Below are 251,029 nucleotides of genomic sequence, written 5' to 3'. Positions count from 1 at the left end.
TTCGATGATAATCGAAGAATTCCCATTTATATAGTCACTCACCACGAAATCTCGGGAACCATAAGACTTAGAAACGTGAAACTTGGTAGGAATATTACTTTTGCTATGTAGAGGTCAGCTATGAATAGATTTTAAGAAATTCATTCCCCAAAGGGGATTGCGGGGGCGTTAACAATGAACAATTCCCGTTTTTAAACTATAGCTCCTATAGACTTCAAATTTGGTAGGAATCTTCTGTAAGAGGTGTAGAAATAGGCTATGAACGAATTTAACGATAGCTCACCCCACAGGGGGTTGCGGGGGGGTATTAACAATTAATATTTTTAATTTTCCAGCTAAAGCTCCTACAAGCTCCAAATTTTGTAGGAATTTTCTATAAGTGATGTAAAAATGATTTATGAACAAATTTTACGATATCCCACCCCAAAGAAGATTGCGGGGGCGTTAACAATGAAAATTTTCAATTTCCAAGCGATAGCTCCTATAGACTCCAAATTGAGTGAGAGTATTCTATATGTAATATAAAAATGATCTTCGAGCGGATTTTACAATGAATCACCTCCAATAAGGTTCGCGGGGGTGGGTGTTAACAATAAAAAATTTCAATTTCGAAATATAGCTTCTAAAAATTCTAAATGTGGTAGGAATCTTTTATTATTCACATAAAGAACATCTCAAAATGGATTTCAATAAAGTCTACTTCCGACAGGAATTGCGGGGGTGGGTGTTAAAATCTAAATTTTTTATTTCTAACCTGTAACTTCTACAGACTCCAAATTTGGTGGGGATCTTCGTGTATGTAGGGATATTCGTGTATTTCCTTACAACAATCGTCTTTTTGGCAGCGGAGAAAAAGTCATTGAGAGGTTTCAAAAACTTAACTTTACATGTAGCTATCCAATCAACGGACTAAGAATTTTACATTCATTTTACTTTTGCAGACTACATAACCGACGAATTCTTTTATTGCGGGATCGCGGAAATGTAACAGATTAAAATGAATGCATTTTCCAAGCACATGAGATGTGGAAAAGAAATTTAGTTACTTATTCCAATAGAATTCATAAAAAACATGCACAATTAATTTTCTATAAAAAATTGATGTCACGGAGAAAATTTTAGTTAACAGAAAATTCTAACCTCGAAATTCGAACCTAGACAGATTTCAACTTCACATATGAGACTTGCAATGACTTTAACTTAAACTTTCAATGCTCATTTCAAATTTTTTTCTTCATGTCAATTATTATTATTTTTGGAAGAAAGGCACGGAAATGTTATAATGATTGCACATTGAAAGTTACAATGAATATTAGTGAGAAAAATCACCTGGATGAAAGATACAGGCTAAATCGATGGAATTTGGAATTTGAGTAAGTCTAAACAATATCGATTCTTACAGTTCTATCCGCGGGGCCTATTTATGTTCATACAAAAATAAAAAAAGGAGAATAATAAAAATATGAAAAAAATAAATAAAAATGAAACATAAAATGTAATTTATTTCCTTTTTCAATTCGCCCAGCGAAGCGGGCTGGAAACGTCTAGTTCTATTATAAATGAAATAAAATACACCCTATTTCAATTCTGATTAAAATAGATAACTTGTTATGGGAAAAAAAACTAACCTTGAATAGAAGAAGTATTTGTTAAAACTTCCTTGCTGGGATGCCAACAGATCCGCATTACAAGCTGAAAATAAATTTATTATTTTATTGGAAAGTTTAAATATAAGAACCAATACTATAAAAATATTATAACTGCAATAATAACATTGAGTTTTTTTTTTATTCCACTACAAGTTAGCCCTTGACCTCACCTGATAGTAAGCGATGATGTCTAAGATGGTAGCGGGCTCACCTGTTAGGGAGTCATATCGGTTTCTACGCCACGGACAAAGCCATGAAAGAAGTATGATAGTAGATGAAGTTAGTACAGAATGTAAAACAGAACAAGAATTATCTTAATACGCGTAGATACAAAAAATTGTTCACATAGTTTTTGAATCGGTCATACATTGTTTTGTCTTTATTGTCAGGTAGGTGATAACTATGTATTTTATATCTTCTTCTTAGTCTTGCACTGTTGGCGGAGTGGTCGTGTCTGCTGTGATGAATTTAATGGCGTTACAGATTTAATTTCACTTATGGTCCCTACTGTACGACTTATATCTTGAGCCCATATTTCGGCTCTGTCATATCCGGTGATGGCTGATGGTATTTTTTTTTTTTTTACTACGACAATACACACATCGCCCACTAGCCCCAAAGTAAGCGTAGCTTGTGTTATGGGTACTTAGATGACTGATGAATATTTTTTTGATTTATATACATAAATACTTATATAAATATAAACACCCAGACACTGAAAAACGTTTATGTTCATCACACAAAATTTTTCCAGTATTGGGAATCGAACCCATGGCCTTGGACTCAGAAAGCAGGGTCGCTGCCCACTGCGCCAATCAGCCGTCAAAAATAAATTAGTTGGTAATTGTGAATAGCGGTGATAGCGCAGCGGTTAGAGTTTCTGCCTCCCTTTCGAGACGACTGAGTTCGCTACCCGGCACGCTACTCTAACTTTTCGGAGTGTGTTTTCATTTAAAGCAATTAAAATATAACTTGCTTTAACGGTGAAGGAAAACATCGTGAGCAAACCTGCCTGTCTGAGTGTTCTCCATAATGTTCTCAAAGGTGTGAACGAGTGAAGTCTACCAATTCATACTTAGTCAGTGTGGTGGACCATTGTCCATTGCCTAAACCATTTTCGTTTCGAGAGGATTCCTGATCTCTATAGTGGGATCCATTACCGGAATGGGTTGGTAACGATGATGATGGCTGTCAAACCATGCGTTTTGAATGAACGTGACTGGGTAACATATTGTTGGAAAAGTCACTATGTTAAAAGCTAGTTTCAGAAAGTCAACAACAAATTCAGTTAGTTCTTCTATTATAACCATTATGGTAGCAATATTTGAGAGCAATATAACGTATTTTAAAAAGCACTGTCGTTTACTGTACAAATTGCTGATAACTTTTCATTATTGCTGTTCCTACTTTCATTGACCAGAGAGATCGGCGCCTTAGTTTTTACAATCTTGAACCCCTAGCTTAAGGGCCTACATTCATTTAAAAATAATAATAACAAAAGCTTTATAAACATGACATATTTGAATTGACTCGTTGCTTAATTTCTAGTAGTAGTGGATTTTTGTGACAGATCACGTACGGGGAAGTACTAATCGCCATTTTTATTTCTGCTGCATTGTTGTGTTCCAGTCTGAAGGGCGTGGTTGCCGGTGTAATTATAGACACATGAGGCTTAATATTTACGCCTTGAATTGATGGACACAGGTCGGTATGTTTCAGGATGTGCTCCTTGCATGTTTGTGAAGTGTTGCTCAGTATATAGACAATGGTTTTCCACATACCATCAGGTAGACCATCTACTTAGCCCGTCAATTATTACTATAGTAAAACAAATATTGACATTCAAGCATCATAGACGAGGTGGCAATATTGCAAACGCGCATTTATGTGAGGAAATAATAATTTTGGGTGTATATTGGTATTAATAAAATACTTTCATAATTAAAATAAATATAATTACAATGAAAAAGAAATATGATTAGTTACTCCCCAACTAACTCCCTACTTTAAATTAACAAAAGCGAATTCTGCTTCAAGCCAAAACATGAACGTGTACATAAGACGAGTTTACAAAAAGTTTATAAAAAGTTTTACCTACTGGGATCCAAATTAAGTCAAAGTTCGGCTAAGTAGTACCAGTAAAATGATTTAAAAAAATATTATTTTTTTACCTTTCAGTTTTTAAATACTACATTATGAAAACTTGAGACACGTGATCATAACATGGACCAATAGTATAAAGATACTATCTTTAAACACAAAGTAACCTATTTAATTTTATAACTCGTTTTATAAGTTGGCGGTGTATTTAGATCAGCTTTCAACCTATCGGTTTGTAAATAATAACCACTTATGTCCATTTTCTATATTTAATCTATCTTTAATCTATAGATTTATTACTAACTATGAAAAATATCCATACAATTTATAACAAAGATCTAACACAAGGTATCTTTGCATCAAAATTCAAAATTCATTTATTTGAAGTAGGCTCACTTTATAAGCACTTTTGAAACGTCAAGTATGTCTGTTTGTAGTTTCTCTATCATCACCCCAACACAATGTCATGAACATTGGCTGTGAATCAAATATAATTCAAATTATTTATTGAATTATTATACTATACGTTAATAAAGATGTTGTAGCACATTTGTTCAATTTAATAAAAAATCTGGCACATATCATGGATACCAAAAGTTTGATTGTTTACACACCTCGTAAAATTACTGTAACACAAAACTTATAAGGGTGGGCCCTTAACGCTTATTAATATAAAAGCTTCTATCTTATTCTTACCTAATGCACAGGCCGCGACCATAAAAATAAAACTCAACATTTTCTATTCACTGTTGTGTTGAAGCCAGTCGTAAATCTGGTGTTGATTAGAAATATGCGTATATTTATGTAGTTGCTTAATTGCGATAAATGTGATAGATATAATAGATTAAATTAATGCGACATCAAAAGGAATAATCCTTTTGCCGGCTGATCAGATTGATTTAATTGGTATGTTGATTAGATAAGACGTTTTGGTGAAATTTCAAGTGTTTAGTTAGTGAGCTGTTATTGCTGCAATGGAGTCCATACTGACTCAAGAAACTTGCCTTGCCATTCAGATTCTCGCATAGCGGGTTCCGTATCTACCAAGAAACGTAAAAAGAAAGAAAATTATTTTACAAACCGCATAAATTTTTGTAAATAAGCAGTTATCGCGGATTAATAAAGCGGAGTATTGTTTTGTTATTTCTTCTTTATATTTTTAGCTATTATATTTATACTAAATAAACTTTTTTAAAGCATTTTTATGAAACCATGAAAGCCTACAGATTTTTCGCTAAATAAATTTAAGAAAGAGGTGGCAATATCGTAAACGCGTATCAATTAAGTTTATGATTATAACTGGATTATACATCATAGTAACTACCTACCTATCAACAATGTCTAAGTGTGACATTTGCAAAAAATCGATTACTAAATCTCTTCCTGGATTAGAGTGCAGCAAGTGTGAAAAAATTGTGCATCTCAACACCAGATGTAGTGGTTTAAGCAATAAACAGATCACCGCACTTAAAGCAGCCTCCAGCTTAGAGTGGACCTGCCTGGAATGCCAACGGGAATCACCGCGGCGTAACTCATCCATCATCATCCCGGAAGAAGACGATGAAGAAGAAGAAACGCCTGTTCAAATTAACGCAAAGAACCTGTTGAGCAACATAAGCAGAGAGGTTGAAAAGGCAATCAGAAGTGAGATGCGTGAACTTAATGAGTCTTTGCAGTTTCATAGCGCAAAATTAGACGAGGTAGTGGGGTGTATTGATGCGTTTAAACAAACCATTAAAAACCTCGAGAAGAAAAATGTGGAATTAACGAATAAAAATAATAACCTTGAAACACGTGTTGGAGCCCTCGAGCAACAACTACAGGAATTGGAGCAAGAAAAGCTTATTGATTGTGTAGAAATAGCAAATGTCCCCTATCAGAGTATGGATGCGGATATCAAATTAGTAGAAAAGGTGGCATTAAAGCTACAACAGTCAATAGAAGGAATAAAAAGCTTACGTAGACTACAAGGGAGGAAAGATCAACCTCCTAATATTAAAGTGGAGCTACAGGACGAAAATACTCAAGTAAAATGGATAATGGCTGCTAAAAACATTAAAACTACGGTAGCGGATATTTGCCCCTCAGAGAAAAATAATAAGGATATAGTTTATATCAATGAAGCAATGACGAAAAATAACAAAAAAATATTGTGGATGGCAAAGCAAGAGTTGAAAACCAATCAGAGATTCAAGTACGTATGGTTCAAAAAAGGTTTCGTTAAGGCACGCAAAGATGACGACTCAAAAACATATACGTTAAAAACGATGGCAGATTTAAATGGCCTTATCAACATTAAAAATAAAGGACCCAATTCTTAAGTTACTCTTACATCACTCTTAAACAAGTTAAATAGCTACGCTTCAATATGGACAGTGCACTTAATAATATTTATGAATTATCAGACTGTTTAAACATTAACGAATTTCTTGGTAGTATTCCGAATATGAATGTAAGCTTAGTGTGTATACATTTTAACATCAGATCCATTATAAAAAACTTTAACTCGCTTGAACAGTGTATACTTACTTCAAAGAAGTGTATCGATGTTATTATTATCACAGAGGCTAATATCTCTGATAATATAAGTTGCCTATATCATATGAATGGTTACCAAATGTTCACAGCTTTAAGAAAGTCAAGAAGTGGTGGTGGCATTATCATCTACGTAAGTAACAAACATAAATGCACCATAACAAATGTAACATCTAAAAGCTTTGAAAACATATTACTTACTATAACCACTACATCTAACTACACTGCGAACATTTGTGCTGTATACCGTCCTCCTAATTTAAGTAAAAAGCTTTTTATTGACGATCTTCTTTCTACTATTGAAAAATGTACAAAAACCACAGATTTTTTCTTACTAGGCGATATCAACATTAATTTGAGTATAGACAACACTGTAAAACATAAATATAACAATATGTTGCATAGTATGGGTCTTGTGTGCGGAATCACTGCACATACACGGATAGAAATAACTAACGGCAAAGTATGCAAATCATGTATAGACCACATCTATGCACGATCCCGCACACAAGATCTATACACTGCGGCGATCGGTACGACACTGGCGGACCACCGGGCTGTAATACTTGCTTGCCTCGGTCCTCATTCACAGGGTGTTGTAAAATATAAAACTTGTATAGATAACCAAAAGCTATTTACTTCTTTAGAACAAATAGATTGGGGTCCTACTACTGGCATGAGATGCCCAATAACCATTTACAACTACCTACACACCAAACTTTCGGAATGTTATGAAAAATCTGAATTTAAAGTTAAAATAAAAACTAACATCGCACGAAATCAAAATAACTGGATAAATAAAAAAATTGTTAGAGCTTGTGAGTATAGAGATGATTTGTTCTTAAAATGGATAAAAAACACAAATGATTTTATAGTAAAACTAAAATACAACAAAGCTCGAAATTACGCCAATATGTTAATTCAAAATACGAAAAATAAAACCACAAAATCAGATATTATCACTAATAAACATAACTCTAAAAATCTTTGGTGTATATTGAATAGACTGACGGGTAAAATTAAGTCTTCAATAGACGAAGTACTACAAAACTCTTTTGGCAGTCTTGCCATTACTAATAAAGATATTGCAAATAAATTCGCTAATACTTTCAGTAATAGTGTCAATAATATTATGCCCAAATGCTCGACACCATTGCTCGATCAATCCACTTATAAGTCTCCAGCGAATGTTTCCATGCGGTTCAAACCAGCAGATCCTAAATCGGTAGAAAAAATTGTTAATTCTTTAAATAGTAACAAAGCTCCAGGAGTAGACAGGATAAGAGCTGTTGATATAAAAATGCTTTGTGGAAAAATTAAATCGGTTCTGTCTAATCTAATAAATTTAAGTGTAGTTACAGGTAAATACCCCGCCACTCTAAAAACTGGTATTGTAAGACCAATCTATAAAAAAGGCAGTCGCGCGGACTGTGACAACTACAGACCTATAACTATTTTACCAACGGTCAATAAGATAATTGAGAAATACATAAGTAACCAAGTACATGCGTTTTATGACAGCCACGATATTTTGACTAACAATCAATACGGTTTCCAACCCCATAAAAATACTTCCCAACTGCTTTCAGCGTTCACAGAGAGCGTCTATAAACATATAGACAGTAAAAAACATATTTCGGTTGTCTTTATTGATTACAGCAAGGCCTTTGACACGCTCAAACATGAAAAACTACTGCAAAATCTGGAGGACAGTGGAATCAGAGGTAAGCTACTCAATTGGTGTAAAAATTATCTCCTAGATAGGTCATACCGAGTGAGAGTTGATGATGCTGACAGTTTCCCAGTTCACGTTACGGAAGGCACGGCTCAAGGCTCCGTACTGGGACCTTTGCATTTCCTCACTTACGTCAATAGCCTTTCTAACACCATCAAAAAGTGTGAGATTTATCAGTTTGCCGACGACACATGCCTTGTTGCTGCAGGGAATAATGTAGAAGATGCACTTTCGCAACTGCAAGCTGATTTTGACTCACTGGCAAAGTGGTCTCACGACGTTGGATTAGTGCTTAATGCCAATAAAAGTAAATTAATATACATCAGCTCCAGTCATAACAGAAGCAAGTCAAAGCCAAAACTGATAGCACATTCTCACCATTGCCTTCATGTTAAAACCGCTATTGATCCAATGACTTGTACCTGTGGCGCCATTGAGCAAGTAGCCAAGCACACCTACCTTGGGCTAGTCATAGATGATCGACTCAATTGGAAATACCATGTTAATCATGTATGTGATAGGCTTAGAGGAATTTTAGCTAAATTCTCTCTAATTAAATACAAAATGCCTTATAAAACACTTTTATTACTATACAAATCACTAGCCGAATCTATCATCTCTTATGGGTTGTCAAGCTACGGTAGAACTTATAAAACTCACCTTGATCAAATATTCACACTACAACTGCGAATTTTAAAAGAAATAACTCCAAATAAAATAAAAATAACCTTCAAAGAAGATGTCCGTAAAATATTTGCTTTCTGTAAAATTATTCCTATACATGAAAAAACAGAACTGACATTGCTAGTTGACGAATATTTTAATGAAAATCTAAGAAAAGCACAAATTCCATATTCAGCCCGTAGGCTTGATAATCCTAAACTCTGTCTACCAAAATATAATAACTTGTACGGGAAAAGAAGGTTAAACTACATTGTGCCTTACCTAATTAATCAGCTACCTAAGTCACTCAAAGATACCATAACACATAAAAACATAAAATTTAAATTAAAACATTACTATCAACAAATTACAATTTCAAAGTACAATAACAGTTAATTCCTAAAAATATGCGACAACTGAACATCCTGTATTGCGTTGCTCGATGGACGTTCGTGGCACTAACTTACCGCATTTTTAAACTACCTGCTTTGTTATCCACTTAAGGTTTTTTGTAAATAGCAATAGTTTAAATAGTTATAGTTAATACTAACTAATAAAGTTATAGGATATAGGTTTAAATAAGATTGTTAGTTAATATTAAAATATATTTATAGTACCTACCTGCCTACCTACTACCAATTTTAAACTTCCGATGTATCTACCTAATTATATTGAGGGAACTTTATTTCTATGGAATATCTTGATTGCTGTAGTAAGTAGGTGGGTGTTAATTAATTTCTTTAGATGTTACCTTTTGTCGACGGCACGGTGGTGTACGGTAAAATTCGTAAGAATTTATGATTACACCATAATAGTTTTAAGTCTACTTGTGAATTTTGGTTAATAAATTATTATTATTATTATTATTATTATTATACATATATTACTATTACCATAAGCGTTTTATAATTTGCAGTAGTTTCCTACAGGCAACTCCCAGCAACCAATTCAAACTAGGCAACCTCATGACATAAAATATCATATTATCGTTGCGCTTAGTTAATATATTAGCATATTAGCAATGATGCCAATTCTGTATTATTAACAAAAATGTCGAGTCCCAATATTATATCCTTTTCCAGGGATGACAAAGACAGTATTACTTTTAGTAGAGCAAACGCCATTCTTATTTTGCTGTCAAACAACATTGCTATGTTTCCGTCGAAGGCATGGATGCCAGCATCTACGCCTAAGGTTGATGGAAACTGGGCAGCACTTTACAGGACGTGTTAAATGTGTACGGGAGCTATGATGAAAGCAGGTGATCGTGTTCGGGGACCGAGGTCCGAACATTCATCTTTGGAAGTTGTATATATAGTAAATTTTTGTGCACACTTCGCTAGCGCGATGCAGGATTTTTGTGGCGCCATCTAGTTCGGTAATGTGGAGACCGCTACACCTGCATGCCCTTAGAAGTGGTAGTTACCGACCAATTACGCTTTTACCGCATATTGCGAAGCTGTTTGAGCGGCTATTGCTGCGAAGACTCACCCCCCACTTGCAACTGCGAGATGAGCAGTTTGGTTTTCGCAGCAACCACTCCACGTCGCTACAGCTAGCAAGAGGACTCCACTTTATCGCCAGTGAGAAGAACAGAGGACACTGTACCGTCGGGGTTTTTCTAGATATCGAGAAGGCCTTCGATCGAGTGTGGCATACCGGCCTCCTGGCGAAGCTCCTCCAAACAACCTTGCCACTCGCAATCGTGCGAATAGTGGCATCATTCCTGGAAGGTAGAACCTTCTATGTTTCCGTAGAGGGCGCTGAATCCCAGCCGCGTCCAATACGTGCCGGAGTACCGCAAGGCAGCTGCCTGTCACCGTGTTTGTACGCGGTGTATACAAATGACATCCCTACTCTCGCCGGACACCTGCGCGAGGGGGAGGAAGACGTACTGTTGTCGCTCTATGCGGATGACAGTGCATATTTTGCGTCATCATTTCACCAACTCGTCGCTATCAACCGAATGCAACGTCTGCTGAACCTGCTTCCAGAATGGCTGAACAGGTGGAGGATGGCTGTCAACGTGGGTAAGACGGCCGCCATTGTGTTCGGCGTGCGGAAGCCACTGCGTCTACTCCAACTCCGAGGCCAGGACATAGCGTGGCAGACCTCAGTTCGCTACCTAGGGTGCCACATGGACGCGACATTGAGCATGGTGAGTATGGTCAATCATGCAGTGAACCATGCACAGGCAGCCGCGTCGATGTTGCACCAAGTCCTAAGTTCCAGACTTCCAATAAGGACCAAACTGAGGATCTACGGAGCATATATCCGCTCACGCCTCACGTACGCAGCCCCAGCCTGGTTTGCCCTCTGCTCGGCCCACCAAAAAGACCGGCTACAGGTTCAGCAGAACAAGTGCCTGCGCCTGATTGTAGGAGCTCCAAGGTACGTCAGAAATGACGTCATCCATCGAGACACCAGGACGCCTACCGTGGAGGTTTTCGTCCGCACAATCGCACGCCGCATGTTCCCTCACGCAGACTACGGGCCGTGCGAACACCTCCACGGAATAGCCCCAGCGCTGGACAGACCTATAACAGGGCGTCCACTACCTCGAGAGCTCCTCCAATCACCCCCGCCAGCGCGACAACGCGGAGGCACAAATGGTGACATCGATGACTCAAGGCCCATCGGAATTAACAACATCCTCGCGCGCGCCCACGACGACTACGCTGACAGTGACGCCGACATTTCACGGACAAGACAAACCAACAGGCCCAAAGCCAATGATGGCGGGCCCTAGCCCCTAGACAGGAGCTAAAACATCAATTACCAGGGCAGCATAGCTGCCCTGCGAATAAGACCCGGGTAAGGAGGCGTTGCCTCGAGGCCCGTACCCCCGACCGGCCTATTGGCCGCTTGGAGATGACCCACACGCGCCTTAGAAGTGTTGCTCTGTTTATATCCTATCCTAGGACATATGCTTGGTCCGTCAATTATTATTACTAGCTGACCCGTGCAACTTCGTCTGCACCAAATCGGTTATAACCGGAAAACACAAATAAAATGACATTTTCTAAAATTGAATCCTAGCTAGATCGATTTATCGCCCCCGAAACCCCCATACTAAATTTCATGAAAATCGTTGGAGCCTATTCCGAGATTCCAATTATATATATATACAAGAATTGTTCGTTTAAAGATGTAAGATAAAAAATGTTTGGTGCCTGCACCTACAGGTGTTTTACAACAGAATCGGCCATAATCCGCGATTTTTACTTTGTTGACATTGTTGAAATTCTTCAATAGTATGGACTTTTACCTAATTTTACTTATTACTTATCACCCTCAACGCAGAGAAAAACATATTTCAAAGTTAACATAAGCTCCTTCGCTACTATCTATGGAGATCGTTCAAAATACCTATTTCGATCTAAATTGTTTGGAACTAATTTTGTGAGCTACCTAACTTTGAACTTGAGGAATTTGTTACAAACTTGTGGTGTAATAATAATTAATTAAAAGATCCTTACGAATCAATATTTTCTTGCTTTTATGATGTTGTCTTTTTGGATTTTGAAGTTGGGTTGTGCATATCGTAAATTGTACAACAAGTGCGTAAAATCAGCAATTTCATATGATTTATCTACTGTGCTTTTCTATTTTTTGTAATTTTTTTGTATGGGTTTTTGATTTGGTATCAAAATTCCATGGTTTGATTTAAAGATCATAAATTTGGTTGCCGGGTCTGCTAGTTTTATATGTATTTTCACAAAATGGTGTACCTACTTGGTGGTTGTGGTGAAACCTTTTTACATACATATGTACATATATAGACCGTTAAACATATTCAGACCCTTCCATAATCAGATAAAAAGGGTAGTTACGGATTTTTTTTAAAGTGGTTTGCCTACACCTTCTCTCGCCGCATATATTGTTGGTAGATATAGCCAAATAAACGTTGAGGTAAAGCTGAATATAATGTGCATTAATACGTTAAAATAAGACCACCGCAGTTCTCATAAAACCTTCTTAAGTTACCCAGGACTCCAGCGAAACGATGTTTATTTTTTAGTACTAAAGTTATATTTTACAAAGAAGACAGACGTCTATATTGTTGATTTAATATTATTTTACTGACAATTTGTGGCAGATGTAAACGAGAAACAAGCAAAAGCTCGGTCAAAGCGTTGAACCATAGAGAATTAACTGGAGCATAATGCGGCTATTAGAAACATTCTTATACCAGAAGTTATGTGTAATTTCACCCAAATTGCATTAGAAAGAGGTTGATATATATTTTTTTGACATATTGAATCCTTGAAGTCTAAGAAGATTTAACAAATGAAGTATCGCAACTAAAATTCATTAAAATTCCTTTCATCTCCTTCGTTGATAGATTTCCGTAAACGAGGTTTATGCTGGTAACTTTTGATAAAGATGCGCTCCACAATATAGGTTTTCTGCCAGATGAAATACTTTTTAGGACTTAATGATTGAAATACAATAATGAAATATATTCATTATTATATATTACTAATTAATATACTTCTTTAATGTCGAATAAAAAAAAGATGGGAGACACAAATCGGTAAGCTGACATGAAAACGTACACTTAGTAATATCTTTATGCATACCATTCGGCGTTCGAGAGAAGTGGCCATGAGGCCTTTTCAAAGCTTGATATTTCTCGCTCTGTCTGATCTGCCACACCTTTAAATGTCTTTGTTAATAATGCATGTCAACAGTCAGCTCATTATTGAGGATATTGAAACAGCATTAAATATTAAAAGCATTTATGAATATTTATGATGAAAACCTATTAACTTTTTGACTCTGGATATTTGATGAATGGATTTTGAAATTAGTAGGTTGGACGTTTGCAATATGGACAAGTACCATAAGGTGTAATTTTGTGAAAAATACCGATCTTGTGTGAATTTAAAGAAGATTTTACAAAACATGTGTTATTTTTATGAAAAAATCGCCATTAAATGTTTAAGTAGGTATACAATATGTTGGTGTTATACAGTTTCGCTTTTGGACTATGCCGCAGACACTGTAGACATCGGTGCACCCATTACTCCCCACGCGCATAGTCCGAAGGTAATTCAGTTCCAACACGACCGAAAGTGTTATTTTTTTTGCAGAACTGACAGCTTCACGTGCTCCATCAGGCCCGCTTAATAGATATATTAATAATTTAACTGTTTACCTATTTATTTTCAACTAGCTGACCCGGCGAACTTTGTTCCGCCTTAATGTCAATAAATAAGCAGATTTTTTTTTTATTGGAAAAAATACAAAAAAAATTAAATTTCTACATCAATCATTCATAATTATTTCTGTATTTTAGTACATAGGTTGCTCTTCATTTAAGTACCTTGTGATACACGACATTTTTTGTTTTATTATCAGGCGCAAAAACAAACAACGCAGATGGTCTTCCGACCCGTGAACATGCCACGTATAATTGACCATGGGAAAAACATGAATGTTCTAGATTTAAACCACAAACTTTTAAGGATTGGCCTTGTGATTTGTTGATGGTCATGGCAAATGCAAGACGTATCGGAAATTGAAGTCTTTTAAATTCAAACGGCATATCGGTTGGGATCATCGGTATCCTCGGAATGAGAACTTGCTCACCTTTGAATTTTCCTATCATTATCGTAGCGTAAATTACATTGTTCATCAATTTTCTAACCACCAAACGCGTACCGTTGCACAGTTTTGGTTGGTTTATGTTTCGAAGCATGATTACTACGGAGCCAACCTTTAGGCGTAAATTGTGCGGTGGTAAGCCAGGCACGTCCAAAGAGTTTAAAAATTCAATTGGATAGTTGGTGGCTTCATCTTCATTTGTGACGCAGTCAATAGATTTGAATGAATGCATTGTTCCAATGATCTTATTTTGAATTATGTTGTTTAGGTCATCTACATCTTTATTCTTAGCCGCTAAAATTGCTCGCTCACTCATCCATTCATAATTTTTGTAGTTAGAAATAATTTCTGGAAATACATTGTTGATAAGTTCGTCTTTTGATGAGACAAAATTACAGAAATTATTTGGAAATGATATTAATCCGCTCGATTCATCGACAGGTACTTGACCATTACCGATAGTCAGCAATTGCTCCGAGAAATCTTCAGCAGATGTATCATTAAGCAATGCAACTCTCATGTTTGTTGTCAGTTGCAGTTTCTTCACATGGCGCCATAGATTTGACGATTTGAGGCAAGCGTTTATTTCGTCGGCAGCCGTAGATCTTGGAATTACTGGCAGTATTTGGCGGAAATCACCAGAAAGTAAAATCATTGCTCCTCCAAAACATCTCGAGTCATTGCGTAAATCTTTTAATGTTCGGTTAAGTGCTTCTAATGCACGTTTATGCGCCATTGTGCATTCGTCCCAGATGATGATTTTCGATACCGCTAAAACTTTGGCCATTGCTGAGTGTTTTGCAATATTACACGTTGGTTCTTCAATAGTTTGAAGATTTAACGGTAATTTGAATGCTGAATGAGCCGTACGGCATCCTTCTAACAATGTGGCTGCTATTCCAGAAGAAGCAACTGCAACCGCTATGTTAGATCTCGCCCGAACAGTTGCTAAAACTAATGACATGAGGAATGTCTTGCCAGTTCCACCAGGGGCATCTAGGAAATATAAACCACCATTTTCATCATCGATTGCCTTCATTAAAGTATCATAAACTTTCTTTTGTTGGTAATTCAACAGGGGTACATTCGTTTGAACTACTAAATCTAATTCCTGGTGATCATATTCACGTTCCCGTTCCAATTCTCGATTAAATGCGTCATTCATTTCACGATATGGTGCTGGCATTCCTAACCTGATTAATAAATTACCGCACATGAGGTAACACATATCTTCGATCAAGAGTAAAGCACGATTATGTATCTCCTCATTCATCTCAATATCGTGATTTCTGGAACTGACACGAATTTGATGTAAAATATCTTCTGACATATTATCCTTGTATTTGTGCCACAGGTTACATGGGTTTGATGGAAAACATGTCGAAATTATGATAGCGAATAATGTGCGTATCTGACTTGGAGATGCACAGATAATGGCTTCAGCGATTGTCGTATCCCAATGACTATCGTTTTCTAATAACTTCAATTCTTCACATGCAGCACGATATGTTGGGAATATTACACCATTAACAGTTCGTAGTGACTCAAATGACGTTGGCCCACGCACATTTACCAGCAACAACCGCAAATAGAAACATTCATTATTCTTTGGATGAACTGTATACATACGACCAAGAGCATCAGTAGAACGCACATCTGGATACCCAGGAACCGCATCGCCTTGCTTCCGTCTTTGAAAATTCTTCGATGAAGCATTCCAAGTATAATAACGTGGCATCTCCGAGTAAAGCAAAGTTCGTGCAAACTGATCGCTTTGGCAGATTGCAAAAAAACTGGTCAATGTAGTTGCTGGAGGTGTTTCAGCACGTTGCGTAGCATTCGAAGCCGTGAAATATACTCGTTGACCATTCTCCAGATGCACCGCCAAATGCGTAACAGTAGGATGACGTTCGTGAATGGGAAATGCGAATATACGCCAAATCGCTTCATTACAGTTCACATAACGACCAACTTGATAGCGTGAAATTTCATCGTTGGTATTCGAGGATTGCAATCCAAAAACCGCCATATCACTGCCTTTCGTGACATATTTGCAAATATATTTTATGGACTTAACTGAATTGCAGTATTCAACGTTGCAATGTGTCTTGAACGATTTAGAAATAAGTGGCGAATATGGAACAATCCAACTGTTGTCGACAACGAAATCCATTCTTTTCACTTTCGTTGTGACAGTTCGACCGTTGTCATCTGGTGATCGACGCCGATACAGCGGATAACCATCATTGCCAGTGACAGTCTCCGCCGTTAATTTCCGTGGATATCGTTTAGAGCACTTTCCATCGACCATGCAAGGTGATTGGGGATTGATGGCACCACACGGTCCATGAATCATATTAGTAGTAACAACATCATGTAGGTCTGGATCGACTTCATAATCAGGAATCTCAGCACATATGATATCATCTATTTGGTCAGGCTGAATTCTTTCCACTAACCAAATAAGAATGTGTGCGTGCGGCAGGCCTCGCTTTTGCCATTCGATTGAATACATCCAGCATCGAGTATCTCCAAAGACGCGTTGTTTAACAATAAAGTTCATCAGGGACCGAATTTTTTGCCTGAATATACGTGCTGTGATGTCGTGTCTATCACTTGATGTTTGTCCGGGAAGCAGCAATTGAGTAATTTCTATCCATTTTGGATTACAGGTAAAAGTAATAAAGAGATCGGGCCGACCGTAATGACGAACATATGTCATTGCATCTTGTGCATATTCATGCATATGACGTGGACTACCAATGTATGTCGCCGGCAGAATAGTTAATCGACCAATATTAGCTGCATTTCCTTCAGTATTAACTGCATCACGTAAATGGATGTACTCCTCAGAACGCAGTTTGGCTTGGTTCAACCTAATGAATGTTAAACGTTCCGTTTCTATTTTTACATACATGTCAACGCAATACTGCTGAAACAATCGACGAAACCGCAGCAAATAGTTGTCAGCATTTTGACGAATCATCAAACGATATGCGTAATAATTCATTGAGCTAACTTTCTTTGTAGTTTCTTCACCTGAAATTAAAAATTTGATAATTAACCATTTCAAAGGCAAATTTTAAAGGCAAACAATACAGACATTAACCATTTTTTTAATAAGCATTATTTTAAATCAGTGTCTTTCACAAATAAATGAAATAAATTATGATACTGATACTCACCATTCAATGGATTTTTCATTTTAATATTAAAATAATATCCATCTTCTCCTTGCCAAAACATCAGCGGGTATTGCAATGTGTCATATGATCGATGAGTTTCAGATATTTGTTGCAGTTGCCCAGTATCGCGACGTGTAAGCACAATATCGCGTTTTTCCAATTGTTCACCAACAATCAGGATGGCAACTTCGTCTACTGTTGGAGCATTAAATGTCCTTTCGTGTGTTCCAGATGGTCGTTTATCTGCTTTGATAACAACTTTATAGTCATCACTTGGCATGCGCTCTAAAGCACTCTTAAAAAACCTGACCAACGCATGATGTTCATGAAGCAGACACTGCAAGTCTTGAAGAATTGCTCGCTTCATTCCTGCATTGATCTCTAGGCGTCGATCAAGTTGTTCTTCCATGTTGCCCATGAAATATATTTGTAAAAATTTATTCTGTGTATCTTCGAAAGGTAGTAATGATCCAATTCGATGATGAATCTGTCCTTGTATCTACAAAATAAAAACCAGACAGTATTAACTGGGTTATAAACACTTTTTTCGGTGTGAGAGTAGAGTTCAGAATTAGCAAATATACTACATAGGTACCAATAGATAAAGTAAGTTATTCTTTAACTACATTCTATATAAGTACAAAAATAAATACCTTAAATGTCGGATTAAATCCCCGTTCTTCGATAATATCTGCCCCAAATGACGTCATCTGGAAACAACCATTGTATTTTTGAGTATTTGCAAGAAAGTGGCGTGATTCTTGTGTTTCGCCACAAAGCAATGAATACAATGGCTCAGGTGGCGGAGTCAACAATGGCAATTTCACTTTACCATTAAGGCAGCATAATCCAGGCGTTTCTCCGGAAAACTTTAATGCACCACAATTCTCGCAAACTACGTCCATTTGCCCAATGCAAACGCTAGGATGCAAGCTGTAATCATTGCTGCAATCGTATTGAAACGCTGCTCGATTCAAATCAGCACTTGATAAATATCTTGTTCTGCGTCGCAAATTATCTATTTGTTGACCTCTGTTGTTCGCTCGACGATTCTGCATTGCCAACCGAGCTGTTTCACGGGCTGCTTCACTTTGCTCTCGTGATTGAGAAGCACGAAGTCGAGCCATACTATCGCGGCGCTGTTCACGTGCAATTTCTTGTTCTTCTTCAGTCCTTTCATTTGCAGTATTTCGTATTCTTCTTGCATCACGGCTTTGTCGGGAAAGATTCGATCGTCTTGGTCGCGGCATTATTAATTAAACTTCACTTCACCTAAAAACTTAAATTTTTAACCATACCGAGTTTTATAGTTCACTTCACTGTTTATACGAATGGGCAATTGGGCAATAATGTTAATTATTTATTTAATAGAAATAGTTATATTATTGATTTCTTACAAATATCAAATAGTCATCCATACGTCATTACATAGCTGTCATTATACGTCAATTTTGTTATTCCAAGTCTGATTCTTTTTTGTTATACCACGTTTTATAGTGACTGACGTTACATGTCAAGTCACACGGGAATGATGTCGAACGGGATAAAAAGTATCCTATGTCCTTCTCCTGGCTCTAAACTACCTCCCTGCCAATTTTCAGCTAAATCGGTTCAGCCGTTCTTGAGTTATAAGTGAAGTAACTAACACGACTTTCTTTTATATATATAGATATATTATGTATATTTTCTATTTATATATATTATAAACTTTAGTAGGATAGCGATGAGGCCACGAAAAGATGCAAATAAACATACCATACAATATCACTTTATTAATTTACTTTATAAACTATGACAATATGAACTTATCGTTTTACAACCTCGCAATTCACTTCATAACTCTCTCAAAGAACGATCCAACCCGCCAAGACAAAATCCAATTTCCCGCCAAAACTCCTAGCGTCCAGGTAGAATCCAAGCAATTTGATTGGTTCCCGCCGTTATGCGTCTACCGGCGTTAACCAATCGGAGAATGACAACCGATCGTCTCGTTCAAAAATAAGATTAAATTAAAAAAATAACAAAGAAGTGGAAATTATAATGCTATTTAAATTTAAATCCTAACAATCGACCGTCCTGACAACGTGTGCGCCCTCGCACATGTCGCCAGGAGGCATCCTAACAATCGGAACTTGGCCAGTTGTTTCAATCTTGACATAATTTTAACAATTGAGTACCAAAATATGTTATAAACATCCATTATCATCTTACTATATATTTACATATACATTGGAGTTTAATATAACTAACAAAACAACCACAACCATCAATATTTTAGTAAATAATATAGGTAAAGATTATTTTCTAGACCTATTATACCTTTATAATTATATAAATATAATATTATTCATACTACTTCATAAACATTATATAAATCGACTTGATAAGAAAAACAACGATCGATAAATGTTTTTCATCATAAATGTATTCATTATATTTGGGATCCGAACGATCAATTAATCGAATAACCCATTACGACTCATCCCCTGAACGATCGATTTATCAGGGGAAACCCTACAGACATGCCAACAAGACGATCGATTTACTTGTGGCAGTCAGTGGGCATCATACTCTCTCTCTCTATTTAAGTTCCAGGACACGATCCGATCGATTCTCGTGCCTGGCTCTAGTGTTTTTGCTGTATCAGGGCACGATCCGATCGATTCTCGTCCCTGATTCCAGCTACATCAAGACACGATCCGATCGATTCTCGTGTCTAATCTGCAACAATAGAAAAATGGTTGTCTGTAGTTTTATGCATCAAGCGCTTATAAAACACACAAAACAAAACTTGAACATAAAACATTGTAAACTAAAACCAAATAGAACCAACTTTTATCCAATTTTTTTTTTTTTTTTTTTTTGCTATATTTTAATCAATCCTCATTATAAGTTACTACTGGTAACCGATCCATTCACCTCAAGGCATAAGCAATATGTATCCATAGCATTATACACGATTGAGTTATCTTAATAAGTTAACCCTTTTGCATAAAGTCGTTTGTTCTTTCATCATCATTTCATCAGCGCCTTTGGAAACAGCATTGAGACAGTACCTCTGATGGTGTCCTACCGGCCGGCGCGGGCGGTCGTTATCTGGATGGTGTTATTCAGTCCCCACTGAATATTTCCAGAATGTTAATCCTAATAATTTGCCAATTCTTTCCACCATATTTCGCCGTCATTGCCTCTAAGGAGTCGAGAATGGTAAGATTGTACCCCTGTACCTACTTTGCCATTCAACCTAGAACTTCCTACTGCGATAAGGGTATGCTTTGTGCCCCTATTCAAGCAAAATAGAGTTAATGTGTGAGAAGTGAAATGGTTACCTTCGTCACTCATAATACTGCCTTAGAGCTCTTATCCCATTTAAGAGGTTGGTATTGCTATCGGGCTTAGTAAAACAAAACTTTGTGCAACCCTCTACAAAAACGAGCATGTGCTAATTGACTTTACGAAGGGTACATGAATGGTAAGAAATGGCATATCTGCTTTAGCAATAGGGTAGGGAAGACCTTCATACCGCTTTGAACGCTTTTAACACATGCTTATTTCTTTTATCTGACTTAAGGTAACGAAACAACTTATTATCTTTTATTAATAAGTTATCTTTTAAGCCCTGTTAAGGTCCTACAAAGCTCTGTAGTCTGTACAAAGCTGCAGTGTATGCAGCCAATCCTCACTATTAATTAACCTAACCGAAACAATCTGACCCTAAGATTATATTTATCATTCACTGAAAGACAGCCGGTGCTAGTCAAATGGTATCATGATTGTATTGACCATATGAAAGACAAACGAAGTTAGGTGTATACTAAGCACTGAAGTAGGGACTTGGTAGTAGACCCTGAAGTCAAATCGAGTGAAAACAAACAAGCTTAGCCTATGAGTCGAGCTATCACATCGTCTAGGATGGGCATAGAATAGTTCCCTTTAACTCTAATTAATTTTAGCAATATAATCATAGTGGTATTCGACGCACATTCTCAATAAGCTATCCTTTTAACGTAGACTCAATCATACTAGAATACTCTACAAGCTATTCCAGCATTAAAACATTTATTTTACCTTGACACGTACTTCTTCTCTCTCACGGTGTGACAACCTATCTTATTTACATGTTCTTAAGTATTCTTAGTTTGTTAGTTATAGTTCTTAGTTATGTACGATTGAGTAGATATTAGTTTAATATATATATATTTTTTTATTATATCATTCTTACTTGTGCAATTTTGTTTATGTATTTGTATTTAGCTAATTGAATGTAGGTTTATAATAACTTTACACCACCACCAGATTTTTTTTTTTTCTTTATTGCTTTTATAAGTGAATATAAACAGACAAATATTGAGAAAAAGAAAATTTTCTAAAATCGAAAAGGTGACGCAGATGTATTCAGTAGATATATCGAGGTTTGCCTACATTTTCAACTATAAAGTTAGTTTTATGTTTGTTGGAAGCTTTTTGTTGCACTTAGTCAAACTCGATTTATACAAAAATTTATTTTGGTATAATATTTATTTCAAAAGTTGGTTAAAATAGCTTATATCTTGTGTAGTGTCGTTGAAGTCTCTCTTTATTAAAAAACAAAATACTATTGGCTAAGTAATCACGGAATCAAAGAAACTATTAAGTCTACGAAACTTGGAAAGGAAGCCGCCAGAACCAGTGGCGGTACTACCATACAAGCCGAAAAGATATTAATATTTTTAAATAACACTCGTAATATTTTAAAATCTCTTTTTGTTTTTTTTTTTAAACTAATTAAAACATTATTAAAAAAAAAAAGTTCTGTCTTGGACGTCCGTGTGTCTGTATGTGCGGATCCCGTATCTTGTGGTCACGATAACTAGCGAAATACTTCACTTATCGAGTTGGTTTTTTTTTTTTCATAGGCTTTAGTATTTGAGGAATAAAAGCCTATTACTGTTTACGGTATAATTAGATGTAGTTTAATTATTATTTTCAAATAATCTCAATTTTATTGTAATGAATAAGATTATGAGGCGTGGACTTTTGGATTTTCCAACTATTGTATTCTACTTCCGTCTTTGTATTTCTATTGTTCCTAGATAAATAAACCTTTAAGGTCGATAGAAGAGAGTACATTGGCTGTTTAACTCAATATCAACTCTATATCCATCGTGGTCGCGTTAGTATAACCTAGATCTTTACGTCTACAAATAAAGTTAAAAAAAATACTTCAAATTATTGTACAAAAATCTCAATGACCACTAGTAAATAAAAAAATTAATAAATAAATAACAAATTATTACTAAAAGGTGTGAAGCGCCTTTTACCTACCTACTTTTATATAATTTTTCCTTTATGCACACTAAAGACACTCACATTACATTTGACTTTACATTTGATTATAGATTTTAGTTTTTCATGTTTATTAGTGTCATACTTTTTGATTTTGTTTATGATTTACCTCTTAGATGATTTTGTATTTCATGATGTCCTTCAGGGGTTAATAAAGCTTATGTTAATGTAAAAATATCTTTCGTTTGTTTATATATTATATTCTATGTTATTGTCCTTTTTTTTTTGATTATTTTGTTATTGTTTAGTCGTGAGGATTCAGTGACGACGAAGACAACGGGGCTGGCTGAAAACCAGTGCTGCGCTTTTTAGTATGCAGTTATACTGAGCCAGCTCCTTTGTCACACACTTTTTTTTTTTTTTTTTTGTTCTTTAACAAATTTATGTAACATTTTTCTTCTTTCTTTCTTTAATTGAAGACGCAAAAGAATGTTTGTAACGATCGAGCAACTCTTACATTCTCTGCTTATCTATTTCTGGTATTTATAACTGACAGGCTTCTATTTTAAATCAAAATTATCTTAAATAACCATAATCATAAGTGGTTTGATGTTTTTACTTCAACGTCTACTCGTTTTGCCCTGCACAAAAATGAACTACCTGAAATCCAGCAAGGTTCGCAACAAGGGAACTGTTATACTGACATGTCAACTTTCAGAGCGATAGAGACCACCACAAATGAAATATTGCATGGTCGGCTTACCCTCAAGACTTTTTCTTACGATGCCGTTTCCCTTAAAATTATGTTCAAGTCTTGCCTTACCGATACTGCGCCATGGATCTCTACCACTCATGCCGTACTAATTCCAATCAAAGATTCTTGTATCAAAAGTGACATCTTCCTGCCGATATCCATGAACTGGAGCTTAGTTGCAACTTTAGAAACGATAATATGGGGCTGTTTCGGGTATGGCTGATCTTTGAGGATAGATATAGATCTTTTAGCAAATTGCCAAATATAACTTTACATAGAACACGAGCGTATACTCCATTAACACTAATTCTATAATCATTTTACATTGCCGAATCCCCGTAATAAAGACGGTATATACTCGTAGTCATGAGCCACACCTAACTCCTTAACTAAGGATTCCTTCACCAGCCTAATCTCACTGCCGAAAACGACAAATGTTTGACGTGACGTGCCGTTTATTTGCCCATTTTTCATTAATTTTCAAATAAAAAGAGAGAGGGAATTCTTTTCCTGAGACAAATAGTTTTGGTACGAGTTCTTGCTGCTTATCAAAAATTGCAATAACTAATCAGGAACGAAATACTAGAGCACCGGATTTTAAACTCCTTTCACTGATATCATGAATAACTGCACGCCTATCAACTATATCGCTTTTCATAAAATTAAATTTCTATAGGTATTATACCTGCTCTTCCTTTTAAGTATATCCCTTAAAGCCTGGCCCTAATTTTGCTCGCAAGGAAAAACATTTACTAATTTCTCTTGCCATTTCGGTCCGGTAACAAAACTGAATTTAGGTCTTCCTACCATATTTTGTCAAGGCCTTGGAGTTTCTTTATAGCAAAATGAGTGACAGTTTTATTTATTTTTTTCCAACCGTATACATAAGCAAAATCATTGTTTTCTTTTTAGCCAAACATCTATCCTTTGGTTTGGTGGAGGGAGTCGAAATTGAAACTATATTTGGGTTCAACTGTTTGGAAAGAACTTCAGTACCTACACGGTTGAGACGTCAAACTGTCCTTAAGACATTTCAAAACATTTCTTAGAATCGGAAAGACGACGTGACCTTTTATCATATCTCGCGACGCCACGACGCGCCGCCCGGCAGCATGCACTGCGCCGGCCCCAGCCTCTGCCCGCCGCGCCGCCCAGCAGGATGCACTGCGCCGTCTCTGCCCGCCGCGCCGCCCGCTGATCTCAGGACACGTGGTCGCTGCGTTGACTGCGACTTGAATGTTGCCGCGGAGTAGCCCGGTGCGAAGTCATAGCTGGCGCGGTGTAGCGGCTGCGACTTCTATTGTTGCTCTCGCAGTTGCAGTAACAGCCTCTCCTAAATCTTCACCCGCTCACGGCTTGGCTCTAGCTCCCGACTCAGGACCCGAGAAGATCTGCGTGCACATAGCCAGCTACGGCTCCGCTCCCTCAGTCGGCTCCGGCTTCGATATTCCACGGGTAGGGTCAGATACAAGAAAACAAAGTTTAAGTTTGAATTTTTTTTTTTTAAATAAACTTAACAAGGGGTGTAGACATCTGCGCGTAACAAATAAATACAAATGAAAAATAAAGAATTCGATTCCATTGTTTTTGTTTTTTTTTTGTAAAATTTAGAAACATGTCACAAATTCTCAAATCACCGTTACGTAGAAAGTGACTGTTAATATTAAATTTTTATCATATTTGCGATAGCCTGAATGCCATAATAAGTTAAACCTACGTTTGGTACATTTGAAAATAATGTCTATCGGAAAAATAATATCAGATCCAGAGCTCGGTAATTTATGGGATCTTATTTTTATATAACCTACAATATGAGTATGTAAATATACTGTTACAAATGAAATTAAAACTCACTGAAAAAATATTGCAAAATAGGCACTGAGTCCGTGCACACTCAATTAGGTTAACAACATAAATATTAATCGTACATGTTATTATGACATAACCATAATGATTGTTAGTAACATTTCGCGTAGCTAAATATTATTATAAATTAATTAAACAGCTAATAAAATTATATAATTGGGCGTGTACTTACGCGTTGAAAAGGTAACGCTGTCTTGTCACTTCTGAATTATTATAAACTTTAGTAGGATAGCGATGAGGCCACGAAAAGATGCAAATAAACATACCATACAATATCACTTTATTAATTTACTTTATAAACTATGACAATATGAACTTATCGTTTTACAACCTCGCAATTCACTTCATAACTCTCTCAAAGAACGATCCAACCCGCCAAGACAAAATCCAATTTCCCGCCAAAACTCCTAGCGTCCAGGTAGAATCCAAGCAATTTGATTGGTTCCCGCCGTTATGCGTCTACCGGCGTTAACCAATCGGAGAATGACAACCGATCGTCTCGTTCAAAAATAAGATTAAATTAAAAAAATAACAAAGAAGTGGAAATTATAATGCTATTTAAATTTAAATCCTAACATATATCATGTAGGTATATTTTATATATTACGTATATTTATTTAAATTATATATGTATTTGTATCTTTACATTTTGGTATTTATGTATATCTATCAACACTCTTGGCACTATCCCGTTCTCTTGCTGTCAGTCCTATCTACAAAGGTTGCCTGTAAGAGATTGCTTGTAGCAATAAGGCCGCCTTTGCATGTCTACATTGTGTACTGTATACTCCTTACTGTTTCTTTTCCTGTATGTTATACATGCAATAAAGTGTTTCTTCTTCTACTTCTTCTAAAACACTATTCGAGCTGCTAGAGTCTGCTGTTCGAGTTCGCCTGTAGTAATACCGCCATGCTTATTTCTGAGGCCAAGCAGCATGCTTGTGTTCAAAAGGGCATGATCCTACGCATCTGGTTGTTTGTTTGAAAACTTTATTGCACACCTTGTGTACAAAGTAAACACATATACAGGAGAAACTTATATACAGGATAGAAAATAGGGCGTGCAAAGGCGGTCTTATCGTCTTATTGATATTTTGATTTAATAAACATATATATTGAAGGCCGACTGGCGCAGTAGGCAGCGACCTTGCTTTCTGTGTCCAAGGCCGTGGGTTCGAATCCCACAACTGGAAGATGTTTGTGTAATGAACATGAATGTTTTTCAGTGTCTGGGTGTTTATTTGTATATTATAAGTATTTATGTATATTATCCATAAAAAATATTCAACAGTACTTAACAGTAGTACTTATAACACAAGCTACGCTTACTTCGGGGTTAGTTGGCGATGTGTTGTTATTGTTGTAGTATATTTATCAATTAATTAATTAATTAATTTATATATATATATCTTAATATATATAAATCTCCTGTCACGATGTTTGACCGCGATGGACTCCTAAACTACTTAAGCGATTTTAAATTAAATTGGCACACCGTGAGCAGTCTGGTCCAACTTAAGAGATAGGAAAGCTTAGATCTTTAATTATAGTCGCACTTTTATTTTATTGCAAATTATTTGTCTATAATTAATTGACAGTCACATGTTATATATACTACTATACTCATTTAAGGCTTAGCGATTCTGAATACTTTCAAAACAAAATCAAACGCAGACGAAGTCGCGGGCAACAGCTAGTATATATATATATAATTGTCTTTTTTGTATATACATAAAAAAATATTTTTATTATGACGGACATAGGGCGGTTATATTAGACATGTACCGCTAATCGGTTTCCACGCAGCAACGTACCGGAACTCACTGATTGATTCTTTTTTATAGTTATAATTTAAGGAGCAAGCAGGCGGCCCACCTTATGTTAAGTGCAGAACCTTCGTCTCAAAACAGAGCAACACCTTGTGGGGCATGTAACGAACGTCTTGCAAAGTGCCGCCCCTGATCCATTACCGAAGCGTAGGTGTTAAGCCTCGTGTGTCTGTAATTGCCAGAGCGACTACGCACGTCAGGCCTAAAGACACCAATACTGTTTGATGTCAAAAATAAGCATGGCTGGAGTACTTCCCCGGACAATTTTGTCACGTCGAGATAGTTAAGAAAAATATAACGTCGAGATAGTTAAGCAATGTTTTGTCACACCTTTGAAATGTCAGAATTTGTGTGATTGTTCAAACGTTATGTCATGTTAATTAGTTAGGCCGCTTCCCCTTATTAGAAATATTTATAGAAAAGTCCTATTATTGTATAAAGGATTACGTAAACGATAAAAAAAGCTTGGGTGTGAACAATTGCTCTAACCAGGTTGCTTCTTAAATATTTTCTAATGACTATGTGAGATTGTGATAACAAAAAGAACATCCGGCTAAGTTTATTGTGGGCTTCATCTTAGACCAGGGCGCGTTTGGAACCCTCGTAGTTTTAAGTTTACGATTGTAGTTATCGCCATCACTACTCACTGCTATGTACACATTTTGTATATAATCAACGCTATTAAAGTGCCATCTATGTGCTTATTTGAATAAAGAAATATTTAACTTTGACTTTGACTTTATTAAAAACAGCGCATTTCAAATATCAGAACGTGGAACAACACTGCGCCCAATGCTACACCACGTTCATTAATAATTTGAAGGCGATAAAAAAAGTTTAAATTGTTAAAATTATATTTAAACAATACATAAATGAGGTAGAGAATTAGGTCACCGGTTTATGGTGTGACGCATAGACCAAGAAATTTGGCAGGACGCTGCCATAATTCGTCCAAGTCGTGTAACTTATGAGGGGCACTCACTTACTGACCCAAAATTACTTGGCACAGGATATCGGGAGACGCACAGCGTCTGTTATATTACCTATAGTATGCACCGCAGCACCACCCAACTAATAATAAGTTTTGAACTCAATTATAAGTCGCTTAAGTACTGTGGCGCAATGGATATTCCATGACAACCTTTTCTTGTAAGCTTCCAAAGGCTCAAGCCTTTTTACACGTATTATATACACGATGTAACAAATTTGTTAGTGTAGATGCTATAAGTTAGAGCATTCTTTTATGTATTGTAATTGTGTATAATGTTTATAAATAATGTTGTATACTAACAATAATATTAATCTTAAGAAAAATTTATAATTATTGTAGTAGAATAAATGGCTTTTTTTATTTTAATTTTATTTTATTTATATACATGACATATACGTAGTCGTCTTGTAGCGATAACTAAATGTTAACTCAATTTTTAAGCCGCAAAAGCAAAATTCATTTATTAGAAAAATATGCTGTCATATAAATTGTTTACGTACAATAGCATATGTGTTTTGTACATCAGTATAGGTACATTTAACTGAATAAGCAGTGATGCATAAATTGTACATAGTGTTCACGGGTCGTTTATACTGCTAAATAGCGTACCTACACATCTAAATACGTTTATCGAATACTCAATCACTTGTCACGTATAACGAATAAACTTCAACCTATTCGGTTTGCAATAGTAGTTTCAGGATATGGTAATTCTGGATATACGATTTTTACACGAATTCCAGTGTATCGTGTGTAAACTTTATGCAAGAAAAAGCTGTCATAAACATATATATATGCTGGGCCAGTGCCGTGCATACAGAATATGCTCAGTATATTACTAAGCGGTCAGATGATAGAAAATGTAAGAAAACTCCAGTACGAGTTACAAAGAACTTAAGGGTAGGCATAGTGCGAGTTATAAAAATTCTATCCTAAAGTTTTTAAAATTTAAGGGTACAATTTTTCCCATACATTATATACTTAATGTATGGGAACCCCCTTTTTGTTGGATAACTTGGTGGAAAAGCTTTATTGCTATCTCCGACCCTTGGGCAGAACGAAGGATATGTGGGACTCGCCCCTCTAAAGGCGGTATACCCAAACTAAAAACCACCACGGCATGTCCCTCTAGTCGGCTTTGTTAGACGCCCGGGGAACCCGTTGTATACCTCCCGGACCAACCATCCCAACCGATTGTTGGGGCTCCGCGTTAACGACGAGGGGATCAGGACAGCTTGACCGCCCTCAGACCGTATAGAGGCTTGTGTAGTAACGGGTAGCTAGCCCAATAGAGTTCCGCCACCTCCCAAGAGAAGCTGGTGAGCGGCAAATGGCCGCCGTCTTCTTCCCACTCGTCAATGTATAGGTACCCTGTGAATACCCATTGTGCTGGGCCCAGATCTCCCATTGAAAGATGGTTTAAGAGCATCTTTTTTCGTAGTACCAACATTGCATCCGTGAAAGCAGTGGTCGCTAGTAGCGGGTTGGCGGGCTGCAACGATCATTGAAACGTGATGTTGATATTAACCGGAGCATATGTCGTACCTGTGTACTGACGAACATTGACAAAAATACCAATATCGTACAGATGCTTCACCCAACCAGTGAAGTCTCTATCAGTATATTTCAACCGAGACATTTTAATCCGTAACCAAATTTAAATCAAAGAAACTCAATTTTAAGCAAAACAAGGCGTAAGTAAGCAGTAGAAAAATCTGCCCCATTATTTAAGCCGCCTGTCAGATTTATTGTCGAGCACGCTATTTATAATAAACTTGGAGTTTAATTTGCTCTTTAGGGAGGTCAAGAGAGCGCATGCGTGTCAAAGGTTGAGCCGCCACCGCTGTTTGAAAAACGGTAGTTACACAGACGCATTCACAGTCGGGAGCCGTATGAGTAACAGGACCGGTTCTGGAAAAGTTTCGGGAGCGTAATTCTTTGGAATATTTCTAAAATCGCGGTTGTGTTTATTGATGGTCGTCTGTGAACGTGCACAAAAATGAAGTGGACGGCGCTCTTTATCAGTTTGTTTTCTTTGGGTAAGTTTTTTTTTTATTAAGCTTATCATAAAAATAATTAATAACTACGTTTACACACACATTTAAAGTCAATAAAATGTTTCTTTTAGCGCCTGTAAGCGGCTTTTTTTTGCGTAATTGAGAAGGTGATTCGAACATAAGTTATCTCAATGCTAAAACTACTTACCACAGATTCATTTATTCCAGGGTAAATTTTACCTTTATATTTTTTTTAATTGTTCTATCATTTGTTATAAATAGATTTATTACGAGCTAAATTTATTTGGTATTATCTATTCCTTAAAATCAAGATTCAAATAATTATTTCACTAGACTTTTTTTTTAATTTATCTTATTGTGTCCTTTAGGGCTCATTTTGTCAAAAATTAGAAACCTTATCCACCTTATCCCTTATCTTGATTCTTCTCGAAGGGTTGTTTGAAGGAGATTGTTTAAAGCGATACACGGCCCGCCGTTGTATATTTTTTTTAGGAATATCATATTTTATGTTTTATTTTTAAATTAAATTTATAAGGTTAGCAATTTACATCTTTGTAACTATGTAAGTTATGAAACTCTGTTCTTTATATAGGTAGATATTATTTATGTCTTATCAAAATATATCGGATGGTTATAAACTTTCCATATTTACGATATCAACTACCGTTGTGCAATCTCATTTGCTATTTACTTAGGCGTATCAATATTATCGATGTCTTTAACTTATATATTGTCATAATATAATGGAAAACCTTGATTTAAACGGAAAATTAATAAACGTACCCAGTACTTATTAAGTATTTGGGGTGCACCAAAACATTTAAAAAACTGCCTTTAGCACCCCTGTTGATCTAAACTGGAATTATGAACCTGCTCTGAGGTGTATAGTATCCGCATGAAAGTCGATACAGTGGTTTATAGTGAAAACGGCCAAACATACACAAAAACTTACCTACTACCTCTTATGTACTACTACTGTCTAATATACCACTACATACGCCTCTTTCAATGGAGACGACGTATATACGTTGCTGATGTTAATATAATATATTATGAGCCCCAAGGTTTGAGATTATCTTATCAATAGTTTTGTAAAAAGCAAGACCATAGATTATAATATAACGTTAGATAACACGTACATCCTTATTGTATAGATTTAAAAAAAAAACAGTAAGTCACGCCAATTAACTTCTAATAATGTTAATAAAGCGTTGAAGCGTTTAAAGCCCCGTTGGTAGGAGATCGACTTTCGTTTCGGGAGGCCGAGGTCGAATCCCAGCTCGCACATGTATCTTTTCTTAGTTATGTGCGTTTTAAGTAATTAAATATCACTTGTTTCAACGGCGAAGGAAAACATCGCGAGGAAACCTGCATGCCTGAGAGTTCTCTATGATGTTCTCAAAGTTGTGTGGAGTCCACCAATCCGCACTAGGCCAGCGTGGCGTTAAATTCTTTTTATAGTGGGAGGAGACCCACGCCCTGCAGTGGGCCGCCAATGGGTTGATCTGATGATGATGATGATTTATGTTAATAAATTTAATTTTAGTAAGTCTAAATCAAAACAATTCATGTAAAGCCCAGCATTTAAATGAGTATTACCTTCGAAAGCCAATATATAGACATAATTTATCTTAAGACTGATACTGATAGGTACAAAGGACACAATTATAAGTCAGTTTTCTTACCGTATCTCGCAATAAGCTAGCCGTGCTAAATCAATAGAACTTACTAGTTTCTAATTACTCGTATTGTACCGTAACGCTATATCACTTGTCGTACGTCAATAGGGTGGTAACTAGGCACACAGAACCGGACAAGACAAGTAATTATAAATTTACAAATTGCACCTACAGAAGATCGAATCCGGTACCTTCCTCTTAGACGAACAGAAAGCTTACCACTGTGCTAGCTCGACACTCTCAGGAGCTCACAGGACAATTTAGGTGCGATGCTTTATTATTTTTTTATAAATTATTAATTTAATATCGTCATAAATAGTTATTTTTTTATTTAGTTATTGGGTCTACCAGCGACTTTACATAAATAAAATAATTTTCCTTATCATATACACATTACACAGAGTATGCAAAACCATTTAGAGAAAAAACTACATGCTAATTTTGGTTTATGAACTAGTAATTTCTTAAGTGAATCAATAAAAAAGAAAATAAAGAACAACAACAAAAGCCGAAACAGAAACAAACGGTAAAAACTGAATTATGATCATAAAAGAAAGTTATTATTAAAATTAAATATTAAAAATTTGTTAAAAAAATATAAAAAATTCAGTTATTACGAACTGTTTTAAAAAATATTGACTGCGGTTTTCGTTCAACAAAACATCCAATGCAAAATAAAACGAGTGGAGTTTTTACATTGCCCACCTAATTGGCAGGTCAGTCGGTATGTCAATTATAGTTCATTCAACTAATGAGGTTACGCACCAATAAAATATCTCGTGTGTGACGCAGCTGCTGTTTTAATGTTACAAATTACTATAGGGTCACAGGAACTCAACTACGGATAAAAAATCGCGCATGATATGAAGTCATTGCTATACTAAGGTGGCCTTCGTGCCTTTAAAAAACATGCTTTGTCAAGGGTCCGGTCTGGTCTTGTGGAAGGTAACTGCCTCGTTGGTTTATTCGTTAGCAGGATTATATATAGATTATGAAATTCGTTGCTGACCACGGAACAGTCCTGAGCCTGTTTTGTTGATATAAAAATACACATTTTGTCGATAGAAAAACACAATACTTAACATAGGCATTGGGTTTTCCTATCCCAAAATTTTTTCATGCCTTCTCGGAGTTAGGAAATTTACGTTGTTCACTACCGTACTTCGGAAAGCATGTTACGCTTTCAGTCCCGGCTATTTAAACAAACATGTCCGCTGCTACCGCCAACGCATTAGAGTAGAGTGGTGGACTTAAACTCAATAACCTTTTCTGCTATAAACCAGGAGACGCAGGAAAGGTAATAGACTTATAATGATGACGATGATAATGATTGATATTACTGGCGAGTACACATTTGTTAATGACAAGGTTGCTTACAGCAAGATAGAAAAATGAATGTTAAATGAATGTAAAATGTAAATTGTGGATGTTGGAAAAGAGAAACTGCTGAGTTTCTTGCCGGCTTCTTCTCGGTAGAATCTGCCTTCCGAACCGGTGGTAGAGTCAATACAAACAGACAGACTTGACGTTTCAAAAGTGCTTATATTAGGCCTACTTGAAATAAATGAATTTTGAATTTTGAATTTTTGAGTAGATATCACTTAGGGTGAAGGGCATAGAAGTGTAGTAGAAGAGCTTTTTGTGACAGCTCGTCCGGGGAAATACAACCAAACCTAACAACCATGCTTATTTCTGTCGTGTGTTCCGGTCTGAAGGGCGTGGGTGCCGGTGCTATTACAGGTGCGTGAGGCTTAACACCTACGCCTCAGGTTTATGGAGACACGGCGGTCAGGACATGTTTCAAAACGTCCTGCACGTGTTCCTTACATGCCCTGCTCAGTGTTGGTCTGTTCAGAGGCGACGGTTTTCGACTTAGCATCAGGTGGGCCATCTGCTTGGTCTAGTTAGATGAGATCATCGCCGATCGATTTCTTACTAGATATTTAGAGATCCTTGCAAGTTCTTATTTACGAGGTCATGGGTACCACTCAATCAGATAAACTTTTTCTGTTCGAGTGGTCGGGTCTAATTACCAATCTACTGGCAAAGAAGTAGTACAAGAAGAAGTTGCGCAAAGAGGTTAAGCGTTACGGCAGTACCGCGTAGCAACCGATTAGGTTTAAAATAGAGCCACACCCCTACAAGATTTGCCCCCTACCAGGTAATATTTCAATAAAATGCTGTGGCATGCTTGAACTACTAGAAAAAATTACTGGGTTTTGTGTTTACTGATGGTTATTTGTCGAGTGGTTAAAAATATTGTATGTTTGTACTTACTATGTGTGTCCTTACTAAAAATGAGATATTCCGTCATATTTCTTGTTTGTTAAGCACAAACATATTGGCTTTTTCACTAGAAAACTAACGAAAATAGATTTCGTGAGGGAATTCTTATTTTTCATGGACCCTTTTCGTTAACTGACAGCACATCTAACATAATATAGATCGAATAAGATCACAGTCAAGCACTCAGTCGTCAATATAAGATGGTTTCGCAGGTAATAATTCAACAAGGTGGATACCTTGTTGTTGTAGAAATAAGACAGGATTGTCTTATTTCTAATGTAGGTCAACGGGAATTATTCTATAGGTTTTTTCAAATAATCAGTAAGAACAGGAGTTTTAGTTTGAGTAATATATAGTAATATGTTGATCGAAGGAGATCACAGTCAAGCACTCACTTGTCAGTTTAAGACGCTTGCGTGGGTAATAATTCAACAAGGTATTGGTGCCTTATTTGAAATTTAGGTCAACAGGAGGTATTTTATACGCTTTATAAATAATCAGTAAACAAGACGTAAAAATACAAGTGAAAATATGTTTTTATTTATTGCGTTTAACTGCAAATTTGAAATAGCAATTAGAAATCATTGGCTTTATTATTCATTAAGTTTAGTCGTTGCTTTAGGTATATATTTATTTATACTCTTTATTTGCACACAAGTTAAAAAAAAAACATACATAGAAGCAGTATACAAAAGGCGGCTTTATCGCTTGGTAGCGATCTCTGCCAGGCAACTTTAGGATAAGGAAAACAAGTCTCATCAGAAATCATGTCTTTTATCTCTTATTTGCCTTAAGAACCGGTGGTAGAGTCACTACAAACAGACTTGACGTTTCATAAGTGCTTATTAATTAAGCCTACTTGAAATAAATGAATTTTGAATTTGAATATTTGAACCACAAAAGTCCAGCCTTTTTATCTTATTCTAATATCCACACATTTAAGTGCTTTTATTGAAATAATAAGAGGAATAATGAAGCGTTGTCAAATAAATAAGGCGTCACAAAAATGCATTTTACACGTAGCTACTGCACAGCATTGAAGTCTATAGCATAGACTTCATTGCTATATAAAATCAAGGCCCCAGCTGACGGGTCCTCTGAAACCAGACACGAGACGAGAATGTCGTTGAGGAAGGCAAGCAAGCTTGACACGTTTTGACATAATAGTGTCTGCATAAAACAATTTTACTGGTTACTGTACTACAAAGCATCTCATCTTATAGTAATATTTTGTTAAGTGGATAAATAATAAAACTGTAGAATAACTATAGCTTTAAACGTGCAGTTAACAGGGTTTAGACCATGTTAGCTATATAGCTGGAAGTTGACATTTAGTAAAAAAAACCTTCTTTTTAAGTTAAATAAAAAAAAAATTGGGTAGGCAGTGCTTTTGTGCATTTATTTGCACATAACTTTATACGTGACAAATATTTCACGGCGCGAAGATACCTCTTGGAGGTTAAACTAATTCGTATTACATCAAGAAGTAAAGGTTTGTTTGAAAAAAACATCGTCTTCTAAATATGGGTCATGTTTTTAAACAACCAATGAAAATGTTCTGAAACAAAATCTTACTTACTTTCAATCTCGATGGCCGGGCTCAGTGAGCAGCGACCCTGCTTTCTGAGTCCAAGGCTGTGGGTTCGATTCTGACAACAGGAAAATGTTTGTGTGATGTTTGTGAGTGTTGTTCAGTGGCTGGGTGTTTATCTGTATACTTTAAGCATAAATATGTATATTATTAGTATTATTATTATATCTAAGTACATGCATGGGTTGTGTGCGTTTCAAACAATTAAATATCACTTGCTTTAATGGTAAAGAATAAATTGTGAAGAAACCTGCATACCTTTGTATTTTCCATCTTACAGACCATTCTATTCTTCTTAAAATTCTGGGAAGAGACCTTTGATGATAGATACATAGACATTGGTAAGCAAATATTAGGCAGTTTGTGACTTGAGCGAGAAAATTTATGGAGAAAATGTCGTCGTAATGTCGAACACCGTAGGAAAACAAATTCGTCATCGACGTAAAGTTGTAAATAAAACGAACTACGACTTCGTCCTTATTTCACCTTTATAAACCTATCATTGTGCTGTTACGGGTTTACGTGAAATTAAACACTGAGACACTTTATCTATAAAACATTTAATTTCAGAGACATTACAAACTAACTACAGCTGATCACTACATGCTAAAACTAAACCTACGTTATGCATTACTAAAAGCCTAATTAGTTTGGATGCCTGGAGAGTGTTTGATGAAGGATCGGAACTCTGCCAAAAACCAGTTCACTTCCGCTAGCTGATCTCAGGGTTATAGTGATTTTATGGTGCCGGGGTTAAAGAGGGCATTTCTTCAGGCTACGACAACAGAAAGAATATATTAAGTATAATTTGTGCAGCTTACCCCTTTTTGGAACACTAACCCCTCTCACATTATTATCGATCGCCCATTGCAAATCTATTATAACAAAGATTTCTTGATAAAATCGAAATAGCTTCATACTACGTAATTATGTCCACAAAATATCGTTCGTTCTGTCCCATTAGACAGCTGACCGCTAAATGGGTGTGACCTAACATCGTCTCCGCGATATTGGGAAACTAATTATAAAACATAAAACGTAGAAAAAAGACATCTTTTAAACTAGGATTCGAACTCGGATGCGACGTTATGCGTCCGGACGCTCGACTACTGGGCTGTCGGCTATCGCAACTATTGGCGTAAAAATAAGAAACTTAACAATTACTTATTCATTGTAAAGTCAACATCTGAGGATGCTCCGGTTTCGGAGCGAAACGTGCGTAGAGGGTACATTGCCGAGGATCTGTTAGGTGTGGAGTGAAGAAATTATTGAAATACGAATTGAAGAAAATATAAATACACACACCGTACAGATTCGCGATGATTCCGATATCGCGGAGTATAGCAAATCAAGCTTAATTTTCATAAAATAAGAAACCAGTATAAGTAGGCTAATACATAATAGTGCATTGCAAACTGGATTTTTTTTTCTAGATGGTTCGAATCGATTTACCACTGATAGAAAACACCACCTAATGTAATTACCTGCAAAGTCGTTACCACCCCTTGAAACGAACAGTTAGGTATGAACTGCGATAAAACTATTCAAAGCATTCCATCAGTAACTATTTTGCGAACAGTTTAATTCTAATTCCAATTACTTCTAATGCCTTATCTTTTTTGCCTTGCAGTCACATACTTTAGCCTTACGAATAAAAGTGGCTTAATTATTGAATATTTATGCAGAATAGTAGATAGAAGCGGGGTTTCTTTGCGGAATTTCGTGATATACAATGAACTTTATGTTTTATTTGCTAAACTATTTGAAGACTAATATGTAACGATCTTTAAACTATATATTAAATATTATGTAACATGATTATTATTATTCCATACAGAAAAAATTATGACATTTTTAATTTAAACCTTTCGATTCATATTTTGATGATTTTTTAAATTTGCTAGTAATTGTATAAATCAATTTGTGTAAATTAAGATTTGATGTCATAGATTTTGACTAAACATGAATAATACAATGTTTTATGCAATTAAAAAATTGAACTCCTCACCAAAGATCTGTTTGGTGTTGAGAAATAATTAATTGCACCGTAAATATTCTCCTACTTTTCGCGGAGTTAAGATTCATTTTCATTGTATATTTTATCAGAGTTTTACCAGACTCCGACATTAGAAAGGTGCTGCCAGCGGTAGTAACTATTCCAACGTTATGCCACATTTATATGTAAAATCTTATGATACGAATCTAAATAAGTTCTGTTTTGTGGTTCTTTTCTTCCTAAATGAGATTTCCTCAGCCTAATGATCCACTTTTGAAAGCCTCCTTATCTTCAGGACAATCGGTTTATATGGCATAAAGCAATCATGCTGCTGTTATTTGGGTTGGTGGGTTTATGATTACTATCAAAAATTAGTGACTTTAGCAGAGTCTGGAGATTTAACGTGCTCTAAGAGGAATGTGGTAAGACAATGCCAAATTCCAAACTCCAAGGCCGTATGAATGAATGAATGAATGTATACACTTTTATTGTATACCACATAAACATATAGAAAAATTATAAATATAAATTTAACAAAAAGTATACAATGGCGGCCTTATCAAGATATAAGGCCGCCATAGAGCAACCAAAGGCTATAAACAGCTCAGGAAGAGTCATACTAACATTTTTTAACAAATGCAGCGATTTACTGTTCTTGGCGCGACCTGGGAATCGCACTCAAGACCTCGTTAAGCGTGGTGGCAAACTAAGCAATAGAGCACCGAAACGATATTTCATATGTTAAGTGAAACCTAGCCATTCTGTAATACTTTGTTATAAATGGGTCGTTGCCCTGGGCTTGGCCACCACTCCCTCTTTACGACTGGCGGTAAGCTATTACTTATGGCATAGGACTGTAGGTGCCTAGCTACTCCTAGCTATCGCACAAGGTACTCGCTAAATTGTCGTACGTTTTATAATAGGTCTCATTCATTCACCGACCTCTCCCAAAATACATTCATGCGAGTATATAGGAGAGGAAAGAAGTTATTTTATAAATTTTACAGAAAAATATTTTTAGAATGTAGTTGCATATTAAGAACTTATCGTATCATGAGGTGACACTGTTGCTGTTTAACCATTATACGAGACTTAGCATCAAGTTACTGTAAATACTTTCAATAGTCAAAACATGATTTCTATTTTCAGATATAAAATTAACGATGTTAAGATAGGTAGGTATCTACCTATTATAACATAGAGCTTTTATCAAAACTACTTCCCAATAAACTTCGAACGTCCATAACCTATAAATTCGAACAATTTTATAAATTAATATTATTTCCTTGTGTATAATATTTTGTTTAATTAGGCTAATTTAATAATTAACTTTGTATGTTTATTAAAATACCCCATTTCTAAACTGGTATAAATAATTAAAAACATAAAAAAGTTGAATCCACATGTTGGAAATTGGAATTGCTATCAAGCTTAATGAAATATGAAAAATTACATTCCATTACGTACATAGATACGCCGCGTGCCATTGTAGTACTTTATATTCATAAATTTACTATAATGAACGCGTTGAAATGGCCTTGTTGTAAAAAAAAGTACGTTAACCTACTGTCTTTGACGACTACTGCATCGTATGTCTTGTGGTCACTTCCGTGTGGCTAAAAATGATGAGATACTATCGCTAACATGACGTGATTATAATGTTGAAGCCCGTTGAACCGTATTGGAGCATTGCAGTGAGTAAATGCTCTAAGATCCTCTCTCCCATGTCAGAGATTATACGAATAAATATAAATATACCACGACAATAAAAACATCGCCATCTAGCCCTAAAGTAAGCGTAGCTTGTGTTATGGGTACTAAGATAGCTGTTGAATATTTTTATGAATATGATACACATAAATACTCATATGCAGATAAACACCCGGACACTGAAAAACGTTCATGTTCATCACACAAATATTTTCCAATTGTAGGAATCGAATACAGACACTAATACAAACAATTAATGTGTAAACAGATGTGGCCATCTGTAGTATATTCATTGCTGGAGGATAATGAACTTACTTTTTTTAAACGACAACGCTAGGTATCAGCAAGGTTATTAAATTAAAACTCAATTCTTACAACAGGAAAGGTGTTTAGGGTAATCTAATCAAACAATCGTATAAAAGAAACATTGAGATTATTTTATATTATCTAGTTTATATAAGAATAATAAAATTACTTAGTAATTACTCATTTGTAATAGAAATAAGTCTTATCATTGTTTTTTTTCATAATAATGATTTAAGTGTGCCATACATTGGACGAGGTCACCAATAAGAACTGGGAAAATAATTCTATTATTCATATATTGCATTCGTTACAAATAAATTTAATAAATATTCAAAAAACCATATAACGAAGAAATTTAATTTTAATTGCAAAATAAAACTGACAATATTTTGAGATTTATATGATTTCCTGTAACAAGTATAAAACCCTAATTGAATATCAGAAATTAACATATAATCGTAATCGGTGGCCATTAATTCCTGCCTTGAAGTTGACGGGAGTTTAATTTTTTCACAGCTTCAAGGGATTGCAGACTTGCTTATTTGGTATTAATTTGAACTTAATTCGCCACCGTTTCCTGAGAAAAGAGGTCTTAAGGGACAGAAAGTCAGACAACCTATAAGTGTTACCATAGTTTTTACATTATTAAGAAACCCTAAGAAGGATTATTAAGGTAGGTATGTTCCAGGAGCAACTTGTATTATTAATAAATATAAATAGCCTAATAACCACTCGATAATCAACAAGTTTAGCTTTCTAAACAAATGTTGATTCTCGCATGACAACTGCAACTGTGATTGCTTTCGTATCAGAATATCTGAACTCGCATCTATGAATGTATCTCATCATCAAGCATGGCGATAGTATTTTCCAGAACTAGACCAAAAAATCTCTACTACTACAATTTATTTGTTATTTATTTAATTAATAAAGTGATGCCATCCTACGAAAAAATTTGTTATTAATTTCATTAATGCACCAGTGAAGCCATCACACTAAAAATACCGATGTTGTTAACCGATAAGATCGAAGCGGTTACTATGAGGGGTAGCGAAAAAAAACGGATGTACTAAAATAAATAAGTTCGGGATAATAAACAGAAAATTTATGAATATTATCCCAATATAGCAGTTATTCCAGATAGTCCAATAAAAACCACTGAAATACAAGCCTGTAAAAAGCTGGACTTCAAATTCATACGCACGCGATATATGAGGATATTGGCCATAATTCCTGGCGGGAGCGATGCTCACGCGGCGGTCTCCTCTCAAATTGAATTCATTTCAATAGCGGCGGCTCTAATTGGTGACGTAGTGACGTAGATTGAACGCTCTGGGTCAGTTTAGAGACTACGACACGATAATAGGTCATTCATGTGATTAGTGCAAAGCCAATATAGGGGCGAGTGTGTATAAATACATTGACTACCGACTAGACTGTATTAAAAGATAATTTATACCGAATTTCTGTGCAACAAAGTGTAGCTTTTTGTGATATAGCGTGTCGGTGAAGTTCTACCGCTCACGGGCGATGCGGGGGGGCAGGGGAGGTCAGTTGCCCCCCATTTTGGAATCTTGCAAAAAATGTATAAATTCTCTTAAAAAATTTATGGCGGCCAAGATACTGTCAAAAAAAATAAAGTTTTGGCTGCAGTATCGATTATACAGGGGCCTCTTAAAATGTTTCACAAAACCTCTCTAAAAAAATCTCACTTGCTCCCCCGACCAGAAGCTAGGTGAATCCCTGCCATGCTTATTACTGCCAGAAATAAACATTGTTGCAATGCTGTGTTGCGGTCTAAAGAGCGTGGTTGCCGGTGTAATATCAGGCGCTTAGCTGATGGACACCGGTTGCGGGATATGTTACTTGCAAGCCCTCCAAAGTTTTTCACTGTTTCTAGGCGATGATTTTCCACTTAACATCAGGTGGACCATCAGTTTGGTCCGTCAATTATTAAAAATAAAAGAAGTGGATTTTGGACGTTTTAAATCAGAGCTGCATTAGTTTATTACGAATTGCATCGTTCTTGAAAAAATTGTTACAGCCGTTTATGCCACATATTATGCCACTTGTGAGGGAATCAAAACCTATGAGGTGAGTATCATAAAATATGGCAAGAAGCAAGCATCTCTGTAGATAAAGAACAGTCTGTCTGTATGTCGTGTTTTTGTAATGCCATATGAATGGACACAGTTTTTTGCTAATGTCAGAGAAGTTGTTAATTCATCAACAGCCTTTAAAAGTCCACTGCTGGAATAAACGTCCAAAAGGGAGGGTTGGCTCCCACCCGTCTAACCACCAGGCTGGATAGAGGGGTTGTTGATTACAGTAGATGGTCACTTAACCGCCCGGTTTTCTACCTCTTCCAGCTATTACGCTACATGTGGCCAGTGACTGTCTACGACTCGTATGATTCAGTCAGCGTCCAGGACCCCAAAATCATTAGGTTATATATATCCATCCAAACTTTTTTTATCCACGTTTCTGATATGTGCCGCTAGGATTTGGAACCCGGCATCTGTGTTTCCTGCCACGTATAACTTGGGTACCTTCAAGAGTGAATAGGCATTTTTGAGCAAATTTTGCTCTAACCTAGGTCTTATCATTGCCTTTTAACTGGCAGAATTGTGGTCAAGCGTTGGCCTATCGATATAAACTACCATTTATATTATAAATGCGAAAGTGTCTGTTTGTTTCTTACTTATTTTTGTCTCGATCACTGCACCGATTTTGTTGAAATTTACCTTGCAACGTTAAGAACTCAGAATAATTTTCATATGGGAACATTTCCCACAACACATTTCCACGGGGTATAAAAAAGAAGCCTACGTGGACAACTAAGTCGTAAAAGTCGATGAAAGGTCGAAGTTTCGAAAAATCGAACTCAAGAAACCTACCTTATAGATCACAGCGATGACCAATGCGCCAGAGAGGTGACTAAATATTGTATTATTTGTCACAGAATAAAGAACATACAGAAATCGTATACAATACTAATATTGAAGGATCATAAACCATTCCACTTAAGTAGTGTTTCTAGAACAGGCGGTTAGTCTCTCCATTCCATTTAGTAGTCATAGTAATTATTTTACCTCTAATGATCTAAAAGTTTACCATAAAGTGGGGAAAATGGGAAAGGTTTGTGACCTAGTAACATTCCGCGGGTGTGAAGTTAAATGCACACGGGGCGTTACGGGCTGTTTTTGGGCACAATGCACTGCATGAAATCATGGCTGAATGAGGGTTCTGTATATTCTTAATTCTGTATTATTTGTAAAGAAATAGAAGAAAGGTGTATTAAATTATGTCTTGTCGTGTCGGATGGGCGTTCTATTATTCGCCCCGTGTCGTGGCCGTCTACAGCACAAATGCAGACCCAAGCTATTGTCTCGGCAAAATGAAATTTTAAATGCATATTCCTGAAATGCAATCGGTTTTCTAGTTTGCATAGAAACAAAATAATTTATCTATTTTAAATTTGTTATCTGTACGCTGTTTCTAGCTAAAACTAGCAGCTCTCTAAATATCATTTATCGCTGCTATACATATAAAGATTTTTTATCTTTTCGACCTTAATAATATTAAAAAAAATTATGAACCTAAATTATATTTAACAGAAAGTAATTTTTGTACCTAATCCTAAGATTATTGATGAATATCGTACCGATCATTAATCAGATAAAATATGGCAATGAAATTGTATTTTATATTTTATTGTTAGTTTTTGGTGCTATGATAGTCTAACGGTCGTTGGTCTTTAATAATGATGCTATGATATACGTTTGAGAAACTGGAATGATAATCTTTGGGGTGGCTGGTGAAACATTAAAACCAGAGTTACTTTAAGGTACTCTTTTCGTATTTTAGAATGTAACTGTTATCCAGTATTTAAGGTACTTGATTTTTAGAAATCCTACTGACTGTCTTTGATGCGATGCTTCTGTGTCTGAGTGCAATATGTGACTTCAAAGTTAACAAGTATGTAGAAGTTCTAGGGAAGTTTTGAGTTTCTGACCCCACATACATTTTTTGCCTTGCATAAAGAGAGTCAGGGTTCAGTAAGGTTGTGTTGTATGCCGAGCGCAGATAAGAGTCCAAAACTTTTTACTGGGTTCAAAACTTTTAGAGGAGATTCTTTTTTCGTTATTTTGAACGGATGTGTAATGGCTGGTAGTGTCTACTTACCATCCACTGGCTCACTACAACACAGTTAGGAGTGCAGGCGCACGTCCTATCCATACCAAGTCCGACACAAGACTCCTCGATTGACAGTATGTGTATCTATTTAATAGATATAAACATTACAGGTTGGCTTCCTAAAATGCTTTAGACTCAATTTATACTTATTAATTATAATTTTACAATCCCAATGCAGATTTTGTGTATATTTATTATTATAGTTACTTTGAGCGATGTGGTTACGGACAGTGTATAGATAACCTATCCCTAGAATTATCTGCATAAGTTTTGTATCGGCGACTGCTATCTAACCTCGCCCGTTGAATTTATAATCTTATCCTATGATAATATCAACTAACCTCCAGTTATAGAAGTTCTTGCGATTACTGTTTCCTTGGTCTAACTTAAAGATAAGGATCTAATGAAGACACTTTTAATATTAAGGACGGAACTAAATAAGTGTACCTAATTAGTAAGAGCTTTTTCCGTATAAACGCAATTTCCATTCTCTTCCCGCTGGTATTGTACAAGCTGACTAAGAGATGTTCCCTTCACGGAACGAACTTGATGGATCGGAGAACGGACAGCAGCGTCCTGTGTGCTACTACTACCATGTACTGCAATCACCTATACCTTTGCCCACCGTGATGATTATGGGCAACCCCTCCTGTTGGGAGAGCATTAATTCCAGCAGTGGACTGTTAGTAGACTTTTGATTGATTTATACGCAACTGATAAAGCTGTGAAAGCTCTAGTACTACCAAAAACATTGTGATATATTTATTGATGCGCCAGTACAGTGCGGTCCCGGGATTTGAACCCAGGATCTCGTGATCCGGAATTGTACATGCTATCCACTAGACCAACGAGGTAAAGGGTCCTCCCCCTCCATAGTCGTTCACACTTCACAGAGTGGTCGTGGTTGACGATGATACATTTTCTTTGGCTACAGCAGCCCCCGCGATTCGCCTCCGCTTGTTACGGTCTTCAGCGTTTCGTGAACATTGGACTGTGGAGGTTTGTGTTGCAGCTTTGTCTGTCTGTACAACGCGTGGGTGAGCGCGTAACCGTTTGCCTTCCACTTTCCCATGGACAACGAGTCGTTCCATGGAGGGTTTATTCCTAGCAATGTCCAAAAGGATTCGTATCTGCACAGTCGAAGATAATCTCTCTAAACTAAAAAGTAGCTATAAACTAATCTTATTAGAGTTTAGAAACTTCTATACAGCAGGTAAACCACAAAAATTTCAAGTACAGACTCAGACTCGCAATGCATGTGCGCAAGATAGAAACCTTATTTAGCAGTGGAGTAGCAACTAGTCGAACTGAAAAACGAGTCAGGTTAACAAGCTCGTTTAACAACGTGGAAAACTAAATAAAAGTTAGTGTTAACCCGTACGTATTTTTATATATTTATTTTGAGTTACATTTGACATTTCGGTTTTATTTATAGAATTAGGTAAACGACTGCCCAAAAAAAGTAGTGTAATTTCCATTCAAGTGAAAATGTTGATGTGTATGCCTATGCGTATGGCTGTGCTTAATTATTAAACCTCTGAAAATAATAATAATATAGTTTAACTTTTAATATATAATATATAATTTTTATTTAAGTTTACACTGTATGTTATAGTATTGAAAAAAATATTAGTTTATTTTTAGATTTATTAATTATATAATGTATAATGTATTTGTGTAAATTAGTAAAACTAATATATAAATTAGTATGTAGTTATTTTTTTTTCCTAACTCTAAGGTTGCTTGTAGGGCTAGCACAGCCAGGAGTCAAAAATAACAATCCCCTGCTAGGGGTTTTAATTAACGTGTCCACCTACTAAACACGGGAACACGGGAGAATAGGAGAAGTTTATACCCGTTTATAATATTTGGATATTATTTCCACTTGTACGCCAGTGCTCTGTGCTGTAAAGCTGTGGGAGAAGATAATTTTTTATCCTTTCCTCGGGGAGATAAGTGTCTCCTGCCCATGCTAGACGTGCTGGCAGAGATTGATATTACGCGAGAAGACCTATTGTATCCTACTTCTTTTTTCAGCTTTCTATGTTTTGTTTCTTGTATATATACTTATAAATCTATTTTTCTGGGTTTAAAGGTAGCCTATGTGCTATTCCAGTTTATTATCTGTATCCGTGTTAAATTACATCCAGCTCTGTTCAGCCGTTCTGGTGTGATTGAGTAACAAAAATCCATCAATCCTTTGCATTTATAAAATTAGTATAGATACATTTAAAAATGTCCCAAATGTCATGAACAACGTTACAGTGGTTTAACCGAATATCCCTACTAATATTATAAATATGAATGTAAGTTTGTTTGTTACGCTTTCACGCAAAAACTACTCAACCGATCATCACGAACATATATTCCTGAAGGTATAAGAAGTAATATAGGATGCTTTTTATCCCGAAAAGCTCAGTTCTGTCGGGAGAGGGGACGAAAGTGTTTGACGATTTTACACCAGGCTTAGCTATCCTAAATACATAAAGTGCTGCTACATTTATGAGGCACATGTCTTGCGAAAAACAAAAACAAAAGCGGACAAAGTCGCGGGCAACAGCTAGTAGGTTATAAAAAAGCATACCCTTTGGCATTGATTATTTTACACGTGGTGAAAATGTGGACATAACCGAAGAGCCTATTTTAAATTTAGCTGGTTTAAAAACGAAATAAAATAACCTAGGTTTGTTTGTTAAACTCGCTTAAAACTGGAGATCTAATGATAGGGTATCAATTGGTGCGTATTACTCTAATTATCGTAGGAAGCTAAACAAGTGGACGGCTTAGACCGAGCGCTCAAATTACCTCCACGTCACAGACTGATGTCGGCGTCAATAGCTCTACTGCCAGTACAAGGACAGTAAATTGCATGATCAGAAGCCAATTATGGGTAACTGTATAACATCCCTTGTTTACGTAGGTGTACCCGCAAAACCAATATTATATTTAGCAGTAGGTAGTAGTACTTCTATAATGTCAAATCATAGTCAAAATATTATTTAGATTGCACTTATTTTGCCATATTTTTATCATGTTTATAACTATTTGCATAATATCGGGGAGATATAACCTAGTGGTTGATGTTTCAACTTCCCTTACGCGGGGGCTTAGTTCGATCACGGGCATAACTTTTTGTTTTCGGTATGTGCGATTTTAATAGAAGTTAATAAACATCACTTGCTTCAACGATAAACGAAAACAGAGAGCGGAATCCTGCGTATGGTTCTCCTTAATATTTTTAAAGGTGTGTGAATTCTACCAATCCGCACTTGGCCAGCTTCGTGGGCTTAAACCTTTTTCATTTTGACAGGAGACCCGTGCCCAGCGGGCTGCTGATGGGTCGATGAAAATGATGAAATAATTAATGAAATACACTTCATTGTACACCAAATTTAAAAAACAAGCATTAGATAAAAAAATAATTAAAATAAAGGAGACAAGGTACAAAAGGCGGCCTTATCGCTTAAATGCGATCTCTACCAGGCAACCTACGATAATGATAGCTGACAATTTCTAATTTTACCTAAACTTGGAGGAAATATCAATTTAATAATGCATATAAGAATTCCGCAGGTTACGAAATTTTTTTATATGCATTTTAAATTTTAAAAAAAATATTTTTTACAACATTAGTCCTAGAAAGACTTTCTCAATTAGCTACTTGACACTGGCAAAGTACAGTGTGGGGTTTTGGCACTACGAAAATCTATAAATTACACATCCATGAACAAGATCCACCTATCTCTTAATAGTATTTCGTAAGTATGAAGATATAATCCGATCTCTTTGGTTGAACCATTTGAAGCTGGTTGGATAAAATATCATTAAAGGAATACGTAAGAAATAAAAAGTAATAAAATGTTTCAAATTTATTTCTGTATCTAACGATGAAAAAGAATCTCTGAAAAAATGTCTACTATTTGTAAATAAAATACAAAGAAACTTCTTCCCCAAACTTAAAAAGTACAAGGATGTCGTGGTATAATCAATCGATTGCTTCAAATTCAAATTCAAATTCAAATTCATTTATTTCAAGTAGGCCTACTTTATAAGCACTTTTGAAACGTCAAGTATGTATGTTTGTGTGACTCTACCACCGGTTCGGAAAGCAGATTCTACCGAGAAGAGCCGGCAAGAAACTCAGTAGTTGCTCTTTTCCAACATCAACATTTACAATCATTTTGCTATCTTGCGGGAGATGAGAGCGAGGCTGGCTGCTTCCATTCTACCTTGCCATTGAGGAATTCATCAAATGTATAGTAACCTCGCTGTACTAGTATGCATTGGTAGGTCAAGAATTTCCTTCGAATTCGGTGGTTCGAAATAAGATTATTGTAAAAAGCAAAAGTCGTATTCTTTATAGAGATGTACGGTTGTACACCTTGCTTCTCCACTATTCCGCACTGGGCCAGCGTGGTGGACTACGGCCTTAATCCCTTCTCACTGTGTGAGGAGACTCTTGCCCTCTAGTGGGCATGTAATGGGTTCATATGATAATCAGTTCATTGACAATTTTAGCGAGGGAAATTTTTAACGAAAGAATTCTCGTTTTCGAAATTGTAGCATAGTGGCGTTCAGAAGTGTAGATCAAGTTTTAAGGCAGAAGTTTTGGTTTTTTTTTTATTTGCAATTGCAGCGCGGCTAACATACGATTCGGTTTTTTACGCGTTTGCTTCCACTCGTAGATGTTTTAAAGTTATTTCCTTTAACTATTTTTTGCCTTTTAGATACTTGCTCAGCCTACTTAGGATAACGAGCGCAAGCCTGCTATATAAAACACCTGGTATATATAATATGATGAATATGATGTCATAAAAATACTATGACTTGCTTTCATACTAGCAAATACAGGACATTTTTTAAGCTCACCTAAATGCTTATGTGGTATACTCGTACATAAATAAATGGCATTACGCTTTCACAATAAAAGGTTTTATTATTTGTCAATTTTGTGTAGGTAAATTATTTTTTGGATGCTTATAATTGCGACAGAGTTTTTACTACTGTAACTACCACAGCACCATGTTTATTGTATAAATTTTGTACGTTTACCAGTATTCTAAGTAAATACAAAAATAAACTGGAAAACAAAATTAAACCTAAAATGTCGATTCTATTGTAGCGAATAACTATAGTTTAAATTTTTTTATGGCTTTAAAATATTAAAAGATTTTAGAATTTTGAAAAGTATATGTAATGAACTCATAGTACCGATCCCGAGAAAATTCTCCGAGGGAACCGAAAATGAGATTATACCACAGTAACCACTCAACGCCAACTCCACGTCTAACTTGACCGATTTTTCTATCTCTAATTTTATCCATTGAAAAATCCTTTCTCAAATTCTATCTAACGTGAAATCATTGCTAGTTACCTACTCTCGTTCCTATTTAATTATTTTCATCTCGTACAAGCATGCACTGGGGAATGCGAATACGTTTGTATTCCCGAGATATCTCTTACTTACCTATTGCTACGCCTGTCTGAAACAACGGTGAAAAAGTACTTTTGTACAATTTACACCCGGGTATCGGAGAACAAATTAAATGTGAAATAAGTCAAAAGCAACATGCGTTCGGTGATTTATTAGGCAAGTGAGACGAAAATCGTAGAGTGAGAACGATATTACTCATAATTTCCTTTAGGTTGTGGATACAATAACGAAATGTTGTTTTGTTCAAAAACCTTACTTATAAAAAAAATTAAATTGATACCTTCGAAATCCATCACATGTTTTAGTGATCATTATTATCATTGGCGCAGAATAAGTATGAAACTATTTAGAAAAAGTTGGAAATTCATTACAATAAAATTGAGATTATTTGTTTATAATAATTAAACTACATCTAATTATACCGTGAAAGTAATAGGCTTCTATTCCTCAAAATACAGAAGCCTATAAAAAAAAACAACTCAATAAGTGAAGTATTTCGCTCGTTATCGTGACCAAAACGTACGGGATCCAAACATACAGACACACGTACGTCCAAGACAAAACTTGTTTAAACAATTTTGTAATTAGTTTAAATAATAAAAAGAGATTTAAAAATATCATGAGTGTTAAAAATAGTGTTTTTATCAACATTTGTCTATTTATATTCACTTATAAATATATTATAAAGAATAAAAAAAGTGAAATTTTAAGATGAAGAATCACTCGGTGTGCGTCAACTGACAGTAATACCCACCTCAACGCTTCGGTTATGCAGCGTGCAATAATTATTTTCGTATGAAATTAATTATTTCATAATAATGTTGTAGTAGCACATGTTCCGATGGGATGGGTGAAGGGCATGGTGGCCGGTGTAATTTCTTTCATCTACGCCTCAAGTTAATGGATAAATGATGTGCTCCTCAGATGCCCTGCGAAGTGTTTCTGTGTTTATAGGCGATTGTTTTCTACTTGCTATTAGGAAATGTATCTAATGTTCCGTCAATTGACGGCCGATTGGCGCAGTTTGCGCCGAGTACAAGGCCGTGGGTTCGATTCCCACTACTGGAAAACGTTTGTGTGATGAGCATGAATGTTTCTCATTGTCTGGGTGTTTATATGTATATTATAAGTGTTTATGTATATTATTCATAAAAATATTCATCAGTCACCTTAGTACCCATAAAACAAGCTACGGTTACTTTTGGGCTAGATGGCGAGGTGTGTTTTGTCCTAGTATATTTATTTTTTATTAATTTATTTATTTATTTCTATAAAATAAAATTAAAATAATGTTCTTATTATGCTAAACACATTCATGTTTAATAACCTAGTAGGATCTAATAACAACCTATTAATCATTCACGTAAACTGTTTGATTTCCCATGAGATCAGGCAGTGTTCCTGCGGGAGCCTTCATACAACGGATATATTTATTATATTTGATTAGATTTTTAGTCGATGGCGCAGTGCTTGTAACAGTGACACAGTGCCATGATAGATCTACTAAAATAGGCTCTCCACGTATGTTTCGATTCATCACCAGTGCATCCTCAGGATATGATGAATTTACAATACATAAATGCTTATCCGTGTTTGTGGGTTGTATTGCATGATTTATAAAGATTTTAAAGTTATAAATGGCACCGTGCAGTTTTGCCTTTCCGCGTGCAGGATTACGGCAGATTGAGCCACATGTTTGCTGTTTAAAACGTTGTATTGTATAGTTTCTTTACAAAAGCTCTCCGTGCCAGGTGTACTTGGCTTTATTTTAACATCTTAATTTAATCTCTTTATTTATTACACTGCGATTAATCCGTGCAACGTTGAGCCGTTTGCGGGATAAATGCGAGCTGTCTGCACAGAACGCTATGATTCAGATTTCAAGGCATTACCTTTCTCCAAACTGCAAAAGGGGAAAATATTAATGCCCGCTTTCATTAAACTTAGGAAACCCTTAAACTGGATGCCTAATGATTAAGGTATGCGTAGAAACTAAACGTTTCACCAACTCTGAGATGATGTCCAACGACTTTAGGCCATCTAAAGTTACAGCACAATTTCGGTGGTGAGTAATATTTAGGGAACTGTAAAACGGCCCCTGACAGATGAAAAAAAGGAAAAAATCGTTTTTTTTATTAACCGTAACCACACACGAAATATGATTATAAAATATAAACAATAAAAACACCTTGTGGCAATAATCACAGACAAGTTATCATTTAGCTTATACGAGTTGCCTGATAAAAATCGATTGGTGAAAGATAAATTTTTGCACAGGAATCTACTTTGATTAGGCGTTTCTTACTTAGGCATTGCCTTGTTCATCGTTAGTCGAAACGGGCATAATTGTTGTAACGCAACGGGCTCAATAATCTTAGATGATTCTGTAGACCTTTCTGGTGCAGTTATGATCACTGTGATCTCAAAAGAGGAAGTTCAATCCGCCACAAGGGATGTTCGGGGATTTATAATTTCTGTTTCTCTAATCGACGTTTTACGGCCGATTGGCGCAGTGGGCAGCGACCCTGCTTTCTGAGCCCAAGGCCGTGGGTTCGATTCCCACTACTGGATAATGTTTGTGTGATGAGCATGAATGTCTTCCAGTGTCTGAGTGTTTATATGTATATTGTAAGTTTTTATGTATATTATTCATAAAAATATTCATCAGTCGTCTTAGTACCCATAACACAAGCTACGCTTACTTTGGGGCTAGGTGGCCATGTATTGTCGTAGTATAAAAAAAAAATTTGCAAGGTGATTAAGTATCTTGCGACAGGCGTAAATCTTGCTATCACTGTTGTCAAACGTCACTTTTCCATACAATAAATAAACAAAAGTGACGATCCCCCTGCCGGTCTGGTAGGCATTAACTATGGTCGTTTACAACCAAACTAACAAAGACGTGCTGACCAGTAATTCAGTGTTCCGCTATGATGGCTCGTTGAAACTGATTAGGACTAAAGGTTTAATATAACTGCCACACCCTTAACAGGATAGCCCGTTACACACTTGCACTGCATACTTTCGAATACGAAGATATCTGGAATCAGAGACCAAATAATAAAAATTTTGAAAATAAGGCTGAGCTGCTCATTCAACCATCATTGTATGCAGTGCATTGTGTCCAAAAACAGTGAAAACGCCCCGCGCATGTCTCTGCTTACCCGCGGGTATGAAATGTTGCTAGCTAAAACTTTTAAATTTTCCCTATTTTTAACCGACTTCAGAAAGTAGGTTATCAATTCGTCGGAATCTTTTTTTTCAAGTATGTTACCCGATTACTCGAAGACGTGACCGATTTGAAAAAATTTTTTTATTCCATTCCAAGTGGTCCCATTTAAATTTTATCGAAATCGGTCGAGCTGTTAAAAAAAATTGACAATAGCGTAACCCAAACTTTTTGTTTGCTTTTTAGTTCCTGGGCGTATGTTTAAGTCGGTTTTTTTTATTTAAAAATAGTTTATACTTTTATATGGTAAACGTATAGAACATTAGAGGTAAAATAATTACTATAAATAAATAAATAAATAAATATACTACGACAATAAACACATCGCCATCTAGCCCCAAAGTAAGTGTAGCTTAGGTACTAAGATAGCTGTTGAATATTTTTATGAATAAAATACAATACTTACAGATAAACACCCAGACACTGAAAAACAATCATGTTCATCACACAACCATTTTCCAGTTGTGGGAATGGAACCCACGGCCTAGGACTCAGAAAACAGGTGGGTCACTACCCACTGCGCCAGTCGGTCGTCAAATTACTGTCAACTGCTGAATGGAATGAAGTAACAAACCGCCTGTTCGAGAAATACTTCTAAAGTGGAATGGATTTTGATGCTTCAATATTAGTCGTGTACTCGGTTTCTGTATGTTCTTTATTTTGCAACAGTATCATCATATCAAACCATTACCAGCCCACTATGTATCTCCTTTCCCAGTGAGAAGGGGTTAAGGTCTAGTCAACCATGCTTGACTCCACACACCTTTGAGAACATTATGAAATTCTCTCAGGCATGCAGGTTTCCTCACGATGTTTTCCTTCACCGTTGAAGTAAGTGATATTTTAATTGCTTAAAACGCACATAACTTAGAAAAGTAAGAGTTGCAGCAGTTGACAGTGATTATTTTGTCTCTAAACTTTTACCATAAAATAGGGAAAATGGAAAAGTTTGTGAGCTAGCCAGACTTCACACCCGCGGTTGCTTGTTAACTAGGCCGCTTATTCGGGACAAATTTTAGTAATTGATTACTGATTAGTTCGATTCAAAGTAAACAACTGGTTAAATCGATTGTCTTATCAATTTTATCAGTAGTATTATTGTCTTTGAATTGACGTAATCACAACAACTAATCAAAACAGTTGATAATGGATTACATTACGTACGTATGAACTGTTTCCTATGGAATGAAAATATTTATATATTTGTCGCAACAAACTGGTTGGACAGTGCAGAAATCTATTTTAAGTCAATTTAACGCTGCATCTATCTTTTGCATAAGTGGGGTTGGAAACCATCTGCTACATGTGACTGTGGCGAAGATGATCACACGATGGAGCATATAATCCAGCAATGCCCCATCTTTTCATACCAGGGATTGCCCAATGACCTTTTTGATCTCCCTGCTCGGACTGTCACATGGTTGGAGAATCTGGACATTGACTTGTAACCTATTATTTTGTAGATAATGTCAATTATTTAAACCGTTTATTCGTAGAAAATGCCATACGACTAAATAAAGTCAATTGAACAAAGCCAAATCCGTAATTATTCCTTTTCGATCATCCAACCCTCGTAAGTCTATAGGTTAGGTTAGGTAGTTTTTTGAGTCTACATAAGGTCCGAGGTTTGATTTCAGATCTGGGTTTGATCAGGGATCGTTGTTGTTCTTTTCTGTAAAGGAATAGGGAGTATAAAGGGACCTCACAAGAGGAACTTTTAGTTTACTGATGAAAAAAGTATCTGAACAGTTGTTTGTCTGAAACGTGTATATTACCAAGAGTTTTATCTATGAATGTTGCTATACGTGACGCCAGCAGTCGCTCGGCGATAATAATAAAAACATTCCACGTTGTAAATATGTGATTTATATTTTCATTCTGCAGTAAAAGTATGATATATTTTGGTGTCTGGTGTAAACGATGTCATATTGATTATAGTATCGATAGTTAATATTTTGGTGCAGTTAACATACGGAGATTTCGATAAATGAAACCTCTGTATTAGTCTACTTGATTTATTAATCAGAAAAGGGAAAATTATATTATGAATGAATCACTATTAATTAACAGAGAAAAAGACGACCAATAACGGATTTATTGGGTCGAATGAAACGAGAAGTTGTGGTAGGAACTTACAGGAAAGTATTAGAGAGGGACATAGATACAAAGAATAGAACAGCATGCCATACTGTTACTAAAGCGGTGACAGCACTTCGACTTCAACGTCGGGGGGCCGAGTTCCAATCCCCAGCACGCAGTACGCACCTCTCACTTTTCTAAGTTATGTGCGTTTTAAGCAATTAAAATATAACATACTTCAACTGCGAAGTTAAACATCGTGAGGAAACCTGCATGCCTGAGAGCTCTCCATAATGTTTTCAAAGGTGTGTGGAGTCAAGCATGGTTACTACGGCCTTAAACCCTTCTCATTGTGATAGGAGACCTGTGCCCTGTAGTAGGCCGGTAATGGGTTGATATGATGATACTACTACTAGTGATTCTTCTTCCCTAATTTAAAAACTAAGGTCAGATGAGCTTCGTTCTTAAATTAACGAAGATCAGTAGATAAAACCAATTATCCATTCCAGCATTCAAAGTTTATAACAGCCTTTTTTTATGTTTCTATCGTGCCATAGAACTATCCCATAAAATATGGGTGTGTAACCTTAACGCGCGAATGAAGTAAAACTTTTATTATTATCTATTTATTGATGAAAGAGTAAAAGGTTGTAAATGTTATGTTTTTTTTTCAAAAAACATTAAAGCTGTTGAATTTTTAGTTACTTTGCTATCCACAATTGATCCGTTTGAAAATAATTGGAAATACATAATCCTAATTGATTATGATATTTGCCACTAGCTGGCGTATAAGTTTAGAAGCGTGGAGTATATGTCATATACTTACGACCCATCCAAATTATTCTGAGGTAAGCGTTACTTCCGTCAGAAAAAAATCTGAGTTACTCCCTAGTCACGCCTAAAGAAGTTTTACTTCATTAAGTACCCTTTGTCCATTGTCCACATATTATACCTATGCTAAAAATCATGTCAGCTCGCTATAATACCATAGCAACAAACCCCTTTCGCATTTATGATATTTAGTAGAAATTTTCAGTATCATTGAGTATTTTATTCCATTGATTCATACTTAGTTTCTACTACCAGTAGGTATCTTTCACTATAAAGGTTTTGCACTTCAATAGACGTTAAAAATGTTCTATCTCTGAGTAAAATCGTCTTGCTTTGTGCACAAGGTTGACATCTCCAGAGCTCGACTACTCTATAGGAATTAAATTTTATAGATAGACTTGGAAATAGGTTGGGAATAGCAATCTAACCAAAGTAGACCTTAAGTTTGCTTAACTTTATTTTAAAATGTTTTCTTTATACTAACAAAAAGCAAGTATAAGTCAGAATCGCACACCGAGTGTTTGTATCTAGGATGCAAACGTAAAGATTTTAGTTAAAATAAAATGTGTGAAAGTTAACTATGATTTATCTGTAATCATAGTTATATATATATACTAGATGGCGTTCTTTCTAGACCATATATAACGTAGTTTACTTCCAGACGCCCTAATAAGTAAACGTGAAAAATCTCTAACTTGACCCTCTGAAAGGTGAACAAAACAAGTGAAGTATGACAAATCACACTTCACTTGTTTTCTGTTTATATACACTGAATAACTATTTGGTTTTTTTTGTGGTTATTAATTTCCTTTAGTAGTTACTGAGATATGGCACAAGGATGACGTAGCGCCGTTTTGGTAACAGAGCATTCCGAAAGGATATTAATCCATATAGATATAATTATATTAATAACAGTAAAAGATTTGGTTGACCACAACAGCTATTGCAGCAAAATACAAACAATTAAAAAAAAAAACTTAAACCATTAAATGTACGTCATTGTGGGTCACCTCCTCAGCAGCTCTGTGTTGCAGCACCACGGCAGGAGGTTGTAAAGGAATACTGAAATACTGATTTTCATTAGAGACCCAATACACAAAGTGACTATATTGCGCTTCCGAATTGTACCCTAAATTATTGTTGATAGTGCATATCTGCACGTTGCAGCCTACAATATTCCACTCAATCGATAATAATTATTGTTCGTGTGATGACCGTAAACCCACGGTCCGTCAGAGTGTTTAGAATTAATGTACCGACTGTTATGAATTTAACAATAAATATTTAAATGACAATTACTTTCAATACAGTGAATGGCTTTTAGTTGACTTGAGACCGCTTGAGATCGATATGAATTCATCTTTTCGACAATATTTTCTCTTAAATTATGGAATTATTTCTGTTTCAATGTTTATTATAATTTGATAGAAGACAAGTACAGTTTTCCAAAGATAAAGGCGATAAGAGCGTCTTGGCGATTTTACTTTAACTTTGTCAAATGTTAACTTATTTCTCTAATGGATAGGTTATTTCGTTTTGCCGAAATTTCGTGTTGAACTGATGAATATAATTGGAGATAGAATATAATAAATAATAAACAGAATTAGATTGCAGCTAACCTGAAAGCTGAAGCTGAAGGCTTAACGATACTGAATAAATAATGATAGAAATTTTCTTGGTATATGAGTCGTATGCTAAATGTTACTTTTGCATACGGATCATAAAAGAATGCGATTTGTATTATTTCTTTAACAATCACTATTATTTGTTGTACTGACTTAGCTCTACGTTGCTTGCCTCCCAACCCAGACCAAAGATAATTTCGTAAACACATAAATTCAAATTCAAAATTCATTTATTTCAAGTAGGCCTAATATAAGCACTTTTGAAACGTCAAGTCTGTCTGTTTGTAGTGATTCTACCACCAGTTCGGAAGGCAGATTCTACCGAGAAGAAGCCGGCAAGAAACTCAGCAGTTGCTCTTTTCCAACATCAACAATTTACATTTTGCATTTTAACATTCATTTTTCTATCTTGTGAGAGCTGAAAGCGGAGCCGGATGCTTCCAAGCAACCTTGTCATTAAAAAATTCATCAATTGTATAGTAACCTCGCTGTAATAAATGTGTTTTAACAAATTCTTTAAACTTGTGCATTGGCAGGTCCAAAATCACCTTAGGAATCATATTATTCATATTATACATAAGCCTGAATGCTCCTCAAAATGCACTAATATGTGTAGGTAGGTACTTACGGCTTACGTACTTCCTCGTGCGGCTGAGTACCGGGAATCGGGTGAAAACTAATATCGAAGTAAACACATGTCACCATATTATTTGTCATAGCGCGTATGAATTCGCACAAGTTAGTATCGAAACCATAAAGTTAAATACTTTCGCCTCTTCATGTTATATCTTTCTAGTATGAGAAGTTAACTTATCTAAGTTAGTATATGTATATACTGAGCACAGAAAGGAGTAGGTATTCATAGTGCATATAAATAAATTGTGGCATTGAGCGTGTTTGACTACAGAACAAGAAGACTTGGATTCGGTCCCTGTGTCGGGCCAAAATTCAAATTCAAAATCCAAAATTCTTCATTGTGAATTTTGGTGCTTTGTAAACAGATGATTAACGAAACACTAATAAGCACAGCCAATTCCGCCCTACAGAATGCAATATTATAGAAAAAAAAATCATTACATTCATTTAACATATAAAAAGTCAAAATATTAAAGATCAATAAATGATATTTATAATAATTGTTATTGTAGTGTTTATGCGGGTAGTCCGATACGAGCCGTTGACGAGTATAACCGTGTGCAAATATTATACGCCCGAATCACAGAAGTACTGCATAGTTTTATTGAAGCAATCCTTGTCCACTACAGTTATCATTAATATAATAGTACCAGTAATAATTCATATAATTCTTTTCGTCTAATAGAACTTATCTATGAGATAATCATTTTCAGAATAGTAAGAAATATCCAGTAAAATTTCTTAAGCTTTAATATAAATTTAAAAAAAATGGAAGTCTCCATAATATCATTTGGTAAATGGTTTTATAATAGTGGTCCCGTACAAAAAAAAAATTAGATAAAAGAGCAATTCTACAACGTGGGCGGCGTAACTTAAGCATGCCGCCTTAGTACAAGTTTGAAGATTGTAAATTATGTGCTCTCGACTCCCGTGCCATTGATAAAATTTTATTAATAAGTTACTAAATAATGATTAAATAAATAAACTACGAAAATACACACATCGCTTGTGTGGTGCGTATTTTTATGTGGTGTATAATAAAAGTGTATTCATTCATCGCTAATTAGCCCCAAAGTAAGCGTATAGCTTATGTTATGGGTACTAGGATAACTGATGAATATTTTTATAAATAATATAGTAAATACTTATAAAATACAGATAAAAACGAGACACTAAAAACCATTCATGTTCATCACACAGACATTTTCCGGTTTTGAAAATCGAATCAAAAAGCAGGGTCGCTGCCCACTGCACCAATAGGCTGTCAAAATCAATAGCCAATAACAGTTCACTGCTAGACTAAAGGCCTCTCCTAATGAAGGTTTGCCCGTAATCATCACGCTGGGCAGACGGGTTGATGATCGCAGTCAATGGTAGTAGTCGCACTGAGAATGCTACTGCCCGTTCTCTGTTGTCTATTAATAAGTAATATGAGATAATAAGAGCAACGTGGAAGGTCTTAGTCCCGCTCTCATATTACTAAAGAAGCCAGCGACTAGTTTTGGGTTTTTTTTTATAATAATATTTGACGGTCAAGCATATGGACCACTTGATGGTAAGTCGAAAACTTACCTATAATATACACTTAATCGTCGCCTATAAACAGAGCAACTCTTTGCATGGAATGTAAGTTCCACGACTCAAAAAGTACTGCCCTGACCACCAACGTGAGGCGTAAATAAACCGGCAATCACGTCCTTAAGACCGGATAGTAGCAATGCTGCTTTGCTTCAGAAAAAAGCATGGCGGTAGTAGATACTTTCCCGGACAAGCTTTGTAAAAAATGTCTACTTTAAATACGTTGAGAGTGAAATATTGAAACAGACTATAACTACATTTCCATATTGATTCGTATCTTTAATACAAAGGCAAACTTTAAAAAAATCCTAATAAGAAATTCGGGTCACTTTTCCCTGCTAATTGAAAAGACGAACTTACGTAAAGGAATCTAAAAGTCATTCTATAAAAAAACTTCTTCGCAAAAGTAATTAATCCCGGACCAACTTTGTACTTTACTAGAGCTTATATTTTTCAGAACGAAGTCTCTTTTTATACAGTTGTCATCTAGTTGATTCGTCGTATAGGTATACCAGAGCATGAATTAATAAACTTTTTTTACTAAGAAATATATTTATCTTTTCAACAGTCGGGTTCTCAGATTTGAAATTTAATTTCATAATTCATAATTAATTAAAATACTTATAAGTCACTGGGTTTAGAAATATTAGAAATAGCCCGTCATTTTGACGTCAGGATGGCTGTGATGTTTACTATACAAACATACATTTATACAAAGTTTAGTACAAAAACGTACATTTAGTGTACATTTGTTCTGTATAGTTTGGATCTATTTGGAAATCTAAGGTTCTGACCGATACGTTTAATTTCACACTATTATTTAAAATGTATATTAGTTTGATGTCTCTCGGAACTACACCGAAATTAAATGATTGCTTTGACTCTATTCCTAGATTTTTGAATCACATTTGGATCAATGCTTTAGATTATTGCTGCGCATGAAAGATTTGTAAAGGTTAATTTATAATCTGATTTTGTTTAACTAAAAAGAAAAATGAAAACGGCTTACTGTCTATGAAGTCAAATCACAGCTCTAAGCGTTAGCTTCGGTATATTACCGTGCCAGAAGGATAGCCAACGGCAAAATTGCTGCTGAAATTGGGGCAGCAACACAATTTCGCCAATTTATAGGTATTAACTTCATGAACTATGTACATGTAGTCAGAACCTGCATAATATTGTTCATCTTTTGCCTTACTGCTACATACCAATGAAAAACCTTTTTTAGCCACTTCTCGGAACAATCCGCTGAGTTTTCAAATGCAAAAAACAGAGTCCAGTTTCCCTGCCATATACATAACTTAACTTTCTTCAAGGCTTACAACGTCAAAGTAAATATGCATCTTGTAACAAAAATATATCAACTTAAATCACTTCGTTATGAAGCTCCAATGCCTAATTAATGTTGCATAGCAAAGCTGATCATGCTATATCTCAATATTACACTTGTTTTGCTTAAATTGAATTCAAAATGATAAAAAATAAACTTTTATTGGTAGTAAAAAGTCACCTTTAAAGTTTATTTCAGTTCATTTCGGAACAAAATAAACTTTATTGATACTACTGTAAATAGGAACTGGGCTGCTAAATGAAGGTCCGCCTTTGTTGTTTTTACTAAAGCCAATGACCGTGTTCGTGGTGTGAATTCGATAACACCGAAATCGATTAAATTTCATTTAATTACCCTACATACGTCCGTATTTAATTCAGCGCGATCGTCTAAAATTCGTTGCGGTATATTTTATATTTGAAATAAAACCAGCAATTTGGTCAAAAAATTGTTGTGTTATAAAACAAAAGAAGACCTTTGCGCATTACCAAAGTGTTGGAAACTTGGAAGCGGGCAGCCCAGCACCAATAGACCCTGAGCTATGGAGGAAGGCACTGAGGCTTAAAGAACGCCGGGTAAGAAGGATTTCCTGTGAGAAACAGCTTCGGCTGGGGTCTCAGCTTTCATACCCATATATTCATTAACCTCCCTATTATATGGAAGACTTTCTGTTATTTTATCGTAACCATAACTCTTCGCGTAGTTAAAGTCGCAGGATATGATAACAGCGCCCAAATGGCAGACATGACATTACCGTCAATGATTGGCGGTAACATTTGGTGCGTCCATCTGTTGTGAACGACTTTGTTTTACTTGCAGAAGCTATATGTGAAAGAATATATAAGCAATAAGCGGCACTTCAATAAGGATATTTTACGCCTTATCTATTATCTTTATAGTGTGATCACCAAAGTTGATTTAATACGTGGTAATAGGTAAAACAAACTTTTTATTTAATAAAACTTAACTCCACTAAAAATAAAAGAAGAAAGTATAAATAAGATAGTTCGCCATTTTTGTTCAAAAACATATTAATATATACTTATCTAATAACTTCAATCAAATCAGTTTAATATTTAATAAAATTTGCGATTTTAAATAGACTACACGATCTTTACTTTATGTTATGTCGTTAAGTGATTAAGATATTGATGTTGTAACACAGGATTGGTACTACCATATGTTGGCAAGAGGTTATTTAGAGCTACTCAATAATGCTTGTTCGGTCTACCATTATTAATTATATAGACAACATAATACATTATACAAGCTGGATAGCTTACTAGTTGCTGTATATCGTGTTATATAACTTGCAGCACATGGAAATAGACCTATTTTAATACTTGTATCGTAAAATGGCTCTTATGTCATCGTTGTCAAAACTTTAAAGTAAAATATTACGACTTCAGTGTTCCTGGCAGTAAGAGTTAGCTCCAGTGTTTCAGGTGACCTTTATGTACAAATGTTTTATTGAAAGTCCTTTGTGTTCGTGATATCGTTAAAAGTATAAATGAGACGTTGCTTTTTCTCGTTTTCTGCAGGTACGAAATAGACAATACCAGTAATTGAAACTTCACCGGCTTTAATAATAAGTCATAAAAATCAATACACGGTATATACTGTATATAGTATAGAAAGAAATGTTCTCAAGTGCGTGAGAAGTTCACCATTATTTATAACCACCAAGGTGATAAATATTAATGAGCGGTTGACGTATGCCTAGGAATCTCTGTTGTACACCAAAGACAAAGCAATAAAAAACACATTAAAATAAAGAAAAAAATGGTACAATATGTGGCCTTATCGCTTAAAGCGCTCTCTACCAGGCAACCTAAAAAAGTACATGAATTAAGGTAGCTGGGTTAGGGTGTACACAAAATAATACTTTATTTAAGTATTATTTTATAGAAATATACAAAAATAGATAAAACACAATAACTTTAATAAAATATACTTACTTCGTTTCTTCGACTTTCTGTCCTAAAGAGATGGAGCTAGGATTCTTCTACAGGAAATAAGATTATTGGGTACGTTGGTATATAGCAAGCCGTCAATGACCTGAATGGTCTATTCTTGCAGGCCTTGCACTAAGTGTGCACAGCCTGTGGCGTGGAGCATCTGTTTGCTATACAGTTGAAACCGGAAGCATTTGCGACTCGAATCTCGTGTTCTCCCAGTGTGTGGACACTTTATAGTCTCAAGACTCACAGTATAGTTAAATGTAGATCTATATGTTCGACGGCCGAGTGGCGCAGTGGGCAGCGGCCTGCTTTCTGAGTCCAAGGTCGTGGGTTCGATTCCCACAACTGGAAAATGTTTGTGTGATGAACATGAATGTTTTTCAATATCTGGGTGTTTATCTGTATATTATAAGTATTTATGTGTATTATATTAATAAAAAATATTCATCAGCTATGGCAATGTATGTATTGTCGTAGTTTATTTATTTTATTATTATTATATGTAATATATATTGCACCACATAATGTGAAGCGGTTATAGCCTAGTTGGTAGAACGCCGATTTCACTTTGGGGAGGCCGAGTTCGAATCCCTGCGCGCTCCTCTAACTTTTCTAAGTTATGTGCGTATTAATCAATTAAAATATCACTCGCTTCAATGGTGAAGGAAAACATTGTATGGAAACCTGCGTGCTCTCTTGTGTGGAGAGTTCTCCATAATGTTCTCAAAGTTGCATGGAGTCTACCAATCCCACTGGGCCAGCGTGGTAGACTACGGCCTTCACCCCTTCTCATTGTGGGAGGAGATTCGTGCCTAGTAGTGGGCCGGTAATGGTTGGGTAGATCATGACTGTGGTTAAATGACTATTGGGCTAGTGGCTAGATCTATGGCTTTGTAATTTCACAACTTTAAGCCTTCGGTTGGCTGAAAGAAACCGCTGTAAAGCCAGTTGTACCTTCTCTCTAATATTATTATGTATGATTACTATTTTTGATATTTTTCTCTGCGATGTACAACAAAAGTGTGTCCATTCATTTGTAATGAGAAATTAGTATGTACATCGCTAAGGTGTCTTCATTTTTAAACTTAAAAAATGAAGTCGATATTTTTGACTCTACTCTCATGTCTTGCGGATGGAAAACGCTATGCGGCTAGTGCTTATTAATTATATCTTCCTAAACTGAGTGAGTCTATTCTGTATTTCCATCATAGTCTTTTTTTTTTTTTTTTTTTTTTTTATTAACGAGTCTACCCAAAGACAGTAGATATATTTAAAAATAGTCAAAATTATTTTGAGCGGTGATAGCCGAGTGATTGGGGCATCGGTTTCCCTTACAGGGGGACTAAGTTTGACCCCGGAATGCATCTCAGATTTTTGAAGTTAAGTTAAACGCAGTGTTGATAGAGACTTAGTTAGTAGGACAGACTGTCCTACTGTGACTGTGACTGTGAATAAAGTGTGTAGCATGGAGCCACTGGACACAAAATACCTATGTAATAGACGTCCATCGGTTGATATGATGATGGCGATGATAAATCGCCAGCTTGCATTAGACCAGGTAAAGTCCGTTATTATATTCCAAAACAAGTCAGCCTTGGACTGTAATCTCATCTACTGGTTAATGAACATGCGGTGTAATAGGGCAACCTGTTGGGTATACGGCAGTAGGTATAAATCTTTAAATTAGACTTAAAAGAAATGTTCATAAATTAGTGTCATCTGCGAAAGGTAGGTACAGAAGTCATTTGAAGGATTGAGTATACGCTTTTATGTTTCTATGATTGCTTAGGTAATTTTGAACCTATCCAACTCGGATGGGCAGCGTTCGGGAAACTCCGTGCCATATTTTCGTCAGAAATCCCTCAGTGCCTGAAGACGAAAGTCTTCGAACAGTGCGTGTTGCCAGTGATGACCTATGGCTCTGAAACATGGTCGTTAACTATGGGCCTCATAAGAAGGCTTAGAGTCACTCAGCGGGCGATGGAGAGAGCTATGCTCGGAGTATCTCTACGCGATCGAATCAGAAATGTGGAGATTCGTAGAAGAACCAAAGTTCCGACATAGCTCAACGAGTCGCGAAGCTTAAGTGGCAATGGGCCGGGCACATAGTTCGGAGAAAGGATGGACGTTGGGGTCCCAAGGTGCTGGAATGGCAGCCCCGTACAGGTAAGCGCAGCGTTGGTCGACCCCCAACGAGGTGGACAGACGACATTAAGCGCGTCGCAGGTAGCCGTTGGATCCAAGCGGCTCAGAATCGTGGAACTTGGAACTCCCTACAAAAGACCTATGTCCAGCAGTGGACGTCTATCGGTTGATGTGATGATGATGATGATGAATGCATTAGTTTAAAGAATATGTTAAAACACATTTATAACAGCGAGGTTAGAAGCTACTTGGAATCATCCGGCTCCGCTTTCATCTCTCACAAGATATTTTATTTCCTAAGTGCCTACAATATGAGTACCTTCAAATCAAGAGTGAATAGGCTTCTAGGCAAGCGCGCTCCACCTCAGGCTGCATCATCGCTTACCATCAGGTGTGATTGCAGTCAAGCGCTCGTCTATAAACATAAAAAAAATAGTGCAACGGGTACATACAACGATAATAAATATTTCGACCCAGTTTCATGGATCGTGGTCACGACGGGACTCAAAGAAATTTTAAGACATGTTGATTAACCGCGAAAATCTTAGTTTAAAATCTCACAAGATAGAAAAACGAATGATAAAATGTTAAATGAAAATTGTTGATGTTAGAAAAGAAAAACTGCTGTGTTTCTTGCCAGGTTCTTCTCGGTATAACCTGCTTTCGAAACTGGTGGTAGAGTCTCTACAAACAGGAAGACTAGCCGTGTCAAAAGTGTTTATATTAATTAGGCTTACTTGAAATAAATTAATTCTGAATTTGAATTTGAATTTTACGCAACATCGTACCGCAACGCCAAATAGTTTGGCGGCACGTCTTTATTATTACCAACCTGCCGAAGCCCCCCACCAGACCAGAGAAAATTCAGAAATTATAAATGCCCCCGCCAATGTTCAAACCCGAGACCTCCAACTTAACACCGAACCTAAGGCCCTGAGCGATGAGTTACTTAGGGATGTCGTCAAAATTAAACGGCTTTTCCCCTTGTTTTTCATGAAATGTTATTAAAGCGACAAAAATTTTATCAAAAACCGTTATATTTTTGAGCTAACATTGCAGGGTTTAATGTCGACTTACCGCGAACGTCCATATCAAATAGATATTATCAATATTATGATTGAACGGCCACCAGCATATGGCGCGGAATTGCGGTCACTCCCAACTGCAATAATCCTTCTCTTGTCAACTGTTAGTAATTATAATGTTAGATAAGGTCTAATTGTGTTATCATAGACGTATGACATTCCTAAAATACTAGCATATATATTGCTTACATTCTATTATTGAGTTACGTATTAATACACTCACATCAGCAATACGTCTCTTTGAACATATACATTTATATATATATATGTAATAATAATAATAACATTTTTTGCAAAATACACGGCAATGAGGTTTTACATATTGGTTTAGGGTACAGACTATTGCCAGTAATTTGGCTTCAATGTTACACAATAGTTACATACGCCCAATAAAAATTATATTATTGTCAAAAAAATAACAAGGCAGTAAGCCTAGTGAATAGGGCTTTCGGGAGGCCGAGTTCCAACCCCAGCATGCACTTCTTAACATTTCTAAATTATCTGTGTTTCAAAAAACTTAAAATTCTATATATCACCTGCTTCAACGGTAAAGGAAACATCCTGACGAGACCTGCATGCTTGAAAGTTCTCAAAGGCGTGTGAAGTACACCAATGTGCACTTGGCCAATGATGTTAACTACGGCCTAAACCTAATTAAATTAAATCAAATCAAATCAAAAATACTTTATTGCACACAAGAAAAAAAAAATTAAAAAATCTTATTTTTTATATTGAAAATTAGTGTATTGTCATCGGTCCTCGATATGTCTACAAAGTTTGAATCAAATTTGATCGTTCAAAGTAGGACAAAATTGCGCCCAAAGAAGTCGGTTACAAACATACAAACATACATACAAGTGAAGCTAATAAAAAGCGTGTAAAAAAGAGAACAAAGGTACAAGTCAATTAAAATTGTGTAACAAATGCGGCCTTATCACTTATAGTGATTTCTTCCAGGCAACCATTATTAGGAATTGGCTCACATATGAATCCTTATAGCGGTGCACAAAACTCTAAGAATATACATACATTACATAAATAATTACAAAAACAGTACATATATAAAATAAAATACTATATGGTAAAATAAATAATACTAGAACTATATATAATAATGTTAACGGTACAGAAAGTAAATGTGGAATATAATAATCATACTTACAGTGCTAAATAATAATTCTTTAGACGACTCTTAAAAGTATGATGATTATATTCCACATTTACTTTCTGTACCGTTTACATTATTATAGTAGTTTCATTTAATGAGAAGAAAAAGAAAATTGGGCTAAAGATATAACAGAGTGGTATCCTAGAGACGGTAAGAGAAGAAGGGGAAGACCATTCCGAAGGTGGGAAGATGACTTGAGAGCGACAGCAGGACCTCTGTGGACAAGAAAAACCCATGATCGCGAAGCATGGAAAAACCTGGGGGAGGCCTATGCAAAGCAAAACAATCAAGCGTAACCGGTGTCTCAATAAGTAAATAATCAGTAAGGTAAGATTGTTAAAAAGGCTATAAATAAAATAAAATAAAATAAATATAGTTTTAGTATTATTTATTTCACCATATAGTATTTTAACTACCCAAAATTTTAATAAAAAAAAAAACATCACAAGAAACTTCGAATATACCTATTTTATTACCATGACTGCAATCTCACCTGGTGGTGAGTGCTGATGCAGTCTGAGATAGTAGCGGGCTAAGCTGTTGGGAAGTATGGCATGGTTATATTTAACTGATACCCCTAATCCGTTTCTTCACAACATCTTACCGGAACGCTACGATGAACATCGGATATAGCGAAATTATTAATAAAAAAACAGAAACAGACCAAGTCGCTGGGAACGGCTAGTCGAAGTATTAAAAAATAAGCTATGCTTGAATTTTTTCGCGGCCTACAACTAGCTGCCAACTCTTTTCATATGATGCGGCGTAGATCGCCTAATGGCCACTTTAATGGCCAGGGTTCCATGAGTTCAGGTTATCAAATCATAATTTAATGTTATTACGGTCGTAAAATAGACCCCTTCGCATATTATCACGTATAATAATCGCTATTGCTTGCCTTTCTTATTAGCAAATTGAACAAACATGTTAATACCACCATAAAATACGCTATTAAGGGCTTCGCTGCGCTATCGATGGCTATTGATTTTGGGAAATTAATTTAGCAGACCTGGTAATTTTGTGTATGAAAGTTTTATTAATTTTTGTTTTTATTAAGGCCTTTATTTCCGGTTAACTATAAGCAAGTGTAATTTAAAAAAAAACTGATTGAAAATTAAACTTTAGTCATCTAAAACTTTATATGTCACAGATTAGCATTTTAATAAATGTGCTGATAATTCTTATTTAATTAATAAAAAGTTAAAATGATATTTGACTCGCTGTTGCCTGCGACTTCGTCTGCGTTTGATTTTGTTTTTTGAAGTGACATTCAAGGTGTAGTTCTAAAAAATTTAATGTATTCAGTATCGCTAAACCTATGAGGGGTATACTGCTATGGGGGCTATGAGGGGTTTGCTGCTGTCCGTTGAGGAGTTCTGTCCTCTATCTCCAACCACATTCATCAGATCTACACAAAGTTTGGGCAAATTTAAACACATATTAGAACCTCTATAGTATAAAAATAATTATTTAAATCGGTTATTATTTGTCGGAGCTATGGTGTAAAATCGTCAAACACTTTCATCCCCTCTCCCAAAGAAACCAAGCTTAATGTTGAGATAAAAAGTATTCTTTATTACTTTTAACACTTCCAAGAATATGTGTAAACAGTTTCATAAGGATCGGATCAGTAGTTTTTGCGTGAAAGCGTAACAAACAAACTTACATTGTAATTTATAATATTAGTAGGGATAGGGGTAGGGATTAACACAATGTGATGACCAATAAATACCTGCTTATGATATTGTGCCGGTGGGTATGATGATATAAACACCCGTGAATTTTCTATACACTTGAAATCTATAGTCTTGAATTAGACTAGTACGTTCCAAAAATATGTTAGGGTGCCTCAGTCTTTATCAGAAACTTAATTTACTATACGTACAGCATGGAAGGCTGTAGTAAAAATCTCTACGAAGGAACTTGAATCCGGACACGACTTTCAGTAATGAAGTAAACAACGAAGAAGAAGAAGAATTTACTATACTTATAGCTATTATCACTTGTGATAAAAAAGTGTATGTCAACTCCGACGCACGACTTGAGTTTACTTCTTAAGAACGATTGTCGAAACATACGCAAAAAGAGTTTATTTAACTGAATAAAGATTATTACCATATGAAAGGGTAAATTAAAAATCATGTGCAATTTATTCACAAACGGCGGTAATGTAACTTCTGAAAAGTAGCCTACGAGAGATTGAGGTGGATGTAGAGTATCAGAACTATTAGGATAAATGTAATGTTTAATATTTAGTTTCCATGGTAACTAGAATAGGAAAAAAAAAAGTATAATGTTTTCTATCTCACTCTGTCGCATTATGTGTTCGTTTCTTTACCCAGATAATATTCGGTTTCCTTGGTAACTTAAATAGAACAACGTCGCATAGCGAAAATGTAACGAGCTCATTCATCAGTAGATTTTACTCCTTACATTTTTCTCATACCGGGCGCCTTATATATTAAAATCGATTCGAGTAAACTTCAATAGTTGTTAAAGCCCACCAAACCCGCACTGTAGCAGCGTAGTGGGTCTATGCTCTAAATCCGTCTCTCCTATGAAAGACGAGGCCTGTGCCCAGCAGTGAGACGTTGTTAGGCTGCGGAGGATGATAATAAGGCTAAGTTTATTTATTGTTCCAAATTTCAATTTGTCAATAGCATTTGTGGAACTCAAAAAAAGAATCAATAAACTGATGGTAAACCTTTTCACATGAATTAGTAAAAAACTAAATCGATTAATTTAGAAAAAACATCGCCTTATAAATTAAGTATCGAATTCATTAGTTTATACTTTTAGAATTCGATTGAAAAATAGAAACAAGGAAGTATAAAATGGTCAACTTGTCAAACTCAGATTTGAGAAAACTGCAACATTCAGTTAGATAGCGGAAAATACAAGGAAGATAACTAAAACGAGTTTGTATTTGTATTCACTGCAATGACTTTATTTGCACACAAAGTACAAAGTAACGTGTGACTTGGTCTAGTTTCTGTCATATAACTGTCCAGTATATGTTTTAAAGTAAAAATTGTATGTCCGCCACAAAATTTCATGAAAATTCATTTTTGTTTGTAAAGCGGGGGCTTTGTTCGGTATAAAAACGCACGACTGTTAAAACTTTGTTCGTAGAAATGTACGCTAAATATAATAACTACATTATAAAAGTTGAATGGGTTTTGTTACGTGAGTGTACCGAAATACAGGAATACATAAACTTATTAATTAAATATATTATTTTGCTCTGCGATTAAATATGGGGGGGCTAATTTGATATTCCTAAGACTGGCTAAGGTGTCACTTAATTTACTGTATTAGTTAACTATACCTATTTGTATTTCTATTAAGCCTAATGGACTCCAGACTCCTTTTTGAGGGGACCCAGTTAAATCACCGGCACTAACCTCTCAATTTACGCAGTTATATGCGTACTAAGCAATTTAATATTATTTGCTTTAAAGGTGAATAAAAATATAGTAAGGTAACCTTAGGCATGCTTTTGAGTCCTCTTAAAGGCTTGTAAAGTCTACTGCGTTAAACCATTCTTATTCTGAGAGACTAGTTCTTCAGAGGACCTGTTATAGGTATTTGATTATCGATAATGGAGATTACTATGAAGTCTCACGGGGCAGCCGTGTAGGTTCAATCACTCCTGTAAGATCATATTATAATGTTATGTACGTAGAAACGGATTTACAAATACACTCAAGCCATAGCAAACAAAACAAATTGGAAAACGTAATCCTGACTTTCTTTAATTCCTAATATTTATCTGTGTAAATAATGCCGTTCGCGTATTCTTAAAAAGTCGAACGAAATTATAATTGGTAATTTTGTAAAATGAGAAGTGCCATTGCGGATTACTTTCAATGGAGTGCGTTGTTAAGGTAACACGACATTCACCCGATCATCCAGTTGGAAATAAATCAAAACCGATTACAAAAAAGGTAGTTAAACCCACTACAAAATTTAAAAAAAAAAAAAAATTGGATCATATCTTGTTCCAATTATATTATTGTAAAATGTAACTTTGAATACTAGATCGACAATATATTAAAATGGTTGCTCCTAGACGATGCTAAAATTGCAAAAAACCTGAAAAAAATGGATATATTAATTCAAGCATCAGTGGTACGCAAACCCTGGCTTAATTGGCAAAGCACTCAGACCGCAATTGCCAGAGAGATGCGAATTAAAGTCCTGCCGGTTCCGAAATTCTTTGTATGCGTTTTAACGTATATACTTGACATTTCCTTCGAGTTTAGGTATAGTTTTATATTTAAAAGTATAAAAAATTGTGTAGCTTTTTCCCCTTTTGTGCATCTAATTTAATTGTAGTATGAAGCTTCTATAGGAGTATGACTGTTATAAACAGAGTGCATCAAATCTAACTGATAGGTATTTATTAGGGCGAACATTAATTCGACGTCTCTATAGTTACACAGTATCTTGCAACAACGTTCTTTGAGAGATTCAATGTACCATGATAGAACTCGAAGCTCGAGATTGGTCTATCTATTTACTAGGTACGTGGCAACAGCTGCTACCAACTTTGGACTTCTTGTATTTCATCTCAATAATTTTGATTATTTGAAGTTTAAGTTACAACTGTAACCTCTATAAAATACCTCGTTGATTTTATTACTACGGAATACAAGGTCCTTTCTGAGTTAAATTAAAACCCAATAGGATTTGGGTTTATCTTTAAAAATACACTATAACTAATAACACACAAATAAAATTATAAAAAATTACATCATTTCTTATCAAAATTGATCTACTTTATACGTGTCTTCGAGTAAAGACACTTAAAAAGTAGATCAAAAGTGTAATGTTTCCTTCTAGATAACGGAACAGTTGCTATAAGATTGATATGAAAAGCACATTATATTAAGTTTGGTATCCGTGATACGCAAATCGTAGCGAGGCTTAGTTAGCAAATCACTCAGGCCAAGATTGCCAGAGAGATGCAGATTCAAATCCTGCCGGTTTGTAAATCTTAATACCTATACATCTCAAATTTACATAATTTTACTAATTTATTAATATACTCGTGATTGTTTACGAAATATACATAAAACATCATTAAATAGTCTGGAGTCGTTTCCGAGATACACGACATATATTTACATGTCTGGACAAGTTTTTTTTTGTATGTCTCGTCGCCCGTTGTTTTCAAGTGAATGTAATGCAATTTTTGAGGTAAACTTTGTCATAAATTTATAAATATGACTTTCTTAATTCTTAAATAAATAAATAAAATAAAAAGCCTTTTATTTCTTGCATTCCATAGTACAATTTCATTTACAGTGTGCATATAGAATAGATTAGAAATAAATAAATTAAAATTAATGTGATTATGATTAGCAAATAATTACAATGTAATAATAATATATTCAAATCCATTTTATTTTTGTAGTTTCATTTAAAAATGTATAAGTAAATTCATTAGTTGTCGATTTAAGTTAGTGTTATAATTTGCATAACATCTTCACAGTAATCAATTTAATCAATTTAATGTTTTTTTAGCAAGAACCCTCTCCATGAAAGGTAAAGGCCTCCTCCAGAGAAGACCAGTACCATTCTCTGCCGCTCGTAACCAATGAGGACCTGCTACTTTTATGATATCGTCTACCCAGCGTGCATTTGGTCTTCCTCTCTTTCTCTGTCCTAGTGGGCCTGTCCATTGTGTTGTCTTTCTTGTCATCTTAATTCTTAACATGAACTAAAACGAACATTATCTGTATAAAAAATTGTCATAAAGCATCGTTTAGCTTTAAACACAAGTTACTGAGTGGAATATAAGTGAAAAATATGCCTCAAGATTTTTCATGACGCCCGGCGTAGTATTTCTATTCAACCCCTACATTGTTCAAAAACTTTTTATTAAATAAAGATAATTTATCAAAACGTAGGCTAAGTACGTCGCGAACTTTGAAGCTGCGGAAACCTCTTACTGCTAAAAGTTTATATTACAATTTAACATACCTCTATAAAGGTTCAAAGTTATCCAATAAGATTAGTTTAACCTCCCCCTTGTTGGTTTTATGTTATTAGTTTTAGTGCATGAAAATTTGGTTACTGCTGGGAACTAAGTGCAATAATAAATTGTTAATTTTCCTGAAGTAGTTTTCTAGCTATTTTGATTATACTATAGTGTTAAGCAGTAAAAAAATAGATGTCTCTATTTTGTAGAATATTAAAATAAGTAACAAATTCTTTTTTTTCATAGATATCAGAAGGTTTTAATTTATTTTTGTTTGCTACCTCAGAACTCCGTAATTTGTAATAATATAAAACTTTTTTCTTATTTGAGAAGGCGCTTCAAAATTTTCTTTAGACCTGTTTAATATTTTGATAGTTAAAACTACCCAGAACGTTGCCAATAATACGTCTCTTAGATTTGAGTACCGCATTCCAGATGGCATCGATCCTGTGACGTCACGGCGCCTTTACGACGCGCCTCGCCGTCGCCAACGCACCCTGAGGGATGAGCGACCCCAATCCAGATTCTTTTATTGCGCATAATATTTGGCGCAGTCTACAATCGAGTTGTTTGTCCTAGAATAGACGATATAATTTGTTGAGGCGCATTATCCGCCTTTTATTTGGCAAGGTAATACTTTTTTATTGAAGTCTAAATCGTTTGTGCTACAATTTATATTCATACAATTCACACAGCCTAGCAGACTCGAATTCAATGTATGCCTTACATTTCGTATACTAACGATATATAAAGTTACTAGCGGACCCCAGCGCCATATGTCGGGCTGATTTGTGAATCTAAACCATCCAGGGTGCCACAAACGCATACCAAAATAATTCATTGAAATCGGTCCAGTCGTTTAGGAGGAATTCAGTGACATACACACGCACACAAGAAATATATATATAAGGATATCTTTAAATTGTTTATTTGCAATAAACGTGAAATTACAGATGTATCAAAAAGCATTTTATATAGAATAATGTTTTAGCCCATATAAAGTCATGCAGATTTTAACATCAAAACAAAAATAATAAAAATAATGAAATATAAAATATTTAGAACTCTATTTACTTGAATGAATACATTACGCTTGCGAAAGCCCAAATGTGGATTTTTATCACAAGAAAAAAGTCCACTGAATAATAATTATCAAACCATTGCTAGCCCACAACTGGGCATTTGTCTTCTCTTAAAATGAGAATCGTTTAAGCCGTATTCCACTCTGCTGTCTTAGTGCGGATTTGTAGACGTCACATACCTTTCAGAACGTCATGGAAAACAATCAGATATGCAGCTACCCTCAAGTGTCCCTTCAGCGTTTAATCGGGTTATTTTATTAGTATTTCAAGTAAATTCAAAATGCACATAACTCCGAAAAGTTACAGGCACATGCCGGTTATTGTACTTCAGGGAGGCCGAAGTTTGTTCACCAGGCTATCGTTGTTTTTTAGTCTTTCTTTTCTATTGCAAAAACTTGACTATGGTAACTCTTTCTAGCCTGACTTGTTTGAAGATCATCTCAACAAGCTTTAACATCTTCAGTACTTGGTCTTCCGATGACGTCAGATTTAGCATGGAGAGCCAAATATAGAGTTGGCTTAAAATGGCTCCCAATCAAAATTGACATTTGCTTTCTTACCCACCTCTTTTCCGTTCCGTATGTCGCAGGATAAAAAAGAGAGAAAAACCTAGGAAGATTACTGTGGAGTGAATACAAGAAAAGTAAGACAGTTTTTGTGATCGTTTGAGTTAGTTAGTTGTAGATATTAAATACGTAGTCATTACCCAATATAACGTATGTGCACAAGAAAATTTATGTTCTGAACATAACTTTTTATTTTGGCTAAAAATTAAGAAAGGTGTAATTTTTTTTGGTAATAAATATCAATTTTCTCACAGCCAAACGGATTACCTAAATCAAAAAAGTGCATCATCTCTATACCATGTACATATTTATATGTGATGTACGGCCTTGTATTTCTTTTTCATCCCATTACGAGTTAGCCCTCGACTATAAATATCACCTTCTGGTAAGTGATGTTCCAGTGTAAGATGGTAACGGGCTAACCTGTAAAGGGTATGGTAGTTATATTAAACCCGTACCCCTAACCCAGACATCGTACCAGAACGCTAAATTGCTCAGCGGCACGTCTTTGTTGGTAAGATGGTAGCTAGCCATGGCGGAAGGCTCTCACCTGACCATCGTCGTGCTAAATTTCACTCCTATCGGCTCAATGGTTGCTCCGCATCTATATCTATTGGTATAGGGATAGGCTACATTTTTCTGCAGGAACATTTTTGAACTCTTCGAGAAAAGAAAATAATCTCGCCTCGCCGATGAAGTCGCGAACTTCACCTTTTATATTTCCATAAGAAAAAAGCGGAACTTCATCTCGAAGCTTTAAGTTAAAACGTTATTAAAGTATCTGAAAAAAAAAATTACGCTCAGTAAATTTATTTACAGCGAGTCTCTAAACGACCGTCAAATATTTTCATTGTGAATTCTTTCGGTACTTCGCTGTGTCCTCTTAGTTCTGGAATTTCGAAATCTCCCCTCTCATTAGCATTTAGCCTCCGTAGAAAGCTATTGGCCACATTCCACGTTTCCAATTTACGCGGCTCGACGTTCATTAACTTTGGGCTATAATTACTTGTAATTGATAGTAATTAATTATTATCTATCTATAACACCTTGTTAGTTTAGTGTTATTGTTGCATGTTGGTTTTTGACCAAACCAACCTGGGTTTGAACCCAGATCGGGCCGAAAATTGTAAGGTATCGAGCTCTTTTGTAAAAAAAAAATAGTAATACTCCGTTAGGAATTTGTCGTTGTTCAACCGCCTGTGTCTTGGAGAGCACGTCCGTTAAGCCATGAACTCTAGTTACTATCACTACCGTCTGCTAAGCCGCATTGAAGTAGCGTGTTGGGCGAATGCTCTAATTCCCACTCTATAATTAGAGAGAAAGCCTGTGCACAGCTGAGTGGTATTCAAAGTCAAAGTCAAAGTCAAAAATATCTTTATTCAAGTAGGCCCACAGCACTTTTGATGCGTACATAAGAACCACACGGTAGTGAGATGATGGCGATAACCACATTCGTAAACTTAAAACTAAAGCTACGAGGGTTCCAAACGCGTCCTGGTCTAAGAAGAAGCCCACAACAAACTTCGCCGGGTGTTTTTTTTTTTGTTATCACCATCTCACAATGTCATTTTAAATTATTAGAAGAGCAACCTGGTTAGAGCAATAATTTACAACCAATTTTTTTTATTGATGAACTGAGGATGGCGCTGCTGAAGCTTCCCACCAGACTAGAATAGAACAAATTCAGAAATTATAAATTCCCAAATTCCCTCTGCTGAGAATCGAACCCGTGACTTAAAAGACCAAAGGGTTTACAACTGCGCCAGCGAGGTCAACCAAACCTGTTATCTGACCATACGCCACGCTGTAGAAACAATTTTAATATATACCTACCACCCGGTATATCAGTCGTACAATTGTGAAACAACCTTCCAAATTGTGCTCCCTCATAAATACGATTAGGGTTTTTTCGTGGGGCCGATAAACAAATTCTTGTGACAAACCGGTGATGCCTTTGCGGTTCCTATGGCGATACAGATGGTGGTAGCGGTTATTCATTAGCGTCCTGGCACACTTCTGAATAAAATAAATTCTGACGAAGTGTGCCAGATCAAATCATGTAGCACCAAACTTGCGAGAAGCCATTTCTATAACACTATTCCGAATATTGTATAATAAAATAAATTATTTCCTAAAAATATGCCCAATGAATCTCAGAAATTGTAAATATTATACTACAAAGTTGCTTATGACACTTTTCTATACTGACATGGTAAACACTATCACTTCAAATTGTCGGACACAAGGTTTAAAGATTTTGCTTGCACAAAACACTCACGCAAGCCCACGTACGAAAACACACACGCTCACGTACATACACACGCACGCCCATTAGTTACTTGTTTTTTTTTGTCATTTAATTCCTGTGTTACGGCGTTAACAGCCGTACACACCGTGATTGTAAAATAAAATCACCACAGTGATTGTAAAATAATACAGTTTTAACGTTCCTTTGATTATAAGAATCCATTGATACCGAGACAAAAAAAGACAGTTATCATTATTTTATTATTATTTATCGGGTAACCTGCTCACTCGTTTGCAATGTAGACAAAAAAAACGGCGAGAAATAAAAACAACGACAAAAGTCACACGTGATGCACTATATGAAAAGGCTCTTGTTCATGAATATAGAAAAATAGTAGCTAAATATTATCCTACAGTTTGTTATTTTGTAATTAAATAATTTGGCTTATGTTGATAAATAAAGGGAGGAAGGAAAATAAATTACACGAAAAGCAATTTGGGTAAAGTTTAAAATAGTATTCAAAGGAACTTTTGCTTTTTGTCCACAATTGTAAAGCTGTATTGAAAATTGTTTCTCAAGAAGGATTTAATTAATTCGCCGGAAGAATTAACAGATTTAAAAAAAAATATTGTAAATTTTTAAAAGTTAGTTAACGTTTTATTATTATTTTAAACTTAGTTATTCTAGTAGATTTCTTCTTTGGATTCTTAGGTTTTGTTACAAGTGATTAAAAAGCTTTGCGGTATGTTATGCTTATTAAATTTGTAGCACGTGTAATTGTAGAAGTAGGACCTACCTACCTTGAAATCAACGACACACAATTTCCATGTACATGAACAAAGTGTTGAATTTTTAAAAAATGGTTAATTTACTCTACTATAGGATGGATATTGCTAACCTAAAAGGGATTAAAATATCGTGGGTTGCTATACAATCAAAATGATATACTTAATAAATAAAGAAAAGTATAATTTATAACAAATGTGAATATGGTATAGATTACCTACTATGGTTTGAAGCTCACCTGCCCAATTTTGTTTGCCCAGTAAAAAATAGTTTGGCTGTATGGGGTTAATGTCTTTGCATACCTGATTTTTTTTTATATTTGTACCTACTATTTATTTGCGAGGTTAATTTTGCAACTTTTGTGTTTATCGATTTTTAAATTAAAATGCCTCCGTCAGATAGCGAAATTGAAAATACTCCCACTGACATACCGGGGCGAACAAATATAGTCAAATAACCTGTCCAGACGTTTATAATAAGAAAAATGCTACGAAGATTTTATAAATTCCATTATTTTTTATAGCTTTAGCCCACGGCTTCATTCGCGTAAATGTAGATCTTGGTAAGCAATACGGGTTGTCCATTTTTGAACGTTATTTTTAACCGCTATACCAGTCGTGAAATTGTGAATCAACCTTCCAAATAGTGTTCCCTTAAAACTACGATTTGGGCTTTTTCATGGGGCGGAGAAACAAATTCCTGTTACAAACCCACGGCCACGGCTTAATGCGCGTGAATGTAGTAGATTTTAATAATCAATTCAGGTTTTCCATTTTATAAAGTTATTTTAACCTCGGTAACAATACTTTTTTAAGATAATGGTCATTTTTGCCCGTGTGCCAAATTGAATATAGATGGTCTCCTCTTTTATCGATATATATATAATGGGCAAAGGTGACTGATTGACTAACTGATCTATCAACGCACAGCTCTAGCCACTTGACGGATCGGGCTGAAATTTTACACACGGTTAGTTATTACAACGCAGGCATCCGCCAAGAAAGGATTTTTGAATATTCCAACCCTAAGAGGGTTACGTGGGGGATAAAAACTTGTTATCTATATATATATATAATAGGCAAAGGTGACTGATTGATTGACTGATCTGTCAACGCACAGCCTTAGCCACTTGACGGATCGGGCTGAAATCTTACACTCGGATAGTTATTACATCGTAGGCATCCGCTAAGAGGGTTAAATGGGGGATGAAAGCTTGTTAACTATAAGAGAGGACGAAAATGTAGCTTACAACCTCCACGTTGTTCAAAGACGCATTAACGGGTTTCATCAATATTATCCCATTACCAGCTCACTACAGGGTATGGATCTCGTCTCAGAACGAGAAGTGCAGTAGTCCACAATGTAGACTTCACAAGTCTATGGAGGAATCACAGATTTTCACCACAATGTTCTCCTTCGACATTAAAGCAAGCGATATTTTGTTTCTTGAAACGCACATAGCTCTTTAGAGTTAAAAAGTTAGAGGTGGCCTTGGGATCGAATTCGTTCTTCCTTCATGTGAAGCCGAAGTCCTTACAACTAGCCTAAGGGGTATTTTAATCCACTTAAATTAAAAATAAATGGCCATAAATACGATTGCAATCCATTAAAAGATTAGTTTATATATATATAACAACTGAATCTAATTTGCCTAGTAGTAAAAGTGAAGCGGTCTAGCAAAATGACGTAAGTAAAACTTTACAATGTGTTTGGATATCCATTAGTGCGAAGGTGAATCGTCGAAGTTATTTGCACCACACAACCTTGAATTCAGGGATTATTTTCCCGTTCTACTGACCTACAGATTTCACTGTGACGTCACAAGGCGCCAGGGAGTCGCGTCGCATAGTCGCCAACTTTTCCTACCCTGTTTTATCTCTTAAAACTTGCGTCGAATGGGGTTGAAATACAGTCATATACAAAGCTGAGGTATGGTTTTTCGCGTTACGTAAAACTCTATTGTATCTGCAGTGAAAATGATTTTTTTTGGTCGCCGTCCGACTGAATCACATTTTGACTCATTCGTTTTTTAGAACGAAAATATCTTTGTGTTTAAAGATAATGATATGGCAACTTTAACTGAGTTTATAAATTACCATCTAAAATATTGATGGATACAAGATATTGTGGAGAGGAAGACAGTACGGTAGGTATAATATGCTCTATAATCTACAAAATTCAAAATTCAAAACTTACTGAATACATTAAGTGATGCTACATTTATTTATGAGGAATTTAGTTCTAGGACTGAATAAAAAATGTTACATTTTTTTTATTCAGTCTTTCTTTAGCATACGAATCAACTAACAATGCGATTTCGATTCTTTCTATAACGATTACTATTCTTTGTTAGTGGCAGAAGCTGAGACTGATGGATACCAAATTAACTTTCAAACACATCATGGGCATCAATCCATTTACAGACTTGGGTCAACGTTGCTTACGCGACGCTATCCACTAATATGTAGTGATGCTGTTAAGATACACATTAATGCATTCATTTCTATAGCAAATTCAAAGTTTTCAAATAAGGCAAAACGGGAGTAGGTCCGCGGGACCGGCATTTGCGATTGGCAATGATTACGTGATTGAAGGTTTCAAATAGTCAGTGATTAAACGTCCAAGAGCAAGACAGACATTATATTGACAAACACCTCTGTTTCCTTAAAATATGTTGAAATACTATCTGTAATTAATATCGTAGGTTTGTATATTCCAGTACTATAAAAAGCTTTACGTTTGATTTATTGAGGTAGTTGTTTGAGTATGAAGCAGTATGCTGCTTCCGGTTATTTACGCGGGCGAAGCCGCAGGGCACAACTAGTAAACAATAAGTTAGTTACAAAATGACATGAAATCTAACCCAAAAACCCAACGTGACAATAAAACTCATGCTACTTGCCGTATGAATGTTTTTGCGGGAGATCATATTTCCATATGCCTCCTCTGCAGTCTATTGACGTCCCACCGCTTGGTCCAGGCCTCGTCTCTCACAGGAGACACGGTTTTAGACACACCACGCTGCTCCAATTCGGGTAGTTAGGCTCGAGTTTATAGTCTATCGGTAACCTTTCTCAATTAATCTATTGTAACTTATAAGTGAAGTTATTTCAACAGTGATAAGTGGTTCCCCATGAGATTAATGTGCTCAGTCATGCTTTATATGTCATGTATAATAGAAATGAAATGGTTTTAATTAGGTCAAGTACAGCTTAAACCAGCCACCCTGATATCACGTGGTCACAAACAATTTACAAATAGGACAGCTTGTTTGTCCGATTTCTATTCGTAGGTTGTGTAAGGCACGTCTTGCCAAGGTAAGTTCAACATGGCGTAATCTAGCTCAGTTAGGTTAGATTGAGTTTTTAAAGTGTTGTTGCATTTAAAATCAAATTACATCACGGCTTGCAATAAAACATATTTAATTTTATTTGTAACTCCCCAAGAGCCGGTAGCACTAAAAAGAGATAATAAGTTTCCTATGGCCGTGTCCCGGAAGCAAATTTGTTACATTAAAAACCTGTTTTTTTTCAAAAGCCAAACCTTGCATTCTAAAGATCGACATAAATCCAAATTCAGGATGCAAGCTATGTACTAAATTACTGAATACTATGGCTACGATTCGATATTATTGTACAAGAAACGATAACTTTACTTGATTTTACGTTTGTGTACATAAATAAAACCTATCCGTGTACACTCATATTTTAAAATCTTGATTACTATATTATCAAAAAAAAACGAGTCATTGGCAAACCTATTATGTAAAAATATGTATCTACTATATACCAGGAGTGTTTTCTTTGCAAAATAAGGTTTTTTTCTACCCTACTGAAGTATAAACGGCGGGAGGGGTTACAATAATTTTTTAACGATCCTATAGACATAACGCTTGTTTTTCAAATAAAAATAAACGCTACAGAATGGTGTTTTGGGGTATACTCAAGAGTTTTAAATACAATTTAATACGCTGATGAATGAGAGAAAATGAAAACAAAAACAACTGTTGATTTGAATGCCTTTTCTATTTACATAATTTATTAATGACTTTGATTCTTGTCCTCCAATGTTTTAATCTTGGCAAAAATAATTTACAGATGATGCTGAGGCGGATTTGCCTCAACTTGACACACTGAAAACGAAATCTTTAAACAGCGGGATCAAAAGTAGCTTGCCGTTCGTGGATTGATCAACCTACGTATTGCAATATTCATGAGAGTAACTGCAACAACCTGAACTAACAAACATTGAGTCCAGACATATTTATGGTATCTAATGAGTTTAAAAATAGTAAGTTAAATTTTAAAAACAACAGTAAATATATCCAACAGTAACAAGACGTTTCTTATCTGTTTTGTTAATAATAACATTAAATTGTAAACTCATCTCTATAAAATTTAATGAGCCATCGATTCCCTTAAGGGAGATTATCTCAACAAGCTTTTACGAGCAAATAACAATCCGCTTACTGTTTACGCATCCTTAATTTACCAGGTTACATTTAAATTTTCCATGACAATTAATTATAATTTTGTTACTCCGCGTCCCTTTTTGCTAAGAATGAAAATCGTCTGTAATAAGATTAGTAGGACAATAATTTATTTCTTTACAAAATTACTTTAGTTACTGAGAATCTGATAAACATAACATTTCTATTGTTACCATAATCGGCCAGATAACGTAATGTACCTATTTTGAGGTGTAAGTATTATGTGGTATAAAAGTAAGGTATGTCCTGATAAAATGCTATATGCAACATTGTGTTAATTACCTTGATGTAGTGTATTAACATGAATAGTTTATATCATCCTTACTTTAACCGTTTGACGTCCACAGGGCATAGATCATAGATCTTTTGTAGGGAGTTCCAGTGACTCGTCCTGACTCGTTCCAGTTGGGGGCTGAACACCGCTGCGTTTACCTGTCCGGGGTCACCATTCCAGCACCTTCGGGCCCTTAGGGCACTTAGCTCGAATAACAGATGTATGTTACATCTGTTATTCGAGCTAAGTGCCCTACCCATTACCACTTCAACGTGTGATTCGTGTCATGCCGTTGTTGACAGTAACTTTACTTCTTCTACGAATCTCTTAATTTCTGATTAGTGCACAGAGAGATACTCCTAACATAGCTCACATCTCTATCTCTTTCTATAACATCTCTTCCATAATTGAAAATATCATAAATGTACAAACATAAACGCTGAATAATGGAAAATAACATAAACGTACATATTTGAATATTGTTACCTACGAGTACATAGGCAAGTATTTCTCGTGATTCGTCAAAACATGGCAGCACTGATACATATGATGTCATATTGAAATTCAAATTGGTCGTTGCTTTGAAAAGATCATTGTCACATCGTCGGCGACAATTATTATTATCTTGCAAAACTTTTTAACTGACTACACTTTTTATCTTTGAACTTATTTTTGTATGGTAGTCGTTTGAATATATAAATGAATATAAATTCAAACACATAACAATGATTTTATTTGTTGTTACTAGAACAGAAGAAATCGCTTAAAGATTTATTACCATACTTGTTTCTGCTTCACGCGAGAATCTACTTGATTTTAGAAAGTTACACTTATTTTTTTCTAAGCATTCTTTAGTGCTTATAGTTGTAACACTGTTTCTAAATTCACTTATTTGAACAAGCATTTTGCGCGATATATTTAAAATCAATCGGTCGATTCTATAATGTATCTGAAGTCGAAGAAGCTGAAGAAGAATTTTGTTACTTTTTCATTCAGTTTAATATTACCTATTCTGTGCAACCCTAGCTGTGGGACGAAATAAACTATATTTAGAAATAAGTTTTTATCATTTGATTTTCTACACCGCCCATTCCTATCTATAGACGACTCACATACAATAGGTAGGATTCGCATTACAACATTCACAGCCTAGGTTTTTGTTTAACCCGCTTTTCTGATAAGCCCATGTATAAAAGATAAAACGTATAAGTCTAGTTAAGTTAATATGTTACTACAAGTACACGCCTTGGTAATTACGTGCTAGTAATGGAAGTATTCTCAAAGGTGCCATCAACGAAACTTGCGAAAAGGTTAAAGAACTTTTACTTGAATATTTCACTGGGAACTTTGTATAAATGGGGCACCATTTATATTTTATTTTTCATCCTAGTCCGTAACTTCGCTTGCGGACAGTTCACGCTTCTGACAAATTAGATTTTGGATTTAATGTTTCAATATTTCTGCCGTTCTTGTTGATAATTGTTCCAACTAATCATAATTAATTTTGAAGAAAATGTTTGATTTCTATTTATTGTTAACGTTTATAAGGGGGTAATAGATCAACTATTTAATGATTTAACTACTGCCTTGTACAAACTTTACCATAAATTATATTGAAATGTCTGGTAAAATAAAATAGGTATACTTAGAAAACATTCATGAGAAATATCAATATCTGCAGAATTCATTTGTATCTAATTTGTTAGGCGGAAATAGCTTCAATCATTTGTTTTAGTCACGCAACATGAAAAAGTTAATTTATTTGATAAACTCAGTCGATGGTGTGTGATTGACTTTTCCCTTGACTTTTTAATATTTTTGTATTTTGTTACCCTTATGGTTGACTGCTCATGCTTTTGTTAAATTAAATATTGGTTACATCAATTCTCACAACTTTTTATTCATACAATCCAAAAATGAAGTTCAAATATTTGATAGTGCCATCAGATATGATAGAGCACGACAATTAAGTAATTATCAATTGCTCTAATTTTTTTTCCTATGAGACAGAAGGCTGGTGCCCAAAGGTTGGGAAATCTATGAAGATGAAATACTATAAAATTAAATATAATGAAGTTTCAAACTTTACAACATTCCACTAGCTGTCGATGGTCGATAGCTTAGGTTAGTTAAGTTAGGCTTAAAAGGTTTTACTGGCTTTAAAGAATTATTAATTAGTTATGTATTTTAAAACCTATTTTAAGTAATGAGATATTTGGTCGTAGTTTTTTAAGTGACTTTTCAGATTAAAAATAAAATCTTTAAAACTGATAAGGCCTAGACCGTCAATTTCGAATGAACTTAATGCGAAAAGGAACTTCTCAGAAAGAGACCGAAATGATATCATGCGAATGTGCCAGGAGACTGACTTAAATATCAAATCAAAATTGAATGGCAACCTTCTAAATTCCACTAGCTAAATTATTCCAAAGGAAGGTAGACGTCAGACAGGCGGTTCGTCAAAACAATATTCCAAAACTAAAACGAGTCTTCAAGTTTGAAGAAGATATTTTGAACCAACCAAAGAAAGTGGAGGTTCAGAATATAATTTATATAAGAGGCGATAGACGATATAAAATGAGTAATTGGAAGCTGTTAGAAACAAGCGTCTCAGTACCGTGGATTTTCAAACTCCCTCCAAAAGACCTGTGTCCAGCAGGTGACGTCAATAGGTTGAAGTGATGACGATGATGATGTCGAGGCTATAGTTTATACCCATTTGAAAATAGGTACTTCAGGAAGTTTCGCAACTTATTTTGAATAAGGTTAAGCCCCATTTACGTGTACTTTATTTTCCCTTGCGTCCCGCGAACGTCGCCTGCAGACAGTTCGCTTTTCAGAAAAATTTAATTAAAATGTAAATGTCAACTAATTGCTGTATAAATGAAAGCACCAAAATTAAGTTGAAGTTTCAACTTTTAACGAAAATGTTTAACGTTAAGAGCTTCAAAATAGTCAAGATTGGTAATTTGTATTTGATTGATAATATTTATTTATTTAATTTTATTTATTTATTTCCAACTTACGACTAGTTTACAGGAATTTCCTCATGCACTAGCGTAGATACTGATGCCTACCTACACACTAAACTTTATCAGAGTAGCAAATGCACCACAAAGCAACCTTTGTAAAAAATATGTATTAGTATGTATATAATTATTAAGGATTTTAAAATATATTTACTAATATTCTATTCCTAGGTGTATTATCACAGCGACTGTGTGATTGTCACAACGACTGTGCCTTTCCGTCTGTTAAAAACTCAATGAAAAAAAATATAGATTATTACATACAGTTGACATAAAGTTGTATTAAGTGATTGAAACTTATTTTAGTCTCGCAAGCAAAATAGAAGTATCTTGTTTTTACACCCATAGGCTTGGTTATGAAACAAACTTAGAATTTACGGTTTGTCACATTGTTTAGGACAATTTTGTTTGTATCCTACTACAATAACTACTGTAACCTATATGCTACTACTTTGTTTTCCCGTTGATTTATTAAAATACTAGCTGCACCCCGTGCTGTTATCCGCGGTAAATAAGTTGTTTGGTCGGTTTTTCGTTTCGCTTCATATTTAAAAAAATAAGAATGTTCATGTATTAAGTACATATGTCTACCCTCGGGGATTCGATGTTCCGGAACCAAAATTAGTCCATGTTACTATATGTCCGTTCGATCAATTCTATGTGAAAAATTACGTCGATTGGTTGCTCAGTTAGAGCGTGAATGACGGACAAATAAACAAACACACTTTCTCATTTATAACATGCTGGGATCAGAAGTAGTTTTTTTTATCCTATCAACGTTTACTACAGATGAAAGCATATGTGGATATTTTAAAACCTAAAGGCAAAGAGATACAATAATTCTACGTTTTATTTTTAAAGCACGAAACGAAGCCTGAAAGTTTATAAGGCGTAACACATATCAAATAATGTATTTCGCTCTATAAACTTCGGAAAACCGTGAGGGAAGTAGCTAATAAAATTGTGCGATAGCCAGGGGCGTGCTGGTTCGACTCCCGTTGCGACCATCCTCACGTTTATCAAGAAACACACGCGGAACCGTCAAGTGACGTAAAATAAGAAAAACACTATAGCCATAGTACACTAGTGATGCAATAGATGAATAGTGATGGTTTTGAGGGTAGATTTTTAATAATTCTATAAATTCTGACTATTTATCTCGAGGGGGTTCGACTCCCGGACAAAAAACTGCCAGGTATTTAATTTTTGTACAACTAGGAGTAATCATTAATTTGTAGAAACTCGTAGGTACCTACTAAACTACGATGAGAATTTCCATGGCTTTTCATAAACTGCGAAAAATGCAAGGCCAAAAAACAAAATCCATTTAGTGAAGAATTAAATTTATTAATTAGAATATGGAATATCCACTCAATAGCTGTTGAGCGATCCAAATTCTGCGGAGATAAATTTGTTTGTGAGATATTTGCGTGATTGCGAATGTCATTTCCATACAATTTGATTTTTCCACTCACGTTTCCGCCGTAAATTATTGATATGGTCGACAGGTTTGCGCGATACCGTAAGTTTATTCCCAAATTTGATCTAACGGTACTTAAACTTGTTGATTAAACTCTTAAGTTTTAAGCCTCCGATGCAAAAAAGGGATATTGTAAGTGTACCGTATGTCTGATTTTCCATGCAGCTTTTTTAATTTAAAGTTGACATAAACGAGACGGTTCTTAACTATAATCTATCTGTTCAGGAAGATCATCAGCTCATTGTCAACAGATCCCATTGATTTGCTTGATGCTGCTTCGGTAAGATTTCCAGGATAGTATTACCAAGATATGATTATATCCATAGCTTGAGCTGACGTCGCAGTAGCAAGTAGTCTGCGGGATACGCAACCCCTCAGCAAATTTCAGCAAATATAGAGTTTTAGTGAAGCAGTGATAAATTTGACGTTTTAAAGTCCCTGAAACGAGAGCCAGCGGTCTTCTTAAAAACCAATGTACATTGTGTTTATTTTCGATGCTTAAGCTTTGCCATATGCACGCACGAAAAGTGTAGAAATCTGCTATAATAACTTCAGAGACTGCTTTTCTCAACTGGGTACGATGAAATACCATTTTGTGATTTGTAAATTATTTCATCTCATAAAATATATGAATGTAGGTACTTCCCGAATATACCACGCTCTACCCATTTGGTCTACCTATCGTAAAGTTTGCGATGTTTAATGTGAATAATGAAAGTAGGTTATGAGGGTGCAGGGTGCAGGGGTGCCTTATCTTTGACCAAGTTTGTTGTTGAGCACGTCATATAACTCTTATCAAAATATGTAAATTGTTAAAAAGCATTCCTACTATGAGTTATATTAATGTGTATGTATGTAATAATAATCAGACTAAAATACGAGTGAGTGTAAGAAAATGACAATAAGAGAATTTATGGAGAATTTATTTTCGTTGTAAAATGTATGAGAAATCATGGGCCTCGTAAGAAAGCTCAGACACAGTAAAAAGAGCTATGCTCGTAATATCTATCTAGAAGATCCGTAGTAGGACCAGAGTAACACTTGTTAACATTGTTCAATAACTCGTGAAGTTCAAGTGACAATTGGCAGAGTAAATAGCTCGGAAACTGATGCTGGAGTCCCAAGGTGCTGGAATAGCAACGCAACGGTAAACACAGCATAGGTAGACCCCTAGCTAGGAGGACAGCCGATATCAAACGAATTGCAGTGAGCCTCTGTCCGCAAGCGGTGGAATTTGAAATTCCTACGAAAGATCGAGGTCCATTAGAGTAGGTACCTACGATTGGTTGACATGATGAGTAACCGTAGTGCGGAAATTTCTTTTATTTTTGGATACCTGAATTGATATAGGAATTTGATAACTGACGCACAGACGGCACAGAGTGTCTTTGTATTGTTATTTTACGTCTATAACCCACATTCGAGGTATCTACTTATTAAGCATGTTAAAATTTAAACTCGTTTTAAAATGATGTAATTATTGTTTCCAGGTAAGCGTCTTTTTTATTACGTGTCGACTTAACGAGGAAATTTACAACCGCGCAAAGTGCTTCCGATTGCTCGGTAAGTTTTAAAATGAAACATAAATTACTGCTTAATTGCAAGACAAAAGAGTTATACTAGTTGGTTAGGATTTATTTATACTGTTTCTTTGTATTACTCAAACCTTAAATTCACGAACGAAATAATACCAAAACTATGTAGAAGTGGAAAAGAAATTGTATTGCTTGGTTGATATATTTTTCAGGCGATCAATATTACAAAATAAGTAATAATACAGTTTTTATAAAATCATAATCATATATTAAAAAAAATATTCGAAAACTTAGGCAGAGAAAACAATTTTAAACAATTAAAGTTATCTGCTCGAAATGTTAACTCGATATATTTTGGAGAGTGTTCAGGAATTGAATCTAGTTACATCTTCACTATTTACTTCGGAAACTTTATTTTCTTTTGGTCACACAAAGTCGCATTTGTAAGTTATCCCATTATAGTGAAAAATTTACCTACTAAAATCAATATTCATTATATTTTTTATAAAAATTTCCCAATAAAATACAATTCTTTTTATATAAAACTTCACGTAAGTAGATTCAGAACGAAGGAAAATTCATAACAGAAATCAAGATAAATCCGTAGCCCGCTTAAATGTCTCGTTTTATATTATCGAAGTTTTTCTTACTGATCTAGCTAGGAAACTCGGTAAAGCAAGGAATCTGCCATTAATAGCCGGTATTGCTTAACTGCCTCGTGTTGCATTAACGATCTTCTAATGGAAGCCTGACTATCTATTGCTACATTAGCGATGCTCGTGTACCTACTATGCGCTAACATGTAGCTAGCCAAAATTCTTGACTGTAGTCTTTAACCCTAGTACGAGAATCAATTCTTTTCAAGAATTTAAGTACCATATATACGAATGTTTTTCAGTGTCTGGGTATTTATCTGTATATAATAAGTATTTATGTATATTATATTCATATCATCATCATCATCATTTATCTTAGTACGCATAACACAAGCTACGCTTACTTTGGGGTCAGACGGCGATGTGTGTTTTGTCGTAGTATATTTATTTTATTTATTTATTTATATCGTGGATTAAAATAGCGACCATTATTTTATTTAGTGCAAAGTTTGGAGAATGGTATTGGAATGGTGGGTCTATGAGAGAGGAAGGAAGCCTATACAAAAAGTCCTACTGAGTGACAAATCATCAACACGAATAATGAAGTAAAGAATAAAATAATGTTTTAGGCTAAGTAGCGTAAGTTCGTAGATTTGCTCGTTGATAAATTTAATTTATGTATCTGAATAAAATTGACTGCATACAAAAAATATGAAATTTGCAGCTTATTAACAAACTGAACAAGTTCACTGTGAAAAGGTGCCTCGGCAAACGGGTGGACTGAAAGATATCAAAATGAACATATAAATAATGATTCTAATTTTCCATTAAGAGTTAGGTAGGGGTGTTAGTAGGTAACCTAAAAAAAATTACTGGTCCGTGTTTCCCTACAGAAAAACTATCAGTGCAATTTCGTACTAAAGTTACCTACTGATGGAAATTTAATTACGGAAACAGTTTTCGAAATATCCTCGTCTCTAGAATAAAATAGTGCCGTTTTAGGTAGGTCCTTATAAGAAACAACTTGGCTTTTAAATCCACAAAAAATAACAGACATAATTGATATCGGATCTTGACGACTTATAAGTTCTACAATTTACAAGTTGTATATTAAACTCCACGTAGGGCTGCCTGGACGCAGACATTTTAATTTGTAACTTTTTTTATATTGCATATTAATATTTAATGTAAGTTTTTTTTTATTTAGTTTAGTTTTTAATCTATTTATGTTATAGTGTATTGCGTAGTGATGGGTCATAGATACCAAATAAATAAATAAGGATTTGATTACTAAGACACACAATTAAACTTAGCTTAACTTAGATCCCATTATCAACATCATGTCTCTATCTTCTCATCATTCAATACTTCATATTATACTGCATATACACACAATTAAACTTAGCTTAATTTATGTTGTAGTGTGTATCGTTTTTAATATATATGTAAAATATATTAAAAACAACGCACAAGATATATGTAAAACAAAGTCTCCCGCCGCGTCTGTCTGTCTGTCTGTCTGGGAGCAAAAAAAAAATTGAACAATTACCGAACGGATTTTCATACGGTTTTCACTAATTAATGACTTATGCGGAATTTTTTAGTGTATATCTCATTATGGAATTCTGAAAATTGGCTGAAATATAACGATGTTTGTTAGAGAGGTCATGCGGACTTGGAGCTTTACTGAAATATGTTGACATTCTATCATAATATTAATCCTTATTCAAATAAATATTTTTTGTGGCGCTGCAGGTTCAAGGTTTTTAAGATATTAAAACCGGTAATAACCGAATTGGTGAAGACTAAGTAGCCTGGGTCAGCTAGTTAAGAAATATGTGCTCTTGCGCGCGACTTTTTCTTTTTTGTTTAAATTCCGGAACTTTAAAATTTCCCAGGATTAATAGTATCCTGTACCGTTTCCAGACTGCAAGCTATATCAGTTAGCATTCAGTGGATGTCGAGCTTTTAGTGACAGAACTCATCCGGGGAAGTACCTACTTCCACCATCCTTATTTCTGCCACTACTTTTGAAAGTGTGAGGTCCGACAATTATTTGAAGAAAAATATAATATAACAAATAAGCAAAATTCTATCATCACGTTCAGTAAAGCTTTTATTATTAACCCGAAAATAGCCATGATTTCATAGAACATATTTTATATTTCGTTAACTCTAATAGTTTGATATTTTGCCCTACTGTGATATTGACTCATCCTAAAATCACACTGTTGTTATATTTGATTATACCTAAATAGATACCATACACCAAACTCTAACTTCTGAAACTAAATTCATAAAACAAATATAACAATGTTAATAGATACAATAAATAATTTTAGTTAGTATCTATTAAATGTAGGTTTATGCTTAACGGGTTAAACTAAAACTTTGTTTCACATTCTATTCCTTAATTTCTATAACAAAACGCGCGTTGTTAGAAAACTATCTCTATGCTTACGTATAGTTAAAATTAAACTCATAATGTGTCCAAACTTAGTTTTAAATTCCCGTAAACAATTTATATGAATTAGAAATAGAACATTACTTTATAATTCAGGACCAAATAGGGGCCTAATTGTACAGGGCGTTACATTTTTCTTCTAAATAAAATTATGAGTATACAAACAGAATTAAGACTTAAAAGTTATATGGCACAGACCATAACTGTCAAAAACTGGCACGCACAATTGATAAAAGATCAGTGAAAGGTGCCATTTACAGCATTTCGCTATTAAGATTCGATATTATACTTAATATTATTCTATTTAATTAACCTCAATATTAGGACGACAAAGTATGCGTGAAACACGACATGGTAACATCTAAATATAAGTGTTTACTTATACGGATTACGTATTCACCTTATGGTAGGAAATTCTAGAGCTATCTCTAGAGAAAAAGCATTATAGTTCGTTTGTATGAATGGATCTAACAGTTCAATTGTAAAATCTTTACGTTAAATAGCCTTTTTATTGAAGACAGGTTGTAGACTCATTTATGACTTAAGGCTGCGAACACTAGTTAGCGTATGTGAAACCGCGGAGTCACAGCTAGAACAAAATAAAGATGAAAATGTTAGTAAACTTGTTTAATACAACTCTCTCGCTAAAGTGGTACAGTGGCACAGTGGTTTGAAGCTAATAATTTGGTTCTTAACGGAAAAAAAACCAAGTGTATAAAATTCACTTTACCTAATGTTAAACACGTGAAAACCACTGTACTACTTAATAATGAGGAACTGAAACTGGAGGATACGACAGTTTTTCTTGGAATAACGTTAGATTCTAAACTTCAATGGGGCCCTCATGTAAATAATTTATCGAACAGGCTTAGTTCTGCTGCCTATGCGGTAAAGAAGATACGCCATATGACCGACGTAGAAACTGCGAGACTGGTATATTTTAGTTACTTTCACAGCATTATGTCATATGGAATTTTACTTTGGGGTAATGCTGCTGATATTAGCACTATTTTCGTGCAGCAGAAGAGGGCTGTTCGTTCTATCTACAAAATGGGTCCGAGAGAGTCATTGAGAGATAAATTTAAAGATTTTAAAATAATGACAGTGTATAGTCAGTACATATTTGAAAATTTAATGTACGTTCATAAAAACATTTCTAAATTTAAGAAAAAATGTGACTGCAATAATTTAAACATTAGAAGTAAGAATAAACTTACAGTGCAATATACTAGGTTACATAAAATTCATAATTCGTTTAAAGGAAATTGCATACAATTCTACAATAAACTACCAATTGTCATCTTGGAGATGTCTCTTAAAAGTTCAAAGTTTGTATTAAACGTAAGCTTATAGAAAAGTCCTATTATAGTATAAAGGACTACGTAAACGATAAAAAAGCTTGGGTGTAAATTATTGCTCTAACCAGGTTGCTCTTCTAATAATTTAAAATGACATTGTGAGATGGTGATAACAAAAAAAAAAAACACCCGGCTAAGTTTGTTGTGGGCTTCTTCTTAGACCAGGACGCGTTTGGAACCCTCGTAGCTTTAGTTTTAAGTTTACGAATGTGGTTATCGCCATCATCTCACTACCGTGTGGTTCTTATGTATGCATCAAAAGTGCCACCTGTGGGCCTACTTGAATAAAGATATTTTTGACTTTGACTTTGACTTTAATAAATCCGTAGCTCAAATCCCTTGCTAGTCTCCCCACGCCCCGCTTTGCTTTCAATTGTTTGCATACAAATTAAAATCCGTCCTTTTTGCAACTATGTAAAGCATTCCAACATAAGCCGGCGCGCGGGTGAATGGCTTTAGTAAAAAATCTTCTTTAAAATATTTTTCATACTGATTTAACTCGACTGAGTGTACTGGGTCGTCTTTACTTCCTTATAATTTTATAATGAGGAAATGTTCAAACTCATCATCATCATCATCACTTCAACCGATTGAAGTCCACTGCTGAACATAGGTCTTTTGTAGGGAGTTCCAAAATCCACGGTCCTGGGCCGTTTGCTTCTAGCGGCTCCCAGCGACTTGTTTGATACCGTCTGCTCACCTCGTTGGGGCCGACCAACGCTGCGTTTACCGTTTGGTATTCCAGTACCTTGGAATACTAACGGTTCTCCGAGCTGTGTGCTCCGCCCATTTTCTCTTCACCTTGCGACTCGCTGAGCTATGTGGGTAACTCCGGTTCTTCTACGGATCTCCTCATTCCTGATTTGATCACGTAGAAATACTCCCAACTTATGAGGCCCATAGTAAGCGACCACGGATTTCGGATCCGTAAGTCATCACTGGCAATATGCCAATGATGACAGCATGAAATTTTCGAAGATTTTGTCAAAGTCTTCAAATTTTGTCATAGTCTTCAATATTTAATATTAATTTGAGCATTCCAAAATGCTAGTCAAAAATATTATAAAAATCCTTTTCGGGTAAAAGGATTTTTATAATATTTTTGACTAGCATGAAGAGGAAATTTCGCTTTTCACTTATTTCAAAGAAACCTTGTATTTTTCCATTATAAAATTCACTATATATACTTATAATTAAATTGTAACAGATGTAACTACACAATGAAGATATTTTATATATTTTTAATGGAGGGCACTGAACGTGACGGAATCGATACTGAATCCAAAACTGTAATTTTTTTAACAAGCAAACACAAATCATGGATAAAAAACACGTATGGGAATTAACAGTGAGTTTTCTGGGGATTACAATAACGTATTAAACGTTTGCATTAGTAAGAATACTAGAGATACTATAGAACTAGCTATAATAAAATCGCATTATGCAAAAAAGTTATCTAGATCTCATCAAACTCTATTGTTCTATGCCATTCTTGTAATGCGGTCGTGTATCGAATGCATCGCATAATTTCCCGACCGTTGCATTGGTCGCATTTGCATCAAGCGGGGAATTAATTCATACGCGCTTTGACTGCCGTCATTCCAGTCAGACTGGGCTTTCGTTGATACAATGGGGCTTAATTATTTGAATTTTGCGTTTTCAGCGTTGATGTGTTCTGAAAAATGTGGCTTAGATATTTTAAAAATGTTTGTTGATTTTATAGCAATTATAATATTACTAAAAGGTTTTCGAAAAAAATATCCTTTTGTATTCCAGGCTCCAAAATACTTTACTATTTTTCATCATATTTTTCGTCATTTTAACATGAGAGTAGTAGAGTAACTAATCATCAATAGCCTATAACAGTTCAGTTCTGGACTGAAAGCCTCTCCCAACTGGAAGGTTTTCCCACAATCATCACGCTGCAGGAGGTAGTAGTAGCACAGAGAAAGCTGCTGCCCGTTCTCCGTTAGAATAAATAATAAACTATAACAATTAAGTATCTAGAGATGGTTCTCGAATAACGTACATTTTTAAATGTATATGTGTTTTATTATTTCTAAACTTCGGGGTTAGCAGCAAACTCGAACTCGAACGGAGCCCGCTGTTTCCGTAACTGTAGCCAAATCCAGAATTAGTGGGAAGTAAGGGCATTTAAGCTTTATTCTCTTATCCACCACCAACATTTCTATGAATAATTTAAACCATGTTCAGTATACAAATTGGTGATTCCAGGCGTTATACTTTGCAAAATTCCACTATATACAATGAAAATTAAACTTCACTTGCTATACTCAGAGAAAAGCAATATAATCTGTACGATGTCATTTTAAATTTCTTCAATCTTTACACTCAGCGTCAACAATGTATAGCAATTAATTTTCATTGATTCCTCGTGGTGCTTATCCAAATTCACTGCTTGCTTATCCGAATAGACTTACATCGAGCTAAGAAAATGGTCTCAGAGATAGATTGATCGATAATTGAAAACCGATTCTTAACTGGAGCTCTGGCTCTCAGCTAGTGTAGAAGGGTTAGCACGCAATTGGTGGACTGTCATAAGAACTTTCTCAGTTACTCGAAGGGAAGGAAGGCGAAAGGAAAGATTGTCCTTTGAGAGGCTTCAGGCACTAACCGTACTAGTAGTACATCATGCGGACGACAGATAATTAATTCGGGTGAAGTGATACACTGGAAGTATTAAAAAAATATGTAAATGAGTGTCAAGATTTATTTTTTTCTAGCTATATTATAAAACAGCTGATACAGAAAAAAAACTTTCAAATCAAAGGGTGATTAGCTTTTCGATTCTGTTTTAATTTTTGCATGGTCAAGGATAGCTTTGAAGGTTCGAATTATTGCCACGGTGCAATCTGGGTAAACCTAAAAATTGCAAACGCTAGTCAGCAGTAGAAACAGTTATTATTTATCAGATAACGATTGATCTGCTAATCTGAATGACAAAAGAGTAGAAGAAATGATCAGACTGATCTTCTGAGAACCTCTGACCATTACTTTTATATTTTATCTTCCATATTCCTCTAGTCGAATTTACTTAAAAGGTAATTCTATGATATATGCTCGTTTATTGCCAGCAAGTTCATCAAAATCGAGTTCATGGAGCAACCGTGAAGCTTACCTCCATTTTAGAGATAAAACGCCCAAGGTTGAAACGCTGGGCATTGAAATGTGTTGTGACTTTGACATAATTTTGTCCCATTCGAAATATCTCCCACTCTCCTTTCCTAGTCAGCCCAACGGTTAATTATTTTATCGTCGTGTTTTGTATGATATTTCTTTCATTACCATCATCATCATCAACCCGTTACTGGCCCACTACAGGGTAAAGGTTTCCTCTCAGAATGAGAAGGGCATCATCCATTTTAAGAGGAAGAACAAAGAAAGGTTATTACAAAAATGTTTCTACAATATTCAAGAATTTCTTACTTTAATCTAATCGATTGTATATTTTAATAGTTGATGATACAAAATAATAAATATACACTAATATCATGTTATATAAAATTAAATAATCGCCTTATTTCAATTGTTTTTTATTACATGTCACAGTAATTTTTACTATAATTTAATGACTCAAAAATGGGCTTAGCAATTATTTAATATTATAATAGATTTATTATCTTGACGATCTTTAATAGTAACTTATTATTCTAAAATCTGATATATATTTCTACTAACAATAATTAGAATCCTGAAATCGTTTAGTTATAATAATTTAAGGGTTAAACTGTTTCTTATTGCTACGCCCTGACAGGGCCTCATGACGATGTAAAGGCATGTATGCAAGTAAATAAAAATTCTGCATAGACGAGTGAAGCAGAGTGCGAACTAATAAGTCTAATGTCAATAAGTTAGTTCGGTAAGATAGAGGCCCCTGGGCTAGAGTCTAATTTTTCTTAGGAACGTTCTTCTGCAAATATTATATAGAAATAATAATCACAAGACATTAAACTGAGTTTACCATCAAGCTTCTTATAAAAATATGAAATGAAAATATCTCAAGAGCGTGAACCAAAGATCCAAGAAATTACGAGGACTTTCGCCTTTGTCGGTCTCGTCTAAAGGAAAACATATATCTTCTTGCAAGCTCATTACTCGGTGCAAGCTAAGTATTTAACGGCAAACTTATTTGGTTTCTTTAATAAGTATGATAGACTCTCTCTATAGGATTCATTCTATAATTAAGGAAAATACTCTTTATTACATCTGCATTTTCTTGAAAATATACCGATATGTGCGAAATAGACGCACTGAGAGAGCGTTCGTAGGAGAGCGAGCGATCGACCGTGTAAATAGTAGGTAATTATTTCACAAAATAATTACCTACTATTTATACGCTCAAATAGATTCAAAAACGCCGAAGGCATATCTCGGTTTGTTGCTGTTTTTTTTAATTATTCTAGGGAAATGGTTTATATATAAGACAACTCCAATCAACACTATTTATTTTCGATTTCGTTCGTTTTGAAAACTTCGAAGAGCAGTTGTGGTTTTACTATTTCACAAGATGATTAAGGCACTAAATATAAGTCAAAGTCAAACTTAAATATTTCATTATTTTAGATAGGCAATTTTAATGTGTAAATTACATGTAAAATATGACATAGATGTGAGTTATTGGCGATAACTAAATTCGTCAATTTTAAACGAAAGCTACGAGGTCTCCAAACGCGCCTTCGTCTAAAAAGAAGCCCTCGAGAAACTTAGCCGGTTGGGTTTTTTTGTTATTACCATCTCACATTGTCATTTAAAACTATCTATATATATACTTACTTGTTTGTTATAAAAAATAAACATAGGGACTTGTTTTGAATAACGTTAGTAAATTAGTTTGTAAAATGTTATTGCCAAAAAACGGTGCTACTCGTATTTGGAGACGTCAATAATCATTAATCATTAAAATGTGTTGTACTATATTTAACGACATTGGGGTCCATCTTATAGGTTTTGATTGCAGCTTGAAAAAATGCTTGCTTACAAAGCATTTTTTCATACTAATGACGCATACTAAATTTCACATATTATTTTGTTTAACTACAAGCTTTATTTCGCGTTTGGTTTAATTATTCTGTAATTTTGTGTCTGTGTGTAGAACATAAATAAATCAAAGGTAAAGAAAACTTGGTACTTTCAACCGGTAGAAATAGAGCTTCGACACTTGGTAGGTTTGACAAACGGAAGGTCGGTGATTCACAAATCTTGAAGATATCAGTGTGCTTTTGATAGGTATATATATACAAAATAATTATTGTTAGGGTCTTAATTACAAGATTTTATAAGTTAAAAGAGTGTGATTTGCATAAGTTTAAAGAATGTGTTAAACACATTTATTACAGCGAGGTTATTATACAATTGATGAGTTTCTTAATGACAAGGTTGCTTGGAAGCATCCGGCTCCGCTTTCATCTCTCACAAGATAGGAAAATGAATGGTAAAATGTAAATTTTTGATGTTGGAAAAGAGCAACTGCTGAGTTTCTTGCCGGCTTCTTCTCGGTAGAATCTGCCTTCCGAACCGGTGGTAGAGTCACTACACACGGACAGACTTGACGTTTCAAAAGTGCTTGTATTAGGCCTACTTGAAATAAATGAATTATGAATTTTGAATTTTGAAGAACAACATATACATATGCATTGCCTTTCACAGCGAACCAGAACTGTCGCTTGGTATTTCAATTATTGAATAGGTAAATTGTAGTACAGTCTGTACTGTATTCCCTAGCACGTTTTAGTAGTAGGTTATATTGAATATCACAGTGGCACGGTTCACTGCTTTGGAATAGGTATAGCATATCAGAATATTCACACTGAACAAGATTTTAACGTACTCAATTTAGTTTGTTAACTTTTAAATGCATACTTGTTAAGACAATTTTGTATTTATGAAAGCATACCATGCTGTTAGAAATAAAAGAAGTCACGATGTGCATATAAAAGTCCTTGCAGACCATGTATAAAAATATTTAACTTTTTTTTATACTTGATAGACTCCCGCTCGACAACTATCATGCCTGATGTAAAGCAATGATGAGGTCTAAGTTGGGGCGCGCTTGCCTAGAAAATGCCGATTCAGTCTTGCCTTGAAAGCATTCAAGTTGTATGAATCAGGAAACACCGTGGTCCTGCCTACTAATAATTATGTTAATTTATTTGTATCAAAGATATTTTTACAAGCTTCTATTTAGATTCACCTGTCTGTAATCAAAGCTTGCAAGTTAAAATTGACCCACTTCCCAGTTCCCGATTGAGCTAAAATTTTGCATGCATAATATTATGCATAGCGTTTAACAATGCAATATTACTACGACATGGAGTAGGTACATCTGATGAAATAGATAGAGCTAGAATTTGGCCAAGAGAAGTCATGATTTTGACTTTGATTTGTCTTGACAATGTCAATTTCTAAGTGGCCAGCTCACTACACGCGAGCACGTGTCTTAACACAGAATAAGTAGGGCTGAAGGCACTAGTCAACCACGCTAGCCAAATACGGATTGAAGTGCTCACAGGCCTTTGAGAATATTATGGAGGACACTCAGGATGGTTTCCTTGCGTTGTTGTCCACCATTAAGTAAGCCTACATATGTACGAAGAAGCACTTAAGAATACATTCATAAGTCAGAAGAGTTACACTGAATATAGCAAAATAAACAGAGATACATTTCTTTTCAGTCGGGTCTGGGTAATTTTTCTATGGAACGTGATTATTATTATCCGTTGTTTATAATTTCGAACTAAGTTCAGGCTCGGATTAAATATCAATCAACTGAAACAACAAACTGATAGATCCGTTTAGAATTCATGGATAATAGGCGAATTTCTCAGTTGAAGCGATTGAATGCATCAGCACGTTCAGACAGTAATGCCGAATATCGCAGGCACACAGCCGCGGAAAACCATTCGCATATGCTATTCGACAAGCTAGCTCGGCCCCGGTTTCATACAGCTCTATACCTACGTAGTTGAAGAAATATTTTTCACTTCTTCTACTCTTAAACTACTTGTTTATGCTAGGTGAAAATAATTTACGCTCTTGTGCATAAAAGTGCTTATAGGTGTAGAACTAGTGTAGAACTGTGGCAAAAGAAAAAAGTTTGTGCGTGTAACATTTACGCGCGATTAAAGTAAGATTAAACTTTTATTGTTAATTTATTGATGAAAGAGTAAAATGTTTCTGGTACTCCGCCATTTTATTTAATATTCATAATTTCATTTTATATTCTATATAATATTTTTTTTTATCACTCTCACATTTTATAAACATTTTCATTTGTTAAATAGATTAATTGAGAGTAGAAAATTGAAGGTTAGATCAGTACATGTCAACCTACCTTGTTACCTTGTCATTGAGTATTATAGAATGTCGCAATCTGGCGTATAAGTCAAGAAGCGTGGAGTATATTCATATACTTACGACCAATTTAAATTATTATTAAAACTACACAGACGTCTATCGTAAGCGTTACTTACGTCAGAAAAAAATCTGAGTTACTCCCTAGTCGCGCCTAAAGAAGTTTTACGTCAAAAGTATTTTATGGAATTTCTCTACTGACATTCTATAATTAAAAAAAAAAAAAACAAATTTCTTTCGTCGCTTCTTTAAGTTTCTTGAATAAGGTGAATAATGTATTTGGTTAAAATACTACTGAAAAATATAATAAACTCAATAACTTTCTCTTGCGATTAAATGTCGATAAAATAATTTAAAAATATACTTACATCTGATTCTATTTTTTTAATTATATATTTTTCTTTATTTTCATTCTAAGGATACTTAAATAAGATTGGAGTGGTTTTAAAAGTTATCTCTATGAGTACTCCGAGACTTCGAGTATCACCATCTTCAGACTCTCAGTCTAATGCCCTTCTGATGAACCCACGCCTTTTCTTCATATGGGAAGGTGATCCAGACCATTCTACGTGTTGTACTAATAGTTATATTTTGTAAGTTCCATTGACCCTCTATCGTCTGGCTTGTTTCATTGTGACTTATAGTTAGAGAATATCGGCCCATATTCCATACAGTAAACCTTTTATCTTCATTAGAATCTGGAGCCCAAGAACGTGCCATTGCTCGTATTTCATATGAGAGTCTGCTTTAGACCATACCCCTTCCACACTGTTCATATGCAGGTTGATGGGCTTTGAGAATTATTATAACAAGTTAGAGATATTATCGGGGACCGTTGGCTTAACGTGCTCTCTGAGGCAAGGTGATTGACCGCTTAAATTTCATAACTCCTGACTGGTACTGAGAAAACGAAATACATACTATAAAAGGTAAATTACAATTTTTGGCTCGATCCGGAATCCGAACTAACAACCTTGTGATTTGTAGTTAAACATTCTAGCTACTAGATCAGCAAACTTTTTATACTATTTTGTAATTATGTTCCAATGTGTTAATATGACGGCCGAGTGGTACAGTGGGCAGCGACCCTGCTTTCTGAGTCCAAGGTCGTGGGTTCGATTCCCACACCGGAAAATGTTTGTGTGATGAACATGAATGTTTTTCAGTGGCTGGGTGTTTGTCTGTACATTATAAGTATTTATGTGTATTATAGCGATCATAAAAAAATATTCATCAGCTATCTTAGTACCCATAACACAAGCTACGCTTACTTTGGGGCTAGAAGGCGATGTGTGTATTGTCGTAGTATATTATATTATTATTATTAATATATGTCAATTAAGTTAATATGTTGGCTTGGTTGTTATTATATTCCGATACCATTATATTCTGATGCATTAGTTTAAAGAAATATTAAGAAAGACGTTCTCTTCACACTTCATCTAAAAATAGTAAGCAAAATGTTTGGTTACTTACATCTAAATATTCTTAACACAGTTTTGATGTAACTGTCATCAAGAGCGCTTCAGATTGAGCTGGGTCCTGTCATCACGCAAGCGACTCGTTTCCAATTCGATTGGGGAAATGAATTAGTAAACGAAATCCCAGAATTGCGATATTAAATATGTCAAAGTTAATTATTCTTTAAATTACTTTCTGTTATCAGCAAATGTTGATTTTGCCGAAGGCATAGCTAACTTAAATGTTGCCTAATTGTTTTTTTTGTACTAAATAGCGGAAATTATTAGTTTTCGAATTATATTTTATATTTCATTCAACATGTCAATTGGGTTTTAGGCCTGTTTTCTATTTATTTAAGGAAAAACTGAATGTTAAACGCAAAATCTAAATCTTTTTTATAAATTTTGATGATTTATAAAAATACTTTTTTCATCGCGGATATCCTCCCACAATGAGAAGGCTTTAGTCGACTACGTTAGCCCATTGCGGATTAATGGACTTTACATAGTTTAGAGACCCTGGTGGGGAACTGACAGGCATTCAAGCATGCAGGTATTCGACGATCTTCCTGGCGCAACGGTGGGAGCTGTGAATTGAAGCAGCAGGTCCCGGGTATAAATGAAAATTTTTGAATTTTATCTGGTCTGGTCTGATGGGAGGTTATGGCCGTGGCTTCTTACCACCTACCGATAATGACGTGCCGCTAAGCGATTTAGTTTTCCGGTGCCATGTCGCGTAGAAACCGATTAGGAGTATGACTACCATACTCCCTAACAGGTTAACCCGCTACCATCTTAGACTGCATCATCACTTACCACCAGGTGCGATTGCAGTCAAGAGTTAACTTATAGTGGAATTAACAAAAAAAATGCAGGTTTCCTCAAAATGTTTTCCTTCGCCGTTAATGATTTTTTATACTCACCAATTTATACATTTTACGATTTCTATAATATTCATCATTTCGTAGTATCAAATTGAGTTAGGTTGCGAAATTGGAAAAAAAGACGAACTTTCAACTAATATGTACCTAAACGAATATTTATTTATAATATTAATTGGCTTTGGGAAGGTTTTAATAAAATATGGCCCGATCACGGCATCGGTTTAGGCAAATATTGATGTGATTTGGCTGCCCGAAAATTTAACCGAATACTCTGTTGATCATTGGTGTTGACATCACTGTCACTTACAGAACTCTCCTATTATTTAGTTTATCAAATAATGTTAATATGGATCAGATATATGAATACCTATAGTTATATATATATTATTATTCCCCATTATTATTATTTAGTTATTATGCTTAGTATAAGTTTTGGCTAGCTGTAAGTATACTAAGGATATTCATAAATAAATAAATAAATATATAAATATATAAGCATTCCAAAGAGTATACTTTCGAAAACATAGAGATTTTCGTCACTCCGTAAATTTATATACTTATTGGCTTTGACTTACAAGAATAAAGCTCTATTTCTACCTTTAAAATAAAAAAAGATTTTAACATCCAAGTTACATATTAATTTAACTTTAAAACTACTACGACAGTTATTTTTAATGTCTTGAAATCTGAATTTAAATAGGAGGTCCCGGGTTTGATTCCCGGGAGGGGAAATTTTGGAATTCATAATATTTGAATTTTCTCTGGTCTGCTGTGGTGGAAGGCTTTTTCCGTGGCTATTTATCACCCTACCGACAAAGACGTGCCGCTAGGCTATGTAGTTTTTCGGTGCCATGTCGCGTTGAAACCGATTAGGGGTATGTCTATTGACTACAATACTCCCTAACAGGTTAGCCCGCTACCATCTTAGACTGCATCATCATTAACCACCAGGTAAGATTGCAGTCAAGGGCTAACTTGTTGTGGAATAAAAAAAAATGAAATTATCCATATCCCTACTGACATTATAAATGTCAATGCAAGTTTGTTTGTTACGCTTTCATGCAAAAACTACTTAACCGATCCTTATAAAACTTTGTACACATATTCTTGGAAGTGTTAGAAGTAATATAGAATACTTTTTATCCCGACATTGTGCTCGGTTCCTTTGGGAGAGGGGATGAAAGTGTTTGACGATTTTACACCATAACTCCGACAAATTATAACCGATTTAAATAATTATTTTTGTACTAAAGAGGTTATAATATGTGTTTAATTTTGCCCAAACTGTGTGAAATAGAGGACAGAACTCGTCAGCGGACAGCAGTAAACCTCTCATTTAAGGCTTGGCTATACTGAATACTTTAATTTTTTTTAGATCTACTGCTAAATTTAATGCCACATCAGAAAACAAAATCAAACGCAGACGAAGTCGCGGGCGACAGCTAGTATATAATATAATAAAAATCTGCTGCTGCTAGCATAAGATAATGATTAGGTACCTATTACTATAACATTATTTGTGATTGGCTCATGTCCCTCCGGAGGTTCACATAAGCAATTTTACACCGTCACACCTGTCACAACTCACAAGAACATTCGTGACAGCGGAAATTTAATTAAAACTTGTTTTCGGAAACCGTATGTGTGCACGACAACCCTCTTAATCAATCATGAAATTTAATTAACTTTGAATGTATGGTTCTTTTATCGGTTCACTAAAGTTCAATTCGGGTCTTCGGTAAACGGGCAGTGTACGTAAGAGATCTTACACTGTCTACGCTTGAAGGGCCGTTCCATAAAACAAAGCTTCACAAGCATGCGTTCACTGTTTAAGCTACTGAACTGGGGAATGCACTCCCAATAAGCATACGACAGTCAAGGTCATTAGACATAATATTCAAACGTGCTGTTAAAGCCGATAATCTAGAGCAATAAAGACGACATTTGGTGATTTATAGAAGAGATCGCTACCAAGCGATAAGGCCGAATTTTGTATCCTACTTTTTGAGTCACCTCTTGTACTGTTTATTTGAATCGAAGTTAACTTTCGTAAGATGCTAGAAACCCCGTATCATCATCAATAGCATATTATAACAATCCACTGCTTTACTAAAGCCTCTCCCGATGATTTTCCCATCATCACATCTCTTGGCAGACGAGTTGCTGAACACAGGTACTTAGTAGTGGCACAGAAGACGCTGCTGCCCGTTCTCTGCTATATTCCCTTAGTCCTCTTGTACGACACCCGCGGGAAGAGAAGGGCTAAATAACTATGTTATGATCTGCCGTCACCACGTCATGGCCACCTCTTAAAGGTCTTCACAGCATCACCCGGGGATGGAGACGAGCGCGAAGTGTGTTAGAAGTGGAGCCCAAGGGCTTGTTGATATAGATATAAGGGATGTAACGATATGATATGAGCAAGTCACGTCTAAAATTTTAAGCGTATGATCATCAACAGACTTTAACAATCTAATGCTGGACTAAAAGCCTCTCCAAACGCGAAGGTTTGACCAGAATCACCACGCTGGGCAAACGGGTTGGTGATCGCAGTAGATGTATGCGATGTAGTAGTAGCACAGAAGACGCTTCTGCCCGTCATCCGTTATATTTATTCCCTTTGCCACCTCATACTAAATAAGCGTGTACAACGTGTATAAAAAAAAAATACTTCAAAGGCCGTATATACATTATTTACCTTCTCTGAGACTTATCTGTGAAACCAAAAGGCTAAAAGTTTTTGAGTAAACGACTGTCATTTTCGATTGACTTTTACTGAAAGAAATCAGATACAGCAACATCACATGCAAAATTAAAATCAAGTGACTCCTGTCACTTTGTGAGTTTAGCGTCGCGTAGCGTAGATAGGTACTATTCGCGTGTCGATCTTTTATCATCAATAGGGTTGTCAAAAGTAAACACTTAGAATGTTTAGAATTAGTTTGTTAGTTTGAAAAAATACATATGCTTCTTTTGATTTAATATTTTTAGAGAGTGATTCCTTGTGAAATATACTTATGTCTGTTCTAAAGTATTTCTTAAAGCGGTTATACGTTGAATATACCTACTTGTAATTGGTAGAGTAGTTGTACAGACTCATTATCCTAATTGGCTCCCATAATGCATCGCCGGTAAGAAGAAGTTCCGTCAAGCAACTTAGCTTTCAATGGTCGCCTTTGCCAGAAAGTTGATAATTAGAGCCGAACGGAGGCTGTCTCCTGAAGAAGCGCATAGAACTATTTTTTAATATGATCACTGTAATGAATCGATTAGCAAAATAATATCCGCAAAATAATATTATAACATATTGCAAGGATTTCTTATCCAAACTTCTGGGTTTAAATTTTATGCTTATGTCTATACCAGCTTTTTGACAACGATCTGAACTGAGGTATTATAAGCATTTACATTTTTTTAGGTTTAATCCCCGTGAGAGGCAATTTGGGAATTCATAGTTTCTGAAATTTCTATGGTATTGTCTGGCTTCGGTAGTGGCTAGTTACCACGCTACCGACAAAGACGTGCCGCTAAACGATTATGCGTTCCGGTGCGATGTCGCGTAGAAACCTTTTAGAGGTATTAGTTTCAAACAAGGTGTCAATTAAAACCGAATATATTACATCACATGCTTCAGAGGTAAATTATTCACTGTCTCTAAGAATCATCTGTGTAACCGAAACATTACTACTTTTTGAGTAAACCATACCAACCATAGTTTTTACTGAAATAAATCTAAACAGCACTAGTCACTTTATAACGGTCGGACTTCTTTCTTCAATAGGATTGTCATAAGTATACAATTAGAAAGTAATGCATTAGTTTGTATGGTAAAATAAATATGCTTGTCTTGATTTAATATTTTTACATGGCGATTCCTTATTAAATAATCTAATTGTGTAAACGCGTTGTATAACTGCCGTACCCGTAACAGTTTGCCCGCTTCCATCCTTAACTACACCAATTACAACTTACCAGGTGAGATTGCAGGTTGCTCAACCTATAGAAATAAAGAAACGCTAATAGAATAGTATTTTAACTACCTTGATGGGTTCAAAAGTTCACAGAAAAGTTTCATTTCGTTGTTTCTCTGTTAACGAATTTCGTGAATAACTTTTTTTTTATCAGTTGCCGCGTCGTTATCAAAAAAGTTCACCCTGACTGTGCCACTCTGTTTGAAATAAAAGTTCTGTAAAATCTATTTTCATGAACGGTTTTCAACAGATTAACCGACCCCATTCAGGTTCGTTTCTAACGTTAGAAAAAATTACAAAAAACGCTATATTCCCGTTTGCATGATTATTTACGTTTAAGCTGGACCCAAGCGGCACAGGATTGTGGTATTTGGATCATCCTACAGAAAAACGAGTCCAACAGTGGACGTCCATATGATGATGAAAATTTTTAATTTCAAAGTTTAAAATTTCAAATTTTTAAGTATATGTAAGACGTATCTGATCTTTTTGATCTCTTGAAACAAATCGTTGAAAAAAGAACCTCATAATTTGAAATGAATAAAATAATACACACACTAACGTAAAAATTAAAGATAATTAATAAATTTAGTCCCGTGGGAGGCTTGTGTCGTGGCTAGTTACCACCCAGCCGAGGAAGATGTCCCTCTAAGCGAATTAGCGTTCCGGTACGATTAGGGGTATGGATTTGATATAAATATACTACGACAATACACACATCGCCAAAGTAAGCGTAACTTGTGTTATGGTTACTAAGCAGTCATCTTATAAATTATATTTTTAATTTTTGAATATTGGTATGTATACTATATTAATTCTAATACCTCCAAGAATATGTATAAGAAGTTTCATGAAGATCGGTTCAGTAGTTTTCGCGTGAAACCGTAACAAACAAACTTACATTCATATTTATAATATTAGTAGGGACTAGGGATATCATCCCTTAGGAAAATTCAAGTAGGTCTGTTTTTTATTCAAATTTTACCGGGAAAAACGTATAAGTTTAAGTTTTGCAGTAGAAGAGATTTTTGTGACAGAGTTCGCCCGGGTAATAGAATGGAATAGAAAGTCTTTATTGCACATACAAATAGAAAGCTAGGTTAACAAAACAAACGATAATACTTAATATACGCGCAAAGGCGGCCTTATTGCTTGAAGCGATATACTCCAGACCTTTGGTTGAAAAAACATGTTACATGAAACTGGATAGTGCAAAATGTTTTTTTTAAAATTATATACATTACACAGTATGTACTACCACTATGATTATTCCTGCCGCGAAACAGCAGTTTCGCAATGCCTTTCGGTCTGAAGGGCCTGGTTACCGATGTTATTATAGGCACAAGAGACTTTAGCTCTTCGCCTCAGGTTGATGGACACAGGGCAGGATGTCTGTGATGACTTACCATCAGGTGGGCAATCTGCGAGATCCATCAGTTATAAAAAAAAAAAAAAAAATTTTTAAGTTTTTCTGTATGCAATTCTATAACCTTAGGCAATCTGCGAGGTCCATCAATTATTAGTTATTAAAAAAAAAAAAGAAGTTGATGTAGTTTTTCTGTGTGCAATTCTTTCACCTTAAGAAAATGTCTTTAGGTCTTTGCATACCTACATCCCCGTGTAAGTTGAGCGCCTTTGTGTAGAACTTCTTCGCTTGGGCGTAGAGTTTATAATAGTTTTAAATCATTTGAAGTGCTTCATCCGATTACGGGAATATCGCACGACGCACGTGCAGTGCACTTTGGCGTAAAATGTGTTACGTTGTTATCTTCCCATTATCGCTTGACGCAAGTTCTTACGTCAGCTGTTTTTGAGAAGATAGTGCATAATATGTATCCATAATCCAGCTTCATGGAAATTCAGCCAGGGATTAATGGTATAAAGCCGCCGCATTTTTAGCGGCTGAAAAATGTGCCGGATTGCAAACTTTTTACCTCGATATTACGTGAGAATGTAATATTTTATACTTCAGGATTATTTTATAAACTGACGACCAGAAAAAGGGCTTACGGTTATAATATTTTTGGTGACGTTATGTATTTTTAATTCCTTAGGCGAAACCATTCGAACATAGACAAGAGCATAGGTAACAACGCTTCAAATTTTTAATAGAATAATACACAGCAACAATTGACAAACAATGATACGCTTGCCTATTCGCTCTACTAGGTGCAATGTCAAAGACAAATATTTCTTTAAGGCATGACAAATAGCCACTAACTTAAAGAAAAAGAAGAAAATAGGCAAATAGAGAACAATTTTGAAGCGTAGCCGTTTCACATTAATTAATAAATAAATATACATGATAGTTAGACGATGGCCATAACTGCATTCTTAAAGATTTTAAACTAAGATTTTCGTAGTTAATCAACAGTTCTTGAGTATAGTTCAACGGGTACATACCGCGATAATATTTTTTGGATTTGTCGATATATCGACCCAGTTGCATGATCGTGGCCACGACGGGATTCTTAAACTAAAAGCTAAACATGTGATCCGATCCATTCGTTGTAGATAATTTAGCGTTTAATGAAGGGAATTTTGCGCAGCCTTGATTTTAGATATATCTGATCCAGGAGAATATATTATTATAATTTATGTAAACGCGTGTGATAAATAGGACTTAATAGAGCGTGTAAACATCGCGAAAGCTAGGGTTGAAATATATTATCATCAATAAATATAAAATAAATATTTCTTGCTACCCACGGCGGACACGTGGAAGAGTAATAAATAAATACAATTAATATACTACGACAGTACACACATCGCCATCTAGCCCTAGTAAAGTCTCTATTAGATAAGATTCCCAACGTAGAGATCAGAAACCGAACTGGAATCACTGACATCGTTCAAAGAGCAGCGGCCCTGAAATGGAACTGGGCGGGTCACATATGTCGAAGGGAGGACGGGCGGTGGAGCCGAGTGATTCTGGATTGGCAACCGCGTACTGGACACAGAAGCATTGGCCGACCACCAGCTCGATGGAGAGATGATATTGTAAAGGCAGTAGGGAAGAACTGGATGCAGCTAACCAGCAATAAACCGAGATGGCGTGCAAATGAAGAGGCCTTAGTCCAGCAGTGGACTGAGATAGGCTGATGATGATGAAACAACCAGTTACTGAAAAATATTAATGTTCATCACGCAATGATTTTTCTTGTTGTGGGTATCGAACCCTTGGCCTCAGAAAGCAGGGTCGCTGCCCACTGCGCCAATCAGCCGTCAAAAACTCGTTTGTTTTAATATTTAGCACCAGATAAGTAGATCAACTGCAGTCCTAAGAGCTGATTTTTTACAAATGCATAACTTTGAAATCAAAATAGTAATGCGGCACGCACCTCTAACTTTTTAGAGTTTCGTGCGTTTTTAATATATACAATTAAATATCACTTGCTTGAAAGGTGAACGAAAACATCGCAAGCAAACCTGCACGCTTGAGAGCTCTCCGTGATGTTCTCAAAGGCGTGTGAAGCCCACCAATCCGCTTTTGTCCAGTGTGGTGGACTACGACCTAAACTCTTCTCATTCTCGTCAACAAACTGCTTCGTACGGGCCGTTTGGATATCAACAAAGTACAGCTGCAGGTTATGAAGAATATTACGTTACCAACCTTAAGTGCGCGCTTTGTAAACAACGTGTCAATGAAATCCGAAATAATACATCAGAGGTACATTATTTACTGTCTCTGAAACTTAATTGTGAAACCAAAACGCTAACAGTTTTTGAGTAAACCATTGCCATAGTTATTACTGAAAGAAATCAGATACAGCCCTAACATCACATGGAAAAGTAAAATCAAATGACTCCAGACACTTTATTAGGTACGTGTCGCGCAGCGTTGGTACTATGCACGTGTCGATCTTTTATCTTTAATAGGGTTGTCATAAGTAAGCACTTAGAATGTTTTGAATTAGCTTGCATGGACAATTAAATTTGCTTCTTTTGATTTAAAATTTTTACAGGGTGTTTCCTTATGAAATGTTCTTATACACTCTTCAACAGTATTTCGTAATTCCGCTACGCGTTGTGTACAAACATGCTATTTAGGTAAAGAGTCAACATTTTCTTTTTCCATCGTGGCCCATTAAAAATTGAAATGAAGTGTAAGCAACAGGCAAGCTAACAATATTACAAAATCCACAAAGGCGTCGTGTGTGAGGCACTTGTATTCCAAGCACGTTCTATACTTCTAGTTGCTTTAAAATTAAGTGTAAAATACATTTTGCGAGACCCCTCGGATAATGTGCTTCGTTTTACCGCAATGTTGTTTAGTACCTCGCCAATATGGAGACACTTTTATCATTTTTATCATATTTTTATCGATTACATTGTTTTTTTTATTCCACTACTAGCTAGCCCACCTGATAGAAAATGATGATTCTGATCTCAGATGGTAATGGCCTAGCCTGTTAGAGTTATGTCAGTTCTATTAAACCACAAATCGGTTTCTACGCGACATCGTACCGCAACATCATATTATTGACATAGTATCGCTTCGCGACAAGTCTTTGTCGGTAGGGTGATAACTAACCACGGCCGAAGCCTTTCACTAGACATATTTGCTAATATCAACTTAGAATAAGGAGTTTCAGAAAGAGGACTTTTGCAAGTATTTTCTATATTACCTTCCGCAGGAAACAGGAAAGCACATTCTATCTCCTTCTTGCACTTTTCCAGTGGCGTGCATAGAGGGTATGCGCAGGGTATGCAGATGATATAAAATGAAGGAAATCACCAGTACAAGTTATCACAACTTTAGGGCTTTTTATAACTCTTACAATGCCTATTCTTATGTTTTTCATAACCCGTACTGGAGATTTTTTAAACGCTATTGCACCTACACTAAGTGAGCTCGTTTTCAAATCTTTTTTGGAAATTCGCAAAACAAATAACTGCTAGTACTGAATTCTAATCACTTTTTTATGCGAAAAACTTTTGTGGTTCATTTCGGAGATTTTTAATTTAATTAAATATTACAACTAAGTAGTTAGTATCCTTCAGATAGTAGTATTTTTTTATGTATTTACAATTTCTTATGTATTTCACAGTTTACAAATTAAAGGGAACATTATAATTTAAGCTTTAGCAGATTCTCAATTCACGAGGAACAATAACCGCCCTAACGACTGAGGCAGATGGCGGCAGTTCCGACTGCGGTGCATAATGTGCTTTTTTCCCAATTCTTACTATTATTCCCGTCAAGCTGGTTACAGAATCATTGTGTACTTACTTTAACGATTATGTCGACTAAACACTGTTAATATTAATACATAATTTAAAGTAATGTCCAGCTAATTTCTTGTTTACTATTTTTACCCTTGTAAAATATTAAGTGCCTTTTTCAAAATATTATGTCATTTTGAGCCTATTAATGCCCCACTGTTGATGGAGCACAGTGATTTTTTCTTATAAATGCGAGGCATTTAGAGTTTGAGCCCTTCAAGCTGGACTAATGCAGGTTGGTAGGTTTAAACGACTATTAGTACCTCATCTAACTGAAAATAACAAAGACCAACGGCTTAGCGTGGTTTCCAAGGTGAAGGGATAGTGTCAATTTGCAGACTCCGGTTTAAACCGGAACACATTTAATTATTAGTTTTCTAAGTGCGAAAATTTTGATAAGAAATACGTAATCTTTTTTTTTATTCCATTACAAGTTAGCCCTTCACTGCAATTACACCTGGTGGTAAGTCGTAAGATGATGCAGTCTAGGATGGTAGCGGGCTAACCCGTTAGGGTTCTAATCTTGTATTGTAAACACACTTCTTAAAAACTTCGACAGACTATCGGCGGTTACCCAATGGTATATCAGAATTCACCATCGAAAATAACAAACGCTTGCTTTCAAAACTTAATGCAAATTACTTATGTTAGTAAGTACAGTGATATGCATTACTGCTATACAGCCTTATTTGCAACGTAAACTTATCAATTCCTTCAAGCATTTAGCAAGCGTAAAATTGAATACACCTCAACGTGCTATCATAACACTAATTGAGTTACAATTATCTTCTACGCATTCTTGCAAGTTTACTACTGGTAAACTGAAGAACTGAGAAATAAGTGAGTAAATATCAAAAGGCTTCCTATTTAAAGCTACCCAGTTATCTTTGAAGAATATATACTTCAAGATACAACCTATGACTACACAAAGCAGTATAAGTATACGTCAGCATTTTTTTACATCCTTGTTAGTTGTTTGGGATTTCATGTCAAGCAAATGTTGAAAGAGTCTCCAAACGTGAAGAGAGAACATCAAACGAGTCACAGCGCTGAATATACGAGTAAATAGCACATAACATATCAGGTAGGAATTCTGTCAAAAGATCTATTGTAGACAACTATTGGGTGGGATATATCTCAAAAGTTAATAAAGCTTGAAGATGTTCGGTTGTATACAATTAAATCCACCAAACTGACTAGCGTGGTGGACTACGGCCTTAATACATTCTCGTTGTGGATGAAGACCCGTGCCCAGTAGAGGGCGGGTAATGGCTTGATATGATGATGATACAATTGAATTACTTTTCCAAAAACTGTTCGTTAAAATAAAAAAATAAACGCTCACTATCAAAACCAGGACTCACATATGAACCATTAGCTAAACTAATATGCATCGTTATTATCTTAATCCTACAACTGCCACAATCCCGTTCGCTAAATAAACCCATCAAATGCTTCCGGCATGCAGTTAAGTTAGCAAGCGTAAAATTGAATACACCTCAGCGTGCGATCATTACACTAATCGAGTTACAAGCGTCTGCCACGTACTCGTAGCTAGTTTACCAGTAAGAAAGGATATTATAGTATTAAGAACAAAGGCTTCCTATTTCATGCTAACCAGTTTTCTTAGAAGAATATCTAGTTTATGTTAGTGTTCTAAGAAACAGAAAAAACCTCAGCGGTGCAGCCCCAAAGTTCCTTACATCTGGGTCAGAAAGTAAAGTTGTAGATGCGGAAGTTGTGCCTTAAAAGAAGTTACCCACCTTAACTTACTTTTATTATAATAATAATAATCTTATTGCAGGCATTAAGGCTCACATTTTTTTGTTAGTTAAAATATCTAAGATATCTTAATACTATGTTTCGTTAAAATACGTTCATCCATTTAAGATTTACAAAACAAGACTAAAAAACTGTACACAGCTTTGGTTTTTTATTTTGTTACTAGTGAGCCTTTCTCGCCTGCTGTTAAGTGATGACGCAGTTTAAGATGATAGCAAGCTAGTCTGTTAGTAGTATGGCAGTTATATTTAAACCGTACCCCTAGTCGGTTACTAGGCAGCATCGTACCGGCACGCAAATCACTTGACGGCATGTGTTTCTCGGTAAGATGGTAACTAGCCACGGCCGAAGCCTTCCAACGGACCAGATAATAGAAAACTTTGAAATTTTAAATTCAAATTTCCCCTTGAGATTATCAAACCCGAAACCTACTTATAAGGCTGCAACACTCACCAGGGAGATCGCCAAAAGAGCGTGAAGCGTGATCGAAGGAAAAACAAACAATGACACTCTCGCAATATTAAAGGAGGGTTTTTTGTAGCTGTTAAATCGTTTTTTGTTAAAATGAAACTCGTGACATGTTTCGTATAATATGGAAAAGTAAAAATATTGAATTTATGATTCCATAGGAAAAATTGAGCACGAAGGCCCGTTATTAAATCAGGACCGAGCAGGTGTGTCGCCGATATTATACTCTTCGAGAATATTTAAAATATAATACTTTAACTTATCAGAAGCGCGTCTTATACAAAATCGAGTTGATATTTTGCTTTTACTTGAAATTGGTAGAGTAATGTTTTTAACATTAGTTATATACGTTCTTTTAATTTTTTTTTAAATCTGCTATGTTAGTTTGTGTGCATTCTTTACTTCTCTGGTACAATGGTGAGTTCCGTTTCCTAGATTATAAATCTATAATTACTAAATTTTTAAAGGTTGGTCAGGCTTCGGTCGTTACTGACGACGAAGACGTACAGCTAAGTACCTAAGTGACTCACATAAAGAATTTCTCGTTCATATAGAAATGTTTGATATGCGAATATTTAAGGCAAAGATGCCTGTGTATCGGTATTCAAAAATATTTACTACCCGAAGTGAACTCTTGGTCTATTCAATTTATGTCATCGCTCATTTATCTACCATTAAACTTGCTTGTTTTTAGTACTATAATCTGGAATTCACTTCCTGTTTCCGTTTTCCTCGCTTTCTTAACTATAGTTATTCGAATATATATATTCGGATCGGGATTGATTTTCTTATAAGCTTAATAAGAACAAATGACAACACAATCATTTCGAAGGGGGCAAAGTTTTTTATATATATCTAATTATAATTTTTGAAGTCAAAGAACTTTATTTATTCTTTAAAATAATTGTTTTACCCTAAAATAAACTATTTAAAACTAAATAAAATCTAAAACGTCTTCGAAATCACCGCAGCGACGTACAGTTCCTAAGATGCTGGCAGCATCGCCCCTTTGGATGGCCAAACTAATTCGTTGGCCAAATTAATTCTTATTATAATTAAATTTGGAGTTGTATGATTATTTTCTAAATGTTATTAAGTTGTGGTTGTATATTTTTTTTTAAATTAAGTTTTAATAGAATTTTCTTACTTCAGATTGACTGGCAGAATTTTTAGGGAAAAAAGTCACTAATATTTGCTGCCATTGAGTCATGAATAATTTAATGAATTGTTAATTTTCATTATTGCCTAGTTTTAAATATTACTCGAAATATGAAGTTTTGATGAACTTAGGAGGTTCTTACCTAGTTTTAAATAATGCTCAGAATATGAAGGTTTGATGCACTCAGGAGCTTCTATCGCAGATCGAAATAATACAGACAATTTTAATTAACTCTAGCTGCTCGTTGCAATATAGAGCATAGGTTTCTTCGGTCGAATGGGTTGAATGTTTACATGTTTTTTTTAAAGCTTGTTGATTTGTAACTTTCACTGTTTAAAGGCCTTTTCTTGGTACTATGTTTTAGAAATATTTATGAAAATGAAACGAACAAAATTATAAATTTTATTTTATTTCATTTTATAATTCCCCTTAATCAATAAAATTATTTAATATGCTGTAAGTGGTCAGTAGATTACAGCATACAAGCTTCTAAAACTTTATTCATTAAAATTCTTTAAAGGTAACCAAAAATAACACTGTTAGTTTACAACCTTATGAAAAGAAACTTATCCCGCAGGTACCAGATATTCTGCTCTGATATTATCATAAGTACATATTTTGGTGTAGTATCCTTAACAGGTGTGTAGCTACAAACGCTACCTAACGTTAAAAGTAGGGAGATAAAATCGGAAAACCCTTAAAACACCTCAGGAAAATTGCCTTACTAGCCATTATTCTGCAGTCTATTGTTTGTTATTATTATGAAGAGCTCTCAAAGCTCAAACGTTCAAAGCACTTAAAATATACCTTATTTCTAAAATTCACTTTTATCTTAATGAATTTAGATACATAAAAAATCCAGTGACATTGGTCGAATGGTATGGAGGCTACCTGTCCTACCTAACCTAATTTTTATTGTCTTAAATGCTATAAATCCCATAAGGCCAATACAGTTTATTTTTAGATATCCTCTAAGATTTGGTAGAGGTTATCTAATAAATCTAGTGATATGTTTATTACGTCTAAGCAGATTAAATAAGAAGGCTGTTTACCCAGTTTATTGTCAATGAGTAGTCAAAGATCGTAATTTGCTAAATTCTACTGCCCAAACTATCAATCTAAATATATTCATTAGGTATATTTTTCATAAGTCATTATTTCGTGGAAAATTTCACCGAATCCTTGTAAAAATATATTTTGCTTTATGAATTTATAGTGAAAAACGTGTTGTCTATAAATATTTTACCCGGAAAAATAGGAATAGATAACTACTGTAGGTGGCTACAAAAATGTATTAATAAATTAATTCTTATATATATTCTACTGCAAATTCGATGCTTTGTTTGTTTAAAATGCACTCTTGTTTTTGCGAGCGCATTCAAAAGGAGGGCGTGAAGTCAGATCTGGGGTTTAGCACATAAATCTACGAGGCAAAAACCTCGGCAGAGGAAATATGAAAGCAAACCGCAGACCACTACGTTCTAGATGAACTGAAAAATAGTACAAAACAGCCAGCCAGCTGATTTTATTAATTTACGTGCAGCGTCTGTTTAAAATTCCAACATATATTTCATGCACTAAATTAGTTACACTTACATTGCTTTATATTCAAGCAGTAAGTTTTATATTTTATTTTGTAAACATATTAAATGACTGAATTCTGTAGGGTCACTTTGCTGTATGAGTAACAACGTGTAGGTACAACCATATAAATATCATAATAATCGGACCCTCTCAAAAAGCGGTAGAACATTAATTTCGCTATTTTACTCTTTGTTTAATCTCCTTTTACACTAGCTAGGAAACTTTACTGCAGTATCGCTCTCAGCTTGGCTGATGGCTCAATGTTCGTGTCTACGTACATTTTGTCTCAGGTTTTTCCGAGTGAATGTCGTCAATTGCGCTTGGCTTGACTTAAAATCATCCAAAGCAAATAAATGTATATTAATTCCATCTTCTTCAGCTTTTATTCAATAGAACGCTCGTGTAGATGGCAAAACTTATAGATTCAAAGTCCATATGCCCCTACGAATGGTACTTTTTGAAAGCCAATTTATGATGTGGGTGCTTGTACATCGCAATAGCGGACATAAATATCCATACTCCTTATAGAATCAGTCCATATACTCCTACAAATGGGACTTTTTTGAAAGTCCTAAATTATCGCAAATTTATGATGTGGGTGTTTGTACATCGCAGACACAAATATCCATGCCTCTTATATAATCTATGATAATACCTGTAATCGAGTAATAGAGTAACTTCCATGAAAGCGTGATTGAATTTGTAATTAATTACCTCACATCCCTCGCATTAATATTAGGTACAGTATGTCAGTAGATGCCATTCTGAATTTCTGACATTTGAAGTGAATCAATCAATAATTTACGTAATGATTCATGAACCAATAGTTACTTTAATTAGCGACATTGTTTTTAAGTTCTTCTACAAGTTAGCCCTTGACTGGTATCTCACGCCAGTCTAAGATGGTAGCGGGCTGACAAGTTAGGGTATGTTATAGCAATTGTATAAAACCCATCTCCCCCAATTAGGTCCTACATGACGTCGAACGTCCTAGAATAATGTAATAAACGGCTCAGAAACTATTTGTAATGTGACGTAAATTATTTAAGGTACTAATTAAAATACCAATGTAGTAATCTAAATAATTATTATTTAGATTACTACATTGAACTAAACAAAATAACTAATTAAAGCATAATTTACTATTTCTACATCAATTATTAAAGCTGTTATTAAATAATTAACAGATTTTAATTGAAGTTTAATAAAGCCTACTGTTTCTTATATTAAATAACTACGAGTCTGTAAAATTTTTCCACATTATCGCTTACTAAATACTTAATCATTCGGATGTCAAGATGTATAGCATAGCATAACTAGGGGTGGAAATATCACATAATCCTGAAACATATCATAATAATGAACTTGTCGATTTAGGGTGAAAAAACAAAATTGGGTTGTACTGTCACATTACGCATTCTTGCGATTTCACGTCATTCTTTTTGTACGTTATTTGTTCTGATCCACTCAAAGACATATGAATTTTAGAGTCATAGAGCCTTACGCCAGTGAAGCCAAAACTTAATTATGAGGAAACAGAAATGAACAAGATCGCATGACGCAACGCAAGAATTTGCAATTTGTGATTATACGTCGCTACGCAAATGTAACGCCATTTCTAATACTCTGAATTTAAAACAGTTTTGACAGATTTATATTTTTTACGTAAATAGTTTGTGTAGTTCGTAATAGTTCCATTATTGTAATAGTAATACATTAATTACGCGTATCAATTCGCAGTTTCATATTTCGACTCGTAATGGAGTGCATTTTCATACAAAACCAAATTTTATGAGACAAAAAAGACAAAACAAATTTGTGAGACTTGTGACAGAATGGATCTCGATTTCCTAGCAAATCTATTCGCCAGATGAATAATATACTAAGTATTTTAAATTCTCACGCTAAACTTTAAATGATTGTGTAGAGGTAGGGGATTACGGACATGGAATGCATCAACATTACGTCTTCTTAAACGTTTGGGTCGTAACTACTATGGCAATAACTTTAAGCCACGATCGGGTTGTGTTTATAAAAAACGGACTATTCCAAAAATAAAATGCTCTTTTGACGATAAATGAAAATGCATATGCAACGCTAGGCAGCTGTACTACTTCAATACTTTCAATGGTTGAATAACCACGCGAAATCGACTTTGGCTACGTTTAGATGGGAACACATTCAGGTCAGCAAGAGACTATGTTACAAAGTATACTTTGCAGTAACGTGAAAAAATGTTCATACAAAGAGAGAAGTACCTGAAAATTACAGGGTATGCGACGAAATAACTACAACAAAGGGTGACGGCCCAAAAATGCATGTGGCGAGGAACCAAAGCTTGTACGAGTGTGTGTGTGCATGGAATTAAAAAATATATCCATCTTTGATTGCTCAAAGAGGTACACTATAGTAGTTAAGCAATAGATTTTCTGTCTGTGATAAGCATAGGTTTACAGATACAGAAATACGTTCCTTAGAAACATAAGCTATATATATATATGTTTTATTTTTTTATTTGTGTATATTTTGTTTATGTATTCGTATGTATTTATTTGATTGTAGGTTTATAATACAAGTGGTGTACAAATAAAGAGTTTAAATAAAATAAAAAGAGCTGTTCGCTGTTTATGAAGCGTTTGAACAATAAACGTTTTTCCTATTCTTTAATTTATTTCCTTCTAAAAACCTTATTTCCTTCTGTTTCAAGGCTAGTCAGAGAGATGGTCCTTGCCAATGGTATTAATTAGTAATTTATTATATCCGGGGATTTATTGTAGTTAAACAGAAAGCTTTGTAGCTTTACTGATAAAAATAAAGGTGAACATAACATAAGCTGTTTTTACATTTGAAGTCAAATGGGTCAGGGATAACTGTCCTATTTAGAAAATTAAAGTCCTTAATAATATTCCAAATGAACAACCACGCATACGCATGCACACATTAGTTAGGTTTTCTTAGATCCTACTTATACATCAATATATTATTATATTATATATTATATTATAAATGTGAAAGTGTGGATGTTTGTTACTCAATCACGTAAAAATGGCAGAACGGATATGAACAAAATTTGGCAAACATGTAGCCTTTGACGTGGAAAAAAACATAGGCTACCTTTTATTCCAATTCTTTGAGTATTTTCTGAAGGAAAATTGAAAATTGTTTACAGCTAGGCCGCTGGCAGACAGCTTTGAAATTTGGTATACATGCCACCTATGCTACGGAAAAGGACTTGTACTTTCTATACCGATCTCTAAAATAGTTCCCGTAGTAGGATTAAAAATTGTTAACGAGCGAAGCTTCAGACCCAATTATGTAGTCTACGCAGACGAAGTCGCGGGCAGAAGCTAATTACTTTATATGTTTTTTGAAATAAACTTAACACTTGAATTTAGTGCCATTTCTTAAAAACGAGTTTAGTTATAATTTATCTTTTTGGAATTCTTGTCCATGAGATACTAGAATACCATCGATAATTCTTTATTTTTTTATAATAATAATTGTGAGCAAACACTGCCTCGCAAAACAGAAAAAGACTCCGAAGTCGACCAAAACGTCGGTGGCGCAACGAACTCGACGCTCATTTAAAATACTGGCCACAAATAACTACAGACTGCGATCAGTGGAATAACCAAAGGGTGGCCTTTGCCCTCATATTAACCTGAGGCGTAGGTATTAAACCTTACGTGCCTGTTATGACCGGTACATAGCAATGTTGCTAGGCGGCAGACATAAGAATGGCGTTTGACTCTCCAGATGAGCTCTACCACGAAAAGCTACGACTAGATACTATATAATAAAAAGGAAATTGACTATTTCCAATTAACTTTTAAAGTGCCTCTTATAATTTCACGTCCTACAGCCGTCCCATTTTGACTTTTAAATTAATTATTTTCAAGGGTTGATTAAAATACTTTCAATAAAGCTATAACGAAATACCAGTTTATTGAACTGTTAGTAACAATAATTATTCGTTGCTATTTATGAGATTGCTAAATTGCTTAAAAGCGTTCAATTTATTACTCTGACTACGAGAAAATTCTTTTCTTTTAAGGCTTTTCATTTATTAACAGGTGTCTGTGACATTTATATCCACTACATAATATTTTACACATCATGCATGCCTTCGCCTTTGTCCAATGCTAGGCAAGTGTGAGGGATGGTTAACTTCACATGTCTTTAAGGAAATTATGGTGAACTCCCATGCATGCAGATATTTGTCTATATAGCCAGTGATATTTCAATATGGTAAACACACGTAACTCTGAAAAGTGAGAGGCGTGGGCCGGGATTCAAACTTGGTAGGTTCAAGTCTTAAACACTAGACTATCACCGCTTCCGTACCTAAAGACTATTTTCTTTATTTATTTAAACAACTTTATTGCATAATAAAGGAAACACACAGGAACACTTACATTAACATAAATTATATCCAAAAGGCGGCCTTATCACTAAAAGTGATCTCTTCCAGGCTACCATAACTATTGGAATAAGGCAATGAGAGACTGGAAATCGCAATTCTATATAAAAAAATATATACACAAATAATTAAATAAAATAATAAATGTAATAATACTCGTATATATAAATATTTATATAAATATAATATATGTGCGTCGAATGTCATCAGGGAGTTCATTCCACAGCGTTGCCGCTTTCCTGTTAAGGACTCCTAATAACTGCGAGAGTTACACTTTACCGTTCTTTATTAGGTTTATTTACTAACAACTGTGATAACAAACACTAACATGAGTTAAATACAGGAAAGTGCCATTATACAACGGGTAACTGAATAACGAAATAATATTGAAGGGTACATAAGTATATTTCATAAGAAATCGGCCTGTAAAGATATCAAATCAAAAGAAGCATGGTTATTTTTCCAAACAAACGAATTCAAAGCATTCTAAGTGTTCCCTTATGACAACCCTATTGACAATAAAATATCGAAACGTGCATAGTACCTATGCTACACGACGACATGATTTTAATTTTGTATTTTATGTTAGGATTCCTTTCATAATGTTCAATTTAGTCAAATAAAGCCATTAGCTAGAAACTTAATTGAAAATTAGTAAGTTTAGTTTAAAATTTACTTAGTTTGAATTTAGATCCGCAGCGTTATGTCTTAAGTTATTGCCCGCACAAACAGACGATCGTCAAATAAAACTGCAGTTTATAGCCCAGTTTTCGCAAGCTCAATTTTATTTTCAGCACCGAAACACCATAAATATTCTTTTGTCTGCTACCAAAGTGGTAAGAACGCTATTTCTGAAATTGACGGTGCATGGATTGTGAATGGTCACTCCCACCTGTTATGTGAATTATTTTGCAAAAGCTTCAGTTAAGACAAAAATTTAAACATTTTAGAGTTTCTGCACTCGAATTTTACATCACTTATATAAATTAAGTTACAATTTTAAGCATCAAAACAATATTCTGAAACCTTGGACAATAACTTAAACATAAGGGAATACTTAATTTTTTTTTTAGTTAAATATTGGCTTTCTGGACCAGTTATTTCACGTTTCCAATTACATCTTCTGATGATTCTTCTTCTCCTTCTTTTTGTTTCTTTGAATAATAACGAACAAAAACGATACTATCTAACTTCTAAGCTGTATTTAAATTAATCAGGAGTAGTTTCTTGTACAATAATTTGGGAATCGAAACTTGCTAGTAATTTCTGTTATTTTGCTCATATGCAAAACCCGTTTAATAATCTACGAAAAATCTATTCAATAAGTTAATCCTTATTTAAAAACACAATATCAGCGTAGCGAGCTTATGAGGGATCATGTTGCTGCATAAATGTTACCGCGATCATAATCCTGAAGGACGTTAATATGAAACGTGAGATCGCGCTCCGGGATTGAGATAAAGTACTACTTACGTTTTACTCAAAAGTATTATGCCTACAATCCATTATTCTTTAAAACCGTTTGATGAAGGCGGAAAGGAGCATTTTTATTAGCTCAAGTGGAAAGTTAGTTCAATATGTGTGCAATAGCTTGGTTTATTCCCTTGAAACGCTAGATTTTACTATCCAATTGAATGCTTTAGGAGTTAATTAGGATGCCAAAATCAGAGTAGGATTTGCTGTCAGGTTAAATTCTAGCATACTGTGAAATGATAACTTTTTGGTACATTGCGAACAACTTGCAAAGCTTTGCGACAGGACGGTGTTAAAATGTATCCACGTTATCTTGGAGATCCTACTTCGGTCTGTCAAATTTCATCATCATCATCATGTCAACCAATTACCGGCCCACTACAAGGCTCGGGTCTCCTTCCACAATGAGAAAGGGGTTATAAGGTGTTAATGCCGAATACCACCACGCCAACCCGCACTGGGCTAGCCAGTGCGGATTGGCGTGGTATTCGGCATGTGGACTCCACACACTAGAACTCAGAGGCTTGCAGGTTTCCTCACGATGGTTTTCTTGATCGTTGAAGCAAGTCATTTTTAATTGCTTAAGAAAAATATATCCATCTTTAATTCATTCTCATTGTTCGATAGGAAGAAGAACTTTATAATACCTTTCTCCATTCCATTACCTTTATTACGGAAAATCCTTATGGCAATACTGGTTTCGTTTAAAAGAATTTCAATTGGCTTTGTTTGTGAAGATTATTTTGTAAAACGTAAAGATGGGGCTTAATCACCGTCTTTATACTTAAGACCATCGTAAATGAGCCATTAATGATCCTATAAACACGTTTTATTTAAAAAAAAATGACACAGTTAATCTGTCTAATATATACTGTTCATTGGGAAAAAATAGAAACAAAAAAATATCAAGAACAATGTTTTATCAATGTATGAGCCATGGGACTTTGTACTTTGTACTTTGTCCAGAGAAATGAAGGAGTTTTAAACTAAATATTTTCTTTAAATGACTTTGGTTTGTGGTACAAAAATTCAGTTTGGTGCTAACATGTCATTGATTTAACTATGACAGACTTGACTGACTTCGACAAAAATGTCAAATTTTGTGTAAAATGAAAAAAAAGTAGTTTAAGGTAAATTGCCGGATGAAGGCCTCGTAGATTTTGGAACGAAAGTACACAGCCGACATCGATACAAGATAATTGACATTAAAGTGACTAGCTGTTTGTTTACGAAAAAATAAACATACGATGCTAGCGACGCCACATAGAAAATCGATCATATTATGATGAAACTAATTTTTTGTACTACTACAGTATTCGTTAATAATTTGATGTATAAGAATCGAGTATCGGGAATTGAGAATCGGGCGGCGGCATTAAAGCAATCTCTTTTTGCGGTCGTTTCATGCAGCAGAAAAATACATACATGATATAAAAAAAAATTAAAGAGCGTGGCTATCAGAGTATCTCTTAAAAACAAAAAATAAACAAAAAGAATAACAAATATTAACTAATGAACAAAAGTTAATTCGATAAGAATAATTTGTACCTAATAATTTAATATTTTACAGAAATTTTGGAAATGATCCATTATTGTTAACCGCCGAAGCAAAAACGAAGGGGTGGTATCCTTAATGTTTTTTGAAATCCGACTAGAACTGCTTCACGACCTTGAAAATCAGATATATTTTTTAAGTATGAATATTTTCCCATTATTAAGATAAGTGTACAGATTACATATCGGGATGTTAACACTAATGTATTTTTTATCTATAGCAAACCCCAAACCCTCGCAGTAGGAGAGGCTGTTAGTCCAGCAGTGGACTGTTATAGGCTATTTATGAACTGATAAATGCTTTAAAAGCCCACTTTTTAGGGGTTTCGTGCTAAGTTTTCCCCTTCATCAAAAACTATACTATTAAGCTCTGCAAATGAAAATTATAAATTGGTTTAACATACGACTGCAACGTTGCTCTAATAATCCCACCTAACCTAGTGCTGCGCTAACGTACACACAACTGTCAAATTGATTGATTGCACACCGGCCTTTGTGGGATGTACCATGTGTACCTATTACAAATGCAGGTCCGAATTCGCAGCTGGAATTTTGACAGGAATGCAATTGTTAAGAGTTACGGCTTTTATTGGAGTTATTCCCGATTTGATTGGACCGTTTAACAACGAGTACCACTGGTTTTAAAACGGGTTTTGATGCTCAAAGGTGTAACTACCTAAACAAAAGCGGTATCCTAGCAGAGCCTAGAGCTTTTTAACCCCTGAAGCAAAAACTGACGTGTAAGTATGTGTCTGAATATGTGTGTGTGTTTGAGTGTGTATGTTTTCGCGTGTGTGTGTTTGTGCGTGCGTGTATGTGTGTGTGTGTGTGAATGTGTGTTTGTGTGTGAACGGTTTTCGGTTTTGTTGGCCGCCGCCACAAAATGGCGGAATACATTGGGCTGGCTGAGGGAGAGTAGTAGAATACTATAAACTAACAAGTAACAATTTCAACTATAAACTAACAATTTCAAAACCAAAATGGCCGCCACGACAGTATGGTGAAATATATTTTTATTTCCCAACTCTCTCAGTATGGATATCAAATGAAAGGGCGTCGCTAGTAGAATACTGTGCACGATATTGAAAGTCAGGGGATAACTAATTAATTCAAAAATTGTATTTATAAATTAATATTATAAGTATTACAGTAAATAGCGTTGAAGTTTTCACTAAACTCTTAAATCGGATGATTTGCGTGATTTGGGTATAACTAATTAATTCAAAAATTGTATTTATAAATTAATATTATAAGTATTACAGTAAATAGCGTTGAAGTTTTCACTAAACTCTTAAATCGGATGATTTGCGTGATTTGGGTGGCGTAGAAAAATGAATATGACAATGTAAACACAATACCATACCTTATGGCAAAAATCATAGACAAGCTAGGTTATACGAGTTAAAACCGATTGGTGAAATGTAAATGTATGCCTAGGAATTCTTCGATTATTCGTTACTAACTTAGGCATTGCCTTGTTCATCGTTGGTGTAAACGGGTTTACATTGAAAGCCAATAAGTTCACGAACACTAGCATGTTGAATCCTTGCTGTGAGGGCTATCTTTGTAACTTAGGAACAGTAATTAAAGAGCTATAGACAAAAACATCGCATAAATACCCTTGAATAAACAGTAATTTGAAGCAATTTAATTTAAATTTGATAGCAACTCATTTTATATGCAAATTGAAAATAAATATTATATTTGTTGTTAACTACCTGGAGCTTGTTAGTGTTCAAAATGATTTATGATTAAGTAATAATTACAAAATACTAAATGATTGAACCGGGGTAATTAAAAGTAGAAGTTTGGCTAAAGCTGAGAGTAAATTATCTGTAGGTACTAATAATATTATTATTGCGCTGATTTTATGTTTATGTTTGTTATCCAAGTTCGGCTCAAAGACTTTCCCTATATTCATAAATAGAGATGGACATAGAATATTTTTTATTCCAGAATAGCACCAAGGTAACATTCCCAGGGGATTAAAAAAGCATTTTTAACCAATGCACGACTGCACAGCAAAGCTGATTCTGGCGAAATTTTTGATTTACAGAAAGCTTGGAGCCTGTAGACGGACATAGGATACTTTTATCTACTTCTAAACAAACAAACTCTATCAGAGTTTTTTTCGAGATACATCCGTATGATTTTTAAAAAACTAAAATTCAGTCGCTAGCAACAGCTCGGAAATGCTTTTTGACTTTTGTGGGATTTGTATGAATAAGTAGTCCGCAGCTTTGGTTTTTTGGGTGGCTTCGGCCCTCGCTAGTTACAACCCTACCGACAAAGATGTTAAGCGTTATAGCGTTCCGGTACGGTGTTGTGCAGAAAAAGATCTGCGGTACTGGTTTTATGTAACTGCCATACCCCTTAAAGGTTAGCCCGTTACCATCTCAGACTGCATCGTGACTTACAATTGTGAGATTGCAGTCCAGGGTTAGCCTGTAATGGAATCAATAAAAAATAAAAAAGTAGGTGACAAATAAATAAATATACTACGACAATACATATATCGCGATATATTCCGAAAGTCACCGTACATTGTACTATGGGTACTAAGATAGCAGATATATATTTTTATATAAAACGAATTCTTATATACAAATAAAAACCCACACACTTACAAATTTATAAGCCTATTTCACGCTATTTATGGTTAATATAATTTTCAGAAATAATATTTGTATTGGCGAACTTCATAGATACCCTGGAAACTCTAGTTTGCAGTGGCGTGCACTTCATACATGCACTGCCTATCCTAAAATTGATATATAACTCGTATAGGAGGATGTTTTCGTATAGGTACGTTTTATGCAATTGTTCTGTTGTATGCATACCCTGGTAAGAAACCTAGTGTACGCCACTGCTAGTTTGCCATATTTAGGTGATGCACAATTTTTTTTTTTATATTTTTAAAATAGTGTATATATAACTAGATATAATCAGAATTAAAATAAAGATCATAAAATATAAATAAATGGTAACGTTAATTGAGGAGCCGACCATTCCTCTCCTCTTTTATAGTTCATTGCTATTCCAGAGTAAAACTCACACTAAGTTTTGCGGCTAAGGTGGATAATGTTTTTAAAACAAGTAAAAGTTACTTTTCCCACTAGACCTATTCTCGAATTTTCCAATGGCACAAGTGGGAATATTCTGGAAAGTTTTTATAACAAGGGTAAAATGAATATCCTTACCACATCCTTAGAGTGAAACGGGTTAAATCTACTAAATGCTGAAGAAGTTTGCTTAGTTGAAATGATCATTACGATATTTGTTTTTTTTAAATTACATTTCTAAGTAAGGTACAATGCCGTTTAAGCTGTTAGCGGGCTAACTTGTTAGGAGTTTGGCAGTTATTTTAGACCCATGTATTAAAACCTAACCTAATCAGTGTCTAAACGATTGCCACACATTTTTATCTTTAGGTTGGTAACTGGCAAAGGCTGAAGCCTCCAACCAGACAAAATGTATACGTTAATTGTTTGCGTAAAATTCAACAATTATCGTATACTTATCTTTTCTGATTGACTTGTCGAAATTGTCACTGGCTGATTTAAAGGCCCTTGATGATGCTGATATATTTTTACTGCCGCTTCGTTTGTTAAGTAGCATATTCCACTCGTTATCACGATGCCCTGAGTTGGATTATCGGGTCAGGCCAAAAATTGTAAGATGATGGTTTTTATCGAGAAATTCTCAGTATGAGCCCGGAATTATGCAGCGTTAAGCGAAACCTTCTCTGCCCGCGGGTGTGCAAGAGAATAAAACAGAGCTCGGGTAGCAGCGTTCTCTGTGCGACTAATACCAACCCGTCTGCCCAAAGTGGTTATCATGGGCAAACCCTCATGTTGGGAGAGGCCTTTAGACTAGCAGTGGACTATTATAGTCCATATTATGAAGCTATATTCCCCCTGTACCACGAAGAGGACGTTCAGCCTTAGATGCCGATAATCTTCACTGGAATTTAAAACAAACGAACTATTATGAAAATTAAGCTTAATTTGCTATACTCCGCGAACAGCAGCAGAATCTGTATGGTGTAATTTATAATTACTTCAATCCGTATACTCCAAGCCAAACAGATCCTCGGCAATGTACCCTCTACGCACGTTTCGCTCCGAAACCGGAGCATCCTCAGGAGATGTTGACTTAACAATGAATAATTGTCAACAATTATTTGTTGTAAAGTACAACAACAAGAGGGTACATTACCGAGGATCTGTTTGGCTTGGAGTATACGGATTGAAGTAATTATAAATTACAGATTCTGCTGCTATTCGCGGAGTATAGCAAATTAAGCTTAATTTTCATAATATATTATGGATTTCCGAAAAGTAACGCCTGCTTCTATCCAAAAACAAAAGAACATTTCAAAATGATATAGCCTGGACCCAGCGTGTGACATTAATGAGGAGAGATATATTATTATCACAGAGATCTGTGAGGTGCATATTTTAATGGGCGGACAAGCGTAGTATACATAATCGCGAAAATTAGTTTCATTACACCGTTCATTAGACAAACGCTTGCTTGAATACCTAACATGAAGTTAGATGTAATTGAGTGTGCTGGGCTATAAACTTTAGCTATCCAAAAGACTTACACGCTATTAGACCTTAACCTCATATCTTTAAACAGCATATTAACTTGGCTGTTGATTCTTTGGGAGCTGTATTATAACAATGTAAAGTTTTGCAGGTATAAAGTATTTGTATTTGGAAACTGTTAATATTGAGGTATTTAAGTGCTTACCAGCAAAATGTATGCACATATACTGAAAATTAAAAAATTGCAATGTAATTAGGTCTCGTCAGAGCAAGTGGCTAGTCAAGCACCAGTATAGTGAGATCTGGTAGCATTTTATTTTTGCCTTTTTTATCTGTAACTATCACACGATTACAGATAAAAAAAGACAAAATAAACCACTACCATGTAAAAAAATTATAAATATGCATGAAAATTACTTATTTCAATAAACATGTATTCGAGATGTGTCTCAATGATCAATCATTAAGCACTCTGAAATAAAGATAACTAATTTATAAAATTTCTTGTGAAGTTACGAAAACACCCGGCTGGCGTTGTGCGTTTTTTAACCGACTTACAAAAAAGGAGGAGAATCTCAATTCATTTAAAAAGTTCCAGTATTTTTTTGTAGTTCCAGTTTTACTTGACACCGACTTAAAAATGTTGTAGAAAATATTTATTTCATCAGATCAGGACACTTTTCATCATCATCATCATATCAACCCATTAACGGCTCACTACAGGGCACGGGTCTCCTTCCATAATAGAAAGGGTTTAGGCCATAGTCCACCACGCTGGCCCAATTGGTGGACTTCACACGGCTTTGAGAATATTATGGAGAATTCTCAGGCATGCAGATTTTCTCACGATGTTTTCCTTCACCGTTGATGCAAGTGATATTTTAATTGCTTAAAACGCACATAACTTAGTAAAGTTTAGTAACGTTGGAGCGTGGCGGGATTCGAACCCGACCCCGCAAACGTGAAGCCGAAGTCCTAACCAATAAGCTATAGCGTAGCTATAGCATAGCAATAGCATAGTTATGCTATAGCGTAGCTATAGCATGGCTATAGCATAGTTATAAAAGTACAAAATTTGACGTTATATTTGTCTTGTATACGTTTATAACTACCCACTTTCCACGCCTTTTGTGCCTTGTGACCTTTGTTAAATCATCAAAAATTTGTTCTCATCCCAAGGCAAAGTTCATAAATAGAACGCTTTAAAAATTAGTAAATATAAGAACTTCATTAAATAAATGTATCAAGAGAAAAAAAAGTTCCAAACAAAAAAGTTGAATCAAATAAAAATGTCGTAAAATGAAATGAAATGTTTAAAAACGCGGCCACGGCTTGTTAGCGAGTGTGAGGTGTCTTTTCTGTAGTTGTTTCATCTCGTAGCAGAAATAACAAGCTGCTTGTTGCTAGCGCAAGTTTTGACCTGGAAAATGCCTTTACAGAAATGTAATAAAGTCCCACTCGACAGTTAATGATGTTTCCGGGATCGTGAAGGACGAAGCAAGTCACCAAATAATCTCCATTTCTGGCTACTTCTGGAAACGAGTAATGCGAATTAATGCTTAACACGTGATAGTTTATTACCGGCTCTCCACGTTGGCCAACATTGTGACAAATTATCGTAGATATGGAATGAGGTATGTTTTGGTATGATGGCCCAAATGTTGGCGTAAGATCCATTTTGTGTCGGTTTTTTAAAATAGATGCTGCGGCAGAGTTATGGTCGCCGCGTCAAAACGTTGGACGCGCGTTTAGCAAAATTCAAATAAAAAATAAAAAAATGTTTTACCTTATGAAGAACCTTATTTACAGGCACTTATGAAGCCTTCATACATTTAACATGTTAACACTTATGTTAGTGATGGTGGTAACAGCATTCGATAACTTAAAACTAAAGCTAGGAGGGTTCCAAACGCTCCCTGGTCTAACTTAGCCAGGTTTTTTTTTGTTATCACCATCTCACAGTTAAGTTAATGTTTAGCTATGAAGTTAGAACAATTCATACCCAAGCTTATGTATCATTCATGTAATCCTTAATATTATAATAGGATTTTTATAAGCTTACATTTTATATAAACTTTGAACTTATCATCGAGAGACATCTTAAGGATTTCATCTGGTAATTTGTTATAAAATGATATATGTACCTTAAATGAATTTAGCTTTCTACGTAAAATTGCACGCACCCAGTAAAATTGCACGCACCTGATTTAAATATATTCATGCTTCGTAACTAGTGTCTAAAAAATGTCAGTAACAATTACCAATGAAGAAACTTTATTACGAAAGTTATTATATTTAAATTCTTTCGTCCATTTGCCTGGACCGAAGCAAACTTAACGACCTTCTAACGTACGGACGCCATCACGAACTTTTGGCTAATATCTTTACCACAACATTCACATCAATGTGAAGAGCCGGCCGGCATAATGAACGTAAACACAAAGTTTGTGACATGCTCAAAAAAAAGTGAGAATATTTTGATAAAATCTCCATCCAAATAAATTGGGGTTTTCTTGATGGAGGATGGAATATTTCGTTTATGAAAGGGTAACAAGTTTTTCAGTTTTTCCACTTAAAACAGTTTCCGATAGAAAATGTCGGAAAATTTTAATTGGTAGATGCGTTTTTCAAATTTTCTTTTTAAAATAATAGAAATAATTACCTATATCAATTTGTGTTAGAGTGGAGAAAAGAAATGCGGTCAAAGTCCAATGAGCATAACTTTTTAAAGGACTTTTAATACTTGCCTATTGGTACCATTTTTCTTTGGGTACTGTTCTGAACAAAAATTTTTGAGATAAAATAAAGGCTTGTATTTAGACGATTAAGCTTTTTGTGACAACGCTCATCCGGGGAAGTTCTGGGAAGAAGCATTGCAGCTGTGATCCGATCCAACCAATTCTTTGAAATGAATAAAGTAAATATGGTTCATATTTTTTAGGTGATCATTTATTTATTTTGGGAATCACATTTTTATTTTGTCACTTGATGCGTTTTATCGTGGGACACTTAAAATAGTCTCAATCAGGTAGGTGTATTGTTTTAGAAAGCGTTTAAATTTTTGCAGAAAACTATTGAGTTTTAGATAGGGATAAGTAGCATAAACTTCGCGATGTCCCAGGTGCGTGGCCTCCATGACTTAGTTTTAGTTTTATGACCATCTACAAACGCCTACCTCCAATTTAAGGGTATTTGCACACGATGTACTATTTTCTATGCGATGATGACGTGCGTTTCACTGTTTACTAATTCCGTAGGGTTTCGGAGATAAAATGGTTGCATTTGTCAAAATTAAAAAAAATCAACTAATTTAATTAGGTATACCTAAGCACTTCGAATAAGTAAACCATAAATGATGTGTGTTATAATGACGACCACCGATTCCGAATTTGGATTCAGTCAAGATAAAGAGGAGAAGGCAGTCAGTAGTTGATCTTCACCAACATCAAAATATATCAATAATTATTATACCTTTTGTGAGATGAAAGCAGAACCGACTGCTACCAAGCGACCGTTTAATTAAGAATTTCATTAACTCTCGTTTAGAAGCGTCTTCCGAGTGCTGTAAGTATGACGTGTGTATAGGTTGTTTAACACGGTGTACCTACATTAGGTATATGCTTAGTACGAAACACTAAAAGTTCGACAGCCATAAATTGCCGACAGCAAGGCCGTACCGCCACCCTGTTTAGTGTTTCGACGCGGCGCTAATTAGGGCTGAAAGGAACTTTGCAGTCGCAGTACCTCTTTCAAGTTAGTTCGTTCTATATTGACTAGAATATCGAATACCATTAAATTGTAGTCAAGTACTAAAATTTACAGTAATTAGAAACTTAGTCTGTTTGTTTGTTACCTTTTCATGATTAAACTTCTAAACAGGTTTAAAAAAAAATGGCAGAGAGATAGACTGCATTCTGGAAATATGTTTTTTTTTCATTACTTTACTTGAACCTGGTAAAATAGTTAGTTTTCCCGCGATTCAAAAAAATAATCGCAGAAGAAACTGTTTTAGTCTATTTTCGAGAATTATTATTAATTGTTATTTATGTATTATTAGTAAACCAACCGTATTTGGTTTCCCCTCATCGATATAAAATCGTAAACATAGACCAACGGTTTAATATGCCATTAAACCGTTGGTCTAATTGTTATAATGTTCAAATACAAAAATTTTAGGTATTGTGTTACTCTTTTAAAGAATCTTCAGTAGGTACCAGCCAGCCTGGTTATAGGAAATTAGCGGTGTCAATCCCCGTGCCTCGGCCAACACGTTTAAGGCTTTGATCGCGGTTATTATCTTCAACATGTGATAATATTCGTCAAAGGCTTCCCACCCGCTTAAGTACAGCATGGTGGGTCTAAAACCATCTCTCCTATGAGACAGCAGCAATGACTTTTTCTCCGCTGCCAAAAAGACGATTGTTGTAAGGAAATACACGAATATCCCTACATACACGAAGATCCCCACCAAATTTGGAGTCTGTAGAAGTTACAGGTTAGAAATAAAAATTTTAGATTTTAACACCCACCCCCGCAATTCCTGTCGGAAGTAGACTTTATTGAAATCCATTTTGAGATGTTCTTTATGTGAATAATAAAAGATTCCTACCATATTTAGAATTTTTAGAAGCTATATTTCGAAATTGAAATTTTTTATTGTTAACACCCACCCCCGCAAAACTTATTGGAGGTGATTCATTGTAAAATCCGCTCGAAGATCATTTTTATATTACATATAGAACACTCTCACTAAATTTGGAGTCTATAGGAGCTATCGCTTGGAAATTGAAAATTTTCATTGTTAACGCCCCCGCAATCTTCTTTGGGGTAGGATATCGTAAAATTTGTTCATAAATCATTTTTACATCACTTATAGAAAATTCCTACAAAATTTGGAGCTTGTAGGAGCTTTAGCTGGAAAATTAAAAATACTAATTGTTAATACCCACCCCCGCAACCCCCTGTGGGGTGAGCTATCGTAAAATTCGTTCATAGCCTATTTCTACACCTCTTACAGAAGATTCCTACCAAATTTGAAGTCTATAGGAGCTATAGTTTAAAAACGGGAATTGTTCATTGTTAACGCCCCCGCAATCCCCTTTGGGGAATGAATTTCTTAAAATCTATTCATAGCTGACCTCTACATAGCAAAAGTAATATTCCTACCAAGTTTCACGTTTCTAAGTCTTATGGTTCCCGAGATTTCGTGGTGAGTGACTATATAGATGGGAATTCTTCGATTATCATCGAAATTTTTAACTTTTTATCGGGCGTTTTTTAAATTTTCTTACATACAAAACTTTCTCCTGACAATTCTGAAGATAAAAAAAAAGCCCAATTGGTCCAGCCGTTCTCCACTACCGTAGGTAGATTCTTAGCTGAATGTAAAAAACCATAATCCGTTTAATACACTCTGTTGAAATCCATGAAAACAAAAGAATCAAGAGAAAATGCTTATCTTTTGTTTTTATTAGCGGGATAAATGTTCATAAAAGTAAAACAGCAATAAAAAAAATGAAGGAATGTTGGAATTCAAAAAATAGATAGCCATAAACCATCTAGGAAAAATTTCGCATCGAATGGTGGTAGTATCATGTCGATACGATCAGTGGTTTAGGCGTGATTGAGCCTCAAACGAAGACCATTTTCATTATATATATATAGATAACTGATAAATGTGAAAGTGTGGATCTTTGTTACTCAATCACGTTAAAACGGCAGAACGGATATGAATAAAATTTGGCATACATGTAGCCTTTGACGTGGAAAAAAACATAGGCTACCTTTTATTCCAATTCTTTGAGTATTTTCTGAAGGAAAATTGAAAATTGTTTACAGCTAGGCCGCTGGCAGACAGCTTTGAAATTTGGTATACATGCCACCTATGAAAAGAAAATGAAAAGGACTTTTACTTTCTATACCGATCTCTAAAATAGTTCCCGTAGTAGGATTAAAAATTGTTAACGAGCGAAGCTTCAGACCCAATTATGTAATCCACGCAGACGAAGTCGCGGGCAGAAGCTAATTACTTTATATGTTTTTTGAAATAAACTTAACACTTGAATTTAGTGCCATTTCTTAAAAACGAGTTTAGTTATAATTTATCATTTTGGAATTCTTGTCCATGAGATACTAGAATACCATCGATAATGCTTTATTTTTTTATAATAATAATTGTGAGCAAACACTGCCTCGCAAAACAGAAAAAGACTCCGAAGTCGACCAAAACGTCGGTGGCGCAACGAACTCGACGCTCATTTAAAATACTGGCCACAAATAACTACAGACTGCGATCAGTGGAATAACCAAAGGGTGGCCTTTGCCCTCATATTAACCTGAGGCGTAGGTATTAAACCTTACGTGCCTGTTATGACCGGGACATAGCAATGTTGCTAGGCGGCAGACATAAGAATGGCGTTTGACTCTCCAGATGAGCTCTACCACTAAAAGCTACGACTAGATACTATATAATAAAAAGGAAATTGACTATTTCCAATTAACTTTTAAAGTGCCTCTTATAATTTCACGTCCTACAGCAGTCCCGTTTTGACTTTTAAATTAATTATTTTCAAGGGTTGATTAAAATACTTTCAATAAAGCTATAACGAAATACCAGTTTATTGAACTGTTAGTAACAATAATTATTCGTCGCTATTTATAAGATTGCTGAATAACTTAAAAGCGTTCAATTTATTACTCTGACAACGAGAAAATTCTTTTCTTTTAAGGCTTTTCATTTATTAACAGGTGTCTGTGACGTTTATATCCACTACATAATATTTTTCACATCATTCATTATCATTATTAACCAACTATCGACAAGGGTAAAGGTAAAGGGCAAGGGTATCCTCTTAGAATGAGAAGGGTATAGGCCTTCGCCTTTGTCCAACGCTAGGCAAGTGTGAAGTGAAGGATGGTTAACTTCACATGTCTTTAAGGGCATTATGGTGAACTCCCATGCATGCAGATATTTGTCTATATAGCCAGTGATATTTCAATATGGTAAACACACGTAACTCTAAAAAGTGAGAGTTGTGGGCCGGGATTCAAACTTGGTAGGTTAAAGACTTAAACACTAGACTATCCCCGCTTCCGTACCTAAAGACTATTTTCTTTATTTATTTTATTTATTTAAACAACTTTATTGCATAATAAAGGAAACACACACAGGAACACTTATCACTAAAAGTGATCTCTTCCAGGCTACCCTAACTATTGGAATAAGGCAATGAGAGACGGGAAATCGCAATTCTATATAAAAAAAAATATACACAAATAATTAAATAAAATAATAAATGTAATAATATAATACTCGTATATATAAATATTTATATAAATATAATATATGTGCATAAATACACATTCATATACATATAATATTAACATGTTTATAGTGACAAACAGGGCCTCCTTACACGACTTTAAAAAATCGCAGAGCGTCGAATATCATCAGGGAGTTCATTCCACAGCGTTGCCGCTTTCCTGTTAAGGACTCCTAATAACTGCGAGAGTTACACTTTACCGTTCTTTATTAGGTTTATTTACTAACAACTGTGATAACAAACACTAACATGAGTTAAATACAGGAAAGTGCCATTATACAACGGGTAACTGAATAACGAAATAATATTGAAGGGTGCATAAGTATATTTCATAAGAAATCGGCCTGTAAAGATATCAAATCAAAAGAAGCATGGTTATTTTTCCAAACAAACGAATTCAAAGCATTCTAAGTGTTCCCTTATGACAACCCTATTGACAATAAAATATCGAAACGTGCATAGTACCTATGCTACACGACGACATGATTTTAATTTTGTATTTTATGTTAGGGTTCCTTTCATAATGTTCAATTTAGTCAAATAAAGCCATTAGCTAGAAACTTAATTGAAAATTAGTAAGTTTAGTTTAAAATTTACTTAGTATGAATTTAGATCCGCAGCTTTATGTCTTAAGTTATTGCCCGCACAAACAGACGATCGTCAAATAAAACTGCAGTTTATAGCCCAGTTTTCGCAAGCTCAATTTTATTTTCAGCACCGAAACACCATAAATATTCTTTTGTCTGCTACCAAAGTGGTAAGAACGCTATTTCTGAAATTGACGGTGCATGGATTGTGAATGGTCACTCCCACCCGTTATGTGAATTATTTTGCAAAAGCTTCAGTTAAGACAAAAATTTAAACATTTTAGAGTTTCTGCACTCGAATTTTACATCACTTATATAAATTAAGTTACAATTTTAAGCATCAAAACAATATTCTGAAACCTTGGACAATAACTTAAACATAAGGGAATACTTAAATTTTTTTTTGTAGTTAAATATTGGCTTTCTGGACCAGTTATTTCACGTTTCCAATTACATCTTCTGATGATTCTTCTTCTCCTTCTTTTTGTTTCTTTGAATAATAACGAACAAAAACGATACTATCTAACTTCTAAGCTGTATTTAAATTAATCAGGAGTAGTTTCTTGTACAATAATTTGGGAATCGAAACTTGCTAGTAATTTCTGTTATTTTGCTCATATGCAAAACCCGTTAAATAATCTACGAAAAATCTATTCAATAAGTTAATCCTTATTTAAAAACACAATATCAGCGTAGCGAGCTTATGAGGGATCATGTTGCTGCATAAATGTTACCGCGATCTTAATCCTGAAGGACGTTAATATGAAACGTGAGATCGCGCTCCGGGATTGAGATAAAGTACTACTTACGTTTTACTCAAAAGTATTATGCCTACAATCCATCATCCTTTAAAACCGTTTGATGAAGGCGGAAAGGAGCATTTTTATTAGCTCAAGTGGAAAGTTAGTTCAATATGTGTGCAATAGCTTGGTTTATTCCCTTGAAACGCTAGATTTTACTATCCAATTGAATGCTTTAGGAGTTAATTAGGATGCCAAAATCAGAGTAGGATTTGCTGTCAGGTTAAATTCTAGCATACTGTGAATTGATAACTTTTTGGTACATTGCGAACAACTTGCAAAGCTTTGCGACAGGACGGTGTTAAAATGTATCCAGGTTATCTTGGAGATCCTACTTCGGTCTGTCAAATTTCATCATCATCATCATGTCAACCAATTACCGGCCCACTACAAGGCTCGGGTCTCCTTCCACAATGAGAAAGGGGTTATAAGGTGTTAATGCCGAATACCACCACGCCAACCCGCACTGGGCTAGCCAGTGCGGAATGGCGTGGTATTCGGCATGTGGACTCCACACACTAGAACTCAGAGGCTTGCAGGTTTCCTCACGATGGTTTTCTTGATCGTTGAAGCAAGTCATTTTTAATTGCTTAAGAAAAATATATCCATCTTTAATTCATTCTCATTGTTCGATAGGAAGAAGAACTTTATAATACCTTTCTCCATTCCATTACCTTTATTACGGAAAATCCTTATGGCAATACTGGTTTCGTTTAAAAGAATTTCAATTGGCTTCGTTTGTGAAGATTATTTTGTGAAACGTAAAGATGGGGCTTAATCACCGTCTTTATACTTAAGACCATCGTAAATGAGCCATTAATGATCCTATAAACACGTTTTATTTAAAAAAAAAATGACACAGTTAATCTGTCTAATATATACTGTTCATTGGGAAAAAATAGAAACAAAAAAATATCAAGAAAGTAGATGTTTTATCAATGTATGAGCCATGGGACTTTGTGCTTTGTACTTTGTCCAGAGAAATGAAGGAGTTTTAAACTAAATATTTTCTTTAAATGACTTTGGTTTGTGGTACAAAAATTCAGTTTGGTGCTAACATGTCATTGATTTAACTATGACAGACATTTGACTTCGACAAAAATGTCAAATTTTGTGTAAAATGAAAAAAAAGTAGTTTAAGGTAAATTGCCGGATGAAGGCCTCGTAGATTTTGGAACGAAAGTACACAGCCGACATCGATACAAGATAATTGACATTAAAGTGACTAGCTGTTTGTTTACGAAAAAAAAACATACGATGCTAGCGACGCCACATAGAAAATCGATCATATTATGATGAAACTAATTTTTTGTACTACTACAGTATTCGTTAATAATTTGATGTATAAGAATCGAGTATCGGGAATTGAGAATCGGGCGGCGGCATTAAAGCAATCTCTTATTGCGGTCGTTTCATGCAGCAGAAAAATACATACATGATATAAAAAAAAATTAAAGAGCGTGGCTATCAGAGTATCTCTTAAAAACAAAAAATAAACAAAAAGAATAACAAATATTAACTAATGAACAAAAGTTAATTCGATAAGAATAATTTGTACCTAATAATTTAATATTTTACAGAAATTTTGGAAATGATCCATTATTGTTAACCGCTGAAGCAAAAACGAAGGGGTGGTATCCTTAATGTTTTTTGAAATCCGACTAGAACTGCTTCACGACCTTGAAAATCAGATATATTTTTTAATTATGAATATTTTCCCATTATTAAGATAAGTGTACAGATTACATATCGGGATGTTAACACTAATGTATTTTTTATCTATAGCAAACCCCAAACCCTCGCAGTAGGAGAGGCTGTTAGTCCAGCAGTGGACTGTTATAGGCTATTTATGAACTGATAAATGCTTTAAAAGCCCACTTTTTAGGGGTTTCGTGCTAAGTTTTCCCCTTCATCAAAAACTATACTATTAAGCTCTGCAAATGAAAATTATAAATTGGTTTAACATACGACTGCAACGTTGCTCTAATAATCCCACCTAACCTAGTGCTGCGTTAACGTACACACAACTGTCAAATTGATTGATTGCACACCGGCCTTTGTGGGATGTACCATGTGTACCTATTACAAATGCAGGTCCGAATTCGCAGCTGGAATTTTGACAGGAATGCAATTGTTAAGAGTTACGGCTTTTATTGGAGTTATTCCCGATTTGATTGGACCGTTTAACAACGAGTACCACTGGTTTTAAAACGGGTTTTGATGCTCAAAGGTGTAACTACCTAAACAAAAGCGGTATCCTAGCAGAGCCTAGAGCTTTTTAACCCCTGAAGCAAAAACTGACGTGTAAGTATGTGTCTGAATATGTGTGTGTGTTTGAGTGTGTATGTTTTCGCGTGTGTGTGTTTGTGCGTGCGAACGGTTTTCGGTTTTGTTGGCCGCCGCCACAAAATGGCGGAATACATTGGGCTGGCTGAGGGAGAGTAGTAGAATACTATAAACTAACAAGTAACAATTTCAACTATAAACTAACAATTTCAAAACCAAAATGGCCGCCACGACAGTATGGTGAAATATATTTTTATTTCCCAACTCTCTCAGTATGGATATCAAATGAAAGGGCGTCGCTAGTAGAATACTGTGCACGATATTGAAAGTCAGGGGATAACTAATTAATTCAAAAATTGTATTTATAAATTAATATTATAAGTATTACAGTAAATAGCGTTGAAGTTTTCACTAAACTCTTAAATCGGATGATTTGCGTGATTTGGGTATAACTAATTAATTCAAAAATTGTATTTATAAATTAATATTATAAGTATTACAGTAAATAGCGTTGAAGTTTCCACTAAACTCTTAAATCGGATGAATTGCGTGATTTGGGTGGCGTAGAAAAATGAATATGACAATGTAAACACAATACCATACCAGACAAGCCATCATAGACAAGCTAGGTTATACGAGTTAAAACCGATTGGTGAAATGTAAATGTATGCCTAGGAATTCTTCGATTATTCGTTACTAACTTAGGCATTGCCTTGTTCATCGTTGGTGTAAACGGGTTTACATTGAAAGCCAATAAGTTCACGAACACTAGCATGTTGAATCCTTGCTGTGAGGGCTATCTTTGTAACTTAGGAACAGTAATTAAAGAGCTATAGACAAAAACATCGCATAAATACCCTTGAATAAACAGCAGCTAATTTGAAGCAATTTAATTTAAATTTGATAGCAACTCATTTTATATGCAAATTGAAAATAAATATTATATTTGTTGTTAACTACCTGGAGCTTGTTAGTGTTCAAAATGATTTATGATTAAGTAATAATTACAAAATACTAAATGATTGAACCGGGGTAATTAAAAGTAGAAGTTTGGCTAAAGCTGAGAGTAAATTATCTGTAGGTACTAATAATATTATTATTGCGCTGATTTTATGTTTATGTTTGTTATCCAAGTTCGGCTCAAAGACTTTCCCTATATTCATAAATAGAGATGGACATAGAATATTTTTTATTCCAGAATAGCACCAAGGTAACATTCCCAGGGGATTAAAAAAGCATTTTTAACCAATGCACGACTGCACAGCAAAGCTGATTCTGGCGAAATTTTTGATTTACAGAAAGCTTGGAGCCTGTAGACGGACATAGGATACTTTTATCTACTTCTAAACAAACAAACTCTATCAGAGTTTTTTTCGAGATACATCCGTATGATTTTTAAAAAACTAAAATTCAGTCGCTAGCAACAGCTCGGAAATGCTTTTTGACTTTTGTGGGATTTGTATGAATAAGTAGTCCGCAGCTTTGGTTTTTTGGGTGGCTTCGGCCCTCGCTAGTTACAACCCTACCGACAAAGATGTTAAGCGTTATAGCGTTCCGGTACGGTGTTGTGCAGAAAAAGATCTGGGGTACTGGTTTTATGTAACTGCCATACCCCTTAAAGGTTAGCCCGTTACCATCTCAGACTGCATCGTGACTTACAATTGTGAGATTGCAGTCCAGGGTTAGCCTGTAATGGAATCAATAAAAAATAAAAAAGTAGGTGACAAATAAATAAATATACTACGACAATACATATATCGCGATATATTCCGAAAGTCACCGTACATTGTACTACTAAGATAGCAGATATATATTTTTATATAAAACGAATTCTTATATACAAATAAAAACCCACACACTTACAAATTTATAAGCCTATTTCACGCTATTTATGGTTAATATAATTTTCAGAAATAATATTTGTATTGGCGAACTTCATAGATACCCTGGAAACTCTAGTTTGCAGTGGCGTGCACTTCATACATGCACTGCCTATCCTAAAATTGATATATAACTCGTATAGGAGGATGTTTTCGTATAGGTACGTTTTATGCAATTGTTCTGTTGTATGCATACCCTGGTAAGAAACCTAGTGTACGCCACTGCTAGTTTGCCATATTTAGGTGATGCACAATTTTTTTTTTTATATTTTTAAAATAGTGTATATATAACTAGATATAATCAGAATTAAAATAAAGATCATAAAATATAAATAAATGGTAACGTTAATTGACGAGCCGACCATTCCTCTCCTCTTTTATAGTTCATTGCTATTCCAGAGTAAAACTCACACTAAGTTTTGCGGCTAAGGTGGATAATGTTTTTAAAACAAGTAAAAGTTACTTTTCCCACTAGACCTATTCTCGAATTTTCCAATGGCACAAGTGGGAATATTCTGGAAAGTTTTTATAACAAGGGTAAAATGAATATCCTTACCACATCCTTAGAGTGAAACGGGTTAAATCTACTAAATGCTGAAGAAGTTTGCTTAGTTGAAATGATCATTACGATATTTGTTTTTTTTAAATTACATTTCTAAGTAAGGTACAATGCCGTTTAAGCTGTTAGCGGGCTAACTTGTTAGGAGTTTGGCAGTTATTTTAGACCCATGTATTAAAACCTAACCTAATCAGTGTCTAAAAGATTGCCACACATTTTTATCTTTAGGTTGGTAACTGGCAAAGGCTGAAGCCTCCAACCAGACAAAATGTATACGTTAATTGTTTGCATAAAATTCAACAATTATCGTATACTTATCTTTTCTGATTGACTTGTCGAAATTGTCACTGGCTGATTTAAAGGCCCTTGATGATGCTGATATATTTTTACTGCCGCTTCGTTTGTTAAGTAGCATATTCCACTCGTTATCACGATGCCCTGAGTTGGATTATCGGGTCAGGCCAAAAATTGTAAGATAATGGTTTTTATCGAGAAATTCTCAGTATGAGCCCGGAATTATGCAGCGTTAAGCGAAACCTTCTCTGCCCGCGGGTGTGCAAGAGAATAAAACAGAGCTCGGGTAGCAGCGTTCTCTGTGCGACTAATACCAACCCGTCTGCCCAAAGTGGTGATCATGGGCAAACCCTCACGTTGGGAGAGGCCTTTAGACTAGCAGTGGACTATTATAGTCCATATTATGAAGCTATATTCCCCCTGTACCACGGAGAGGACGTTCAGCCTTAGATGCCGATAATCTTCACTGGAATTTAAAACAAACGAACTATTATGAAAATTAAGCTTAATTTGCTATACTCCGCGAACAGCAGCAGAATCTGTATGGTGTAATTTATAATTACTTCAATCCGTATACTCCAAGCCAAACAGATCCTCGGCAATGTACCCTCTACGCACGTTTCGCTCCGAAACCGGAGCATCCTCAGGAGATGTTGACTTAACAATGAATAATTGTCAACAATTATTTGTTGTAAAGTACAACAACAAGAGGGTACATTGCCGAGGATCTGTTTGGCTTGGAGTATACGGATTGAAGTAATTATAAATTACAGATTCTGCTGCTATTCGCGGAGTATAGCAAATTAAGCTTAATTTTCATAATATATTATGGATTTCCGAAAAGTAACGCCTGCTTCTATCCAAAAACAAAAGAACATTTCAAAATGATATAGCCTGGACCCAGCGTGTGACATTAATGAGGAGAGATATATTATTATCACAGAGATCTGTGAGGTGCATATTTTAATGGGTGGACAAGCGTAGTATACATAATCGTGAAAATTAGTTTCATTACACCGTTCATTAGACAAACGCTTGCTTGAATACCTAACATGAAGTTAGATGTAATTGAGTGTGCTGGGCTATAAACTTTAGCTATCCAAAAGACTTACACGCTATTAGACCTTAACCTCATATCTTTAAACAGCATATTAACTTGGCTGTTGATTCTTTGGGAGCTGTATTATAACAATGTAAAGTTTTGCAGGTATAAAGTATTTGTATTTGGAAACTGTTAATATTGAGGTATTTAAGTGCTTACCAGCAAAATGTATGCACATATACTGAAAATTAAAAAATTGCAATGTAATTAGGTCTCGTCAGAGCAAGTGGCTAGTCAAGCACCAGTATAGTGAGATCTGGTAGCATTTTATTTTTGCCTTTTTTATCTGTAACTATCACACGATTACAGATAAAAAAAGACAAAATAAACCACTACCATGTAAAAAAATTATAAATATGCATGAAAATTACTTATTTCAATAAACATGTATTCGAGATGTGTCTCAATGATCAATCATTAAGCACTCTGAAATAAAGATAACTAATTTATAAAATTTCTTGTGAAGTTACGAAAACACCCGGCTGGCGTTGTGCGTTTTTTAACCGACTTACAAAAAAGGAGGAGAATCTCAATTCATTTAAAAAGTTCCAGTATTTTTTTGTAGTTCCAGTTTTACTTGACACCGACTTAAAAATGTTGTAGAAAATATTTATTTCATCAGATCAGGACACTTTTCATCATCATCATCATATCAACCCATTAACGGCTCACTACAGGGCACGGGTCTCCTTCCATAATAGAAAGGGTTTAGGCCATAGTCCACCACGCTGGCCCAATTGGTGGACTTCACACGGCTTTGAGAATATTATGGAGAATTCTCAGGCATGCAGATTTTCTCACGATGTTTTCCTTCACCGTTGATGCAAGTGATATTTTAATTGCTTAAAACGCACATAACTTAGTAAAGTTTAGTAACGTTGGAGCGTGGCGGGATTCGAACCCGACCCCGCAAACGTGAAGCCGAAGTCCTAACCAATAAGCTATCACATAGCTATAGCGTAGCTATAGCATAGCAATAGCATAGTTATGCTATAGCGTAGTTATAAAAGTACAAAATTTGACGTTATATTTGTCTTGTATACGTTTATAACTACCCACTTTTCACGCCTTTTGTGCCTTGTGACCTTTGTTAAATCATCAAAAATTTGTTCTCATCCCAAGGCAAAGTTCATAAATAGAACGCTTTAAAAATTAGTAAATATAAGAACTTCATTAAATAAATGTATCAAGAGAAAAAAAAGTTCCAAACAAAAAAGTTGAATCAAATAAAAATGTCGTAAAATGAAATGAAATGTTTAAAAACGCGGCCACGGCTTGTTAGCGAGTGTGAGGTGTCTTTTCTGTAGTTGTTTCATCTCGTAGCAGAAATAACAAGCTGCTTGTTGCTAGCGCAAGTTTTGACCTGGAAAATGCCTTTACAGAAATGTAATAAAGTCCCACTCGACAGTTAATGATGTTTCCGGGATCGTGAAGGACGAAGCAAGTCACCAAATAATCTCCATTTCTGGCTACTTCTGGAAACGAGTAATGCGAATTAATGCTTAACACGTGATAGTTTATTACCGGCTCTCCACGTTGGCCAACATTGTGACAAATTATCGTAGATATGGAATGAGGTATGTTTTGGTATGATGGCCCAAATGTTGGCGTAAGATCCATTTTGTGTCGGTTTTTTAAAATAGATGCTGCGGCAGAGTTATGGTCGCCGCGTCAAAACGTTGGACGCGCGTTTAGCAAAATTCAAATAAAAAATAAAAAAATGTTTTACCTTATGAAGAACCTTATTTACAGGCACTTATGAAGCCTTCATACATTTAACATGTTAACACTTATGTTAGTGATGGTGGTAACAGCATTCGATAACTTAAAACTAAAGCTAGGAGGGTTCCAAACGCTCCCTGGTCTAACTTAGCCAGGTTTTTTTTTGTTATCACCATCTCACAGTTAAGTTAATGTTTAGCTATGAAGTTAGAACAATTCATACCCAAGCTTATGTATCATTCATGTAATCCTTAATATTATAATAGGATTTTTATAAGCTTACATTTTATATAAACTTTGAACTTATCATCGAGAGACATCTTAAGGATTTCATCTGGTAATTTGTTATAAAATGATATATGTACCTTAAATGAATTTAGCTTTCTACGTAAAATTGCACGCACCCAGTAAAATTGCACGCACCTGATTTAAATATATTCATGCTTCGTAACTAGTGTCTAAAAAATGTCAGTAACAATTACCAATGAAGAAACTTTATTACGAAAGTTATTATATTTAAATTCTTTCGTCCATTTGCCTGGACCGAAGCAAACTTAACGACCTTCTAACGTACGGACGCCATCACGAACTTTTGGCTAATATCTTTACCACAACATTCACATCAATGTGAAGAGCCGGCCGGCATAATGAACGTAAACACAAAGTTTGTGACATGCTCAAAAAAAAGTGAGAATATTTTGATAAAATCTCCATCCAAATAAATTGGGGTTTTCTTGATGGAGGATGGAATATTTCGTTTATGAAAGGGTAACAAGTTTTTCAGTTTTTCCACTTAAAACAGTTTCCGATAGAAAATGTCGGAAAATTTTAATTGGTAGATGCGTTTTCAAATTTTCTTTTTAAAATAATAGAAATAATTACCTATATCAATTTGTGTTAGAGTGGAGAAAAGAAATGCGGTCAAAGTCCAATGAGCATAACTTTTTAAAGGACTTTTAATACTTGCCTATTGGTACCATTTTTCTTTAGGTACTGTTCTGAACAAAAATTTTTGAGATAAAATAAAGGCTTGTATTTAGACGACTAAGCTTTTTGTGACAACGCTCATCCGGGGAAGTTCTGGGAAGAAGCATTGCAGCTGTGTTCCGATCTTTTCTTACCCTTAAATAATGTTTCTTACAACCAATTCTTTGAAATGAATAAAGTAAATATGGTTCATATTTTTTAGGTGATCATTTATTTATTTTGGGAATCACATTTTTATTTTGTCACTTGATGCGTTTTATCGTGGGACACTTAAAATAGTCTCAATCAGGTAGGTGTATTGTTTTAGAAAGCGTTTAAATTTTTGCAGAAAACTATTGAGTTTTAGATAGGTGCGTGGCCTCCATGACTTAGTTTTAGTTTTATGACCATCTACAAACGCCTACCTCCAATTTAAGGGTCTTTGCACACGGTGTACTATTTTCTATGCGATGATGACGTGCGTTTCACTGTTTTCTAATTCCGTAGGGTTTCGAAAATAAAATTGTTGCATTTGTCAAAATTAAAAAAAATCAACTAATTTAATTAGGTATACCTAAGCACTTCGAAAAAGTAAACCATAAATGATGTGTGTTATAATGACGACCACCGATTCCGAATTTGGATTCAGTCAAGATTAAGAGGAGAAGGCAGTCAGTAGTTGATCTTCACAAACATCAAAATGTATTAATATTTATTATAAGTTTTGTGAGATGAAAGCAGAACCGACTGCTTCCAAGCGACCGTTTAATTAAGAATTTCATTAACTCTCGTTTAAAAGGCGTTAACGCGCGTCGTTGACGCGTCTTCCGAGCGCTGTAAGTATGACGTGTGTATAGGTTGTTTAACAGGGTGTACCTACATTAGGTATATGCTTAGTACGAAACACTAAAAGTTCGACAGCCATAAATTGCCGACAGCAAGGCCGTACCGCCACCCTGTTTAGTGTTTCGACGCGGCGCTAATTAGGGCTGAAAGGAACTTTGCAGTCGCAGTACCTCTTTCAAGTTAGTTCGTTCTATATTGACTAGAATATCGAATACCATTAAATTGTAGTCAAGTACTAAAATTTACAGAATTTACAGTAATTAGAAACTTAGTCTGTTTGTCTGTTACCTTTTCATGATTAAACTTCTAAACAGGTTTAAAAAAAATGGCAGAGAGATAGACTGCATTCTGGAAATATGTTTTTTTTTCATTACTTTACTTGAACCTGGTAAAATAGTTAGTTTTCCCGCGATTCAAAAAAACGATCGCAGAAGAAACTGTTTTAGTCTATTTTCGAGAATTATTATTAATTGTTATTTTTGTATTATTAGTAAACCAACCGAATTTGGTTTCTCCTCATCGATATAAAATCTTAAACATAGAATCAGGGTATGCCATTAAACCATTGGTCTAATGGTTATAATGTTCAAATAAAAAAATTTTAGTTATTGTGTTACTCTTTTAAAGAATCTTCATTAGGTACCAGCCAGCCTGGTGTTAGGAAATTAGCGTTGTCAATCCCCGTGCCTCGGCCAGCACGTTTAAGGCTTTGATCGCGGTTATTATCTTCAACATGTGATAATATTCGTGAAAGGCTTCCAACACGCATAAGTACAGCATGGTGGGTCTAAAACCGTCTCTCCTATGAGACGGGCTGAGATTGCATCAAATCGAAAAATCCTCCTTCTATAATAGTTATATAAAAAAACGTAGGGTAGACAGTGCTTTTGTGCATGTATGAAGTGCACGTCGCTGCCTGTGTCCAGCAGTGGGAAATTTATAGGCTGTGGATGATGCCCTCATTAATATCTTATAACTATGATATTCAGATTATTCTAACCAACAAAGCGAAGTTGATCCACAATACTGCTTTATTTTCATCAATTGCTTCATCATCATCATACATCGGCTTAGTTGTTGAGGACCGTAATAACAATAGCTCAAAACAAAGGCAATATTATCTATTCTCCTACTCCACATGCAAGTTCTCCGTAACTACATGTTCTAGATATGGGGATAACTAAATTACAGAAATTTGACTCTTATCACCGATATTTTAGAGCTTATTTTGGTGTAGAGCACGCAGTCTTTAATACTTACAATTAAATCTATCTAAATCTAAAGTATTCCGGTGGACGTTTGACTAATTAACGGAATCATATTACTAATTGGTCTGATTAAATTTAGTATGTCCAATTAGTTGTATAGTCTGTGTGCAGTAAACATACTTTATTATAAGGATTCGACTACTAAGTAACTTTTAAAAGGTTTCAGGAAGGGAAATAATGTATAACATATGAATATTATATATCTCACTTATTATCTTATTATGTTGTGACGGCCGTCTGGCGTAGTGGGCAGCGACCCTGCTTTCTGAGTCCATGGCCGTTGGTTCGATTCCCACATCTGGAACATGTTTGTGTGCGGAACATAAATGTTTTTCAGGGTCTGGGTGTTTATATATATATTATAAGTATTTATGTATATTATAAAAATATTCAACAGTCACCTGGGTAGTAACCCAAAACACCAACTGCGCTTACTTTACGGGTTACATGGCGATGTGTGCATTGTCGTAGTATAGTTATTTATATTTAATTCCCATATTGACAAACATTAACAAGAGTAGGTATGAATGTATGATAATATATACGTACCTACGTTTAACTATGTAAATGTTGCATCCTTGAGGAAAACTGAGAAGGAAAACAAATAAAATGGCCGCTTTAGTTGGAACGTGTCGAATTGATGTACGTGTGTAAGCACTACAAATTGTTTGGTAATATAATTATACCACTACTAAACGCAACACAAACACTTACAACATGAGAAAATAAGTTCATAAGATAAACTTCCTCTACGGGCTGCTTCTTTGACCTTTCTCACCTCTCTCAGCCATTCAATTAACATCCTGTTAAATTTTTTTGATACCAAAAACAATTGAATCTTTTCCATAATAATTAGCCACTCTTATAAGTATTATCTTCCTTATATACGACTTCATATTCTAACGCCTACAGCCCAAACGAGTTCATATATTCTAAAAAAAATATGATTTATTGTTAGATTACTGTTTCGAAAATAGCCTACCCAATATATTTTGATAAATGAGATGTCATTATATTTTTATCCCGGCCATAGAATCGACAATGAGTTAGTTACGTCATAAATAAATAACGAGGTAGACACCACTAGTGACATATAAAAACAACGGTAGGTACTAGAGATTACAGATTACTAGATTTAGATAATGCTACAGAGTGCTTATACTCGATTAAAAATTAGATGAAGTGTGATGATACCCGGTTACGAAATGCTTAGGTATTAAAAGTAATCCAAAAAGGTAATTATGGGAAATAATTTCAATTCCTGCTATTGCTTTAGGTAATTCTATTTTTCTTGTTTTGCTATCCCTGTATAAAGGCAAACAAAACTATTTCAATCAGTTTTTGCAAGATGAGCGTGACAGTGAATTTTTAACCGACTTTAAAAAGGAGGTTATCAATGTACGAGCATAAAACTCCATTATATTTATTTATTTATTTTTTCATCTTACGATTAGTTTCTTCTAATTACAAGAATTTACCTAATTCACTAGCTTAGATTCTGATGCACCTACATATGATGGATTTGTAAAATTATTTTTTTGTTCGAAAGGGCTTTATTCCAAAATAGTCCCATTTAAATTTCATTAGCTACGGATCACCCAGCATTAAAGCTTGATTTATACAACAATCTATTTACTTTATAGTTGGTTCCTTTGATTTTACATTTATTTACGAAGTCAGTTTTTTATGTTAGTTTTTTTTTCTCCAATAGATAGATAAAAGACAATCGTTAAGTACAATTTTATTCAGTTGATCCTTCACATAAAATGTATATGACAAAATCACTTGATATTAAGTGTATGTAAAAGTTTCACGTGGTCCAAATAAAGTTAAAATACGATCATTTAAATCGTGCTGAATCAACAGAATCGGTGAAAAGGATTACGAATAATGGCTTAAATCTGATACTACAGCAAGATATACTGCCATTAGATGCGTCCTGTTCCAACGGATAAACACTTGATAAGACTCAATGGCGGTACTCCATCACGGACAGCTTACATCAGCAGGGCTTATCGATATCCGTAAAATCTTCGAAAATTTAAAATGTTTAATAAAAAATATTTGAAATAAATATCAATTTTATTCATCAATCAAAGAGCACATATAAAACACAAATTTGATATCTTCAAAATAAGGTGGTTTCCTCTGATTTTATAATCAAAGTAAGTCTTTTTTTTATAATCTAGGAACTAGATAAACGTGTTTTCAATAAGTTCAGAGTTTAATCCTTTTATAAAAATGTTTTTTTAGTCCTTACATTGAATCAGGATGCGCAAATGTAAGAACTTTTATCCTGTAAAATTGTTGCCTCTGAATATTAGAGTATTCAGTATTGGATACTTATTGAAATACTTACCTCATAAATATTATTTAGATTGAAAAAAAACTATCTCTTCAAGTCTACGCCGTTTTAATAAGCAACGATGATCGTTGTGTGTCGAGTAGTATGGCAGTTATATTAAATCCGTACCCCTAATCGGTTTCTACACGACATGTCACATGGTACGGGAACGCTAAATCACGTAGCATAGTATTTGTAGGTAAGGTGGTAACTTGCCACGGCTGTAGCCGCCCACCAAACTGACACTGGCAGGGGCAATTTGGGAATTTATAATTTCTGAATTTTCGCTGGCAGGCCAGGAATCTAACCCGGGACCTTAAAACCACAGTGCGCCTAGGAGGTTGGTTGTAATTAAAACAGAACGACCACCATTGAAAACTGAACCGTACCTTGTCATACCGCCATTTTCGTATTAATACACTGAAAAATCTCAATTCATAAATCTGTATTCATAATTCAAAAATTTATTAAGGAGGGCTTTATGAGGACTTTTAAAACGTTAAGTATTTTTTTCTGTATTAATTCTTCTACAGTTATCCATCTAAATGTTGTTACATTAAGATTCATAAATGAAGACAGTTTGATGGCGAGTTAACGCTATTAAGCTAGAAATTACAATCTATTAGTAATTTCTAGCTTAAGAGAAAGAGAGCTTGAGAGAAGAACTATTACCTTAAGGAGTTCCTTTAGTTTATGTTTAAAAGCTTCTTCATTGAGCTTGCTCTCTTCTCTATGCTAGTCTATAGTCTTAAATATTTTGTTATTTGTTTTTAATTTACTGCATGTTAGCCCCTGACTACAATTTCATCTTATGGTAGATGAAACATGCATGCAGTTTAAGATGGTAGCGGGCTAACAACATTTTCGGTCTTACGCAATATTGTACCGCAACGCTAAATCGCTTGGCATCTTTGTGTGAGGTAATAGGACTCAAGTTCAAGATATCGTTCTCCCTTATAATAATTAGGTCACTAACCATAATAACAAACCACTCTTGGTATGCAAGGCAGATACTATCAAAAGAAAGCCGGCAAAAACTCAGCAATTGCTCGTGTCTAAAAATACCATAACAAAAACATATTGTGTGCCATGTATTCATGAAAACGTGTTTTGGTTTAAGCAGCACTTAAAAGCATTTTTAATGCAAAGGAAAACGCGCAGAGTGAAAATAGTGCTAAAAAATAATTCGTAATACGACACCAGCTTGTTAGCGAGTGGGAGTTGGCTTTTTATCCCCTGGCAGAGATATAAAAATTGAGTTACAATGTTTACTACAAAAGCGTAAAGCTACAGGTAAACATTTCACGACTTTAAAAAGTTATAAAGGTAAGATCTACAATTTTATAGCTTTTCATAGCACCATCTTGGTATCATTATAAAATTGAAGTATTAAGACCTGGGAACTTTTTAAAAGAGCGTAAGTTTTATAATAAGGTTTTATATTGTATAACATTGACCAACACTAACCACTTATATAATTTTATTCAACCTACTTGGTGGCTACGATTTATAAGATTCAATAGCATAAAGGTACAGCGATATGACTGAAATCCGAAAACGTCGTAGATTCAATATTATCTAAATGTTTAATTGCGGGGAAGTGTGGCTATTTAGATTCATATATTTAATGATTAAACGAACTTACCTGTACGTGAAGTTCTATCATAATTATACGAAGGATTCGTCCGAAAGGATTAGCAAATAATACTTGTAGTACCGCCTGTGGATCGCCAGTCACGCACTTTATTTGAGGGTATGAAAAATAAAAAATATTAAAAATGCACCCTCCACTTAGCGAGGTGGGAGATCTATACACTCTCATTATTCGCTTTTTAGTGCTCGCCACGACCGCACGTCGTGTCTTCCCACATTGTTAACGTGCATTAATTTGAAATTAGTATTTAAACATAATGCCTAAACGTAAAAGTGAAGACAATTACGAAAAAATATTCAAAAAGATTAAAAAGTAAAGGAAGTAATTGCGCCGGCGCCATCGAAGTCAATCTTCAAGTTCTTCAGAATCACTGGATATACAAGGTTAGCTATTAAAGATACACGTGTCTGGGTTTGCGTACTTCTCTTTGGAGCTTTACTGCCCGATATGTTAGTTTTGCGAACTGTACTTTGGTCTGTTTCTTAACTAATAAATAGACATAATATGCTGATCTATTACACGCTATTATTTCAATGTACGTATGAAGATATACATACAAATCTGGTTTATTTAATGCGTGATAAGTTTTTCAGTTGGTAAACGGTGATATTTACCAAATTGGGTTTGCGTACTTCTCTTTGGAGCTGTACTACCCGATATGTAATCTATCTTTGTCATGATTTAATATTATCTAAATGTTTGATTGCGGGGAAGTGTGGCTATTTAGATTCATATATTTAATATGATTTCATCATCACATCAATCCATTACCGGCTTACTTCAGGGCACGGAGCTCCTCCATAATGAGAAGGGGTACTGAAACGCTTAGCAAGTCTTCGTGGCATCGGCCTCGGCATATATCACCGAAATATAAAAAATTTTGACTACAATTCTTTCGCACACCGAATTAAAGTACAAAAACAAAACAATTACCTAATGTTAATCATTATTATTTTCTTTTGTTGCAGGTAAGCATATTTGTCTTTCAGTGCCATCTCCTATAGAAGGTAAACATCAAATAAGCCTTTGGATCCAACTGCACAGAATGCCGGTCGGGTACTTATTCAAAACCATTGGCCTGAATTCTTCAGCCAATAGGTTCTACTGGCTAGCCGATTCAGCCGGATTTTTTCCCCTAAATGATGAGAATATTTCTTTTTTCTTATAAAGTTGCCAAAGCCCTTATTTTAATGGTAATAAGGACTTCCAGATCATTGCCTAGCCTTCTACAGTATTCATGAATATTCATAAAAGCTGAACATTCTTCATACCTATATATTTCAATAGCGTCTATCTTCTTTACTTTGCCCTTCAATCAGCATTGAAAGAGTGCGGTGGGTCTTAGCTCAACAACTCTCTCTCCCAAGCAGAATAGGACAGACGAAGTCTGTGCCCAGCGGTGGGACGTTAGTTCGGTAATTAGGTTTTTTGTTTTCTAGTACTACAAGTTAGCCTTTTACTGCAATCCCATCTGCACGGCTAGCATGGGCAGGAGACAATTGCATCCCCGGGGGGAAGGATAAAAATTTATCTTCTCCCTCAGCTTTATCAACTCTCAGAGCACTGGTGCTTACGTGGAAATAAATTCCACATTATATATATGTAATATTAAACGGGGGTAAACTTCTCCTATTCCCTTTTCCCATGCTTCAGAAGGATGGCACGAGAATTATATCCCTTGTGAGGGGATTTAATCGGGGGATATAGTTTTTATCTCCTGCCTGTGCTGGTCGTAAGTGACGATGCAGTCTATGAAGATATCAAGCTCCGCTATAAGGGTATATATATAAATATATATATATATATATAGATATATATAGATAGTAGTGATCATCGTACCAAAGCGCTACATCACGTGACACCGCGTCTTGACTGTAGAATAATATGTAGCCACAGTCTACCAGACCAGAAAAACAGCAATGCGAAATAGTCCCTGCCAGGGAACTACCAAAACCTCCCATTAGTAAGACTACAGCGCTCAACATTCACTCACGCAAGGGGGGTCTTCAAAAAGATTTAATACTACAATTAACGTTACCCAGGAGTTTGCATGGGGTGTTATTTTACAAATGATTTGATAGTAAGTGCGTTAACCCCATAGCTACGAACCCCAACTATGGCAATGCTCGAACCCCTACATAATACCAGTTCTTCATCAAAGATAAACAGGCGGCCGTAGCCTTTACAAAATATGCTCGCAAATTTACTGGATACAGTATATTTAGTAAAAATTTTGTGATCACTTTTATATATTCGGAGGGTTCTTTAGACTGCAAATCTATTTATAATTATTTGAAGCTATACGTATACTTATTTAAGATGACGGTCTAGTAGACGAAAAGGTTTTTAAAAAAATGGTTACCGTCGAGCTGAGCCTGAACTCCACGTGTCTTCATCCGTAGAGTGCAATAAGGACAGCTCCAGCTCCGACCGATTTAATATATAGATATTTGGCGAGATCGACGTTTCGTACTACCCAGTTTTTAAGCGATTTCATAGAAAGAGAAGGCTGTAATGCAACACATATCACTCCATAACTATTCCAACGTTAAGCCACGTGTATTATATGAGGTTATTAAATTAATCCAGCCAGATAAGAACGCAGGACCTCTTCCATTTATATTTCTACACCGCTGTGCTGTTAAAAGTTAATCTGTTGCCTCTTCCCCAAATTTTCCAGCTGCACGAGTTTGGCCATCTTTCGGCATATTAATATTATGCCAATTACGACTCCCAATTATAATTTCAGAAAAGACACAACTTCAGCAACAAGGATTATAAGGCTTACAAAACTTAACTGGAGGCTACCATAATCTTTATTTTAGATTGTCTGTTTGTGTAATAAAATTACTTATATACGCTTTTGTGATAAACATTAATAAATATTTTTTCAGGTAAATGTGGTATTCAATTGAAATTTAAATGTGCTAAGAACAATTTAAAATCAAAATATTCAATTTGTCAGCAGATTCATTGGCAAAAATATCTAAAAAAAACGTATTGGTACTCGTAGATTGATTTTCGTTGGTTACAGCTTGCTGGTTTTTTTGAACCCTTTAGAGGATATTTTTCCAACTCCGAGTGTGGCAAAAATTATTTAGTTGCTAGAAATAAACGACCTAAATAAACTTCGCTCTATTTCAAATTACGCGTGCATAAAAGGGTTGGTATAGAGAAAAAAAGGTTATGCATTTCTAAATACTGTAGAAAATTATATTAAAGTACTTCTTTCTTCTCATCTCCACAAATCATTTTCATTAGGTCCTGTATATGAAATTTTCATTGACACAGGAAAAGGGTCAAAGATACGACCATTTGATATAAATTAAGCTAGTCTAACATGACATATTTATACGTTGTGTTCTTTACAACGTTCCCCAAGTTAAGTATAACTTGCTGCCCTTAAAACCATAAATAGCATTTAAACATTAGAAAGCCGGTTGCCGCCGGCGCAGTGGGCAGCGACCCTGTTTTCTGAGTCCAACGGTTGGGTGTGGGTTCGTTTCAACTAGAAAAATGTTTGTGTGATGAGCATGAATATTTTTCAGTGTCTGGGTATTTATCTGTATATTATAAGTATTTATGTGTTTCATATACTCGTAAATTTTCATCAGCTAACTTGGTACCCATAACAAAACCTATGCTTACTTTGGGGCTAGATGGTGATGTGTGTATTGTAATCGAAATGCTTTAGTGAGAGTTTATTTACAGTCTGTATACAACATTAAAAATAATATCCAGTATGTAAGGAAAACTAGTAATACAGGTTTCCTTGCAAGTATTGTACTGCGAATGCAAATAATTCAGTAGGCAACACAAATAGAGCAAGCTATGTTTACAGTCAACGTGAATAACAAAGTTCACTCATTAAATAGATAGTTGTACGTACGTTCACTAACTAACGCAATATCCCGAGTTGTTGGCATAAAAGTTGACGCATGGTTATGGTATTTAAAAAGATATCTTTTAAAATACTACGCGATAAGAAAGAACTTTACAGATCAATTAACTATTTCTCTGGATATCATCATCATCATCATATCAACCCATTACCAGCCCACTACAGTGAACTAGTCTCCTCCGGAACTGTGAAGAGATCAAGGCCGTAGTCCAGCTGGGCCAGTGCGGATTGGTGGACTCCACAACCCTTTGAGAAAATAATGCAGAACTGTCAGGAAGGCAGATTCCCTCAGGATGTTTTCCTTCACCGTTGAAGCAAATGACTAAAACTCAATTACTAAAAACGCACATAACTTAGAAAAGTTGGAGCTGCGTGCTGGGATTCGAACTCGGCCTCCCGAAGTTTAATTCGAGCTTACTCACTGCGTCTTTCAATTAACTTTTGTGATGGACAAAGTTTTTTTCTCTCACCTGATGGTATGTTTAAAACCATCGCCTGTAAACAGAGCAACACTTCGCATGGTATCCGAGGAACACGTCCCACAACGTGCCGCCCTGGGTCCAACAACCTGAGGCGTAGGTGTTAAGCCACATGTGGTTGCCATTCGTTGGTGGTGTTTACAGCTAACGACGCCCTTTAGATCGGAACAGCGCGGCTATCATGGGCAGAAGACAATTATATTTCCGGGAAAAGCATAAATAAATAAATAAATATACTACGACAATACACACTGACACACCGCCATCTAGCCCCAAAGTAAGCGTTGCTTGTGTTATGGGTACTAAGACAACTGATGAATATTTTTTTATGAATAATATACATAAATACTTAGAATATACATATAAACACCCAGACACTGACAAACATTCATGCTCATCACACAAACATTTTCCAGTTGTGGGAATCGAACCCACGGCCCTGGGCTCAGAAAGCAGGGTCGCTGCAAACTGCGCCAATCGGCCGTCAAATCGGATATTAATTTATCTTCTCCCACAGCTTTATCAACTCTCAGAGCACTGGCGCAAAGTCGAAATAATATCCAAATAATATATGTGTAATAAAAAACGGAGGTAAAGTTCCATGTTCCCGGGCTTTAGTAGATGGACACGTTAACTATATCACTTGTTAGGGTATATAATCGGGGGATATAATTTTTTATCTCCTTCTCGTCCTAGTTCGTGGACGTCATTTCTGGACGAGCTCTGTCACAACAAGCTTCACTACTCAAAAAGTCTAACATGCTAAACACTGGACAAACGAGGCAGTTCCAAATAAATCGCACACGCTTGTATCATATATTTCAGTTATTTGAATTTGCAAAAATCAAAATATATTTCTACACTTGAAATAAAGCATTGATACGTCGATATCACGCTTCAGTCACTAGTTTCAAAGTTCTGCCTTCAAAGCAAGCTGGAACGAGGTGCCGCCAATATTTTACTAGTATTGCCACTTTAGAATTCGACATAGAACATATATTGGACATCAAAAATGTTGCACTTGTGTTTCGATTATTTATTTCTAGAAGCAGTCGGGAATACATATTACAAGGAAATCCTACAAAGACAACATTATAATTACATATATTTGAATAATGTTGATAACCATATGATAAAGATTGAGTTTATTTTTATTATAAATTATAAAAGAATTCTTCATGAAACTTTCATAATTTTTTAAATATGAATTACATTTTTGTGAAACGAATGAAATAATTAAATGAGATTGAAATAATTGTAACTATTTGGCTGAATCTTAAGCTGTTTATTTAAAAGTTATGAATAAATACTGTCCACCCAAAAATAAATATTTTCTCCGATGAACTATGCCAAGAAAACTCGTTTCTACTAGATGTTTCTAGCTTATATTTATTTACCCATAACACGATATTACTAACGACCTAAATAAATATAAAAATAATTTATCATTTATTTTGATAACTGAATTGACCAAGCACTATAGATAGATAAACTAAATAATATGCTCGTATTGGTTAAACACTTTGCACCAATTTCGTGGCAAAAATATATGATGTCTTCAATGTATAAAATCTAATGTATAAAAATAAACTATTTAAAACTAAATAAAATCTAAAACGTCCTCGAAACCACCGCAGCGAGGCACAGTTCCTAAGATGCTGGCAGCAATGCCCCTTTGGATGGCCAAACTAATTCGTTGGACAAGGTAACTGCCCGCTCTAGGATCACCGGTAGACTCGATAACCCTTTTCGATAATTTATATTTTAAAGAAACAATATTACTATAAAAAAAAAAATCTATCAATATTACTATAAAAAAAAAATCTATCTAGAATCACCGGTAGACTCGATAACCCTTTTCGATAATTTATATTTTAAAGAAACAATATTACTATAAAAAAAAATCTAATGTGACATGAACATTATAGTGAAGCACTCCAATTACTTTGAATTTTATTGATATGTTCTAGTAAAATTGTCGTAAAAATGTAACTGTATATGCCTTCACTTACTGTAGCAATATAATTGCTTCCGACAGTTATTGCAGCTATAAAACTGGCAAACTTAATTGAAATTTAGTTCCTGAAACAAGAAAGCTGAAACTATGCTTAAGTTTTCCAAAATATTTGACTAAACTTTAATGGTAATTTGTGTTTTGTTTTTATCTGCTGTATCTTTGAACTATGTAAATTTGGATGTATTTTTTGTACTCGCAATAACTTTATCGGTTTTTTTGATAAGCGTAAGCAACCGTTATCCCGATTTTGCCGGTTATATGTTGGTTTGTTCGTAAATTAAGTTCAGCTTAACCTCTGCACTGATTTTGATAAAAATTGGCCCAGACGTAGCTTTAAACCCGAAAACGTACCCAGGAGCTGTTCCAGCGGGATTTAAAAAGAAACCCCTTAATCTATACACAGCTCAAACCAATTTTAGAGAACGTTGCGTAGAGGTTAATTAGTATCCTGGAGAAATATAAAGTTAATTTTTCAACGAGACTAAAAAGGTATTCGCAGGTTTTTTTTTTAAATCGAAATCTTAACTACAGAACCAAAAAACCCCGGGCAACAGATATTAAGTAATATACTAGGTTCATACCTAAATTTATCCGTTAATATTACATTTGTTAAACCATTCGCAAAGGTTCTCAGTCAAACGTTTTATTCAGACGGCAAAAAATAAAATTAAATAGTGCAAGCTTACAGTCTAGTCTTTGATGTGTCATTGCTTAAAGATATATTGCTTTCGGAACGGTCCAAGTCCCACAGGATCACATTCAATAGGCAGCACTTCATCACGAAGGATTACAACTGTACTTCGATTTCAATGAAACCGTAGACGGTATCCTCGTTTATAATACGAATGTCTAACACCGCGGCTGATTCTACTTTAGCTGGGACTAAAAATAAACTTTCCCAGACACTATTTATTTCTTCCATGTAAGGAAAAGAGGACAGCTCTTCTGTAGTACCTACGTTTTTCCTTTCACTTCTACTACACTAGTTTAGTTTATGTTCACATGCCAATAACACATGCACCATCATCACCACCTTCTCTATCATATGAACGCTAGACGTCAATCCTCTTTTGTTAGCAGTATTATATTCCAGGGTCTTGGAAGCTTTCGTCCGAGTGCGAGTCTGGCAACTGGCTTGATGCTATGCGCTACCAATAGACAATAGTAGCACCACCACGCCCGTATCTTCGGTAACTGTGCTTCCTCTATGAATCGTTCGTATAGAGATAATCTTAGTGAAGCTCTCACTGAGCCTTCTTATCAGGCCCATAAAGGACATTGGATAGAAGCAGGCTTTACTTACGGAAATCCATGATATATTATGAAAATAATTTAAGCTTAATTTGCGAAAAGCGCTCTTTTCGCGGAGTATATCCAATTAAGCTAAATTTTCATAATATACCATAATGAACAACGATACACACACATCTAAAGGTGTGTGTGTGTGTGTGGTTGCTCAAGCAACGGTAAGCGATCATGGTTTTAGCAAATCAATGTAGGAATGTTTCAGGCCAAATCCATACTAGAGAAATAAATACGAAAATGTGTAAGTTTATTGATAAAATAAGTGGTTACAGATAAACTTCAATAAAAGAATAATTGTTGACTTTAATAAGAGAAACATAGCTTGACAATGAAGGCTAGAAGAAGACTGACTGAATGATGGGCACAGAATATTTTTTTAGCCCAAATAAAAAGTTCTTACTGGATTTTCAAGAAACCGAAGCAAAGTAAACCATAACACTTCAAAAATATAATTTAAATCAAGGTACAAGCCGTATCAAACCATTTATACATCTTTACATTTATCAGTGCATTTAAAACATCGGTATGACTGTAGTGTGGATAATATAGTACTTAACTTATAATACTTACTTACTCGTATGTAGCCCGTATTCTCAAAAGTTCAAAGGGCAGACCGAGATCCGAATATGCAGTGAATAACGTTTCATTTCGTTTAAATACTATGGTATTCATTCAATGTATTCAGCCTAGTTCAATCACTTCAAATATTTGGAGGTGAACCCCGTTTGAGCTGTGGAAAAACCTTACTTCAAAAAGCTTAATACATTTAATGCTACCAACAATTTTTTTACCTTTGGATTTTATTCGTTATCGTATTAATATGAATGGTAAATCTCTATTAGAAGAAATGATGAATATTTGTTTAAATTTAATTAACACACATTTCATTACTTAAATTTAAATAAATATACTACGACAATACACACATCGCCATCTAGCCCTAAAGTAAGCGTAGCTGTTTATGGGTACTAAGAAAGCTGATGAATAATATTTTTATGAATATAATACACATAAATACTTATAATATACAGATGAATACTGAAAAACATTCATGTTCATCACAGAAACATTTTCCAGCTGTGGGAGTCGAACCCACGACCTTGAACTCAGAAAGCAGGGTCGCTGCCCACTGCGCCACTCGGCCGTCTAGCGGATATATACAGTAGGTATGCCAATATGTTTGACTGGGTAATTTGACTTAGTCCGACTAGAAGTTAAACTTTCCTGAATTATAAATTGTACCGTACTGATTTTCTGGTTTTCGCGGATATGCATAATATTAATTAATGTAGAGAATATTTAAAGACACTGGGTTATTAAGTAACTGCAATAACGAATTACTTTTGTAATTAGATACTTGATACAAATGAAATTCGTTCACAGTCATACCTATATTATATTTATTACAATTTAATTTTAACAACTGCCTCATAGCGGAATAGCCAAAAACATGAACGTTTTCCGAGTAAGGAGCATGCTTCGTTAAATTAATTTAATATTAATAATTCATCCACGTATTATTAAGTTCTTATATTCGTATATTGTTTTGTTATAAAATATTAAATATTGAAGCTAGATGTTGTTTCATTAAATATTTAGCCTACCTAAAACAAGAACTACATTTCTTGTTTTTTCTCAAAACTATATTTGGAACTACTATATAATAAAACTTGTGGAGTAAGCCTACTTGTAGAGTTAGTTACACCATTTATAACTCAAGAACGGCTGGACATTTTTTTATAATATCTAATTTTTTGGATTCCTCTTAGACCGGAATAGGATAATAAGTATTAAAATATAGCATTCGTAAAAAAAAAAATATCCGCGGTACGAAGTTCGCCGGGACAGCTAGTATACTATGAATTTTGTATTTTTACATATCGAATTAATTGGTCTTGCATTTAACATGTTTCATAAAGTATCCTTTATGTTAAATCCTTGGGTTCGATTCGCAGGAAACAATTTCAGTATGAGTCAGGAAATTGACGATGTCTACGTGTCTTGAGAACATGTTGAGCCATCAGTCCTGGTTATTATCATGTGTTCATAAAACCTCACTTTGACGCAGGGTATCACCTAATTTCTGATTTGGTCACGTAGATCATACAGGCAGTGGCGTGCATAGAGGGTATGCACAGGGTATGCTTATGATATAAAATGATCAAAATCTCCAGTACGAGTTATAAATACTTATGGGTAGGCTTTTTGTAACTGTAAAACAAGGTTAACAAAAAATAAAATAAAAACGATAATATACATATGCACAAAGGCGGTCTTATCGCTTGAAGCGATCTTCTCCAGACAACCTTTGAGAAAACGTGATAGTGCAATACTTAAATTATAAACATTACATATTAATACTACATATATATAGTAAAAACATATTTATTTATATATATGTATATAAAATATCAATATATAAACTTAAATACATATTACTATTTAAACATACGCATAAAATACATAGATATTTTGCTACATATTAGACAGGAAATAGTCTTTTAACCGCGATTTAAAGATGTTTAATGATTTGGACTGTCTTATATCCCTTGGTAGCTCATTCCAGAAGCTTAGCAGGCCGCCCAGGTCGCCAAGTGCTTCAGGTCTCACCACTTACTACTGGTGTTATTCAATTACCTAAATAACTTTTAAAGTTCTACCATATAATACAGATGTGATTGGAGCACAGCTAAAATTGTTAAAAATGTTTTGGATCCAATTGTTGTTGCGCATTGAAAGAGTTCGAAAACTCATGAATTACCTTTAAGTGCACTTTTCGAGAACAATTTAGCGCGATCGGCTGAAAATTCAATTTTTCCACGATACATTCGAAAACGCAACCAACCGTGATAAAATTAATTGCTGTACCTACACATAAACACTTTTACGAGCCGTCTGATATAATCGGATGTTAAAGATATCGGATAAACAATTTAAAATTATTCATCAATCTTCAATACATAAAGACATATTTGTATGACGAGTTAACGTGTGAATTTCTACTATGAAAAAAACACTTAGCGTCAAGCTGTTCAGCTAAAAGTTTAATGTGTCGTTGTTTTGTTGTTGTTGTATGTGTTTTTTTTTTGTGTGGGTTTAAGTAAAATTTCATCTTTCAAGCTAGTGAGAAGTACCCTGAGGTTCATTGCGGAACGAACAAAGTTTTTAGTACTGCAAGCCTTACACAGCTACTTCGTCAGGCCTTTTTCTACATTAAAAAACACTAGTAACCCTAATTTTTTACTTAGTGAAAAGGGTTTTTTCACTTTAATTTTCAGGCAATGTTTGCTGCTGGAGCCTCCACAATCGACATATCGAGCACCGAAGGAGATTTTTTCTCATATTGGAGTAAAAGCCATCGGTATGACTGTGAACCTTAGAAATATCTGTGACGCACTGCAAAAGCGCAGCAGCCTCGCTCGCAAAAACAAATAAGACACAAGCTGAACACGCAAACTAAAAGTCAACATCGAACAAAGCGTAGCCATCGGGAAATTTTCGGTCATTTAGCAGAACATACATACGTCAGTGAACTAAAAAAAATTTGGCGCGAATACAAAATGCTGCATAGTTTTTAAAGTGATAACTTCTTAGGGGATGGTAAACCGCTTCGTTACGTAACGCGTTACGGCGCCAGTCTGTCTGGCTTCCCTTTCCCTTTCTAACCCACAGCTCTAGCCATAATCAATGAAAGATTTTATTAAAAAATAACCTTTCCTAACATTATCATAATAAATTGCATAAAATTTAAGCAATAAGCTAAGCTCAAAAGCTAAGGTTAGCTAAGCTCCAAAGCTTTTCTAAAGTTTAACAGTGTCAAAAATAAATAGTTCAACTTAGATTATTTTAAGTTATCATTTCTGTCGGGGCCTGAGACGGGCACATTTTTTTTATTACTGTAGGTTAAAACTAAGTTGGTCTAGTTAGTAGGTAGTATCCATTCTAATCCATATTCATGTTATAACTGTGTCGATGTTTGTGACCTAGGTTTGGCTTAACCATTGCACTGATCTTGATGAAATTAGGCTCACATATAGCTTTACAAAAATAACTTTTGGTCGAGAAATACATGCTTCCGCTGGCAACAGACTTTTAAAAAATATAACTAACGCAGATGTACGGGAGCTATGGTGCTACGCTCAACCGTAACAATAGGAAGATCTTCCTCCGAGCGGGTGATCGTGCTCGGGGACCGAGGTCCGAACATTCATTTTAGGAAGTTGTATATATAGGCATTCTTTGTGAGTACTTTTCTAGCGCGATGTAGGATTTTTGTAGCGCCATCTAGTTATGTAATGTGGAGACCGCTACACAGACGTTGCTAGCGCGTAATATTTATTTATACTTAACCTTTTGTTAGGTATTCGATATACTTGACTTAGTGGTTAGCCCACACATTCTAGGACGGGTATATCGAATAACGAAATATTGGCCTTGTCTAATAAATACTCTCTACTTCATAATCATAATCTCTCTCTCAGAACGAGAAGGGCTCAGGCATAAGTCCACTGCTGCTGCAATAATTATATTATATAGGGAACTCTCAGAACTCTCAACTTATAGTTGCTTATAATGAAAATAGCCCCAAAAGTTAGAGGACCGTGGGAATCGAAATCAGGCCCAAGAAAGAGAAACAGATTCTCTAACCACTAGGCTATCAACCCCTTTCCTCCTCATATTACAAAAAGTATGATCTAATATAAATATGCGAAATAAGAATTCTTCATTTTGTAATTTCTATTCGCCCTAAACTTCATTATCTAAAACCGCTGCACTTTTCAAAATAAATTTACCTGATTGGCCGAAAATCTAGCTTTTTTACACAAAGACCAAAGTACGTGCGGGCCATTTTAAACATCTTTTATTTCTAGTATTGATAAAGTGGGTAAGCTTTTTAGTATTCTGTGAACAATCAAGTTATAGTTTCCTTACAGCTTTTATGTCTTGCTGTATGCTATTAAATCTGTAAAGATGTGTATCAAAATTTATTACCGTTATGCGTATAAAATCTGGCACACAACTGGCAGATAAATTATTCACCCTTTAAACGCTCAACTACTTAGCAAATAGTAGGGAAATAATAAAATAATCACAAAAATAGATAATAGGTAATACAACTGTTTCACAATTCTCTTGACACTGTTTATGAAATTGTAATAAATATTTATTTTGAATGAAACGGGCTAAAAAGATTAAACTGGTTTGGATAAAATTTCGCACAACAATAGACTAAAATCCTATATTACGGTTTTTTTTTAAATCCAGTACAGGTTAGCCCTTGACTGCAATCTCACCCGTAAGTGGTACGAATACTACAGATGTTTTTAGTACGAACACTACTGCAAATAAATTAATTTTAATTTATGTCCATTCTATATCATGGCCTACTTTGCAAGTCAAAAAAGAATATTACATTTATCCAATATTTCTCCCATCATCAACCCATTCCCAGCCCACTGCACGGGTCTCCTGCACAATGAGGCTTAAGGCCATTGTCCACCACGCTGGCCCAGTTCGGATTGGTGGACTTCAGGTACCTGAACAGAGAGAGAGAAATTTGAAGAAGTGAAAAAATTTAGAACATTATGGAGAACTCTTGGGCATGAAGGTTTCCTCACGATGTTTTCCTTCTCCGTTAACGCAAGTGCTAGTGCTATTTCTTATAACGCTAATAATCTGAAAAAGTTGGAGGTGCGTAATCGGATTCGAACGCGGCCCCACAAATGTGAAGCCAAAGTCCTGACCACTTGGCTATCTACGCTTAATCTAAAAGTATATATTGTTTTTATAACTTGTAGAAGACTTATGAAGCTTAACATACGTGATCTGAATAACGCCCTTAACACCCGCTCGTACTGCGTTATTTCAGAATTTATAACTTGTAATAACTTCCTAATGCAACAGTACCCAAAATATTATTATTCTAAACGTTTTCGGCAAACCAAATCAAACTATGCTTACATAAAGCCCGCCTCAATAACCGCAGGGTTTCTCGTTGAATCCACTTAAAATCAAATATCCATTACCTTTTGTTCTACGCCGTAATATTAATGGTTACAGCACTGTGGAGTTTTGTTGGTCATGATTTTATGTACGTGTAGCAAATTCCCAGGAGTTTGACTATTTTCAGATTTTGACTGCATAGTTAAAGTACATTTAGCTGCAAACTGATATTGTACATCCACCGCCGGCCATCCAAAGTTATGAAACCTGAGCGCCTCGTTAAAATTCGATCTTATTTTAATATAACTTGTTATGCGACCCTGCTTTTTGAGTCCAAGGCCGTGGGCCGTCGATTCCCACAACTGGAAAATGTTTGTGTAATGTTTTCCGGACAACCTTTGGTTAATTCTTTAAGCAAAGGTTGTCATATTCATATCACATGTTACGGAAAAAGGTATACTTCAAAAAACAGTTTTAAAAATAATAAACATTACATACGAATACAAAATGTATTATTAAATCATGTACAGATATTATATAAACTTAAATATATATTTTGAAACTATATTTACTCCTTTTAATTGTTATAAAGACTAGTAGTATATTATTACTTAATAGTTGTAAAACTACCATAAAAGCGTGCATCTATTCCCACAGTTGCAATAAAGGAGGAAAATTTCTTCCAGCAGTTATGTCTGTAATAAAACTGTAAAGTAAATTAGAATTGGATCCTCTAAAAGCGGCGCACAGCTCTGCTCATTTCAGTAATACCTCCTATTTTTAACACTGAAAATTACTGGAATAATCTATTAGCCTTCCTTCTGGTTTTATTCCGGGCTCTTAACTTATTGTCATTCACCATAATTATTATCCCCAGCGTATTAAAGTTCCACTGCTGGACACCGGCCTCCTCTTTCAAAAGGAGGAAGGAGGGATTTATAGCTTTAACTATATTTCATACTAATAACACATGTGTGATAACGTATGTAGCTTGTCCTTTGGTAATACCCTTTAAACAAACACCAGTTCTAGAGTCGCTACAAACAGATATCCTAGACGTTTCAAAAGTGCTATTATAAATATTAATATTGGGCATTCTAGAAATAAATGAATTTTAAATTTGAATTCAAAAACTATTCCATTTGTCTAAACAGGCGTGTTGTAAACCAGCTGTTACGATTACTACAAAAAAAAAAATTATAGGACACAATGATTTTTATGCTTTCGTCGTGTTTTCCAGTTTTTTTTTAAATTCCGCGTATCTATCCGTCTATGTCAGTGTCCAGGATGCAAACTATAAGTATGCAAGATTTTGCAACCATTGCTTTTGCGGAATATAAGCAGAAAATAAAAATAAGCTTTGTAAGTCTGTAGGGTGGCGACCCCACCAACCCTTGTTAGAACAACGTGGATGGTGTATGCTCTAAAACCCTTTCTTTCTCCTATAATTATTGTTCAATTTAATTCAGCAACCAATTAGCTAATCTCTCTTATATAAACAGAGCGATTTCAAGACAGTAAATACTGATATATCTAGACAAATATCCTATCTATTACAAACTCATTATAAGTAAACGAATGTTGAAGTTATTTATAAAACATTGATATCTACTGTACGCCAACGTGTAACTGAAATACATTCGTAAAGGGCACCTCGCCAAGCAATCCCGGGATAAGCTTGATTAATTTTATTTCTCTCCTGCTATATTGAATCTTATTCTTATTTTCCCCACGAAAATGAGACTACTTACTTCTAGAGAGAATTCATTCTATCAACAAATGAAAAGTAAAAACATTATTTAACCAACGAGTGCTGCGAGCCTAGATGGCTTATAATTGTCCTACATTGCTAAGAGTTTACTTTGGCATAGGGGTAAGATTCTTCTTTAATTTACCGTTAAATATGAGCTAGTAACCGGTACATGTAGTGTCCTTGGTTTTAATACAACGATTTCTAAAAGTCGAACATTATTAAGTTATTAACTGTAAATTATATATTATTTTATTTATGTATTCTAGTCCAAGTATTGGTATGTAGTTATTAGTATGTATTTTTTTTAATATGCACAACCTGCAGTCTGTTGTCCTTTTGTTTTCCTTATCCTAAGGTTGCCTTTTCTGTCTGTGTTTTTTTTATTCTTCTTCTGTATTTTTTTTTGTGTGCAAATAAAGAGTATAAATAAAACTAGATAAATTATTCATACCGTTTAATTTACCTAAGGTTACCGGTTTATGCCACGATATAAATAATAAATCATTTCTTAGTACAAATCTTGGGTTATCATCATCATCAACATATCACTGGCCCCCTACAGGGCATGGGTCTCCCCTCAGAATGAGAAGAGAGTACGGATTGGTAGACATTTTATGGCCTTGAGAACATTATGGAGAACTCTCAAGCATGCAGGTTTCTCAACGAAATTTTCCTTCACCGATAAACGAAGTGAAAAAAAAAGCACATTATTCCGAAAAGTTAGAAGCGCATGCTGGGGATTGAACTCGATCTCGCATAAAGGGAAGCCGAAGCCGAAGTATTTTACCACCTACCTACCGGATAAAAAACGGGGAGAGCTTAGTGTATTACTATTTTTCTTTTAAATAGCTCATTTCTAAGTTCAAAAGTTTAGGCTACAGGCTGTTTGTCAGCCAGCCAAGACAGTATTTTAAAGTTATAGAGGATATTATACATATATATATGTTGTTCAGGGGTTCCCTTAACGACCAAATTTTCTCCCAACCGAGGCTCGTGAGCGGCTATTTCCTTTATAGTTTCTTTCATCTCGGTGAATATGATATCTTGTCTGCGCAAGTCATAGCGACCCTACGTTCTTGACCCAAAAAAATATCTGGGTATATATTGAGATACCTATTTTCCCTTAATAAGATTGGCTTTTGCGAATGTTTTTCGACTGAACCATACAATCTTAAACTCGCTTTCTACCATCTCTAATAAATCTTTATTCAAATGGTTTCTATTTCTGAGGATAAAAAGAATTTGCTTTTACAAAGTCAAAGTCAAAAGTCAAAAATATCTTTATTCATATATAGGCCCATAGGTGGCCCTTTTTATGCGTACATAAGAAATACACGGTAGTGAGATGATGGCGATAACCACATTCGTAAACTTAAAACTAAAGCTACAAGGGTTCCAAACGCGTCCTGGTCTAAGAAGAAGCCCACAACAAACTTAGCCGGGTGTTTTTTTTTTGTTATCACAATCTCACAATGTCATTTTAAATTATTAGAAGAGCGACCTGGTTAGAGCAATAATTTACACCTAAGTTTTTTTATCGATTTGAGATGTCTCTCAATAAGTTCAAAGTTTATATAAAACGTAAGCTTACAGAAAAATCCTATTATAATATTAAGGATTATTTAAACGATAAAAAAGCTTGGGTGTGAATTGCTCTAGCTTCATAGCTTAATTTAATTTTACTGGAAGATGGTGAAAACAAAAAAATAAATTTACTTTTTAAATTATGTAAACAAATATGTATGAACGCTTCATAAGTGCCTGTGATAGGCCTACATGAATAAATAAATTTTGAATTTGAATTTGAATTTTATTACGTAGTCCTTTATACTATAATAGGACTTTTCTATAAGCTTACGTTTAATACAAACTTTGAACTTTTTAAGAGACATCTCCAAGATGTCAATTGGTAGTTTATTGTAGAATTGTATGCAATTTCCTTTAAACGAATTATGAATTTTATGCAACCTAGTATATTGCACTGTAAGTTTATTCTTACTTCTAATGTTTAAATTATTGCAGTCACATTTTTTCTTAAATTTAGAAATGTTTTTATGAACGTACATTAAATTTTCAAATATGTACTGACTATACACTGTCATTATTTTAAAATCTTTAAATTTATCTTTCAATGACTCTCTCGGACCCATTTTGTAGGTCGAACGAACAGCCCTCTTCACGAAAGTAGTGCTAAATAATATCAGCAGCATAACCCCAAAGTAAAATTCCATATGACATAATGCTGTGAAAGTAATTACGTAATAACTATTAATAAATAAAAAAATAATAAGTATTTAAAAGAGAAGTTCACTTTTCTTGGTGAGCAATCTGGTTTAAGATCGTGCCGTGCGCTGACGCTGTGTATGCCTTATCATAGGACAAAATTTTATAAGCGTTCGTTTAGAGCACGAGCTGTGGAATTGTGGAATGCGCTTCCATTGAGCATACGACGATCCAAATCACTGGCGATATTTAAAAGAGCAGTTAAGGCCCATTATATTGTTAACGACTTTTAATAGTATGTATATACTTACTCATTTATTGTATGTTAAAGTATTTAATTATGTAAGTGTTGTTATTATATATATTAGTTTATTTTTATATTTATTTATTTATTATATAATTTACTTTTTATCTATTTGTGCACACTAGTTTATGTATTAGCATGTAGTTATTTGCATGTATGTATTTTAATATTTGTACCACCAGCAGTCTATTCTCCTCTTCTTTTTTTTCCTAATTCTAAGGTTGCCTGGCAGAGATCGCTATTAAGCGATAAGGCCGCCTTTTGTATTACTACTTCTTTCGATGTTTCTGTTTTTGTTATATTTTAAATATGTTAATGTTGTGGTATACAAATAAAGAGTTTAATAATAATAATAAGTAAATTAAAATATACCGGTCTAGCAGTTTCTACGTCGGTCATATGGCGTATCTTCTTTACCGCATAGGCAGCAGAACTAAGCCTGTTCGATAAATTATTTACATGAGGGCCCCATTGAAGATACTACAAGTATTACTTGGACATAATAAAAAAAAATTACAAAACAATTTTATTATTATTATTATCCTAGGGTCTAAACAAACAATAAGCTTAGGACTTGCACACGAAGGGTTTCGTACGAAGATGCAAAATAGTAGGTATTATATTATTACGATCGAGAAAAAAACACGTCAGAAACACATTCATCATATCGACCCATTCCCGGCCCACTACAGGGCACCCACAATGAGAAGGGGTTAAGGCCGTAGTCCACCACGCTGGCTCTTTGAGTATATTATGGAAAACTTTCAGGCATTCAGGTTTCCTAACGATGTTTTCTTTCACCGTTGAAGCCAGTGATATTTTAATTACTAAACCGTTAAGAGAAATTTACATTGTGTAAAGCTCACTACCTCTTACAGGTCATCAGAGCTTAGTAATAGAGACCCATTTGCATGTAACAAAAAAAATCAAAGAAAAGTATTCCGCGGTCACTTTATAAACGACGGACCTTAGAACTATAGCACTTGTCATTTTAATTACCATGACTTTTTAAAATACTTGTCAGCCAGTTATTACAAATGTATCAGGTTTCATGGCCTTTTATAATATTTCAGTCCTCAGATTAATAATCATAGTAACTAAACTGCGGCCACTAAAATGATATAGTTTAAGGAAACAGACTTTAATATTTCTTGCGTGTGAGAGAAAAAGACAGTTTTCTCTCAATGTTTACACTAATTATCTATTTTCGTTGTCCGCAGTTTACTTAGTGACGACAAAAAAAATATGTCCGTGTACTCGATGCATTTAATTTCACATATAGCCAGATAAAGGCGAAACGAACCCGTACCCACGTAAGCTCAGTTGCATTTTCGAGAAACAATTAGCTTGATTTGCTGAAAATCCAATTTCGCAACGCTCGGACGTGTATAGAATAGTAAAAAATCTGTTGGCTTAAACAGAAATTTATTATAAGCATTCGATGCTTGCAGATTTTGAATTATATAAACTATTAAGTAAATACTAGATGCTATATAATAAATAATAAGAATATAAGTTAGGATTTGTTGTTTTACTGTAAATACAGGATTGATATTACTCAAAAGTCATTATAATTCACTTCACGCCCACTGCTGGACATAGGCTTCAATTGGTATTTCCAAATACCACGATCTTGTGCCGCTTGGATCCAGCGGCTCCCTGCGACTCGTTTGATGTTATCCGACCATCTCGTCGGGGTCGACCAACGCTGCGTTTACCAGTGTGAGGTCGCCATATCAGGACGCTGGGACCCCAACGTCCATCTGTTTTCCGAGCTATGTGGCCCGCCCATTGCCACTATTTTGCGACTTGTTAAGCTATGTTGGAGCCACTGGTTTATCTACGAATTTCCTCATTACTGATTTGATCACGTAAATATAGATATTGAAAGCATAGTTCTCCGGTCCGAGTTGTGACACATAGTTAAGACCAACAGTGTAATATTAATAGGTTGATGAACTTGCTTCGCTTAGTCAGTTATCCTTTCAGAATAATATATGTACTCTGATAGAGCCGAAAGTAGGTACAAGAATTCCAATAACACTGAGTGTCAATAGCCGCATGAGGATAGAATATCACTTACAAAATTTATTAGCCTCGTAGAAAGGCTCTCGTCGGAGGAAAACCTCTCACTATTGATCTACCTACAACCCACAATGTACATTTATGTAATTGTAATATCGCCAGTGCCAGTCATCGCCACATATCACCATGCTGGTAATTTATGCACGACATTCATTGCTGTGTCACTGCAACGTTTAATGTTACGGCCCCTTTATGCCTGGCAGTGGAACCGTATAAAGATTTATGTCCCTTAATACGAATTTTAGTGTGGTTTTAATTGTTTTCAAACCAAACCAAAAAGTCTTTCGATCGTTTCAATAGCGTTTCTTGGTAGAGTACGTGTAGGAGTAAACGTACGTTTACCATGCGCGAATAACTCGTTTATTTCGTCTGGACGATACTACGTCGCACTAAAATGTTCTTTAACTCATCCACTTTTAAATAAATTACCGTTTATTAATTCATGAATTCGTTGCGACTCCATCGACTCCTCTTCCGAATATTTTTAAGTGATTTTTTTTTCTTTTACACTAAGCCAAGTTGAAGTAATTTTTGTACGTTTGTTTATGTTTTTGGGTGTGCGAAGTTTGAACATCACGTACTTTAAAATAGTTCTGCAAAGCTACATCCTGCATAAGATTAATTTAAAATAATTAACAAATAGTCATAAAAAACTGAAAACACGCATTCACCATCAAATTTGGTAATATTAGAGAAATCGGCTACAGATAATGGTTGGAAATTAAAATTCACATAATTTCGACTCTCATCTATCGACTATAGGTGATAATTATATAAATTAACAAAAAAACTTATTTTGCAAATTGAAAAATGGAACAATTTTATCAAATTAGTGGATTGATGACTTCGATATATCTACAAAATTTGAACGAAATCAGACCGTTTGAAGGGGGTCACAAGCAAGTCCAAAGAAGTCGGTTACAAACATACAAACAAACATACAGGTGAAGGTACTAGAAAAGCGTGTATCGTGTTGCACTTTTATGGACGAGCTGTCATGAAAAGCTTTACTACTGCTACTACTACTAAAAAAGTGTTTTTGATTAATGAACTAAAGAGAATAGGTGATATCCTAGTAGATAACATCGGGACTGAGTTCGATCTCCGGAAATGGTTCCTGTCCACTTGAAACGGACATAAATTAGGGATATCTGCATATCGTCTGAGAAAAGTACAGAAATCCTTTGTGGGGATTGGTATATGCTTTTATAACATAATACCTTCTGAATGTAATGTAAACCTTAGTTTAAACAATACATCAAAATACATTTAACCAATCGTGGTTACTGCACGATTGGTACACTCTGCTCTCTTCTCTCACAAAACTGAAAAGTTCCAAAGATTGGTAAACATTAAAATGATGTTGGAAAAGAGCAATCTGCTGAGTTTCTAGCCAGCTCTTCTCAGTGGAATCTGCCTTCGGAACCGGTGGTATAGTCACTACAAACAGACTGACTTGACGTTTCAAAAGTGCTGTGCTTATAAACTAGGCCTTCTTGAAATAAATGAAGTTTGAATTTGAACTTTAATGCTATGTGTGTTTTAAGAAATTAAAAATCGCTTGCTTTAATGATGAAAGAAAACATCGTTAGGAAACATGCATTCCTGAATGCTCTTTATAATGTTCACAATGGCGTTTAAAGTCTACCAATCAACACTCGGCCAGCGTGGTCGACTGCGGTCTAAACCCTTCTCGTTCAGAAATAAGACCCATGCCATATAGTGCGACGGTGATAAGTTGATACTGATGATTTTCTTAACAATTCAGTGTCCATATGTTTGTGACCGCATAACTTGAAAAGCGGTTAATGAGTTGAACTCAAAATTTTACACAAAGTATAATATATTAACAAAATTAAGCTTAATTTGCTATACTCCGCGCAAAGCAGGAGAATCTGTGTGGTGTAATTTATAATTTCTTATACTCCACACCAGATCTTCGGCAATATACCCTCTACGCACGTTTCGTTGCGAAACCGGAGCATCCTCAGGAGATGTTCACTTAACAATTATTCATTGTAAAGTCAACATCTCCTGAGGATGCTCCGGTTAAGCTTAATTTTGATAATATATCATGGTTTTCCGCAAAGTAGCGCCTGCTTCTATCCAATATACAAAGTATACTTTTGATTTTTGAATGTTTATAGATAAAGGTGTACTTTTTATTTCTAAGTTATCCGCAAATATAAATTCATATCCAACAGCCGTACCGTAACGAGGTCTAGCTAGTTGATTATAACAGCTATAATAACCAATAGTTTACTAGACAAGATTAATAGCATAATGTACCAGCCATTTTGCTTTTCAGTGGTATTATTTAGTATATTGATTAGCGATAACTAAGCTCCCAGGCAGCGTAGGCGATACTGTAGGTAGAAACGTCCTTTGCTATTTCCAGCTTCTTAAAAGGACTTGTTTGGATTACAAAAACAGAAGTAACATAAATACACTATCAAGCAAGTGATTTTTTTTTATCACCTCACCTGGTGGTAAGTGATGATGAAGTCTAGAATTATAGCGGCCTAACCTGTGAGGGGGTACGGCAGTACCCATACCCCGGCTTCCACGCCACATCGTACCGTAACGCTACATCAATTTGCGGCACATTTTTGTTGCTATATACTATAATTACATAAATAAAAAATTCCTATAACTCCAAAAGCCGACCGGGGACTGAGTCAGATCTCCGCCACGCAGCGAAAGAAAGACTGAAGTTCTAAACACCACACTAGAATATCACAAATTCATACAAACTCATTTTTATTGTAACTTAAAAGATTGAAAAAAGATCGTGTAGTATCCTCAGATCAACCCATTACCGGCTCACTACAGGGCACGGGTCTCCTCCCACAATAAGGAAGGGCTAAGGACGTAGTCCAACACGCTGGCCCAATGCGGATTGGTGGACTACACACACCCTTGTTAAGATTATGGAGAACTCTCAGGCTTGCAGGTTTCCTTACTATGTTTTCCTTCACTGTTGAAGTAAGTGGTATTTTAATTGCTTAAAACGCACTTAACTTAGAAAGTTAGAGGTGCTCGCTGGGATTCGAACTCGGCCCTCGAAAGTCGAACTCACAACCGCTTTAGTAGTTTAGTATGCATCATCCGGTAAAAGACATACTAATTACCAACCAAAAAGTTTTTATGAACATTTAGAAATACCAGTCAGATTTGTTGCTTATGATAGCCCGATTTTCGAGTAAGGTTATTTAAATTTAACATACGGTTTTTAGAAGTCGAGCAACGAGTGTGCGTGGGACGCGGTGGGCCGTCGAATAAAAATATGTATTGTACTAATTTAGATGTATAAATGATATTAATATCTTTAAGTATTTTATGCTGACATCAGTTCTATGTGCCGGAAAAGTCAAACACGCATATTATGCAAAGTGCAAGCAATCGAATCAGAATGGCCGAAAACCTTATCTTGTTTAGGATTACGACACACCGGAGCTGAATATGCCAGTGGTTCGGCACTGCATGGCACGCCCGGACAGTGGTCTAGAACCGGTGAATCCCTAACTTCTGCGGGACGAGCTGTCCTTATCGCTATAGGTAGGTACGTTATACTAAATTATAACTAGACAAAAGCAAATTTATTTATTAAGTACCAAAGGATTTTTAATAACAAAATTCCACGAGATCCAGTGTGAAAGATTGAAACAGGAATAAGTAAAGCAATAAAAAAGAAGGACTTATTTTATTTATTTATTTTATTGATCTAGATAACCACTAGATCCCAGTATCAACATAATAATAATAATAATAAATTAATTTTATTATATTTTTGCATCATTTGAAAAAGAAAACTGTATTAGATAAATTATGTATAATTGGTATTTGTAATGTTTTCACCACTGTGAATAAATAATAATAAATTTATTTATTATTATTTATTCAAGATACAGTTTTCTTTTTCAAATGATGCAAAAATATAATAAATTAATTTAAAATGGTTGAACCAAAAACTAAGCTAAAATCTTGCGATTTTGTGGTATAGCTTTTGGATCTCTTCCTGGTAGAAGGTATCCGTTATTGCACATAATAATTTATAACTATTAAGTGTTACAATTTCAAATAAGTAATATAATTTTATGAAAATTACAAACTATTATATTTATTTAATCAATTTGTTTTTTTATTTGAGTTAAGAGAATTGAGATATAATATATAGATTATTTAATAAGTGTGGCGAACTGGGTGTGTGTAGGTGTGTGTGTGTCTCCATCATCGCATCAGTCAATACATCATAGCATATTTAACTTCATATCCCTACTCCAGGCATTCATATCTCCGTTAAACGGCATAGTGGATTCACTATGTATCACTCCTTCCTCTTAGTACAGGAAGAAGTCTTACTTTATATATTTAGAACCAATATCTCTTATTGGAATGATGGTAGTTGCGAGCCCCAACACACGCATCGCAATGGTGGACTCCTACGTGAGCTCGGACTAGAAAATCAAGTCGATTGTGTGCATATATGAAAACTAAACTGTTAAAATGTTTGCCACGTTAAATCGGATTTGGTTACGAAATAAAATTATGAGGTTCGATTTTCTCTCGATATTACGTTCTTTAAAAATATTGTTTATTTAGCGAGTAGGGTTGATTCGTTACATTATGTAAATGCTTAAAATACCGGTCTGCTATTACCGGGTTGTGTATAATGTAATAAATACACTAAATGAACTTGAAGCGGGTAAGACTTCGGCTTTCCTTTTGTGGAGACTGAGTACGAGCCCCGACCACTGACTTTTCGGAGTTAATAATAATAAAAGCTTTATTATTCCTTACAACGGTTTACATATTATTTTAAATGGATTCTAAATTTACATAATTAAATTCTAAATACAACAAATGTTTAGGTTAGTAATTTTTCTTAAAACTATGTTAGATTTAATATTTGTTGTAAGGAGTTACAGTTACTTTTCGGAGTTATGTGTGTTTTAATTTAAGCAATTTAAATATGCTTGCAACGGACCCTGCTTTAAACGGTGAAGGAAAACATCGTTGAGAAACCTGCATTCCTGAGAGTTTTCCACAATGTTCTCAAAGGCGTGTGAAGTCTACCAATCCGCTTGACCAGCGTGGAGACTACGGCAAAAAATTTTCCTATTCTGATAGGAGACTCATGCTCTGTGGGCGAGTAATGGGATGATGATGAATTACTCTTAATTTTATATTATTGATAGATATAAACGGTGTATTTGATTTTATCTTACAGTGCCAACAGTTCTAAGTAATATCAAAGTTCTAAAGTAATAATAATAAAATAAATATACTACGACAATACACACATCGGCATCGCCATCTAGCCCCAAAGTAAGCGTAGCTTGTGTTATGCGTACTAATCTGCGTGATGAATATTTTTATGAATTATATACATAAATACTTTGAAAATACATATAAACACCCAGACACTGAAAAACATTCAGCCCATCACACAAACATTTTCCTGTAGTGGGAATCGTACCCACGGCTTTGGGCTCAGAACGCAGGGTCGCTGCAAACTACGCCAATCAGCCGTCAAAATACAGTAATGTTACAGAAGTTAAATAATAACTGAGTGCATTATGAAACATCCTACTACGAGTACGCGCCACGCTGCAGCGGTTTCGATTACACTTTCGGTCACTCACTTTACCGTTAACATATTCGAATAGGTATTTAATTCGATTAGTTGTTTCAATTTGCAGGAAAAAACACTGCAATTTTAATTTTTAGTACTTTTTTAATAAACTAAACGATTTATTGGATAGAGATACTTTAGATATAATATATTATAATGGCAGCAGTTGTTAGAAGATAAAAATGACAGCGGGTATAAATATCTTCTTTTCTTTTTTTTTACAAAACGGTGACCAAATATTGTGTGTGTTCCACGTATGAGAATAAGTTTTAAATTTCAATTAATTACGTAGCCTGCCTGCAATCTAGGATTTTATGTATATTTAAAGAAATTATATATTCAATATAATGAGGCGCCTTTTTAGCTTGATCAAAAATTGTCCATGTGATAATATTGTATTGGTATTTTTTAACATAACCTTCGTACTTTTTGTACGCAATACCTACGTAAAAAAGGTGGCTTGGATGACAACGTTCGCCGCTTCCTTCCCACGCCCCTAACATCCGGCGTTTCAGTCTATGGTATGTTACGTAGCAAAATCATTCATCTCAGTTACGCCACGTGTCAATTCTTTGTACATATCAAAGTGATTCTTCTTGTGAAATAAATCTACCTATTTATCTTTGCCTCCTACAGATTTATTATTTCATTTCTTCTGGAATATATTATGTTAAATAGATTTTTTTCTCAATGTCCTGAAATTCGCATGAGTCATTCTGTTTGATATAATTATACCTACTAATATAATATTTTGCTTAACTTTCGACTTATAAGTGTCTAATACTATTCTGCACTTTGCTAATGTAACTATGCAAAATGCATACAACTTTAACATACCGACTGAAAAGCAACAAATGGGAGCTTTCAACATATATGATATAGTATATTTGGGGATAAGACAATTTGCGTAGTTGAATAAAAATCCAACTAATTTAACACCAAATATAATACACTAGCGTACCCAGCCCGCTTCGCCGGGCTAGATTTTGCTTTATTTTATTTAAACAATAAACTTACATCATTAAATTTTTAATTTAAGTCTCATAATATATTAAATCATTTGTTTCTCTCCGTAATTATTCATTCTCTTCTATTCTCTTCTCGAGCGGGTGAAGATCATTATCTACACCCATGTACACCCAACAATAGAATATCATTATAGTAAAAAAAAGCTGTATTTGACAGTTTGACAGTTCAAACATAGGATTGCTCCGATCGTCACCAAACTTTACAGGATTACTCGCCAGGTCAATCCACAGATTCCCTGAAAGTTTCATTGAAATCGGTCCAGCCGTTTCGGAGCCTATACGGAACATATCCACACACTTTCTCTTTTATATATATACTAGCTGTCCCGCCGAACTTCGTACCGCGCATAATTTTTTTTTTTTTATAAATGTTATTATTTTAATACTTATTATCCTATTCTGGTCTAAGAGGAATCCAAAAAATCAAATATCATAAAAATTTGTCCAGCCCATCTTGAGTTATAAATGGTGTAACTGACTTTTTATGTCAACTCACACGGGAACGCTGTCGAACGGGATAAACAGTATCCTATGTCCGTCTCCTGGCTCTAAGCTACCCACCCATCAATTTTCAGCCATATCGGTACAGCCGTTCTTGAGTTATAAATAGTGTTACTAACACGACTTTCTTTTATATAATATTTTTTTCTTTAGTCACTGAAAATAAATCACAATTCGGATATCATTTGGTATCTGTAAGGATACCACTAATATAAAGTTATCATCGTCACTATCAACCTATTACCGGCCCACTAAGGGGCATAGGTCTCCTCTTAGAATGGGAAGAGTTTTTGCACCACAATGGCTTAGTTTAAATTAAATATCACTTGCTTGAATGGTGAAAGAAACCATCGTGAGGAAACCTGTATGCCTAAGAGCTATCCATAATATCCTTTAAGTCGTGTGAAGTCATCATAGAAACTTACTTCTTTTATTATACATTTAAACACTTTGTATTATAATCATGAAATTAGATTGTTCTCTATAGTAATAAATCTCTTAAAGCGGACTCATATTCTGGGTAAGATCAATCTGTATTGATTAAAGTGAAGTGAATTAGCGACAGCGAGTAGCCAGCTGTATCAAACTGAACAATATCGCCGCCATCTGGAATAACAAAGATTATGCAAATTAACTCCTATATAATAAATGCGCAATATTTTAAGGATAAGCTAGATGTATTGGTAATGCAGTATCAAAACTAAAGTTTTGAATACGTGGATTTTTAATAATCACACTTTAGTAATCATTAAAAATCTACGGCAAATTATTTAAGGATTACACAGTTCACACTTTTTAATAAAAAAAAAGAAGTGAGTAAAGGATATAATTTATTAATCATCTATGTTTTAAGACCAGAACAACGCATAATATTAATAGAGCGTTAACTGGAATGTCAGGTTTTATTTCAGCGTATATTTAAATATAAAATGATCAAAATATATACTAGTATACAAAACATAATCGACCAAGCCAAGTTATTCTTCGACAAAAAATATATTATGTAGGTACATCCAGATCCCCATTTTTTAAAATCATATTCAAATTTTAATCCAGGATTAAGCAAATCCCTTCGTATTTTATATTCAAAATAAAGCTCTCATATTTCTTTTGTGAATTATGTTTCGAGATCATCATTTCACGTTTTTGATGTTATCATGGCTATGCTCTTACTAAATTAAAATCTGGCAATACAGGAAGATAAAAGGAGGGGATTTTTCTTCTTGTCTTACCAGAAAAAAAAGCGTTACTGAGAAGATCCGTAAAAAGTAATAAATTTTTACTCATACGTATATTTAAATAATAAGTACATAAAAAAAAATAGAAAAAATGCAACGTGCCCCGGTTTTATGACTGGCTAGTCCAATACTGATATAAAGGAATGTTTGACAATGGTAGTGCTGCTATCACACATCCATAATATGTTATACTTAGTTTTTTTTAAGGATACTTATATAGCGATTGGGTACCTAGATGTGTAGTAAAAACTGGGACCAATGAAAATCCGCAGCATCGAAAAAGTATCCAATACATAATATATATCTGATTATTTCATACACATAAGGTTTAAACTAAGTTTCATACTTTAGAAGCCGAAATTCATATGGCTCAAGCTCTCGACGCTTAAATCTATATTTTACGATTTTGTAATCAAAACTGAATTATATTTAGAAAATTTTAATCGTACAGATCAATCAAGATTTCAGGACTCATGATGTAGATTAATCTTAGGACCCTTATCTCCAATAAGTGCTCCATGCCATGTGCCCTCTAACACTTTAGCTTATTGTTCGTCTTTATCTCAAGGAGCCGTCGTTCATCTTCAGATATCCCCGTTTCTGATTTAATAACGAAGAGAGATTTAGATAGCTCTCTAAGCGCCTGCTTTGTAAATCTAAGGCTCATACATACATTTTTGTTTTCTGTATATACATATTATATCAACACTTTTGGCACGATCCCGTTCTCTTGCTGCAAGTCCTGTCTACAAAGATTGCCAGTAAGAAATTGCTTGCAGCATAAGGCCGCCTTTGCATGTCTATATTATTTACAGTATACTCCTTGCTGTTTCTTTTCCTGTATGTTATACGTGCAATGAAATGTTTCTTCTTCTTCTCATTGACGAACAAAGCGACCATATTAGGGAGCCGAAAGTCTCACTAGCAACACGCGAAATAAATGACACTGATTATCCTGAATGCACGCATTAATTGCAATACTATTTGAAATATTATTTTTACCAATTATTATTTTAAAGGCATTGGGAAAATTTTCTTTATCCATTGAAATCCTAAAAAACTGTTGCGATGTGGGTCAGGACGGCGACATCGTGTCTAGCCAGAAAATAAAACCAGTTTGAGATATATTATTCTAGGTACTGGGATATATCCAGCGCCCTTCATCTACAACTAGGGTTGACTGGCATCCATACGAATATTGTAATACACTGAAGATAGGAACAAAATATATTTCGCAATAGTAATAATGTTTTAATTCGTAATACAGTGTTTTATGTAAGTAACTTGCATTTTTAGTATGGCACACCTAGTGATGAAATATCAGGAAACTAGAAGCCAGTATTCCATTATAAGTCATCAAACATCAGTTTTTTTAAATAAATGAAATATTGAGTAAAAGTCAAACATAAAATAGAGTTTAGTTAGTTAAATGAATTTATTTTTTAATTCATTTTAATGAATACAGTATAAAGTTACAAAAATAATTAAATATGCATATAGAGGTAACGAAGAAATAATTTAGTCAAGTCATTTGCCGTCATAGGAGCTTGACTTCATCTTGGGGGCGGCGAGTTCGAATTCAAGCACGCACCTCTAATTTTTATAATTTATATGCGTTTTAAGTAATTAAAATATCACTTGCTTCAACGGTGAAGGAAAACATTGTGAGGAAACCTACATGCCTGAGAGTTCTACATAATGTTCTCAAAGGTGTGTCGGTCCACCAATCCGCACTGGGCCAGCGCGGTGGACTACGGCCCTAACCCCTTCTCATTGTGGGAGGAGACCTATGCTCTGTATTAAGTCGATAATGGGTTGATGTGATGATTTGTCGTGACGAAATAGATATTTCCCATCAAAAATACCATTAAACTGGCAATTTAACGTCGAGCAAAAAAAAGTTGGTATCGTGACTATTTGTCAAAATCTCAACACCTTTCTCAAAATAGTTTGCAGATTTTGTTTTACTCAATGGTCACGATTGCTCACCCGAGGTCTTTGTTTCTTTCTTGATTTTTAGAAATGCAGATCTCATAAAATCATATTTTTCCATCAGCTTAGGTAGTTGTCAAGCACGGACTTCTAAAACATGTTAAAAATCTATACTTAAAACTCTTACATTTATAGCAAAAGGGCAACCCTATGACGACCTTTATGTGGTGCGACATCCAATTGCTTTCTCCCGTTCTCTGACTACGCAAGTTCTGACGTTATATTGCGAAATATTTTCAGTTTGCAAATGTGAACTATGACTGCCAGTGCACAGTTTGGTGCCATTTATTATTTTCAGTTTCTTCTGAATCTTTTCAGCATCAAGAATGCAGTAAAGTTTTCGGATAGAATTTTAAAACTGTCTTACAAAAACAACTGTTAAGTCATCACATTGATGCATTGTAAAGTCAACATCTGAAGATGTTCCTGTGTTGGAGCGAAACGTGCGTAGTGAGTACATTGTCGAAGATCTGTTTGGTGGGGAGTATAAAGATTGAAGAAATTATAAATTACACCTTACAGATTATCTTGCTTTTCGCGGAGTATAGTAAATTTGCATCTATCCAATGAAATCTGTCTATCCACTATTTACTTACTAAATGAAGAATATAATCATAAATAATCTCAAAGACCCTCGGTTAGGCACAGGTAAGTATACTCATAGGAGATAGGGACGCTTTTCAGAGAAAGTGTTTTAAGGTTTATTTCATGCTCCACGCGAGAATTTAAATGAATTTAGATGGTTAGACTATATGTATATTAGGTCTATATGTATTTTGTATTCGAGTGGTTTGTATTCTATTTACTTGCAGGGGTACAGTGAAGTGGTGTAACACTATTTCATTACTTATTTTAAATGACGGCCCATGTCCATACCGTGCCAAATGTATTTTCCTAATATACAATTTTCTCAGTCCTTCTTTTATCCGCTATAGAGAAATCAGTAACGGAAGGAAAAAGGTTTGAATATAATAAAAAATTACAACAGCGGCTTTGACTGCAAATTAAATTCGGAGCAGATAAAACCTTAGTGTACCTATATTCGATAAATTCATTAGTATTTACTGTGAATGGTTCTTGAAATTTGTTTCAGTTCTTAAACATTCAAAACTGATACGCCTCCGATCACTTCTTTAATTAAAATTAATAATGTATTGAACTTGCTGAAATTTCTTGATTGGAAGCAAAAAGTTATTTAGACAAATAAGAAAATATTTGGCACGGTGACTGTTTAATAAATTCTTAATTAATTCCTTCTGAAGGATATTCTATCGGCAAATAACGTCCGTTGCGAATTTTACAGAGATTTAGATTACTTCCACTTGAGAAAATACTTCGGGTAAAGGTATTCTGATCAGAATTACATGAAGAATGCTAAGGTTTAAGGGGATTTGTCGATTTAAAGACTCAATTTTTATTTGTAGACTCAATTTAAAAGCTTACCTATCAAAAAGAGGTAATAGACTAGTGGGTAAGACTTAGATCCACTTTTCAAGAGGATTTCGTTCGATCCTCGGCTCATAACTCTATTTTTTGGAGTTATAATATATGCGTTTTCAGCAATCAAAACTTGCTTCAACGGTGAAGAGAGCTCTCCATAATATTCACAAAGGAGCGAGAAGTGTACCGTACTTAGCCAGCGTGGTAGACAACACTCTGAGACCACATACTCTGTAGTGGGCCGATAACTAATTACTAGCAAACTACTGATTAAGAAACAAAGAAACAGTAAAACAAAAACGATCATCCTTTTTGTTTTACTGTTTCCTATCCTACTTTAATATTATAAATGTGAAAGTGTCGATTTTTGTTATTCAATCACGCAAAAACGGCAAAACTGATTTGGCTGAAATTTGTAGCAGAGATAGATTGTAGTCTCGAATAGTACATTAGCTACATTTTGTCCCGGGAAATAAGAGAGTTCCCGCGGGAATCAAAACCTTAATCCACGCGAACGAACTCGCGGGTATCAGCCTGTAGCGGAAAGTAGCTAGCGGGTATTTACTATATCTTAAGGAGAAAATGCACGGTTCTTGTATGATAGATTCGGCTGTTTTATCTAAAACCTTCATCGCTATTATTTCTACCAATAGACAGCCCCTGTTGGAAGTAGGTCTTTTGTAACGACTTTCACACTACAGTCCCCGTGAATGTGTCCCGCGGCGTCCCACGACTGGCTTTTCATCTGTACACCTATTGGTGTCCATGAACTCCAAGCTTACTAAATTTTCTAAACAAATTTTCATGAAATGTATCATCATCATCAACCAATAGTACTAGGAATGCATGTTTCAAAATATAGAGAGTAGTGCATACAGGGCGGCGAATACTCAAGTGTCTCCCGCACTCCCGCCCATAGCAACACGGAGTTTTTAGTGAGTGCAATTCGCATAACCAATCCATTTTCCCCAACCGTGTAGTAGGTGTAAGGCGTTACTTCTGTCCAAAGAAATGGATCACCACAACGCATACCACTACTACATTAGTCGTAAATACTTCATACTACCAAGACGTTCATAATTCAAAGTATTTGTTCCTATAACAGAAGTAGGTACATCATGTTCGCAAACCCACCAAAACTTTGTCACGACCCTGTAACTTAGATCATAAATCCCGCTGGGCATTAACCTGAATTCCCTAAGGAGGCATATTAGAAAATATCCTAAATGTCAAGATGGGTTTATGGCCTTTTATGTGAGGAAACGAGACTTCCCTTTCTTACGAGTATATTAGAAAGTGTATAAAGAATCTTTGGTGACCTGAGGTGTGCATCGGCCTCTACCTTTGAGTTGCAATGTTAGATACCAACATAAGAGTAATTATAGGGATAGAGGAGTTAATCTCTATATTAACTCCTCTATCCCTGCATGCTTCGTTGGTTTGGCAAAGAGTGATCAGTTGGTTGTAGTTAGGATATTTAAATACACATCACGAAGTCCTAGTGTCTATTTTCAGGTTTTTATGGTTAAGCACGAGAAAAATAAATAAATAGCTCGTGCATGGGACAGGATTTTCTAAATCAAATACTACGACTATTTAACAATTATAATTCAGAACTCATATACTCAATAACTCATTACAGAGTCTTAGACTACCAGCTATGCGAAAGGATGTACTTATTTTTAAACACACACACACACATACAGTTTAAGCGGAGCATTAATACGAGAGTATATATTAATACGTACGCAGTAAAATAATACGAGAGTACCTACTAAAACCATTAAACATTTGAAAAAACGTTATAGCTGTTATTGAGAACTGTTGGCAATCAACTGTCGAGAACATTATGTATCGCAATTCTGCTGTTGTCAAGGAAAAAGCGTTGCGTGATGCTATGATATAATTACGGTGATGTTATACTCGCTATGTCTACAAAGCGAGTTTCATGGCTATGTAAAAATGCTATGAAAGCTTCGTTTTGGCCACAAAATTAATTATGTCACGCGCTGCCATCACTCGAGGTCATGAATTAAGGCGTGGAGCCATTACGGTGGACAGGAAATTTGCACACGTCCCGGTGTGTAAATAGTCATAGTGTGATCTATGGCAGGACAACATAGTGTATTATGTTAGGAGAGCAAAATTGGCATAGATCACTCTGAAAGTTCATCATCCGCAGCATTCGTCCGACTGCTTAGCACAACCTCTTCTCTCACTGAAAAGTCGGATTTCTAGAAAATAGACCCTGCCCCAATGCGGTGAGCTTTAACGTTTATTATCACATGGCAATGATAATAACCGGAGCTGAAGGCTTAACGTGCTCTCCGAGGCACGGGGGGTGTCACCGCCAGTTTCCTAACTCCGGGTTGGTTATGTAGTGTATTTTTCCTTAAGGTCTTGTTTTGACGAATTCATTATCATCTTCTAGCTAATATTTACCGTCTTACCAATAAACTAACCCGTCTGCGTCTAGCGTAGCCCACAGATTATTTTTTTACGGAGATACTTGACGAGCCAAGTAAGCATGGATGACAACCTTATGTTAACCTAATACTCTGGGAGAAACAACACCACATACGCTTACGTTACATAGTATTATGTCACTGCCAACATTGAATTATATTTGTTTGTTTTTAGTTTATTTCATTTCATTTAGTTAACTTATTTTAAGATCTTTTCTTCTTTTTATTGTTTATGTTCTCATTGATATGTTTTTGTGTAGCGTGTACTCATTATGTTGATTCCTATGTGTTGTTATACGCCTACAAACAGAGCAACTCTTCACAATGCATGCAGGGAGCACTGAGCCGTAGGTGTCAAGCCTTCAATTCCAAAGCCAACCACGCCCTTCAGATCCGAAAACAACAATGCCGCTTGGCAGTAGGAATAAGCACGGCGGTAGTACATTCCCGGATGAGTTCTTTCACAAAAGCGCCACTGACACAATAGTGTAAAAGCTGATAAATAAAAAAAGTATCCATACTAAGTTAATTATGTTGACCTGGCGTTAAATAGACATTCACCACATTATTTATTGACACTGTTCAACCAAAACTACATGGCTGTATTACTGCCATAAAAGTAATACCGATTCACGCGTGGTTGCGGTTGCGGCCAAATTTTGCCTGCTAACTTTTTTTATTCACTTTTAGATAATAATTATTATTAATAATGTGATGTATATATTTATTATTACTTAAAATGTATATAACAATAAATATATTCTGCATATATATATATATATATATATACATGCACCATTATACCTATACCTACCTTTTATATATATATATATAATTGTTGTATAAAATAAAATATCTTCATTTGACCTATTATACCGAAGACAAGAGAAGTCTTCCAGCCATAGAGATAGGTAGAGAGCTTTCGTTTGTTAACTTCATATATTTATTTTTGTAACGACTATTTCTGGTACATAAATAATAGATAAATAAAATAAAACTTTAGTGGTGCGACCCGCAAAGTTGCTGAAGTCCAAACCACTATCACCGCTTTATTCCTCCGCTAGCATAGTATTAGTAGTATAGTAGTTCGGTAGGTTACCTTGGTAGAGATCGCTTTTAAGCGATATGGCCGCCTATTTTACCTTTTCTTTTTTTTATTTTGTGTTTTGTTCTAATTCCTTTTATTTGGTGTATAATATAGTTTATGTTGATTTGATATATATATATATGTATATATAATAATATAATAATACTAAATCAAATAAATATATGGTGAGTTAACATAAAAATGAAGCGGTTATAGTCCAGTGGGTCGGACTTCGACTTCACTTTCAGGGGACCGAGTTTGAAACCTCTAACAATTCTTAGTTATGTGCATTTAAAAAAAACAATTATAATACCACTTGCTTCAACGGTGAAGGAAAACATAGTGAGGAAACCTGCCTGAGAGTTCTCGATAATGTTCTGAAAGGTGCGTTGAGTCCACCAATCCGCATTGGCCCAGCGTGGTGGACTTAGGTCTTAATCTCTTCTCATGTGGAAGGAAACCCGTGCCCTGTAGTGGGCCGGTAATGGGTTGATCTAATGATGATGATGAAAGATAAAAATGCCTGTTGAATTAGAAATAATAATTTTAAAAATGTCGCTGAAGCTACATAGTGACCGCAACCGCTGTCACGCAATGCTCGGCGGTATTTTCGTGACAGTTACGTGTATTACAGGCGACAGTGTTTCTGCATTCAAGAGTGTGCATAAATAATGGGACGGTTTTAGGTCAATCCAAGAACGAAGGTTAACGGTAATTCTTGATTATTATCCGGATAAGTTATAAAGACAACTACTTAGATGATATTTTTTAAACGTATATGTAACATGTTCAAAAATGAACATGTAGTACGAGTATATTTTATTAAACTTATAAATAAAGAAGAAACGGTGATAGCCTAGTGGTAAGAACTCAGCCTCTCATTCAAAAGGAATTGAGCTCCATTCCCGCTCTAACTTTTTGGAGTTAAGTGCGTTTTAAATTTAAGCAATAATAATATCACTTGCTTTAACAGTGCAGGAATAGATCGTGAGGAAACCTGCATGCCTGAGAGTTTATATCGTTCTCAGAAGCGTGATAAATCTACCAATACGCACTTGGCCAGGGCGTGGTTTTTTTTTCTATTCCACTAAAACTTAGCCCTTTTCTGCAAATTCACCTGGTGGTAAGTGATGATGAAGTCTAAGTTACAGGTACGCAGTTATATTAAACCGTCTAATCGGTTTTTACGCGACATCGTACCGGAACGCTTAATCGCTAAGCGGCACGTCTTTGTCGGTAGGGTGGTAACTAACCACGGCAGAAGCTTCCCACCAAACTTGACCAGAGATAATTCAGAAATCATAAATTTCCAAGTTTTTTCCGTCGGGGATCGACCCCGCCTAATTCCACAGCGCTCACAGCTGCGTCAGGAAGGTCATCGGAACTACGGCCTAATCCCCTTCTCATTCAGAGAGGAGACCCGTGCCCGGTAGTGGGCTGATGATGATGATGTAAGAGAAACTGATAAATCTGTCAAAATCTGTCGCTAAATGCATTTCAATTTGTCGATCGGCAGGGTGATTACGTATCTCGCGACAGATAGATAGATAGCACTTTTATTGCACAAATTAAAAGTGAAAACAATAAAAATATATATAAGATGCGCAAAGGCGGTCTTATCGCTGTAAGCGATCTCGTCCAGACAACCCTTTATGGTAGAGAATTAGGTTAGGGAAAACGGGACAGGTTTGCGACAGGCGTAAATCTTGCAATCACTTCTGTCAAAGGTCATTTTTCCATACAATGAATAAACAAAAGTGACGTTTGACAGCAGTGATTGCAAGATTGACGCCTGTCGCAAACCTGTCGCGAGATACGTAATCACCCTGCGGTTTAAGAAACGCTTGGGAATTGGAATAAAATAAAGTTTTAAATTGACGTGAAAATAATATTTAAAACTCAACATACATACAATATACATCTAGATACAATACGAAGGAAAGCTTATTACTGCAAAAAGTACTCTTTTTAGAAGCTCTAGAATATGAGAAAATTTATTTTACTAACACCTTTATCTACGAAATATTAATATGAACATTTGTTTTGGTTTCATTTTCTATTATACATTTTTGCGAGAGTATTGCTTAAACAAACCTAAGGGCCTAATTATAAAGTATTTAACAGTATTCGTATCTACAAAGGAATAAAAACGTTAATGGCTCTATCAGTGTATTGGAAAAACCCATTTCATTCCAAGTCAATTGTTAAATGGAAGATACTTCGCTTCTACTCATTACAAGGTACAATGGACACCATTTAGCTTTGTTCGTACTCGTAGACGAGGCTCAGACGGAGATCTATAGAATAGTTTGATTATGAATAAATGCTACACTGAACTAGGTCCATGGCTTGTTTTATGTAAGGCTAGATAAAAATTCAAAAATTCAAAATTCAAAATTCAAAATTCATTTATTTCAAGTAGGCCTAATATAAGCACTTTTGAAACGTCAAGTCGGTCTGTGTGTAGTGACTCTATCACCGGTTCGGAAGACAGATTCTACCGACAAGAAACTCAGTAGTTGCTCTTTTCCAATATTAACAATTTACATTTTTCATTTTAAAATTAATTTTTCTATCTTGTGAGAGATGAAAGCGGAGCCGGATGCTTCCAAGCAACCTTGTCATTAAGAAATTCATCAATTGTATAATAACCTCGCTGCAATAAATGTGTTTTAACACATTCTTATGCATTGGTAGGTCCAAAATTACCTTAGGAATCATATTATAAAAGCGTATACTCAATCGCACAAATGACTTCTGCACCTTTCGCAGACGATATGCAGATGTCACTAATTTATGACCATTTCTTGTAAGTCGACTGTTTATATCCACTTTTTGTTTATAAAGACTAATATGTTGTCTTACAAATACTATATTGTTATAAATATATTGTGAGGCTACCGTAAGTATACCTTTTTCTTGAAATTTTTCACGGAAGGATTCACGTGATTTAAGTTTATATATTGACCGTACAGCTCTTTTCTGATAAGTTTAGCCGTAATCCTTTTTTAGTTTTCCTTTACACCTACAAAGCCTTGACTGTCAAAAGACTGAATATAGGCTCTAAAGACCTCAAGCTACCGCAACTTTCAAACCTACCGTCATCAGCGTAGAATAACGATGATGATTCAATAATATATACACTGATGTCCAATCTTATGTGTCTTAAAGGTAAATAAAACAAACAGTTAAATCTTACATCTGCTTGTGAGATTTTTTCATGTTTATAGACGAGCACTTGACTGCAATCACACCTGAAAGTAAGTGATGATGCAGCCTAAGGTAGAGAGCGCTTGCCTAGAAGATGTCTATTCACTTTGGATTTGAAGGTACTAATATTGGAGGTACTGGGGAAAATGGAAGCTAGAAGGGCATTCCAGATCCTTGCGGTGCGAATCAGAAAAGCGAAGGTACAAAGCGCTTCATACGCGTCCATGATATATCAACCACGTAGGGATACAGATCCGTACGGCGTCTCACGGTTCGATGCTAAATAGGTGAGGGGGAACTAGATCAAACAGTTCTTAAACACAGTCTCCCTCATATATTGTGATACTCAATCAAATAGACTGACATAGAACTGCCCACAGTCGGCGAAATCATTATTCAATTTGCGAAGAATATAAGACACACACAGTTATATCATAATAATGATAACATGATAAAAGACGTGCTTTAATTTATCTGTATTCACACATATACGGTTAATTGGTATCAAGGATTTCACTTTGGGTCAGAGTTCTAACAGTTTGACACTAGTTTCTAACAGAAAATAAGTTCCTTCCTACCCTCCATTTTGCTATATCCCGCCAAATTGACTATTTGACTACTTTGAATAAATTTTTTAGTTAAAATTTTTATATGTAAAAATTTTATTATTATTTATTGATGAAAGAGTAAAATGTTCCTGGGACTCCGCCATTTCAGTTAATATTCACTATTTCATTTTATATTATATTTGAAATTCATTAATATATATTTCACATTTTATAAATATTTTCATTTGTTAAATAGAATAATTTTGAGTCGAAAATTAAGGTTAGATAAATCAATATAACCTTGTCAATGAATATTATAGAATGTCGCAACCGTCAGAAAATTTAATTAATTACAAAAGGAACAAAAAAAAAGTAAATTTCGTACAGGTTCGTTTCGTTTCGTTTCGATTACGTTCGTAAATTTTCAAAACTTTTTTTTAAGACTTCAATTTTTATTCTCTTTGCTATTTACAATTGATCCGTTTGAAAATATTGGAAATAAATAATCCTAATTAAATATGATATTTGCCACTAGCTAATACTTAAGATCAATCCAACTTATTATTTAAAAAAAAAATCTGAGTTACTTCCTAGTCGCGCCTGAAGAAGTTTTACTTCAAAAAATGTAAATATACCCACTAAATAATATAAAAGCCCATCATAAAGGTTTTCGGTTTAAATCAATTCTAATCTGATACTGAATAATAATTATTAATTTTGATGTTCTTTTATTCTTACTTGAAAAGAAGTCTCACTTAAATTTTCGTTTATATTAGCTTTCCTATTCATTTTCATACATTCTCATTTGACGGCCGACTGGCGCAGTGGGCAGCGAACCTGCTTTCTGAGTCCAAGGCCGTGGGTTCGATTCCCACAACTGGAAAATGTTTGTGTGATGAGCATTAAGTGTTTTTCAGTGTCTGGGTGTTTTTTCTGTGTGTATTGTCGTAGTATATTTATTTATTTATTTATTCGTTAGAAAACTAAAAAAAAACATTAGTTACCTATTCGTGGGTATAAATATCCACAGAAACTTTTTTCAAGACTGGCATTGTATCTATACTATTAATTATTCATCGGAGATTTAATATAGTTTCTTTTAAAGCTGTTTTAAAAGAAACGATATTAAATATTGTCCAAAATTAGAAAAAATTATATGCTAATAATACTACATTCTCCCCACGCACATCGGAAACTATTTCTACGATTGGAGTGCACGTCACGGGGCGCATGGTAGTATTGAATACCGTAGTTAGACGTTGTTTTTACTCTATTTTTCTCAGATCCGGCTTACAATTTTTCCTCTTTGTCTTCGGTCTGTAATTGAATTCCGTTTGGAATAAGTACGCTTTGCGGCGAAGTCGCCACTCTTTACTATAGTTCTTTGAATTCTTTCGCTACCTACTCAAACAAGGTATATAAGTACTTGATTTCTTGTTGATTGCAATTGTCACCTGCAAACCATTAATAATAATTCAAACATATATGAAATATTCCTCAGATTATTGTTTATTTATTTATTTATTTATAGTCTTTATTTGTACTCCAAAGCAAGTTATGAAAATAGAAAAAACAGACACTTCAGTAGGATACAAAAGACGGCTTTATCGCTAACTAGCACATTCGATTAATCAATTATGTTTATATAGTTATTTATCAATTAAAGGGCAACTGTTTACGATGTCCGCGTACCCCTTTCGAATTGCCTGTATTGAGCAGAGCATAATACAAAATTTAATTTAATTAGTAAATATTGAATCATGAGTTATTTATGAATTTTTTCTTACTTTCTTTTTCCATTCTTTCATTTTTCCGATCTTCGTACTGGACAAAAGGAAAGTTCTTTATGCAAGTAAATTTAAGATACGAAATCGTAAAGGAAAATCAAAATGTTTTTATTTTCATTAAATCCAGGATTTTTTAAGAAATCTTATTTCCTTACAAGAACCTTAGCAGCTTTGACTCCTACGTCCATTTTATCAATTTTGGGCCGCAAGAACTCTTTTTTTCTCAAATCATAATGGACTTTATCGTCAAATTTTTACCATATACAACGATAAAAGTAACTACTAACACGATGACCGTCTCTAAATATTATAGAGTTGGTTTATCTTATATAGGTACCTTGTAAACTATTCTGTTTAAAGTTTTACACGGCTCGAATGTTGTCTTCAGCATTTATTTATTTACCTGCGACTTTGTGAAGACATTCTATTTTCCTATTTTCACTATAAAGTAGCCTACTACTTGCAAAGTCCTCTTTCTTTCTTAGAAGGTCCCTTTAAGTAAGTTCAGTTCAGTCTTTCTCGTAGTTAAAACTCACCTAGATTACTGTAATTGTTACAAACATTATGATACATATAAAGAAAGGCGATTGCTTAGTAGTTAGGTTAGGCTTTCTCTCCGCTTTAAGCAATTAAACATAACTTGCTTTAACGATAAAGAAAAACCGCGTCGTGAGGAAACCTGAGAATACTCCATATACTCCATATTATTTATTTACACTCTTTATTTGCACACAAAATAAAAGAAGTAATAAGAAGAATAAAAAAAACACAGACAAAAGAAGTATACAAAAGGCGGCCTTATCGCTTTGTAGCGATCTAAAGAAAAGAGCATGTGAAGTAAAAAAAAAAAAAAGTAGTCTAGTCGAAGTAGTCAAAAAGTCAAAGTCAAATTTGTCTTAATTCATATAGACCCATATATCTCGCTTTTGATGCGTCCGTTACACAAATAGACGTGAACATGGTAGTGAGATGTTGGCGATAACTACATATACGTACGAGGTACGAGGGTTCCAAACGCGCCCTGGTCTAAAAAGAAGCCCACAATAATCTTAGCCGGGTTCCATACCGAAACTTAGTTAGCATGATGGACTACAGCCTAAACCCTTCTTATTCTAAGAGGAAACCCGTGATCCGTACCCTGTCGTGGACGTGTTATAGTATCATACTTATTACTATGATACTCATACTAATTCCTACTTTTAAATATTTACCATTGATTCATGCGCCCCGTACGTAATCTATACGTGTGCTGTGAAATATTGGTAAACCGGGCACGAATGTATAAAGTACGGAAATCGAAAGCACTTATCTGCCGGAAAATGGCTGCGCTAGCGGTCGTATGAAATTGCAAACCAATTGAAGCGAAATAAAAACAGGTATCTATTCCCAGTAGGCAATGGGTATCTTCATGTTATTTCGAAATGTATTATTTACAACAACAACGCACAACTATACGCAAGGCTTCACAGCTGAACCTCTTCTAAGCTTAAAGAAATTTTGCTTCTTTAAGTTTATGGTGTCCTGGATTTTTGTCCCAGGAAAACCGATAGTTTTAAAGAACAATGAAACTAACGTAAAGTAACGGGTATTAGCAAGAAATTCATAATTCAAATATTCACACGACAAACAATTTAGTTTTAATGAAATAATTAAAATAGTTCATTAAAAGTCTCTTTGGAAGGAACACTGTACTACACCGCACTTGAATTAATACATAATGTATACCTGGAAACTACAGGCTAAAACTAGTCAAAACGTTGGCAGTGATTCAAATATTCATAATATCTTGTTAACTATTCAATAAATTGAATCAAAACAACATTTTTATTACAATTCTAATCAATTTAATATAATACCTGATTCGAATCAAGTTTTTCTATAATGTAGCTGGTTAAAATTCTAAAATATTTATAGGAAAATTATTCCATTCATAATATACTAAAATATACACGCAAATCTTCAAAAAAGGTGGAGATTCTTAATATAGCGACAATTACATTGTCACTATTTGGTCTAAAGAAAATACTGTCCTTTGAATGTGCTCGTTACAGTGAGCTTATAAATAATCTCGAAACCAACCAAGAATGCCTTCTTTGGAAATTTTCCCCAATAATATAACAAAGAACAAATTGAAAAACTTAACAGACTTGTTTTAAAAATGTATCAGATTTCTGATTCAAAATTATTCAGAATTTAAAGCAGTCTACCGTTAGAAAATAACGTTTTAGTCGTTTTAATAAAACTTTTCATGTTACGACATTGTACTACTAGCAAAAGTTTCTACATCTGACATCAATAAAATTTTGTAGAGAAGTGCCAAAAACGGTTATCAGCCTTATAACGCCTAACTGCTGGGGACAGGCATCAACTCTCAGATACAGTTTTTGCGCATAGATCCACCACGCTGCTCCAATGCGAGTTGGAGAGCAATGACGACTATTATGACACGTTAGTAATAATAACCTGGACAGATCTCTTAGGCACGTGAGTTGACACCGCCAATTTCCTAGCTCTGGCCTGGTACTAAAAATTGGTATATGTATATTTATATTGGTATTGGTGTATTGGTATCAAATCTGGAATCAAACCCAGGACGTCGTGAACTTTAGTTGAACATGTTAATCACGTAACCAACGAGTCAGAGCAGCATGCCGAAAACATTACATGAATTTCATTAACAGATTAAGGATTAAGTCGCCGAGTTATAGCAATTTATAACTAACTAGATTTACTGACATAGTTAAAAGAGTTGCGAAGCATAAGAGGCATTGATGTGAGTTGGGTACATAACTCTATAATAATACAATATTAGCACTGAACATAATTCTGAACCTTAATAATAGCTATATTATTAAACAACGATAGTGAGGGCCAAAAACAACAATTTAGGCTTACTTTACTCAAGACGCTGCAAGCACCATTGAATAAAACATATTAACATTTGCCAATGCGTAATTTCACCGTGAACACTAACCTATCAAATTGAATACCTAAACAAACGAATACGCAAAAAACGCACGTGAGTTTGAGTAATCGATACTCAACTACATTAGCATTGACGTTTAGCGACGCTATAAATCAAAAGTTCAAGACCTAAAGTGTAGCGTAAAAGTGGCATGCTAAAGTGTACCTCTACTCTACGCTTATTTTATTTTACAACCGCTTAAATAATTCGCGATAAACAAAATAAGTCCATTAATCCAATCCACCCTGTAAATATTTTACGTAGGCAATTAAACGTCTCACCTGCCTGTTTTAAGTTCTAAAGTATAAAGTCGAGCTTTATCAAGCAATCATGTTAAATTGATGAGAATACTTTTGTTTCTTTTTATTTGAATTTAAGGAAAAAAGTAATCAAAAACTTTTAAGATTTTAGATCCTTAATGCCTAATGAAACTTGTATTTTAAATCCAAATTAAGTCTTAACAATAGCTGGTGACAAACAACCTATGTAATGAGTATTTAAGTTGTTTTGTTTATCTTATTATTAAGAAAAAAGTTGATTAATTAAATGTTTGCAGTTAAGTTTTAGGCTAATCACTATAAAACCTATTTCATGAATGTTCAACTATGGATCGTGAGGTTCTGGATTCGATTCCCGTATCAGGCAAACTAAAATATAGAGTTTAATAATATTAAAATTCTCAGAAGGTTGGTACCTCCCGATTTCGGAGAGCATGTTGGGCTATCGTTACTAACTGTTTGTAACGGATATGTGGTAATAATTATTCTCTCAAGTCCACCAAACCATTGCATTGAGGTTTAGAGTGGATCTATACTCTTTAGCACTCTCCAATCCTAGATCTTTAAACGAGCAATTTTTGGTGTATATATATAAATATATATAAATGGAATCTCGGAATCGGCTCCAACGATTTTCATGAAGTTTAGTACAGGGGGTTTTGGGGGCGATAAATCGATCTAGCTAGGTTTTTTTTTTTGAAAATGTCATTTTATTCGTGTTTTCCGGTAATAACCGATTTGGTGCAGACGAAGTTGCACGGGTCAGCTAGTGATAAAATAATATGTTGATGATGATAAAGTAGAAACGAAGGTATTTTTATTAATTCAGGTAAAAATGTCAAAGTATTTGACATTGTTCTATTGTGGACATTTGTACCAATAAAGTTCACATCGCTGAGCTCAGTGTGCTAGGGTAACGTAATTAGACCTATTTTTTTATTTTCCATGGAGCTATAGAAGAATTTCTCCTCTTTGTCTTCGTTCGGTAATTGAATTCCGTTAGGAATAAGTACATTTTGCGGTAAAGTCGCAACGCTTTCTTTGAATTTCCTTGTTCATTGCATTTACATAAACGCGTGAATCTTCAATAGTGCATTATATAATTTTTATTACATAATATTATCTGTTTGCTTGAGAAGTTAAAAAATTTAATTATACTCATGTTCAGGTCAGGTTGAATCTTAACTAAAGTTTAATTTTACTTATATAATAATAATAATAATAATAAAAATAATAAAGTTTTTATAAGAGGCATAGAAACCAGTATATCAGCTTTTACGTACTAAGAAATCTGTAATTAAATGTATACATTAATACTTACATGATAAAACTGAAATAGATAATAACATACGTTGACATCTGAAAACTTATTTCAGATGTCAACGGATCTTAGTTTATTTTCTGTTCCTGTCTCGATGAAAAGACAGCAATAGTCTGAAAAAGACTCAGCATACCTTCACAGACGCAAAAACCCACTCTGATGGTTAACATATATTATACAAGGCAGAAATAATTGTACGAGAAGCCATGTTGTATTACTTATGAAGGTAACTATCTCGAATCAGTAAATAGTGATTGAAATAAAATGCTTACTTTCCTCAAAGCTGTAAGCTACAGTAGATTCTAAGAGTAGGTAAGTATGCTTAGGTACAGAAGAACTCCTTAAGTCATCTTTGTAGCGATATCTAGGACAACTACAATACTCGTATCCCATCGATAGGTGAAAGACACCTTTTCAGCTACATGTGACACTGCAGAATCAATTGATGATTTGATGTATCTCCAAAACCGAACGCAATTTATCTATACTAATATTATAAAGCTGAAGAGTTTGTTGTGTGGTCGAACGCGCAGATTAGCACCAGTAGGTAAGAGTTTGTTGTGTAGTCGAACGAACAGATTAGCACCAGTAGGTAAGAGTTTGTTGTGTAGTCGAACGCGCAGATTAGCACCAGTAGGTAAGAGTTTGTTGTGTAGTCGAACGCGCAGATTAGCACCAGTAGGTAAGAGTTTGTTGTGTAGTCGAACGCGCAGATTAGCACCAGTAGGTAAGAGTTTGTTGTGTGATCGAATGAACAGATTAGCACCAGTAGGTAAGAGTTTGTTGTGTGATCGAACGAACAGATTAGCACCTGTAGGTAAGAGTTTGTTGTGTGATCGAACGAACAGATTAGCACCAGTAGGTAAGAGTTTGTTGTGTAGTCGAACGCGCAGATTAGCACCAGTAGGTAAGAGTTTGTTGTGTAGTCGAACGCGCAGATTAGCACCAGTAGGTAAGAGTTTGTTGTGTGATCGAACGAACAGATTAGCACCAGTAGGTAAAAGTTTGTTGTGTGGTCGAACGCGCAGATTAGCACCAGTAGGTTTCGACCATCCGTGCGTAGGACCACTAGGTTCTAATTGGATATTTGTTTGTGTTTAATAGTCCATTAATTGAGTGAGGCCTATCATATTAGTTAAAAATAAAACATGTTTATCACAGATAAAAATACATCAATATAGCGATGATATATATGCTTTAGGTACATCTCGCTTTAACATCAACGCTACAACTAATAGGAGCGGAGAATTATTGAAAAACGGGAAAAAATATTCCTTTTGAGAGCGTGCTATCGTAAACGGTTTGAGTTATGCAAAAATAAGATAAAACGGGATTTTTCCTTACATACATACGTCCATGCATGTATCATGCATGTACGTATGTACATGCACTTACGTACGTAATTAAACAAAACGTACGTGATTTCGACATCGGCAAAAGGAGAGCAGTAGCTTCGTAGTCGAAACGCTCAAGCCGCGATTGCCATAAGAATCGCAGGTTCAATTCCTGTCGGTTCCGAATTTTTTTATATGCATTTCAAATTTATAAAATAGGTATTTCCTCCAAGTGTAGGTAACTATTAAGAATTATAAAATTATTAACTATAATGATTTGCCATTTATACTAACATTTAGTTTTCGTTAGATTAAAAAAGAAATCATTAAATACCTTCGTGATCTTTATACACATTCGAAAAAACATTCCACGCTATAATGGTACTACGAAAGTGAATAAAAAACCTATATTCATTTTATCGCACCACTTTTTCACTGAGTAACCAGAATTTTCTTTCAAACACGAATACTTATGGCGCGTTAAACGAATATCTATGTAAATGGAGGACTTCAGGCTATGCTACGCTCTGCGACAAGAGACGCTGCGAAAATATATCCTTCAGAGATCCCATTTTAAATTTGGTGCCACATTAATATGAGTAAATTCAGTTATATTAAGGTAATTTCCCACGACACCCTTTGACGTTTGCATGTCATTACCATTTTTTTAAGTCCATCCTGACGCAGTGGTGAACTATACCACAGCGCTCCGGGTTCTAACGCCGACAGGGCAAATTCAGGACTTCATATTTTCTGAATTTTCTCTGGTCAGTGACGTGCATAGAGGGTATGCAAAGGGTATGCAGATGGTATAAAATGAAGAAAATCTCCTGTACGTGTTATAATTACTTAAGGGTAGGCTTTTTATTACTCTAACAATGCCTATCCTTAGGTTTTTTTTAAGTCATCTGCATGCCCTGTGCATACCCTTAATACACGCCGCCAATGATATCGGTTTAATAAAACTGCCATACTCGTAACAGGTAAGCCCGCTGCCATCTTTGACTGTATCATCACTTATAGGTGAGATTGCAGAGAAGGGCTAACTAGCAGGGAAAAAAAGTTATCAAACTCCGCTGGTTAGATACTCTAACAAATATTTACAATTATATAGCTACTGGGCAAACTAATTATTTGACGAATACTGCTGAAAGACTTTTGTATGGTGTTCTAATTTCAATTTCAATATGTTCCAGTTCTTAATCATTGACACAACACATTAAACAAAATGTATGCATAAAATAGTACTTATCTTATTCTTTATTACACTAGCGTACCCAGCCCGCTTTGCCGGGCTAGATTTTGCTTTATTTTATTTAAACAATAAACTTCAAAAATAGGAGTGCTCCGATCGTCACCAAACTTTACTGGATTACTCGCCAGGTCAATCCGGAGATTCCCTGAAAATTTCATTGAAATCGGTTCAGCCGTTTCGGAGCGTATACGGAACGTACCCACACACTTTCTCTTTTATATAATAGGAGTTTCTAGCGGATGCCAGCACCTTCATAGAAGTCTTAAACACTGCGTAGAAGTTCTGATATCCCGTGAGATTAAAAAATCCCCGCGGTGCCTTTATGACCGTCGCGCGTCGCTAAAAAGGAAGCTGCGGACAAACTAAAACGAAATAAAAAAAAATACCAAACTCATAAGTTTTCATTTTTCAAGTTTTATTCATAAATATAACTTGAAAAATGAAATACTTTTCTACGAACATCGGTGTTTTTGGAAACGCGAACGAGTTCGCGGACAGTCTACTATAAGTTCCCGGAAAATAGTATAATCCGCAAACCGCACTGGCTGTAACATCAGGTAACCATAGAATTAAGAACATACAGAATACTCATTCAGCCCTTATTGTATGTAGTGCGTTGTGTCCAAAAACAGGGAAAACGCCCCGCGCTCACTTTGCAGTCGCGGAATGTTGCTAGGTCAAGATTTCTTCCATTTCATGGTAAACCCTTAGAACTTTAGAGGTAAAAAAATTTACTGTCAACTGCTAAACCGTTTGTTCGAGAACGCATTCTAAAGTAGAGTGGTTTTTGATGCATCATTATTAGTCTTGTACACGGCTTCTGTTGTTCTAAATTCTGTGCAAGTAATGGTTACCGAAGTATTGATAAGATTACACAATGCCCAAAAAATTCAAAATTATTTTATTTCCAGTAGGCCTTTTGAAATATCAAGTATGTCTAAGTGCGGTCCCTCTAGCACTGGATCGCGATAGATTTCAGAAGGCAGATTCTACTGAGAAGAAGCCGGCAAGAAACTCAGCAGTTGCTCATTCCCATCATCAACAATTTACATTTTACGTTTTAACAATTATTTTTCTATCTTGTGAGGGAAGAAAGCGGAGCCGTATGCTTCCATGTAACCTTGTCATTATATAAACTAAAAGTATGAGAAATTTCGTACTCCTCCGCCCACGCGATTTTCGTAAAGGGGTACAAAGTTTTTGCATTACGTATTACTATATTATAGGTTATCTAGAAGTCTCCGGCATTAGAATAGGCATAGGCAGGTGTCTTCAGAGTGTTTCTTTGCCTGTTAAAGTGAGTTATATTTAATTGCTTAGTTCGCATATTGCTTTTTTTTTAAATTCCACTACAAGTTAGCCTTTGACCGCAATCTCACTTAGTGTTAAGAGGTGATGCAGTCTAAGGTGGAAGCGAACTAACCTGTTAGGGAGTATGGTAGTCATACCCTTAATCGGTTTCTACGCGACATCGCACCGGAACACTAAATCGCTTAGCGGCACGTCTTTGTCGGTAGGGTTGTAACTAGCCACGGCCAAAGCCTCCCACCAGGCTAGACCAGAGAAAATTCAGAAATTATTAATTCCAAAATTGTCCCTGCCAGAAATCTACATTTCACAAATAATTCTGAACAATAACATCATTAGTACTCCGAGTTCTTTGCATAACAGTCACAGGCGCAGACAGTAAAAAAAACGGGCAAAAATAAACGCTCGCTTTTTCACATCGGGTATATAATAAAATAATAATCCCCAATAAAATACAATTAGTAGATGAACTATATTCAACATCGGTTGCTTAGTTTTACGTGATATGAAAGTGGATAGCGCTTGATTTTACGCGTGATGTTTATTCATATTTTCGTTTTATCTATGCCATCTTGATTCTTGTCTTTATACCAAACTATACTAAACATAGGAGATTCGCGGAAAATGTAAAAGTGCAGCTAGTATATTATTTATACACAAGTAGACTGCAATCTCACGTGGCGATGTGTTATAATGTTGTCTTTAGATTTGCTATTAAAAATTGCAGTTATTTTAAACCCGTACTACTAATCGACTTTCAGGCGAATTCGTACTCAAACGCCTAATCGCTTGGCACCACATATGTATGATAATTATTAAGCTACACAGCTGTAACACGGCCAAAATCTTCGCCTCATCAGACCAGAGAAGTTTCAGAAATAATTAATTCCCAAAATTCGAACCCCGGGAGTGGACCGCGTGAAGGTTGATTTTCCACAGAAGTATAATTCAGAACAGGTTATTATTTTAAAGCAGAATATTTTATTTAAGATATTTTAAAACTTTGAGTTGGTTATTTATCAAAGCCGTCATAAAGACCTCGCTGCGATAGCCTGAGGGTGTTTCGCTTCATTATGTCCCAGTTAAAATATAGCGTTTCCAATTTACTTAGGTGTCTATCTATAATTTAAACACTATAAAGATCTAAGAAAAATGTTTACCACGCTTTTTCGTAAGCATAGTGCACCCTTATAAATACCCTTGTTAAAGACCAAACAATCCATACATACTAGGTCACAATATAATGACCTACTACTGAGCCCGACCCTTCGCTCTCGTAGGAGAGAGGGGATTAGAGCATTGACCCACTACGATGCTCCAATGTGGCTTGGCGGGCTTTAGCGATTATTATCACATGTTATTGATAATAAGCAGAACCGACTGCTTAATATGCTCACAAGGCAATGGGTAAAACGCAAGGTTATTGTTATATAAGTTTTAGGAATAATTTTGACCTGGCTTCATACTTTATTATGTCTCGCACACAGACTACAATATTTTGAGTGTGCCGCGTGCCTTCTAGCTTGTCGCAGCACAGCGTGTAGTGGGTCGAAGTCGTTGCCCGAGCCGTATGCCCTGAGGCAACGCTGGGTATATGGGTACAAGTATCTGTTATTCATGAAATATCAAGAAAACAACGCCAAAAAATTAATCTTACTGTCAGCAAAAAAAGTCTTCCACGTAGAATATGCACACACATTAAACTAACAGAGATTTTTGCAGACACATATTATGCTAATCGTGTTATCTTCTAGCGAAAGGTTAGCAGAAAGTAGCTTATCTTTACTGCAGTGTAACACCTAAATGCGCAGTTCGAGTAAAAAATTCAGAAAGCACTAACATGAAGTTATATCGCGTGAAACAAACGGGATATTTATGAGGCTTTCATCCAAAAACATGTGTTTACGTCCTCGAAAATCCAACGTGGTATTGGTAGACTTCATTTCCGTATACAACGTTTAACGCCGGAGAAGTTCTTATTTAGCTTTTGGTTAGCTACGTTTTAGTTTAGTTGGCATGTGTTTTGACTGCAGTCTAATGCCTAATCCTGAGGTTGCCTGGCAGAGATTGCTACTTAGTGATAAGGCCGCCTTTTATATCCATTAACGAAGTTATCACCCTCCTCTTACAATTATGTAATCATATATGTATTAACGCTTCATAAGTGCCTGTGATAGGCCTACATGAATAAAGAAATTTTAAATTTAAATTTGAAATTTGAACTACTACATTCTTGAAGTGTTTGTTTTTTTTTTTGAATTCTGAACTTTATGTTGTGAACAAATAAAGCGTATCAATAAATAAATAAATGCACGTGTAAAATATTCACGATATGCTCACACGAAGTTATATAACATGCAACAAACGACATATTTATAAGGCTTTCGTCCGAAACCACGTGTTTACGCTCTCTGCAATCCATCGAAATCTTAGTAGGCTTCATTGGATTGGGAACTGCGTAATCAACGATTACGTCAACTTCGAGAAAGTTCTAAGTTAAATAAACGGATATCTTAACTTCACATCACGGTTGGTATACGAGTACAGAGCTATCTATTCTTAAAACCGTGTAACACAAGCTATTGGATAATGCGTAGGACTAGGAACTTGTTCAAACTTTTTGTTTTTGAACGTATACCCTATGTTAAAAGAAGTAAAATAGTAGTAGTACTACTAGAACCACTAGAATATAGGTAGTATATATAGGTCGTTATTTAAGAATTATCACAGTATAAAAAGAGATACAGTAATTAATGCCCATGATCCAGTGCAGTGGCGTGCATATGGATTTTAACGACGGTAGGCATAAAGCAGGAAGATCGCATATAATTAAAAAATTCACCATCTATGCAAGTTATATGAAATTTTTAGGGTAGACAGTGCATTTTTGCATACATGAAGTGCACGCCACTGATCCAGTGGATATGCTGGCATCATCTGTAAATATACGCGGCATCGTAATGGAACGCTGAATCGCTTGGCGACACTATCCGTAGAAGTGGTAACTGGCATTCCCCCATAATGTTAAAATGGTATCGATGTTGATAACAACAGTCATTCTAGCGTTTTCCCGCGGCTTCGCTCATGTTAATGTAGATATTGCCAATTTACCTTATATAAAAGTAATTTTCAATCAGACGTCGTAAAGCGTTTTGCTGAAGATCCTCGAAAGTTACAGTAATTTTAAAAAAGAAGTCGAATCAAACAACTTCAATAGAAAAATGTATAGACTTTTGTATATTTAACTGCCTGTAAAGCTGTATAATTTATGGCAGTTGACCTACACACACACGTATACTTAATGTTTCATGAGTTGTATTTGTGTAGTCAATCAATCAAACAAATCTTTATTCAATTTAGGCTCTCAATATCACTTACGAACGTCATACATTTTTGTGTTTTATAAATATTAATGTAAAAAAAACTACAATAATCAATAATTAATAATTAATTAAAAATTAGTTTGCACGACAAAATAGCCGCGGACGATCTGACCTTAAAAAAAAATCTGGTCATCAGCTTCTGACCTAGAGGGGGACCTCAGAAACTGGGTACCCCCTATTTAGACTTACTACCAGGTGAGTTTAGGCTAACTTGTAATGGAAATGAAAATCGTTCGGGCGGACGTAAATACGCAAGCAGCAACAAACATTGGAATCTAAAAAAAAAAACCGGAACGAGGGAATGGAAAGAGATTTTAGAAAAATCTCTTTCCATTTATCTCTTCGTTCAATCTATCCTATTACTATAACAAGAAAAATGGAACGATCATTAACCGAATTAATTTTATTACGCTATCTCTATTCTACGCTACCGGAATTCCGACCATTTGTAACACTCATATTGTAACCCGTAGAACTGTGTAGAGGGTGATTTGTAAGCGATGACGATTGTGTGCTTACAAGTGTTTGTAACGAAAATGCATCGATTGCGTTAATTACCTACGTGAATTCATAAAACAGGCCTTTGAGGGATCAAAATGGGTTTATGAAAATCAAGCTTAATTTGCTATAAGTATAAAGTAAACTAACGCACCCAGCCCGCTTCGCCGGGCTAGATATGGCTTTATTTTATTTAAACAATAAACTTACAGCATTAAATTTTTAATTTAAGTCTCATAATATCATTATCTACACCCATGTACACCCAACAATAGAATATCATCATAGTAAATAAAAGCTGTATTTGACAGTATGACAGTTCAAAAATAGGAGTGCTCCGATCGTCACCAAACTTTACAGGATTACTCGCCAGGTTAATTCGGAGATTCCCTGAAAGTTTCATTGAAATCGGTCCCGCCGTTTCGGAGCCTATACGGAACCTACCCACACACTTTTCTTTTATACATATATACATATATAGATATCATGGATTATTTATTATATATATATTATATTTAAAAACGGTGAGCTTGACCGTGCAGGCGTTAAATTTAAACATTATTTTCGCGGACTGTAGCAAATTAAGCTTAATTTTCATAATATATCATGGATTTCCGCAAAGTAACGCCTGCTTCTATTCAATATTCAAAATTGGCTGTTTATATCGTACTGCGAAGAGCACATTAAATCGGTACCATCCATTAAAACTAAAGCCTAATAATAATCGTTTACTAAGAGTAAAACCCCGCCAACCTTCATTAGATCAGCGTGGTAGGTGTCCAAGCTCTAATTTCCTCTCTTCCACATTCATGATGGCTATGCCGAGCAATAGAAAACATTATAATATGGAAATACAAAAATCAATTGTTGTGCGCACAGAATAAAGAGCATACAGAAACCGTGTACACGACTAATTTTGAAACCTCAAAAACCACTCCAATTAGGTAGTAGGAACAAACGGTTAGTTAGTCAATTCATACCATTTAGCAGTTGAAAGTAGTTATTTTACCTCTAATGTCTAAACGTTTACCATAAAATAGGAAAATGAGTAAATCTGAGCAAGAAACATTCCGAGGGTGTAAAGTGAGACGTGCGCGTGCGTTTTCACTGTTTTTGGACACAATGCACTGCAAACAATAATTGCTGAATGACGATTCTGTATGTTCTCAATTCTGTGGCTGTTTATACAAATTACCAGTCTAAACATCATCATCATTTCGATCAATGGTCGTCCACTGCTGGACATGGGTCTTTTGTAGGGAGTTCCACAGTCCACGGACATGGGACGCTTGCCTCCAGCGGCTCCAGCGACTCGCCTAATGACATCTGTCCACCTCGTTGGGGGCCGACCTACGCTGCGTTTACCGGTGCGGGGTCGCCATTCCAGCACCTTAATGAGGGCTTAACTTCCATCGGTTTTCCGCTATGTGCCCTGCCCATTGCCACTTCAGCTTCTCGACTAGCTGAGCTATGTCGGTAACTCTAGTTCTCCTACGAATCTCCTCATTTGATCACGTAGATATATTCGTAGCATAGTTCCCAATAGTAGTAATTACCTGTTTACTTCCAATAAATGGCATTCTTAGTTACTGCGTAGTTCCCGAGCTCTAGTTCGACATTTACCTATTTTATTTTGGGTTGCCGTTTTATAAATAAATAAATATACTACGACTATACACACATCACCATCTAGCCCCAAAGTAAGCGTAGCTTGTGTTACGGGTACTAAGATGACTGATGAATATTTTTATAAATAATGTACATAAATACTCAAAATATACAGATAAACATCACATAAACATTTTCCAGTTGTGGGAATCGAACCCACGGCCTTGGACTCTGAAAGCAGGGTCGCTGCTCACTGCGCCAATCGGCCGTTTTAAGACGAAACAAAATTCACCGTGTATTAATGGCAATAGATAGAGAGGGTCTAATACCATTAATAGTTAATTTTGAACAGAGACTCGAAGCATAAATCGCTAATTGGACACACGAACAACAGCATCACTGGTTAAATATAATCGAACTAAACTTCGAAGCAACTAGCAATGAACTCAAATAGTGGAGCAGATACAAATTGCAAGTGTATAGGCGACTTGGAGCAAGTTTGCGGTGAAATCAGAAGTTTGGTACCGCCACTACGTTTCCGTCAGCTCGATCGGGCGTATTGGATGAATTAAGCCAATATTAACCTGGTGCCCCAAGAGGGCGTGAACAATTTTACGACGTTTGAAATAATTTTCCTTCAAAATAAAGAAAAGAAAGAAATTGTGATTTTATCCACATTATAACTTACCTAACAGTCACTTAATAGTGACTTACGTCCTTTTGCTATATTCAATCTATCTGTAATCTGTTGATAAGTTGCTTATATTAGCAAAGTTGTTATTTGTTAAAAAATGTATTGATATTTTTTGACAATAACAAAGTTACTAAGATTACAAAAATGGACGTTAATCAACATAGTTTCTTAATAGTTTTTTGACGGCCGATTGGTGCACTGGGCAGTGACCCAGCTTTCTAAATTAAAGGCCGTTTATTCGATTCCCACCCGAATTAAACATACAGACGGATATACAAAGCAGTGAAACTTTTTACATCAATCTTTGCGAAAAGCGTGTTTCTCATATTGAAAATGTTCGAAGCACGTAACCTATGTGTATCGATAGAGTATATAGCAAAGAGGAAGTGTCTGCATGAACGAATCTATTACCATTCTGGCAACGTCAAACGAGTGGCAAAGCGATATAAATCTGTTTTCCGCTTTGAGCAATCTGGGAATAGATATGTAGTATTTATAAACTTTCGAACCATTCTACAATTACTGGAGCGCAAGAAAATTACATTACAAAAATCTATGGCTGAGATGCTAGCCTGTCCCAATAAAAGGTAAATAAGTTTAACGTTGCATTTTTTAATCAAAACTGCATAATTACATGTCAAAACATAATATTAATATTAATTGTGCATTATGATAATTTGAGAAGTTATTTGGTATTTCTAGATATTGATGCTTTATTTTATATGAAAGCGAATTAAGCATCAATATGTCTGTATCTTGGCTATTCAATGAATTAAAATACTTCAGTTTATATTACATTGCAGGACATAGGATACTTTTTATCCCGAAAATCAGCACAGTTCTCTTGGGAGAGGGGCTAAAAGTTTTCGACGATTTCACTTCGTAAATCCGTCAATTGTAAAATTTAATCATTATTTTTGCACTTGAAAGGTTTTTTAGTTTTGCTTACATTTCGAGCAGTTCGGAACGGATACTAAATACTGAAAATGTTGGTACTTATAAATGAGGGCTTCATCCAAAGTACTGAATAAAAAATATTATAAATTTTCTTAGCTAACCTTCTGTGCATAAAATTCAGCTTACAATGCGTTTTCGACTCTTCCTTTTACCGTTACTTATGCGTTATAAGTGACAGAACACCACTATTTTTTATAATTCCACTGTGAACATGATGTTTTCAAAGGTGTGTGGAGTGGTGGACAGCTTTAATTCTCATTCTCATCCGATGGATTGAAAAAAAAATGAACCAAATGTAAAAAATGTGTTATTTCTAATTGATACTTATTTGAATTGAATTAATCATCTTACATTAATATATATATATATATATGACGGAGCACTAAAGGCTACTGAAGACTCACGCATCAGGAGAAAGGAATTTAAAAGAAAAAACAAAATAGCATAAACATATTCCACTTATTCTGAGCGGAGAGTGCAAAACAAAAAAAAACCCCTTCTCATTGTAGGAGGAAACCCGTGCCCAGTGTTGGGCCCGTAATGGGTTGATATGATGATGATGATATAACTTCTATAAAAACCTCCACATACCGTAGCGGGTAAAAATAAATAGCTACGTAAAAAAATTAAGAGCACACTGCGGTCTTCCAAATGCGAGTATTTTAAGATTTTAAGGCTTCGAATAGCTAGTATGTGGCGCTTTATAAATTACCACCATATATTACGCTGACAAGCGATTGCATGGGAAGAGCAGTTGTTAATTATCCTGCACGTTGCAAACTTCGACAGTATTAAACATTGCAGTAATGTAATTTTTGGTACTTTATCCAGCGGTTCGTATTTTCACTTTGGAACATGAGGTCCTGGATACGATTTGGCTGAAAATAGAAAGAAACAAAAATAATGTATTCCACTACACGTTCGCCCTTGATTGCAATCCAACCTGCTGGTAAGTTATGATACAGTACAAGATTATTACCATTTTAGACTGTATCATCAACTACACTGTCATACAACTACATATTAAAGCAATATTCCTAATCAGTTTCTACGCAACTTCTTACCAAAACGCTTAATCGTTTAATGGCACATCTTTGTCGTGGTGGTAAAACCATGGCTGAAGCCAGACTAAAGAAAATTCAGAAATTATAAATTCCCAAATTGCCTGTGCCGACTTCGAATCCGGGACCTCCCACTTGAAACCACAACGTTCAACACTGCGACTGGGACGGTATTAATTGAATTTTTCTGTCATAAAAATCTCAGTACTAGCTCGAAGCTAGAAAACCTGGTTTTATCTACTGCCGTGCCTTGTAGAACACATAATCTCAACTTATCAGTTTCTGTTTTTAACACAAAGGCCTTGTTGATAATCGTTACAGCCCAAAAACCCATATAGAAGCAGCGTTGGGGGTTAAAGCTCTGACTCTCTCTTTCTATGGGAGAAGACGCCAGTGGCGAGAAGTGGGTCATCTATATGCTGATGATGATAATAATGATAATGACAAAAGTTAAACACATTACAGAAAAAAATACGCTTACAATTACAACAGAGAATAGAGCTATTTTTGAAATAGTGCAATACTTGTTTATTCTCTGTAGCTGCAATGCCTTAGAATTATATCTCTTTAACTAAATGTGTTATTTCCAAGAGCTGAGAAAAGTAATAGCGCTAAAGAATGGTATTATATCTTATAGAGTTATTATTGATCATAGATAGACATTCAGATATAGCCCTTGAGCTTCACGATATAGAAGTCTATTTACGTCAACGTGCCTCTATTTTAACCAAGCTTTCAAAGAAATCCCAACTTTACATTATACCAGGAAATGCATATTGCGGTCTGCCAATTTTCCGAATGTCTTTTATCTATCCGGAAGAAGTAACACTTTTTAAACTTTCAAATTTTACCCATTTTATTCTTTTACTACGTACCTAATATCGATTAATTGGGTGCATTTGGATTATTTAAGGCGCCAAAAAAACATCGATAAGTATATAACTATGCGACTTTAAAATAAAAAAGCGTATTTTGCAATGTGGTAAAGTAAAAAAATATGGAACTCAAATACCCTTATTTTTTATTCTAACACATTTTGCAATGAATCGCTATGCCACAAAAGTTTTTTAATTTTTACTGAAGTTAAACTAGAATTAAATTTAATAGTTAAAAAGTTTCTTAAAACTAAAATATCCACCAGAAGGGTTATTTCTATCGTTTAATTTTAGTGGAATGCAGGTTTTCCACTTATCATCTGGTTGATTCTCCAATTATTAACTTGTATAAAAAAAACTTAATTTATACGGATCCTTATTTGCACGAGCGTTTTTCAGAATATTGCCTTGATACCTTACACTAGAGCAAAACTATTTGATTTCACTCAACAAGTGGTGTGTGTCGGAGACAAAAGTTTAATTAAATTAAACACACGCATAGTTACTATGGTCTATTTTAATTTGTTCCAAAAGAAAGATAAGTGCGGCAAACATAGCCTCAAAAAATGTGGTTGTGGTACAGACAAAACCCTTTAAACCTTTTTGTATACATATGTAGGTAAGTATGCGAAACCCTGCGGTAAATACCTACAAGAATGTAAAACGTATTTAATGCTGCGGTCAGATGTTTGTTATTTAGGGATGCGTTAAAATCAAAATCTTTGTTGTTGTAGTCTCAATAAATGTCCGTGCTACGATTGACATACAAATGACCGTAAAAAGACCAGACAGTCATCAGTAAGGAAAATTTCACCTCATAAACAATCCTATAACTCGTATTTAATATCGTCCGTATGTATAAACTTAAAGAAAACTTCAAGTCAAATAAAATCAAATAGGCTTTATTTATATGTTACATAAGTTTCCCTAGAATTATTAATTAAACCATTAAAAATCCTAAGGTCTATAATCTAAATTTCACAAATGTTGTCTTCAAATTATGTATATTTAAGTTGTATGACAATATAATTTTTGAAATTGAGTAATAGTGTATTAATTTGTATTTGAATCAAGGCGAAAAAAGAAAAACTTGAACACCGATTTTTCCACTGATTTTTAGGTGAATGAAATTAATATTCCTTTAACTATCGAACTGTATTTTTTTAAACAGTTAATTTGAATAAGTTTTCATAGCGAAATTAAGCCCTTTAAACTAGATGTATTATGTAAAATTTGTTTCTTTACATGTAAATTAACGTACATACAACCTAAGCTCTGATTCGATGAACAAGTGCGGACTCACATGCCTTTTAAATAAAATTAAAGAGAACTCCTAATATTTTTATGCAGGTTTCCTCACGATGTTTTCCTTGAACGTTAAAGCAAGTAACATTTTAATGCCCTATCTTTACATAGACATCTATGTATTGTTACGCAAGTTAGGAGATACTTCTGACCTTTGGTAAATGAATTATTCTGTTGTGTAACTTGTTCAGCATACATTTTGATATCAATTATACAGATAAATGCTATGGAAATGGCTTAATGGATGAGAAAATTTATTGTTTAAACGACAGTTATTTTATTGAATGCTAAATTAGGCTTATTTCATCCAAACTAAAGTAGGGATCTAATACGTTATAGAACATACTTGAAGGCTACATGAAAAAGATAAAAGGTAAATAAAACAAACAAATCAATTCTAAGACCTGTCTCTAAATAAATTCAAAGATATTGGAAAGAAGAAGGCGGTACTTCGCAGAATTCCATAATAAACAATGAAAATTAAGCTTAATTTGCTATACTCCACTAAAAGCAGAGAATCTGTAATGTGTAATTTATAATTTTTTCAATCTTTATACACAACACTAAACATATCTTCGTCAATGTACAATGCTACATTGCAAAGCGCATTTCGCCCAGACACCGTGTGTGTGTATGTGTGTGCGAGCGTTTGCGTGCATGTGCGTTTGCGTGTGTGTGTGCGTGAGCGTGTGCGTGTGCGTGAGCGTGGGCGTGTGCGTGTGCGTGAGCGTGTGCGTGGGCGTGGGCGTGTGTGAGTGTGTGTGAAGTTATTAGTATGTAAGGAATTATTATTGCTCACCAATTCATATTCTTCAGGACAAGCTGAAATTTTCTTACCAAATTAATTTTAATTTCTTGATAAGGGCCATAATTACGCAAAAGCCAAGGCGCCGAGTAGCGAGATTATTTATTAACTCGACCTGCTCATTTTACGGGCAACACCTAACTTGAGTGACAACAGTGGCATAATTAAATTTGAATTTATTATTTACGAAATTCAAGTTGACTGAATGTGTCGCAGACTTTACTTGCTGAAAGCACCTAGACGGTATTACTTCAGTAAACTTCTTTATTAATTCATTAATACCAATAGACTGTAACATTCCACTACTGGACTAGAGGCCTCTCTCGATGGGAAGATTTGCCTGTAATCACCACGTTGGGCTAAAGGTTGGTGATCGCAGTAAATCCCTTCTTACGATACCCGCAGAACAGGGATGGGTCGAGACACTTGTGCTCTAATCTGCCATATCCAAAGAATTAAATATTAAACCTATACCAAGACAGTCCTGTAAGTTAAAATGTTTAGTGGTTTTAATCACAGTCTTATGATGAGGCGGAAAAATTAATGTAAAATTAACATACGAAAATACATTCACACAAGAATTAACTCATGAACAGATACAAAATTCTCTCCAACATAAAATTTAAGATTAATTAAGTCCAAAATGGCATCCTGAAGTTCCTTAATAACCTATTATTTAAATCCATAAACTAATATAAACACAATAAGCCACTAAACGACCTGGCTAGTTCTATAAATTTTGTTTTAATCATTGGAATAAATATTACAGTAGGTATAAAATAGAAAATACAGTAATAATTGTTTTGAACATAATATTATTTGCCAGGGTTAAACAGATAAAATTAACTATTGTTCTTTGCGTATAATCAACTATTGTTCTTTGCGTATTAATACGCCATAGACTTATTTTATTATTTTCTGTGGATTGGTTAATTAAAAGAACGCAATGAAACCGATTTTTGGTCCATTAATGAAAAACGCACCAGGCGGGCGCACGAGATCACCTAGTATTGCCGACTTGACATTAAAATTAAACTGAATACAACGAGCGATCCCTCAAATGTCGGTAGGTAATTTAATAAAGCGGTTCTAACAAGGCTTAACCGTGTAACTTAATGGCAATATATATACTCGAATGCAGTGTATGATTATTCCTAGAGATGGCGCTATTTTATTTGCTGGTCGGACAATTGAAAAATGTCCATTCGTATTTGGTATTTTTACGTCAACAATTTTTTAAAATCATTATGATTTTAAAAAGATGAACACCTTTTCAAAAATTACAAAAATACGATGGGGCGATGCGACTTGATATTCCAGTAAAGATTGCGTTAGACACAATACAAAGAGCCCAAGAGTAGACGCTCCCAGTGATAACTAATCATTAAACAAGCTAAAAAATCTCGAAAATATAAACAAGATTCTCATTTATGTTTAAATTGGTTTTACAAAGTATGTTAAATATGTGAATGTGCCCGGAAATTCGTTTTAAGCCCGTTTGAGGCGCAACACGAATAAATGACTGTGGTTCCGACGCACCAAATTGGGAATACCTCTCTTTATTTTACGTATACGGAACCCCGCAAAATGTGGAGAGTTCAAGAATGTAAATTTAAATTTTACTTTGAAGCCTTTAGTGAAACAAAGTTACGTATCGAAATTATGTATTCACTTTTTTTTTCGTAAAGGTTACCTTATGTAAGGTACCTTACAGTTTACATTTTTAAAACTATAAAACTTTGGATACGATTGCTGTATGAACATTTTGTTCGTCTTTTTAACTTTGATCGATTAACAAAAAGGCTGAAATTAAAAAAAAATATAAAAACTCTGCAAAAACATTAAATCAAAAGAAGCATATTTATTTTCTTATCTTATCCTCCAACCCTATTGAAGATAAAAGACCGACAAATGCATAGTACCTACGCTACGCGTCGCGTACCTAATAAAGTGACAGGAATCACTCGATTTTAGTTTGTGATGTTATGGCTATATTTGATTTCTTTCAGTGAAAACTTTGACTGTGGTTTACTCAAAAACTTTTAGCCTCTGAATTATTATTAAGGTTTTCATTTACACGTTGAATAAAAATAAAAAAAAAAACAGTTCCTTTACGTAGTTCTCACAAAATACAAAATGTTGTCGATGGATTGACTTGAAATTCTTCCTTCCCTTCCTTGTGGAACAGTGGCACGAGAAGGAACTGTCATTCCTCGTCGTGCCATTGAATCCGAATGATGCTCTACTTAGAACGACCCTTTACATATAACTCTAATATTATACATCCTTAATAAATAGTTACTAATGTATTTATAGTATTTAGAAGCTACGAGTATGTTTGGCTGTGGAACGAGTTTTGTGGTTTGACGAAGGAAAATGATTTTTTTCACACCACGTTGCATTTCTATTTAAAAGCTCTTATAGCTAAAGCAAAGCGTCGCAAGGTTCAGCGATTTATATTATAAGAATAAAAACACCAGATAAACAAAAAAATAAACAGGCACGCACATTCATTTTTATAATATATTCCTGGCTAGCATTAGATTTAGGTGAACTTATATGAAAGACGATTTCTCATCTTAGCCATATTAGGCAAAAATATTGAAAATGTGAGAAAACACCGTCTCTCTGTTTCAGGTTTACAATACGTGCGGGTATATTAAACTCCCATTTTTTAATACTTTATTGATGTCATTATGTTCGCTTATCAAAAACTGTTTAATTAACTTACCGTTTAAATTCGTACGTAAATCACTGTAGATTGTATTTTGGTTTCATTGTTAGCTTTCGATAAAATTCAAAAAGATTCAAGTTCCGGGTATTCAATTACTGAGCTCAGCAAATTCCCCATGTTTGAACAGGGTCTGCTTATTATTCTAAACCAGATGTGACAGGGTAGTTATTTATGACTCTAGTAAAACTAACTGGTCAATTTAAACGAAGCACTTTTGTTGCGGACATGGGTTTATTTTCACAACGAACCCAACCATTTTTAGTGTAGCAGCTACGTACTTAAGAATTATCCAAATTTGCTTCTGTTCAAGATTAAGACATAGAATTATTTTTTTATGCCGTAATAATAAAAGATTTTAACGCAATTGACAAAACTTTTACATACTCTACACTAGACCTATACAGCGAACCTATTTCATTGTCCTTTTGTTTGTAATAAGTGAGTCAACAACTTATGGCGATTGGTATTCATTTTTATACTATGAATCCTCAATAGAATATAACAGTCCATTGATAGACTAAAGGAATCTCCCAAAGGGATAGTTTTCCCACCACGTTGCCAGATGGGTTGGTGATCTCAGTAGATGGTAGTAATAGTACACAGAACACACGCACAATACTCCTGGGAATTAAAAGGGTGGTGACAGCGGTATTCTGATATGCCGTTACCACACTTTTGCATATTTCAGGTAATTAGAGATTACTCGCGGGTGAAGCCTCAGGCATAGCTACTTCAATATAGTCTCATATCAAGTCAATGGTTATAAAGTATTATTATTTAACTCTTTATTTGTACACCACTGAAGTTAGGAAAATAAAAGAACAATAGAAATACAAACACGGCAGTCAAATACAACAGGCGGCCTTATCGCTCAGTAGCGATCTCTACCAGGCAACCTTTGGATTAGGACCAGATTAGCGAGAGCGGAAAATTATTATAAACCTACAAATAGCGAAATACAAATACATAAACAAAATTGCACAAATAAGAAAAATGTAATAAATAAATATAAAATAATAAACTAATATAACCTCAATCAGACAATAAAAATAAACATAAACAAGGCACTAAAAGTCGTCATTAATTAGCAAAACAAAGCATATGCTTTCACCGCGTTTTTAAACGCTAAAAGCGATTTTGCCTCACGTATATTTAGTAAAGTATCACAATATTTAAAAATCATGGCGTAGTCATATAATATGAAATGCAGGGGTTGGTCTCACTTCAACTGACAGTACCATTCAAATGTCAGGACGTGACAAAACACTGTCTGATAGCACCACTTTTATTAATAAGGGATTTTATGTATAAAGGTAGGTATAATTAAATCACATCGTTCTCTAGTACTGTACAAAGCTAAAGCCGTCTTCAATCTTGTAGAAGCCTCAAACGGCGCAAAGATGCCTCCGGTGTCTAGTCGTTCAAATTGCTAATTCACCTCTCGGTCCTATTAGTTGGCTAATCTTAGAACAAAGACATCCAGTAGAGGAATTATTTTAAGAGCTTCTTCAGAGAAACGATTCCGCAGCGCATTAAAATCGTGAAAAACTAACGGCTTACGCAGCTTATGGCAGTAAAGCTCTCAGATAATCAGATTTTCAGTGACTAAATTAATTAGTTTAATTTAAATAGTCGTAGGTTATTTTAATTCTGTTTATACTAATGAACAGCTGATCCCGTTAAACTTGTATAACTTACTAAGGTTTAGTTTATTACGTGATAAGAGACGGTAATTAACGATTAAAAAGGTGAGAAGTCCAGCTTCCTTTGGCTTACTACCATAGTTTAAATCAGCCTTAATTTAATTTAGTATAACGTTAGTAGTTACTCTTCTGGCTTGATTTGAAAAACTTTTATCCAAGTAAAGCACTTTACCGGTACTACTTTGCGAATTATTAAAATCGGTTCAGTTTGTTCCGAGTTTAAAGAATACAAATAAAAAAATCTTTCCTTTATAAAAAAACTAGCGGACCCCAGCGCCATCTTTAAGGCTGATTTGTGAATCTCAACCATCCAGGGTGCCACCTAAACGCATACCAAAAAAATCATACAAATCGATCCAGCTGCTTAGGAGGAGTTCAGTGACATACACACGCACACAAAATATATATATATAAGATGAGATCATGTAGGTACTACACAAATTAAAATATGGTTTAAAAAACAAAAAAAAAACGCGGATGGGGTCGCGGGCAACAGCTCGTATATAATATACCCGTTGTATAGGATGGCACTTTACACCGGGGAATATTGGAAAAAGGGTAGAACTACTCATGGATCTGTCAGATTAGTTTACTTTAAGATATGCGTAGCACTGAATAAGCACTTTTAACACTCTATGTTTACAGCCCTTTCTTGTTATTACGTAGGAAATCCTCTTAAATACAAACTTCCCGCAGGGAGGAGGAAACGCAATGTTTATTCCAGGCCTTCAAAAAGTAAAATCTCTCCTAATGTCTATAACCCATTCTATAAATCGATTTAAGTTCAAGTAGTAAAATCACAGTCATTAAAAGTGAATGACTGAAATTTTGTTTGATACCGCCGCAGCGCTTTACTCACTTGTAGAATGCTTCTTATAACAAAATTCGTTTTTTTTTTTAAATTACATATGTTTAGTTTTCTACACTAATGGTTGTAAAGGGAAAAAACATTTTATATAGGACTAAGCAGTTAATGGAATTAATTAATTCTCGAATATTCTATATGCTTTAGTGAGAGACTGCAACATGAATTGATATCACCGTTGCCGAACCGCGTACCTAAATTATGGCACTCAATTATTGAGCAAGCAAATCCCTTTGTGACGTCTTGTGTCTCAATAATACGATTTCGTAATGTTCCTTGAAGTAATAACGTTTGATAGTTATATATCGGCATCATCAGATCTTATTCAAATTAAGTGTATATCATCAAAGCCTGAACTAGATACATATATTATTAAAGTCTACCTAATAACTATTCTAGAGTAGGTTAATGGTAACAATAGTCAGTGGACTCGGACTCTTGGAACTACGCGTAACCTTTTTCCAGTCGTGTCGGATCTGCCTTCCCAATAGACTATGAGAGTGAGGAAAAAGAGATTGCTTGTGGAATCTCTATTTCCTGCAGTACATTATGTACAGTATATTTTTTCACCCGCGTAGTTAGAAGATATCCCTAGAGATTGAGTATTGTGGCCGAAACACTGCTTAGTCTGCACAATGTCTACACAATGTTATAGCTGTATTATACACTGATATCGGTCAAGAAAGTTTTAGAACCATCCACTCTCGTTCGAACGTGAGTGGATGGGTCTAAAACTTTCATTTTGATAATTTTCTTCAAGCTTACTACGAAATCTTGAATACGTAAGAAACATAAGTTGCTAATGGAAGCCACTTAGGACGAAATGAAGTTCTGTACTTTGTGATCGTCGTGTCAACCGAACTTTAACTCAATTATATTCAGTGTCGATAATATCCTACTAATATTATAAATGCGAAAGTTCGCATGGATGGATGGATGTTTGTTACTGTATCACGGAAAAACTACTGAACCAATTTGACAGAATTTTGGCTTGGGAATTTTTATTCCAGAATAAAAAACAGCCTATAATACATACAATACATTAAAAAAAACAACTACATAATATTATTTTCTCAGATACAAATTCCATAAGTGAAAGTAGAATAGGTTAAAAACAAAATCTACATACGTACCTTTTATAGTTTCTACTATATACTTTTATGCACAAGTGCATAAAATTGAGTTTCAATCCGCCTTCAGAAAGACTAATTTACCACTCAGAGCATGAGAGGTGAAAATAATATTACGTGACTATATGAACTGTATGTTAAGCCCAGTCTCCATAGCACAGATCGTTTCATGAGAGAATAAACTTTAACTGTAAGATAAATTCAACTACGAACTTATACTTCAGTACATGAAAAGTTTAACTTGCATTGAAAGATAACCTCACGATCACGTACTGTGCTGTTCTAAAGATAATAACACTCACTTGTAACTTGTTAGTAAGATGTCTACAATAATATGAGCTTTCAATATTATTCTCGCTGGGTGGCCTAGGCCTCCTCTATCATCTTTTCTCTAGAGCTCATCAACTAGGGACCACGAGTTCTTGATTTTAATTCCCGGGACGGACTTAGAATTGTAAGCTATTTGAGTTTTCTGTTGAAAATTCTCAGTTCCATCCCTGTGTCTCGAGGTGTACGTCAAACTGTCGCTTTGAGTAACCATCATTGACATTGTAATAGTAATAATTAACGCCCACTAACTCGCATTGCAGCAGCTCTATGGATCTATGTTCTAAACCTTTACACGTATGTGAGAGTAGGATAGGCCTTAACAGTAGGGTGACGATGACAGCATTATGCAGGCACATTATATACTACTAGCTGTTGCCCGCTACTTCGCCTGCGTTTGTTTTTTGATGTGACATTAAATTTAGTTGTAGTTCTAAAAAAAAATTAAGTATTCAGTATCGCTAAGCCTTAAATAAGGGGTTTCCTGCTGTCCGCTGAGGAGTTCTTTACTCTATCTCCAACCACAGTTTGGGCAAAATTAAACACATATACCTCTATAGTACAAAAATAATTATTTAAATCGGTTATACTCGTAATTTGACGGAGTTATGGTGTAAAATCATCAAACACTCTTCCCCACTCCCATAGGAACCGAGCTTAATGTCGGAATAAAAAGTATCCTATATTACTTCTAACACTTCCAAAAATATGTGTACAAAGTTTCATGAGGATCGGTTAAGTAGTTTTTGCGTGAAAGCGTAACAAACAAACTTACATTGACATTTATAATATTAGTAGGGATAGGGATAGGGATACCGGTTCACGGTATCCCTTTCCCTATCCTATATCCGGTAGAGCTTTTGGTTTCTGTTTGTTTGTGAGTACCATCACCATGCTTATTTCTGTCGCCAAGCTGTATAGCTGTGTTCCGGTCCAAAGAGTGTGATTGCTAGTGGCAGTTGCTAGTAGTAGTTGCTAAAGGCACATGAGGCTTAACACCGCTTAGGTTGAAAGCCGGCTTTTAAGGAATTTGTTTATCCGCCGCTTGCGTTTACACATCAGATGGGAGATTGTTTCATAATTTGCAAATGCGCGGTAGTAATGATCTGGTATTTCAAACAGCAGAAGAATACCAGGCATCCAGATGTTGGGGGTGGAATTTATTTCTACGGCGTTAGGTGCGGTCAGAGAACAGGGACGGAGGTATCAATGCAAACAACTCTTCCGAACACTCTCCATTATAGAGTCCATAGAGCACACAAAGGGAGCTAACATTTTCGGTGCCCCAGGGACTCCAAACTGCAAGTCAATTTGGGATTGTCAACAAGTCGAACAGCTCTCTTTTGTATTCGATCAAATAGAAGGAGTGGGTAAAGAGGTGCCCCAGCCCAAAGATGTGAGCAGTACTCCATGTGAGGTCTTACTTACGCTTTATAGAGCTGGAGTCTATGCTTTGACGCAAAGTTACGTTTAGCTCTGTTGAGCACACCAAGCTTTTTGGAACCTATTTTAGCTTTGCCGTCCAAGTGAGCGCGGATTTGGACTTCGTTCGAGATGTTGACACCGAGGATCCCAATGCTATTGGAAATAGTGAGTTGAGTGTTCTGGAACTGAGGTACTGCGGTGAACGCGGTTTTTTGTCTGCAAACGCGCAGACTTGGGTCTTTGTGGGGTTAAACTGAGCTGTTACTGACCCGGGAATCGCACTTAAGACTCTGTGATCCGTATTCGAACATGATTACTATTAGACCAATGAGGTAGTTAAATCCAAGTGGAAGTAACCAAATAAGACGCAGTTAATAAATCATCTTGACAGGTATTACTCCCGCACCTTGGCGTCGGTGTAATTACATCATTTACCAACAATCATTCAAAATATACTGAGTACATACTAAACTTCCGAATGGATGTCATCTATCATTAAGATTATATAGTTAGTAAACTTAATACACAGGTGAAATGGGGGAACAGTGTAAACAAAGTAAGTGGATAGACATTGAAGATTAAGCTTAATCTATCTTGTACATTATGTAACTATAAAATCCTTTGTTCAACTTACATCCCAAACCGACAAACTAGTAATTTTAAAGGTTGAGTGAAAATAACATCTTAAATCTTTACTAATATTAATTACTAACGTAACCATTAGTAATTAGGTTCAGATTCCAATGCGTAGACATCAACGCTTAAGTATCTGAGGGGATTTCCCGGGTCTATTTCTAAATATTGGAACCTGTGTCTGGTTAAGAGCAGTATGGATTTACGTTGGGTAACAATAAAAAAAAAAATTACACAACTTTGTAGTACAACTAAAAAGCAAGAAATCTTTCGGTGCCATGTAAAATGTAGAAAAATACAGTACTTTCCTTGCTTCTATAAAATTCAAAAAATTCAAAATTCAAAATTCATTTATTTCAAGTAGGCCTAATACAAGCACTTTTGAAACGTCAAGTCTGTCCGTGTGTAGTGACTCTACCACCGGTTCGTAAGGCAGATTCTACCGAGAAGAAGCCGGCAAGAAACTCAGCAGTTGCTCTTTTCCAACATCAAAAATTTACATTTTACATTTTAACATTCATTTTTCTATCTTGTGAGAGATGAAAGCGGAGGCGGATGCTTCCAAGCAACCTTGTCATTAAGAAACTCATCAATTGTATAATAACCTCGCTGTAATAAATGTGTTTTAACACATTCTTTAAACTTATGCATTGGTAGGTCCAAAATTACTTTAGGAATCATATTATAAAAGCGTATACTCAATCCCACAAATGACTTCTGCACCTTTCACAGACGATACGCAGATGTCACTAATTTATGACCATTTCTTGTAAGTCGACTGTTTATATCCACTTTTTGTTTATAAAGACTAATATGTTGTCTTACAAATACTATATTGTTATAAATATATTTTGAGGCTACCGTAAGTATACCAATTTCTTTAAATTTTTCACGGAGGGATTCACGTGATTTAAGTTTATATATTGACCGTACAGCCGTATATAAAAAGTAATACGAAATATATGATCTATATAAAATACATGGTAACTTTATACGTTTTACTTTAAATTGTAGAAAAAATATTTTTTTCTTGCTTTTTAGTTGCATTAAGTTTAGTATTAAATTAAAATGTTTAGGAGATTTTTAAATTAAATTTTCATCGTCAATTGTTTATCTATTTCTTATTTTTATTTTTACCTAACGTGAATTCATACAGCTGTAAACAAGACACTGGTTCCAATATTTGAAATAAACCCGGGAAATCCCCTCAGATACCTTAGTGTTGATGTCTACGCATTGGATTATGAATCTTACTACTAATAGTTGCGTATCAATTTACATTGGGTTCTTTTTATTGAGTTACCTGAACCCTACTTCAGGTAAAATGCCGTCCCGGTGTACGTTAACCATATTAGTCTTTGAACTTACATTTGCACATTGCTATGAAACATTTAGCCAGGTAATCCCGGATTAATGTGGAAATTTCATTTACACATCCAACTGGCTGCCTCTGGCTGCAGCATGAGTTGGTAAAAGCGGTATCTCCAATTTGTTGTTGGTAAATTTACAGTTTGTTGATGTTGTTGTGTGTACACTCAACCAGGCAAGTATACTCTCGAGTTCAAACGATATTTTGATTAACATTTACGTGTAAATACTAAATATTAAATTAACTGCTTCTTTGTAGCATGTCTGACTACGAATCGCGAGTACCTGGTTTCGAATTACTAGAATGCATAAATAATACAGTTTTTATAACGTCGTCTCTGTCTGAATCAATAGACGGCTGCTAGTGGTCTCTTTTGCCTATCATTCCTGAGCCGTGGCTTACACTATATATATATATATATGACGAGTCAATGAAAACCGAAATAATACTTCAGAGACTTTATAGGTACTTTATTTACTGTCTCTGAGACTTATCTGAGAAAACGGAACCAGAAACAGTCCTAAAATCACATGCAAAATTAAAATCAAGTGACTCCTGTCACTTTATTAGGCACGCGTACGAAGCGTAGGTACTATGCACGTGTCGCTCCATTATCTTCAATAGGGTTGTCATAAGTAAACACTTGAATTTCACTTTGAATTAGTTTATATGGAAAAATTAAAGATGCTTCTTTTGATTTTATATTTTCACTACTAGTCAATAGAAATCTGCTAGATATGTCTCTTGCGCCTGTCATTCCTGAGCTGTGGCTTACACTCTATACAATATAACGTGCAAATGCAAATGAAAACTGAAATTATTACTTCAGAGGCTTTAGAGGTACATTATTTACTGTCTCTGAGACTTATCTGTGAAACAGAAACGCTTATAGCTTTGAGTAAACCAATGCCTAAGATAAAATAACATTCAAAAATTAAAATCGAGTGACTCCTGTCACTTACTCGTCGCGTAGCGTAGGTACTCTGCACGTGTCGGTCTTTTATCTTCAATAGGGTTGTCATAAGTAAAAACTTAGAATATTTGGAATTAGTTTAGTATTCCGTAATTGGTTAAACGTTGAATATATATATTCATACATATACATATATATATATATGTATACTTATACCAAACACTGTGCTGATTGTGTTTATTTCCGTAACTATGATATTTACTTTTTATCTTGGTATATAATACAAGTGTATTAATTCATTAATTCATATGTTTATTATATATACAATCAGGATTTGTGGTTTCTCTTGCTTATGTAGATTATTTTAATGATGCACTAGCTAGCACTATAGCTCCGAAAGTGAAAGTGCTTGCCAAGGATCAAGCTCGGTTCCCCCGAAAGGGAAGTAAAAGCCTTACCCTACCCTGGCTATCCCCACTTCTAAATATATCGATATCGATAAATAAGCTGCTACAAAACATTTCTTTATACTTAATGCTTTTTCAGAAAATACTAAATACTAGCGGACCCCAGCGTCATCTGTCGGGTTGATTTGTAAATCTAAACCATCCAGGGTGCCACCCAGACTCATACAAAAAAAAATCATTCAAATCGGTCCAGCCGTTTAGCAGGAATTCAGTGACATACACACGCACACAAGAAATATATATATGAAGATTAACAAATGACAGCAAATATAAGTTTTTAATTTCAAAAAACTAAAGGTCAAAAAACAAATACTTACTGTCACTGTTGTCATTTTGAAAAAAGAATCGTGCGAAACATCAATATCGATAAAATCACCTATCTCAGTACAGCGTTAAAATCGTTTATTGACTTAACGCTTCAGAAGTCACTTGAAGTAAATATGTAATAGAGACGTTAAACTTTCAATATTACGGAATGTTAAAGCTTCGGGACAGCTAAATAATTAATACCTGTCGTTGTCCTCGTTAAATATACTGGCTCACTGTTCTCCCCGGGAGAATATGCGGCGGTTATTTATTCACCAAACTAAACACTAGTAGCGACCGATAAAGGCTTTGAAATCTGAAATGCTCGAGCTTTTGGCAGACCACAGCCGTATATGAACATAAACGGTATGTATTTAATATTTATGTATCTTTTACATCAACAACTTTTCATTACGGTTTTATGGTTTCCTGGGATAAAAATGTTATTGATCCTTCTCAAGCTAAGAAATGGTCTCGCAGTGCTATGCCCGTCTCAAGACACGAAGCTAGGAAGGGAAGGGAAAAAAACAATGGACACCACAAGAGGAAACTTTAAAAGTAAGATACAAAGCGCGGCCTTATCGTTTAGTAGCGATCTCTTCCAGGCAACCTTAGGATTAGAAAAACCAAGAGAAACCGATTGGTGGGTTGTATTATTATTACATACTTCAAATAATTGCTCAGTAATACGTATCTGCCGAATAAATTAATATACTACGACAATGCACACATCGCCATCCAGTCCCAAAGTAAGCGTAGCTTGTGTTATAGGTACTTAAATGACTGATGAATATTTTTATGAATAAAATACATAAATACGTATTATATACATGTAAACGCACAGACACTGAAAAAACATTCATACTCATCACACAAACATTTACCAGGTGGGAATCGAACCCACGGCCTTGGACTCAGAAAGTAGGGTCGCTGCCCACTGAGCCAGTCGGCCGTCAAATATCCTATATTATAGTCTTACTTCTAGGTCGCATAGTAACATATCAAAACATTGCGCGAACCGCCAACTAATAATTGCCTAATCAAAAACCAACGATTATATTTTCTAACTCCAATGTAAAATGATTACTGTCAACTGCTAAATGGAGTGAAGTAACTAACCGCCGGTTAGAGAAACACTACCAAAGTGGAGTTGTTTTTTTATGCTTCAAAGTTAGTCGTGTACAGGGTTTCTGTATATTCTTAATTCTGTCATAAATGTTTTAACACAAATGACCCCAGTTAATCAGGGCAACAGTCCTTATAGCTTTGTAGTTGCAAAAACTTAACAATTTTGGCTAAGTAAGTATTAGTGAGATAGCCCAGTGGGTAGCAATTCGACTTCACTTTCGGGGGCCGAATTCGAATACTAGCATAGATCTCTAACATTTCTAAGTTATGTGCGTTTTAAGCAAGTTAAATATCACTTGCTCCAATGAATGAAGGAAAACATCGTGAGGAAACATGCTTGCCTGACAGATGTTCTGAAAAGTGTGTGGAGTCCACCCATCCGCACAGAGCCAGCGTGGTGGACTAAGACCTTTAACCCTTCTAATTGTGGGAGGAGACATGCGCCCTGTACTGGACCGGTTCTCAATTATAACAATATTATAAAATATCTCTAAGTTCTCGTTTAAAAACTTTTACTCTGACATTTATTTGAGAGTGAGTGTATTTACAGCAATTAGAATTGAACGTAAAGCTCGCTGAGAAAGTGTGCTATTACGTGGCTGACTATTAATTCCTTTAGTACTCTAATAGCTTCCTTCGCAATAAAGTTTTCCAGCTGCTACTTTTGTTATTATATGTTTCCTTGGTGAAATTGAATGCACTTCTTTACATATAATAAAATCGTAGCCTAGCCGTATCTGTTTATTAAAGATTTTTGTAAAGAAATAACTAGGAGTCACAATCAAACAAAAGATCGTTAAAATGGACGTTTGTCTGTGTATCTCTTTGTCTGTATGTCTGTTGGTTTGTGCGCGCATCACGCAAAAACTCATGAACGTATTTGAATGCGATTTGGTACATTTATAACTGATACTCCCGATTAAAATAATATACACTTTTCATACCGAATACAATTCGGGATAGACGATAAAAGTGTTTGTTTTTACTCCATAACTTCGCCATTCCTTAACCGATTTTTATAATTTCTCTATCATTAGAGAGGTTTTATTATAAGTAATTTTTTCTTATCAGGTACTTAGCGAACACTCGCAAATAAACTATTCTTAACCACAGCTAGTTGTAAATATTTTCAGTCTGATTTGAATATTCTTTTAGTATTCAATATTTCTTTTATATACCGAATGAACCGCAAAATAAAGTTACTTTTTAAAATATATTTTGAAATTAAGGGGAAAGTGAGTGCAACCCCCTGTGCTTTGGAGAGAACGTAATGTCGTTAAAACCCACTAGCCCACTTTGGAACAGCGTGGTGGGCTTATGATTTAAAACCATCTCTCTTATACAGATTAGAGACAAGGCTTGTGCCCAGCAGTCGGACGTTAATAGGCTGCGGAAGATATAAGATATATATATATATAAAAACATTAATTGTACGTTATTTAGGGCTCATTTTTCAAAAGCTAAATAATCTACTTAAAAATGACGTTATCACTTATATTTATTACATTGAGTGATTATGGGTAAACTCTCTGGTTGGGAGAGATCTTTAGTTTAACAGTGGACTGTTATTAAAGGTATTATTATAAGTGAGTGAGTGAGTGAGTGAGTGAGTGAGTGAGCGGATTAATTTACTGGACAATGGACGCAATACGGAATGCCAACTGGTAGCACCATACCCGTGTGAAGCGTGTGACTGGCAGCTTGATATAGTAATAAATAAGAGAGCAAAAAGTGATCCGTCTTTCGCAACCACACTTCATCCTTCCTCAACGAACTCGTCAGTTCAGGGTTCCGTATCAAATAAAAATAATCTTTAAATAGCATTAAATAGAAACCTTGGCCAACGAATTGAAATTTTGAATGAAGCATCTTAGACATTATGCCTCCGTCCGTGAGGTATACAAACGGTTCCCCGGGCATCTAACAAAGCCAAGAAACGGGACATACCGTGGTAGTTTTTAGTTTGGGCATACCCCCTTTAGAGGGGGGAGTCCCACACAACCTCCATCCTGCCCAAGGGTCGGAGGTAGCAATAAAGCTTTTCAACAACGCCAAAAAAAAAAGTCATTATATCTCGCTACGGTGGTTTCAAAGACGTTTTAGATTTAATTTAGTTTTATTATGGTACATAGGTTATTTAAGGTTAGTTTTGTTTATGAATAAAATGAAAAAAGATCTATAATATTCTCGAATAACGCTATGTTTTCCTATTTCAACGATCCTTTAACTGTAATCAGGGTAAAATAAATCGTCTTATACGTGACTTATACGACGTGATTTCCTTTTTGGGTTTTATGATTCAAAAATTTTAATGATATTGATCATATTCAATGAACACCTAATAAACATCTTCATCGTTTTCATTTTAAAAATGCGATAATAGTACATCGTTCGACAATTATGTTTTTTATTGTTTATTAAACGTTACCTTATTCATTACACCTAAATATGTTGTCATAATATGCGGAACCTACAGAGTGCAAACCTAAATTCCGTTTATCCGTATTTTTTCTAAGTAAGATAAATGTTGAGTTTTATTATACGTAATAACGTGAACGCGAAAGGAATATCTAAAAAATCTACCGAACGTACGCCGCAAATTGTCCGAAAACCGAGATCTTCCAAATGATGTTAGGATAAATTATTGAGAATTTTCTTTTTATATATACGACAACGCGCGGTATGAATTCCGATAAGTAGGAGTTTAAGCTGATAAATGAAATTGATATTTTGGCGACCTTTCTGAGTTGAGCCCAATAAAAATAAACCGGTTTGTAAATATCCGCAAGTTCTTCAGCATAGAAACCTTCACAATTTGACTCGCGATACCTTTCATCGTTTTTGTCATGCCATTAAAATATTTTTGTTTCCCATAGGAACTAAAGGACAAGATTTTTTTGGTATATTTTTCCATGAAGGTGTGCATTCCTGTTAATCTAACTATTTTTTTTTCAAAAAATATATATAAACAAGGCCACCACCAAACTTCAATTATTTGTTTTCATTTTTTAATAAACTACCCATTGACATCTCGGAGATGTCTCTTAAAAAGTTCAAAGTTTGTATTAAACGTGAGCTTATAGAAAAGTCCTTATACAATATAAAGGACTACGTAATCGATAAAAAAGCTTGGGTGTGAATTATTGCTTTAACCAGGTTGCTTTTCTAATAATTTTAAATGACATTGTGAGATGGTGATAACAAAAAAAAAACACCCGGCTAAGTTTGTTGTGGGCTTCTTCTTCGACCAGGACGCGTTTGGAACCCTCGTAGCTTTAGTTTTAAGTTCACGAATGTGGTTATCGTCATCATCTCACTATCGTGTTATTCATATGTACGCATCAAAAGTGCCACCTATGCCTACTTCAATAAAGATATTTTTGACTTTGACTTTATTATGATTGGTAGCCTAAGTTATCGGAAACCGACTCCTGTGCTTTTTAACATGTTCACGGAAAGCTAAAAACTAAACCAAACCAAAAGAACTAGGTCACGCTACCCTTATAAGTTGTATTTAATATTTATTCTAAGTTCTGATTGTCGCGAACAACTGCGCGTACTAAATCTTTAACACAAAACTTGCTAATGGAAGTCACTCAACAGCAAGATGAAGTTCTCTACTTTGTGACCGTCGCGTCCGACTTGGAACACTTCTCATGTTCTTAATGTTTTTACACAAACATTCGGCCAACTTTCGCAACAACGACGCTAAGATAACTTCTTATGCTGGTATTTAAATGTTTATTTACTGTTACTTTAAAGGAAAAATTACTGCGAACCTAACTTAAGTAAATAAAAATTCATCTCACTTTTATAACTGCTTGATCGGTTATAATAGGATTGGCTATCTTTTACAGCCATTACCGGCCAGGTACACGTCACGGGTCTCTACACTTAGAAGAATTTAGGCTGTATTCCAACACTCTGGCCCAGTGCGGTTTGGTGGACTCCACACGCCTTGCATACAGGTTTCCTCAATGTTATCCTTCACCACTGAAGCAAGTGGTATTGTAATTGCTATTGAAGTGCGGGCTGGGGTTCAAAATTGGCCCCTCCAAAGTGAAGCCGAAGTTGTAACCACTATCAATGCCACGCAAAAAAATTAAATGTATGAAAAAGTGTATATGTTTATTTCCTTTTACGCCTTTGGTTGCCTGGAAGAAATCGCTATGTAGCGATAAGGCCACCAAATTGTACTCTCTTGCTCTGTATCTCTGTAACTACTTTTATCTTTGGTGTACAACAAAAGTGCATTCATTCGTTCATTCAACGTGTTTGATTTTTGTTATATGTGAAGGTATTATTTTGTATACTCATTTATCTATATGCGAATAAGTATTAAAAATAATAAAAAGGAAGACTCACGCTGAAGAATCACGCTGCAACTATTGAGTGTGTTTGCGTGTGGAGAATCATAGCAAATTAAAACGAACGTGAGCATTCCGTTTATCCAATAGTCAATTCATCATTTTCCTCCTTTGCTTACTCTACCACCAATGCTAAAGTAGTTCTGTGTCAAGCAGTTGAATTTAAGACTATGGAACCACGATGGTCACACGTTTGCTATTATAAACATACACTAACTACTTATTGCAGAATTCTTCCAGATTTTTTCCGTGTAAAATAGGGCTTGCTACCAATTCTAAGGACGAATCTTAGATTTGTTATTAGTTAGAGGACATACTCGTATATATATTAAAGAGTTGTTTAGTTATATTATGATCCAGATTATATGTAAGTTCCCAAAATATACTATTTATTATATATAACGACGTATTACATTTTTCTCTACAAAATACTGAAATCAATATATTTTTGAATTAAAACCCGACCACTTTTATTTTCTAACCAGACCAAAAGTAAGTAGGAAACAAGGTATTTGCAGAAACGATCACACCGTTCCCATGAGTCGTAAAGGAAATTAAAGTGTCTGCTCAAAGCAGTACGTCAATATGGATTGAATCAATACCCGTGTATCTACATATTGTATTGAAATAGTGTCGCTGAACACTAGCAGAATCCTCCAACTGCGTCTGTAGCTTGCAGCATTACGTATTTTTTTCATACCTTTAAATTCCTAAATGTTTTTTAAGAAAACAGCTAGAGCTTGAAAACATATATGATGTTCATTTATAAAAAGAGCATCAAACATGTTTTCAAGTTTCCTAGTTTAATAAAATTATTAGATAACTCATATTCAATGGAATTTATTAAGCAGAATTAACAATTACCTATGTATATATGTACTTAGAAAAGAAAAAACAAGATCAAAAAAACAGGGTCCATATTTCTATCAGTGGTAAAACTATGTAGCAATCCACACTAGTCAGTCTTGCCCCTATCTATTTTTTTTATATAATTTACTACAAAGATGTTTCTTTTATTTACAGCTCTAGCAGCCGAATCAGGAGATGGCGTCCCATCCTTGGAAGTTATGGCGAGATCATCAGTTTACAATGTCGGTGAAAACAAAGTCATCTACTGCAAAGGGCTAAATCTACCTGAGGTAATAATTCATTATTAAAAATTTATTGTGCATATATTTTTTTCTTGTGCATTCATATAATACTAGATGTGTCCTGCGGCTTCGCCCGGATAATTTTGGGAGGCAGGGTACTGCTACATAGTCTACACCTATAGTCATATTATGAGATTTAATTTTTTTTCAATGAAAGTATACTATGTTATTTCTTATACCTCCAAGAATATGTATAAAAAGTTTCATGAAGATAGGTTCAGTAGTTTTCGCGTGAAAGCGTAACAAACAAACTTACATTCACATTTATAATATTAGTAGGGATTGACTAAATAACATTTTAATATTCCTTTCTCTCGTTATTTAGTTCTCGTCCACAAACTAACAATTAAAACTGTTTTCGTTGTCGTCTGATAGATTTCAGTCGAAGACGCTTTCAGCGATAAGCTGTGATAAAGATGTGTTATATTTTTCACTTTAGATCTTGTTCTATATTCTTTATAGTGTTGGTGGATAGTAAAGTGTATTTTAGTTTTATTTTATTACTAGTTCAATTGGTTATCCTGTTGACCAAAGTATATAGGAAAAAATGTTCGTGAAATGCATCGCACGATCGCATCGGTCAATTTCAAATTCAGTTGAAAATACATTCCAGAGACATTTCGAAAAAAACTGCGTCTCTGCTGTAGACTATTATCATTTGACGACCGATTGGCGCAGCGGGCAGGGACCCTGCTCTCTGAGTCCAAGCCCGTGGGTTCGATTCCCACAACTGGAAAATGTTTGTGTGTTGAGCATGATGTTTTTCAGTATCTGGGTGTTTATATGCATATTCTAAGTATTTATGTATATTATTTATAAAAAATTTCATAAGCTATCTTTGTACCTATAACACAAGCTACGCTTACTTTGGGGCTAGATGGCAATATGTGTATTGTCGTAGTATATTTATTAAAAAAAAAAAAAAAAAAGTAGCATACATATAACTATAGCCTATAGTTTGAAAGAATAATGCAATGCTGGGTGAATTGCATTTTACTTTGCTATAAACAAGGACCTTTGCAGGAGGCTTTTCAGAACAAAATGTAGAGTTTTTTATGCATAAACTTCGCTTACACGTTGCGGAATATATAACTTTTAAAGTAGGTATGAAATTAATCTAAAAAGTCAAACCAGAAACGGGATACATACTAATAATTAATTACATATATTAACACGGAAGATCGGTTAGTTTCTTTGTATAAAAATAAAAACCTATTTAGACTTTAAATGTCTTAGCGTACATTTTTTGACAGTAGGTAAATTACCTCAACAATTTCGGGACGACACAACATCTCCAGTTATAGCTAAATGTGCTCATTCTGTTTTTCTACATATATCTAAGCAAAAACTAAATTTGCAAGCCTCAAAGAATTTCTGTCCTTTTCACAATTAATCTCATTTTATCTAGTGGAGCGTTTTAATAAATAATAAAATAAATATGCTACGACAATACACACATCGCCATCTAGCCCCAAAGTAAGTGTAGCTTGTGTTATGGGTAGTAAGATGACTGATGAATAGTTTTAGCAATATTATACATAAACACTTTTAATATACAGATAAATACCTAGGCACTAAAAAACATTCATGTTAATAACACAAACATTTTCCAGTTGTGCGATTAGAACCCACGGCCTTGACTCAGAAAGCTTGGTCGCCCACTGCGCCAATCGGCCGTCAATTGTTTTTGTGACAAAGCTCGTCCGGGGAAACATTGACGCTATGCAAAAACAGAGCAACTGTTTAAAGGCGTTGGTTATCCAATTGATATTACTTTAAAAAAACAATTATACCTATCCTGTACGTAAAGAAAATAACCCAAACAGATCACCCGTACACTGGGTAGATAGGTATATATATTCTTAAGTAAATAAATGTAATTAACTTTCTCGAAGCGGATCTTTTATCTCATATCATGGTTCTCATAAAACTCATTTATATACAAGCTTGTGGGAGAAAAGTTGTAACATAACTTCCCTCGTATCCAAATTCTTGAGTTAACACTTCAGGCGCCTAATAAATTTTGAGTAGCAAACTGCGTAAGCGAGGCGTGTTGCCACGTTTTTACCATTACTTATTTTATTTAATTTAGGCGAAACTTTCAGAACGTTTTTCACATTATTTCCTTGTTTTTTTAAGGGTAGAGTTGTATGGGGTCAGTAGGAAAATGCGATAAAATCACTTGTACTCACAAAAGTATACTATGCTAAAATGGATAAATAAAAACAGCAAGTTTTTAGGTTTCTATTTTTATTCATCTCACTAGATTTAATTTAAGTGTATGTTCTCGCTCCAGAGATGGGCGATAATAACTGCGACTCAGTCTTACACTATAGCAGTATTATCGAATTTGGGTTTCATGATACACATTACCTTATGTTTGCCTTATTTTGTACTATTTTTAATTTACTGTGTAGTGATAATTGAAATAAACTTATTATTATTATTATTATTAATGTGTTATATGCCAGATCTGATAACCGTATCCGTATCTCTGTATCATTTGATGACATAACATATCAGGGCGACCAGAAGTTGGGCATAGGAAGCTTTAGAGCTCAAAGCAGTATATTGGGGGGTGCAAGCTACACCAAATCAGGAGTGATTTTGAGCCCTAAGGCTCGAAGAAGTAAGAGAATCGTTTACCCTAGGGCGCCTCATGGGAAACCGAATCTTGGCTAAGGCGACGATTGTTTTAAGGGTCGCACGGTGATTAGGCCTCGCTCCTCCGGGGCTTTGGTATGATCCTTTGTTCGGATGACGTAAAAAATCGGGAACTTCGTTTTAGCCGACAGAACAGAGGTTGCAGGTGTGTCTTGACTGGGGAAGTTGTTAGTAGTTTTCTGAGCGTCAGGTTCATGGTGGATGTGTTTATGTCTTCTTTTCTAGAAAGGAGCACTAAGATTGGGTGAGTAGAGGCAATCCGCAACTTGGACCGTTTACTGTTACGCGTAGGTCTTTTGAAGCGATTTACATACTCTACCATCGAGTCGCGTCTGTGTCCCGTTTCCACCAAGTTTTTAGTGAGAAGATGGAGTCTACCAACGCTGCGTTTATGGGGTACATAACTACAATTTTCTTACTGATCTGTAATTTGTTTTAAAAATGACTTAAAGTTTATGTTTCTTCGCGATAGTTTAGCTTTCTTTTGCCAATAAAATTGTTAAAAACAGTCCAGTAATATCTGAGCCTATTGGGTACGAACAAAAAACTTTCCTCTTTATAATATAAATAGATAATATATAGACAGATAAAGTCTATAGGTATGTGTACGGCTGGTGTATCATTAACACGTCTTTTAAGAGGGTCCATGAGCTGACATGTTGATAATAATAGCACATTGCTGTAACCTACTTTTACAGCCAAAGTTTAATTAAAAATATCTCTTTTGCCGCAGAGAATCGAATGGTACGCACCCAATCGTGAAACTGTAGGCGAACGCTCCAATGTGAACTCGAGAATATTCTCGGAAAGGCTCAAGAACGACACATTAGCCAGTAGTTTGGTGCTGCTCTTCATTAGGAGCTTCAAGATTGAAGATAGCGGTAACTGGACCTGCAAAGCTGGCGATCTCTTTGAAACTATTGAAATTATTGTGGGTGGTAAGTACAAAGGCTGTCAAAAAATCTTCTTGTCTGGTGGAAGGATTCGGTACCACTCTACCGACAAAAATGTTTTTTTTCATTTGTGAAATGTCAATTTATGAATCCTCTAAACTTTACGATCCGCTGAATCGGTGTCATAACTTAAGACGGTGCCCAACGTCGACATCATATAAGAGTTCGTGAAACGTTTTATTTTCTCTAGGAATCACCTGAATGGGTAGGAATCCGATTATGGTGATTCCAAAGTTTAGTGAAAACGGGCGTTAGTATTAAATGTCGATAAGAAATATCTATGACTTTGATATAACGACCCCCAAACAAAACAGGTTAGCCCTCTACCATCTTAGATTGCATGATCACTTTCAACCAGGTGAAATTGCAGTCAAGGGATAAATTTTAGTGGAATAAATATAAATCTTATAGTAACTCATAGCAACAGCGCCTTCTTAAGAAAGACACAATGTTTTATATATCCAAATCACTATTCTTCAAAACAAGGCGTCTTCGAGAAAACCGCACTTTGTATCTTTTTTTTATACTATCTATTTTTTTACAGACTTAGATGTTTTTTTTATTAACACTCCTAGTGAGCCCTTGACTGCTAGATCACCTGTTGATAAGTGATCATGCATGTCAAAGATCTACTATCTTAAATATACATAATCACTTATGGTTATCTGATAGGGGTATGGGAGTTATATTTAACCCATATTCGAAATCAGTTACAGTGGAGCATCGTACATGAACGCAAAATAGTTTAACGGCAGGTGTATTCAGTTAGGTAACCAGCCACAGCCGCGAACCAAACACGGAAAGTCTAACTAAATAAGACAACAGCGCTTTGCACTGCCCCAAGAAGGTCGACAAAAGTTTATTACTTATTTAAGATAATATTACCCTCTTATAAATCATTGTCACTTTAGATTACTTACACTTACCTAATGGTTGATAGGTATCACAGAATTAAGAACATCCAGAACCCTCATTCAGTCATTATTGCAAGCCGTGCATTGTGTTCGAAACAGTGAAAACGCCCCGCGCACATCTCAATCCACACCCGCGAAATGTTACTAGCTTAAAAAAATACTATTTTCCCCATTTTATGGTAAAAGTTTGTTAACATTAGAGGTAAAATAATTACTGTCAACTGGTAGTTGGGATGAAGTGACTAACCGTATGTTTCAGATTACTAAAGTGGAGTGGTTTTTGATTCTTCAATATTAGACATGTACACGGTTTCTGTAAGTTTCTAATTCTGTGTATCTCAAATGTTTTCCCGTTTTCCACATTTTTCCCAGTTTATGGTTTAGACATTAGAGGTAAAATAATTACTGTCAACTGCTAAATGGAATGAAGTGACTTATCGCCTGTTAGAGAAACAATACTAGAGTGGAATGTTTTTTTATGCTTCTATAATGGTTGTTTACACAGTTTCTGCACGTTCTTAATTCTGTGATAGGTACAGTTTCTCATCCCTTTAATTTCACTTAAACAAGCGTGTGTGGAAAGTTCGTAATTGTTCATAAGCTTCAAAGCTGATACTAATTGGTGCTGGGAAACTATTCGGTGTAGAGAGGACTTTGTTACATGACAAATACTATCTGTAACAAAGCCCTCTCCGTAACTCGTCCCTTATTATATTTATTTATAATATATACCTATTCAACGTAAATGCAGTTTGTTTATGTACAATGGAAAACTGCGGTGCAGAATTGATCTGGATGAGACATTAATAAAGTCTAGAATAGCTTACTAAAACTTTGTTACATGATAAATACTATCTGTAACAAAGCCCTCTCTGTAACTCGTCCCTTATTATATTTATTTATAATATATACCTATTCAACGTAAATGCAGTTTGTTTATGTACAATGGAAAACTGCGGTGCAGAATGGATCTGGATGAGACATTAATAAAGTCTAGAATAGCTTACTAAAACTTTGTTACATGATAAATACTATCTGTAACAAAGCCCTCTCTGTAACTCGTCCCTTATTATATTTATTTATAATATATACCTATTCAACGTAAATGCAGTTTGTTTATGTACAATGGAAAATTGCGGTGCAGAATGGATCTGGATGAGACATTAATAAAGTCTAGAATAGCTTACTAAAACTTTGTTACATGATAAATACTATCTGTAACAAAGCCCTCTCCGTAACTCGTCCCTTATTATATTTATTTATAATATATACCTATTAAACGTAAATGCAGTTTGTTTATGTTCAATGGAAAACTGCGGTGCAGAATGGATCTGGATGAGACATTAATAAAGTCTAGAATAGCTTACTAAAACTTTGTTACATGATAAATACTATCTGTAACAAAGCCCTCTCTGTAACTCGTCCCTTATTATATTTATTTATAATATACTAGCTGTTACCCGCGACTACGTCTGCGTTTGATTTTGTTTTTTGATGTAGCATTAAATTTAGTTGTAGATCTAAAAAAAAATATAGTATTGAGTATCGCTAAGCCTCAAATGAGGGGTTTGCTGCTGTCCGCTGAGGAGTTCTGTCCTCTATCTCCAACCACAGTTTGGGCAAAATTAAACACATATTATAACCTCTATAGTACAAAAATAATTATTTAAATCGGTTATAATTTGTCGGAGTTATGATGTAAAATCGTTAAACACTCATCCCCTCTCCCAAAGGAACCGAGCTTAATGTCGGGATAAAAAGTATTCTATATTACTTCTAACACTTCCAAGAATATGTGTACAAAGTTTCATGAGGATCGGTTAAGTAGTTTTTGCGTGAAAGCGTAACAAACAAACGTACATTGACATTTATAATATTAGTAGGGATACCTATTGAACGTAAATGCAGTTTGTTTATGTTCAATAGAAAATCACGGTACAGAATGGATCTGGATGAGACATAGATTAAAGTCTAGAATAGCTTACTAAGACTTTGTTACTGTTGTTGAATTTGTTACTTTTAATTGTTACTTAGCAATTATTTACTGTAAACTGAACATCAATTCTCCTGAGGATGATCGGGTGTCGGAGCGAAACGTGCGTAGAGTAGTCCGCACATTGTGGAAGATCCGTTTGGTGTGTGATTATTAAGATTAAAAATATTATAAATAACACCGCACAGATTCTTCTGCTTTTCGCGGAGTATAACAAATTAAGCTTAATTTTTATAATAGCAAAAACACCTTTTTAAGAAAGCCACAATGTTTTATACTAAAATCACTATTTTAAAATTAAGATAATAGATAGATTAAATTGCACACGCAATTTATAAAATATATATATTTTTATTGTTTTTGCTATTTATTGTTTTCACTTTTAATTTGTGCAATAAAGATTTTATCTATCTATGTATCTATTTATCAATAATTATTTGTTTATGTTTATAGAAAAAGTGAGCCTAAGTGCTGCTCAAGAAACATTCGAAGGAGAGGAAACGAAATCGGCGAGGTTCGACTGCGCTGCTAAAGGATATCCACCGCCGGTATTCCAGTGGTACAAGGATAATACGCCTATAGTTGGTACGTTTGGTATTCATTTAATGAAGGAAAATTGTTTCTGCAAATTATTTATTACAAAATACCTAAGATTGCTCACGACCAGTACTCGACAGTAAAATCTTAAACAAATTATAGTATACAGAATCAATAAATTACTTCTCTTCTCTACGTTTTCTACATAAAATAAAGCCTGTCAGAGTGGTCGTGCGTAAACTGAACGTATTATATGGATGTTTGCATTAATAGATCTTTCGAAGAAGGAATATGTATTTTAATGGAAGACATAATTTAACAACAGTGTAATTTTATGAGTAATGATTGCATGTTACTGCCCACGTGTTTCATAAGATATTTTTCACCACACTTCCGAGATAAAAACAGGCTAAACTTTCAGATACATTTAGATGCCGTATTTATTACGTAATTTTATTTACAAACTACTTTAAAAACTACACTGGCCACCGTTGACGGTGCTACAAAGTGCAAAAGATATGTAAACTTGACGACCTTTTCTATAATATCCAATAGCTTTGATAACATTTTCATTATTTAATTAATATCTATGGGATGCAATATGTCAGTGGTGATGCCATCCGCACCAAGTTCTGGAGTTTGAGTGCGTTATCTGATGATAACCCTTTTGATATCCCAATGTGCTAAGCAAGCCTTCTCTCTCGTACGAGAGCTATAAACTTAGACCCACAACGCTGATCTAATGTTGGCAGGCGGTCACGATTATATTATCACATGAAACTGACAGTAACCGGGTCCGGTTACTGTCAGTTTCATGTTCAGGTTTATTAATTTATTTTCTATTAATTCCCGCCTTGTAAACAAAACGATCTTGGCTAGTATAATAGTAACCTCTATTATTTTGAAGACTCACTAACCTTTGCCTTATGTTCTAATTAACCGATTTCAAAGGTTATCGAATGAACGCGTATATTTTTTTTGATGATATTACTGCATACCTCTGTCTAATCTAAACCGATTACGAAATTTAGTTATCGTTACACATTAATTCAGTCGTATTTTTCAATCCTATTGTTAAACAATATAATACAGCACCGTTATATTTTACGATGTTTTAAATTTCAGCGGACAGCAAAAAATTCTTCTTAAGGAAAAAGGAAGATAACTATCAACTTGAAATCAGGAATCTATCTCATCAAGATACGGGAGAATACACGTGCAAAGTGACGCAAAAGGCTCTATCGCACTATGCGCATAAACGCGTACTTCTGAACGTTCAACGTAAGTACTTACACGATCTTACAAGGAAAACCTGGAATAAATTCCTAACGACAACATCTACGCCACTCGTTCAATTATTTCTGTCCAGCGAACATAGATCTCTCCTAATCACTACTACTCGAGCTGTATTATAATACTATGGCTGAAAATCATCATCAACGCTCTGTGTTATTTTCTTCTAATTATTTATTAAGCGACATTTTGTTCAAAATCTCATATCCGAGACTGTCAAACTGATTGCCACCCAAAAAAAAAAACTTAGTACTCTTTTTAGCGTTATTTTTCGACGAGAAATCCGCTTGAGTCAAGGTGTTTTAGGTATGCATATCGTCCTGTATGTTAGAAATTCAGTAGAACCTACTGAACAAGTCATAAAGAGGTCTGACGAAGCCGTCCAGAGTCCGGACAGAGCAATCGTGTTAAGTACGGGGTGGAGAAAGAATCTTACTAGCCTCCATAGTCAAGGGACCTACTATGTCGGCATTCACAACGATATCAAAAGCGCTATATGTCTTCTTTATACTGTGGTAGTATTGTGGTTTAAATTTCTAGGTTGAGACCTACTGTAACTCAGAGTACAGACAACTAATAAACTAACGCCGAACAAAATATTTTTAAACTGTTGCTATGGCATCTTTCTTTTAATTATTATTATCTGTATTGTCAACTCAAACATAGCCAGCCTTTTACTGGACTGGAGAATAATGTATGCAGAATTTATAATACACCCTCTTTATATAAAGGCAAACGGTTTATTTGATGGTTAAATTCATATATAAATATACTGAAAAAGAAAATATTGTATAACAAATTATGTATGCTTAGGAAACGTTTTGTCTACTTTCCAGATAAACCCCTTCTCTACGATGAATTTGATAACACTCGTACTATTTCATATTCAAGATACAGAACTGAAGAGGTCTACGCCATTATCAACGCACCGTAAGTTAAAAAAACGTTCTAGTTTTTGGAATATTACCAGTTGTAGACACAAAGCACCGCAAATTAAAATAGTTGTACACAGGCATGTTAATAACTTCATACTTTTCGCATAATATCTATCTACCTTAGAGTTAGAAGTATTGTGAACAGTCTCAATGTTCACAATACTGGCGGTGTGAGGTCGCATCTCACTATTGGAACTTTGAACACCGATTGGCAGACTGCGAAGCAAGTTTGAGCGTTGTGGCAACGCACAGTTAATTGCGTTGATGCGTCGTGCATTGAAGTAGAATTCTACGATACGACTTCGCACCACAATTATTGTGAAAGGTTAATGTGCGGGTTACCATAAATCGATAGAATACACCAATTCATACCAAACTGTATAAGGCTATTTGAATAGGGAGTACTAGGAAATCACCAGTTCAAAATTTATAATAACTTAATTTTATGAAATTATTATAATTTAAGTAACGCATGCAACCTGTATTTCAATTTTCTAAAATAAACAGCCTAAAATTATATTTCATACATCATAAAAAAATACTTGAAAATACTGACATGTGAATGTGTGCGCGTGTTAACGTTTTTGGAAATTATTGTTTTAATACTGTCTAGTATTTCAATCTTTTATATGTTGCCCTAGAAATCTGTCTCCAAGTAAATGTCTGATATTATGGTTGTCATCGCGTACTTTTACACTTTGCTGAATTGTTTATCAAAGGAAAAATGAATTTTACAAAAGTTATTCATTTTTATGAATCCTACTTAATTGGCCTTGTATATTTAATTTTATATACATTTCCTTTCCAAGGTTCTAAAAGGAATATGTTTTTTTTCAAACTAACATATAAAATAATTTGTATCCAACAGAAAAAACATCACTTGCCGTGCAGTGGGTTATCCGGAGCCAAAATTCGAATGGTTCAGACGAAGCAATGGCCACGACGATCCCATTACAGATGAGGACATGGTAACTATTATTCTGTGCTTGCTGTGCCCCAAGTTAATAATGCATTGTAGTGGGATATCTTAAAGCAAATCCTTCCATAATAAACGAGAAATCTAAAGCAAAATTTTTTTTAAAAATAGAATTAGCTTGCTCCTGATCTTTGAAACAAACCAAAAAACAAACTCTTTAACTTTGTGAAATAAGACCCTTTATAATTTTTTTCCTGATTATCTCCATCTAAATCAACTATAATTCCATTACAGTTAATTGAGATGGAGATCATCAGAAAAATACTTAATTAAACTATAATTCCATTATTGTTTAATTAAGATTGATCAAAATCGTGGGAAATTACTCTTACCCTATGGGGTAACAGTGGGAGCATAAAACAGGGATGGTAATTTGGCTTTTTAAATATTATTTATATATTAATTACGGTCCGGTTTACTGGGATAAAAGGTAGCCTATGTTACTTTACGTCCTTTTAACTAACTCTGCCAAAAATAAAGTTGATTGGTTGCTAAGTTAGGACGTGAAGGAGGACATACAAACACACTTCTGCATTTATAATATTACTATAGTAAGCAAGAGCAAGGAGGCAAGAGCTCTTTTCAAAGAATTATCGAAAAGGGTTATCGAGTCTACCGGTGATCCTAGAGCGGGCAGTTACCTTGGCCAACGAATTAGTTTGGCCATCCAAAGGGGCAATGCTGCCAGCATCTTAGGAACTGTGGCTCGCTGTGGTGGTTTCGAGGAAGTTTTAGGTTTTATTTAGTTTTAAATAGTTTATTTTAGGTTAAATTTATAAAACAACTATAGTAAGCAAAGTAAAAATAAATAAATTTAAACTTTATTCAACCTCCTCATATTATTTAATGAAACTTATTCCGTATTACAGATAGCTAACTCTCAAGATGGCAGTAGCTCAACTTTGATGCTGAGGATGTACGACGAAGAAGCCTTGGGAGAGTACAAATGTCTTGCGAGCAACGATAAAGGCCGTGTTTATGTTATCTATCACGTGCAAAAGGGGAATAAGCCTGATATGCCAGACCAAGTAAGTTAATATAACAATCCAATCCATCCATCATCAACCAATGGGAGAAGTCTTTAATCACCTTAATATGGTGGTTGAAGAGCTTATCCCACCTTGCTGCTGTAATGCTGGTTGGCGGCAGATTTATAGTTACACAATATAAAATATATATATATATATCTGCTATAGCGACACCTTTGAAGACGAATATCATTCTTTCCAAATTTTTCGTAACTTTACAGGACAGCGCGGCAAAGAGGTCGTTATAACTAAAAATTGCCAATAAGTGAATCAAGATGTTCTAACTGCATTCTTCCTTGCAGGTGTAGATATCAATATATTTAATTACATATACTATTCTTATATGCTGTTCTGGTAGTAAATGTTTCACAAACGGATCAAAGTTCTTTACGTACACTCAATACCTATTTTTTGTTTACTGGCAAAAAAAATCTCAGAACTAGCCTGGAGTTAGGAAATTGAAGATGTTCCCCCTACGCCTCAGATAACACGTTAATTGGTCGTCTATTCCAAAACGTAATTGGAGCAGAACTCGCTCTAGCCAATCAAAGCCCGTAAGTATAACTCTCGTTGTGCCCAAGTGAGGGACAGTCATAGGCCCAGGAGATGTTTACTATTTTGCGAAATTATTTGTCTAAGCTTGCGTCACAGAATAAGTTAAGTCCAGACTCCAAAAACAGAACTTCAGGCCGTTACCGTCGACTAAGCGTACCGCCAAATAACCAATTCTATAAGTCTTATTTAAACATATTTTTGAAGATGAAAGTGCTATTAAATTGAAGTTTTAAGCTATAATGGTAAATTAATTATGCGTTTAATATTTAAATAAACCTTCTCTTGTAAAATTTGTGTTGTGTCGGTTGCGCTAATTCGCCGGTGGCTACATTTGTTCTATTTGGATAAAATTTGAAATTATGCATATGCTTTCAGGTGAGTGTAGTCAGCATAACCAAAACTACTATTACATTCAACGTCACTTGCTCCACGTGCAATATGGCAATTGAAGAGGACAAATCTGAGGACCCACAAAACTTAACTATTCTAGGTAAAGCACTACCCAATACCAAGGGGCCCTCACTCTAAACCGGGCAGGCGTATTAAGGAATAAATTAATAGTAAAAAAAAAAAAGAAAATACGCTTGATATAAAAAACCAAACTAATTCACAACTTCACCTTCACCAACCACCTTCTAGTTAAATTTATTTATAAAAACGTATTATTTTCTGGTAACTGGTAACGTGGTAACTAACCATCAAATTTGTTATTATTATAGATCAGCTAAAGAACATTGGAAATTAAAATAACATCATTCCTGCCTTATCGACTATAATGTATAATTATCTAAATTAACAAAAATCTTATTTTGCAAATTGAAAAATTGAATAATCTTATCAAATTAGTGTATTGTCATCGGTCCTCGATATATCTACAAAGTTTAAATGACATCAGACTGAACAAAAATTCAAACAAATATACCAGTAAAACTAAAGAAAACGTGTAGAAAAGAGTAAGGTTCATCCCGATCTGTGTAGTTCCGCTGCTCTTTACCGATCGGGGAATGTTATGACATTTTAAGAGAAGCGAATTATGTTACCATTCTAGATATACAGGATTCCAATTATATAGGAATAAATTTGGAGCTTAATTTATATAATCGATCTAACTAAGATTCTCTAACTAAGAGTATCTAAGAGAGAATCTGAACAGAAAATGTAAACGTTAGATATCTCAACAGTGATTCAGATATGTCAAAAGTTACTTACAAAATAATTTTATTCTATGATTTTTTCTTTTATTCCAATGTGTAGACATGAGAAGCCCGACTGGAGGAGGAGGGGAGAATTGTACGCGATCATGATTTTAATATATTTCATTTAATTTCTAGGGTATACCTTCCACCTGGTACCATTCCAGAAAGGTTTTCTTGCGGATTGGAACTCATCTGAGGAGTTTAATGTGGATATTGAAAATTATACTTGTAAGTATTTCGTGTTTGATTACGCACAAAGTTACACGGCTATCAAAGATTGTTCTCCTTCCTCAATGTTTTTGCCCATGTGAACTGACTGAAAGGATTTGGAAATTTAATGCATGTAGCGTTTGATACGAAAAATAATAGGCTACCTTTTATCCCGGGAAATAAGAGAGATCCCGTGGCAATAAGAAACCTTAATCCACGCGAACGAAGTCGCCGAAATCAGCAAGTATACTATAAATGTGAAAGTGTGGATGTTTGTTACTCCATCACGCAAAAACGGCTGAACGGATTTGGATGAAATTTAGCATACATGTAGCCTTTGACATGAAAAAGAACATAGGCTACCTTTTATCCCGATTCTTAAAGTAGTGTCCGAATGAAAATCGAAAATTGTATATGAGCTAAGACGCGGGCAGATAGCTTTGTTATTTGGTATGCATGTCACCTATGCTATGGAAAAGGATATGTACTTTCTATACCGATCTCATATAGTTCCCGTGGTAAGATTAAAAATTGTTAACGAGTGAAGCTTTAGACACAATTCTGAAGTCCACGCAGACGAAGTCGTGGGTAGAAGCTAGTATTATTATAAATGTTTCCTTTTTACGATGATATATCTATATCTATACTATATCTAAGAATAACCGTTTTGCTGGCAGAAATAATGACCTAGATGTGGAGAGTAGCGATGACACTTCAATCTAATAAAAATTTCGCAAAAGCATCCTTGAATCATAAAAAAATTTTTACCGTCTCCAAATATTTTTAATATGGATTAATAATTAATGAATTATTATAATTTACTGACGATAGTTTACTTTTGTGATTACAGATCCACAAACACTCTTCGTAGTAGGACCCCTGGCGAACGCCACAACTTACCACGTGAGAGTGTGTACACGGAATTCCGCCGGATGCTCCGACTTTCTGGAACTCTCATCCACACCAACCACCGCTTTCGCTGAAAAACTGTTGTTCTCATTCATGCTTATGCTCGGCACTCTGTTGTTGTTGATGTTAATGTAATTTACTTTTACTAAACCTAAGGGGTATTATAATATAATTTGCGAATACGTGTTTTGTAAATATTCTTGCGTTTTCTATGTAATTTAGATTATTACGGTGTTACTAGAATCCGTTGTTTTCGAAGCATGGTTGGCCTTTCAGCATTCTTGACTTTGGTGTTTTATTTATCATTATATCAACGTGGAGGGATAAAGGTCAGCTGGCAAAAGAACGCGACAGGGGCAACAATTCGTTGCAACGGCATGCTTAAGGGCGCGAAGGCATGCTGCCCTACGGATGCAAGGGCATGTAATTGTTTGTTTTGGGGTCGCTGGTGGTGCACGCGTATTTGGTAGAGACCTGCTGTTCCAATTAAGTGCTGGCCCTAGGCATGCTGAGGTATATCTCAGTAGCGGCTGGCATGGCACCGGGCACGGTAAATAAAATACCGCTCACATCATCAGTGTATACTGGATGGTGGCAAAGTCTTCTGCCCCGATGGCCTTAATTGTCTCTTTTCTTTAACCCGTACCCGTACCCGTACGTACGTATATATATAAAGGCTATAGAAGATGACTATCAAGAATAGTTCTTCAGTTTGCTCAATACGGAGTATTTTTTTATATTGCTTTTGATAGATCACGCATGCCTCGAAGGCAACGGTATAAGAATATTATTTATTTACTTGTCGCTAAGTACTTTGAAGCTTTCAGTTAAATTAAGTAATTCAGGCTTCATATAGATAGGAAATGTTTTAATTAAGAGAGTATGTCTGTTGTTTCAATGTATAAAAGTGTTCACTATTTCGATAGCCTGAACTCAGTTTTTTTATACAGGCAATCGTATAGATTAACGTTATTGTATCGAAAATTGCTATAAATTATATGAAGCTACTAAAATATAAATATTATGTAGATGACAAAATTTGCTACGAATTTTATTAAAATTTCTCGTTATTTCGGTTATATTTCAACAGCGAAGCAGAAAAAACATCGTTTATAATATAGTTGTACACAGTAAGATGTCTTTACCTCTAGAGTCTGCGTAGTCCCATAAATGTTATTAAACTTGTGAGTCACCGTAAAAACCAGTTCATCCTAGATAGACAACACAGGTTTCGCCAATGCATATAATTTTTTTTAAATAATTGCTTTCGTGATCACGATTACAAGAAGGTTGTTGTTTTAGTTACCTATTAGATTTTTCGGAAAACATATTTTCAGTAAAAGTTTTCAGTACCGGTCGAAAATTGCTGATGCTTTACACGAATTTATAATAATCGTTGAAAGCCCGCCAATCTTCATTGGCATCGGTTGGGCACAGCTTTTTTCTTGAGCAACTCTTAATAGGGTAAAGGTTATGTGAATGATCAATATCTTTATCGAATGACGACGTCTCACTGTAATGTAACATGAGAAAACATAAAGATCATATATGTTTACTAAAAAAAAGTGTTTATAGGCATTAAATCTATGTATAAATGTAATCTTCTCGTCCAAAAGGGAGTGCCTGAAGACTGAAGTCTTCGAACAGTGCGTGTTGCCAGTGATGACTTATGGATCTGAGACATGGTCGCTAACTATGGGCCTCATAAGAAGGCTCAGAGTCACTCAGCGGGCGATTGAGAGAGCTATGTTAGGAGTATCTCTATGTGATCAAATCAGAAATGGGGAGATCCGTTGAAGATCTAGAGTTACCGACATAGCTCAGCGAGTCGCGAAGCTGAAGTGGCAATGGGCGGGCACATAGCTTGGAGAACCGATGGACGTTGGGGTCTTAAGGTTCTGGAATGGCGACCCCGCACCGTTAAACACAGCGTAGGTTTACCCCAACGAGGTGTAACAGATGACATCAGGCGAGTAGCTGGGAGCCGCTGGAGGCAAGCGACCCAGGACCGTGCATTGTGAATCCTTACAAAAGACCTATGTCCAGCAGTGGACGTCAATTGGTTGAGGTGATGATGATGATGATAAATACTACACCTTTAAAAACCTATTCTGTGATTCTGTGTCCTGGTGTATATAATAACACTTTAGAAGTTGCTTTCCATTTCCATACACATCAAGTATTTAATGAATCATTTTTTGCGTCCTTTTATGATGAGATCATAGGCCAATGCCTATGAAACCCAATGGTTTCAGTAATCAGTTGGAAACTAAGGTTACTGAATCCAAATATGGGCTTAACTGATTATTTTATCTTTGCATAGTTTCTCGGATTATTTTATTCCCAACGAGATACAAAATAATCCTGCTTATGTAGCTGATGAACATGGTCTACTTCTCTAGGGATGATTACATCTTATTGAAGGAACAGTTTTATATTTAACTAAAAACCAGAAAAATAATGAAATTGTTAAGATAATAAACGTAGCACGCGTGTAGCAAATTTGTTTTGTGCTTTTGTGAATATTATAATATTTTTTATAGCTTATAAGCTTTTAAGTAATTTTCACCCTGTTCACATAATCAGTATTCAGCAATTTGCCTAATTAGCTGCAGTTTTCACCGTAAGGAAAGAGGCAAATATGTCTTTATGGTACATACCGCCATTTATATTAAATCCCATAAGATAGATGTATTGTGGCGTATACTATATATTCGATGTGCAAGCGATACCATACTTAGGTATTATTTCGTTTTATTTTTCATAAGCAGTACTTTGTTGTCTTAGAATGGCGCGTCTATTATTGGGATATGTGACAATAAAGTTTAAGAACGTTACTATAGCGGTATAGTTATTATGAAATAATAGTTTTATTTTTATTGCTGCAGTACTTGCAATATAAAAATTATTACATTTATATACCAACACTATCACATTAAATATAGTGTTTATTCCGAATAACAAGTATAATAAGTTGTTTAATTTGATAGTAAAACAATATCTTAACACTTAAATTTCCGGCAATCGTAGTTTCCTTTATAAAACATTTCAACTTAATCATATATTTTTATACATTGTTTTAAAGTTAAATTTCGCCCATACTTGTACAGCTAGAGCGTTTGGTGAAACCTCTGCAAAGATATAAAAGTCAGTCATTCAAAATTTGAGACCTGACCTTAAATTAAAAAACACTTTTTAGTTTTAGGTTTACATTGACTTAATAGTGTTCGATATTTGAAAACTTCTACATGATTGCAAATAATAATATTGGTAGTTGATTCTAGGTGGTAGGGTCTGACGTAACAGGAACACAGGTGACGTAACGTAACGTAGCATCAGGCTTCAGACGTGTGGTATTTGTACCAACTATTCAACAGGCTCTATGAAATATTATATTGTATTTTATTTGTATAATCACTATTTTAATAAGTTTTGTCGAATATCAATGAATAATAAGAATGTAAATATTTATTTTAGTAAAAAAGTTACTTTTATTACTTTATATTGTTTGGAATCGAAATGGTTTTTATTTAAAGGAGGTTTGCGATAATATGTTTGTGAAACTCGTGAGAAGCCAAATGAATGACTCCATTGTATTTATTTCACCAGAAATACCTATAATTTTTTTTAAATAGTCCACGTTAACCGGAAATATAATGAATTAGTTTAATTAGTTATATAAAGTCACAAAAACTCGATTTATGATTTATTTTGTTTTGACCATTTGAAACAAACATTTACCATATTATTATGTAATATTCTATCTTATTGTTAGATAAATATATATTGCACGTATATAAAATATAAATTAATGTATATGTTATGGTTTTAATAGAAAGTTACTTTATAATGTTGAGAATTGAAAACTTTAATTATAATTAAACAATGACAATATTTGTATATTCTGACATTTACTAAAGATTGTTTTATCGCTTTTTTATGAACATTCTTAAATCCTTTGAGCAATAATGTTTTGAGCTATTTTCTAAAGCCGCGTAGCCTTGTGACCCATTGAACTGTAACTTTGTTGTATTAAAAAATATTTTTCAGAGCATCTACTCAAAGACGTATCACGTATAGTCTTTGAGTTAGCATACAGAAAAGATCATTCGAGAAAATCGAACAGACGCATTAATCAATAATATATGCGAAAAAGTGGTTAAAAAAACCTCCTTTAGTATATGACAAAACAATTTAGTTCACAGCTCCGGTGCAATGATGCTTTTTATCAGTTTTTTTCAGAATGTACTTCGGTGAGTGTACTCAAGAACTTCATTGTCCTCGAAAGGGACCACGAGAAGCATTGAACGCTGACATTCTTATATGGATGGCTTAGTTCACTTTTTTGAACCAAGTTTCACATACGAACTAAACACGTCCCGAACCGGGCTTATTTTAGGGATAGGCATTTTCTAGACAAGCGTGCCTACTCTTTTCGTAGACCTCACCACTGCTTCTAATCAAGCATGTTTTATTGCGCCTAACATATTGAGTTGTACATTTTTCACAATAGATGTAACCAATAACTTTTTATCTTTTTTAGAGCTCCCAGTATAACAATTATTCAGAATATCCGTCAATTTTACAAAACTGTAATTACTAGGCGTCTTTCAATTGTAGGTATTGTATACAGGAAGACTGAACTTTGTCTATTTTATGTTTTATTTCAAATAACATTAGATATTAATCCGTATATTATATAAACCTAGATAATACATATAATATCATATTTATGATGTATTAAGGCACCGTTCGTACTGAAGATAAGCGAAATCTATAACACAACCTTACCGATCTGACCTTAACACCCTCTGCACGGCTGGCATGGGCAGGAGACAATTATCTCGCCGGGAAAAGGATACAAACTTATCTTCTCCCACAGCTTTATCAACTCTCAGAACATTGGCGCACCAGAAGAAATAATATTCAAATCATATAAATGTAATATAAAATGGGGTTAAACTTCGCCTATTCCATATTCCCGTGCTTTAGTTATATTCCCTGATATAATTTTTGTCTCCTGCCTAATGCTAGCCTTGCTGGTGACCTATAAATTTAACTTTCTATTAGTCAAAGAAACATATGTAAGAATAAACAAAGACACGCTACCGTAATATCGAGTCCTTTTCTGTCGTCCTAAAAATATTGGGTGTGTAAAGTAAGTAAAATAATAGCTAAACAGTTGATTTTTTTTTAATTTTTTTGTTTTGTCGTGCATATCAAAAAATCTTAACTATATACGAAAGACATACGTACTAAGACGCGA

The 251,029-nt window shown here is 35.0% G+C and overlaps 2 protein-coding genes across 2 annotated transcripts; both read left to right on the top strand.

Annotated features, from left to right (window-relative positions):
* Positions 1–5,346: 5,346 nt before the first annotated feature.
* On the top strand, positions 5,347–6,639 carry LOC120627539. The gene has a single exon (XM_039895543.1). The coding sequence runs from the start codon at positions 5,399–5,401 to the stop codon at positions 6,068–6,070; it is 672 nt and encodes a 223-aa protein (XP_039751477.1). The 5' UTR covers positions 5,347–5,398; the 3' UTR covers positions 6,071–6,639.
* Positions 6,640–30,058: 23,419 nt separating this feature from the next.
* Positions 30,059–247,340, top strand: LOC120627707 (hemicentin-1-like). Its single transcript, XM_039895734.1, has 11 exons — positions 30,059–30,221; positions 231,473–231,588; positions 234,998–235,202; positions 238,578–238,709; positions 239,787–239,942; positions 240,791–240,884; positions 241,758–241,857; positions 242,735–242,893; positions 243,824–243,938; positions 244,780–244,872; positions 245,705–247,340. The coding sequence occupies exons 1-11, from the start codon at positions 30,182–30,184 to the stop codon at positions 245,896–245,898; spliced, it is 1,404 nt and encodes a 467-aa protein (XP_039751668.1). The 5' UTR covers positions 30,059–30,181; the 3' UTR covers positions 245,899–247,340.
* The last annotated feature ends 3,689 nt before the right edge of the window (positions 247,341–251,029 follow it).

This window comes from Pararge aegeria, chromosome 11 (genome assembly GCF_905163445.1).
Source record: "Pararge aegeria chromosome 11, ilParAegt1.1, whole genome shotgun sequence".
Classification (NCBI taxonomy): Eukaryota; Metazoa; Arthropoda; class Insecta; order Lepidoptera; family Nymphalidae; genus Pararge; species Pararge aegeria.
Note: the sequence above shows the minus strand (reverse complement) of the source record. Positions and strands in the feature narration are given on the sequence as shown.

Bases quoted from the DNA above. Each gene is read 5' to 3' on its own strand.
- LOC120627539 (XM_039895543.1), top strand. From the start codon at position 5,399: ATGCGTGAACTTAATGAGTCTTTGCAGTTTCATAGCGCAAAATTAGAC.
- LOC120627707 (XM_039895734.1), top strand. From the start codon at position 30,182: ATGAAGTGGACGGCGCTCTTTATCAGTTTGTTTTCTTTGG. The intron at 231,589-234,997 runs GTAATAATTCAT...CTTTTGCCGCAG, and splicing joins AAGGGCTAAATCTACCTGAG to AGAATCGAATGGTACGCACC. The intron at 244,873-245,704 runs GTAAGTATTTCG...TTGTGATTACAG, and splicing joins GGATATTGAAAATTATACTT to ATCCACAAACACTCTTCGTA.